The sequence below is a fragment of the Petromyzon marinus genome, chromosome 56 (genome assembly GCF_048934315.1).
Source record: "Petromyzon marinus isolate PM22_M1 ecotype Great Lakes invasive population chromosome 56, UKy_Petmar_22M1.pri1.0, whole genome shotgun sequence".
NCBI lineage: Eukaryota > Metazoa > Chordata > Hyperoartia > Petromyzontiformes > Petromyzontidae > Petromyzon > Petromyzon marinus.
In genome coordinates, this window is record NC_133722.1 from 8,575,148 (window position 1) to 8,863,505 (window position 288,358).

General features: G+C 50.7%; 3 protein-coding genes and 1 long non-coding RNA gene across 5 annotated transcripts; 1 reads left to right on the forward strand and 3 right to left on the reverse strand.

Annotated features, from left to right (window-relative positions):
* Positions 1–81,571: 81,571 nt before the first annotated feature.
* Positions 81,572–87,896, reverse strand: LOC116954773 (uncharacterized). Its single transcript, XM_076052426.1, has 3 exons — positions 87,824–87,896; positions 87,053–87,430; positions 81,572–82,309 (listed from the first exon to the last, which is right to left on the reverse strand). The coding sequence occupies exons 1-3, from the start codon at positions 87,894–87,896 to the stop codon at positions 81,615–81,617; spliced, it is 1,146 nt and encodes a 381-aa protein (XP_075908541.1). The 3' UTR covers positions 81,572–81,614.
* Positions 87,897–103,770: 15,874 nt separating this feature from the next.
* LOC116954654 (uncharacterized) lies at positions 103,771–148,880 on the reverse strand. 2 transcript variants are annotated; one of them, XM_076052535.1, is made up of 5 exons: positions 147,738–148,880; positions 125,240–125,395; positions 110,072–110,191; positions 108,920–109,998; positions 103,771–105,464 (listed from the first exon to the last, which is right to left on the reverse strand). In XM_076052535.1, exons 4-5 carry the CDS (start codon positions 109,545–109,547, stop codon positions 104,347–104,349), a joined length of 1,746 nt encoding a protein of 581 aa, XP_075908650.1. In that variant the 5' UTR covers positions 109,548–109,998; positions 110,072–110,191; positions 125,240–125,395; positions 147,738–148,880; the 3' UTR covers positions 103,771–104,346. The 2 variants fall into 2 exon arrangements, with proteins under 2 accessions (XP_075908650.1, XP_075908649.1); XM_076052534.1 differs by lacking the exon at positions 125,240–125,395.
* LOC116954653 (uncharacterized) lies at positions 117,804–224,606 on the forward strand. The gene is made up of 3 exons (XR_012929690.1): positions 117,804–119,355; positions 155,219–155,286; positions 223,982–224,606. It is a non-coding gene; the product is annotated as an uncharacterized LOC116954653 (long non-coding RNA).
* A 20,105-nt stretch (positions 224,607–244,711) lies between these two features.
* LOC116954763 (homeobox protein Hox-A4) lies at positions 244,712–266,279 on the reverse strand. Its single transcript, XM_032975544.2, has 2 exons — positions 265,447–266,279; positions 244,712–249,948 (listed from the first exon to the last, which is right to left on the reverse strand). The coding sequence occupies exons 1-2, from the start codon at positions 266,069–266,071 to the stop codon at positions 249,521–249,523; spliced, it is 1,053 nt and encodes a 350-aa protein (XP_032831435.1). The 5' UTR covers positions 266,072–266,279; the 3' UTR covers positions 244,712–249,520.
* Between the last annotated feature and the right edge of the window lie 22,079 nt (positions 266,280–288,358).

The following is a 288,358-nucleotide window of genomic DNA, read 5'->3' on the forward strand; positions in this document are numbered from 1 at the left end:
TGCACCATAGACTCAGCAGTGCACCATAGACTCAACACTGCTCATAGACTCAACACTGCCCATAGACTCAGCACTGCCCATAGACTCAACACTGCCCATAGACTCAACACTGCCCACAGACTCAACACTGCCCAGAGACTCAACACTGCCCACAGACTCAACACTGCCCATAGACTCAACACTGCCCATAGACTCAACACTGCCCATAGACTCAACACTGCCAATAGACTCAACACTGCCCAGAGACTCAACACTGCCCATAGACTCAACACTGCCCATAGACTCAACACTGCCCATAGACTCAACACTGCCCATAGACTCAACACTGCGCATAGACTCAACACTGCCCATAGACTCAACACTGCGCATAGACTCAACACTGCCCATAGACTCAACACTGCCCATAGACTCAACATTGCCCATAGACTCAACACTGCGCATAGACTCAACACTGCCCATAGACTCAACACTGCCCACAGACTCAACACTGCCCATAGACTCAACACTGTGCATAGACTCAACACTGCCCACAGACTCAACACTGCCCATAGACTCAACACTGCCCACAGACTCAACACTGCCCATAGACTCAACACTGCCCATAGACTCAACACTGCCTATAGACTCAACACTACCCATAGACTCAACACTGCCCATAGACTCAACACTGCCCATAGACTCAACACAGCTCATAGACAGAACACTGCCCATAGACTCAACACTGCCGATAGACTCAACACTACCCATAGACTCAACACTGCCCATAGACTCAACACTGCCCACAGACTCAACACTGCCCATAGACTTAACACTGTGCATAGACTCAACACTGCCCACAGACTCAACACTGCCCATAGACTCAACACTGCGGATAGACTCAACACTGCCAATAGACTCAACAATGCCCAGAGACTCAACACTGCCCATAGACTCAACACTGCCCATAGACTCAACACTGCCCATAGACTCAACACTGCCCATAGACTCAACACTGCCCAGAGACTCAACACTGCTCATAGACAGAACACTACCCCTAGACTCAACACTGCCCATAGACTCAACACTGCCCAAAGACTCAAAACTGCCCATAGACTCAACACTGTGCATAGACTCAACACTGCCCACAGACTCAACACTGCCCATAGACTCAACACTGCGGATAGACTCAACACTGCCAATAGACTCAACACTGCCCAGAGACTCAACACTGCCCATAGACTCAACACTGCCCATAGACTCAACACTGCCCATAGACTCAACACTGCCCATAGACTCAACACTGCCCATAGACTCAACACTGCCCATAGACTCAACACTGCGCATAGACTCAACACTGCCCATAGACTCAACACTGCGCATAGACTCAACACTGCCCATAGACTCAACACTGCCCATAGACTCAACACTGCGCATAGACTCAACACTGCCCATAGACTCAACACTGCCCATAGATTCAACACTGCCCATAGACTCAACACTGTGCATAGACTCAACACTGCCCAAAGACTCAACACTGCCCATAGACTCAACACTGCCCATAGATTCAACACCGCCCATAGACTCAACACTGTCGATAGACTCAACACTGCCCATAGACTCAACACTGCCCACAGACTCAACACTGCCCACAGACTCAACACTGCCCATAGACTCAACACTGCCCATAGTCTCAACACTGCCCACAGACTCAACACAGCCCACAGACGCAACACTGCCCATAGACTCAACACTGCCCACAGACTCAACACTGCCCACAGACTCAACACTGCCCACAGACTCAACACTGCCCATAGACTCAACACTGCCCATAGTCTCAACACTGCCCACAGACTCAACACTGCCCACAGACTCAACACTGCCCATAGACTCAACACTGCCTATAGACTCAACACTGCCCACAGACTCAACACTGCCCACAGACTCAACACTGCCCATAGACTCAACACTGCCTATAGACTCAACACTACCCATAGACTCAACACTGCCCATAGACACAACACTGCCCATAGACTCAACACTGCCCATAGACTCAACACTACCGACAGACTCAACACTGCCCATAGACTCAACACTGCCCATAGACTCAACACTGTCCATAGACTCAACACAGCCCATAGACTCAACACTGCCCACAGACTCAACATTGCGCATAGACTCAACACTGCTCATAGACTCAACACTGCACCATAGACTCAGCAGTGCACCATAGACTCAACACTGCTCATAGACTCAACACTGCCCATAGACTCAGCACTGCCCATAGACTCAACACTGCCCATAGACTCAACACTGCCCACAGACTCAACACTGCCCAGAGACTCAACACTGCCCACAGACTCAACACTGCCCATAGACTCAACACTGCCCATAGACTCAACACTGCCCATAGACTCAACACTGCCAATAGACTCAACACTGCCCAGAGACTCAACACTGCCCATAGACTCAACACTGCCCATAGACTCAACACTGCCCATAGACTCAACACTGCCCATAGACTCAACACTGCGCATAGACTCAACACTGCCCATAGACTCAACACTGCGCATAGACTCAACACTGCCCATAGACTCAACACTGCCCATAGACTCAACATTGCCCATAGACTCAACACTGCGCATAGACTCAACACTGCCCATAGACTCAACACTGCCCACAGACTCAACACTGCCCATAGACTCAACACTGTGCATAGACTCAACACTGCCCACAGACTCAACACTGCCCATAGACTCAACACTGCCCACAGACTCAACACTGCCCATAGACTCAACACTGCCCATAGACTCAACACTGCCTATAGACTCAACACTACCTATAGACTCAACACTGCCCATAGACTCAACACTGCCCATAGACTCAACACAGCTCATAGACAGAACACTGCCCATAGACTCAACACTGCCGATAGACTCAACACTACCCATAGACTCAACACTGCCCATAGACTCAACACTGCCCACAGACTCAACACTGCCCATAGACTCAACACTGTGCATAGACTCAACACTGCCCACAGACTCAACACTGCCCATAGACTCAACACTGCGGATAGACTCAACACTGCCAATAGACTCAACAATGCCCAGAGACTCAACACTGCCCATAGACTCAACACTGCCCATAGACTCAACACTGCCCATAGACTCAACACTGCCCATAGACTCAACACTGCCCAGAGACTCAACACTGCTCATAGACAGAACACTACCCCTAGACTCAACACTGCCCATAGACTCAACACTGCCCAAAGACTCAAAACTGCCCATAGACTCAACACTGTGCATAGACTCAACACTGCCCACAGACTCAACACTGCCCATAGACTCAACACTGCGGATAGACTCAACACTGCCAATAGACTCAACACTGCCCAGAGACTCAACACTGCCCATAGACTCAACACTGCCCATAGACTCAACACTGCCCATAGACTCAACACTGCCCATAGACTCAACACTGCGCATAGACTCAACACTGCCCATAGACTCAACACTGCGCATAGACTCAACACTGCCCATAGACTCAACACTGCCCATAGACTCAACATTGCCCATAGACTCAACACTGCGCATAGACTCAACACTGCCCATAGACTCAACACTGCCCACAGACTCAACACTGCCCATAGACTCAACACTGTGCATAGACTCAACACTGCCCACAGACTCAACACTGCCCATAGACTCAACACTGCGGATAGACTCAACACTGCCAATAGACTCAACACTGCCCAGAGACTCAACACTGCCCAAAGACTCAACACTGCCCATAGATTCAACACTGCGGATAGACTCAACACTGCCAATAGACTCAACACTGCCCATAGACTCAAGACTGCCCATAGACTCAACACTGCCCAGAGACTCAACGCTGCCCATAGACTCAACACTGCCCATAGACTCAACACTGCCCATAGACTCAATACTGCCCATAGACTCAACACTGGGCATAGACTCAACACTGCCCATAGACTCAACACTCCGCATAGACTCAACACTGCCCATAGACTCAACACTGCCCATAGACTCAACACTGCCCATAGACTCAACACTGCGCATAGACTCAACACTGCCCATAGACTCAACACTGCCCATTGACTCAACACTGCCCATAGACTCAACACTGCCCATAGACTCAACACTGTCCATAGACTCAACACTGTGCATAGACTCAACACTGCCCAAAGACTCAACACTGCCCATAGACTCGACACTGCCCATAGACTCAATACCGCCCATAGACTCAACACTGTCGATAGACTCAACAATGCCCATAGACTCAACACTGCCCACAGACTCAACACTGCCCAGAGACTCAACACTGCCCAGAGACTCAACACTGCCCACAGACTCAACACTGCCCATAGACTCAACACTGCCCATAGACTCAACACTGCCCACAGACTCAACACGGCCCACAGACTCAACACTGTCCATAGACTCAACACTGCCTATAGACTCAACACTACCCATAGACTCAACACTGCCCATAGACACAACACTGCCCATATACTCAACACTGGCCATAGACTCAACACTACCCACAGACTCAACACTGCCCATAGACTCAACACTGCCTATAGACTCAACACTGCCCACAGACTCAACACGGCCCACAGACTCAACACTGTCCATAGACTCAACACTGCCTATAGACTCAACACTACCCATAGACTCAACACTGCCCATAGACACAACACTGCCCATATACTCAACACTGCCCATAGACTCAACACTACCCACAGACTCAACACTGCCCATAGACTCAACACTGCTTATAGACTCAACACTGTCCATAGACTCAACACTGCCCATAGACTCAACACTACCCACAGACTCAACACTGCCCACAGACTCAACACTGCGCATAGACTCAGCAGTGCCCATAGACTCAACACTGCCCATAGACTCAACATTGCGCATTGACACAACACTACCCATAGACTCAACACTGCACCATAGACTCAACACTGCTCATAGACTCAACACTGCCCATAGACTCAGCACTGCACCAGAGACTCAACACTGCTCATAGACTCAACACTGCCCATAGACTCAGCACTGCCCATAGACTCAACACTGCCCATAGACTCAACACTGCCCATAGACTCAACACTGCCCATAGACTCAACACTGCCCATAGACTCAACACTGCGCATAGACTCAACACTGCCCATAGACTCAACACTGCGCATAGACTCAACACTGCCCATAGACTCAACACTGCCCATAGACTCAACACTGCCCATAGACTCAACACTGCGCATAGACTCAACACTGCCCATAGACTCAACACTGCCCATTGACTCAACACTGCCCATAGACTCAACACTGCCCATAGACTCAACACTGTCCATAGACTCAACACTGTGCATAGACTCAACACTGCCCAAAGACTCAACACTGCCCATAGACTCGACACTGCACATAGACTCAATACCGCCCATAGACTCAACACTGTCGATAGACTCAACAATGCCCATAGACTCAACACTGCCCACAGACTCAACACTGCCCACAGACTCAACACTGCCCAGAGACTCAACACTGCCCACAGACTCAACACTGTCCATAGACTCAACACTGCCCATAGACTCAACACTACCCACAGACTCAACACTGCCCACAGACTCAACACTGCGCATAGACTCAGCAGTGCCCATAGACTCAACACTGCCCATAGACTCAACATTGCGCATTGACACAACACTACCCATAGACTCAACACTGCACCATAGACTCAACACTGCTCATAGACTCAACACTGCCCATAGACTCAGCACTGCACCAGAGACTCAACACTGCTCATAGACTCAACACTGCCCATAGACTCAGCACTGCCCATAGACTCAACACTGCCCATAGACTCAACACTGCCCATAGACTCAACACTGCCCATAGACTCAACACTGCCCATAGACTCAACACTGCGCATAGACTCAACACTGCCCATAGACTCAACACTGCGCATAGACTCAACACTGCGCATAGACTCAACACTGCCCATAGACTCAACACTGCCCATAGACTCAACACTGCGCATAGACTCAACACTGCCCATAGACTCAACACTGCCCATTGACTCAACACTGCCCATAGACTCAACACTGCCCACAGACTCAACACTGCCCACAGACTCAACACTGCCGAGAGACTCAACACTGCCCACAGACTCAACACTGTCCATAGACTCAACACTGCCCATAGACTCAACACTACCCAAAGACTCAACACTGCCCACAGACTCAACACTGCGCATAGACTCAGCAGTGTCCATAGACTCAACACTGCCCATAGACTCAACATTGCGCATTGACACAACACTACCCATAGACTCAACACTGCACCATAGACTCAACACTGCTCATAGACTCAACACTGCCCATAGACTCAGCACTGCACCAGAGACTCAACACTGCTCATAGACTCAACACTGCCCATAGACTCAGCACTGCCCATAGACTCAACACTGCCCATAGACTCAACACTGCCCATAGACTCAACACTGCCCATAGACTCAACACTGCCCATAGACTCAACACTGCGCATAGACTCAACACTGCCCATAGACTTAACACTGCGCATAGACTCAACACTGCGCATAGACTCAACACTGCCCATCGACTCAACACTGCCCATAGACTCAACACTGCGCATAGACTCAACACTGCCCATAGACTCAACACTGCCCATTGACTCAACACTGCCCATAGACTCAACACTGCCCATAGACTCAACACTGTCCATAGACTCAACACTGTGCATAGACTCAACACTGCCCAAAGACTCAACACTGCCCATAGACTCGACACTGCACATAGACTCAATACCGCCCATAGACTCAACACTGTCGATAGACTCAACAATGCCCATAGACTCAACACTGCCCACAGACTCAACACTGCCCACAGACTCAACACTGCCCAGAGACTCAACACTGCCCACAGACTCAACACTGCCCATAGACTCAACACTGCCCATAGACTCAACACTGCCCACAGACTCAACACGGCCCACAGACTCAACACTGTCCATAGACTCAACACTGCCTATAGACTCAACACTACCCATAGACTCAACACTGCCCATAGACACAACACTGCCCATATACTCAACACTGCCCATAGACTCAACACTACCCACAGACTCAACACTGCCCATAGACTCAACACTGCCTATAGACTCAACACTGCCCACAGACTCAACACGGCCCACAGACTCAACACTGTCCATAGACTCAACACTGCCTATAGACTCAACACTACCCATAGACTCAACACTGCCCATAGACACAACACTGCCCATATACTCAACACTGCCCATAGACTCAACACTACCCATAGACTCAACACTGCCCATAGACTCAACACTGCCCATAGACTCAACACTGCCCATAGACTCAACACTGCGCATAGACTCAACACTGCCCATAGACTCAACACTGCCCATAGACTCAACACTGCGCATAGACTCAACACTGCCCATAGACTCAACACTGCCCATAGACTCAACACTGCCCATAGACTCAACACCGCCCACAGACTCAACATTGTCGATAGACTCAACACTGCCCATAGACTCAACACTGCCCACAGACTCAACACTGCCCACAGACTCAACACTGCCCAGAGACTCAACACTGCCCACAGACTCAACACCGCCCATAGACTCAACACTGCCCATAGACTTAACACTGCCCACAGACTCAACACTGCCCACAGACTCAACACTGCCCATCGACTCAACACTGCCTATAGACTCAACACTACCCATAGACTCAACACTGCCCATAGTCACAACACTGCCCATAGACTCAACACTGCCCATAGACTCAACACTCCCCATAGACTCAACACTGCTCAAAGACAGAACACTGCCCATAGACTTACTACTGCCCATAGACTCAACACTGCCCATAGACTCAACACTGCCCACAGACTCAACACTGCCCAGATACTCAACACTGCCAACAGACTCAGCACTGCCCATAGACTCAACACTGCCCATAGACTCAATATTGCGCATAGACTCAACACTGCCCATAGACTCAACACTGCACCATAGACAGAACACTGCCCGTAGACTCAACACTGTCCATAGACTCAACACTGCCCATAGACTCAACACTGCCCATAGACTCAACACTGCCCATAGACTCAACACTGTGCATAGACTCAACACTGCCCATAGACTCAACACAGCCCATAGACTCAACACTGCCCATAGACTCAACACAGCCCATAGACTCAACACTGCCCATAGACTCAACACCGCCCATAGACTCAACATTGTCGATAGACTCAACACTGCCCATAGACTCAACACTGCCCACAGACTGAACACTGCCCACAGACTCAACACTGCCCAGAGACTCAACACTGCCCACAGACTCAACACTGCCCATAGACTCAACACTGCCCATAGACTCAACACTGCCCACAGACTCAACACTGCCCACAGACTCAACACTGCCCATAGACTCAACACTGCCTATAGACTCAACACTACCCATAGACTCAACACTGCCCATAGACACAACACTGCCCATAGACTCAACATTCCCCATACACTCAACATTGCTCAAAGACAGAACACTGCCCATAGACTCACTACTGCCCATAGACTCAACACTGCCCATAGACTCAACACTGCCCACTGACTCAACACTGCCCAGATACTCAACACTGCAAACAGACTCAGCACTGCCCATAGACTCAACACTGCCCATAGACTCAACATTGCGCATAGACTCAACACTGCCCATAGACTCAACACTGCACCATAGACTCAACACTGCTCATAGACTCAACACTGCCCATAGACTCAACACTGCCCATAGACTCAACACTGCGCATAGACTCAACACTGCCCATAGACTCAACACTGCCCATAGACTCAACACTGCGCATAGACTCAACACTGCCCATAGACTCAACACTGCCCATTGACTCATCACTGCCCATAGACTCAACACTGCCCATAGACTCAACACTGTGCATAGACTCAACACTGCCCATAGACTCAACACAGCCCATAGACTCAACACTGCCCATAGACTCAACACAGCCCATAGACTCAACACTGCCCATAGACTCAACACCGCCCATAGACTCAACATTGTCGATAGACTCAACACTGCCCATAGACTCAACACTGCCCACAGACTGAACACTGCCCACAGACTCAACACTGCCCAGAGATTCAACACTGCCCACAGACTCAACACTGCCCATAGACTCAACACTGCCCATAGACTCAACACTGCCCACAGACTCAACACTGCCCACAGACTCAACACTGCCCATAGACTCAACACTGCCTATAGACTCAACACTACCCATAGACTCAACACTGCCCATAGACACAACACTGCCCATAGACTCAACACTCCCCATAGACTCAACATTGCTCAAAGACAGAACACTGCCCATAGACTCACTACTGCCCATAGACTCAACACTGCCCATAGACTCAACACTGCCCACTGACTCAACACTGCCCAGATACTCAACACTGCCAACAGACTCAGCACTGCCCATAGACTCAACACTGCCCATAGACTCAACATTGCGCATAGACTCAACACTGCCCATAGACTCAACACTGCACCATAGACTCAACACTGCTCATAGACTCAACACTGCCCATAGACTCAACACTGCCCATAGACTCAACACTGCCCATAGACTCAACACTGCGCATAGACTCAACACTGCCCATAGACTCAACACTGCGCATAGACTCAACACTGCCCATAGACGCAACACTGCCCATAGACTCAACACTGCGCATAGACTCAACACTGCCCATAGACTCAACACTGCCCATTGACTCATCACTGCCCATAGACTCAACACTGCCCATAGACTCAACACTGTCCATAGACTCAACACTGTGCATAGACTCAACACTGCCCAAAGACTCAACACTGCCCATATACTCTACACTGCCCATAGACTCAACACCGCCCATAGACTCAACACTGTCGATAGACTCAACACTGCCCATAGACTCAATATTGCGCATAGACTCAACACTGCCCATAGACTCAACACTGCACCATAGACAGAACACTGCCCGTAGACTCAACACTGTCCATAGACTCAACACTGCCCATAGACTCAACACTGCCCATAGACTCAACACTGCCCATAGACTCAACACTGTGCATAGACTCAACACTGCCCATAGACTCAACACAGCCCATAGACTCAACACTGCCCATAGACTCAACACAGCCCATAGACTCAACACTGCCCATAGACTCAACACCGCCCATAGACTCAACATTGTCGATAGACTCAACACTGCCCATAGACTCAACACTGCCCACAGACTGAACACTGCCCACAGACTCAACACTGCCCAGAGACTCAACACTGCCCACAGACTCAACACTGCCCATAGACTCAACACTGCCCATAGACTCAACACTGCCCACAGACTCAACACTGCCCACAGACTCAACACTGCCCATAGACTCAACACTGCCTATAGACTCAACACTACCCATAGACTCAACACTGCCCATAGACACAACACTGCCCATAGACTCAACATTCCCCATACACTCAACATTGCTCAAAGACAGAACACTGCCCATAGACTCACTACTGCCCATAGACTCAACACTGCCCATAGACTCAACACTGCCCACTGACTCAACACTGCCCAGATACTCAACACTGCAAACAGACTCAGCACTGCCCATAGACTCAACACTGCCCATAGACTCAACATTGCGCATAGACTCAACACTGCCCATAGACTCAACACTGCACCATAGACTCAACACTGCTCATAGACTCAACACTGCCCATAGACTCAACACTGCCCATAGACTCAACACTGCCCATAGACTCAACACTGCGCATAGACTCAACACTGCCCATAGACTCAACACTGCGCATAGACTCAACACTGCCCATAGACTCAACACTGCCCATAGACTCAACACTGCCCATAGACTCAACACAGCCCATAGACTCAACACTGCCCATAGACTCAACACAGCCCATAGACTCAACACTGCCCATAGACTCAACACCGCCCATAGACTCAACATTGTCGATAGACTTAACACTGCCCATAGACTCAACACTGCCCACAGACTGAACACTGCCCACAGACTCAACACTGCCCAGAGATTCAACACTGCCCACAGACTCAACACTGCCCATAGACTCAACACTGCCCATAGACTCAACACTGCCCACAGACTCAACACTGCCCACAGACTCAACACTGCCCATAGACTCAACACTGCCTATAGACTCAACACTACCCATAGACTCAACACTGCCCATAGACACAACACTGCCCATAGACTCAACACTCCCCATAGACTCAACATTGCTCAAAGACAGAACACTGCCCATAGACTCACTACTGCCCATAGACTCAACACTGCCCATAGACTCAACACTGCCCACTGACTCAACACTGCCCAGATACTCAACACTGCCAACAGACTCAGCACTGCCCATAGACTCAACACTGCCCATAGACTCAACATTGCGCATAGACTCAACACTGCCCATAGACTCAACACTGCACCATAGACTCAACACTGCTCATAGACTCAACACTGCCCATAGACTCAACACTGCCCATAGACTCAACACTGCCCATAGACTCAACACTGCGCATAGACTCAACACTGCCCATAGACTCAACACTGCGCATAGACTCAACACTGCCCATAGACGCAACACTGCCCATAGACTCAACACTGCGCATAGACTCAACACTGCCCATAGACTCAACACTGCCCATTGACTCATCACTGCCCATAGACTCAACACTGCCCATAGACTCAACACTGTCCATAGACTCAACACTGTGCATAGACTCAACACTGCCCAAAGACTCAACACTGCCCATATACTCTACACTGCCCATAGACTCAACACCGCCCATAGACTCAACACTGTCGATAGACTCAACACTGCCCATAGACTCAACACTGCCCACAGACTCAACACTGCCCAGAGACTCAACACTGCCCAGAGACTCAACACTGCCCACAGGCTCAACACTGCCCATAGACTCAACACTGCCCAAAGACTCAACACTGCCCACAGACTCAACACTGCCCACAGACTCAACACTGCCCATAGACTCAACACTGCCTATAGACTCAACACTGCCCATAGACTCAACACTGCCCACAGACTCAACACTGCCCACAGAGTCAACACTGCCCAGAGACTCAACACTGCCCACAGACTCAACACTGCCCATAGACTCAACACTGCCCATAGACTCAACACTGCCCACAGACTCAACACGGCCCACAGACTCAACACTGTCCATAGACTCAACACTGCCTATAGACTCAACACTACCCATAGACTCAACACTGCCCATAGACACAACACTGCCCATATACTCAACATTGCCCATAGACTCAACACTACCCACAGACTCAACACTGCCCATAGACTCAACACTGCCTATAGACTCAACACTGTCCATAGACTCAACACTGCGCATAGACTCAACACTACCCACAGACTCAACACTGACCACAGACTCAATACTGCGCATAGACTCAGCAGTGCCCATAGACTCAACACTGCCCATAGACTCAACATTGCGCATAGACTCAACACTGCCCATAGACTCAACACTGCACCATAGACTCAACACTGCTCATAGACTCAACACTGCCCATAGACTCAGCCCTGCACCAGAGACTCAACACTGCTCATAGACTCAACACTGCCCATAGACTCAGCACTGCCCATAGACTCAACACTGCGCATAGACTCAACACTGCCCATAGACCCAACACTGCCCATAGACTCAACACTGCCCATAGACTCAACACTGCCCAGAGACTCAACACTGCCCACAGACTCAACACTGCCCATAGACTCAACACTGCCCACAGACTCAACACTGCCCATAGACTCAACACTGCCCATAGACTCAACACTGCCCATAGACTCAACACTGCCCATAGACTCAACACTGCTCATAGACAGAACACTGCCCATAGACTCACTACTGCCCATAGACTCAACACTGCCCATAGACTCAACACTGCCCACTGACTCAACACTGCCCAGATACTCAACACTGCCAACAGACTCAGCACTGCCCATAGACTCAACACTGCCTATAGACTCAACACTACCCATAGACTCAACACTGCCCATAGACACAACACTGCCCATAGACTCAACACTCCCCATAGACTCAACATTGCTCAAAGACAGAACACTGCCCATAGACTCACTACTGCCCATAGACTCAACACTGCCCATAGACTCAACACTGCCCACTGACTCAACACTGCCCAGATACTCAACACTGCCAACAGACTCAGCACTGCCCATAGACTCAACACTGCCCATAGACTCAACATTGCGCATAGACTCAACACTGCCCATAGACTCAACACTGCACCATAGACTCAACACTGCTCATAGACTCAACACTGCCCATAGACTCAACACTGCCCATAGACTCAACACTGCCCATAGACTCAACACTGCGCATAGACTCAACACTGCCCATAGACTCAACACTGCGCATAGACTCAACACTGCCCATAGACTCAACACTGCCCATAGACTCAACACTGCGCATAGACTCAACACTGCCCATAGACTCAACACTGCCCATTGACTCATCACTGCCCATAGACTCAACACTGCCCATAGACTCAACACTGCCCATAGACTCAACACTGTGCATAGACTCAACACTGCCCAAAGACTCAACACTGCCCATAGACTCTACACTGCCCATAGACTCAACACCGCCCATAGACTCAACACTGTCGATAGACTCAACACTGCCCATAGACTCAACACTGCCCACAGACTCAACACTGCCCAGAGACTCAACACTGCCCAGAGACTCAACACTGCCCACAGGCTCAACACTGCCCATAGACTCAACACTGCCCAAAGACTCAACACTGCCCACAGACTCAACACTGCCCACAGACTCAACACTGCCCATAGACTCAACACTGCCTATAGACTCAACACTGCCCATAGACTCAACACTGCCCACAGACTCAACACTGCCCACAGACTCAACACTGCCCAGAGACTCAACACTGCCCACAGACTCAACACTGCCCATAGACTCAACACTGCCCATAGACTCAACACTGCCCACAGACTCAACACGGCCCACAGACTCAACACTGTCCATAGACTCAACACTGCCTATAGACTCAACACTACCCATAGACTCAACACTGCCCATAGACACAACACTGCCCATATACTCAACATTGCCCATAGACTCAACACTACCCACAGACTCAACACTGCCCATAGACTCAACACTGCCTATAGACTCAACACTGTCCATAGACTCAACACTGCGCATAGACTCAACACTACCCACAGACTCAACACTGACCACAGACTCAACACTGCGCATAGACTCAGCAGTGCCCATAGACTCAACACTGCCCATAGACTCAACATTGCGCATAGACTCAACACTGCCCATAGACTCAACACTGCACCATAGACTCAACACTGCTCATAGACTCAACAATGCCCATAGACTCAGCCCTGCACCAGAGACTCAACACTGCTCATAGACTCAACACTGCCCATAGACTCAGCACTGCCCATAGACTCAACACTGCGCATAGACTCAACACTGCCCATAGACTCAGCACTGCCCATAGACTCAACACTGCCCACAGACTCAACACTGCCCAGAGAATCAACACTGCCCACAGACTCAACACTGCCCATAGACTCAACACTGCCCACAGACTCAACACTGCCCATAGACTCAACACTGCCCACAGACTCAACACTGCCCATAGACTCAACACTGCCCATAGACTCAACACTGCCCATAGACTCAACACTGCCCATAGACTCAAAACTGCTCATAGACAGAACACTGCCCATAGACTCAACACTGCCGATAGACTCAACACTACCCATAGACTCAACACTGCCCATAGACTCAACACTGCCCACAGACTCAACACTGCCCAAAGACTCAACACTGCCCATAGACTCAACACTGCCCATAGACTCAAAACTGCGTATAGACTCAACACTGCCCATAGACTCAACACTGCCCATAGACTCAACACTGCCTATAAACTCAACACTACCCATAGACTCAACACTGCCCATAGACTCAACACTGCCCATAGACTCAACACTGCTCATAGACAGAACACTGCCCATAGACTCAACACTGTCCATAGACTCAACACTGCCCATAGACTCAACACTGCGCATAGACTCAACACTGCCCATAGACTCAACACTGCCCATAGACTCAACACTGCCCATAGACTCAACACTGTGCATAGACTCAACACTGCCCATAGACTCAACACTGCCCATAGACTCAACACTGCCCATAGACTCAACACTGCCCATAGACTCAACACTGCCCATAGACTCAACACTGCCCACAGACTCAACACTGCCCATAGACTCAACACTGCCTATAGACTCAACACTACCCATAGACTCAACACTGCCCATAGACTCAACACTGTCCATAGACTCAACACTGCCCACAGACTCAGCACTGCCCATAGACTCAACACTGCCCATACACTCAACATTGCGCATAGACTCAACACTGCTCATAGACTCAACACTGCACCATAGACTCAACACTGGTCATAGACTCAAGACTGCGCATAGACTCAACACTGCTCATAGAGTCTATGGGCAGTGTTGAGTCTATGGGCAGTGTTCAGTCTGTGGGCAGTTTTATGTCTATGGGCAGTGTTCAGTCTATGGGCAGTGTTGAGTCTATGGGCAGTGTTCTGTCTATGACATAGACAGAACACTGCCCATAGACTCAACACTGTTCATAGACAGAACACTGCCCATAGACGTAACACTGCCCATAGACTGAACACTGCCGATAGACTCAAAACTGCCCACAGACTGAACACTGCCCATAGACTCAACACTGCCCATAGACTCAACACTACCCATAGACTCAACACTGCCCATAGACTCAACATTGCCCACAGACTCAACACTGCCCATAGAATCAACACTACCCATAGACTCAACACTGCACATAGACTCAACACTGTGCATAGACTCAACACTGCCCTTAGACTCAACACTGCCCATATACTCAACACTGCCCATAGACTCAACACCGCCCATAGACTCAACATTGTCGATAGACTCAACACTGCCCATAGACTCAACACTGCCCACAGACTCAACACTGCCCACAGACTCAACACTGCCCAGAGACTCAGCACTGCCCACAGACTCAACACTGCCCATATACTCAACACTGCCCATAGACTCAACACTGCCCACAGACTCAACACTGCCCACAGACTCAACACTGCCCATAGACTCAACACTGCCTATAGACTCAACCCTACCCATAGACTCAACACTGCCCATAGACTCAGCACTGCACCATAGACTCAACACTGCTCATAGACTCAATACTGCCTATAGACTCAACACTACCCATAGACTCAACACTGCCCATAGACACAACACTGCCCATAGACTCACCACTGCCCATAGACTCAACACTCCCCATAGACTCAACACTACCCATAGACTCAACACTGCCCATAGACTCAACACTGCCCATAGACTCAACACTGCCCACAGACTCAACACTGCCCATAGACTCAACACTGCCTATAGACTCAACACTACCCATAGACTCAACACTGCCCATAGACTCAACACTGCCCATAGACTCAACACTGTTCATAGACAGAACACTGCCCATAGACTCAACACTGCCCATAGACTGAACACTGCCCATAGACTCAAAACTGCCCACAGACTGAACACTGCCCATAGACTCAACACTGCCCATAGACTCAACACTACCCATAGACTCAACACTGACCATAGACTCAACATTGCCCACAGACTCAACACTGCCCATAGACTCAACACTACCCATAGACTCAACACTGCCCATAGACTCAACACTGGCACAGACTCAACACTGCCCATAGACTCAACACTGCCCATAGACTCAACACTGCCTATAAACTCAACACTACCCATGGACTCAATACTGCCCATTGACTCAACACTGCCCATAGACTCAACACTGCCCATAGACTCAACACTGCCCATAGACTCAACACTGCCCATATACTCAACACTGTGCATAGACTCAACCCTGCCCATAGACTCAACACTGCCCATATACTCAACACTGCCCATAGACTCAACACCGCCCATAGACTCAACATTGTCGATAGACTCAACACTGCCCATAGACTCAACACTGCCCACAGACTCAACACTGCCCACAGACTCAACACTGCCCAGAGACTTAACACTGCCCACAGACTCAACACTGCCCATAGACTCAACACTGCCCATAGACTCAACACTGCCCACAGACTCAACGCTGCCCACAGACTCAACACTGCCCATAGACTCAACACTGCCTATAGACTCAACCCTACCCATAGACTCAACACTGCCCATAGACTCAGCACTGCACCATAGACTCAACACTGCTCATAGACTCAACACTGCCCATAGACTCAACACTGCTCATAGACAGAACACTGCCCATAGACTCAACACTGTCCATAGACTCAACACTGCCCATAGACTCAACACTGCGCATAGACTCAACACTGCCCATAGACTCAATACCGCCCACTGACTCAACACTGCCCATAGACTCAACACTGCCCATAGACTCAACACTGCCCATAGACTCAACACTGCCCATAGACTCAACACTGCCCATAGACTCAACACTGCCCATAGACTGAACACTGCCCATAGACTCAAAACTGCCCACAGACTGAACACTGCCCATAGACTCAACACTGCCCATAGACTCAACACTACCCATAGACTCAACACTGACCATAGACTCAACATTGCCCACAGACTCAACACTGCCCATAGACTCAACACTACCCATAGACTCAACACTGCCCATAGACTCAACACTGGCACAGACTCAACACTGCCCATAGACTCAACACTGCCCATAGACTCAACACTGCCTATAAACTCAACACTACCCATGGACTCAATACTGCCCATTGACTCAACACTGCCCATAGACTCAACACTGCCCATAGACTCAACACTGCCCATAGACTCAACACTGCCCATATACTCAACACTGTGCATAGACTCAACCCTGCCCATAGACTCAACACTGCCCATATACTCAACACTGCCCATAGACTCAACACCGCACATAGACTCAACATTGTCGATAGACTCAACACTGCCCATAGACTCAACACTGCCTACAGACTCAACACTGCCCACAGACTCAACACTGCCCAGAGACTCAACACTGCCCACAGACTCAACACTGCCCATAGACTCAACACTGCCCATAGACTCAACACTGCCCACAGACTCAACGCTGCCCACAGACTCAACACTGCCCATAGACTCAACACTGCCTATAGACTCAACCCTACCCATAGACTCAACACTGCCCATAGACTCAGCACTGCACCATAGACTCAACACTGCTCATAGACTCAACACTGCCCATAGACTCAACACTGCTCATAGACAGAACACTGCCCATAGACTCAACACTGTCCATAGACTCAACACTGCCCATAGACTCAACACTGCGCATAGACTCAACACTGCCCATAGACTCAATACCGCCCACTGACTCAACACTGCCCATAGACTCAACACTGCCCAAAGACTCAACACTGCCTATAGACTCAACCCTACCCATAGACTCAACTCTGTGCATAGACTCAACACTGCCCACAGACTCAACACTGCCCATAGACTCAACACTGCCTATAGACTCAACCCCACCCATAGACTCAACACTGCCCATAGACTCAACACTGTCCATAGACTCAACACTGCCCATAGACTCAACACTGCGCATAGACTCAACACTGCCCATAGACTCAATACCGCCCACTGACTCAACACTGCCCATAGACTCAACACTGCCCATAGACTCAACACTGCCCATAGACTCAACACTGCCCATAGACTCAACACTGCCCATAGACTCAACACTGCCCATAGACTGAACACTGCCCATAGACTCAAAACTGCCCACAGACTGAACACTGCCCATAGACTCAACACTGCCCATAGACTCAACACTACCCATAGACTCAACACTGACCATAGACTCAACATTGCCCACAGACTCAACACTGCCCATAGACTCAACACTACCCATAGACTCAACACTGCCCATAGACTCAACACTGCCTATAAACTCAACACTACCCATGGACTCAATACTGCCCATTGACTCAACACTGCCCATAGACTCAACACTGCCCAGAGACTCAACACTGCCCATAGACTCAACACTGCCCATATACTCAACACTGTGCATAGACTCAACCCTGCCCATAGACTCAACACTGCCCATATACTCAACACTGCCCATAGACTCAACACCGCCCATAGACTCAACATTGTCGATAGACTCAACACTGCCCATAGACTCAACACTGCCCATAGACTCAACACTGCCCATAGACTCAACACTGCCCATAGACTGAACACTGCCCATAGACTCAAAACTGCCCACAGACTGAACACTGCCCATAGACTCAACACTGCCCATAGACTCAACACTACCCATAGACTCAACACTGACCATAGACTCAACATTGCCCACAGACTCAACACTGCCCATAGACTCAACACTACCCATAGACTCAACACTGCCCATAGACTCAACACTGCCTATAAACTCAACACTACCCATGGACTCAATACTGCCCATTGACTCAACACTGCCCATAGACTCAACACTGCCCAGAGACTCAACACTGCCCATAGACTCAACACTGCCCATATACTCAACACTGTGCATAGACTCAACCCTGCCCATAGACTCAACACTGCCCATATACTCAACACTGCCCATAGACTCAACACCGCCCATAGACTCAACATTGTCGATAGACTCAACACTGCCCATAGACTCAACACTGCCCATAGACTCAACACTGCCCATAGACTCAACACTGCCCATAGACTGAACACTGCCCATAGACTCAAAACTGCCCACAGACTGAACACTGCCCATAGTCTCAACACTGCCCATAGACTCAACACTACCCATAGACTCAACACTGACCATAGACTCAACATTGCCCACAGACTCAACACTGCCCATAGACTCAACACTACCCATAGACTCAACACTGCCCATAGACTCAACACTGGCACAGACTCAACACTGCCCATAGACTCAACACTGCCCATAGACTCAACACTGCCTATAAACTCAACACTACCCATGGACTCAATACTGCCCATTGACTCAACACTGCCCATAGACTCAACACTGCCCATAGACTCAACACTGCCCATAGACTCAACACTGCCCATATACTCAACACTGTGCATAGACTCAACCCTGCCCATAGACTCAACACTGCCCATATACTCAACACTGCCCATAGACTCAACACCGCCCATAGACTCAACATTGTCGATAGACTCAACACTGCCCATAGACTCAACACTGCCCACAGACTCAACACTGCCCACAGACTCAACACTGCCCAGAGACTCAACACTGCCCACAGACTCAACACTGCCCATAGACTCAACACTGCCCATAGACTCAACACTGCCCACAGACTCAACGCTGCCCACAGACTCAACACTGCCCATAGACTCAACACTGCCTATAGACTCAACCCTACCCATAGACTCAACACTGCCCATAGACTCAGCACTGCACCATAGACTCAACACTGCTCATAGACTCAACACTGCCCATAGACTCAACACTGCTCATAGACAGAACACTGCCCATAGACTCAACACTGTCCATAGACTCAACACTGCCCATAGACTCAACACTGCGCATAGACTCAACACTGCCCATAGACTCAATACCGCCCACTGACTCAACACTGCCCATAGACTCAACACTGCCCATAGACTCAACACTGCCCATAGACTCAACACTGCCCATAGACTCAACTCTGTGCATAGACTCAACACTGCCCACAGACTCAACCCCACCCATAGACTCAACACTGCCCATAGACTCAACACTGCCCATAGACTCAACACTCCCCATAGACTCAACACTGCCCACAGACTCAACACTGCCCACAGACTCAACACTGCCCACAGACTCAACACTGCCCATAGACTCAACACTGCCTATAGACTCAACCCTACCCATAGACTCAACACTGCCCATAGACTCAGCACTGCACCATAGACTCAACACTGCTCATAGACTCAACACTGCCCATAGACTCAACACTGCTCATAGACAGAACACTGCCCATAGACTCAACACTGTCCATAGACTCAACACTGCCCATAGACTCAACACTGCGCATAGACTCAACACTGCCCATAGACTCAATACCGCCCACTGACTCAACACTGCCCATAGACTCAACACTGCCCATAGACTCAACACTGCCCATAGACTCAACACTGCCCATAGACTCAACTCTGTGCATAGACTCAACACTGCCCATAGACTCAACACTGCCCATAGAGTCAACACTGCCCATAGACTCAACACCGCCCATAGACTCAACATTGTCGATAGACTCAACACTGCCCATAAACTCAACACTGCCCACAGACTCAACACTGCCCACAGACTCAACACTGCCCAGAGACTCAACACTGCCCATAGACTCAACACTGCCCATAGACTCAACACTGCCCATATACTCAACACTGTGCATAGACTCAACCCTGCCCATAGACTCAACACTGCCCATATACTCAACACTGCCCATAGACTCAACACCGCCCATAGACTCAACATTGTCGATAGACTCAACACTGCCCATAGACTCAACACTGCCCACAGACTCAACACTGCCCACAGACTCAACACTGCCCAGAGACTCAACACTGCCCCCAGACTCAAGACTGCCCATAGACTCAACACTGCCCATAGACTCAACACTGCCCACAGACTCAACACTGCCCACAGACTCAACACTGCCCATAGACTCAACACTGCCCATATACTCAACACTGCCCATAGACTCAACACCGCCCATAGACTCAACATTGTCGATAGACTCAACACTGCCCATAGACTCAACACTGCCCACAGACTCAACACTGCCCACAGACTCAACACTGCCCAGAGACTCAACACTGCCCACAGACTCAACACTGCCCATAGACTCAACACTGCCCATAGACTCAACACTGCCCACAGACTCAACGCTGCCCACAGACTCAACACTGCCCATAGACTCAACACTGCCTATAGACTCAACCCTACCCATAGACTCAACACTGCCCATAGACTCAGCACTGCACCATAGACTCAACACTGCTCATAGACTCAACACTGCCCATAGACTCAACACTGCTCATAGACAGAACACTGCCCATAGACTCAACACTGTCCATAGACTCAACACTGCCCATAGACTCAACACTGCGCATAGACTCAACACTGCCCATAGACTCAATACCGCCCACTGACTCAACACTGCCCATAGACTCAACACTGCCCATAGACTCAACACTGCCCATAGACTCAACACTGCCCATAGACTCAACTCTGTGCATAGACTCAACACTGCCCACAGACTCAACCCCACCCATAGACTCAACACTGCCCATAGACTCAACACTGCCCATAGACTCAACACTCCCCATAGACTCAACACTGCCCACAGACTCAACACTGCCCACAGACTCAACACTGCCCACAGACTCAACACTGCCCATAGACTCAACACTGCCTATAGACTCAACCCTACCCATAGACTCAACACTGCCCATAGACTCAGCACTGCACCATAGACTCAACACTGCTCATAGACTCAACACTGCCCATAGACTCAACACTGCTCATAGACAGAACACTGCCCATAGACTCAACACTGTCCATAGACTCAACACTGCCCATAGACTCAACACTGCGCATAGACTCAACACTGCCCATAGACTCAATACCGCCCACTGACTCAACACTGCCCATAGACTCAACACTGCCCATAGACTCAACACTGCCCATAGACTCAACACTGCCTATAGACTCAACTCTGTGCATAGACTCAACACTGCCCATAGACTCAACACTGCCCATAGAGTCAACACTGCCCATAGACTCAACACCGCCCATAGACTCAACATTGTCGATAGACTCAACACTGCCCATAAACTCAACACTGCCCACAGACTCAACACTGCCCACAGACTCAACACTGCCCAGAGACTCAACACTGCCCATAGACTCAACACTGCCCATAGACTCAACACTGCCCATATACTCAACACTGTGCATAGACTCAACCCTGCCCATAGACTCAACACTGCCCATATACTCAACACTGCCCATAGACTCAACACCGCCCATAGACTCAACATTGTCGATAGACTCAACACTGCCCATAGACTCAACACTGCCCACAGACTCAACACTGCCCACAGACTCAACACTGCCCAGAGACTCAACACTGCCCCCAGACTCAAGACTGCCCATAGACTCAACACTGCCCATAGACTCAACACTGCCCACAGACTCAACACTGCCCACAGACTCAACACTGCCCATAGACTCAACACTGCCTATAGACTCAACCCTACCCATAGACTCAACACTGCCCATAGACTCAGCACTGCACCATAGACTCAACACTGCTCATAGACTCAACACTGCCCATAGACTCAACACTGCTCATAGACAGAACACTGCCCATAGACTCAACACTGTCCATAGACTCAACACTGCCCATAGACTCAACACTGCGCATAGACTCAACACTGCCCATAGACTCAATACCGCCCACTGACTCAACACTGCCCATAGACTCAACACTGCCCATAGACTCAACACTGCCCATAGACTCAACACTGCCCATAGACTCAACTCTGTGCATAGACTCAACACTGCCCATAGACTCAACACTGCCCATAGACTCAACACTGCCCATAGACTCAACACCGCCCATAGACTCAACATTGTCGATAGACTCAACACTGCCCATAAACTCAACACTGCCCACAGACTCAACACTGCCCACAGACTCAACACTGCCCAGAGACTCAACACTGCCCATAGACTCAACACTGCCCATAGACTCAACACTGCCCATATACTCAACACTGTGCATAGACTCAACCCTGCCCATAGACTCAACACTGCCCATATACTCAACACTGCCCATAGACTCAACACCGCCCATAGACTCAACATTGTCGATAGACTCAACACTGCCCATAGACTCAACACTGCCCACAGACTCAACACTGCCCACAGACTCAACACTGCCCAGAGACTCAACACTGCCCCCAGACTCAAGACTGCCCATAGACTCAACACTGCCCATAGACTCAACACTGCCCACAGACTCAACACTGCCCACAGACTCATCACTGCCCATAGACTCAACACTGCCTATAGACTCAACCCTACCCATAGACTCAACACTGCCCATAGACTCAGCACTGCACCATAGACTCAACACTGCTCATAGACTCAACACTGCCCATAGACTCAACACTGCTCATAGACAGAACACTGCCCATAGACTCAACACTGTCCATAGACTCAACACTGCCCATAGACTCAACACTGCGCATAGACTCAACACTGCCCATAGACTCAATACCGCCCACTGACTCAACACTGCCCATAGACTCAACACTGCCCATAGACTCAACACTGCCCATAGACTCAACACTGCCCATAGACTCAACTCTGTGCATAGACTCAACACTGCCCATAGACTCAACACTGCCCATAGACTCAACACTGCCCATAGACTCAACACCGCCCATAGACTCAACATTGTCGATAGACTCAACACTGCCCATAAACTCAACACTGCCCACAGACTCAACACTGCCCACAGACTCAACACTGCCCAGAGACTCAACACTGCCCACAGACTCAACACTGCAAATAGACTCAACACTGCCCATAGACTCAAAACTGCCCACAGACTCAACACTGCCCACAGACTCAACACTGCCCATAGACTCAACACTGCCTATAGACTCAACCCCACCCATAGACTCAACACTGCCCATAGACTCAACACTGCCCATAGACTCAACACTCCCCATAGACTCAACACTGCTCATAGACAGAACACTGCCCATAGACTCAATACTGCCCATACACTCAACACTGCCCATAGACTCAACACTGCCTATAGACTCAACCCCACCCATAGACTCAACACTGCCCATAGACTCAACACTGCCCATAGACTCAACACTCCCCATAGACTCAACACTGCCCATAGACTCAACACTGCCCACAGACTCAACACTGTCCACAGACTCAACACTGCCCATAGACTCAACACTGCCTATAGACTCAACCCTACCCATAGACTCAACACTGCCCATAGACTCAGCACTGCACCATACACTCAACACTGTCCATAGACTCAACACTGCCCATAGACTCAACACTGCGCATAGACTCAACACTGCCCATAGACTCAATACCGCCCACTGACTCAACACTGCCCATAGACTCAACACTGCCCATAGACTCAACACTGCCCATAGACTCAACACTGCCCATAGACTCAACTCTGTGCATAGACTCAACACTGCCCATAGACTCAACACTGCCCATAGACTCAACACTGCCCATAGACTCAACACCGCCCATAGACTCAACATTGTCGATAGACTCAACACTGCCCATAAACTCAACACTGCCCACAGACTCAACACTGCCCACAGACTCAACACTGCCCAGAGACTCAACACTGCCCATAGACTCAACACTGCCCATAGACTCAACACTGCCCATATACTCAACACTGTGCATAGACTCAACCCTGCCCATAGACTCAACACTGCCCATATACTCAACACTGCCCATAGACTCAACACCGCCCATAGACTCAACATTGTCGATAGACTCAACACTGCCCATAGACTCAACACTGCCCACAGACTCAACACTGCCCACAGACTCAACACTGCCCAGAGACTCAACACTGCCCCCAGACTCAAGACTGCCCATAGACTCAACACTGCCCATAGACTCAACACTGCCCACAGACTCAACACTGCCCACAGACTCAACACTGCCCATAGACTCAACACTGCCTATAGACTCAACCCTACCCATAGACTCAACACTGCCCATAGACTCAGCACTGCACCATAGACTCAACACTGCTCATAGACTCAACACTGCCCATAGACTCAACACTGCTCATAGACAGAACACTGCCCATAGACTCAACACTGTCCATAGACTCAACACTGCCCATAGACTCAACACTGCGCATAGACTCAACACTGCCCATAGACTCAATACCGCCCACTGACTCAACACTGCCCATAGACTCAACACTGCCCATAGACTCAACACTGCCCATAGACTCAACACTGCCCATAGACTCAACTCTGTGCATAGACTCAACACTGCCCATAGACTCAACACTGCCCATAGACTCAACACTGCCCATAGACTCAACACCGCCCATAGACTCAACATTGTCGATAGACTCAACACTGCCCATAAACTCAACACTGCCCACAGACTCAACACTGCCCACAGACTCAACACTGCCCAGAGACTCAACACTGCCCACAGACTCAACACTGCAAATAGACTCAACACTGCCCATAGACTCAAAACTGCCCACAGACTCAACACTGCCCACAGACTCAACACTGCCCATAGACTCAACACTGCCTATAGACTCAACCCCACCCATAGACTCAACACTGCCCATAGACTCAACACTGCCCATAGACTCAACACTCCCCATAGACTCAACACTGCTCATAGACAGAACACTGCCCATAGACTCAATACTGCCCATACACTCAACACTGCCCATAGACTCAACACTGCCCACAGACTCAACACTGCCCAGAGACTCAACACTGCCCACAGACTCAGCACTGCCCATAGACTCAACACTGCCCATAGACTCAACATTGCGCATAGACTCAACACTGCCCATAGACTCAACACTGCACCATAGACTCAACACTGCTCATAGACTCAACACTGCCCATAGACTCAACACTGCTCATAGACAGAACACTGCCCATAGACTCAACACTGCCCATAGACTCAAAACTGCCCATAGACTCAACACTGCTCATAGACAGAACACTGCCCATAGACTCAACACTGCCCACAGACTCAACACTGCCCATAGACTCAACACTGCCCATAGACTCAACACTACCTATAGACTCAACACTACCCATAGACTCAACACTGCCCATAGACTCAACACTGCCCACAGACTCAACACTGCCCATAGACTCAACACTGCCCATAGACTCAACACTGCCCATAGACTCAACACTGCCTATAAACTCAACACTACCCATAGACTCAACACTGCCCATAGACTCAACACTGCCCATAGACTCAACACTGCCCATGGACTCAACACTGCCTATAAACTCAACACTACCCATAGACTCAACACTGCCCATAGACTCAACACTGCCCACAGACTCAACACTGCCACAGACACAAAACTGCCCATAGACTCAACACTGCCCATAGACTCAACACTGCCTATAAACTCAACACTACCCATGGACTCAATACTGCCCATTGACTCAACACTGCCCATAGACTCAACACTGCCCATAGACTCAACACTGCCCATAGACTCAACACTGCCCATAGACTCAACACTGTCCATAGACTCAACACTGCCCATAGACTCAACACTGCCCAAATACTCAACACTGCCCATAGACTCAACACCGCCCATAGACTCAACATTGTCGATAGACTCAACACTGCCCATAGACTCAACACTGCTCACAGACTCAACACTGCCCACAGACTCAACACTGCCCAGAGACTCAACACTGCCCACACACTCAACACTGCCCATAGACTCAACACTGCCCACAGACTCAACACTGCCCACAGACTCAACACTGCCCATAGACTCAACACTGCCTATAGACTAAACCCTACCCATAGACTCAACACTGCCCATAGACTCAGCACTGCACCATAGACTCAACACTGGTCATAGACAGAACACTGCCCATAGACTCAACACTGCCCATAGACTCAACACTGCCCATAGACTCAACACTGCTCATAGACAGAACACTGCCCATAGACTCAACACTGCCCATAGACTAAACACTACGTATAGACTCAACACTACCCATAGACTCAACACTGCCCATAGACTCAACACTGCCCATAGACTCAACACTGCCCATAGACTCAACACTGCCTATAAACTCAACACTACCCATAGACTCAACACTGCCTATAGACTCAACACTGCCCATAGACTCAACACTGCTCATAAACAGAACACTGCCCATAGACTCAACACTGCCCATAGACTCAACACTGCCTATAAACTCAACACTACCCATAGACTCAACATTGCCTATAGACTCAACACTGCCCATAGACTCAACACTGCTCATAAACAGAACACTGCCCATAGACTCAACACTGCCCATAGACTCAACACTGCCTATAAACTCAACACTACCCATGGACTCAACACTGCCCATAGACTCAACACTGCCCATAGACTCAACACTGCTCATAGACAGAACACTGCCCATAGACTCAACACTGTCCATAGACTCAACACTGCCCATAGACTCAACACTGCGCATAGACTCAACACTGCCCAAAGACTCAATACTGCCCACTGACTCAACACTGCCCATAGACTCAACACTGCCCATAGACTCAATACTGCCCATAGACTCAACACTGCCCATAGACTCACCACTGTGCATAGTCTCAACACTGCCCATAGACTCAACACTGCCCATAGACTCAACACTGCCCATAGACTCAACACCGCCCATAGACTCAACATTGTCGATAGACTCAACACTGCCCATAAACTCAACACTGCCCACAGACTCAACACTGCCCACAAACTCAACACTGCCCAGAGACTCAACACTCCCCACAGACTCAACACTGCCCATAGACTCAACACTGCCCATAGACTCAAAACTGCCCACAGACTCAACACTGCCCACAGACTCAACACTGCCCATAGACTCAACACTGCCTATAGACTCAACCCTACCCATAGACTCAACACTGCCCATAGACTCAACACTGCCCATAGACTCAACACTGCCCACAGACTCAACCCTGCCCAGAGACTCAACACTGCCCACAGACTCAGCACTGCCCATAGACTCAACACTGCCCATAGACTCAACATTGCGCATAGACTCAACACTGCCCATAGACTCAACACTGCACCATAGACTCGACACTGCTCATAGACTCAACACTGCCCATAGACTCAGCACTGCACTATAGACTCAACACTGCTCATAGACTCAACACTGCCCATAGACTCAACACTGCTCATAGACAGAACACTGCCCATAGACTCAACACTGCCCATAGACTCAACACTGACCATAGACTCAACACTGCTCATAGACAGAACACTGCCCATAGACTCAACACTGCCCACAGACTCAACACTGCCCATAGACTCAACACTGCCCATAGACTCAACACTACCTATAGACTCAACACTACCCATAGACTCAACACTGCCCATAGACTCAACACTGCCCACAGACTCAACACTGCCCATAGACTCAACACTGCCCATAGACTCAACACTGCCTATAAACTCAACACTACCCATAGACTCAACACTTCCCATAGACTCAACACTGCCCATAGACTCAACACTGCCCATAGACTCAACACTGCCTATAAACTCAACACTACCCATAGACTCAACACTGCCCATAGACTCAACACTCCCCACAGACTCAACACTGCCACAGACTCAACACTGCCCATAGACTCAACACTGCCTATAAACTCAACACTACCCATGGACTCAATACTGCCCATTGACTCAACACTGCCCATAGACTCAACACCGCCCATAGACTCAACACTGCCCATAGACTCAACACTGCCCATAGACTCAACACTGTGCATAGACTCAACACTGCCCATAGACTCAACACTGCCCATAGACTCAACACTGCCCATAGACTCAACACTGTGCATAGACTCAACACTGCCCATAGACTCAACACTGCCCATAGACTCAACACCGCCCATAGACTCAACATTGTCGATAGACTCAACACTGCCCATAGACTCAACACTGCCCACAGACTCAACACTGCCCACAGACTCAACACTGCCCAGAGACTCAACACTGCCCACAGACTCAACACTGCCCATCGACTCAACACTGCCCATAGACTCAACACTGCCCACACACTCAACACTGCCCACAGACTCAACACTGCCCATAGACTCAACACTGCCTATAGACTCAACCCTACCCATAGACTCAACACTGCCCATAGACTCAGCACTGCACCATAGACTCAACACTGCTCATAGACTCAACACTGCCCATAGACTCAACACTGCTCATAGACAGAACACTGCCCATAGACTCAACACTGCCCATAGACTCAACACTGCCCATAGACTCAACACTGCTCATAGACAGAACACTGCCCATAGACTCAACACTGCCCATAGACTCAACACTACCTATAGACTCAACACTACCCATAGACTCAACACTGCCCATAGACTCAACACTGCCCATAGACTCAACACTGCCCATAGACTCAACACTGCCCATAGACTCAACACTGCCTATAAACTCAACACTACCCATAGACTCAACACTGCCCACAGACTCAACACTGCCCATAGACTCAACACTGCCCATAGACTCAACACTACCTATAGACTCAACACTACCCATAGACTCAACACTGCGCATAGACTCAACACTGCCCACAGACTCAGCACTGCCCATAGACTCAACACTGCCCATAGACTCAACATTGCGCATAGACTCAACACTGCCCATAGACTCAACACTGCACCATAGACTCAACACTGCTCATAGACTCAACACTGCCCATAGACTCAGCACTGCACCATAGACTCAACACTGCTCATAGACTCAACACTGCCCATAGACTCAACACTGCTCATAGACAGAACACTGCCCATAGACTCAACACTGCCCATAGACTCAACACTGCCCATAGACTCAACACTGCTCATAGACAGAACACTGCCCATAGACTCAACACTGCCCACAGACTCAACACTGCCCATAGACTCAATACTGCCCATAGACTCAACACTACCTATAGACTCAACACTACCCATAGACTCAACACTGCCCATAGACTCAACACTGCCCACAGACTCAACACTGCCCATAGACTCAACACTGCCCATAGACTCAACACTGCCCATAGACTCAGCACTGCCCATAGACTCAACACTGCCCATAGACTCAACACTGCCCATAGACTCAACACTGCCCATAGACTCAACACTGTCCATAGACTCAACACTGCCCACAGACTCAGCACTGCACCATAGTCTCAACACTGCTCATAGACTCAACACTACCCATAGACTCAACACTGCCCATAGACTCAACACTGCCCATAGACTCAACACTGCCCATAGACTCAACACTGCTCATAGACAGAACACTGCCCATAGACTCAACACTGCCCACAGACTCAACACTGCCCATAGACTCAACACTGCCCATAGACTCAACACTACCTATAGACTCAACACTACCCATAGACTCAACACTACCCATAGACTCAACACTGCACCATAGACTCGACACTGCTCATAGACTCAACACTGCCCATAGACTCAACACTACCTATAGACTCAACACTACCCATAGACTCAACACTACCCATAGACTCAACACTGCACCATAGACTCGACACTGCTCATAGACTCAACACTGCCCATAGACTCAGCACTGCACTATAGACTCAACACTGCTCATAGACTCAACACTGCCCATAGACTCAACACTGCTCATAGACAGAACACTGCCCATAGACTCAACACTGCCCATAGACTCAACACTGCCCATAGACTCAACACTGCTCATAGACAGAACACTGCCCATAGACTCAACACTGCCCACAGACTCAACACTGCCCATAGACTCAACACTGCCCATAGACTCAACACTACCTATAGACTCAACACTACCCATAGACTCAACACTGCCCATAGACTCAACACTGCCCACAGACTCAACACTGCCCATAGACTCAACACTGCCCATAGACTCAACACTGCCTATAAACTCAACACTACCCATAGATTCAACACTTCCCATAGACTCAACACTGCCCATAGACTCAACACTGCCCATAGACTCAACACTGCCTATAAACTCAACACTACCCATAGACTCAACACTGCCCATAGACTCAACACTCCCCACAGACTCAACACTGCCACAGACTCAACACTGCCCATAGACTCAACACTGCCTATAAAGTCAACACTACCCATGGACTCAATACTGCCCATTGACTCAACACTGCCCATAGACTCAACACCGCCCATAGACTCAACACTGCCCATAGACTCAACACTGCCCATAGACTCAACACTGTGCATAGACTCAACACTGCCCATAGACTCAACACTGCCCATATACTCAACACTGCCCATAGACTCAACACCGCCCATAGACTCAACATTGTCGATAGACTCAACACTGCCCATAGACTCAACACTGCCCACAGACTCAACACTGCCCACAGACTCAACACTGCCCAGAGACTCAACACTGCCCACAGACTCAACACTGCCCATCGACTCAACACTGCCCATAGACTCAACACTGCCCACACACTCAACACTGCCCACAGATTCAACACTGCCCATAGACTCAACACTGCCTATAGACTCAACCCTACCCATAGACTCAACACTGCCCATAGACTCAGCACTGCACCATAGACTCAACACTGCTCATAGACTCAACACTGCCCATAGACTCAACACTGCTCATAGACAGAACACTGCCCATAGACTCAACACTGCCCATAGACTCAACACTGCCCATAGACTCAACACTGCTCATAGACAGAACACTGCCCATAGACTCAACACTGCCCATAGACTCAACACTACCTATAGACTCAACACTACCCATAGACTCAACACTGCCCATAGACTCAACACTGCCCATAGACTCAACACTGCCCATAGACTCAACACTGCCCATAGACTCAACACTGCCTATAAACTCAACACTACCCATAGACTCAACACTGCCCACAGACTCAACACTGCCCATAGACTCAACACTGCCCATAGACTCAACACTACCTATAGACTCAACACTACCCATAGACTCAACACTGCGCATAGACTCAACACTGCCCACAGACTCAGCACTGCCCATAGACTCAACACTGCCCATAGACTCAACATTGCGCATAGACTCAACACTGCCCATAGACTCAACACTGCACCATAGACTCAACACTGCTCATAGACTCAACACTGCCCATAGACTCAGCACTGCACCATAGACTCAACACTGCTCATAGACTCAACACTGCCCATAGACTCAACACTGCTCATAGACAGAACACTGCCCATAGACTCAACACTGCCCATAGACTCAACACTGCCCATAGACTCAACACTGCTCATAGACAGAACACTGCCCATAGACTCAACACTGCCCACAGACTCAACACTGCCCATAGACTCAACACTGCCCATAGACTCAACACTACCTATAGACTCAACATTACCCATAGACTCAACACTGCCCATAGACTCAACACTGCCCACAGACTCAACACTGCCCATAGACTCAACACTGCCCATAGACTCAACACTGCCCATAGACTCAGCACTGCCCATAGACTCAACACTGCCCATAGACTCAACACTGCCCATAGACTCAACACTGCCCATAGACTCAACACTGTCCATAGACTCAACACTGCCCACAGACTCAGCACTGCACCATAGTCTCAACACTGCTCATAGACTCAACACTACCCATAGACTCAACACTGCCCATAGACTCAACACTGCCCATAGACTCAACACTGCCCATAGACTCAACACTGCCCATAGACTCAACACTGCTCATAGACTCAACACTGCCCATAGACTCAACACTGCCCATAGACTCAACATTGCGCATAGACTCAACACTGCTCATAGACTCAACACTGCACCATATACTCAACACTGGTCATAGACTCAAGACTGCCCATAGACTCAGCACTGCACCATAGACTCAACACTGCTCATAGACTCAACACTACCCATAGACTCAACACTGCCCATAGACTCAACACTGCCCATAGACTCAACACTGCCCATAGACTCAACACTGCACCATAGACTCAACACTGCTCATAGACTCAACACTGCCCATAGACTCAGCACTGCACCATAGACTCAACACAGCTCATAGACTCAACACTGCCCATAGACTCACCACTGCTCATAGACAGAACACTGCCCATAGACTCAACACTGCCCATAGACTCAACACTGCCCATAGACTCAACACTGCTCATAGACAGAACACTGCCCATAGACTCAACACTGCCCACAGACTCAACACTGCCCATAGACTCAACACTGCCCATAGACTCAACACTACCTATAGACTCAACACTACCCATAGACTCAACACTGCCCATAGACTCAACACTGCCCACAGACTCAACACTGCCCATAGACTCAACACTGCCCATAGACTCAACACTGCCTATAAACTCAACACTACCCATAGACTCAACACTGCCCATAGACTCAACACTGCCCATAGACTCAACACTGCCTATAAACTCAACACTACCCATAGACTCAACACTGCCCATAGACTCAACACTGCCCATAGACTCAACACTGCTCATAAACAGAACACTGCCCATAGACTCAACACTGCCCATAGACTCAACACTGCCCATAGACTCAACACTGCTCATAGACTCAACACTGCCCATAGACTCAGCACTGCCCATAGACTCAACACTGCCCATAGACTCAACACTGCCCATAGACTCAACACTGCCCATAGACTCAACACTGTCCATAGACTCAACACTGCCCACAGACTCAGCACTGCACCATAGTCTCAACACTGCTCATAGACTCAACACTACCCATAGACTCAACACTGCCCATAGACTCAACACTGCCCATAGACTGAACACTGCCCATAGACTCAACACTGCCCATAGACTCAACACTGCTCATAGACTCAACACTGCCCATAGACTCAACACTGCCCATAGACTCAACATTGCGCATAGACTCAACACTGCTCATAGACTCAACACTGCACCATAGACTCAACACTGGTCATAGACTCAAGACTGCCCATAGACTCAGCACTGCACCATAGACTCAACACTGTTCATAGACTCAACACTACCCATAGACTCAACACTGCCCATATACTCAACACTGCCCATAGACTCAACACTGCCCATAGACTCAACACTGCCCATAGACTCAGCACTGCCCATAGACTCAACACTGCCGATAGACTCAACACTGCCCATAGACTCAACACTGCCCATAGACTCAACACTGCCCATAGACTCAGCACTGCCCATAGACTCAACACTGCCCATAGACTCAACACTGCCCATAGACTCAACACTGCCCATAGACTCAACACTGCCCATAGACTCAACACTGCCCACAGACTCAACACGGCCCACAGACTCAACACTGCCCAGAGACTCAACACTGCCCAGAGACTCAACACTGCCCACAGACTCAACACTGCCCACAGACTCAACACTGCCCATAGACTCAACACTGCCCATAGACTCAACACTGCCCATAGACTCAGCACTGCCCATAGACTCAACACTGCCCATAGACTCAACACTGCCCATAGACTCAACACTGCCCATAGACTCAACACTGTCCATAGACTCAACACTGCCCACAGACTCAGCACTGCACCATAGTCTCAACACTGCTCATAGACTCAACACTACCCATAGACTCAACACTGCCCATAGACTCAACACTGTGCATAGACTCAACACTGCCCATAGACTCAACACTGCCCATATACTCAACACTGCCCATAGACTCAACACCGCCCATAGACTCAACATTGTCGATAGACTCAACACTGCCCATAGACTCAACACTGCCCACAGACTCAACACTGCCCACAGACTCAACACTGCCCAGAGACTCAACACTGCCCACAGACTCAACACTGCCCATCGACTCAACACTGCCCATAGACTCAACACTGCCCACACACTCAACACTGCCCACAGATTCAACACTGCCCATAGACTCAACACTGCCTATAGACTCAACCCTACCCATAGACTCAACACTGCCCATAGACTCAGCACTGCACCATAGACTCAACACTGCTCATAGACTCAACACTGCCCATAGACTCAACACTGCTCATAGACAGAACACTGCCCATAGACTCAACACTGCCCATAGACTCAACACTGCCCATAGACTCAACACTGCTCATAGACAGAACACTGCCCATAGACTCAACACTGCCCATAGACTCAACACTACCTATAGACTCAACACTACCCATAGACTCAACACTGCCCATAGACTCAACACTGCCCATAGACTCAACACTGCCCATAGACTCAACACTGCCCATAGACTCAACACTGCCTATAAACTCAACACTACCCATAGACTCAACACTGCCCACAGACTCAACACTGCCCATAGACTCAACACTGCCCATAGACTCAACACTACCTATAGACTCAACACTACCCATAGACTCAACACTGCGCATAGACTCAACACTGCCCACAGACTCAGCACTGCCCATAGACTCAACACTGCCCATAGACTCAACATTGCGCATAGACTCAACACTGCCCATAGACTCAACACTGCACCATAGACTCAACACTGCTCATAGACTCAACACTGCCCATAGACTCAGCACTGCACCATAGACTCAACACTGCTCATAGACTCAACACTGCCCATAGACTCAACACTGCTCATAGACAGAACACTGCCCATAGACTCAACACTGCCCATAGACTCAACACTGCCCATAGACTCAACACTGCTCATAGACAGAACACTGCCCATAGACTCAACACTGCCCACAGACTCAACACTGCCCATAGACTCAACACTGCCCATAGACTCAACACTACCTATAGACTCAACATTACCCATAGACTCAACACTGCCCATAGACTCAACACTGCCCACAGACTCAACACTGCCCATAGACTCAACACTGCCCATAGACTCAACACTGCCCATAGACTCAGCACTGCCCATAGACTCAACACTGCCCATAGACTCAACACTGCCCATAGACTCAACACTGCCCATAGACTCAACACTGTCCATAGACTCAACACTGCCCACAGACTCAGCACTGCACCATAGTCTCAACACTGCTCATAGACTCAACACTACCCATAGACTCAACACTGCCCATAGACTCAACACTGCCCATAGACTCAACACTGCCCATAGACTCAACACTGCCCATAGACTCAACACTGCTCATAGACTCAACACTGCCCATAGACTCAACACTGCCCATAGACTCAACATTGCGCATAGACTCAACACTGCTCATAGACTCAACACTGCACCATATACTCAACACTGGTCATAGACTCAAGACTGCCCATAGACTCAGCACTGCACCATAGACTCAACACTGCTCATAGACTCAACACTACCCATAGACTCAACACTGCCCATAGACTCAACACTGCCCATAGACTCAACACTGCCCATAGACTCAACACTGCCCATAGACTCAACACTGCACCATAGACTCAACACTGCTCATAGACTCAACACTGCCCATAGACTCAGCACTGCACCATAGACTCAACACAGCTCATAGACTCAACACTGCCCATAGACTCACCACTGCTCATAGACAGAACACTGCCCATAGACTCAACACTGCCCATAGACTCAACACTGCCCATAGACTCAACACTGCTCATAGACAGAACACTGCCCATAGACTCAACACTGCCCACAGACTCAACACTGCCCATAGACTCAACACTGCCCATAGACTCAACACTACCTATAGACTCAACACTACCCATAGACTCAACACTGCCCATAGACTCAACACTGCCCACAGACTCAACACTGCCCATAGACTCAACACTGCCCATAGACTCAACACTGCCTATAAACTCAACACTACCCATAGACTCAACACTGCCCATAGACTCAACACTGCCCATAGACTCAACACTGCCTATAAACTCAACACTACCCATAGACTCAACACTGCCCATAGACTCAACACTGCCCATAGACTCAACACTGCTCATAAACAGAACACTGCCCATAGACTCAACACTGCCCATAGACTCAACACTGCCCATAGACTCAACACTGCTCATAGACTCAACACTGCCCATAGACTCAGCACTGCCCATAGACTCAACACTGCCCATAGACTCAACACTGCCCATAGACTCAACACTGCCCATAGACTCAACACTGTCCATAGACTCAACACTGCCCACAGACTCAGCACTGCACCATAGTCTCAACACTGCTCATAGACTCAACACTACCCATAGACTCAACACTGCCCATAGACTCAACACTGCCCATAGACTGAACACTGCCCATAGACTCAACACTGCCCATAGACTCAACACTGCTCATAGACTCAACACTGCCCATAGACTCAACACTGCCCATAGACTCAACATTGCGCATAGACTCAACACTGCTCATAGACTCAACACTGCACCATAGACTCAACACTGGTCATAGACTCAAGACTGCCCATAGACTCAGCACTGCACCATAGACTCAACACTGTTCATAGACTCAACACTACCCATAGACTCAACACTGCCCATATACTCAACACTGCCCATAGACTCAACACTGCCCATAGACTCAACACTGCCCATAGACTCAGCACTGCCCATAGACTCAACACTGCCGATAGACTCAACACTGCCCATAGACTCAACACTGCCCATAGACTCAACACTGCCCATAGACTCAGCACTGCCCATAGACTCAACACTGCCCATAGACTCAACACTGCCCATAGACTCAACACTGCCCATAGACTCAACACTGCCCATAGACTCAACACTGCCCACAGACTCAACACGGCCCACAGACTCAACACTGCCCAGAGACTCAACACTGCCCAGAGACTCAACACTGCCCACAGACTCAACACTGCCCACAGACTCAACACTGCCCATAGACTCAACACTGCCCATAGACTCAACACTGCCCATAGACTCAGCACTGCCCATAGACTCAACACTGCCCATAGACTCAACACTGCCCATAGACTCAACACTGCCCATAGACTCAACACTGTCCATAGACTCAACACTGCCCACAGACTCAGCACTGCACCATAGTCTCAACACTGCTCATAGACTCAACACTACCCATAGACTCAACACTGCCCATAGACTCAACACTGCCCATAGACTCAACACTGCCCATAGACTCAACACTGCCCATAGACTCAACACTGCACCATAGACTCAACACTGCTCATAGACTCAACACTGCCCATAGACTCAGCACTGCACCATAGACTCAACACAGCTCATAGACTCAACACTGCCCATAGACTCACCACTGCTCATAGACAGAACACTGCCCATAGACTCAACACTGCCCATAGACTCAACACTGCCCATAGACTCAACACTGCTCATAGACAGAACACTGCCCATAGACTCAACACTGCCCACAGACTCAACACTGCCCATAGACTCAACACTGCCCATAGACTCAACACTACCTATAGACTCAACACTACCCATAGACTCAACACTGCCCATAGACTCAACACTGCCCACAGACTCAACACTGCCCATAGACTCAACACTGCCCATAGACTCAACACTGCCTATAAACTCAACACTACCCATAGACTCAACACTGCCCATAGACTCAACACTGCCCATAGACTCAACACTGCCTATAAACTCAACACTACCCATAGACTCAACACTGCCCATAGACTCAACACTGCCCATAGACTCAACACTGCTCATAAACAGAACACTGCCCATAGACTCAACACTGCCCATAGACTCAACACTGCCCATAGACTCAACACTGCTCATAGACTCAACACTGCCCATAGACTCAGCACTGCCCATAGACTCAACACTGCCCATAGACTCAACACTGCCCATAGACTCAACACTGCCCATAGACTCAACACTGTCCATAGACTCAACACTGCCCACAGACTCAGCACTGCACCATAGTCTCAACACTGCTCATAGACTCAACACTACCCATAGACTCAACACTGCCCATAGACTCAACACTGCCCATAGACTGAACACTGCCCATAGACTCAACACTGCCCATAGACTCAACACTGCTCATAGACTCAACACTGCCCATAGACTCAACACTGCCCATAGACTCAACATTGCGCATAGACTCAACACTGCTCATAGACTCAACACTGCACCATAGACTCAACACTGGTCATAGACTCAAGACTGCCCATAGACTCAGCACTGCACCATAGACTCAACACTGTTCATAGACTCAACACTACCCATAGACTCAACACTGCCCATATACTCAACACTGCCCATAGACTCAACACTGCCCATAGACTCAACACTGCCCATAGACTCAGCACTGCCCATAGACTCAACACTGCCCATAGACTCAACACTGCCCATAGACTCAACACTGCCCATAGACTCAACACTGCCCATAGACTCAGCACTGCCCATAGACTCAACACTGCCCATAGACTCAACACTGCCCATAGACTCAACACTGCCCATAGACTCAGCACTGCGCATAGACTAAACACTGCACATAGACTCAACACTGTCCATAGACTCAACACTGCCCATAGATTCAACACTGTCCATAGACTCACCACTGCCCAACCTCCCTCTGTTCCTCTCTTAAATCCTCGCCTCCTCTTCCCTCCCCTCGCCCCTCCACTCCTTCCCGACCTTCCCCTCCCCTAACCCCTACGCACCCCTCTTTCACGGTCACCCATTCCTCAGCCCCTGCACGGCCCTGTCACCCAAACAAAGGCACCACGGTGGCTAGGAGATGTTAACTACCTCGCTTGGTACAGGAGGTCGTGGGTTCGAACCCGACCCTGACGCCTGCTGCTGTATATTTGGAGTTTGTGTGTCTCTCTCTCTCTCATCATCACGGTGGCTATGAGATGTTAACTACCTCGCCTGGTGTACAGGAGGTCGCGTGTTCGATCCCGACCCTGACGCCTGCTGTATATTTGGAGTTTGCGTGTCTCTCTCTCATCATTACGGTGGCTAGGAGATGTTAACTACCTCGCCTGGTGTACAGGAGGTCGTGAGTTCGATCCCGACCCTGACACCTACTCTATATTTGGAGTTTTCGTGTCTCTCTCCTCGTGGTCGCATGGATTTATTTCTGGAGTATTTGTCTGCTATAAATGTCCACACAACGATAATCCCAATTAGTTGAGCTAGCATTTGTGATAGCCAGGTTGCTTATGAAAAAGAGCTGCACAACCCAGTGGGCCTTACCTGGTAAATAAAACAAATTGTAATCGAGTTGTTTACTTTGATTCTCGTATCAAACCTTGCTTTAAACCGCGTCCTTTAAGGGTCTTAGAACAAACGCGCTTCGTAAATATAAAATGAGTTCACGTATGCCTCTGGTGGGGGTTGCTGCTGCTGCTGATGGTGGTGTTGGTCATGTTCCAATTAGCCCTGGCAAATGCGGATCACATCTTTTCCAGCCACCCGTTCCCTCCCAATCACTAAACTCTGATCCCTCCATGGAGGGATCACACACACACGCGCGCCCGTTGCTTCCCGCGACATTTAAAGCGAATAGATAAATTGATTTGACATCTCATTCTTGTCACAGCTCCCCTCCGCTGCTTTGACATGTGACCTTATAGATATATGTCTGGGTACACACACACACACGCGCGCGCCCCTACCACTCTCTCCCACTCCAATCATCCCCTACCCCTCCATCATCCCATCCACCACACCCCCGTGGTGTTAAGTGTGCTAATTGAATAAGCTGCTGGTCGGAAGACACTCAACAAAGACACGGATCGCCCCCCACTCCCCTCCCTGCCCCCCCAAAATGGCCTTCACAGACTGTTGGGGGCAAGTGCTGCGAGCAAGGTAGCACCTACAAACGCGGGCACGTCGCACGAGAGAGTCTGTGTGTGTGTGCGCGCATGTGGCACTCGTGTCGAAGTTGTTACGCGGCGTGCGGAGCCCACCGTCCAGGCCGACACGCTGAGACTGAACGACTTAACGTTACAAAAAAGATCCCCCGTGTAGACTTAGCAGACGTGTTGGGGCGAGTGCTGATCGCGAGTGGCGACGCCTATGAAGGCCGGCACGGCACACGAAGTGGGTGGGGTGGTCAGCAACCACGCCCCGGCCGCCTTTGTCTCCCCAGTGGCGATGTTTACTACACACCGCACTCGGTACTCAATTGAGGCTGAGTCGACCTAGGGGTGGCCCAAGACCGGTTCAGATAATCGTCACCGGTGTTTGCTTGCCGTGAGCGGGAACCGAACTCGGGTGGCCGGGGTTCGTGGCCGAGCGCGCTAACCGCTGCACCACCGCTCCCCACTACATAACAACAACAACCGCCATTCAGCCACTAAGTGGTGGTGACGTCACCACGGCGTTTGTGCCAGGCTAGGTGCACTTTAAAGTCACGTGAAGTGTCGAACGCCCGCTGGCAGGAGGTCACGGGACAGACCCAGCAGGTGCCATGGGTTGCCCGACTGAGACGACCGGTAGATGGACCACCAGCTATGCTCCCTTGCTGTGCCAAATCGCTGCGTTTTATCGGCCCGGCGCTCGGCTCGTTGTTGTGAGAGCGTCGCTCCTTCTGCCCTCCGTTGTTGCTGGAGGGCGACTGCCTCCAACTGCCCACTACACACACACGCGCACTCAGACACACACACAAACACACACGCAAAAAACACACGCGCACTCACACACGCGCGCTCACACACACACATGCAAGCGCGCGCGCACACACACACACAAGCACACACACGCGCGCACACAAACACAAGCACACACACGCGCGCACACACACACAAGCACACACACGCGCGCACACAAACACGCGCACTCACACAGGCGCACTCCCACACACACACGCACACGCGCGCACGCGCACTAACACACGCACACACGCGCACACATACACGACGCTCCTGCCACTCACGATTCGTGAACACCCATCTCATTAGGGTGCTCTGTGCTCTTCACCTCCTTCACCGTGATTAGGGATCATCAGCGTGCCATAGCCAGGTGCAGGCTGCCTTCCAGAGAAAACTCACACCCCCCTCCCCCTCCCGGATTCACGGTGGCTAGGAGATGTTAACTCCCTCCCCTGGTATACAGGCGGTCGTGGGAACGATCCCGACCCTGACGCCTGCTGTAAATTTGGAGTTTGCGCGTCCCTCTCTCGCATCATCATCACGGTGGCTATGAGATGTTAACTACCTCGCCTGGTACGCAGGAGGTCGCGGGTTCGATTCCGACCCTGACGCCTGCTGCTGTATATTTGGAGTTTGCCTGTCCGTCTCGTCTCATTCCCCGTGGTCGCGTGGATTTTTCTCCGGGTCCTGCGGGTTTTCCCACCACGGTTAGAATCAACATCAGGCGTGTGTAGAGTATTTGGCTGCTGTAAATTTCCACAATATGATGATAAGCCGACTTCGTTGAGCTCTCATCTGTGGCCCGGTGGCTTCTGAAAAATATTTTTGTAGCCGCTTTCACCGGGGGTAAAATAAATAAATACATAAATAAATAGATGCTCGTAGTGCTTTTTTTTTAATTCTCAGTCACGGCTCGGCTCACGCTCGGCTCGACTCTGGCTCAAGTGAGTCGGCCACAAAAGCCACGCTAGGGGTTGGTTGGGACGAGTCGTAGTTGAGCCGAGCCACGGCTGAGCCGGGCCACTGCTGAGCCGGGCCACTGCTGAGCCGGGCCACGGCTGAGCCGGGCCACTGCTGAGCCGAGCCACGGCTGAGCCGAGCCACGGCTGAGCCGAGCCACGGCTGAGCCGGGCCACTGCTGAGCCGAGCCACGGCTGAGCCGGGCCACTGCTGAGCCGAGCCACTGCTGAGCCGAGCCACGGCTGAGCCGAGCCACTGCTGAGCCGAGCCACGGCTGAGCCGTGCCACTGCTGAGCCGAGCCACGGCTGAGCCGGGCCACTGCTGAGCCGAGCCACGGCTGAGCTGAACCCGCGAACCAAATTCGATTCCCGCTCAGGGCCACCAACACCGGTGACGATTCTCTACAACCAGAACTGGGCCTCGCCTAGGTCGACTCAGACTCAAATGAGTACCTGGTGCGGTGTCTCGTATAAAAATTGCCACTGGGGAGACAAAGGCGGCCGTGCGTGGGTGCTGAGCACTCACCCTATCGTGTGTCGTGTGTGCTGCTCATCGCTGTGAAAAAGTGAGCTTCATAGCTCATCGGATTTCTCCAGGATAAATAAAATTGTAAATAGATTCTGTGGTGCTGCTACTAGCTGTGAAAAAAAAACACGTGCTTTTTATTTTTTTGCCAGCGATGGAAAAATAAGAATGAACTTTCACCCTTTGTGGCAACGAAACGGGCGTTGTGTTAAGATGTTCAAACACAAATATAAACGTTTTGCAAGTCATCAAGTTACTGCATGAACCACACGCGGCGCTTGTGGCTCAAAAACATGCAAACAAACACGGCTCTGACACTGGTGGCGAGACTAGGCTGTAAAAAAGGCCGCTGTCTCTCGTGTAGGCCAATCAGTTTCAAAGACGATGCAAAAAAATGATCATCAGTGTTTGTTTGCATGTTCATCACAAGTGCTGTGTCCGATTAATGCAGTCGTTTTATTCCTTGAAAAAGGGTTTCTATTTGGTCAACAATAGAGGTCTCTTTTTTTTGGGTGGGGGGGGGGGTTAGATCGCGTAAATATGTTAATGTGTCGTGGTACCCGCCACCACCCGACACAGCCATTAAGTAAAGTTTGTCACGTGAACAGAACGTGCCAATTAATTAGTGGCGAGATGTTGTGGCTTTGCTCTCCAAGAATCGACCGGTGGTGCTGTGCTAGTGACGAATTGGCCACGTTCCGTTTACGTGACAACCATTACTAATTGGCTGTGTCGGGTGGTGGCGGGTTGAACGACACATTTAGATATTTACGTGATCTAACAAACAAAAAACCCCTGTGTTGTGGATGATATCAGTCGCGAAATCTTACTGCGTGTTAAACTTTCTATTTGGTATTCTTGGTTCTTTCGGTAAAGTCACGTAGAAGGGAAACAATAAAATAATCAAAATATAAAACACGTGACTTTACCGAAAGAACCAAGAATATCAATCCCTGCAGTCACGAAAGCTTTAAATCAAAATTTCTATTTGGTGTTTGAATATCTTAACACCTCCTGTTTCGTTGCCAGAAAGGGTAAAAAACACGTTTCATCATTTTTCTCCGGGATATATTTATAAGTTTCTAAATTATGATGCTCGCTCACGGCACTTGTCCCAGCAGTGCGTTGAAGACTATCCGGGGAATCTTTGTCTTTGTGTGTCTGGAACACGTGACCCAGCAGTGCGTTGAAGACTATCCGGGGCATCTTTGTCTTTGTGTGTCTGGAGCACGTGACCCAGCAGTGCGTTGAAGACTCTCCGGGGCATCTTTGTCTTTGTGTGTCTGGAGCACGTGACCCAGGAGTGCGTCGAAGGCTATCCGGGGCATCTTTGTCTTTGCGCGTCTGGAGCACGTGACCCAGCAGTGGGGGGTGGGTGGGGGGGAAGGTCGCGTTGGGGGGGGGGGGGGGGGCGCGGTTTGCACAGCGCCCATCGATCGGAGGCCGGCGCGCTAATTGGGCTGTGACAGTCCCCGCGAGGGGACACGCGGTCTGGCGACAGCGCTGGCTGCGTGCGAGCCTGTGGGGGTGGGGGTGACTGGGGGGGAGTGTGGTGGTGAGTGTGGGGGTGAGTTGGCGTGTGAGGGTGTTTGGGGGTGAGTGAGGGTGTGAGGGTGGTGAGTGTGGATGTGGGGGTGTGGGGTGAGTGGGGCTGACCATCACCCCCCATCGCGTACCCTACGGGCCTTCATTGGTGCTGCTATTCGCTCACGGCACTTGCCCCAACATTCTGCTAAAGGATTTACGGGGGATCTTTGTCTTTGTGGGGTGTGTGGCGGTGGTGGTGGGGGGGGGTTAGCGCTACGCTGCGCTACGAACCCTGGCGACTCGAGTTCGATTCCCGATCAGGGCCAGCAACACCGGTGACGATGATCTGAACCGGTCCTGTGGCCATCCCCCATGTCGACCTGGTGCGGTGTGTAGCAAACATCGCCACTGGGGAGACAAAGGCGGCCGGGCGTGGTGGTGCTGGCCACCCACCCCCATGCGTGCCGTTCCGGCCTTCATAGGTGCTACTACTCGCTAGCAGCACTTGCCCCAACAGTCTGTTCAGGCTACACGGGGGTGGGGGGGGGAGTGGGTTCTGTGTCTTTGTGTGCGCGTGTTCTCCCCCTGTTTCGCATGGGGGGGGGGGGGGGCTGGGGTGGTTTGTTTTTGCCGCCTTCCTCGATTTACTCCAAATTGCTGAACAGAAAGGAGACACGCAGGGCGCCGCGGGCGATCGCCAAAAACGCCACAACGCTGAACAAATGTGCCCTGCAATTTTACTCAATTGGGATCTCACAAGTCGGAGCAGCGGTCGCAGTGGAAACAACTCTCCCCCGCTCCCCCGCCCCCCCCCGAAAATAATTCTTGAGACCCGGTGAGGCTTCTGTTGACACAGGGTGTTCGGACGAACACAACAACCACGATCGCGCGCTTAACAAGAAGTGCCCGCTTAGCATTTCGCACTGAGTCACTGGGAAATCCTCAACAAAAAAAAGTTTAACTAAACGTAATGAACAATTAGAATAATAATTAAGGAATGAATGCTTCGGCTTTGTGTGGTGCGTGACCCCGGGCGGTGTTTGCAGAGGAAGTGGAGGATTTCACTTCTCGGTGAGAAAAAAATAATATTTTTTTTTGTTTGCCGAACTTCCACGAGATTGGTTCCACTTTAAGTCTCCCTCGCTCGCTCGCCCTCTCTCACCGTCCGGGTTGTCACCGAGAGCACGTGGCAGTGGCCGCGGTGAGAATTTTGGGGGGGGGCATTTACCCGGCCACGGTGCCCCATCTAGGCAAGGGGGGGGGGCCCAAGGACCACCTGCCCCCCCCCCCCCCCACCACTCCACCCGGGATTCGCCAGAGAAGGCAACGCCACAACTCCATGGAGTTGTCGAGCCGACAGTCGGTTTAGGTTTTCCGCTATACTGCGGGGGGCGGGGGGAGGGGGGGTTGTTTTTGTTGTGTCAGATCGCGTAAATATATAAGTGTTGTGTCGTTAAACCCGCCACCACCCGACACAGCCCAACTAGTAAGGGTTCGTCACGTAAACAGAACGTGGCCAATTCGTGACTAGTACAGCGCCACCGGTTGTGTGTTGGGAGAGCGAAGCCACGACTTTAAACAACCGGAAGTACGACGTTTCGCCTGTAAATCACAACCGGCATCATCAGGCGGCAGCCAGAGAGGGATTATGTACGATGACGTCACTTGCGAAGCATTAGATGCGATGACGTCACTTGCGAGGGACAGATGCTATGGCGTCACATGACGTCACAGGCGTATGTTTATTATAACAACAAAAAAAACATTAACACGCTCCATGTGGCTCCGGCTATCCACAAAATGATCAGCAAACGCGGCCCAGGCTTGCTCCAAACTCTGTGAACTCCCAAATGTGTCCAGGCGAGAAGCTCCCCCTTATCTCTCTCTCTCTTCCTCTGCGCGCTCGGCATGGGTCAGAGTTTTACACACGTCTGTTCCAAACACAGCAAAACGTGACCTGCATAATTATTATTAGGACGACGACGAAAACATCGCGTCGGTGTGGAGATTATGTGAAGAGGAGAATAAAGAAGCGGACGACGTCTTATTGGCATCGCTTCGTTACGCACGGTGCGAAAGACGTTCAGCATAAACACTTTTAAATATTCAGTTGAAGCTTTCGTGACTGCATGAATCCGCTTTCTTTGGTTCTTTCCGTAAAGTCACGTAGGTAGAAAAATAATAATAATAGATCACGGCGTTTCGATCGCAACACAAGTTGTTTTTCTTGCTGTGGTTCTCCCACCTGATGACGATTGCTTGTGTTGCGATCGCTACGTCCTGATCGATTATTTAACTATTTTGTACTTTACCAGGTGAGGCTCCACTGAGCTAAGCAGTTCTTTTTCAGAAGCGACCTGGCCACACAGATGATGATAGCTCAACGAAGTGGGCTTATCACGTGGAAATGTATAGCAGCCAAACACTCCAAACGCGTGACGTTAATTCTAAACGTGGAGGGGAAAACCGAAGGACCCAGCAAAAAATCCACACGACCGCGGGGAAAGAGACACGCAGACTCCAAATATTCAGCAGATCTCGACATGTGTCGAGATCGAACCCACGACCTCCTGTACACCGGGCGAGGTAGTTAACATCTCCTAGCCACCGTGATGATAATGAGAGAGAGACACGCAAACTCCAAATATACAGCAGATGTCAGGGTCGAGATCGAACCCACGACCTCCTGTACACCAGGCAAGGTAGTTAACATCTCCTAGCCACCGTGATGATAATGAGAGAGAGACACGCAAACTCCAAATATGCAGCAGATGTCAGGGTCGAGATCGAACCCACGACCTCCTGCATACGAAGCGAGGTGGTCAACATCGCCTCGCCACCGTGGCGTTCTGGCGTAACGACGACAGAACCATAGCCAATGGGATGAATGCACGAATCATCGCATCAGCGCATCGGGAGAAAAGCGTGCTTCGCGAGCCAATTACGAGCCGGCTTCATTGACTTGGCGCTCGTTGTCTGTTGAAGCGATGTCGATCGCAATCATCAGCAGCAGCAGCAGCATCATCATCATCATCAACACTTAGCGATTAGCACGCATGGCTGCCTACGGTACTGAAATAAAGAAGTTCAGCATACATACGTGCTACATGCATACGTGCTACATGCATACGTGCTACATGCATACGTGCTACATGCATACGTGCTGCATACGTGCTGCATACGTGCTGCATACGTGCTGCATACGTGCTGCATACGTGCTGCATACGTGCTGCATACGTGCTGCATACGTGCTGCATACGTGCTGCATACGTGCTACATACGTGCTACATACGTGCTACATACGTGCTACACTGGCTGGCTGCAGCAGTAGCATCAGCAGCAGCATCGGAAGCGCTACCTCTCTGCGGCAATGATCGACTTGATTGCCATCAGCAGCTGATGCACGATTGTCATTATCGGGTGTTCTTTTTTTTAAAAAAATTTCCATCGAGTTAGTTGCACAGAACGCGAAAAAGAACCCCGCCAATTCATCACCGCGGGTACGAATTCAGGAACGACCGGAAATGAATGAGCGGGAAGAAAGAAGTAGTCACGCCACGTCACTGGGAACTTCACTCCCCCCCCCCTCCTCACCCCCCCCCCTCCTCAACCATCCCCTCCCACTCCTCCACCCCACAGCTGCGCCCCAGACACGTGGCTGAGAGCCCTCAGTGAGGAGGCTTCTCTGTCTCCCCTGGGCGAGGAGATGGATGAGCGCGTGAAACTGGGCACCCTTCACCCCCCCCCATCACCCCCTACCCCCCACCCCATCTCCTCCCCGCCCCGCCTCCTCGACCCCAACTTCCTCCCCCGCCAGGGATAGAGAAGAGGAAGAGGAGGCCAAGTGACTCTCTGGAGTGAGCCCCCGTGCAACACGCGCGCCGTTATGTCCGGTGTATAAGACGCACGACGCCCAACCCCCGCGAAGTTGCACGGGACTCTTCAAAAAATTAAATGTTAACGCTTACATGGGCCTATCGTTTTTAATGGGGGAAAAAAAGAAGGGATAGTAGTCATAGCACTGTAACATTGATAACGAATGTGATGTCAGTAGCTTCAAAGAGTCAAAGAGTCTCCTCACTTGTTCGCCAGCGTCGTCAACGCGTGGTGCCTGGAATATTCTCCACGTGGTCCTCCAGAGCCTGGAGGAGGCACATTGCTCGTGGCGTCGTTTAGCAAATTTCTCGGAAGTGTTGAAACATTTGTTTTTTGAAGCGTCCCTGTACATTACAAGTTGCGGGTGCGTCTTATAATCCGGTCGGTAAATATGCTAACGTGTCAAATTTTGTTTTAAAGCTTTCGTGACTGCAGTAATTCATATTCTTAGCTCTTTCGGTAAAGTCACGTTGAAGGGAAACAATAAAATAATAAAATATATATAAAACAATTAAAAAAATTCTCACGACGTTTCGACCACAACACAAACGGTCATCATCAGGTGTGAAAACCAACGGCAAAAAACATTTGAAAGAAGTGGCGGTTTTTTGCCGTTGGCTTTCACACCTGATGACGACCGTTTGTGTTGTGGTCGAAACGTCGTGAGAACTTTTATTGTTTTATGTAAATTTTATTATTTTATTGTTTCCCTTCAACGTGACTTTACCGAAAGAGCTACGAATATGTGAATGTGCCGTTAAACCCACCACCACCCGACACTGTGAGGGGTTTGTCACGTAAACAGAACCGTGGCCAATTCGTCACTAGTACAGCACCACGTGTTGTGTGTCGGAGCGCAAAGCCACGACATTTAAAATCTGAGTACGACGTTTCGCCAGTGATTACAAGCAGCTTCATCAGGCGAGAGCCAGATTTGTGGTGAAATCCTCCCGTTTCATTCCTGACGAAGGTAGTTGTAATTACTGACGAAACGTCGTACTCAGATTTTCAATGCTGTCACTTTGCTCTCCAACACACCGGTGTGCTGTACTAGTATACTCCACTATACACTACAATATACACTACACTACTATACACTACTATACACTACACTACTATATACTACTATATACTACACTACTATACACTCCACTAATATACACTACACTATACACAACACTACACTACTATACACTACAGTATACATTTCATTACTATACACTACAGTATACACTCCACTACTATACACTACACTATACACTACACTACTATACACTACACTATATACTACGCTACTATACACTCCACTATACACAACACTAAACACTACACTATACACTACACTACTATACACTCCACTCTACACGACACGAAACACTACACTATACACTACACTATACACTACTATACACTACACTATACACTACTATACACTACACTATACACTACACTATACACAACAATAAACACTACACTATACACTACACTATTATACACTACACTATACACTACACTATACACTACACTACACTATACACCAGTGCTGTACTAGTGTAGTGTAATAGCGCCGGCTGGTGGTCAGCAGCGGCAACTGTGATGGACAGACAGCCCAGACGCCGGTGAGAGTGTGAGCACGGCTGAGGAACTCGGCCAAGGGGTCACGGGAGGACCCCGTGTGGAGGGCCTTGGAACCTGCTGGCGGGTTCTAGAAGGGAGGCGCGGTCAGGGCCGAGCCAGGGCCGCGCTGGGAGCATCAAAGTAGCCGAGAGCGGGGGGTGGGGGGGATGGGGGGGGGGGCGGCTCGAGGCTGCCGGTTCTGTAAATGTTATGGATTTGCTGAGAACTCAAAGACTGTAAATGTTATGGATTTGCTGAGAACTCAGACTGTAAATGTTGTGGGTTTTACTCTCCAAACACACAACCGATTTTTGCTGTACTCGTAACGAATTGGCCGCGTTCTGTTTACGTGACAAACCCTCACTAATTGGCTGTGTCGTGTGGTGGCGGGGTTGAACGACACAACATTTTTACGTACGAGATCTAACCCAACAAAAAGCCATATTATGGATGATAGTGGTCGCAAAAGCCTGCTGCGTGTTAAACTGACTCCGTGTGTGTTTGTGCGTGGCCGACCCCCTAGATGCAACTCATTCTGAAATTCTCAAACGGGTTAACTGGTGCGATGTGTAAAGCATCGCCACTCGGGGAGACAAAGGCGGCCGGGCGTGGCTCTGACCACGTCAAACCCCTCACCCCACCCCCCTCGTGTGCCTTGTCTGCCTTCACAGATTTCTGCGGCTTCTGATACCCGCTTACAGCGCTTGCCCTAACAGTCTTCCAAAGGCGTGTGTTTGTGCTCACGTGATCATACTTTGTGCAACGTTATTTTCCTCTCTTGATTTGAAGCCTTTCGTGACTGCAGGAATGACTCTTTGGGTCTTTCGGTGAAGTCACGTTGAAAGAAAATAAATGCAATAATGGAATACGACGTTTCGATTGCCAACGCAAGCAGTCGTCATCGGGTAGAACTACATTTGAGAGAGAGACAAAACACAGATACGGATACACACAGACAGACACGCAAGTAGAGAGAGACAACAGAGAGAGAGAGAGACACACACAACATAGACACACAGAGAGACACAACACAAACACACAGAGAGACACACACAACATCGACACACAGAGAGACAACACAGACACACAGAGAGAGAGAGAGACACAACATAGACACACAGAGAGACACAACACAAACACACAGAGAGACACACACAACATCGACACACAGAGAGACAACACAGACACACAGAGATAGACACACAACATAGACACACACAGAGACACAACACAAACACACAGAGAGAGGCACAACATAGACACACAGAGAGACAACACAACATAGACACACAGGGAGAGACAACACAAACACAGAGAGAGAGACACATAACATGGACACACAGAGAGAGACAACACAGAGAGAGACACACAACATAGACACAGAGAGAGACAATACAGAGACACACAGAGAGATGCACAACATAGACACAGAGAGACAACACAACATAGACACACACAGAGAGAAAGACAACACAGACACAGAGAGAGACAACACAGAGACACACAGAGAGAGAGACACAACAAAGACACACAGAGAGAGACACACAACATAGACACACAGAGAGAGACACACAACATAGTCACACAGAGAGAGACACCACAGACACACACAGAGAGACACACAACATAGACACACAGAGAGAGACACACAACACAGACACACAGAGAGAGACACACAACACAGACACACAGAGAGAGACACCACAGACACACACAGAGAGACACACAACATTGACACACAGAGAGAGACACACAACATAGACACACAGAGAGAGACACACAACACAGACACACAGAGAGAGACACACAACACAGACACACAGAGAGAGACACACAACACAGACACACAGAGAGAGACACACAACACAGACACACAGAGAGAGACACACAACACAGACACACAGAGACCCAATGCATTTGTGTCGAGGCCTTAAATAGAGAGATGGGGGGGGGCAGAGAGAGAGAGAGGTGGGTCTGCTGGGGCAGCTGCTGGAGAGAGAGCGAGTGTTCAGGGGCTGCGTCTTACATTCCGGTGCGTCTTATTATCCCGACCAAATAACGGGAAGGTGCTTTATGTTCGATTGTTCACGTCGCCTGGAGGTCGTGCACGAGCGGGCAGAGTGAGCGCGCGCCGTGATCATTGAATGCGGGTGGAGCACTGAGCGTTTGACCTTTGACCGCGCGACACACAGCGACTCATCACTTAGCAGGTGCCAATAGAGGATGGTGGGGCGATGGTACGGGCGATGGGGAGGGAGGGTGATGGAGGATGCGTGGGGTTGGGGTGGGGTGGGAGGATTGCAGTGAGTGGTATCAGCGTTCACCGATCTGTTTAATTCCGTAATCGTCGTGCGTGAGAGCGGTGTATGTAGGTGGCTATGAGATGTTAACTACCTCGCCTGGTATACAGGAGGTTGTTGGTTCGATACCGACCCTGGCGCCTGCTGCTGTATATTTGGAGTTTGCGTGTCTCTCTCTCATCATCATCATCATCACGGTGGCTATGAGATGTTAACTACCTCGCCTGGATTACAGGAGGTCGTGGGTTCGATCCCGACCCTGGCGCCTGCTGCTGTATATTTGGAGTTTGCGTGTCTCTCTCTCATCATCATCACGGTGGCTATGAGATGTTAACTACCTCGCCTGGTATACAGGAGGTTGTTGGTTCGATCCCGACCCTGGCGCCTGCTGCTGTATATTTGGAGTTTGCGTGTTTCTCTCTCATCATCATCATCACGGTGGCTATGAGATGTTAACTACCTCGCCTGGTATACAGGAGGTCGTGGGTTCGATCCCGACCCTGGCGCCTGCTGCTGCTGTATATTTTAATGTTTTCGCCGTAGTCGAGTGGAATTTTTATCCGGGTCCTCCAGGTTTTCCCTCTACACTTAGAATCAACATCACGCGTTTTAGAGTATTTGTCTGCTGTACATTTCCACATCGTAAGCCACTCGTTTGAGATATAAATTGTAGCCATGTCGCTACTGAGAAGGAGCTGCATAGCTCCGTGGGCCTTACCTGGTCAAATAAATAAAAAAATATAGTTAGTTTTAGTACGTAGATAAAGATGACCCGGATAGCCTCCGATAGACTGCTGGGGCAAGTGCTGTTAGCGAGCATCAGTGGTGATGGCCTCGGCAGTTACACGAGGTGGTGGCGATGTGGCTGGAATTAACGCTTGGCCGCATTTTTCTACCCAACGGTGATGTACTCAGTTGAGGCTGAGTCGACCCAGGGGAGGCCCACGCTCGTCTCGGATATGGCCGGGAAATTAGGTACTCGAACTCGGGTGGCCAAGGGTCACATCGCACGGTTCCCTAACCACTGAGGTACATCGTTCACAACTACACATGGGCAAATATACAACCGAAACAAAGGCAGAGATCCCCCGGGTAGCCATCACCCACCCATGCATGTAGGGGCAAGTGCGGTTAGTGAACACACACACACACGCGACAAAGGTCCTCCGTATAGCCTTTACATTGTTCTTCTTTGGTTCTTTCGGTAAAGTCACCACGTAGAATGAGAATAAAATAATAAATTGAAAAAAATAAAATAACACAATAATATTTTATTTTATCAATTTATTATTTTATTCTCATTCTACGTGACTTTACCGAAAGAACCAAAGAAGACGAATCCTTGCAGTCACGAACGCTTTAAATCGAAATCTTTACATTGTTTTTAGGGCAAGTGCTGTTCGCGAGTTTCTATGATGACCGGCACGGCACGGCACACGAGGGGGTGGGTGGCCAGCACCACGCCGAGTCGACTTGCGGAAAGGCCCAGGACCGGTTCGAGCAATTTGCCACTGCTGTTGGGCATCGGCGGGTTCGTGGTAGTGCAGTGGCTCTTCAAGGGATGCCTCGTGATCGCTGGCCATTCACGACCACCGCTCTCTTTGTATTCGCGTTGCAACTGCGGCCTCTAGAACATTAATGAGTCGAAGACAAAATGTCATTTCTGATGATTTTAGTTCGCCCGAACCCTTGTGCGCTAACCATCGCGCCACCGCTCGTCGCACTCACCACGCCACCAACAACAGCAACAACAACAACCGCCATTCGCCACTAAGCGGCGGTGACGTCACCGCGGCGCTTGTGCCAAGCTAGGTGCACGTTGAGGCCACGTGAAGTGTCGCAACGCCCGCCGGCAGGAGGTCACGGGACAGACCCAGCAGGTGGCCATGGGTCGACCGACCGAGATGAGTGGCCGATGCACCACACACACACACACACAAAGGCAAAGATTCCCCGCACAACACCCTTACAAACTCCCGGGGTCAAGTGCCCGTCAGCGAGTAGCACCGACGAAGGCCGGCACGGCACTCGGGCGGGTGGGTGGCGAGCACCACACCCGGACCGATTAGGTCGGGGTCATGCCCCCCCCCCCCCCTCCCCCACCACCTCCCTCCACCCACCCCCCCCTTTAGGTCGACTCAGTACCAAAACGAGTACCCGGCGCGACGTGTCATTGTCGCCACCGGGGACACAAAGGCGGTCGGGGAGTCTGCTCTGGACACACGCGGCCCACCGAAACCCCGTGGGAGATGTCCTGTGCTGGCTTTTTTACATTCGGCTCGCTGCACATGGCGGTCGAGCAATCAAGAGAACGAGAAGAGTCCATCATTGTATATATATATTTTTTTTTAAAATTCGAGTTCGGTGAAGTTAGCAAAAACAAACAACAAAAAATTCCCAACCCAACCTAAACCAACCGCAGTGTATCAAGAACCAGCAAGGGATGACCCGCGGTGGTGCAATGAGAGGCGAGGGTCATGGGTCACGGAGACGAGCCTCAAAGAGTCCCAGGGCCACTCTGGGATCTTCAGCTTTTTTTGTTTGTTGCCGATCCCTGGACGATAAGCGATTAGGGGCCGTCCATAAATGACGTCACGCACCTAGGGGGGGAGGGGGGTGGGGGTCAGACATTTGTGACGATGTGTGACCAGGGTGGGGGTGTTTGGGGGGGGTGTTGAGAAATGTGACGTCACATCAAAATGCGCAACTTTAAATAAATATAGACAACACGTTCTACTTAATTAAATAGACTTTTTAATAAATGTTTTCTCCTACAACATCAGAGTGCAGCGCCGCATTAAATACGCCGCACTACAATGACAAAAATAGTTTAAAGCGATTTGAAGCATTTTTTATTTTTTTTGGGGGGGGGAGGGAGGGCAGAGCTTTGTGACGTCATATTTGAGGGTGGGGGGGTCTGACTTTTTGTGACGCCGTGTGACGACGGGGGGGGGGGGGGGGAGCGAGGGGGGGGGGGTCAAAAATCGCGTGACGTCATTTATGGACGGCCCCTAACAGCCCTTGCCCCGACACCCTGTGAGAGGCTCTACGGGGGTGGCGGGTGGTGGTGGTGGTGGGGGAGGAGTGCGGGGGATCTTTGTCCTTTGTTTGTGCAAGGGTCTCGACCTGGATGGGCAACTTCAACGAGGGGATGGGAAGGGAGACATCGACTCGCTTGGGGAGGAAGGAGTGGGGGGGGGGGCGGGGGGAGAGGCCCCCACCCCCCCACCCACCTCCAACTCTCCTCGCCCTTCCTACCCCCGCACAAGCCGCAGCGATGGAGACGCTTCCGAGACTCCTGATGGCTGTCTGTGTGTGTGAGCGTTATTTATTTCATTACTTCGGAAGAAGATGGACAGTGTCCTGGTGTGTGTTTCGCTCTGTGTGTCTGTGTGTGTGTCTCTCTCTCTCTGCATGTGCTGTTCCCGTGTCTGTGTGTGTGAGCGTTATTTATTTCATTACTTCGGAAGAAGATGGACAGTGTCCTGGTGTGTGTTTCGCTCTGTGTGTCTGTGTGTGTGTGTCTCTCTCTCTCTCTCTGCATGTGCTGTTCCCGTGTCTGTGTGTGTGAGCGTTATTTATTTCATTACTTCGGAAGAAGATGGACAGTGTCCTGGTGTGTGTTTCGCTCTGTGTGTCTTTGTGTGTGTGTCTCTGTCTCTCTCTGCATGTGCTGTTCCCGTGTCTGTGTGTGTGAGCGTTATTTATTTCATTACTTCGGAAGAAGATGGACAGTGTCCTGGTGTGTGTTTCGCTCTGTGTGTCTTTGTGTGTGTCTCTCTCTCTCTCTGCATGTGCTGTTCCCGTGTCTGTGTGTGTGAGCGTTATTTATTTCATTACTTCGGAAGAAGAAGGACAGTGTCCTGGTGTGTGTTTCGCTCTGTGTGTCTGTGTGTGTCTCTCTCTCTCTGCATGTGCTGTTCCCGTGTCTGTGTGTGTGAGCGTTATTTATTTCATTACTTCGGAAGAAGATGGACAGTGTCCTGGTGTGTGTTTCGCTCTGTGTGTCTTTGTGTGTGTGTCTCTCTCTCTCTGCATGTGCTGTTCCCGTGTCTGTGTGTGTGAGCGTTATTCATTTCATTACTTCGGAAGAAGATGGACAGTGTCCTGGTGTGTGTTTCGCTCTGTGTGTGTGTCTCTCTCTCTCTGCATGTGCTGTTCCCGTGTCTGTGTGTGTGAGCGTTATTTATTTCATTACTTTGGAAGAAGAAGGACAGTGTCCTGGTGTGTGTTTCGCTCTGTGTGTCTGTGTGTGTGTCTCTCTCTCGCTCTGCATGTGCTGTCCCCGTGTCTGTGCTTTGTCATTCGTTCTTACCCGGTGATGGTTGCTTGTGTCGCGGCCGAAGCGTCGTATTCTGTTAGCATTCGATTTTATTTTCTACGTGACTTTACCCAAAGAAGCAAAGAGTAATTCCTGCAGTCACAAAAAGCTTCGAATCTAGTTTGATTTGTATCACGTGTAACACGCGGTAGTGGTAGTCGGCTTTCGCCACCAATATTATCCATCAGAGGTTGTTTTTTTCGCGTAAGAAAAAACTCCGAATCAAGCGGATGAAGCTGATGTCTTCGTCAGCCTTCATGATATGAGGCAGGGATTAACAACAACAAAAAATCGCGACCTATTGCAAAAAGAGAGAGAGCGAGCGAGAGATTCCGAAAGGCGACCGCGGAAGATGCGGACACACGTGACGAGGTGACCCATTTGACTCAACGCCGTGGATATGAGCGTCAAGTTAAAGGGGGGGGGGGGGTAGGGAGATGGGGGGGGCAGAAAGGAGAGCGGTTGCGCAGCGGTTAGCGCGCTGCGCTACGAACACTGGCACCACGGTGGCTAGGAGATGTTAACTACCTCGCCTGGTATACAGGAGGTCGTGGGTTCGATCCCGACCCTGACGCCTGCTGCTGTATATTTGGAGTTTGCGTGTCCCTCTCTCTCATCATCATCACGGTGGCTAGGAGATGTTAACTACCTCGCCTGGTATACAGGAGGTCGTGGGTTCTATCCCGACCCTGACGCCTGCTGCTGTATATTTGGAGTTTGCGTGTCTCTCTCTCTCATCATCATCACGGTGGCTATGAGATGTTAACTACCTCGCCTGGTATACAGGAGGTCGTGGGTTCGAGCCTGACCCTGACGCCTGCTGTATATTTAGAATTTGCGTGTCTCTCTCTCTCTCATCATCATCATCACGGTGGCTAGGAGATGTTGACTACCTCGCCTGGTATGTTTCAAAGGTCGTGGGTTCGAGCCTGACCCTGACGCCTGCTGTATATTTAGAATTTGCGTGTCTCTCTCTCTCTCTCTCATCATCATCATCACGGTGGCTAGGAGATGTTAACTACCTCGCCTGGTCTACATGAGGTCGTGGGTTCGAGCCTGACCCTGACGCCTGCTGTGTATTTGGAATTTGCGTGTCTCTCTCTCTCTCTCATCATCATCATCACGGTGGCTAGGAGATGTTAACTACCTCGCCTGGTATACAGAAGGTCGTGGGTTCGAGCCTGGAGTTTGTGGTGTCTCTCTTTCCCCGTGGATTTTTCTCAGGGTCCTCCGGTTTTTCCCCTCCACATTTATAATCGACATCGCCACGCGTTTGGAGTATTTGTCTGCTAAATAAATGTCCACGCGATGATAAGCCCACTTCGTTGAGCCAGCATTTGTGATATAAAGAGCTACACAACTCAGTGGACCTTACCTGGTAAGTAAAACAAAAATGCTTAAATAATTTAGACCCAAGTTCGATTCCACCAACACCACGAGTGACGATTATTGACACCGGTTACTGCCCCTCCACTAGGTCGACTCAGCCTCAACAGCAGCACCTGGTGGGGCGCTGGCCACCCGGACACTTTCTGTGCCGTGTTGTTGCTCGCTTGCGGCACTTGACCCAACAGTCTGTCGAGGCTATACGTAGGAGCTTTATCTTTGTCCTTGGGGAGAAAGGAGGGGGGGGGGTAAGAGGGGGGATAGTTTTGTGTTGTCCTCTGTGACCTGCAGAGGGAGATGGGGATGGGTGGATGGAGAATGAGATGTAGGAAGGGAGATAAGGAGAGAGGGAGTGATGGAGAGAGGAGTGGAGGGATGGAGTAATGAAGAGCAGGGAAGGATAGAGAGTGAGAAAGAGCGTAAGAGAGACGGGAGAGAGTTGAGTCAGCAAACAGAGCCGGGAGAGACAGAGCGGGGAGAGAAGGGAAGAGAGAGAGAGACATACAGACACACACACACACAGATAAAGACACACACACACATACACAGACACAGACAGAGATAAAGACACACACACAGACACATACACAGACACATAGACACACACACAGACACACACAGAGATAAAGACACACACACAGACACACACACAGACACACACAGAGATAAAGACACACACACAGGCACATACACAAACACATAGACACACACACACAGACACACACAGAGATAAAGACACACACACAGACACATACACAGACACACAGATACACACACACAGACACATACAGAGATAAAGACACACACACAGACACATACACAGACACACAGACACACACAGAGATAAAGACACACACAGACACACACACACAGACACACACAGACACACACAGAGATAAAGACACCCACACAGACACACACAGAGATAAAGACACACACAGACACTCACACAGACACATACACAGACACACACGCACACAGACACACACAGAGATAACGACACACACAGACACATACACAGACACACAGAGATAAAGACACACACACAGACACACACAGAGATAAAGACACACACAGACACACACAAAGATAAAGACACACACATAGACACACAGACATACACACACACACAGGCACACACAGAGATGAAGACACACACACAGACAAACACAGAGATAAAGACACGCACACACAGACACACACACAGACACACACACAAACACACACACAGAGATAAAGACACACACAGACACACGCACACAGACACACACACATACACACACAGACACACACACAGAGATAAAGACACACAGACACACGCACACAGACACACGCACACAGACACACGCACACAGACACACACAGAGATAAAGACACACAGACACACGCACACAGACACACGCACACAGACACACGCACACAGACACACACACAGAGATAAAGACACACAGACACACGCACATAGACACACACATATACACACACACAGAGATAAAGACACACACAGACACACGCACACAGACACACACACATACACACACACACCGAGATAAAGACACACAGACACACGCACACAGACACACGTACACAGTGCGAGTGAGATTGGGTGGGGGTGTGAATCTTTGGGGGCTGCTTTGGCCCCCCAGCCAGTTGCGGTGGGGGGTGGGTGGGGGGTCACCCCGGGGTCAGGCTCCCAGATCCCCTCGCTCAAGGGGGGATTAGGGGGGGGGGGACGGCGATGCTTGTGACGAGGCCCAGGGAAGTAATCCCCGGCGCCTTTTGTGACGCTGTCAGCCGCCTCCTCGCCAACAACGTGACATTGCCACAGCCACGGGGGGACGAGAGGGAGACACGGGGACGGGGGGACGAGAGTGAGACACGGGGACGGGGGGACGAGAGGGAGACACGGGGAGTGGAGGAGAGGGAAACATGGGGACGAGAGGGAGACACGGGGAGGGGAGGAGAGGGAGACACGGGGAGGGAAGGAGAGTGAGACACGGGGACGGGGGGACGAGAGGGAGACACGGGGAGGGAAGGAGAGAGACATGGGGATCAGAGGGAGACACGGGGAGTGGAGGAGAGAGACATGGGGACGAGAGGGAGACACGGGGAGTGGAGGAGAGAGACATGGGGACAAGAGGGAGACACGGGGAGTGGAGGAGGGAGACATGGGGACGAGAGGGAGACACCGGGAGTGGAGGAGAGAGACATGGGGACCAGAGGGAGACACGGGGAGTGGAGGAGGGAGACATGGGGACCAGAGGGAGACACGGGGAGTGGAGGAGAGAGACATGGGGACCAGAGGGAGACACGGGGAGTGGAGGAGAGAGACATGGGGACGAGAGGGAGACACGGGGAGTGGAGGAGAGAGACATGGGGACGAGAGGGAGACACGGGGAGTGGAGGAGGGAGACATGGGGACGAGAGGGAGACACGGGGAGTGGAGGAGGGAGACATGGGGACGAGAGGGAGACACGGGAGTGGAGGAGAGAGACATGGGGACGAGAGGGAGACACGGGGAGTGGAGGAGAGGGAGACATGGGGACGAGAGGGAGACACGGGGAGTGGAGGAGAGAGACATGGGGACCAGAGGGAGACACGGGGAGGGGAGGAGAGAGACATGGGGACCAGAGGGAGACACGGGGAGTGGAGGAGGGAGACATGGGGACGAGAGGGAGACACGGGGAGTGGAGGAGGGAGACATGGGGACGAGAGGGAGACACGGGGAGTGGAGGAGGGAGACATGGGGACCAGAGGGAGACACGGGGAGTGGAGGAGGGAGACATGGGGACGAGAGGGAGACACGGGAGTGGAGGAGAGAGACATGGGGACCAGAGGGAGACACGGGGAGTGGAGGAGGGAGACATGGGGACGAGAGGGAGACACGGGAGTGGAGGAGAAAGACATGGGGAAGAGAGGGAGACACGGGGAGTGGAGGAGGGAGACATGGGGACGAGAGGGAGACACGGGGAGTGGAGGAGGGAGACACGGGGACGAGAGGGAGACACGGGGAGTGGAGGAGAAAGACATGGGGAAGAGAGGGAGACACGGGGAGTGGAGGAGAGGGAGACATGGGGACCAGAGGGAGACACGGGGAGTGGAGGAGGGAGACATGGGGACGAGAGGGAGACACGGGGAGTGGAGGAGAGAGACATGGGGACCAGAGGGAGACACGGGAGTGGAGGAAAGAGACATGGGGACGAGAGGGAGACACGTGGAAAGGAGTTAATGAGACGTAACTCTCCACAGATGTTAGCCGTGGCCTGGAATCGAATTCACGCGTCCAGGCTCATAGCGCAGTGCGCTAACCACTGCGCCACCGCTCAGCACCTCCGTAATCCTCATGACCTGCCGGAAACGGGATATAATTTCTGAGTGTGTTGGCTTTGTGGGGAGCTGCACTTGCCCCATTACCCTGTTAAAGGCTATACGGGGATCTTTGTCTTTGCATGTTTGCGTGGGGAGCGGTGGCGCAGTGGTTAGCGCGCTGATCTGCGAACCCGGCGACCTGAGTTCGATTCCCGCTCACGGCCATAAACACCAGTGACGATTATCTGATCGGTTCCTTGGGTTTCTCCTAGGTCGACTCAGCCTCAAATTAGTACCTGGTGCGGTGTGTAGTAAACATGGCCACTGGGGAGACAAAGGCGGCCGGGCGTGGCGTTGGCCACCCACCACCTCGTGTGCCGTGCCGGCCTTCATAGGTGCTCGCTAACAGCACTTGCCCCAACAGTCTGTTAAAGCTTCACGGGGGATCTTTGTCTTTATCACTTCAACACGTAGTAGTAGTCGTAGCAGCAGCAAGTCGGCCTTTCGCGACCAACATTATTCGTAATAAAACTTTTCGGGCGAGATCGCGTCAATACAAATGTGTCGTTCACCCACCGCCACCCGTCACGGCCAGTTAGTGTCACGTGAACAAAACTCTGCCGATGAGCAACTACTTCAGCATCACAGCGTGCAGCGTTCGAGAGTAAAACCCAAAGGCATCATTTACAAATCCAGCACCGTGACCGGATGTTCGCTGGCGATTACAACAGCAGCAGCAGCAGCCAGTTGCATCGGGCGATTTGCAAGAATTGTGTCCTTGGGGTTTGCTTATCTGTCAGGTCGCTTGGGGGTTTTGGGGTCAGGGTTCACACCGCGCCACCGCTCCATTCATCGACGACTACATTCGTAAAACGTGAAAGAACATGGATTTATTTATTTACCTTTATTTCGCTGGGCAAGTCTGCGCGGAGCTGCATAGCCCTGACGGAGTGTACATTTATTGCGGCAGTCAATCTAAATCCTCGCGATCACGGTCGAGAGAGAGAGAGACACGCACACTCCAAATATACGGCAGGCGTCAAGGGCTTGGGATCGAACCCACGACGTCCTGTATACCTGGCGAGGTAGTTAACATCCCCTAGCCACCGTAGCACCCAACTGCCAACTCTCTGCGCTGAGTATACACAACCACACAAAGCACCCCCCTCCACCACCATCCCCCAGCCCCCCCCCCACATTTACCCTCGCCCCCCAAACCCTTCTATACCCTGGCTAGACCCCCCCCCCCCAACTGAACCCCCGTTCTAATCAGTAGCCCCCCGCTTACACGGTTCTCAGGGGACCCCGGGGCTGCATCTGGGGTCAACATCGCCTCGATAAATCATCGCGGCGGCTTCACTCGGCTGGCATCTCACAACCGGCAGCTCAGCCGCCTCCACGTGCCGCGTGAACGCGCGTGTGGGTGGGTTGGTGATCGGCCGGTCATCTCAGTCAGTCGACCCATGGTCACCTGCGGGGTCTGTCCCGTGACCTCCTCCTGCACCTAACCTGGCACAGTAGGGGGCACAGGTGGTGCATCGGCCACTCATCTCAGTCAGTCGACGCATGGTCACCTGCTGGGTCTGTCCCGTGACCTCCTCCTGCACCCAGCCTGGCTGATCCGGGCAACCAGCATCACCATCACCATTACCATCACCACCATCACCACCATCAGCAGCAGCAGCACCAGCACCAGCATCACCATTACCATCACCACCATCAGCAGCAGCAGCACCAGCATCATTTCCATCACCACCATCATTACTATCACCACCATCATTACCATCACCACCATCAGCAGCAGCACCAGCACCAGCATCACCATCACCATTACCATCACCACCATCAGCAGCAGCACCAGCATCACCATTACCATCACCACCATCAGCAGCAGCACCAGCATCACCATTACCATCATCATCAGCAGCAGCAGCAGCAGCGTCCATGGTAGAGGTTTTTTGGGGTTGTTGGATCGCGTAAATATGAATGTGTCGTTAAACCCGCCACCACCCGACACGGGCAATCAGTGAGGTTTGTCACGTGAGCAAAACATGGCATCATCAAAACACCATCATCATCACCACCACCACCACCACCATCATCACCATTACCATCACCATCATCAGCACCATTATCATCATTACCACCATCACCACCATCATCACCATCATCATCACCAGTATCATTACCAGTATTATCATCACCACCATCATCATCACCAGCACCATCATCAGCATCATCATCACCACCATCATTATCACCATAATCATCACCATCATCATCACCATCATCAGCAGCAGCGGCACCTTCATCAACATCACCACCACCATCGTCATCATCAGCTTACACCACCACGAACAGCATTAGCTAACCACCACTAGCCACTGAGCCTCACCTACCACTAGCTATCACCACCACCACAACCACCACTTGCCACTATACACCACAATCGATCACCACCGACCACCAGCACTAGCCCGCCACCACCACGAGCAACCATCAACCAGCACTATCAGGGAACTACCACAATCACAACCCGCACCTCCAAAACCACCATCATCAATGGCCCAATATCAGCCCCCAAAAACCACAACCACCACGGATCACAACCAGCATCAAGACCACTAGCTACAACTACCTCTCAACCACCACCACCACCTATCACCAACAGCATCGACACCACTTAGCTATTACCACCACTCACTATCACAACCACCACCACCACCACCAACTATCATAACCATTACCACCACCATCTCAACCATTACCATCACAACCACTACCACCACCACCATCACAACCGCTACCACCACCACCAACAACTATCACAACCAAAGACAAAGTTCCCCCGTATAGTCTTAGTATACTGTAGGGGCAAGTGCTGTTAGCGAGCACCTATGAAGGCCGGAACGGTACACGAGGGGGTGGGTGGCCAGCACCACGCCCGACCGCCTTTGTCTCCCCAGTGGCGATGTTTACACACCGAACCAGGTACTCATTTGAGGCTGAGTCGACCTAGGGGAGGCCCGGGACCGGTTCAAATAATCGTCACTGGTGTTGGCCGTGAGCGGGAATCGAACCTGGGTCGCCGGGTTCATAGCGCAGTGAGCGCTAACCGCTGCACCACCGCTCACCACCATCACCACCTATCACAACCACCACCAACACTACTAGCCACCACAATCAACAACTTCCACAAACACCACTACCAGCTACAACCATTACCACCACCAAAGACAAAGCTCACCCCGTAAAGCCTCAAACGAATTTTGGGGCAAGTGCTGTTAGCGAGCAGCACCTATGAAGGCCGGCAGTGTGGCACACGAGGGGGTGGGTGGCCAGCACCACGCCCGGACTACCACCACCACCACCTCCACCACCACCACCACCACCACTCCCACCACCACCACCTCCACCACCACCGCCACCTCCACCACCACCATCACCACATCCACCACCACCACCTCCACCACCACCACCACCACCTCCACCACCACCACCACCTCCACCACCACCGCCACCTCCACCACCACCACCATCACCACATCCACCACCACCACCACCTCTACCACCACTACCACCACCTCCACCACCACCATCACCTCCTCCACTACCCCATCCTCTAAGTCACTACCCCATCCTCTAAGTCACTTCCCCATCCTCTAAGTCACTACCCCATCCTCTCAGTCACTTCCCCATCCTCTAAGTCACTACCCCATCCTCTAAGTCACTTCCCCATCCTCTCAGTCACTTTCCCATCCTCTCAGTCACTTCCCCATCCTCTAAGTCACTACCCCATCTTCTCAGTCACTACCCCATCCTCTAAGTCACTACCCCATCTTCTCAGTCACTACCCCATCCTCTAAGTCACTACCCCATCTTCTCAGTCACTACCCCATCCTCTAAGTCACTTCCCCATCTTCTCAGTCACTTCCCCATACTCTCAGTCACTACCCCATCCTCTAAGTCACTACCCCATCCTCTAAGTCACTTCCCCATCCTCTAAGTCACTTCCCCATCCTCTAAGTCACTACCCCATCCTCTCAGTCACTTCCCCATCATCTCAGTCACTACCCCATCCTCTAAGTCACTACCCCATCCTCTCAGTCACTACCCCATCCTCTCAGTCACTACCCCATCTTCTCAGTCACTACCCCATCCTCTAAGTCACTACCCCATCTTCTCAGTCACTACCCCATCCTCTAAGTCACTTCCCCATCCTCTCAGTCACTACCCCATCTTCTAAGTCACTACCCCATCCTCTAAGTCACTTCCCCATCTTCTCAGTCACTACCCCATCCTCTAAGTCACTACCCCATCCTCTCAGTCACTACCCCATCCTCTAAGTCACTACCCCATCCTCTAAGTCACTACCCCATCCTCTCAGTCACTACCCCATCTTCTCAGTCACTACCCCATCCTCTAAGTCACTACCCCATCCTCTCAGTCACTACCCCATCTTCTCAGTCACTACCCCATCCTCTAAGTCACTTCCCCATCCTCTCAGTCACTACCCCATCCTCTCAGTCACTTCCCCATCCTCTCAGTCACTACCCCATCCTCTCAGTCACTTCCCAATCCTCTCAGTCACTACCCCATCCTCTCAGTCACTTCCCCATCCTCTCAGTCACTACCCCATCCTCTCAGTCACTACCCCATCCTCTAAGTCACTACCCCATCCTCTAAGTCACTACCCCATCCTCTAAGTCACTACCCCATCCTCTAAGTCACTTCCCCATCCTCTCAGTCACTACCCCATCCTCTCAGTCACTTCCCCATCCTCTCAGTCACTACCCCATCCTCTCAGTCACTTCCCCATCCTCTAAGTCACTACCCCATCCTCTAAGTCACTACCCCATCTTCTCAGTCACTACCCCATCCTCTAAGTCACTACCCCATCCTCTAAGTCACTACCCCATCCTCTAAGTCACTACCCCATCCTCTAAGTCACTACCCCATCCTCTCAGCCACTTCCCCATCCTCTCAGTCACTTCCCCATCCTCTCAGTCACTACCCCATCCTCTCAGTCACTTCCCCATCCTCTCAGTCACTTCCCCATCCTCTCAGTCACTTCCCCATCCTCTCAGTCACTACCCCATCCTCTCAGTCACTTCCCCATCCTCTCAGTCACTACCCCATCCTCTCAGTCACTTCCCCATCCTCTCAGTCACTACCCCATCCTCTCAGTCACTTCCCCATCCTCTCAGTCACTACCCCATCCTCTAAGTCACTACCTCATCCTCTAAGTCACTTCCCCATCTTCTCAGTCACTACCCCATCCTCTAAGTCACTTCCCCATCCTCTAAGTCACTACCCCATCCTCTAAGTCACTACCCCATCCTCTAAGTCACTTCCCCATCCTCTAAGTCACTTCCCCATCCTCTAAGTCACTACCCCATCCTCTAAGTCACTTCCCCATCCTCTCAGTCACTTCCCCATCCTCTCAGTCACTACCCCATCCTCTCAGTCACTTCCCCATCCTCTCAGTCACTACCCCATCCTCTCAGTCACTTCCCCATCCTCTCAGTCACTACCCCATCCTCTCAGTCACTTCCCCATCCTCTCAGTCACTACCCCATCCTCTAAGTCACTACCTCATCCTCTAAGTCACTTCCCCATCTTCTCAGTCACTACCCCATCCTCTAAGTCACTACCTCATCCTCTAAGTCACTTCCCCATCCTCTCAGTCACTACCCCATCCTCTCAGTCACTTCCCCATCCTCTCAGTCACTACCCCATCCTCTCAGCCACTACCCCATCCTCTCAGTCACTTCCCCATCCTCTAAGTCACCACCCCATCCTCTCAGCCACTTCCCCATCCTCTCAGTCACCATCTCGCCCGACTTCCATCCGCCTCCCCCGCACCCCCCCGCCCCCCCAGGGTTCCTCTCCACCCCTCCCCCTTCCCCCATTAACCCCGGGCCCCCTCCCCCCCCCACCACCCGCCCCACCCACCCCCACGGCGTGAACTTTTGCCCCGGTAGCGGCGTCACTTTAAACGCCACCGCGACACTGGGGGAGTGGGGGAGGGGGGTGGGGTAGGGGGGGTGGGGTAGGGGGGAGTGGGGGGAAAGCGTTGGAAGGGGGGGGGTGAAAAGAGGGGGGGTTGGGGTAGGGGGGGGGTTGGGGCGGCGTTGGGAGGGGAGGGTGAGAAGAGGGGGGGGTTGGGGTAGGGGGGGTTGGGGGGGCGTTGGGAGGGGGGGTGAAAAGAGGGGGGGGGGGTTCGGGGTAGGGGGGGGTTGGGGTAGGGGGGGTTGGGGTAAGGGGGGAGTTGGAAGGGGGGGTGACAATGGGGTGTGGAGGGGGGCTGGAGGGTGACGTAGGGGGTGGGGCAGTGATTCACACGCACAATATAATAACAACTCAACACATTCATGAATAAGACCACAATACCCGAACACAAAAAATAGGCGACGTTTCGGACAACGGCCCTTCTTCAGAGCACATAGAGAGAAGGGCAGAGATGACTGACTTCGAACGCGTGGGTCGAACCTCGCATTGTGTGGGGATCCCGTACACTCTGGGCACATTGCAGAGATGGAGGTCAGAATCGGAATCTGTGTGAGTCTATGTGTCTTTGTGTGAGTCTATGTGTCTCTGTGTGAGTATATGTGTCTCTGTGTGAGTCTATGTGTCTCTGTGTGAGTCTGTGAGTCTCTGTGTGAGTCTATGTGTCTCTGTGTGAGTCTGTGAGTCTGTGTGAGTCTATGGGTCTCTGTGTGTATCTATGTGTCTCTGTGTGAGTCTGTGAGTCTCTGAGTGAGTCTATGTGTCTCTGTGTAAGTTTATGTGTCCCTCTGTGAGTCTATGTGTCTCTGTTTGAGTCTGTGTCTCTGTGTGAGTCTATGGGTCTCTGTGTGTGTCTATGTGTCTCTGTGTGAGTCTATGTGTCCCTGTGTGAGTCTATGTGTCTCTGTGTGAGTCTATGTGTCCCTGTGTGAGTCTATGTGTCTCTGTGTGAGTCTATGTGTCTCTGTGTGAGTCTATGGGTCTCTGTGTGTGTCTATGTGTCTCTGTGTGAGTCTATGGGTCTCTGTGTGAGTCTATGTGTCTCTGTGTGAGTCTATGGGTCTCTGTGTGAGTCTATGTGTCTCTGTGTGAGTCTATGTGTCTCTGTGTGAGTCTATGGGTCTCTGTGTGAGTCTATGGGTATCTGTGTGAGTCTATGTGTCTCTGTGTGAGTCTATGGGTCTCTGTGTGTGTCTATGTGTCTCTGTGTGAGTCTATGTGTCCCTGTGTGAGTCTATGTGTCTCTGTGTGAGTCTATGTGTCCCTGTGTGAGTCTATGTGTCTCTGTGTGAGTCTATGTGTCTCTGTGTGAGTCTATGTGTCTCTGTGTGTGTCTATGTGTCTCTGTGTGAGTCTATGGGTCTCTGTGTGAGTCTATGTGTCTCTGTGTGAGTCTATGGGTCTCTGTGTGAGTCTATGTGTCTCTGTGTGAGTCTATGTGTCTCTGTGTGAGTCTATGGGTATCTGTGTGAGTCTATGTGTCTCTGTGTGAGTCTATGTGTCTCTGTGTGAGTCTATGTGTCTCTGTGTGAGTCTATGTGTCCCTGTGTGAGTCTATGTGTCTCTGTGTGAGTCTATGTGTCCCTGTGTGAGTCTATGGGTCTCTGTGTGTGTCTATGTGTCTCTGTGTGAGTCTATGTGTCCCTGTGTGAGTCTATGTGTCTCTGTGTGAGTCTATGTGTCCTTGTGTGAGTCTATGTGTCTCTGTGTGAGTCTATGTGTCTCTGTGTGAGTCTATGGGTCTCTGTGTGTGTCTATGTGTCTCTGTGTGAGTCTATGGGTCTCTGTGTGAGTCTATGTGTCTCTGTGTGAGTCTATGGGTCTCTGTGTGAGTCTATGTGTCTCTGTGTGAGTCTATGTGTCTCTGTGTGAGTCTATGGGTCTCTGTGTGAGTCTATGGGTATCTGTGTGAGTCTATGTGTCTCTGTGTGAGTCTATGTGTCTCTGTGTGAGTCTATGTGTCTCTGTGTGAGTCTATGTGTCTCTGTGTGTATCTATGTGTATCTGTGTGAGTCTGTGAGTCTCTGTGTGAGTCTCTGTGTGAGTCTCTGTGTGAGTCTATGTGTCTCTGTGTGAGTCTATGTGTCTCTGAGTGAGTCTATGGGTCTCTGTGTGAGTCTATGGGTCTCTGTGTGAGTCTATGGGTCTCTGTGTGAGTCTATGAGTCTCTGTGTGAGTCTATGGGTCTCTGTGTGAGTCTATGGGTCTCTGTGTGAGTCTGTGTCTCTGTGTGAGTCTATGGGTCTCTGTGTGAGTCTATGTGTCTCTGTGTGAGTCTATGGGTCTCTGTGTGAGTCTATGGGTCTCTGTGTGAGTCTATGGGTCTCTGTGTGAGTCTATGTGTCTCTGTGTGAGTCTCTGTGTGAGTCTATGGGTCTCTGTGTGAGTCTATGGGTCTCTGTGTGAGTCTATGGGTCTCTGTGTGAGTCTATGGGTCACTGTGTGAGTCTATGGGTCTCAGTGTGTGTCTATGTGTCTCTGTGTGAGTCTATGGGTCTCTGTGTGAGTCTATGTGTCTCTGTGTGAGTCTATGGGTCCCTGTGTGAGTCTATGTGTCTCTGTGTGAGTCTATGGGTCTCTGTGTGAGTCTATGGGTCTCTGTGTGAGTCTATGTGTCTCTGTGTGAGTCTATGTGTCTCTGTGTGAGTCTATGTGTCTCTGTGTGAGTCTATGTGACTCTGTGTGAGTCTATGTGTCTCTGTGTGTATCTATGTGTATCTGTGTGAGTCTGTGAGTCTCTGTGTGAGTCTCTGTGTGAGTCTCTGTGTGAGTCTATGTGTCTCTGTGTGAGTCTATGTGTCTCTGAGTGAGTCTATGTGTCTCTGTGTGAGTCTCTGTGTGAGTCTCTGTGTGAGTCTATGGGTCTCTGAGTGAGTCTCTGTGTGAATCTATGGGTCTCTGTGTGAGTCTATGGGTCTCTGTGTGAGTCTATGGGTCTCTGTGTGAGTCTATGGGTCTCTGTGTGAGTCTATGGGTCTCTGTGTGAGTCTATGAGTCTCTGTGTGAGTCTATGGGTCTCTGTGTGAGACTATGTGTCTCTTTGTGAGTCTATGGGTCTCTGTGTGAGTCTATGGGTCTTTGTGTGAGTCTGTGTCTCTATGTGAGTCTATGGGTCTCTCTGTGAGTCTATGTGTCTCTGTGTGAGTCTATGGGTCTCTGTGTGAGTCTATGGGTCTCTGTGTGAGTCTATGGGTCTCTGTGTGAGTCTCTGTGTGAGTCTATGGGTCTCTGTGTGAGTCTGTGAGTCTCTGTGTGAGTCTATGGGTCTCTGTGTGAGTCTATGGGTCTCTGTGTGAGTCTATGTGTCTCTGTGTGAGTCTATGGGTCTCTGTGTGAGTCTATGGGTCTCTGTGTGAGTCTATGTGTCTCTGTGTGAGTCTCTGTGTGAGTCTATGGGTCTCTGTGTGAGTCTATGTGTCTCTGTGTGAGACTATGGGTCTCTGTGTGAGTCTGTGAGTCTCTGTGTGAGTCTATGGGTCTCTGTGTGAGTCTATGTGTCTCTTTGTGAGTCTATGGGTCTCTGTGTGAGTCTATGGGTCTCTGTGTGAGTCTATGTGTCTCTGTGTGAGTCTCTGTGTGAGTCTATGGGTCTCTGTGTGAGTCTATGTGTCTCTGTGTGAGACTATGGGTCTCTGTGTGAGTCTGTGAGTCTCTGTGTGAGTCTATGTGTCTCTGTGTGAGTCTATGGGTCTCTGTGTGAGTCTATGGGTCTCTGTGTGAGTCTATGTGTCACTGTGTGAGTCTATGAGTCTCTGTGTGAGTCTATGGGTCTCTGTGTGAGTCTATGGGTCTCTGTGTGAGTCTATGGGTCTCTGTGTGAGTCTATGTGTCACTGTGTGAGTCTATGAGTCTCTGTGTGAGTCTATGGGTCTCTGTGTGAGTCTATGGGTCTCTGTGTGAGTCTATGGGTCTCTGTGTGAGTCTATGTGTCTCTGTGTGAGTCTCTGTGTGAGTCTATGGGTCTCTGTGTGAGTCTATTTGTCTCTGTGTGAGACTATGGGTCTCTGTGTGAGTCTGTGAGTCTCTTTGTGAGTCTATGGGTCTCTGTGTGAGTCTATGTGTCTCTGTGTGAGTCTATGGGTCTCTGTGTGAGTCTATGGGTCTCTGTGTGAGTCTATGTGTCTCTGTGTGAGTCTCTGTGTGAGTCTATGGGTCTCTGTGTGAGTCTATGTGTCTCTGTGTGAGACTATGGGTCTCTGTGTGAGTCTGTGAGTCTCTGTGTGAGTCTATGTGTCTCTGTGTGAGTCTATGGGTCTCTGTGTGAGTCTATGGGTCTCTGTGTGAGTCTATGTGTCACTGTGTGAGTCTATGAGTCTCTGTGTGAGTCTATGGGTCTCTGTGTGAGTCTATGGGTCTCTGTGTGAGTCTATGGGTCTCTGTGTGAGTCTATGTGTCACTGTGTGAGTCTATGAGTCTCTGTGTGAGTCTATGGGTCTCTGTGTGAGTCTATGGGTCTCTGTGTGAGTCTATGGGTCTCTGTGTGAGTCTATGGGTCTCTGTGTGAGTCTATGGGTCTCTGTGTGAGTCTACGAGTCTCTGTGTGAGTCTATGGGTCTCTGTGTGAGTCTATGGGTCTCTGTGTGAGTCTATGGGTCTCTGTGTGAGTCTATGGGTCTCTGTGTGAGTCTACGAGTCTCTGTGTGAGTCTATGGGTCTCTGTGTGAGTCTATGGGTCTCTGTGTGAGTCTACGAGTCTCTGTGTGAGTCTATGGGTCTCTGTGTGAGTCTATGGGTCTCTGTGTGAGTCTATGGGTCTCTGTGTGAGTCTATGGGTCTCTGTGTGAGTCTACGAGTCTCTGTGTGAGTCTATGGGTCTCTGTGTGAGTCTATGGGTCTCTGTGTGAGTCTACGAGTCTCTGTGTGAGTCTATGGGTCTCTGTGTGAGTCTATGGGTCTCTGTGTGAGTCTATGGGTCTCTGTGTGAGTCTATGGGTCTCTGTGTGAGTCTACGAGTCTCTGTGTGAGTCTATGGGTCTCTGTGTGAGTCTATGGGTCTCTGTGTGAGTCTATGGGTCTCTGTGTGAGTCTATGGGTCTCTGTGTGAGTCTACGAGTCTCTGTGTGAGTCTATGGGTCTCTGTGTGAGTCTATGGGTCTCTGTGTGAGTCTACGAGTCTCTGTGTGAGTCTATGGGTCTCTGTGTGAGTCTGTGGGTCTCTGTGTGAGTCTATGTGTCTCTGTGTGAGTCTATGGGTCTCTGTGTGAGTCTACGAGTCTCTGTGTGAGTCTATGGGTCTCTGTGTGAGTCTATGGGTCTCTGTGTGAGTCTACGAGTCTCTGTGTGAGTCTATGGGTCTCTGTGTGAGTCTATGAGTCTCTGTGTGAGTCTATGGGTCTCTGTGTGAGTCTGTGAGTCTCTGTGTGAGTCTATGAGTCTCTGTGTGAGTCTATGGGTCTCTGTGTGAGTCTATGGGTCTCTGTGTGAGTCTACGGGTCTCTGTGAGTCTATGGGTCTCTGTGTGAGTATGGGTCTCTGTGTGAGTCTATGGGTCTCTGTGTGAGTCTATGGGTCTCTGTGTGAGTCTATGAGTCTCTGTGTGAGTCTATGTGTCTCTGTGTGAGTCTATGGGTCTCTGTGTGAGTATGGGTCTCTGTGTGAGTCTATGGGTCTCTGTGTGAGTCTATGGGTCTCTGTGTGAGTCTATGAGTCTCTGTGTGAGTCTGTGAGTCTCTGTGTGAGTCTATGGGTCTCTGTGTGAGTCTATGGGTCTCTGTGTGAGTCTATGGGTCTCTGTGTGAGTCTATGAGTCTCTGTGTGAGTCTGTGAGTCTCTGTGTGAGTCTATGGGTCTCTGTGTGAGTCTATGGGTCTCTGTGTGAGTCTATGGGTCTCTGTGTGAGTCTGTGAGTCTCAAAGGCGGCCTGGCACGGTGCTGACTACCCACCCGCGAGCAGCACTTGCCCCAACAGTCTGCGAAGGCTACACGGGGGGGGGGGGGGATATTTTTATATTTGTCTTTGCCTTTTGCTGATGATGTGTGTGTTGGTGTTGGTGTAGGCTGTGTCTGTGTGTTGGTGTAGGCTGTGTGTGTGTTGGTGTAGGCTGTGTGTCTGTGTGTTGGTGTAGGCTGTGTGTGTGTGTTGGTGTAGGCTGTGTGTGTGTTGGTGTAGGCTTTGTGTGTGTGTGTGTTGGTGTAGGCTGTGTGTGTGTTGGTGTAGGCTGTGTGTGTTGGTGTAGGCTGTGTGTCTGTGTGTTGGTGTAGGCTGTGTGTGTGTGTTGGTGTAGGCTGTGTGTCTGTGTGTGTTGGTGTAGGCTTTGTGTGTGTTGGTGTAGGCTTTGTGTGTGTGTGTTGGTGTAGGCTGTGTGTGTGTTGGTGTTGGTGTAGGCTGTGTGTCCGTGTGTGTTGGTGTAGGCTGTGTGTCCGTGTGTGTTGGTGTAGGCTGTGTGTGTGTGTGTTGGTGTAGGCTGTGTGTCTGTGTGTGTTGGTGTAGGCTATGTGTGTGTGTGTCGCTGCTGTTGTTGATGTCATTGACAGCTCGTCTCCAGCCAGCGGATTGATTTCCAGAGACGTGACCGGGCGAGGCTGGGTGGGGGTGATCGGTGGGGTGGGGGGGTGATGATGGGGGGGGTGGTGGTGATGGGGGGGGGGTGGTGATGGGGGGGTGGTGATGGGGAGGGGTGGTGATGGGGAGGGGTGGTGATGGAGGGGTGGTGATGGGGGTGTTGGGGGGTGACGGGGAGGGGTTATGGGGGGAAGACGGGGGATGTACGCGTGGTGAACTTATTTCGCACCGTACGTGGCAAGACGTGCTCATCGGAGGTGCGAGGGATGAGAGGGGAGATTCGTGGAGGAAGAGGAGGAGGAGGGGGAAGAGGAGGAGGGGAGAGAGGAGGGGATAAGTAAAATGAGGAGGGGGAGAGGAGGAGGGGGGAGGAGGTGGGGGAGGAGGAGGAGGAAGATGAGGAGGATGGGAGGAGCAGGAATCGCTAATATAAAATTAACAATAATGTTTATAAGTTTTCTTTGCCACGCTGCATTGGCAGTGGTGTACGTGCGTCGAAAACACTGCCCGCCTCCATTAAATACATAACAGGCGACGTTTCGGCCAATGGCCCTTCGTCACAGCAGGCAGTGAGATGAGCCGTGCGAGCATTAGACGCCGATGGAGGATGTTGTACTGCACACAGCAGGCGCCTCTGGGTAATTCGCAGCTGCTCTGGGCCTCCGTGTGAGTCTATGGGTCTCTGTGTGAGTCTATGGGTCTCTATGTGAGTCTATGGGTCTCTGTGTGAGTCTATGGGTCTCTGTGTGAGTCTATGGGTCTCTGTGTGAGTCTATGGGTCTCTGTGTGAGTCTATGGGTCTCTGTGTGAGTCTACGGGTCTCTGTGTGAGGAGTCTATGGGTGTCCGTGTGATTTTATGGGTCTCTGTGTGAGTCTGTGTGTATGTAGAACTTCTTTCGCACCGTACGTAGTGAACCGTGCTGATCGGTGGTGTGGGGTAAGGACAACAACACTAAACACACACAAAGACGACACAACAACAACAACAAACTCAATGCTAGCGTCGAATAACTTTAATATAATTTTAGATCCGAACTCACGACCAACACATCCACCACCACCACCACCATCATCATCGTGATCGCCCTTCTCCCAGCGGTGCCAGGCCCGGTGTCTGAGCCACACAAGACAAAGGTCCCCCGTATAGCCTTTCACAGTGTAAGCACGCAGCACCTATAAAGGCCGGCACCACACACGAGGGGGTGTGTGGTCAGCAATCACGTCCGGCCGCCTTTGTCTCCCCAGTGCCGATGTTTACTACACACCGCACAAGTTCGCTAATTTCAGGCTGAGTCGACCTCGGGGAGGCCCACAACCGGTTTAGAGAATCGTCACCGGTGTTGGTGGCCGCGAGCGAGAATCGAACCCGGGCCGCCGGGCTTGTAGAGCAGCACGCTAACCGCCGCCCCACCGCTCCCCACACCGACACCACACACAGACACACACACTCACCCTAATGTACCCGTGTAGACATTTTAGCAGCAGAATGATTATCCGAGGAACTTGTTCCACAAGCGAATAATAATGATAATAATGATAATAAAAAAACGAACGTAACGCATCCCACCATCGTCGCCCTGTAAACATGTGCAGCCAGCGTGTCGTGGTCGGGTCGTGCATCAGCCCTCGCATCTTCAAGTCTTTGAGAACGATCGCCTCTCTCGACGCGTGGCGGTGTTCGCGCGGAGCGTGGCCTCGTTGCAACGCAGAATGCGCTCCCAGTTATCACGTGGAACGCCTCCCCCCACCACCACCACCACCAGCGTTGTAACGCACACACCGTGATAACGCGCACACCGTTATAACGCGGATTGCCACACCGTGATAACGCACACACCGTTATAACGCACACATCGTGATAACGCGCACACCGTTATAACGCGGTTTGTCACACCGTTATAACGCACACACCGTGATAACGCGGATTGCCACACCGCTATAACGCACACACCGTGATAACGCACACACCGTTATAACGCACACACCGTGATAACGCGGATCGCCACACCGCTATAACGCACACACCGTGATAACGCACACACCGTTATAACGCACACACCGTTATAACGCGGTTTGTCACACCGTTATTACGCACACACCGTGATAACGCGGATTGCTACACCGTTATAACGCGGTTTGTGAGCGGTCGACGACAAGACACTTTTCTCGAGCACCGCGGCTTAGCGGGCACTTGTCCCGCCGTGTCACGTGGTGGCGAGCGTAGCAGCACGTGGCGTCTCGCCAGAACTCTGTCGTGACTCTCCGCCATCCATGGCGATATCGTTTTGGGTTTGACGCGGCGCTTTTCAGGAAGGCATCTACCACCGCCACCGTGACCACCATCATCATCACCGCCACCACCGCGACCACCACCACCGCTACAGCCGCCACCACCACCAGCACCACCGCCACCACCGCCAGCACCGCCACCACCAGCACCGCCACCGCCGCCACCACCACCGCCAACTCCGCCGCCACCACCACCACCGCCACCACCATCACCACCACCACCGCCGCCGCCGCCGCCGCCACCACCACCACCACCGCCGCCACCACCACCACCACCACCGCCACCACCACCGCCACCACCACCACCGCCGCCACCACCACCACCACCACCACCGCCACCACCACCACCGCCACCACCACCGCCACCGCCACCACCACCACCACCACCGCCACCACCAACACCACCACCACCACCACCGCCACCACCGCCACCACCACCAAAAATTCGGGTTTGCGCAACTTGTCGCTCGGATGTGGACAAAGCAGTTGTGTCACGATTCGGGTTGCACGACGCGGGGATGAGTCGACTGGCCGCGATTTTTCCCTCTTTGTGTAGTCCCGGAGGGAATGAGAGGCAGCAATTTCAAACGCATGCCTTTAATAATAAATAATGAAGTCAAAGCAGATTGTATGAGGTTTTCTTATTTACATATAGATCGGCATTCTCTCACACGCACGTACACACACACACACAGGTGCGCATATGCAAAAGCATACGCACGCTCATACACAGACACACAAAGACAAAGATCCCCCGTGTAACCTTAACAGACTGTTGGGGCAAGTGCTGTTAGCGAGCACCTATGACGGCTGGCACGGCACACGAGGGGGTGAGTGGCCATCATCACGCCCTGCCGCCTTTGTCTTCCTCGTGGCGATGTTTACACACCGCACCAGGTACTCATTTTGAGGCTGAGTCGACCTAGGGGAGGCCCAGGACATGTTCAGATAATGCGTCACCGGTGTTGTCCGTGAACGGGAAATCCAACTCGGGTCGCCGGGTTCTTAGCGCAGCGTAGCGCTAACCGCTGCACCACCGCTCCCCCCACCCCCCCCCCCACACACGGACACCACACAGACACACACAGACATGGACACACACACAGGCACGTACATACATAGAGACACACCAACACACGTACACAGCTGCACACACACACACTTATCTTTGGCGTGAGGTACCCGCGATTCACAACCCGTAAACATTTCGCGAAGGAAAATATTTACAAAGATCCCCCGTGTGGCCTTAACCGGACTGTTGGGGCAAGTGCTGTTGGCGAGCACCATGAACGCGAGATCAGGGCACACGAGGGGTGGTGGGAGGGGTGGCCATCACCACGCCCGGCCGCCTTTGTATCCCCCCCCAGTGGCGATGTTTACTACACAACGCACCAGGTAACCATGTTGAGCTGTTGTGGCTGTTGTTGTGTTGTTTTGTTGTTGTGTTATCGTTGTGTTGCTGTTGCTGTGTTGTTGTTGCGTTTGTGTTGTTTGTGTTGTTGTTGACAGTGATTGTGGACAACTTTTAATGCAGCAGCAACATCAACCAAATACAGTGATCTTGTGAGATCGAGAACGGCCCGTGGAAGCGGATATAGCGGAGCTACTACTACCTGTTACTATTTTTTTTTACCAGTTAAGGTCTCACTGAGCTACGCCGCTCTTTTTCAGAAGCGACCTGGCCATCACAAACGATAGCTCAACGAAAGTGGGCTCATCATCATCATCATCGTAATCATCGTCGTGTGGAAATTTACAGCAGCAGCTAAACACTCGACAAACGCGCGACGTCGATTCTCAACGTGGAGGGAAAATCCGGAGGACCCGGAGAAAAATCCACGCGACCACGGGGAGAGAGAGAGACACCGCAAACTTCAAATATACAGCAGCAGGCTATATGGGTCGGGATAGAACCCACAACCTCCTGTATACCAGGCGAGGTAGTCAACATCTCCTAGCCACCGTGATGATGATGAGAGAGAGAGAGAGACACCGCAAACTTCAAATATACAGCAGCAGGAGGCTACAGGGGTCGGGATCGAACCCACGACCTCCTGTATACCAGGCGAGGTAGTCAACATCTCCTAACCACCCTGACGCACCTGGCCCCAAATCGTCATCGTTTTACAATCGATGTCTACTGGTCAGCGAGCCAAAGGCCACTCACCTCTTTGCGAATAACCAATTACTGATTGCGTCCGGGCTCCCAGACATCCGAGCAATCGATTGCGCGCAACTCACGCGCCAAACACGTGTTGGACGACGTCTCCTGCCGCCAGCGGTCTCGAGCGGGTTGCGAGAAATTTCCGCGAAAAATTCGCTTGCTTTAAATGACTCATCTATTCGCCGCGCGTTGTGGCGCGAACTTCAAAACAACGTCGCACACAGAGCCGGCTCCGCAGACGGGCGAAGCAAATCAGTCGCGTGCGGCTCGGGTTTGCGCGATGCTCGGTCGCCCCTTAACGACGGCGACAGCAGCAGCGGCGTGCAACTCGACGCGCGGCGCACGTGTTGGGCTGAAACTATGCAGCCGGGAGCGGTTGCCAGCGGTTGTGGCGCAAAACTCGGTTGCCCACGTGAGCAGAGAGGGGCGATCCGGATTGGACGAGGCTCGTCGCAGCGCCGCGGTGACGCGTTTCGCGGCCCGCCCCGATTGGTCGAGTGATCGCGCGCCACCAGCTCTGATTGGCCACCGCGCAACTCGACGCTCACAATGCGGACAAAGCGGTCGAAGCCACGCGGTCGATTTGGCGAAGTAGCGATTGCGCGTAGGATATACACACACACACATATATATGGTACGTATATTTTTTGCGTGGATCGAGCACATTTTATCGAGTCGATTTAATAGCATCGGCTTTCGCGACCAATGCCACTCGTGATACAAATAAACGAACACGTTATTTCGGGTCTTACTGAAATCGTAAACGCGGTGGGGTTTCACTCTCCAACACGTAATTGGTGTGTTGGAGCAGTGACTAATTGGCCAACCCTTGCTGATTGGCCGTGTCGGGTGGTGGGTTCACGGCACGTTTATATTCACGCGATATAACCCAAAGGAACTTGTGTTGTTGTTGTTATTGTTATGATTAACTAGTTTCTCAGAATGTGGACCCCCACTTAATTTCATCCGACACGGGAGGATGATTGAGGTGTCTTTGGCGAGGTATATCCACCATCCCCCCCCTCTACCCACGACTACCGTGCACACACACACGCACACACACGCACACACACACACACGCACTCACACACACGCACACACACACGAGCGCGATCGGCTTGGATATTCGCCGGGTTCGTAGCGCAGCGCGCCAACCACCGCACTACCGCTCCCCCACACATCAGCAACAACGATGGCCGTTCGTCATCGCTGTTGTTGATGTGTGCCAGGCAAGGTGCACTTTGTTCCAACAACAGCGGAACAGCTCACACCAACGGGCAAAGCACACTAGGGGGCACAGGCGGTGGTGCATCGGCCGGTCACCTCATTTACTCAACCCATGGCACCTGGTTCTGTCACGTGACATCCTCCTGCACCTAGCCTGGTAGCGGCTGAAGTGGAACTCCTTCTCCATGGCACTTGCGGTCTGTCCCGTGACCTCCTCCTGCACCTAGCCTGGCACAGCACTCAACCCATGGCACCTGGGTCTGTCCCGTGACCTCCTCCTGCACCTAGCCTGGCACAGCAGTCAACCCATGGCACCTGGGTCTGTTCCGTGACCTCCTCCTGCACCTAGCCTGGCACAGCACTCAACCCATGGCACCTGCGGTCTGTCCCGTGACTTCCTCCTGCACCTAGCCTGGCACAGCAGTCAACCCATGGCACCTGCAGGGTCTGTCCCGTGACTTCCTCCTGCACCTAGCCTGGCACAGCAGTCAACCCATGGCACCTGCAGGGTCTGTCCCGTGACCTCCTCCTGCACCTAGCCTGGCACAGCACTCAACCCATGGCAGCTGCGGTCTGTCGCGTGACCTCCTCCTGCCAGCAGCGAGAGTCTTCAACACTTCACCCGAGGGCCTCAAAGTGCACCTAGCCTGGTACCCCCCCCCCCCTCCAATCCGCCTCCGCACACGCGCATTGTACCCCAGGAAACATCTCAACACCACGAACAACCAGCGCCACCACCACCACCACCACCAGCACCGCCACCACCAGCACCACCACCGCCACCAGCACCACCACCAGCACCACCACCACCGCCGCCACCACCAGCACCACCACCGCCACCACCAGCACCACCACCGCCACCGCCACCAGCACCACCACCGCCGCCACCACCAGAACCACCACCGCCACCGCCACCAGCACCGCCTCACGCCCTGGGTGAGAACTGCGGAGCGGCAGGAGGAGCACGAGGAGGAGGAGGAGGAGAGGGGGCGATCGAGCGTGGAGAAGACGCAGCCGGCGAATTTTCCGAATTTATCTCCCAACTTTCATCGCCGCCGCCGCCGCTTGGCTCCAGCTCAAGTCCCGACTCTGGCTGCTCCTGCTGCTGCTGCTGCTGCTCCTGCTGCTGCTGCTCCTGCTGCTGCTCCTGCTGCTGCTGCTGCTGCTGCTGCTGCGCAACGGGAGGTGACACCGCAGCCTCGCCGGCACCGCTCACTCGTCCCGGCGACGTCGACGACACCTCGCTGCCGTCGCTCGTCGCGACCACCGCCGCCACCACCGCCACCGCCACCGCCACCTCCTTATCGCGCTTCTTCTGCTTCATCCGCCGGTTCTGGAACCAGATCTTGACCTGGGCCTCGTGCAGCTGCAGGGCGGCGGCCACCTCGACGCGTCGCGCGCGCGTCAGGTAGCGGCTGAAGTGGAACTCCTTCTCCAGCTCGGTCAGCTGCCTCGTGCTGAAGTTAGTGCGTGGAGCGGCGCCCAGGAGCGTCCCGCCGGCCACGAGGGGCAGAGAAGGCCCAACGACACCACCAAGGCCACCACCAAGGCCACCACCAACAACAACAACGCCGCCGTCGCCAAAGCGGTTGACCCCGCCACTGCCGATGGGGTTAGCCACTGCGGAGGGGAGAGAGGGCGGTGGGGGAGAGGGGATGGGGAGAGAGGATGATGGAGCAGGGAGGATGGGGAATGGAGGAGGGATGATGGAGGAAGGATGATGGGGAAGAATGATGGGGAAGAAGGATGGGGAGGGAAGGGGATGAGAGAGGGCGGGGAGGGGGTGATGGGTGAAGAAGGGAGAGGAGGAGGGTAGGGGATGGAAGAGAGTGATTGTGGAGATGGATGATGGGAGGAGAGAAGAGGGTTGAGGATGGAAGAGAGTGATTGTGGAGATGGAGGATGGGAGGAGAGAAGAGGGTTGAGGATGGAAGAGAGTGATTGTGGAGATGGATGATGGGAGGAGAGAAGAGGGTTGAGGATGGAAGAGAGTGATTGTGGAGATGGATGATGGGAGGAGAGAAGAGGGTTGAGGATGGGAGAGGAGGTGAGACGGGAGAGGAGCGACAAAAAGAAGATGGTTAACAGCTCAGGTGACAGACAGCACCATGAGGTTGTTCACAGCTGAGTACTGATAGATGATGGTGGTTAGTGGTGATTGTGGTGGTGATGATAATGGTTGTGGTGTTGATGGTGGTCATCGTGGTGATACTGGTGGTGGTGATGATGGTGGTAGTGATGATTGTGGTGGTGATGATGATGCTGATGATGATGCTGATGGTGACGATGATGATGTTGATCAGGCGCCAGTGAATTCGAGAAGAGGTTGAACGACCTCATTCAATTAAGCCAATAACTCTGCTTGGGAGTGGAACAAAGCACCACCCCACCCATCCCCCATCCCTCCCCCTGCACAAGTTAGCCACTAACTATGAACCAACTAATTACATGTTACCAGGTACAGGCCCCACAGAGCTGCTGTTATTCAATAAGTGGGCTAATCGTTGTCATCACGTGGGAATGTTAAAGCAGCAGCAGCAGCAGCCAAATACTCTAAACCACGTGACATTGATTCTAAATGTGGAGGAGAAAGCAAACCCGGAGGTCCCGGGAAATAATCCACGTGACCACGGAGAGAGAGAGACACGCAAAATTCAAATATACAGCAGCAGGCATCAGGTTCGGGATCGAACCCACGACCTCCTGTATACCAGGCGAGGTAGTTAACATCTCCTAGCCACCGTGATGATGATGAGAGAGAGAGAGACGCAAACTCCAAATATACAGCAGGCGTCAGGGTCGCGATCGAACCCACGACTTCCTGTATACCAGGCGAGGTAGTTAACATCCCATAGCCACCGTGATGTTGATGAGAGAGAGAGACGCCAACTACAAATATACAGCAGGCGTCAGGGTCGGGATCGAACCCACGACCTCCTGTATACCAGGAGAGGTAGTTAACATCTCCTAGCAATCGCGAAGCCAAACGTGGTGCATTTCATCCGTAGATGCCCAGCAATGCGCCAACGTGGATGGAAAGTCAGGAACTAAACAGAACCAGCACAGAGAGTGTACTCATCCACTCACTCACCCACTCAATTACTCACCCACTCACCCACTTACTCGTCCACTCACCCACTCACTCGTCCACTCACCCACTCACTCACTCACTCACCCACTCACTCACCCACTTACTCACCCAATCACTCACCCACTCACCCGCTCACTCACTTACTCACCCACTTCCTCACCCACTCACTCACCTACCCACTCACTCACCCACTTACTCACCTACTCACTCGCTCATTCACTTACTTACCCACTCACTCACTTACTCACCCACTTGCCCACTTACTCACCCACTCACTCGCTCATTCACTTACTCACTCACTCACCCACTCACCCACTCACTCACTCACTTACTCACCCACTCACCCACTCACCCACTCACCCACTTACTCACCCACTCACGCACTCACTCATTCACTCACCCACTTACTCACCCACTCACCCACTCACCCACTTACTCGCTCACTCACTTACTCACCCACTTACTCACCCACTCACTCGCTCACTCACTCACCTACCCACTCACTCACTCACCCACTCACTCACTAACTCACCCACTTACTCACCCACTCACGCACTCACCCACTCACTCACTCACTCACCCACTTACTCACCCACTCACTCACCCACCCACTTACTCACCCACTCACTCACTCACTTACTCACCCACTCACTCACCCACTCACTCACTCACTCACCCACTTACTCACCCACTCACCCACTTACTCACCCACTCACTCACCCACTCACTCACCCACTTACTCACCCACTCACTCACCCACTCACTCACCTAATTACTCACCCACTCACTCGCTCACCCATTCACTCGCACACCATTCACTCTCCCACCCACTCGCACACCCACTCACTTACCCACCCAATCGCACACCCACACACTCACCCACCCACTCGCACACCCACTCACTCACCCACCCACTCACTCACCCACTTACTCACCCACTCACTCGCTCACCCATTCACTCGCACACCATTCACTCACCCACCCACTCGCACACCAACACACTCATCCACTCGAAAACCTACTCACTCACCCACTCACTCACCCACCCACTCGCACACCTATTCACTCACCCACTCACTCACCCACCCACTCTCACACCTACTCACCCACTCAGTCACCCACCCACTCACTCATTCACCCACTCACTTACTCACCCACTCACTCACCCACTCACTCACCCACAACACGGACTAAATTACATCACACGACTCCGATTGTCTGCTGAAGAAGGCACAATGCGCTGTTCCACAGTATGAGTAAGGACAGCACGGGTAGCCAGCACCACACCCGGCCGCCTTTGTCTCTCTCACAGGTACAACGACCAAGATCCCCCCCCCCCCCCGCCATCCTACCCGCTCTCCATATAGGCTTGACAGACTGTTGGGGCAAGTGCTGCTAAGTTCGTCGTCCTTCCCATGCACCTCCGATTAGCACGGTTGGCCACGTACGGTGCGAAAGAAGTTCAACACACACACACATGCAGTGTAGCGAGTAGCAACAGCAGCACCTGTGAAGGCCGCAACGACACACGAGGGGGTGGGTGGCCAGCACCACGCCCGACCGCCTTTGTCTCCCCCAGTGGCGATGCTTACCACTCTGCACCAGGTGCTCATTTGAGGCTGAGTCGACCTAGGGGGAGGACCAAGACTGGTTCAGATAATCGTCAGCGGTGTTGGTGGCCGTGAGCGGGACTCGAACTCGGGTGGCCGGGTTCGTGGCGCAGCAGCGCGCTAACCGCTACTACACTACCGCTCCCCACACACACACGCACACACAACACACCCAACACGCACACCACACACCCACCACACACCCACCACACACACCACACCACACACACCACACACATCCAACATACACCACACACACACACCACACACCACACACACCACACACACCACACCACACACACCACACACAACACACACACCACACACACCACACACCACACACACCACACACACACCACACAGCACACAGCACGCCACACACACCACACACACCACACACACACTACACCTCACACACCACACCACACACACACCACACACACCACACATACGCTACACACACACACACACCACACCACACACCACACACCACACACACCACACACACCACACACACACACCACACACCACACACCACACCACACACACCACACACACCACACACACATCACACACACCACACCACACACACCACACCACACACCACACACACCACACACACCACACACACACACCACACACCACACACCACACCACACACACCACACACACCACACACACATCACACACACCACACCACACACACCACATACACCACACACACCACACACACCACACAGCACGCCAAACACACACACCACACACACCACATCACACACACCACTCCACACACACCACACACACCACACACACACCACACCACACACACCACACACACCACACACACACACCACACACACACCACACACACAACACACGCACCACACCACACACACCACACACACACACCAAACCACACACACCACACACCACACACACAACACACACACACACACACTACACACACCACACACACACCACACACACACCACACACACACCACACACACCACACACACCACACACCACACACACACCACACCCTCACCACACACACCACACACACCACACACACACCACCCCACACACACCACCCCACACACACCACACACACCACAACACCACACACACCACACACACACACACCACACCCTCACCACACACACCACACACACCACACCACACACACCACACACACACCACACACACCACACACACCACACACACCACACCCTCACCACACACCACACACACCACACACACCACACACACCACACACACCACACCACACACACCACACACCACACCACACACACCACACACCACACCACACACACCACACACACACCACACACACACACCACACACACCACACACACCACCACACACACCACACACACACACCACACACTCCACACACACCACACACACCACACCACACACCACACCCCACACACACAACACACACCACACACACAACCACACACACACCACACACCACACACACACCACACACACCACACACACACCACACCACACACACCACACACACCACACCACACACAACACACACACACCACACACCACACACACACCACACACACAACACACACACCACACCACACACACCACACCACACACACCACACACACCACACCCTCACCAGCTTTGGGCGGGTTGCGCCTGACCCTCATCCAGTCGAAGGTGTGCGACTGGAGGAAGAGCGGCGAGCACGACGACTCTGACGAAGACGACGAAGACGACGAAGACGAAGACGACGACGACTCTGACGAAGACGGCTGCGGCTCCAAGTTCGTCGACTGGAAGTCGAACGTCGCCAGCGACAGCGGCGGCGAGGGCGACAGTCGGAGGCAACAGAGGCCGTAGCGAGTCGCCCCCGTGGCGAACACCGCGCCGGGCCCCGTCGAGGAGTCTCGGCAGGAGCGAGGCTCGAGGAGGGCGACGGGGGCACGGGAGCCACGCGTCTCGGCCGCCGAGGTCGCCTCCGTCGTCGCCGTGGTGGAGGTCGCCGTGGGAGCTTCTGCGTCGAGGTAGAGGCCGCAGCCACCGGGGCCACCACCGACGCCGACACCACCACCACCACCGTAAGCGATTGGTGGTGGTGGTGGCGGCGGTGGTGGTGTCAGATATCCAGACTGGCACACAGCGTGGAACGGATGAGGAGGAGGAGGAGAGATCGCGTAGCGGTTGTGGTTCTGCTGTTGATGCTGTTGGTAGTGGTGGTGGTTGTCGCTGTGGTGGTGGTGGTGGTTGTGTTGCTGCTGGTGGTGGTTGTGGTGGTGCTGGTGGTGGTTGTGGTGGTTGTAGTGGTTGTAGTTGATGCCAATGAGGAATCTATTCGTCGCGTCGTCTGCGCTCTGGGCGCACGCCACGTCGGGGTCGTAATGGGCCGACGCGAACGCCGTGGACTCACTGCTGATACCACAACCACCACCGCCGCCACCACCACCACCGCCACCGCTGTAGTATTCCAAGAAGGAGCTCATGGTCGCATTATCCATGAGACAAGCGGCAGAAGGCGGAGACGGCGGAGGGAAATGCGTGGAACTCGCGCGCGCGAGAGAGAGAGATGGAGGGAGGAACAGGGTGGTGGGGGGGGAGTCTCTCACTGTGCGCGCGCGCGCTCGCGATGGACGCGCGCGTGAGTCTGCGCGATGCGCGTGCCCGTTGCCGTAGTATCAGCGATGTCAGGGACCAGCGTGACAGCACCCACCCCCTTCCTCCTCCTCCTCCACCACCACCACCACACCCTTCACACCCACAACTCTCCTCCCTTTCATCTACCTAAAGACAATGACAAAGATCACCCCCCCCCATATCTCCCCCCGTATAGCCTCGGCATGCTGTCGGGGGCAAGTGCTGCTAGTAGCGCTGAGCACCTATGAAGGCCGGCACGGCACACGATGGGGGTGTGGGTGGCCAGCGCCACGGCCGGCCGCCTTTGCCTCTCCCCGGCGCCGATGTTCTACAAACAACCGCGCAAGGTCAATTGGACACCGCTGGCTTTCGCGACCAATATCATCCACAAGAGAGGCGCTCATTTGGGGCTGAGTCGACCTGAAGGGGACCCAGGACCCGTTCTGATAATCGTCACTCGTGGTGTTGGTGGCCAGTGAGCGGGAGTCGAACACGGCCCGCCGGGGATTCGTAGTGCAGCGCGCTAACCGCTGCGCCACCGCTCACTCCCCACCACTCATTCATTCATCTGCTCACTCGGCGTTCCACGTGGAGCCGCGCGAGGACCAATAGGAAGCCGCGAACCCCTCCCCCCTCGTCCCCCCTTCCCCCCCCCCCCCCACGGAGAGGCGGGGGGGGGAGTTCCCAGGGGATTCCCCGGAGCGCGATGACGTCACGGTTTGTGATAGGTGCTCGCAGACTCAACTGAACTATTTTTTTTATATTTTTTTTTATTTTAAACCTGTTACTTAGCTCTTCTTCAGAATCGACCCTGGCCATCGCGGATGACAGCCGCTCGACGAGGTGGGCGGTTTCTCATCGTCGTCATCACGTGGACATTTGTAAGCAGCGAAATGTCTCTCAAACGCGTGGTGACGCAGATTCCGAATGTGGAGTGAAAATAACCGGAGAACCCGGGGAAAAAAAACACAATCCACGCGACCACGGGGGAAGAGAGAGAGAGAGAGAGGCACGCAAACTCCAAATATACAGCAGCAGGCGTCAGGGTCGGGATCGATGCCACGACCTCCTGTATACCAGGCGAGGTGGTTAACATCTCATAGTCACCGTGATGATGAGAGAGAGACACGCAAACTCCAAATATACAGCAAATATACAGCAGCAGGCGTCAGGGTCGCGATCGAACCCACGACCTCCTGTATACCTGGCGAGGTAGTTAACATCTCCTAGCCACCGTGATGATGATGATGAGAGAGAGACACGCAAACTCCAAATATACAGCAGCAGGCGTCAGGGTCGGGATCCAACCCACGACCTCCTGTACACCAGGCGAGGTAGTTAACATCTCTCACTCCCTCTCTTACTCACTCTCTCACTAACCCTCTCACTAACTCTCTCGCTCTCACTAACTAACTCTCTCACTCATTCACTCATTCACTCTATCGTTGATCACCCCCTCCACCTCCTCACCCTTTCCCCCCCTCCCCCGCCCCCTCCCGCCACCAGCTCGCACAGTCACCCCCCGTGGTACCGTTTGAAGGCTGACTGGCACACACACAAAGACAAAGAACCCCCGTGTAGCCTTAACAGACTGTAGAGGCAAGTTCTGTTAGCGAGCACCTATAAAGGCCGGATCGGTACACGAGGGGGTGTGTGGCCAGCACCACGCCCGACCGCCTTTGTCTCCCTAGTGGCGATGTTTACACACCGCACCAGGTACTCACTTGAGACTGAGTCGACCTAGGGGAGGCCCGGTACCGGTTCAGATAATCGTCACTGGTGTTGGCCGTGAGCGGGAATCGAACCCGCGTCGCCAGGTTCATAACGCAGCGCGCTAACCGCTACACTATCGCTCCCCACTACACACACACACACCCCACACACACACACCCCCCACACACACACACCTCACACACACACACCCCCCACACACACACCTCACACACACACCCCACACACACACACCCCACACACACACCTCACACACACATCCCCCACAAACACCCTTACACACCCCACACACATACACATACCCTTACACACACACCCCATACACACACACCTCACACACATACACCTCACACACACACACCTCACACACACACACACACCCCACACACACACCTCACACACACACACCCCCACACACACACACCTCACACACACACACCCCACACACACACCTCACACACACACCTCACACACACACGCCTCACACACACACACCTCACACACGCACACCTCACACACACACCTCACACAAACACACACCCCACACACACACACCTCACACACACACACCCCCCACACACACACCTCACACACACACACCTCACACACGCACCCCTCACACACACCTCACACACACACACCCCACACACACACACCTCACACACACACACCCCCCACACACACACCTCACACACACCCCACACACCCACACCCCACACACACCTCACACACACACACCTCACACACCTCACACACGCACACCTCACACACACACACCTCACACACACACACCTCACACACACCTCACACACACCTCACACACACACCTCACAAACACATCCCCCACAAACACCCTTACACTACACATACACATACCCTTACACGCACCTCACACACACACACACACACCCCTCACAAACACATCCCCCACAAACACCCTTACACACCCCACACACATACACATACCCTTACACACACACCCCACACACACACTCCGCGCGCACCATCCCACACACACCCTTACACACAAACCCTTAAACACACGCCCTTACACATACATACACATACCCTTACACACACACACACCCTCATACACACATCCCACACACACATCCCACACACACACCACACACACACACACCCTTACACACACACCACACACACACACCCTTACACACACACCCCACACACACACACCCCACACACCCTCATGGCTTCCCCGCTTGCTCTGCGGGGTATCTGTCACGGCAAGAGAGTTTACACCGAAATTACCTCCTCTGCTGACGCCCTTCAGAGCAGCCCCCCCACCATCAACCTCCACCACCCCCCTTAGCCCCCAGCCCCCCAGCATCCCTTTAAACCGCACCGCTAATCCGTGACCCCGTTGTAATCCGGCCATCAGAGTTCACCCGTCGGACACCGCGCTACGGGAGCGATAGGTCATCAATAGCCACGTGCCTGACTGACATCGACTCCACACACACCACCCCCCCCCCCCAACCCGCTGGCCTGTGCGACTCTTTTGTGAGTCGCACAGCCCAGCGGTGGGAATTCCACGTTCCCATGGCGGGCTGGCGGGCAAGTCGGGCCGGTCGGGTGTTGTAAAACTGCGATGTGGGAGGGATGATGCGGCTGCAGAAAAGGAACGAGACACAGCGCTTGTGATCTCGCTAAGCATCCGAATCGTCCGCGAGAGAATACATTATATTTACGACACCATTTTTGTTCCTGGGTAGTAAGTGTTATTTCGTAATTGCTTATGCCTAAAAAGTATAGAAGATGGCTATTTTTTCCCCCACAAACTTTGTATTTGTGACCAGGACAGTGATATTTTGAAATGTACCTATCTTCAATGAGAAAACGGGCGAATTTGTGTCTTTTCGTTCACGTAAAGTCAGAAAAAACAACATATGAATCAAAATTAACATGTATTGATACTAAAGTAATACAAATATGACTACTAAAGATTTCGAAGTGAGTACTTTTTAGAGATTTATGATTATACTGTAAATCACTTTCACGAATCAGCCCCCAAATGTAGTCTCCCATCATGTTCTCGTTATACTGTCCTTGGTAGCGGCGTTCAAAGTCCAGTATATCCTGGTGGAAGTGCTCGCCTTGCTCTTCCGAGTATGCTCCCATGTTCTTCTTGAATCTATCAAGATGAGCATCAAGGATGTGGACATTGAGGGACATCCTACAGCCCATTGTGCCGTAGTTCTTCACCAGAGTCTCAACCAGCTCCACATAGTTTTCGACCTTGTGATTGCCCAGGAAGCCACGAACCACTGCGACAAAGCTGTCCCAAGCCGCTTTCTCCTTACTAGTGAACTTCTTGGGGAATTCATTGCACTCCAGGATCTTCTTTATCTCTGGTCCGACGAAGACACGGGCTTTGACCTTTGCCTCAGACAGCTTAGTGAAGAAGTCTTGAATGTACGTGAAGGCTGCCGACTCCTTATCTACAGCTCTGATAAATTGTTTCATGAGGCCCAATTTGATGTTCAGTGGTGGCATCAGCACCTTCCGGGGGTCCACCAGTGGCTCCCACTTGACGTTGTTCCTCCCCACAGAGAACTCGGTCCGCTGTGGCCAGTCCCGCCTGTGGTAGTGCGCCTTGGTGTCCCTGCTGTCCCAAACCCAAAGATAGCAGGGAGACTTGGTAAAACCGCCTTGGAGACCCATCAGGAATGCCACCATTTGGAAGTCTCCGATGACTTCCCAGCCGTGCTCATCATACTTCAAGGCGTCCAGCAGGGTCTTGATGCTGTTGTAATCCTCTTTAAGGTGCACCGAGTGAGCCAGGGGAAGAGACTGGTACTTGTTACCATGATGGAGAAGGACGGCTTTGAGGCTCCTGGATGAGCTGTCAATGAAGAGGCGCCACTCATTCTGGTTACAGGCGATTCCGATTGCCTCGAACAGACTGGTCACATTGTGGCAAAAGCAGAGCCCATCTTGACGGGTGAAGAAGCTGCAAAAAGGTTGGTGACGCTTCCTCTGATCTGCGACTTGCACACTTTCATCCAACAAGTTCAACTGCTTGAGCCTAGACGTCAAAAGCTCTGCATTGGACTTGGTGAGACCAAGATCTCTAATCAAGTCATTGAGGTCTTTTTGGTTGGGGTAGTATGGGTTTCTCTCCTCAGCTCCACCTCTGAAATTGTCATCTGGATCTACAACGTCTTCCTCGCTCTCTGACTTGCTGTTCTCTTCTAAAGACGGCTGCTCTCTCTATCCGGAGGAGTGGGTACGGGGAGCTCATGGCAGTGTGGCACCGGGGCGATGGATGAAGGAAGGTCCGGATAGAGTGAGGGAAACAAGTATTTGATCCCCTGCTGATTTTGTACGTTTGCCCACTGACAAAGCAATGATCAGTCTATAATTTTAATGGTAGGTTTATTTGAACAGTGAGAGACAGAATAACAACAACAAAAATCCAGAAAAACGCATGTCAAAAATGTTATAAATTGATTCGCATTTTAATGAGGGAAATAAGTATTTGACCCCTCTGCAAAACATGACTTAGTACTTGGTGGCAAAACCCTTGTTGGCAATCACAGAGGACAGACGTTTCTTGTAGTTGGCCACAAGGTTTGCACACATCTCAGGAGGGATTTTGTCCCACTCCTCTTTGCAGATCTTCTCCAAGTCATTAAGGTTTCGAGGCTGACGTTTGGAAACTCGAACCTTCAGCTCCCTCCACAGATTTTCTATGGGATTAAGGTCTGGAGACTGGCTAGGCCACTCCAGGACCTTAATGTGATTCTTCTTGAGCTACTCTTTTGTTGCCTTGGCCGTGTGTTTTGGGTAATTGTCAAGCTGGAATACCCATCCACGACCCATTTTCAATGCCCTGGCTAAGGGAAGGAGGTTCTCACCCAAGATTTGACGATACATGGCCCCGTCCATCGTCCCTTTGATGCGGTGAAGTTGTCCTGTCCCCTTAGCAGAAAAAAACCCCAAAGCATAATGTTTCCACCTTCATGCTTGACGGTGGGGATGGTGTTCTTGGGGTTATAGGCAGCATTCCTCCTCCTCCAAACACGGCGAGTTGAGTTGATGCCAAAGAGCTCCATTTTGGTCTCACCTGACCACAACACTTTCACCCAGTTGTCCTCTGAATCATTCAGATGTTCATTGGCAAACTTCAGACGGGCATGTATATGTGCTTTCTTGAGCAGGGGGAGCTTGCGGGCGCTGCAGGATTTCAGTCCTTCACGCGTAGTATGTTACCAATTGTTTTCCTGGTGACTATGGTCCCAGCTGCCTTGAGATAATTGACAAGATCCTCCCGTGTAGTTCTGGGCTGATTCCTCACCGTTCTCATGATCATTGCAACTCCACGAGGTGAGATCTTGCATGGAGCCCCAGGCCGAGGGAGATTGACAATTCTTTGTGTTTCTTCCATTTGCGAATAATCGCACCAACTGTTGTCAGCTTCTCACCAAGCTGCTTGGCAATGGTCTTGTAGCCCATTTCAGCCTTGTATAGGTCTACAATCTTGTCCCTGACATCCTTGGAGAGCTCTTTGGTCTTGGCCTTGGTGGAGAGTTTGGAATCTGATTGATTGATTGATTGCTTCTGTGGACAGGTGTAATTTATACAGGTAAGAGATTAGGAGTACTCCCTTTAAGAGTGTGCTCCTAATCTCAGCTCGTTACCTGTATAAAAGACACCTGGGAGCCAGAAATATTTCTGATTGAGAGGGGGTCAAATACTTATTTCCCTCATTAAAATGCAAATCAATTTATAACATTTTTTGACATGCGTTTTTCCGGATGTTTTGTTGTTGTTATTCTGTCTCTCACTGTTCAAATAAACCTACCATTAAAATTATAGACTGATCATTGCTTTGTCAGTGGGAAAACGTACAAAATCAGCAGGGGATCAAATACTTTTTTTCCCTCACTGTACGTGATAGCAGGTGCATTCTTGCCAGACCCACGTTTGGAAGGGTCCACCATGCAGAAGTAACAGTTGCTTGAGTGGTCAGTGGGTTCCTGCAAAATGCTTGGGATAGCGAACTTCATGGCTCTCTTTTCCCGTCTGTACCATCCTACAAAAATACATTTATTTCACCCATGACTAATGTGATTCTCGCAACATTTCTCACACGGGATATATTTTTTCAACAACATTTAAAATTGTAAAACATTTTTAAATTAAAATCTTTTAGATTTTTTTTGCTACTAATTTTATAACATAACATTCCGAGCAACAATTGCCCATCTTACCTCCCAGAGTGTTTTTGAATTGCTCGCAGGTGAAATGAGGTGCCCAGGGTTTGCCTTGATCCCCGAAAGGCATGCCGAAATATGCCTTGTAGGCCTCACACATCTTCCACAGAGTACTTTTTTCCGCTCTTGTCTTGATAAATTGGCCGCAGACATAGCAAAATGCGTCTGCCGGATGCTTGCAGCCTCTTGATGCCATCTCAGAAAAATGCAGATATGTATCCACTTAGGCAGCTGGAACTAAACTGAACTGGTGGGCTTAATGCCCCTGTATTTATACGACTATTTATATCACTGGAAAGTTCTAGAATGTTCTTGAAGTTACTCCAAGTTTTCTCAGCACTGAATCTATCTGGAATGTTCTGGAAAATAGGTACATTTCAAAATATCAATGTTATTGTCACAAAAGCAAAGTTTATGGAGAATTATAGCCATTTTCTCTATTTTCGAGGTATGAGAAATTAGGAAATACCACTTACTACCCAGGAACAAAAATAAATGTTACACAGTGATTCATCATCAGCAACAGCATACACTGCTGGGTGAAAGCCTCCCCCATCATCATCATCAGCCGCATCATGGGCCATGATCAATCCACTGCTGGACGAAGACCTCAGCATCATCAGCCGTGGTAAACCCACTGATGTCTTAAAGGCCTCCCAATAATCATCACCAGCCTTGGTCGATCCACTGCTGGAGTGTGCAGGCTTCCCTACACAGAGCCACCGCCAACTCTCACGATCCTCCGATTCCACGGCTCCATCTCCTCCTCGGTGGTGGTGTCCTTTGGCGCGGCGTTCCATTCCTTTGGTTGCCACTCCGTTCCTGGTCTTGACCGTCGGTCATCATCGCACCCCTTTACTTTTCTTTACAGTTTGGATGATGACTATTGAGGTCTTCAACGTGCGTGTGTTCTCTAATCCTCGTGCTCTTAGTGCGCCACGGTGGCAAGGAGATGTTAACTACCTCGCCTGGTATACAGGAGGTCGTGGGTTAGATCCCGACCCTGACACCTGCTGTATATTCGGAGTTTGCGTGTCTCTCTTTCATCATCATCACGGTGGCTAGGAAATGTGAACTACCTCGCCTGGTATACAGGAGGTCGTGGGTACGATCCCGAACCTGACGTCTGCTGCTGTATATTCGGAGTTTACGTGTCTCTCTTTCATCATCACGGTGGCTAGGATATGTTGACTACCTCGCCTGGTATACAGGAGGTCGTGGCTTCGATCCCGACCCTAACGCCTGCTGTATATTCGAAGTTTGCGTGTCTCTCTCTCTCTCATCATCATCACGGTGGCTATGAGATGTTAACTACCTCGCCTGGTATACAGGTGGGCGTGGCTTCGATCCCGACCCTGACGCCTGCTGCTGTATATTTGGAGCTTGCGTGTCTCTCTCTCATCATCATCATCATCACGGTGGCTAGGAGATGTTAACAACCTCGCCTGGTGTGCAGGAGGTCGTGGGTTCGATCCCGACCCGACGCCTGCTGCTGTATATTTGGAGTGTGCGTGTCTCTCCCCCCCCCCGCCACCCCCACGTGGTCGCTTGGATCCTCCGGGTTTTTTTTTCCCCCTCCACGTTTTGAGTCAACGTCACGCGTTTGGAGTGATTGGGCCGCTCCTACAGACGTCCACGCGATCACGACGACGATGCTAAGCCGCCACTTTCGTTGAGCTATCATTGGTGATGGCCAGGTGGCTTGTGCAACAACAAAAAAAACCCAGCAAGCAGCTGATCAGAGTGCGGTGCCTCGCCTCCTGACAGTTCATAGCCGGATCCTCTCCGTCTCTCAAATGTTAACCCCAAGCGCGCGACGCTCCGTATCCCAATTATCACGACGACTTCGCTTCGACGTTGTCTTGGAACAGTCGGGCGAACGTCGAGCCAACGTTCACGGTATACTCGGATGCTCCCCCCATAATATTCGTACTTTTCGACAATTAAGTCATTATTTACGCACCACTTGAGCGTGTTGGCACTGCAAGGCGGAGAGGAGAGTGGAAACGACAAATGAATGTGCAGCGGGCCGCCTTCGGGCTCTCTGCCCATGGATCGTGATGGTGATGATGATGATCAATTATTATTACGCATTATTACAATTACGTATTATTACAATCCAAAGCTCGCGCCGATAACAATTCATAATTAATTAGCGATTGGAATTAATCATCATCACAATCGGGATCCATGGGCAGATAAGTGTCCGCCGCATGTTAATTTGTCGTTCGCACTTTACAATAATTATTGTGATTATCATCATCAATATTACAATTGAATGTCTACCCAAGCCGTGTTAGCCATCGGGGGGGGGGGGAGGGGGGGGGTGACTGTACCACGCTGGTCACGGTTGTGCTGTGAACGCAGTCGCCCTCACTGATCGGGTGCGGGGTGAACACTCGGCTAGCCCCCCCCCCCCCCCCATGGGATGTGACGAACTGCTCATTAAGGAGCCAATTAAAGCGAACGCGATAGGGCGAGGATCGATCCCGGATCAGAGATCAGAGTTGCGACATCATCATTGGCGTCCATCTGCTCTCTACCCCTCCGCGTCCATCTCCCATGATTTCCATAAACTCTCTCCCCTTCTCTCTCTCTCCTCCCTCTCGTCAGTCTCGTCTATCTCCGCGTCCATCTCCCATGATTTCCATCAACTCTCTCCTCTTCTCTCTCTCCTCCCTCTCGTCAGTCTCGTCTATCTCTGCGTCCATCTCCCATGATTTCCATAAACTCTCTCCCCTTCTCCCTCTCTCTCCTCCCTCTCGTCAGTCTCGTCTATCTCCGCGTCCATCTCCCATGATTTCCATGAACTCTCTCCCCTTCTCTCTCTATCTCTCCTCCCTCTCGTCAGTCTCGTCTATCTCCGCGTCCATCTCCCATGATTTCCATGAACTCTCTCCCCTTCTCTCTCTCTATCTCTCCTCCCTCTCGTCAGTCTCGTTTATCTCCGCGTCCATCTCCCATGATTTCCATCAACTCTCTCCTCTTCTCTCTCTCCTCCCTCTCGTCAGTCTCGTCTATCTCTGCGTCCATCTCCCATGATTTATATAAACTCTCTCCCCTTCTCTCTCTCTATCTCTCGTCAGTCTCGTCTATCTCCGCGTCCATCTCCCATGATTTCCATAAACTCTCTCCCCTTCTCTCTCTCCTCCCTCTCGTCAGTCTCGTCTATCTCCGCGTCCATCTCCCATGATTTCCATAAACTCTCTCCCCTTCTCTCTCTCTCCTCCCTCTCGTCCCTCTCGTCCCTCTCGTCAGTCTCGTCGACGTGAGCGGGAATCGAACTCTGGTCGCTGCGGTTCGTTGCACTACCGCTTGCCACACGGTACAAAGACAAAGATCCCCCGTATAGCCTTAACATACTGTAGGGGCAAGTGCTGTTAGCGAGCACGTATGAAGGCCGGAACGGTACACGAGGAGGTGGGTGGCCAGCACCACGCCCGACCGCCTTTGTCTCCCTAGTGGCGATGTTTACACACCGCACCAGGTACTCATTTGAGGCTGAGTCGACCTAGGGGAGGCCCGGGACCGGTTCAGATAATCGTCACTGGTGTTGGCCGTGAGCGGGAATCGAACCCGGGTCGCCAGGTTCATAGCGCAGCGCGCTAACCGCTCCACTATCGCTCCCAACAGGTACACACACACAGACAGACACACACACGCGCGCGCAAAACACCACAATTCTTAGCCATAATTGAGTTTTTTTATTTTATTTTTGTTGCATGGAACAATTCTTCAAATCCAGAACAACCAAGGGTCTGGACAGTCCACGACGAATATTGCTGCCTTGCTAATTGACCACGCTCGGAACGTTCTTGCATAAAATCGTGAACTCAGATAGCGGACTTTCAAACAAGGGTTTCCACCTTTCAGTGAACGAACGCGATCAGACACCCTCCTCCACTCTCCCCGACGTCGGCACCGCGCGTGTTGTGTTGGTTAGCCGTGATGTCCGACGCTTCGCTGCACGCGCCTGCCTTCCGAAGGTAGGTAGGCTTTTACCGACCTAAGACGTTGCCGCAAGCATGAGGAGCGAGGGCGAAACGTCGGGACATCATCGTCCCGAAACAACACACGTGGCGTTCCAGGTTTATTTTTTTGTCGGATTATTCCGCATTTTTTTTTATTCCCAAAAAAAAAAATTCGTTGCCCACATATTCGGAATGATTTCGGAATGATTCGGGACTTCTTGAGTTGATTTGGATTGAGAGAGACAGAGATCTGTAGATGAGAGGGGTTCAGGGTGGGGGTGACATCACACAGAAGCCACGTGGTTTACGGGAGGCTTAAGCTAATTTAGAGCGCTAACGATAGTGACGTCAGCCGATGCCACGTGACATCATTTTTTGTGTAAGCACAACAACAACAACCAACCAGTGACGCAGTACGTGACGTCAAATTATCGGAAGAATCCGAATTTTGTTTTACTCCCCCCCCCCCCCCCACCTATCTGGGATGGTTACGAAACATTATTCACTAGACCACCCGAGATCATGAAATTTCTTAGATTTTAGATCTTAAAAAAAAAATTACATCGGAAAATCGGGAAGGATGTTTGTCCACACAAAGTATCTTCCCAAACATAAACCTAGGTCCTGTATCTCCCTCTCTCGCCGCTCTCTCTCACCTCGTATTGTGTTGCATATATTATCTCAATAAATTATAAATAATAATAGTCTAAACGATATTGTTGAATAACACTGTCGGTTGATAAACAAGGAAAACTTTCCGATTGCAAACCAACACCTGTGCACTTTGATTTCATAAAGAATATTATATCTATATACCCTGTATATTTACGTTTATGTACATATATGTATACATATAAATATTGGGGAGGGCGGGGGTTAGGTGAAGGGAGGGAGAGGGCAGAGGGCATTGGGCGAGCGGTGGTGGAGTGGTTAGCGCACCGCGCTAGAGACTTTGCGACCTGAGTTTGACTCCCGACCGCGGCTACAACAGCGACTAAGCGAGTGGTAATATCCAAACGAGTCCTAGCAATTTAAACATTTTACGGCTTGCTTCCATTTTACGCCGTTGTATTTATTTGCTTATTCGAGAAAATTATTTGTTTAAGCTGCTTCTCACCCAGGTCGAGTTCCTACAAAGCGACTTCGTGTTGAAATCGCGCACGCTTTAAACAATCTGCACGTCTACTTAGAGTGTCACGGGATACATTTTTTGCCGGTATCAATAAATGGATATATATTTTTTTTGCAAGGAATCAAGTACTGAACTAACCACACACATATTCTTGGTTCTTTCGGTAAAGAGAAACAATAAAATAATACAATTATAAAACAATACAATTCTCACGACGTTCCGACTGCAACACAAGCAATCACCTGATGATTGCTTGTGTTGCAGTTGAAACGTCGTGAGAATTGTATTGTCAGGTGATGATTGCTTGTAAAGAATTAAAGCTTTCGTGACTGCATAAATTACTCATTGTTTTTTTCGGTAAAGTCACGTATGTAGAAATACCATAAAATTATATTAGCACTCTTCTGAAATTCGTGGTCCGCCAGGCAAGTGTCTAACTGTGTTGTTGGCCTGACTGGTTTTGCATAACATAATTTTTTCTTAGGTTTGTTGAATTCTCGTCTCTCATCTTCTTGTAGGATTTACCTCCGTGCAGTTGAACGCTCTCTATGTGTTGCGTTGGTGTCGCCCTGTATGCTCCCTCGCTATTTGTTTTTTTACACCTGATGAAGATCGCTTGTGTCGCGGTCGAAACGTCGTGATTGATTTATTTCAATATAATTTTATGGTATTTCTACATACGTGACTTTACCGGTTAAAACCAATGAGTATGATTGCTTGCGTTGCAGTCGAAACGTCGTGAGAATTTTATTGTTTAATATTTTTATTATTTTATTGTTTCCCTTCTACGTGACTTTACCGAAAGAACCAAGAATATGAATCCCTGCAGTCACGAAAGCTTTAAATCAAAATTTAACCACACACAGTTCTTTGCGGTGAACATGTCAACAAACACGACTCTATGCTCTTCGGTACTTTCGGTAAATTTACGTAGTTATAACATAAAATAATTTTCTACCTACTACCTGTGATCACTTTACCAAAATAACCAAAGAGTATGGATTTCTGCAGTCACGAAAGCTTCAAATCAAGATTAAACATTCCGTGACTGCAGGGATTCAGATTCTTAAACATAGCTCTGATAATATAGAAGGCTGTGTCTCAAGTGTGGCAAATCATTTTCAAAGACAATGCAAATATTATTATAGTTGCACGTTCACCACTAGTCGTGTGTGTGTGTGGTTAGCGCAGACGATGCCTTGCAAAGAAGTATTTATTGTTTAAACATCTTAACCACCTCCTGTTTAATTGCCAGAAAGGGTAACACCCATTCTTATTTGTCAACTATTTAGATTATTTAGAAAATCTGGCTGCTATAAAATTCCACACAATGGGCAACTTTGTTGAGCTATCAATTGTGGCCAGGTCGCTTCTGATAAAATAAGTTAATAGCTCAGTGGGCTGGAAAGATACAAATAGTTAAGCTTATTTGTATATATTTTTTTTAAGTGATTTGCTTACCTTTCCTATACTTTACAATCCTGTCGTGTTCTTTTTGTTGCATCGTTTGTTGTTGTAACGTTCTGACCACGTGCCCCTACTGGACATCTGTGAACACGAGCTTCAGAGCTAAATGGAGTCCTCTTCCAGTATAAATATTCCGATTCCGACTCGTCACCTCTTCAACCTTAGTTGGAGAGCGTTGCCCGAACGTCTGACACGGGCGCGAAATCCGCCCGCAAAACGACCGCTCCACTCAGTAATTACCGACCAAAACCAATGCGTCCATAGGAACGTGGAATTTCCACCACTGGCTCCGGCCTCTCTATGCCGACGACCTTCTGAACCGAGTGGCATCGTCACGGTGGTCTCCAACTATATGGATGGCGTGGGCACCACGAATCGCCGTCATCAGCCGCGGTCGATCCACTGCTGGACGAAGACCTCCCCCCAAGTGGCCCACGCACCACGAGCTGCTACTGCTGCCGCCTGCACAGCGCTGGGTCAAAAGGCAGCCACGTGCAGCAGCGTAGCCACCTAGCACCGCTACCACCTCCGCTGTTACCACCGCCACCACCACCACCACCACTGCCACCACCACCGCTAACACCACCGCCGTTACCACCGCCACCGGTACCACCACAACCGCCACTGGCACCACCACCGCTACAACCACTACCACCACCATCACCACCACCGCACACCACCGCCCTCCCGGCTAAATGCACGACCCTCAAACCCTGTAAGTGTACGCGTGAATCAAATAAATAAATAAATACATAAACAACTAATTGATACGTCCACTTGAAAACAAAAACAAGTCGCTCACTGCGGAGCCTCTTCACGAGCGGGAGCCCAAAGAGGAGTCGCCGTGGTCGTGGGAGGCCTCCGCACTTGACCCCACCACTCCCCACGCGCGACCAGTGCTCACTCGGTGCGGTGCTCACCGCGTGCATCCACCGCCTCGTGGTGCTTGAGCAACCACCACCACCACCACCACCACCCCTTACCCATTGATTTAAGCTGCCGCGCCGGGAGATAAGATTCGAAACCACCAACGCGGACAGCTGCCCGCACGACGTAGACCTCGACAATTAGCTACGAAGAGAACCAACCCCATTGCTACCCTGCGTGTCGACCGCATTGATTGTAACGATCATGATGGCCGCGCCTACTTTTGCATAGCCCCGCCCACTCGGCTCGCTAGCACCGCCCGCTTTTTACACAACCACGCCCACTAGCCCCGCCCACGCAGACACCGCCCCCCCCCCCCCGCCTCCTTTCACATAACCACGCCCGCCCGGTCACTAGCACCGCCCCTTTCACATAGCCCCACCCACACTCGGCAACTAGCCCCGCCCACTCAGCCACTAGCACCGCCCCCTTTCACATAGCCACGCCTACTTAGCCACTGGTCCCGCCTATTCCACTGCACAGACGAATAATCGGCCTACTTGCCGTACTATTTTCGACAGCTCCTCCTCCTGTTCCTCCTTCCCCTCCTCCAAATCGTCCTATCATCACCCTCACCCCCCTTCACACTCTGCAACTCACCACGCCCCCTCGATCGATTTCAAGCGCAATTATAACAACAACAACAACAACTGCTCGGCTTTGAAACGAATCGAACCCGAATCTGTCAGCAACCTCTCAAACAAACGCGGGACGCAAGCACGCGCGCCCAACAACAACAACAACAACAAAGAGACAAAGATCCCCGGCATAGCCTTCAAGAGGCCGTTGGGGCAAGTGCTGCCAGCGTGCGGAGGCGGGCGGGTGGCCAGCAACCACGCCCGGCCGCCTTTGTCTCCCTAGTGGCGGTTTGTACACACCGCGCCACGCGCTGTACTCATTTGAGGCTGAGCCGACCTAGGGGGGAGGAACCCAGTTCATAGAGTCGTCACCGGTGGTGGTGGTGGCGGCGGTGGTGGCCGTGAGCCGGGGGGTGTCTGTGGTGTCCGTGGCAGCGGTGACGCTAACCGCTGCGCCACCGCTCCTCCGCAACCACAAACTCAAGGCGTCAGACACAACAACAACAACAACAACAAGACTCGACACAACTCCCCCACCCCCCACCCCCCCCCCCCCGGTGTCCAGCATCGCTCAGGGCCCCCCAACAAAGCAAACCACAGAGCCCCCTACGCCCCCTCCCCCCCCCCCGACTCTACATCTCTCCCCCATCACCTCTCACTGTGCCCACCACCACCACCACCAAAGACAAAGTCCCTCACCCACCCCCCCTCCCGTGTAGCCTTCACAGACTGTAGGGGCAAGTGCTGTTAGCGAGTAGCAGCACCTATGAAGGCCGGCACGGCACACGAGGGGGTGGGTGGCCAGCGCCACGCCCGGCCGCCTTTGTCTCCCCCAGTGACGATGTTTACTACACACCGCATCAAAATACTAATTTGAGGCTGAGTCGACCTCGGGGAGAGGCCCAGAACCGGTTCAGAGAATCGTCACCAGTGTTGGTGGCCGGGCTCGTAGCCGTTGCACTGTTGCTGCCAAATCGGCACCACCACCATCAGCAGCATCATCAGCAGCAGCAACAACATCATCATCAGCAGCATCATCATCAGCATCATCATCATCAGCAGCAGCAGCAGCATCATCATCATCAGCAGCATCATCATCAGCAGCAGCATCATCATCATCATCAGCAGCAGCAGCATCATCTGCAGCATCATCATCTGCAGCAGCAACATCATCAGCAGCAACATCATCAGCAGAACATCATCAGCAGCAGCAGCATTATCATCATCAGCAGCAACATCATCATCAGCGGCGGCTACAAATGGGTCAGTCGCGGAACGTCTGGAAGGACCCCGTGGCCCCCTCGCATCCCCTGCGCCAAGACCCCGAGGTCGGGGTAGATCCCCTCGCAAGGGGCCTCCTCATCCCCTTGCTCGTATCCGAAGGGGATCGCGGCACCCTGGGAACTGAAGTCCATCCCGCAGACCAACAATCTGCTGGCGCTCGCAACTTCCAGCTGCTGCTGCTGCTGCTGTTGTTGGTGGTGGTGGTGCTGTTGTTGGTGCTGCTGCTGCTGCTGCTGTTGGTGGTGGTGGTGACCGCCGTACTGATCGATGGCCGCGTACACCGCGGCTCCGTGCGCAACCACGGGCAGCTGGCGGTGGTAGCGGCCACCGAGGCACCCGTCGGACCCTCCGGCAGTGTGCGGCGTGAAATCGTGGCCCTTGACGAGACTTTTGGGGGCATCGCCGCCACCGCCACCACCGCCGCCGCCGCCGCCGCCGCCCGAGTAGCCTCGTCTGAGCATCAGCGACGACGACGAAGACGACGATGGCGATGATGGAGATCCGCCGCCGCCGCCGCCGCCGTCTCCCGCGTGAGCCACGAAACCCGGAGACGTCGCGAAGGCCGCGGCCTCGTGGCACTTGCCGAAGAAGTGCGGCGACGAGCGGTGGTCGTAGGCGTGCAGCGGGTGACCCCCCAGGGCGAAGTGACACGAAGGGGGGAGCCCCGGCGGTGACGCGCGAGGGGGTGACAGCCTCGACCCCAAACCCACGCCACCCGCAGCGACGCACGGCGGCGACAGTGGGCCAACGCCCACACCAACACCGCAGCCACCGAAACCTTTAATCTTCTGGTCCTTCTTGTACTTCATGCGGCGGTTCTGGAACCAGATCTTGATCTGGCGCTCGGTGAGGCTCAGCAGGTTCGCCATCTCGATGCGGCGCGGACGGCAGAGGTAGCGGTTGAAGTGGAACTCCTTCTCGAGCTCCACCAGCTGGGCACTGGTGTAGGCGGTGCGCGCCCGCTTGGATGCAGCCGCTGCGGCGGTAGCGGTGGACGACGAAGTGGTAGAGGAGGAGGAGGAGGAGGAGGTGGTGGAGGAAGAGGAGGAGGAGGAGGTTTTGTCACTGGCGCCCGTGGCGTCGGAGCCTATGGGGAAGATGATTTCATCGTTGTGGTGGTGTTGGTCGCGGTGGAATCGTATTCTTACCAAAATAAAAAAAAACATGAATAATTTTGATACCGGCGCAAATAAAGACGAGAATGAAGTTTCCACGCTAAACCGGTTTTGGGAATCGGGGTTACCGGTCTTTGAGAGTCAGGAAAACAACTCGGGGCGTACCCACACTCTACCCTACCAAGTGCAGTGACCAGCTGGCGGGCCCAACGTGGCGAACCCCTTCATAGCGCTGGGAAGACAAAAGCGGCGGGGAAGGGGTGGAGGTTGTGGGGGAGCAAGGGGAGGGGGAGTCATGTAGCCCGTGTACCCAGCCACCGCATGCCCAAGCAGCTTCTGTTTAGAGGAGGGGGGGGCTAAACGGGCACGACACGGGCTAGAGAAGAGATGGAGTGATGTGGGTGGCCAGCACCACGCCCGACCGCCTTTGTCTCCCTAGTGGCAATGTTTACACACCGCACCAGGTACTCATTTGAGGCTGAGCCGACCTAGGGGAGGCCCGAGACCGGTTCAGATAATCGTCACTGGTGTTGGCCGTGAGCGGGAATCGAACCCGGGTCGTCAGGTTCACTACACTATCGCAAAGACAACAACAACAACCGCCATTCGCCACTAAGTGGCGGTGACGTCACCACGATGCTTGTGCCAGGCCATGTGCACCTTGAGGCCACGTGAAGTGTCGAACGCCCACGGGCAGGAGGTCACGGGGGAGACCCAGGTGCCACGGGTCGACTGACTGAGATGACTGGCTGGTGCACCACCTGTGCCCCCTACTGTGCCAACTTGCTGTGCTTTAGCCACTCGACGCTCCGCTCATTGTTGTGAGCGTCGCTCCTCCGCCCTCCTTTGTTGTTGGAGGGCGACTGCCTCCAACTGTTCAATAGCGTCTTTCACGAGCCTCCTCCACAGAGGCCGATCTTGACACCGCTGGTACCAGTCATGGGCAACTCCACTCAGCTCCACATTCTCCTGTACCACATCACTCCATCTCTTCTCTAGCCCGTGCCGCGCCCGTTTAGCCCCCTCAATCCTGCTGAACAAAAGCTGTTTCGGTATGCGGTGGCTGGGCATGCGGGCTACATGACCAAGCCAACGCAGCCTTGCCTGCCGGAGGAGCTCACCGATGGGACCTTGCCCAGATCTTTCAAGGAATTGTGAGCTGCTCACACAATCCAGCCTGGTTAAACCCAGGATAGATCGTAGGCAGGCCAGCCTAAATGTTTCCAACTGGCGAAGATGCTTCATTAAGGGGGTCCACGTTTCGCAAGCGTAGAGAAGGGAGGGAATGACCGTGGCCGAGAAGACCTGAAGCTTAGTGCGGAGCAACAGACCAGGTAGCTTCCACACAGCGTTACGCAACCGATGAAAAAATATTGCCGCTCGGATGATTCGGAGTGAGACCTCTGCTGTTAAACTGGAGCCGGTCATAAGCACACTGCCCAGGTATGGGAAACTCTCCACTCTCTGCACAACTGCCCAAATCACCGATTGGGAGTTGTGGGGGTGGAGTGTCTGATGGTTCAAAATACCCAGGCAGGTGCTTAGTTTTGGTGGGGCTGATGGTAAGGTCCCATCTCTTAGTGGCATGCTCCAGTCTCAGCAGCGTCTCCAACTCCTCCTCTGAATGAGCAGCTATTACCAAATCATCGGCATACATAACGTGGTTGAGCAATAGAGAGCCATCCCTTGACCGCTCCCAGGCATCGATCAGCCTCCCATTATATCTGTACCAAATGGAGATTCCCCCGGTACAGCTATTGAAGGCTTCACGAACTACGTGGTCAAAATAGATGTTAAATAATGTGGGAGCCAGAGGAAATCCCTGTCGCACCCCAAGGTGTACATGGAATGGCTCTGACTCCCGGCCACCTAGTTTTACCTGGACCCACTCACCATCATGAAGGTCCTTAATGATCCTGAGCAGAGGGTCAGGGACTCCAAAAGCACAAAGAACAACCCAGAGCCCAGGCCTACTGATGGTATCATAGGCCTTGACCAGGTCAATAAAGCAGAGATGTAGGTCTTGTTGGAATTGCCTACACCTCTGCTGTAGCAGACGGACAGAAAATATGGCATCTGTGCAGGACAGCCCTTTCCTGAAACCGCATTGGGGCTCCGCAAGCCTCTCCTCAGCGTGCCTGGCAAGGCGATGTTGAATAATCCTTGCCAGGACCTTTCCCGGCACACTGAGGAGTGAGATGCCTCTGTAGTTGTTACAGTCTGTGCGGTCCCCCTTCTTAAAGAGGGGGACCACCAGGGCATCCTTCCAATCCTGCGGAACCCGTCCAGTGGTCCAGAGGGCAGATCAGCTCCACGGTAGGTCCTGGTGTCAAGGACATGGGCTCGCATCCGCTGATCCGTCGCTATGTAGTCCAGCAGATGTTCTTGCTTGGACCCGGCATGCATCCATGATGTTGTGTGGATGCGCCGATGCCGGAACAGCGTGTTGATAATTACAAGCCCATGGGCTGCACAAAAATCTAGCAGCCTCCTACCGTTGTTATTGAGCTGATCTGGCCCATGCCCTCCAATCACTCCAGACCAGGTGCCAGCATCATGACCAACTCGGGCATTGAAGTCACCCAACAAGATGACTCTATCCCGAGGGGCCACTTTAGCCAGCATCTGTGACAGAAGGTCATAGAAGGCATCTGACTCATTGGCTTTGCCTGCATCCCTCCACGGATGTTCGTCTTCGGTGGGGGTATAAGTAACCACGACCACCACTCCTCGCTTCGGTTGATGGGAAGGCGAGCCCAAGGTAGTCTGGGGCTTACAGCTTCCCACACCTCACCGCCACGCTCCCACACACCCTTCATTCATTTGTTCAAAAGAAGAGCCACCCCCTGTTGTTTGGCATTCTGCTGCCCCGAGTAGAGGACTGTCCACCCCTCATGGTGGCAGGAGCCTGAACTGGTACACCGGACCTCCTGAATGCCACAGAGATCCAGGCAGTACCGGTCCAGCTCCCGACAGAGGAGTGGCAGCCTCTCCTCCGCAGTGAGCGTTCGAACATTCCACGTGGCCACACGAAGTGGCTTTTCGTTGTTTCCAGAGTAGCCCCGAGGATAGAGATTCAATCTCCTGGCTCCGCCAATTGAGGTTTGGCCAGGAGACGTCATAAACGCCTGTCCCCCCGGGGCCTCCGGCACAAGCTTATTAGTTATATATTTCAGTCGTGGTTTAGTGGTAAATTTTTGAAGGTGGAGGGGTTACCAGCTCCTCGCACCCGTCCAGAGCCCCCGTTTCGCCACTGTGGTGGTCACAGACGTCATGAGGAGAGGGGCCAATCGGAATTGGCCCTCCCCCCACAGCACTGTCCACGACAGAGTTGCCCGTCCGACACACACACACACACACAGACACACACACACACAGACACACACACAGACACACACAGACACACACACACACCGTCGTCCCGTACCTGCAACGGGAGGCGAACCCTTGCCCTTGAGCTTGCAGCTCTGCCTCGACTCCTTCATCCAGGGGAAGATCTGCTGCGTGAAATCCGCAGTAGCCGTCGTGCAGGGCGCACAGGGGCCGCGGGAGGCAGCGGTCCCGACTGGCGGCTTACGCGGATTTCCATCGCCGTCGGAACTCGACGACGGGGACCTGGGCTCCTGTAGCCGCTGCATCTGCAGCTGCGCCTGCAGCTGCTGCTGCAGGTGATGCTGCAGGCCGCACGCCCTCATCCCCCGTTGCAGTTTGGCTACGCACCCGCGCGGGAGGTCGAACTCATCCGACTGCACCTCCGCGGCGTGTTCGTCCTCTTGCAGGGAGCACGCGGACACGCAGTAGGGGCTGTCGGGATCCATCAGGGGCAGCTGACGGTGCTGCTGCTGTTGCTGCTCTTCTTCCTGGGCGGTGGCGGAGTTCGCGGCCGTGGTTGCGGTGGTGGTGGCGTTGGTGGTGGCGTTGGTGGTGGCGTTGTGACCCCGCGGTTCGGACAGGGATGCGAAGCCGAACCCAGCGGCGGCGGTGGCGGTCACTCCGAGGTAGGCGTAGGCACCACCCATTGGTGAAGCCACGTCGTAGAAGCCAACCTTCTGCATGGTCTTACAACAAGAGCCACCACCACCTAGCAACCACCACCACCACCACTTACAACAACAGCTACCACCACCACCTAACAACCACCACTACCTACAACAACAGCTACCACCACCACCTAACAACCACCACCACCTACAACAACAGCTACCACCACCTACAATCACCGCCACCTACAACCACCACCTACAACAACAGCTACCACCACCAATTACAACCACCACCACAATCTACAACCACCACCTACAACCACCTTCAACAACAGCCACTACCACCTACAACCACCACCACCTACAACCACCACCACCACCTACAACCACCACTACCTACAACAAGAGCCACCACCACCTTCAATCACCACCTACAACCACCAAATATACAGATAACCACCACCACCTACAACCACCCCAAACACCACCTACAACCACCACCACCTACAAATACCACCACCACCTACAACCACCAAATATACAGATAACCACCACCACCTAGAACCACCCCAAACACCACCTACAACCACCAACACCTACAACAACAGCTACCACCACCTACAACCACCACCGCAACCACCAGCACCCCCTCCTCCCCTCTTCGCCCTCGTGTTAAGCTGGAGGCCGCCTGGATCACGGAAGACGTCTCATTAGACCTGGCGGAGGAGAGACACACAACGATATTCATGGAATATTAAAACACGAGCCAGCGATAGTCAACAGATTTCGCACGCAATTTGGATCGAAGGCGTGCAATGTGGTTGCAACCAAAGTGTTTGGAACCATCTAGGAAGTGTCATCTTCTTGGTAGCTCCATACTGGGTCTATGTGGATCTATGCAGCTGTGTGTGAGTCTATGAATCTATGTGTGGGTCTGTGAGTACATCTATGAGTCTATGAGTCTCTCTGAGTCTATCAGTCTCTCTGTGTGAGTATATGCGTCTCGATGTGAGTCTACGAGTATCTATGTGAATATATGGGTCTCTGTGTGAGTCTATGAGTACACCTGTGAGTCTATGAGTCTGTGTGTGAGTCTATGAGTCTTTGTGTGAGTCTATTGACTATCTCTGTGAGTCTATGAATCTCTGTGTGCGTCTGAGTCTTTGCGTGATTCTACGAGTCTCTGTGTGAGGCTATCATTCGTGGGTCTATGTGTGATTCTATGACTCTCTGTGTGGGTATATGTGGCAAGTTGGCACAGTAGGGGGCACAGGTGGTGCATCAGCCAGTCACCTCAGTCAGTCGACCCGTGACACCTGGGTCTACCCCGTGACCTCCTGCCAGCGGGCCTTCGACACTTCACGTGGCCTCAACGTGCACATGGCCTGGCACAAGCGTCGTGGTGACGTCCCCGCCACTTAGTGGCGAATGGCGGTTGTTGTTGATGTGTCTCTCTGTGAGTCTATTAGTCTCTGCGTGAATCTATGAGTCTCTGTGTGAGTCTATGAGTCTCTCTATGAGTATATTAATCGCTATGTGAGTCTACGAGTCTCTCCGTGATTCTGAGAGCCTCTGTGTGGGTCTATGACTCTCTGTGTGAGGCTATGAGTCTTTGTGGGTCTCCGTGTCTCTCTCTGAATCTATGAGTCTCTGTGTGTCTATAAGTCTCTGTGTAAGTCTATGTGGGTCTATGTGTCTCTCTGTAAATCTATGAGTCTCAGTGTGAGTTTATGGGTCTCTGTGTGTGTCTATGTGTCTCTGTGTGAGTCTCTGTGTCTCTGTGTGAGTCTATGTGTCTCTGTGTGAGTCTATGTGTCTCTGTGTGAGTCTATGACTTTCTGCGTGGGTCTATGCGTCTCTGTGTGGGTCTATGAGTCTATGTTTGGGTCTATGGGTCTCTGTGTGAGTCTATGAGTCTCTGTGTGAGTCTATGTGTCTCTGTATGAGTCTATGTGTCTCTGTGTGTGTGTCTATGTGTCTCTGTGTGAGTCTATGTGTCTCTCTGTGTGAGTCTATGTGTCTCTGTGTGAGTCTATGACTTTCTGTGCGGGTCTATGCGTCTCTGTGTGGGTTTATGAGTCTATATTTGGGTCTATGGGTCTTTCTGTGAGTATATGAGTCTCTGTGTGAGTCTTAGTCTTTTTGAGTCTATGAGTCATTGTGTGAGTCTATGTGTCTCTGTGTGAGTCTATGTGTCTCTGTGTGAGTCTACGAGTCTCTGTGTGAGTCTACGTGTCTCTGTGTGAGTCTATGTGTCTCTGTGTGAGTCTATGTGTCTCTGTGTGAGTCTATGGGTCTCTGTGTGAGTCTACGAGTCTCTGCGTGAGTCTACGAATCTCTCTGCGAGTCTGATTGTCTATTAAGAGTTCCCAGATTTCGCACACAATTTGGAAGCAACTGCATTGGACGTAGCTGCACCACGATTAAAATCGCTCAAATTTAAGTATGAATGTAATTTTACAAAATAGTTGCTATTACGTACTTAGAAAATTAATAGACCACGAGGTTTCGATCGCAACACAGCAGCAGAACTGCAGTTCTCCTGCTGTGTTTGTCTCTCACCTGATGACGGTTGCTTGTGTTGCGATCGAAACGTCGTGATCTATTAATTTTTTACCCACGTGACGACTTCACCGAAATAACCAACGAGCATGGATTCCTGCAGTCACGAAAGCTTCACATTAAGGTCGCTATCATGATTAAGTGTTTGTGAACAACGAGTCGTGTTTGTTACACGAGTGTAGGAAAAACGACACACCCGGAGACAACCCGCTTGCTGTACTGCCTTCTACTGGAGAACCAGGGGTTTACGGTGACACCCCATCTCTGTGTGATTCACCAATCCTCGCTGCTACCGCTGCTGCTGCTGCTTTCAGAGTGCTGGGTTACAGGCAGCCACGCGCTGTCTCGCCACCAGCGCTCCCATCATCATCAGGAGCGACCGTGGTCAATCCACTGCTGGATGAAGACCTCCCCCAAGCCTCTACCGCCATCATCAGGCATGTCGCTTGATGAAGCCGGTTGTTGTTGTAGTCACCAGCGAAACGTCGTGAACTCAAATTGTAAACGTTGTGGGTTTGACTCTCCAGCACAGCGGTGGTGCTGAAGTAGTGCAGCACAGCTAAGTTCCACGTTCTGTCCACGTGACACACCGTGCTAATTGGCTGTGTCGGCTGGTGGTGGGTGTACTTTTTTTAACGCGATCTCTAACCCAAAAACCATCACGATGATTAATATTGGTCGCCAAAGCAGACGTCTTACATTGACGATAATACTCATGATGATGCTGAAGATTCAAATTATGGTAATTATGACGCTGCTGATCCTAATGATGATAATACTGATGGTATTGATGATGATGATGATGATACTGATGATGATTATACTGATGGTAATGCTACAGATGATAATGATACTGATGATGCTGATGCTAATAATGATGATGATAACACTGAGTATGATAGTGATGATAATGATACTGATAAAAATGATGAAACTTATGATGATAATGATGATGATACTGATGATGATGATGATGATGACCCAGCCACCCCATCCCTCCTCACTCCACGTGTGTCACCCCCTGTGGAGACAATGCCGTTACTGACGAGCGGCTAATGAGGAGGTGGTGGTTGGCGGGGCTCTGGGGCATTGGTCAATGATTTATGACGAGCGTCGGGGTCACAGCCGAGCTGAACTCCCCGTGACCTCTAGACCATCGCTCACCGCCCCCCACCCCCGTTTACTCCGTTTCCCGTCGGTCACGACCTCATGACATCGCCAGCACAGCAACACAACGTGCCACCACCACCCAACACCACCACTCAACACCACCACCACCACCACCACCCAAACTATGTATGTCTATGTAGGCTATGTAAGTCTACGTAGACGCTGCCCAGCAACGAGCCCCTGAACCCTGCGTGACCCCCCGCACCGCTACGAGCGACACAACACGACCATGCCTCACACCTCTCTGTCACCCAAAGCCTCCTCCCTTACCGCCACCACCACACACGCACGCACACACAGGCACACACATACACACGCACACACAGGCACACACACGCACACACGCACACACACAGGCACACACACACACACGCACCCACACACACACGCACACACACACACACACACGCGCACACCCACACACACACACACGCACACACACGCACACACGCACCCCCACACACACGCGCACACCCACACACGCACACACACGCACAACAAACCGACCCACCCATCATAAATCACCAAGACATTTACCGCGTCCATCGCTTAAAAGTGCCCCCAGAAAATAACGCCACAGCGGTGACCAATCCAGCAGTGACCACTCCAACGGTGACCACTCCAACAGTGACCACTCTAACAGTGACCACTCCTGCAGTGACCACTCCTGCAGTGACCACTCCTGCAGTGACCACTCCAACAGTGACCACTCCAACGGTGACCACTCCTGCAGTGACCACTCCAACAGTGACCACTCCAACGGTGACCACACCAACAGTGACCACTCCAACAGTGACCACTCCAACAGTGACCACTCCAACAGTGACCACTCCTGCAGTGACCACTCCAACAGTGACCACTCCTGCAGTGACCACTCCAACAGTGACCACTCCAACAGTGACCAGTCCAACAGTGACCACTCCAACAGTGACCACTCCAACAGTGACCACTCCAACAGTGACCACTCCTGCAGTGACCACTCTAACAGTGACCACTCCTGCAGTGACCACTCCAACAGTGACCACTCCTGCAGTGACCACTCCAGCAGTGACCACTCCAACAGTGACCACTCCAACAGTGACCACTCCTGCAGTGACCACTCTAACAGTGACCACTCCAACGGTGACCACTCCAACAGTGACCACTACAACGGTGACCACTCCTGCAGTGACCACTCCTGCAGTGACCACTCCAACAGTGACCACTCCTGCAGTGACCACTCCAGCAGTGACCACTCCAACGGTGACCACTCCAACAGTGACCACTCCAACGGTGACCACTCCTGCAGTGACCACTCCTGCAGTGACCACTCCAACAGTGACCACTCCTGCAGTGACCACTCCAGCAGTGACCACTCCAACGGTGACCACTCCAACAGTGACCACTCCTGCAGTGACCACTCCAACAGTGACCACTCCAACGGTGACCACTCCAACAGTGACCACTACAACGGTGACCACTCCTGCAGTGACCACTCCTGCAGTGACCACTCCAACAGTGACCACTCCTGCAGTGACCACTCCAGCAGTGACCACTCCAACGGTGACCACTCCAACAGTGACCACTCCAACGGTGACCACTCCTGCAGTGACCACTCCTGCAGTGACCACTCCAACAGTGACCACTCCTGCAGTGACCACTCCAGCAGTGACCACTCCAACGGTGACCACTCCAACAGTGACCACTCCAACGGTGACCACTCCTGCAGTGACCACTCCTGCAGTGACCACTCCAACGGTGACCACTCCTGCAGTGACCACTCCAACAGTGACCACTCCAACGGTGACCACTCCAACAGTGACCACTCCAACAGTGACCACTCCTGCAGTGACCACTCCTGCAGTGACCACTCCAACGGTGACCACTCCTGCAGTGACCACTCCAACAGTGACCACTCCAACGGTGACCACTCCAACAGTGACCACTCCTGCAGTGACCACTCCAACAGTGACCACTCCTGCAGTGACCACTCCAACGGTGACCACTCCTGCAGTGACCACTCCAACAGTGACCACTCCAACGGTGACCACTCCTGCAGTGACCACTCCTGCAGTGACCACTCCAACGGTGACCACTCCAACAGTGACCACTCTTGCAGTGACCACTCCAACGGTGACCACTCCAACGGTGACCACTCCAACAGTGACCACTCTTGCAGTGACCACTCCAACGGTGACCACTCCAGCGGTGACCACTCCAACAGTGACCACTCCAACAGTGACCACTCCTGCAGTGACCACTCCAACAGTGACCACTCCAACGGTGACCACTCCAACAGTGACCACTCCAACGGTGACCACTCCAACAGTGACCACTCCAACAGTGACCACTCCTGCAGTGACCACTCTAACAGTGACCACTCCAACGGTGACCACTCCAACAGTGACCACTCCAACGGTGACCACTCCAACAGTGACCACTCCAACGGTGACCACTCCAACAGTGACCACTCCTGCAGTGACCACTACAACAGTGACCACTCCAGCAGTGACCACTACAACAGTGACCACTCCTGCAGTGACCACTCCAACAGTGACCACTCCAACGGTGACCACTCCAACAGTGACCACTACAACGGTGACCACTGCTGCAGTGACCACTCCAACAGTGACCACTCCAACAGTGACCACTCCAACAGTGACCACTCCAACAGTGACCACTACAACGGTGACCACTCCAACGGTGACCATTCCAACAGTGACCACTCCAACAGTGACCACTCCAACAGTGACCACTCCTGCAGTGACCACTCCAACGGTGACCACTCCTGCAGTGACCACTCCAACGGTGACCACTCCAACAGTGACCACTCCAACAGTGACCACTCCTGCAGTGACCACTCCAACAGTGACCACTCCTGCAGTGACCACTCCAACAGTGACCACTCCTGCAGTGACCACTCCAACAGTGACCACTCCAGCGGTGACCACTCCAACAGTGACCACTCCAACAGTGACCACTCCAACAGTGACCACTCCAACAGTGACCACTCCTGCAGTGACCACTCCAACAGTGACCACTCCAACAGTGACCACTCCAACAGTGACCACTCCTGCAGTGACCACTCCAACAGTGACCACTCTGCAGTGACCACTCCAACAGTGACCACTCCAACAGTGACCACTCCAACAGTGACCACTCCTGCAGTGACCACTCCAACAGTGACCACTCTGCAGTGACCACTCCAACAGTGACCACTCCAACAGTGACCACTCCAACAGTGACCACTCCAACAGTGACCACTCTGCAGTGACCACTCCAACAGTGACCACTCCAACAGTGACCAGTCCTGCAGTGACCACTCCTGCAGTGACCACTCCAACGGTGACCACTCCAACAGTGACCACTCCAACAGTGACCACTCCTGCAGTGACCACTCCAACAGTGACCACTCCAACAGTGACCACTCCAACAGTGACCACTCCAACAGTGACCACTCCTGCAGTGACCACTCCAACAGTGACCACTCCTGCAGTGACCACTCCTGCAGTGACCACTCCAACAGTGACCACTCCAACAGTGACCACTCCAACAGTGACCACTCCTGCAGTGACCACTCCAACGGTGACCACTCCAACAGTGACCACTCCAACAGTGACCACTCCAACAGTGACCACTCCTGCAGTGACCACTCCAACAGTGACCACTCCAACAGTGACCACTCCTGCAGTGACCACTCCAACAGTGACCACTCCAACAGTGACCACCCCAACAGTGACCACTCCAACAGTGACCACTCCTGCAGTGACCACTCCAACAGTGACCACTCCTGCAGTGACCACTCCTGCAGTGACCACTCCAACAGTGACCACTCCAACAGTGACCACTCCAACAGTGACCACTCCTGCAGTGACCACTCCAACGGTGACCACTCCAACAGTGACCACTCCAACAGTGACCACTCCAACAGTGACCACTCCTGCAGTGACCACTCCAACAGTGACCACTCCAACAGTGACCACTCCTGCAGTGACCACTCCAACAGTGACCACTCCAACAGTGACCACTCCTGCAGTGACCACTCTAACAGTGACCACTCCTGCAGTTACCACTCCAACAGTGACCACTCCTGCAGTGACCACTCCAACAGTGACCACTCCAACAGTGACCACTTCTGTAGTGACCACTCCAACGGTGACCACTCCAACAGTGACCACTCCAACAGTGACCACTCCAACAGTGACCACTCCAACAGTGACCACTCCAACGGTGACCACTCCAACAGTGACCACTCCAACAGTGACCACTCCAACAGTGACCACTCCTGCAGTGACCACTCCTGCAGTGACCACTCCAACAGTGACCACTCCAACAGTGACCACTCCAACGGTGACCACTCCAACAGTGACCACTCCAACAGTGACCACTCTAACAGTGACCACTCCAACGGTGACCACTCCAACAGTGACCACTCCAACAGTGACCACTCCTGCAGTGACCACTCCAACAGTGACCACTCCAACGGTGACCACTCCAACGGTGACCACTCCAACAGTGACCACTCCAACGGTGACCACTCCAACAGTGACCACGCGACAGCAGTGACCACGTAAGGTGTCTACAAGAAGGGATGGAGAGACAGACAGAGAGAGAGAGGCAGAGAGACTGGGAGCCGAGACAGAGAGAGAGAGAGACAGACACAAATAGAGACAGACAGAGAGAGAAACAGAGAGAGACAGAGAGACACAGAGAGAGACAGACAGAGAGAGACACACACAAAGAGACAGACAGAGAGACAGAGAGAGACAGACAGAGAGACACACACAGAGACAGACAGAGATACAGAGAGAGACAGAGACAGAGAGAGGCACACACACAGAGACAGAGAGACACAGAGAGAGACAGACAGAGAAAGACACACACACACAGAGACAGACAGAGAGACAGAGAAAGACACACACACAAAGAGACAGACAGAGAGACACACAGAGAGAGAGACAGAGAGAGAGACACACACAGAGACCGACAGAGAGACACAGAGAGAGAGAGAGACAGAGAGAGACACACAGAGACGACAGAGAGACACACACACACAGAGACAGACACAGAGAGAGAAAGAAGCAGATAGACAGAGTTGCTAACCACTGCGTAGAGTTACAGAGTATTGTATCCCAAGGCCGGATTGCGTTGGGATTATCTTCGGTCAACTCCAGATTACATTCTTCGACGAGGTGAGACAAAGACGGAGATATGGAGAGACAGCGAGATACAGAGACACGCAAGGAGACGCAGTGAGTCAAACAAAAATTAAGAAAGTTGGTAACCTCTAGGAGAGCGATCTATAATGTTTACTGAATCAGAATAAACGGAATTATGTGGCCAACTGTACAATCCGAACGTCGAATTAAAACATTCGACTCGAGAGGAGTGAGAGAGAGAGAGAGACTTGGGGAAAGATTTGGAGAGACAGAGGGATGTGGAGAGAGAGAGGGAGAGGGCCAGAGGGATGTGAAGACTTTGACTTTTAAACAACTTTTATTGCGCGGCGCTAAAGAGCACCGCGCACAACACGAAAGAAAAGTCACGTGGTGGTGGTGGTGATCATCGCGCACGTCACGGTGACGAGCGAGCGCTTCAGATGATGAACACGTGGGGGGTGCCGTGCACGCTGGTACAGAGAGGGGCTTGTCCGGCTCCCCAGCGTTCGAAGAAGACGCGCTGCACATCACCGACACGTGTGTGTGTCACGTGGCGTGCTCCAGCCGGAGCCGCGCCTTAAGCAGGCCTCTGAACACTGGAAGCAGCACAGATCAGCCGTCAGTGTCACCTTGCAGCATCTTGCTCCTCGTTCTGTAACACCGCCAACTTCGCCTGAGCACAGGCGAAGTTGGCGAGGTCATGGCGCTTGTTAGCGAGGTAAGAGAGAGAGAGAGATGTGAAGAGAGTGAGAGAGCGAGCGAGAGACGTGGAGTCGGAGTCTCCCGACAGAGAATTATCACGAAGTCCACGCCGGGGGCAGGAACTGCTCTGGACTCTGGATTCTGAACTTGGACCGAAGTGATTCGACGGCTCTGGATGTACCCGCTGGAGGTCCCGGTCCGTGGCGTTGGACATCAACAGGTCACGACATTTGTCGGAGGTTCGGCTGTGGGGATGGCGATGGTGATGTGGCGGTGATGATGGCGATGATGGCGATGGTGCTTTGAAGGTCAGTTGCGTTTGAGAGTGAGAGTGGGGAGGGGAGAGATTTAGGTGAGCGTTGCGGTGAGCGGTGAGCATAGCGGTGAGCGTTTCGGTGAGCGGTGAGCGTAGTGGTGAGCGGTGAGCGGAGCGGTGAGCGGTGAGCATAGTGGTGAGCGTAGCAGTGAGCGGTGAGCGTTTCGGTGAGCGGTGAGCGTAGTGGTGAGCGGTGAGCGTAGCGGTGAGCAGTCAGCGTAGCAGTGAGTGTAGTAGTGAGCGGTGAGCGGTGAGCATAGTGGTGAGCATAGCGGTGAGTGGTGAGCATAGCTGTGAGCGTAGCAGTGAGCGGTGAGCATAGCGGTGAGTGGTCAGCGTAGCGGTGAGCGGTGAGCGTAGCGGTGAGCATAGTGGTGAGTGTAGTAGTGAGCGGTGAGCGGTGAGCATAGTGGTGAGCGTAGTGGTGAGCGGTGAGCGTAGCGGTGAGCGGTGAGCATAGTGGTGAGCGTAGTGGTGAGCGGTGAGCGTAGCGGTGAGCGGTGAGCATAGTGGTGAGCGGTGAGCATAGTGGTGAGCGGTGAGCGTAGCGGTGAGCGGTGAGCATAGTAGTGAGCGTAGCGGTGAGCGTAGCGCTGACCGCTACGATCCCGCCCACCCGAGTTTGATTCTTGCTCACGGCCACCGACATCGGTGGCAATTATCTGAGTCGGTCCTGGTCCTCCTCCCCCCCCCCTAGGTCGACTCAGCCTCAAATGCGTACCCGGTGCGGTGTGTAGTAAACATCGCCACTGGGGGAGACAAAGGCGGTCGGGCGTGGTTGCTGGCCACACCACTCCCTCGTGTGTCGCGCCGGCCTTCATAGGTGCTACTCGCCGACAGCACTTGCCCCAACAGTCTGTAACAGGCTACACGGGTGATCTTTGTCTCTGGGTGTGTGTTTTAATGTTTCGGCTCTGCTGAGCTTTAAGCGCCTTGAGAGCAGCGAGCATCGCTCCTCGTCGCTTTAATTGAAACGACTCCCCAGTTAAAGTACCAATTAACAGACGAAGAGCCCCCGTGTAGCGCCTTCGACAGACCGTGGGGGCGAGTTCTGTTAGCGAGCAGCATCCGACGAAGACCGGCACTGTGGCACGTGAGCGGGGTGGGTGTCACCGGCACCGCAACCAAACCACCTTTGTCTCTCCCGTGGCGATGTTCACTAGACACCACAGCAGGCTCCGTAGTCATTTGAGGCCGAGCCAACCTAGGGGAGGCTCAGGACCGGTTCAGAGAATCGTCACTGATGTTCGGTGGCCAGGTTCACAGCGCGAAGCGGCGTCAACCACCGCGCCACCGCTCCCCACAATAAATTAAATGCCGATTCGAAGCTTTCGTGACTGCAAGGATTCATCTTCTTTGGTTCTTTCGGTAAAGTCACGCAGAATGAGGATAAAATAATAAAATAACACGATAAAATTCTCACGACGTTTCGGCCACAACGCAAGCGGCCGTCTTCAGGTGAAAGGTACAGAACTGTCGGTGACGACGTCGTGAGAATTTTATTGTGTTATTTTTGTTATTTTATTCTCATTCTACGTGGTGACTTTACCGAAAGGACCAGAGAAGAAAATTAAATGCCATTAAACGCGCTTAGGCACACACACGCCCACCACCACCAACAACAACAAAACCATCGTCATCATTATAATTCTGCACGCAAATACAAACATGAATTCGTCTGCAAGACAGCGCATTGTGATTATTATTAGTATTAGTCACCGCAACCAAAACGAAACCGCGCAGATGTTTAAAGTACAAACCCTAAGGCGCCTTTTCATCATCATAATCATCACCATGCTTGCTCGTGTGTACGAAGTCAGCTGCGTATGCCGTATCCGCAGAGGCATTTAAATTAAGATGCAAAAGGCGCAGCGCTGCAACAGCTCCGTTTTAGCCACTGCTAAACGACAGAGAGCCGTGATGGCATCGCCTTTTAAACTAAACTATCAACAAAACATTTTTTTTTATTCACCTGGTAGGGCTCATCTGAGCTATACGGATCGTTTTTTCAGAATCGACCTGGCTAGCACAAATGATAGCTCAACGAAGTGGGCTCATCATCATCATCATCGTGTGGATATTTATAACAGCCGAATGCTCTCAACTCGTGACGTTGATTCTCAGTGTGGAGGGAAAGACCGGAGGACCCGGAGTAAAATCCACGCGACTATAGAGAGAGAGAGACACGCAGACTCCAAAAATACAGCAGCAGGCGTCAGTCGGGATGAAACCCGCGAACTCCGGTATACCAGGCGAGGTAGTTAACATCTCCTAGCCACCGTGATGATGATGAGAGAGAGAGAGACACGCAGACTCCAAAAATACAGCAGCAGGCGTCAGAGTCGGGATCAAACCCACGAACTCCTGTATACCAGGCGAGGTAGTTAACATCTCCTAGCCACCGTGATGATGATGAGAGAGAGATAGACACGCAGACTCCACATATACAGCAGGCGTCAGGGTCGGGATCGAATCCACGACCTCCTGTATACGAGGCGAGGTAGTTAACATCTTTCTACCGTGAACATCATGCCTTACTCTATTTGAGACCAAAACAGGGTTACTTCTTTACAATTCTGGCACGTCGCCCGATGAAACGGGCTGTTGTTGTTGTGATCACCAGCATAACGTCACGCTACTCAAATTGTCAATATTGTAGTGGGTTTACTCTCCAACACACCGGTGTGCTGAACCGGTAACTCATTGCCACGTTTGTTGTTCTCTTAACGTGACAGACCTTTACCAATCGGCTGTCGAGCGGTGGCGGAGTTCAACGACGCATTCATATTTATGCGATCCAATACACAAAAAAAATAATTTAACGTGGATAAACATTGGTCGCTTAAGCAGACTACGACTACCCCGCTAAGCTACAGAGATCTCTGCACTCGCCCTCCTCTACACACAGAGACAATTAGAGAGTATTTGGCCTACTTGTTCACGCTGGGCTGGACGTCGCGGATTCTGGTGGGAGACGCCAACATCTTAACCCCACCAACGCGACCTGGCCCATCGACTCACATTGTAAATGTTGCGCAGTGCTGAACTGGTAACTAATTGGCACGTGTGTTTTTCTTCGTTTACGTGACAAACCTTTGCTAATTGGCTGATGGGTGGTGGAGGGTTTAACGACGTATTTATGTTTAAGCTATCTGACCCTCCCCCCCCCCCCCCCCCCACAAAAAAACCCCTTCGATTACGGATAATATGGGTCGCGAAAGCCTTGAACTACAGAAACCTCCACACTCGCCCTCCTCTACACAGAGCGATAGAGAGAGAGAGAGACATAGGGAGACTATTTGGGCCTACATGTCCACGTCGGGCTAGACGTCATGGATTCTGGTGGGAGATGCCCACACTTTAACCCCACCAACGCGTCCAACAACGGGGCGGGCGAGGATTTTTTCGTTGAGAAAAACATCATTCCAATGATTTCAACTGCCGCGCCTGGAGGTCGGGTCGAGCGATCAACCTCTGCGTTTTGCGCCGAGCGTCACACGCGCCGCAGGTACCAAACAAAACAAAAAGGACAAAGGTACAGATGTCCCCGTGTAGCCTCAGCGCACATTTGGGGGCAAGTGCCGTTCGCTCGCAGCACCCAAACGTATCGCGCCTTTCCAGACCGATCAGCATCATCCGGCAAGCAAAGCCTCTGCTGATGAGACCCCGGAAATGTCGAACCAGGTCCGGAGTTTATTTTATTCTTTTCTCTCTCTCTCTGGCTTGCATTGCGCAAACAAACGAATGCCGCCTAATTACGAATTTAGTCTGCAATGGCAAAATATATTTACTTTCAAATAAATTAACCGTTCGATGGACTTTATACATAGATACGGTATTTATTGTTTGCATGGGCACGGACTCAGCATGGAGTCCTGCTGCCACTGCTCGTCGCTATGGACTCTTGTGACGTCACAATCAAAACTCCATGGCAACGCACACGTGTGTGTGTGTGTGTTGCGTGTGCTACGTGTTTGAAGGCTGATTCGGAGGGTGGGGAGAGGCAAGTGCTTGGTTAGCGAGCGCCTATTAAACAAGCGCACGCGCGCAATAAGTAAACCACCACGTGAGGCTGTCGTGGTGCTGCCGTTCGCGAGCAGCAGAGCGAGCCCCCCGCTCGAAACGCTCCCCGAGAGTGCACGCGTTCAGCGTTCAAAACACGCAAAAGCGGCAAAAAAGCTTTCCCCCCCCCCGTAAATGACGTAGTCGCGATGCCAAAGTTTACTTTGTGTGTTTTTTTTTCTGAGAGATACGAAGCAGCGCACACCACCGCTCCTACGCACGCCAAGCGGCGGAATGGCCGGACAAATGGGCGAGGGTACGCCGGAGCGCTGATGTTCCTCTGTGCCGCTCAGCTGCGCGGCTCGTGAAAGTGGTTCGCTCGGGAACCGCGTTATAACGGGGCGCGTTCCGCGTTATAACGGGGTGGGCGTCTCGCGTTATAATGGGGTGGGCGTCTTGCGTTATAATGGGGTGTGTGTCCCGCGTTATATTGGGGTGTGCGTTAAACATTATCATGGGGTGTGCGTTCCACGTTATAACGGGGTGTGTGTTCCACGTTATAACGGGGTGTGTGTTCCACATTATCATGGGGTGTGTGTTCCACATTATCATGGGGTGTGTGTTCCACGTTTTAGTGGGGTGTGTGTTCCACGTTATAACGGGGTGTGTGTTCCACATTATCATGGGGTGTGTGTTCCACATTATCATGGGGTGTGTGTTCCACGTTTTAGTGGGGTGTGTGTTCCACGTTATACAGGGGTGTGTGTTCCACGTTATAACGGGGTGTGTGTTCCACATTATCATGGGGTGTGTGTTCCACGTTATCATGGGGTGTGTGTTCCACGTTATAACGGGGTGTGTGTTCCACATTATCATGGGGTGTGTGTTCCACGTTATAACGGGGTGTGTGTTCCACATTATCATGGGGTGTGTGTTCCACGTTATAACGGGGTGTGTGTTCCACATTATCATGGGGTGTGTGTTCCACATTATAACGGGGTGTGTGTTCCACGTTATAACGGGGTGTGTGTTCCACGTTATAACGGGGTGTGTGTTCCACGTTATAACGGGGTGTGTGTCCCACGTTATAACGGGGTGTGTGTTACACATTATCATGGGGTGTGTGTTCCACATTATAACGGGGTGTGTGTTCCACGTTATTTTGGGGTGTGTGTCCCACGTTATAACGGGGTGTGTGTTACACATTATCATGGGGTGTGTGTTCCACATTATAACGGGGTGTGTGTTCCACGTTATAATGGGGTGTGTGTTCCACGTTATAACGGGGTGTGTGTTCCACGTTATTTTGGGGTGTGCGTTCCACGTTATAACGGGGTGTGTGTTACACATTATAATGGGGTGTGCGTTCCACGTTATATTGGGGCGCGTTCCACGTTATAACGGGACTCGTCCCGCGTTATAATGGGGTGGGCGTCTCGCGTTATAACGGGGTGGGCGTCTCGCGTTATAACAGGGTGGGCGTCTCGCGTTATAACGGGGTGGGCGTCTCGCGTTATAACAGGGTGGGTGTCTCGCGTTATAACGGGGTGGGCGTCTCGCGTTATAACAGGGTGGGTGTCTCGCGTTATAACGGGGTGGGCGTCTCGCGTTATAACGGGGTGGGCGTCTCGCGTTATGCGAGAAATAGTTCCCTGACGGAAGAACCGCGTGATAGCTAAAACGCGTCGTAGTGTGAACGCCGCCACGCGTTAAGAGAGGACTTTTAATTAAGGCAGTGGTGAGCACCACGCCCGGCCGCCTTTGTCTCTCCCTCTCCCTCCACGCCCCCCGCCCCTGTCCGCCCCGCAGCGCCCCCCCCCACCCCGCTCCTTTCAGTAGCCGACGTTTTACACACCACCCCAAGAGGCACTCACCGAAGTCAGAATCGATACTCGGCGGAAAGACGGAGGCTAGGGAGGACCGGCTCAGGTGCCCGCCGCTCGATCTTCTTGATGGCCTCGGCCGGGAATCGAACTGGGGTGCGTGGCCGCGGTTTCGGAGTGCGCCTTTGCTACTGCTGTGTGCGTGGCCTGCCGAAGCAATGAGAGCGACAGAGAGACAGAGAGACCATGGGAGGGACGTTTCGTCCCCATTCTCAGTGAACTACAGTCGTGTTCTTGTGAGTACATTGACGACAGTACATATATACACAGTATATAGACAGTATATGTTGTATATATACTGTCTATATACTGTATATATATAGTACACGTAAGTGGTGGCGTGTCTCAAAGGTTGGTAGCTCATCCGCAGTGGTTCGTGGGTTCGATCTCAGGGGCAGCCCTGGTTAATACTGCCCTGGCCTGCCTTAATAGGTGCTCGCTAACAGCACTTGCCCCAAGAGTCTGCTTGAGGCCTATACAGAGCGGGGGTGGGGGGGGGGGGGTATTTGTCCTTGTCTTTGCATATGAGGTACACACACACCTAGTCCCGAGTGCACGTAGCCTGGCACAAGCGTCGCGGTGACGTCACCGCCATTTCGTGGCCCAATGAATGGCTGCTGTTGTTGTTGTGTTTGTATTGTGGGCGTGTGTAGTTTGCATGCGTTGTGCGGTGTGTAGTGTGTGTATAAGTGTGTTGAATATATGTGTGTATGTATGCATGCATGTGTATTTTATATCGTATGTGTGCGCGTGTGTGTATGTATGTGCGTGTGTGTATGTACGTGTGTATGTATGTGTGCGCGTGTGTGTATGTATGTGCGTGTGTGTATGTACGTGTGTATGTATGTGTACGCGTGTGTGTATGTATGTGCGTGTGTGTATGTACGTGGGGAGCGGTAGTGTAGCGGTTAGCGCTACGCTGCGCTACGAACCCGGCGACCCGAGTTTGAGTGCCGCTCACGGCCAACGCCAGCGACGATTATCTGAACAGGTCCTGGGCCTCCCCTAGGTCGACTCAGCCTCAAATGAGTACTCGGCGTGGTGCGTAAAAAGCAACCGCTGGGGAGACAAAGGCGGCCGGGCGTGGCGCTGGCCACCGGCCCACCCATTCGTGTGCCTTTTGCCGGCCTTCACAGACGCTGCTAACTCGCTAACAGCACTTGCCCCAGCAGCCTGCCGAAGGCTATACGGGGGATCTTCGTCTTTTGTACGGAGTCCATCTTTAAGTGATTGTAAATCAACTCCTAAACACTTAAAATAACTTGCTACAACTTATTATAACGCACACGCAGAACGCTCAACAACTTTCTTCGGAGTCAACTCGTGTACAGCGCGGTGCTTTCGCGGCAAATTCGACTTTCGTGACTGCAGGAATTCATATCCTTTGGTTCTTTCGGCAAAGTCACGTAGATAGAAAATAAAACGAAAAATAAAAAAATAAAATTAAAAGTGAAAAAAACCCACGACGTTTCGGTCGCAACACGAGCGGTCTTCATCAGGCGGAGATAAAAAAAACAGAGACCGCTTGTATTGCGATCGAAACTTAGTGGGTATATTTTTATTTTATTTTATTTATTTTATTTTTCATTTTCCATCTACTTGACTTCACCGAAAGAACCAAAGAATATGCGTACATGGTGTAAAAGTGTAGAATTATACTTTCCCAAAGCGACTTTGGGAAATGCTCTTCTTTACGTATTACTAGCTGTACTACCCGGCTTCGCCAGGGACTTGGATCCACCACGCCCGGCCGCCTTTGTCTCCCCAGTGGCGATGTTCACACACCACAGCAGTTAGTCGTTTGAGGCTGAGTCGACCTAGGGGAGGCCCAAGACCGGTTCAAATAATCGTCACCGGTGGTGGCCGTGAGCGGGAATTGAACTCGGGTGGCCAGGTTCGTAGCGCGGCGTAGCGCTAACCACTACACCCACCGCTCCCCCCACACACACACACAGACACACACACAGATACACACACACAGACACACACTCAGATACACACACAGATACACACACAGACACACACTCAGATACACACACACAGACACGCACACAGACACACACTCAGATACACAGACACACACACAGATACACACACACAGACACACACTCAGATACACACACACACACTCAGATACACACACAGATACACACACAGATACACACACAGATACACACACACAGACACACACTCAGATACATACACAGATACACACACACACAGACACACACTCAGATACACACACACAGACACACACACAGACACACACTCAGATACACACACACTCAGATACACACACACACACAGATACACACACAGATACACACACACTCAGATACATACACAGATACACACACACAGACACACACACAGACAGCGCGCTCACCGCTACACTACAATGCGTTACCCTTCCACATGCGCGGGTCACGTGACAGATTTGACGTCACAGCTCACTTGCCGTGCTAAAAAAATAGATGCATTAATGAGCTCCCCCCCCAAAAAAATACAAAAGTGTATTTTTATAATTTTAGGATGGTGTACAGTCTGGAAAGTACCCACATGGCAAATTTCCAGTTAGTTGCATGTCGGGAAGTACGCTCAACATTTTGAACAGACACATAATCACAACTTTGCCTTTTATATATATGGAGATTAACCAGCATATTCACACACACACACACGGCGACCCATTTACAGACACCCCACGGACTTTAGCCAATCCCCGCTCTAACTTTCTTACCAACGGGCGCATGAACATATATATACATTGTGCACGAGGTGTTTCCTTTCGCAACATCTCCCCACCTTCATTTATCGAGACTGAAGGAGGGAGCTGTTGCCAGCGGTGCTTTGAAATCACTGAACGCCGTCCGTGAGGTTAACAGCGTCAGCGGGCAATGTTTGCCGAGGCGTTCATGAACGGGTCGCCACGTGTGCAAAAAGACGTCGGATAACGAGGGGATCCTTTCTGCGCCATGTTTTTTTTTTGGGGGGGAGGGGGGGGTGGGAGAGACAAAGGCGGCCCGGCGTGGCTCTTGGCCACCCATCCTCTGGTGTATCCGTGCCGGCTTTCATAGGTGCTCGCTAACAGCACTTGCCCCACAGGCCTGTTAAGGCGGGTTTCGACGTTTAGTGTCTCATCATCGGCAGTCGGGCTTTGCTTGAACCAAAGCGGGTGAACGGGCAGTTGTTTATAATAACGGTTTTTGGGTTAGATCGCGTTTATTTATAAATGTGTCGTAACCCTCCACCACCCGACGCGGCCAATCAGCAAAAAAAGTGTCACGTTGACAAAAGACAAATAATTCACTACTTTAGCCCACCGGTGTGTTGAAGAGTGAATCCACATTTACAGTTTGAGTACGACGTTTCGCCAGAATGGTAAAGCCCTCGCTTGCTCCCGGTTTTATATAGAGCAGCAGGGTGACGTCATCACTTAACTCAACACACCGGTGGGCTAAAGTAGTGAATTATTTGTCTTTTGTCAACGTGACACTTTTTTTGCTGATTGGCCGCGTCGGGTGGTGGAGGGTTACGACACATTTATAAATAAACGCGATCTAACCCAAAAACCGTTATTATGAATAATATTGGTCGCGAAAGCCTACGTGTTAAACGGGCAGTTGTTTGTAGACACGGACCGATTTTGACGTGAAGTGTCTCATCAGCAGCATCGCTTGAACCCAATGCTGGTGAACTATACCAGACAAGGCATGTGTGGGTCCTCCATCCGAGCAACTCTATCGCTTTTTTTTTTATTTTGCGAAAAAAACTTAGTTAAAAAATACACACACACACAATAAATATTGTTATATTAACGGATTAAAATACAAAAACACGTGTGTATATATATATACTGTAGATCACAAGATCTGACGTTGTAAACCAAATACAAACGTTGTCTTAATGATCACAGACCCGGCTATATTTATTGGTTCTTTCTGTAACTTTACCGAAAGAACCAAGAATATGAATCACTGCAGTCACGAAAGCTTTAAATCAATATTTAAATTCGGCTATATTTGTGCGTTTTTGGCTGTCTAGTTCGACACCACTATTGCTAAACTATATACTTTAAAAAAAAAAACCTCAGCTAAATTCGACAATAGCTCTGTGTTTCGCCCTTTAAATAACCACCCCCCGCCAAATAATAATAATAGACGACGTTTCGGGCAACGACCCTTCCCCAAAGCACAATTGTAATAAGTGCATCAATCGCTCGGACTCCATCTGTGTCGTATATCCGATGCGCGTGTGTGCACTGCGCTTGTGTTGTTGCACACCAACATGTACACGTTTGCGTGTGAGCGTTAGCGTGTGTGCGTGTGTGTGTTGTGGGGGCGGGGGAGGAGGAGCGGTGGCGCAGTGGTTGGCGCACTGCGCAACGAACCCGTCCAACCGAGTTCGATTCCCGATCGCGGCCAAGTGAAAGCAGTCGCGCCGTGCGCTAATCCCTGCGCCACCGCTCCTTGAACACACACACACACAGCCACACCAGCTCCTCACGCACAAAGACAAAGATCCCCCGTATAGCCTGTGACAGACTGTTGGGGCAAGTGCTGTTAGCGAGCAGCACCTATGAAGGCCGGCACGGCACACGAGGAGGTTGGTGGCCAGCACCACGCCCGGCCACCAGGTACTCATTTGAGGCTGAGTCGACCTAGGAGAGGCCCAGGACCAGTTTGGATAATCGTCGATGGTGTTGGCCGTGAGCGGGAATCGAACTCTGCTCGCCGGGTTCGTAGCGCAGTTTCGCTAACCCGCTACTACACCACCACTCCCCACATACTCACTCGTGTGTATTTATGTGTGTATATATAGTTTAACAACAGTGAATATTTGAGCAGTTCCTGGACCTCCGCTAGGTCGACTCAGCCTCAAACGAGTAGCCCGTGCGGTGTGTAGTAAACATCGCTACTGGGGAGACAAAGGCGGCCGGGCGTGGTGCTGGCCACCCACCCCCTCGTGTGCCGTGCCGGCCTTCATAGGTGCTGCTCGCTAACAGCACTTGCCCCAACAGTCTGTTAAGGCAATGCCAGAGGGGGGATCTTTGTCTTTTGTGTGCGTATATATAGCTAAAATAATATATCACTATTCCGTACAAACAACAAAAACAAAGACGAAGATCCCCCGTGTAGCCTTAGACTATAGGGGCAAGTGCTGTTAGCGAGTAGCACCTATGATGGCCGGCAAGGCACACGAGGGGTGGGTGACCAGCAACTATTCTGTACAGGCTCATACATACACACACACATACACACATATACACACATACATACACACATACACACATACATACACACATAAACACACATACATACACACATACACACATACATACACACATACACACATAAACACACACACATACACACATACATACACACATGCACACATAAACACGCACATACATACACACATACACACATACATACACACACATACACACATAAACACATATACACACATACATACACACATACACACATACATACACATACACACACACATACACACATACACACATACATACACACATGCACACATACACACATACACACATACATACACACACATATACACATATACATACACGCATACATACACGCACACACACATACACACACATACACACATATACACACATACATACACACATACATATAAACACACACATACATACACACATACATATAAACACACACATACATACAAAGACAAAGATCATACACACATATACACACATACACACATATACACACATACACACATACATACATACACACATACATACACACACATACACACACATACACATTGTATGCGTGCATATTGTGCGCATATTGCTGCAGCTCACACAAACACACACGCACGCGTTATTTATATTTACCAAACAACAATGCAACTGTCGTCTTTGCAGTAAAAAAAAGTTATTCTATGTTTTAAATAGGCGACGTTTCGGGCAATGACCCTGACTTCACAGCACTTGCCCCCGACGGTATGTTCAGGCTATAGAGGTTAAGTGGGCACCTTTGCCTGTGGAGTGGAGTGAGCGGAGTCCATCTCCCCGTGCCTCTCTCTCTCTGCCTTTCTCTCTCTCTCTTTCCTCGGTGGCGTCGAGGGGTTTTTCGTCTCTCTGATTTACGTCTTAACGAAAACAAAGGCAGTATAAGCTTGAGCCTTTCGACGTGGCTGGGGCGTGTGGGTGGGATAGTTGTGGGTGGTGTGAGTTGGTCGGCGGCGGTGGTGGTGGTGGGTGGGGGGTGTAACGTCGACATGAGAAGCGCGTGGGTGGCTGAGCGCTAATGGGGAGACAAAGGCGGCCGGGCGTGGTGTTCACCCACCCACGCCTCGTGCGCCGTGCTGGCCTTGATAGCTGCTGCCACTCGCTAAGGGCACTTGCCCCAAACCCCACTGTCGAAGGCTACACGGGGGAGCTTTGTCTCTAGCTAGCTCGCGTCGACATGGGGAGCGCGTGGGTGGGAGGCCCGGCCTGGGAATGGCTGAGTCAGCAACTCTTCCTCCTCCTCCTCCTCGTCTGTCACATCATCATCATCGTCGTCGTCGTCGTGCGCAGTCCACTGCGTTTCATTCCAGCCGGAATTATAGTTGGCACGATGACTCCACCTCGCCTCATTATGTACTCGGGCTGCTGCTGCGGTGTGTGTGGTGGTGGTGTGTGTGGTGCGTGTGGTGTGTGTGGTGCGTGTGGTGTGTGTGGTGGTGGTGTGTGTGGTGCGTGTGGTGTGTGTGGTGGTGGTGTGTGTGGTGGTGGTGTGTGTGTGTGGTGCGTGTGGTGTGTGTGGTGCGTGTGTGCGTGTGTGTGTGGTGTGTGTGTAGGGTGTGTGTGTGGTGGTGGTGCGTGCGTGTGGTGTGTGTGTGGTGCGTGTGTGTGGTGTGTGTGTGTGTAGGGTGTGTGTGTGGTGGTGGTGCGTGCGTGTGGTGTGTGTGTGGTGATGGTGTGTGTGTGGTGGTGGTGTGTGCGTGTGGTGTGTGTGTGGTGTGTGTGTGGTGTGTGTGGTGATGGTGTGTGTGTGGTGGTGGTGTGTGCGTGTGGTGTGTGTGTGGTGTGTGTGTGGTGTGTGTGTGTGATGGTGTGTGTGTGTGTGGTGTGTGTGATTGGTGTGTGTGGTGGTGGTGTGTGGTGTGGTGTGTGTGTGGTGTGTGTGATTGGTGTGTGTGGTGGTGTGATTGGTGTGTGTAGTGGTGGTGTGTGTGGTGTGTGATGGTGGTGTGTGTGGTGTGTGATGGTGTGTAATGGTGGTGTGTATGGTGTGTGATGGGGTGTGATGGTGGTGTGTGTGGTGTGTGATGGTGGTGTGTGTGGTGTGTGGTGATGTTGTGTGTAGTGTGTGATGGTGGTGTATGTGGTGTGTGATGGTGGTGTGTGTGGTCTGTGATGGTGGTGTGTGTGGTGTGTGTGTGTTGTGTGACGATGGTGTGTGATGGTGGTGTGTGTGGTGTATGTGTTGTGTGATGGTGGTGTGTGTGTTGTGTGATGGTGGTGTGTGTGGTGTATGTGTTGTGTGATGGTGGTGTGTGTGTTGTGTGATGGTGGTGTGTGTGGTGTATGTGTTGTGTGATGGTGGTGTGTGTGTTGTGTGATGGTGGTGTGTGTGGTGTATGTGTTGTGTGATGGTGGTGTGTGTGTTGTGTGATGGTGGTGTGTGTGGTGTATGTGTTGTGTGATGGTGGTGTGTGTGTTGTGTGATGGTGGTGTGTGTGGTGTATGTGTTGTGTGATGGTGGTGTGTGTGTTGTGTGATGGTGGTGTGTGTGGTGTAGATCGTTGCTTCGGCCCACCAGAAGTAGCTGCTGTTACTATTACAACTCTTCCTGCTCCTGCAAATGCAGCAGATACTTGCCAATACGACTCCTGTTGCTACTACAACTCCTATTGCTACTACTGCTCTTGCTATTGCTACTGTTGCTACGACTGCTGTTGCTACTGCTGTTGTTGCTACTGCTGCTGTTGCTAATACTACTACTACCACTGCTGTTGCTCCTACTGTTGTTGCTACTGCTGCTGTTGCTAATACTACTATTACAACTGCTGTTGCTCCTACTGTTGTTGCTACTACTGCTGTTGCTACTACTACTGCTGTTGCTACTGCTTCTACGACTGCTGTTGCTACTGCTGCTGTTGCTGCTACTGCTGTTGCTACTACTCCTGTTGCTACTGCTACGACTGCTGTTGCTACTACTCATGTTGCTACTACTTCTACGACTGCTGTTGCTCTGACTGCTGTTGCTGCTACTCCTGTTGCTACTGCTTCTACGACTGCTGTTGCTCCGACTGCTGTTGCTACGACTGCTGTTGCTGCCGCTGCTGTTGCTGCTGCTGCAAGCACCGTTGCCCGTTCTCTGTTCGCGTTTCAATTCGCATTCGTTTCTCGCGCAACTTGGCCAGCACCACGCCCGGCCGCCTTTGTCTCTCCCCAATGGCGATGTTCACTGCACACCGCTCAAGGTAGTCATTTAAGGCTGAGTAGACCTAGGGAAGGCCCAGGAGCGGTTCACGGATCACAGTCACTCCTCGTGCTGGTGGTGGCCGCGAGTGGGAAATCGAACTCGGGTCGCCGGGCTTGGTATAGCGGAGTGCGCTAACCGCTGCGCCACCGCTCCCAACTCGTTCACGGCACCCCCCCCATCTCCCACCCCGCCACCCCTCCCCTATCGCACCGTACGAGATGGGTTTAATGACCGCAACGATTGCTCTTTTCAGTTTTAACGCACGAGTTTGGACCACTGCTGGAGTGCTGAGTGATGTGATATTTCGTTCGGATGTCCTAGAAGGGCTAGTTGCTCAAGTGAATTTTGGTGATGTTCTGGGAGGGATAGAGTGGCCGGTGTGAATTCTAGTGATGTTCTAGAAGGGCTAGTTGCTCATGTGAATGCTAGTGATCTTCTAGAAGGTTCAGAGTGGCCCACGTGAATTCTAGTGATGTTCTAGAAGGTTCAAAGTGGCCCACGTGAATTCTAGTGATGTACTAGAAGGTGCAGGTGGCCCACGTGAATTCTAGTGATGTTCTAGAAGGTTCAGAGTGGCCCACGTGAATTCTAGTGATGTTCTAGAAGGTTCAAAGTGGCCCACGTGAATTCTAGTGATGTTCTAGAAGGTTCAGAGTGGCCCACGTGAATTCTAGTGATGTTCTAGAAGGTTCAAAGTGGCCCACGTGAATTCTAGTGATGTTCTGGAAGGTTCAGGTGGCCCACGTGAATTCTAGTGATGTTCTAGAAGGTTCAGAGTGGCCCACGTGAATTCTAGTGATGTTCTGGAAGGTTCAGAGTGGCCCACGTGAATTCTAGTGATGTACTAGAAGGTTCAGAGTGGCCCACGTGAATTCTAGTGATGTTCTGGAAGGTTCAGAGTGGTCCACGTGAATTCAAGTGATGTGTTAGAATGGCCATGGAGCTCACATTGTAGAGCATAATCATGATTGAGTTATGAAAACACTACGTTCTTGTCGATGTGTGTGCATCTATACGTATGCATCTCTGTGTGTATCTCTATGAGTTGTGGGGAGGAGTAGTGCAGCGGTTAGCTACGCTGTTTTACAAACCCGGCGACCCGAGATCGATTCCCTTCAACGGCCAACAGGTGTGGCGATTATCTGAACCGGTCTTGGGCCTCCCCTAAGTCAACTCGGCCTCAAATTAATACCCTTTGCCGTGTGTAAACATCGCCACTGGGCAGACAAAAGCGGTCGGGCGTGGTGCTGGCCACCCACCCCCTCGTGTGCCCGTCCGGGCTTTCAGAAGTGCTGCTACTCGCTAACAGCACTTGCCCCTACAGTCTGTTAAGGCTATACGGGAGGGGGAATCTTTGTCTTTGTAGTTATCTGTATGTATCTTGATGTATGTAAGCGTGTATGCATTTGCTATATCTACATCTCCACGTGATTCTGTGTGTATCTCTATAGCTCTGTGTGCTCGCTGTATCTCCACGTGATTCTGTGTGTATCTCAATGGCTTTGTGTGATCGCTACATCTCCACGTGATTCTGTGTATCTCTATAGCTATGTATGTTCGCTATATATCCACGTGGTTCTGTGTGTATCTCTATAGCTCTGTGTGTTCGCTGTATCTCCACGTGATTCTGTGTGTATCTCTATAGCTCTGTGTATTCGCTGTATCTCCACGTGATTCTGTGTGTATCTCTATAGCTATGTGTGTTCGCTGTATCTCCACGTGATTCTGTGTGTATCTCTATAGCTCTGTGTGATCGCTACATCTCCACGTGATTCTGTGTATCTCTATAGCTATGTATGTTCGCTACATCTCCACGTGATTCTGTGTATCTCTATAGCTCTGTGTGTTCGCTGTATCTCCGCGTTATTCTGTGTGTATCTCTATAGCTCTGTGTGTTCGCTGTATCTCCACGTGATTCTGTGTGTATCTCTATAGCTCTGTGTGTTCGCTGTATCTCCACGTGATTCTGTGTGTATCTCTATAGCTCTGTGTGATCGCTACATCTCCACGTGATTCTGTGTATCTCTATAGCTATGTATGTTCGCTACATCTCCACGTGATTCTGTGTATCTCTATAGCTCTGTGTATTCGCTGTATCTCCGCGTGATTCTGTGTGTATCTCTATAGCTCTGTGTGTTCGCTGTATCTCCACGTGATTCTGTGTGCATCTCTATAGCTCTGTGTGTTCGCTATATCTATTACTCCACGTGATTCTGTGTGTATCTCTATAGCTCTGTGTTCGCTATATCTCCGCGTTATTCTGTGTGTATCTCTATAGCTCTGTGTGTTCGCTACATCTCCACGTGATTCTGTGTGTATCTCCATAGCTCTGTGTGTTCGCTACATCTCCACGTGATTCTGTGTGCATCTCTATTGCTCTGTGTGTTCGCTATCTCTCCGAATGATTCTGTGTGTATCTCTATAGCTCTGTGTGTTCGCCATATCTCCATGTGATTCTGTGTGTATCTCTATAGCTCTGTGTGTTCGCTATATCTCCACGTGATTCTGTGTGTATCTCTATAGCTCTGTGTGTTCGCTACATCTCTGAGTGATGCTGTGTGTATCTCTATGGCTTTGTGTGATCGCTACATCTCCACATGATGCTGTGTGTATCTCTATAGCTCTGTGTGTTCGCTATCTCTCCACGTGATTCTGTGTGTATCTCTATAGCTCTGTGTGTTCGCTACATCTCCACGTGATTCTGTGTGTATCTCTATAGCTCTGTGTGTTCGCTACATCTCCACGTGATTCTGTGTGTATCTCTATTGCTCTGTGTGTTCGCTATCCCTCCGAATGATTCTGTGTGTATCTCTATAGCTCTGTGTGTTCGCTACATCTCCACGTGATTCTGTGTGTATCTCTATAGCTCTGTGTGTTCGCTATATCTCCACGTGATTCTGTGTGTATCTATATCGCTCTGTGTGTTCGCTACATCTCCACGTGATTCTGTGTGTATCTTTATAGCTCTGTGTGTTTACTACATCTCCACGTGATTCTGTGTGTATCTCTATAGCTCTGTGTGTTCGCTACATCTCCACGTGATTCTGTGTGTATCTCTATAGCTCTGTGTGTTCGCTATATCTCCACGTGATTCTGTGTGTATCTCTATAGCTATGTGTGTTCGCTACATCTCCACGTGATTCTGTGTGTATCTCTATAGCTCTGTGTGTTCGCTATATCTCCACGTGATTCTGTGTGTATCTCTATAGCTCTGTGTGTTCGCTACATCTCCGCGTGATTCTGTGTGTATCTCTATAGCTCTGTGTGTTCGCCATATCTCCACGTGATTATGTGTGTATCTCTATAGCTCTCTGTGTTCGCTATATCTCCACGTGATTCTGTGTGTATCTCTATAGCTCTGTGTGTTCGCTATATCTCTGAGTGATGCTGTGTGTATCTCTATAGCTCTGTGTGTTCGCTATCTCTCCGCGTGATTCTGTGTGTATCTCTATAGCTCTGTGTGTTCGCTATATCTCTACGTGATTATGTGTGTATCTCTATAGCTCTGTGTGTTCGCTATATCTCCATGTGATTCTATGTGTATCTCTATAGTTATTTGTGTTCGCTACATCTCCACGTGATTCTGTGTGTATCTCTATAACTCTGTGTGTTCGCTATATATGTCTACGCGTGATTCTGTGCGTGTCTCTCTTTGTCCGCGTCTCTTTGTGTGCATCTTCCGGCGAAGTTGATGTTCAGCAAATCCACTCCAGCCTCGTGCTCCTCTTTGTGAGTGCGTGTGAACGCGAGACTCTCCAAATTTCCATAAACGTCCGATTGTACACGATTGATCCGTCCGTCTCTCTCAATTAAAGATGCATACTGCTCAGTACGCAGAGTATACAATCCATTCGTTAGTACGTCGTGCGTGTGTGTGTAGCGGTAGTGGGGAGCGGTGGTGTAGCGGTTAGCGCTACGCTGCGCTACGAACCCGGCGGCCCGGGTTCGAATCCCTGCTCACGGCCAACAACCTGGTGACGATTATTTGAACCGGTCCTGGGTCTCCTCCCCGAGGTCGACTCAGCCTCAAATGAGTGCCTGGTGCGGTGTGCAGTAAACATCGCCACTGGGGAGACAAAGGCGGACGGGCGTGGTGCTGGCCACCCACTCCCTCGTGTGCCGTGCCGGCCTTCATAGGTGCTGCTCGCTAACAGCACTTGCCCCTACAGTCTGTTGGAGGCTATACTGGGGATCTTTGTCTTTGTTTGTATTTGTTAAGTCCGGACAAAGGTGTTCGCTCTCTCTACGTCTGACTGTCTGCAGAGCGATTAAAATTGCATATGAGGTTAAACGGGGAATTTAGCTTGGTGTGATTGTGTCTGTGTTTGTCTATGTGTCTGTGTGTCTATGTGTGTATGTGTGTGTGTGTGTCTGTGTCTGTGTGTGTGTGTCTATGTGTCTATGTGTGTATGTGTGTGTCTGTGTGTGTGTGTGTGTCTGTGTGTGTGTCTGTGTGTGTGTGTCTGTGTGTGTGTGTCTATGTGTGTATGTGTGTATATGTGTGTCTGTGTGTCTGTGTGTGCGTCTCATTTGATACTGAGTCGTCCAAGGGAGACAAAGGCGGCCGGGCGTGGTTCTGGTCACCCACCCCCTCGTGTGACGTTCCCGCCTTTATAGGCGCTCTTCGCTAACAGAACTTGCCCCGACAGTCTGTTTCGGCTATAGGGAGGATCTTTGTCTGTGTATATGTCTTGGTCGGGAGCGGTGGTGCAGCTGTTAGCCCTACGTTGTGCTACGAACCCGGCTACCCGAGTTCGATTCCCACTAACGGCCACCAACACCAGGGACGATTCTCTTAAACTGACTTGGGCCACCCCTGGGTCGATTCAGGATCAACTGAGTACCTGTTGCAGTGTGCAGTAAACATCGTGACGGGGGAGACAAAGGCGGCCGGGCGAGGTGCTGGCCACCCACCCCCTCGTGTGCCGTGCCGGCCTTCATAGGTGGTGCTCGCTAGCAGCACTTGCCCCAAAAGTCTGCTAAGGCTACACGGGGAACCTTTGTCTGTTTCCTCTTGTGTTTGGTGTCTTTGTCTTTGTTGGGGGAGCGGTGGTGCAGTGGTTAGCGCGCTGCGCTACGAACCCGTTGGTCCGTGTTCGATTCCCGCTCACGGCCACCAACACCAGTGGCGATAATCTGAACCGGTCCTGGGGCCTCCCCTAGGTCGACTCAGCCTCAAATGTGTATATATCACGTCAGCACAGGGGCGACAAAAGGCGATCTCGCGTGTTGCTCTCCACTCCACCCCTTCGTGTGCCGTGCCGGCCTTCGCGAATGCTACTCGCTAATGTAGCACTTGGCCCAACAGTCTGTTATGGTTTATTCGGGGGACCTTTGTCTTTTGTGTGTGTATCTGTGTGTGGTTAGCGGTGGTGTATATCGGTTAGTCCACCGCGCTGCCAATCCGCTAGCCCAAGTTACACTCACGGCCACGGCTAACATCAGTGGCGAGTGATATCCGCACATATATATATCCTGGAGCTCCTATAACAGTGGTTCTTAACTTTTAATGCAGCCTTGAATCCTAGTAACGTTCTAGAAGGGATAGCGTGGCCGATGTGAATTATGGTGATGTTCTGGAAGGGATAGATTGGCCGATGTGAATTATGGCGATGTTCTAGAAGGGATAGAGTGACCGATGTGAATTATGGTGATGTTCTAGAAGGGATAGAGTGACCGATGTGAATTATGGCGATGTTCTAGAAGGGATAGAGGGGCCGATGTGAATTATGGCGATGTTCTAGAAGGGATAGATTGGCCGATGTGAATTATGGCGATGTTCTAGAAGGGATAGATTGGCCGATGTGAATTATGGCGATGTTCTAGAAGGGATAGAGTGGCCGATGTGAATTCTAGCTCAACAACATACAATGTGAATAACTACATAGTGTTTGATGAAACAAAGTAGGTTGTAGCTTTCGGTGATTTACCTTCCAAAACAACAACAACAAATCTGTCCAAGTCTCGCACACCCCCCTGGAAAGGGGGGGGAGGGTGGTGGGGGGTAAATCCCACCACCCTGCAAAGGGGGTTCGCCTTGCACCCCCAGGTGAACGATCACTGCCCTACGAGGTCCAACACAGAGGCTGGGAGAAGGCACCAGGCGAGCCGGGCGCTGTGCTGGCAAACAAAATCCTCTCTGTTCGCCGTTACCGCCCTGCGTAAAGTTCCACTCGCCCAAATCGCACTTGCCCCGACACTCCGTGTGAGGCCATGGAGGGACGGGGGAGTCTTTGCCTTTGTGTTTGTGCAGTAGCCGTGCGACAACCATCGTTGCCTGTGTGGGGAGCGGCGGTGTAGCCCGAGTTCGATTCCCGCTCACGGATCACCAACACCAGTGAACGATTCTCTGAACCGGTCCTGGGCCTCCTCTCCTAGGTCGACTCGGCCTCAAATGAGTACCTGGTTGCGGTGTGTAGGAAACATCGCCGCTCGGGAGACAAAGGCGGCCGGGCGTGGTGCCTGGCCACCCACCCCCTCGTGTGTTTTGTGCCGGCCTTCATAGGGTGCTACTCGCTAACAGCACTTGCCCTAACAGTCTGTTAAGGCTATACGGGGGATCTTTGTATACATACATTGCAACGGCTATTTCACTATATGCTATATATATACATACAACGTATATATTTTTCTAATTTCTCTCCGATGTAATATTTAACTGGTGTCGTTTGACCATACTTCACCACTCTGGTGAGTGCGGGTTTGTGAAAGATAATGTCGGTCTGGACGGGTTTTTGTTTTATTACATTCAATTTATATTGAACCAACTAACTCAAGATTTTGTTTTATTTCACCAAGTAAGGCCCCAAATAATCTGTGTAGCTCTTGCTCACAAGCGGCCTGGTTCATTTTCAACAAACGATAGCTGAACGAAGTGGCTTGCCGTCACGTGGAAGTTGAAAGCACAAGCCAATAACTCTCAATGTATACACGGCAGTAACGCCTCCACATATGAAGTGGGTGCGCTGCTGGAGTTGGTATATCGAAGCGTCGTATGTTGAATAACTTCTAACATTCGTAACTAGGCTGATGGGTTCCCAGCCTTTGTTAATCACGAGTAACACTTCGTAACTTTCACGTTCATATTGCCAACACAGACAACTTTTTTCGTCCTCGGTAAAAATATATTTTGTGTTGTGTTGTACGGTGTAAATTGACGTGAGACAACATAATGGTGTGCTTACTCAATATTTTGCAGTACTGAAAATCGATTAATTTACAAATTATTCATCTCAAGTGCATTGATTATTTCACTTTATTTCCTGCGATGTCCGTGTAACATCATGGTAACACAATCCAAAGAACGTCATGCCCAAACTTTTGTTTGATCGAACATACGCACATCGAGTTATGTACACATATATAAGTTGCTACTGATGTTAGTCATTTCTCTGACAAGCAATGAGAAACTCAACGTTATATTTGTATCGCAGTGTGCTAACCACTGCACCACCCCTCCTCCCCCCCCCCCCCACGACAAACACACCGTACGTGTTTAGATCAACTGCATTTTACCATTCGTACAAGCGAGTCCGTGCGTACGCACGTATACATTTAAACACGTGGGAAGATTAAATCAACGACAGAACGTTGACTACGGGCCCCCAGATAATAATCATAATAATGGATCGTTCAGTCCCTCCTGTCGCACTATTTTTTTACGTCTACCTGCTCTGAAGTAGGGCCATTACCCTAAACGTCGCCTCTTTACAGACGGCATATTTGATGCTAACGTTCGTATCACCCCGATGGAGTTGTGCTCACAGACCCAACCGAATAATAATCAACAACAACAACAACAAAGGCAAAGACAAAAGGACCACCGCATCCCCTGCCATTCCGGATAGCCTCACATCGTCTGCTGGGGCAAGGGCTGTTTGCAAGCACCTCGTGAATGAAGGCCGTACTGTAGGCGACGCGGTGAATGGCCAACACCACGCTCGGCCACCGCTAACGTTTACACCACACTGATCATTTAGGGCCGAGTAAACCTAGGCGGGGCGGGAGGGAGGGATGGGGGAATGCCCAACACAATCAATACATCTTTCATCGACGAATCACTAATCACACACACACGCACACCACACGACATATATATACACACACACAATCAATACTGATCGCCGCTGTCCTGCACACACACTTACGAATATATATTATTACTAGCGGAAAAGTACCCGGCGTTGCCCGGGCGAAAAAGACAGGCACACACATCATCGACTTACACACAGACATCGACACACACACATAGAAACACATCGACTTACACGCACACAGATTATAATATGACCATCACGACCGATCGCCCGTGACGTGGGGTAGCGTTACGCGATTGTAGTGTCACAACGTAAGCCGGCTCAATCCCGTGTCGCCTAGGCAGACTGTAGGGGCAAGTGCTGTTAGCGAGTAGCAGCACCCTATGAAGGCCGGCACGGCACACGAGGGGGTGGGTGGCCAGCACCACGCCCGGCCGCCTTTGTCTCCTTCCAGTGGCGATGTTTACTACACACCGCGCCAGGTTACTCATTTGAGGCTGAGCCGACCTAGGGGAGAACCAGAACCGGCTCGGATAATCGTCACTTGGTGTGGGCCGTGAGCGGGAATCGTCCACACACGCACACAGGGCATTGCAATTAACCTTAACACCTCTTAAATACAATTCACGCACATTATATAATCTATTGTAGTGTTTGTGTGTGTGTGTGCACCGCCGCGTGTGAGTATCGTAAGGCACCATCTGTCTGTGTGAATCCGTGAGTGCCGTTCTGTAGCAAGCGGTGGTGTGGTCGGCACACAGTAAATAACTCATCATCATCATCACGCCCTCCGGGGTGGGGGGTCGATAAAGCGAGCACTGCACCACTTTGTGAAAACGTCAAAAGCCGATGCGCTACGGATCGACTCTTCCGCTTCCCACTGCCCGGCCATAGAAACGTGGAGTTTCCACCGCTGGGCCATCCATGCGAGGCGCTCACTGCGGGCTCGCTTCGCGCGCCTTTTGATTCCCCGATCGCGGCTAACATCAGTGGCTACGAGGCAACTTTTGCGAACCCGCAAAAACTGCAGTGGGGTGGTGAAGTATGGTCAAACATTTTTGTATTATTATTCTAACGATCACAATCATCGACGCGGCACGGGGAGAGAGAATTGTGCCTTGAGAATGCATTGAATTTAATAACTATTCTAAATCGTTATTATTTTAATCATATAAATAATCGTGATCGTGATCATCATCATAATCATCTACATTCCCAGTGTTTCTAATCGACGTCTCGTGTACTTATTCACGTTATAATTGTTAGGTGATTATTCACGTTATAATTAGGTCCAAACAATTGCAAATAACTAAATTATCCCTGTAAACATTTACCAGATGCTCAGCGGCTATAATTTTACGTTGTTCTACAAAGACAAAGATACCCCGTGTAGCCTATTAACAGACTATTGGGGCAAGTGCTGTTAGCGAGTAGCACCTATTAAGGCCGCGATGTGGCATACACAATATTAATATTGTACACAAAATCCAAGTTCACGTACATGTATATAAATAACACGTATATATGTATGTATATACGTGTATGTAACACGTATATACATACGTATATACACACATACACACGCATTAATCACACACTCAACAAAGACTCCCCCCGTATAGCCTTTAACGGACTATTGGGGCTGGTACATGTATATAAATAACACGTATATACACACATACACACGCATTAATCACACACTCAACAAAGACTCCCCCCGTATAGCCTTTAACGGACTATTGGGGCAAGTATATATAAATAACACGTATATACACACATACACACGCATTAATCACACACTCAACAAAGACTCCCCCCGTATAGCCTTTAACGGACTATTGGGGCAAGTATATGTATATAAATAACACGTATATACATAAATACACACGCATTAAACACACATTATATAAAGACTCCCCCCGTATAGCCTTTAACAGACTATTGGGGCAAGTATATGTATATAAACAACACGTATATACATACACACGCACGCATTAAACACACTATATAAAGACTCCCCCCGTATAGCCTTTAACAGACTGTAGGGGCAAGTGCTGTTAGCGAACAGCACCTATGAAGGCCGGCACGGCACACGAGGGGGTGGGTGGCCAGCACCAACGCCCGGCCGCCTTTGTCTCCCCGGTCATTATGTTTTACACACCGCACCAGGTACTCATTTGAGGCTGAGTCGACCTACACTCAAAGAATCACTGCACACACAACGAAGGCAAATACAAAGGGTGTCCCCCTCGCCCGTATAGCCTCAACGGAATGTTGGGGCAAGTGCTGTTCGCGAGCACTTATTAGACGCGCACACACAGATGTGTCGTGCGTGTGGTGGTTGTAGTGGTGGTGGTGTAGATAGTGAGCAGTAGTGGTTGGCGCGTTTAAGCTACGTATTGCGCAAAAGAAGTTTAACGTACATATACACGTGATTGTGGGTCTCTATGGGTCTCGATGAGTCTCTGTGGGTCTCTGTGGGTCTCTATGGGTCTATACGAGTCTCTAGATCTCTGTGGGTCTCTATGGGTCTATATGAGTCTCTGTGGGTCTCTATGGGTCTATATGAGTCTCTAGATCTCTGTGTGTCTCTATGGGTCTCTATGAGTCTCTAGATCTCTGTGTGTCTCTATGGGTCTCTATGAGTCTCTAGATCTCTGTGGGTCTCTATGGGTCTATATGAGTCTCTGGGTCTATGTGGGTCTCTATGGGTCTATATGAGTCTCTGTGGGTCTCTATGGGTCTATATGAGTCTCTAGATCTCTGTGTGTCTCTATGGGTCTCTATGAGTCTCTAGATCTCTGTGGGTCTCTATGAGTCTATATGAGTCTCTAGATCTCTGTGGGTCTCTATGGGTCTATATGAGTCTCTAGATCTCTATGGGTCTATATGAGTCTCTGGATCTCTATGGGTCTCTATGGGTCTATATGAGTCTCTGGATCTCTATGGGTCTCTATGGGTCTATATGAATCTCTGGATCTCTGTGTGTCTCTATGAGTCTATATGAGTCTCTGGGTCTATGTGGGTCTCTATGGGTCTATATGAGTCTCTAGATCTTTGTGGGCTCTATGCGTCTATATGAGTCTCTAGATCTCTATGGGTCTATATGAGTCTCTGGATCTATGTGGGTCTCTATGGTCTATATGAGTCTCTAGATCTCTGTGGGTCTCTATGGATCTATATGAGTCTCTAGATCTCTATGGGTCTATATGAGTCTCTGTGGGTCTCTATGGGTCTATATGAGTCTCTAGATCTCTGTGGGTCTCTATGGGTCTATATGAGTCTCTGGATCTCTGCGGGTCTCCATAGATCTCTGCTTTGCATGTGTTTAGTTTGTTATTATTCCACTGCACCTCCGATCATCGCGGCTGGCTACGTACGGTGCGAACGAAGTTCAACGTACACACACACACACACAGCTCCCCTCCTACGTACAGGTGTACTTGCTGTACTGCCTTCAGTGCAACAACGGAACAGGAGAGAGTTCCACACCCTTTCCGTGTGTGACCCACCAACCCTGGCTGCTACCTGCACCACCCCCGAGTGACTAGGAACTGGTAGTGGGAGGTTATATTGAGCCGTAGTCGGTAGCGGTCATCATCGGTGAGTTGTGCTCAAGGTAGTAATTAGTGAGTTGTGTTTAATAAGCAATAGCGATGCAAAGTGGTCGTGAGTAGTGTTAGTGAGCAGCAGTAGTAGTTGGTAACGATAGTAGTAGTGAGTAGTGTTAGTGAATAGTGAGTGGTAGTGAATAGTGAGTGGTAGTGAGGAGTGAGTTGGAGTGAGTTGTAGTGAGGAGTGAGTGGTAGTGAGGAGTGGTAGTGAGGAGTGAGTGGTAGTGAATAGTGAGTGGTAGTGAGTGGTAGTGAGGAGTGAGTGGTAGTGAGGAATGGTAGTGAGGAGTGAGTGGTAGTGAGGAATGGTAGTGAGGAGTGAGTGGTAGTGCGGAGTGAGTGGTAGTGAGTAGTGAGTGGTAGTGAGTAGTATTAGTGAATAGTGAGTGGTAGTGAGTAGTAGTCAGGAGTGAGTGGTAGTGAGGAGTGAGTGGTAGTGAGTAGTGAGTGGTAGTGAGTAGTATTAGTGAATAGTGAGTGGTAGTGAGTGGTATTCAGGAGTGAGTGGTTAGTGAGGAGTGAGTGGTAGTGAGGAGTGAGTGGTAGTGAATAGTGAGTGGTAGTGAGCGGGAGTGAGTGGTAGTGAGTGGTAGTGAGGAGTGAGTGGTAGTGAGTAGTATTAGTAAATAGTGAGTGGTAGTGAGTGGTAGTCAGGAGTGAGTGGTAGTGAGGAGTGAGTGGTAGTGAGGAGTGAGTGGTAGTGAGGAGTGGTAGTGTGGAGTTAGTGGTAGTGAATAGTGAGTGGTAGTGAGTGGTAGTGAGGAGTGGTAGTGAATAGTGAGTGGTAGTGAGGAGTGGTAGTGAGGAGTGAGTGGTAGTGAGGAGTGGTAGTGAGGAGCGAGTGGTAGTGAGGAGTGGTAGTGAGGAGTGAGTGGTAGTGAGGAGTGGTAGTGAATAGTGAGCGGTAGTGAGGAGTGAGTGGTAGTGAGGAGTGGTAGTGAGGAGTGAGTGGTAGTGAGGAGTGTTAGTGAGGAGTGAGTGGTAGTGAGGAGTGGTAGTGAGGAGTGAGTGGTAGTGAATAGTGAGTGGTAGTGAGGAGTGGTAGTGAGGAGTGAGTGGTTGTGAGGAGTGGTTGTGAGGAGTGGTAGTGAGGAGTGGTAGTGAGGAGTGAGTGGTAGTGCATAGTGAGTGGTAGTGAGGAGTGGTAGTGAGGAGTGAGTGGTTGTGAGGAGTGGTTGTGAGGAGTGGTAGTGAGGAGTGGTAGTGAGGAGTGAGTGGTAGTGAATAGTGAGTGGTAGTGAGGAGTGGTAGTGAGGAGTGAGTGGTTGTGAGGAGTGGTTGTGAGGAGTGGTAGTGAGGAGTGGTAGTGAGGAGTGGTAGTGAATAGTGAGTGGTAGTGAATAGTGAGGAGTGAGTGGTAGTAAATAGTGAGTGGTAGTGAGGAGTGGTAGTGAATAGTGAGTGGTAGTGAGGAGTGGTAGTGAATAGTGAGTGGTAGTGAGGAGTGGTAGTGAATAGTGAGTGGTAGTGAGGAGTGGTAGTGAGGAGTGGTAGTGAGGAGTGAGTGGTAGTGAGGAGTGGTAGTGAATAGTGAGTGGTAGTGAGGAGTGGTAGTGAATAGTGAGTGGTAGTGAGGAGTGGTAGTGAGGAGTGGTAGTGAGGAGTGAGTGGTAGTGAGGAGTGAGTGGTAGTGAATAGTGAGTGGTAGTGAGGAGTGAGTGGTAGTGAGGAGTGGTAGTGAATAGTGGTAGTGAGGAGTGGTAGTGAGGAGTGGTAGTGAGGAGTGAGTGGTAGTGAATAGTGAGTGGTAGTGAGGAGTGAGTGGTAGTGAGGAGTGGTAGTGAATAGTGGTAGTGAGGAGTGGTAGTGAGGAGTGGTAGTGAGGAGTGAGTGGTAGTGAATAGTGAGTGGTAGTGAGGAGTGGTAGTGAGGAGTGAGTGGTAGTGAGGAGTGGTAGTGAGGAGTGACTGGTAGTGAGGAGTGGTAGTGAGGAGTGACTGGTAGTGAGGAGTGACTGGTAGTGAGGAGTGACTGGTAGTGAGGAGTGACTGGTAGTGAGGAATGGTAGTGAGGAGTGAGTGGTAGTGAGGAGTGGTAGTGAGGAGTGAGTGGTAGTGAGGAGTGGTAGTGAGGAGTGGTAGTGAGGAGTGGTAGTGAGGAGTGACTGGTAGTGAGGAGTGGTAGTGAGGAGTGGTAGTGAGGAGTGACTGGTAGTGAGGAGTGGTAGTGAGGAGTGACTGGTAGTGAGGAGTGGTAGTGAGGAGTGAGTGGTAGTGAGGAGTGGTAGTGAGGAGTGAGTGGTAGTGAGGAGTGACTGGTAGTGAGTGGTAGTGAGGAGTGGTAGTGAGGAGTGGTAGTGAGGAGTGACTGGTAGTGAGGAGTGGTAGTGAGGAGTGGTAGTGAGGAGTGGTAGTGAGGAGTGACTCACCCTTACTGGTCCCTGGGCGTCTGGTCTCACGAGGTGGAGTTAATCCGAGCGGTTTGAGCAACATGTCCGAGTGAGAGACGGGAGAGACGGGGAGAGAGAGACGGGGAGAGAGAGACGGGGAGAGACGGGGAGAGAGACGGGGAGAGAGAGAGAGACGGGGAGAGAGACAGGGGGAAAGTGAGACGAGAGAGACTGGTGGAGAGAGGGGGAGAGACGGGGGAGAGGAGAGAGATGGGGAGAGACGGGGAGAGAGACAGGGAGAAAGTGAGATGAGAGAGACGGGTTGGGAGAGGGGGAGAGACGGGGAGGAGAGAGATGGGGAGAGACGGGGAGAGAGACAGGGAGAAAGTGAGATGAGAGAGACGGGTAGAGAGTGGGGGAGATACGGGGGAGAGGAGAGAGACGGGGATAGAGAGACGGGAGAGACGGGTGGAGAGAGGTGGGAGAGCTAGGGGAGAGCGAGGGGAGAGAGAGAGGGAGACGGGGGAGAGAGAGAGAGGGGAGAGAGGGGGAGAGACGGGAGAGACGGGTTGAGAGAGGGGAGAGCGAGGGGAGAGAGAGAAACTTGAGAGTGAGCTGGGGCAGTGAAACGGAGAGGGTGAGACGAGAGAGAGAGAGAAAGAAAGGCGAAAGTGAGCGGTGGGACAACACAAAACCAGGAATTGGGTGCACGTCAGGCGAGGAGGATTCAAAATGTCCACGTAGGGGAGAGAGTCGGGTTAGAGACAGCAGAGAGAGAGAGAGTCGGGTTAGAGACAGCAGAGAGAGATAGAGAGAGTCGGGTTAGAGACAGCAAGAGGGAGAGAGGAAGAGACACGGAGAGAAACGTGAAAATGGGAGCAGAGAGGAGAGCGAGAGACGAGGAACACGGAGCAACGTGGATGGAGAGAAACCGCGTGTCTCCCTTCTCGCGTCAGAGCGGAGTGCCGAGTCTGCTGCCTGATGCCCTCTCCACGTCTCCCTCTCTCTCTCTCTCTCCACGTCTCCCTCTCTCTCTCCACGTCTCCCTCTCTCTCTCCACGTCTCCCTCTCTCTCTCAACGTCTCCCTCTCTCCCTCTCTCTCCACGTCTCCCTCTCTCTCTCCACGTCTCCCCCTGTCTCTCTCCACGTCTCTCTCTCTCCACGTCTCCCCCCCCTCTCTCTCTCTCTCTCCACGTCTCCCTCTCTCTCTCTCTCCACGTCTCTCTCTCTCCACGTCTCCCCCCCTCTCTCTCTCTCCACGTCTCCCCGTCTCTCTCCACGTCTCCCCCTGTCTCTCTCCACATCTCCCCCTCTCTCTCCACGTCTCCCTGTCTCTCTCCACATCTCCCCCTCTCTCTCTCCACGTCTTCCTCTCTCTCTCCACGTCTCCCTCTCTCTCTCAACGTCTCCCTCTCTCTCTATCTCTCCACGTCTCCCTCTCTCTCTCCACGTCTCCCCCTGTCTCTCTCCACGTCTCTCTCTCTCTCCACGTCTCCCCCCCCTCTCTCTCTCTCTCCACGTCTCCCTGTCTCTCTCCACGTCTCCCTCTCTCTCTCCACGTCTCCCTGCCATTCTCCACGTCTCCCTGTCTCTCTCCACATCTCCCCATCTCTCTCCACGTCTCCCTCTCTCTCTCCACGTCTTTCTCTCTCTCTCTCTCTCTCCACGTCTCCCTCTCTCTCTCTCCACGTCTCCCTCTCTCCACTGTTCTCTCTCTCCACGTCTCCCTCTCTCTCCACGTCTCCATCTCTCTATCTCCACGTCTCCCTGTCTCTCCACGTCTCCCCCTATCTCTCTCCACGTCTCCCTGCCATTCTCCACCTCTCCCTGTCTCTCCACGTCTCCCTGTCTCTCTCCACCTCTCCCTGTCTCTCTCTCCACGTCTCGCTGTCTCTCTCCACGTCTCCCTCTCTCCACTGTTCCCTATCTCCACGTCTCCCTGTCTCTCTCTCTCTCCGCGTATTCTCAGTGAGAGTGTCTCCTCTCTCTCCCGCTCTCTCTCCAGGTATTCCTTTATAGCCGTGCCAGACCAGGCCATCTCCCAGCCGCGACGCGATGCCTATTTATATTACTGTTAATATTATTAATTTGATCTATCTGTATCCGCCACTCGGGTTGAAGTCAAACAATTTGGAAATAAATAGTGGTGCTATCGATGATGATGATGGATGATGATGGATGAAGATGGCTGTGATGGTGGTAGTGGTAATAGGGATGGCGGTGATGGCGGTGCTATAAATAATGATGGTGATGATGGCTGTGATGGTGGTGATGATGGTTGTCGTGGTGATGGGAGCGGTAGTGATCGTGATGGTAATGATGGCGGTGGAGATGGGAGCGATAGTAATGATGGTGGTGGTAATGATGATGGGTATGGTGATGATGATTCCTTAGTAATGTTGATGGTGACGATGGTGGTGGTGGTGGTGATGATGGTTGTGGTGGTGATGGGAGTAGTGGTGGTGGTAATGATGGTGGTGATGGGAGTGGTGGTGGTGATGATGGCGGTGATGGTGATGATGAAGATGGCAGTAAATGAGGATTGGTGGTGGTGATTATAATGATAGTCATGATGATGATGGTGGTGGTCGTGATGATGTCTTTGTAATTATAATGGTGATGGTGGTGATAATGATGGTGATGATATCGTTTGGTGATGTTTAAACAAACCTATATAACCTCCGATTAGCACGAATAGCTACCTACGGTGCGAAAGAAGTTCAACCCACCTTAAGGAACCAGTACATTCCGTACACACGCCACAGTGTGTGTGTGTGCGTCTGTGTGTGTGTGTGTCTGTGTGTGTGTGTGTCTGTGTGTGTGTGTCTGTGTGTGTGTGTCTGTGTGTGTGTCTGTGTGTGTGTGTCTGTGTGTGTGTCTGTGTGTGTGTCTGTGTGTGTGTCTGTGTGTGTGTGTCTGTCTGTCTGTGTGTGTGTCTGTATGTGTCTGTGTCTGTGTGTGTGTCTGTGTGTGTCTGTGTGTGTGTCTGTGTGTGTGTCTGTGTGTGTGTGTCTGTGTGTGTGTCTGTGTGTGTGTGTCTGTGTGCTTATGACTGGCTCCAGTTTAACAGCAGAGGTCTCACTCCGAATCAGTCGAGCGGCAATATCTTTTCATCGCTTGCGTAACGCTGTGTGGAAGCTACCTGGTCTGTCGCTCCGCACTAAGCTTCAGGTCTTCTCGGCCACGGTCATTCCCTCCCTTCTCTACGCTTGCGAAACGTGGACCCCCCTAAAGGAACATCTTCGCCGGTTAGAAACATTTAGGCTGGCCTGCCTACGATCCATCCTGGGTTTAACCAGACTGGATTGTGTGAGGAGCTCACAAATCCTTGAAAGATCTGGGCAAGGTCCCATCGGTGAGTTCCTCCGGCGGGCAAGGCTGCGATGGCTGGGTCATGTAGCCCGCATGCCCAGCCACCGCATGCCGAAACAGCTTTTGTTCGGCCGGATTGAGGGGGCAAAGCGGGCGCGACACGGGCTAGAGAAGAGATGGAGTGATGTGGTACAGGAGGACGTGGAGCTGAGTGGACTTGCCGATGACTGGTACCAGCGGTGTCAAGATCGGCCTCTGTGGAGGAGGCTCGTGAAGGATGCTACTGGGCAGTTGGAGGTAGTCGCCCTCCAACAACAACGGAGGGCGGAGGAGCGACGCTCACAACAACGAGCGGAGCGCCGGGTGGCTAAAGCACAGCAGGTTGGCACAGTAGGGGGCACAGGTGGTGCATCAGCCAGTCATCTCAGTCAGTCGACCCGTGGCACCTGGGTCTGCCCCGTGACCTCCTGCCAGCGGGCGTTCGATACTTCACGTGGCCTCAGGGTGCACATAGCCTGGCACAAGCGTCGTGGTGACGTCACCGCCACTTAGTGGCGAACGGCGGTTGTTGTTGTTGTTGGTGTGTGTCTGTGTGTGTGTCTGTGTGTGTCTGTGTGTGTGTCTGTGTGTGTGTTGCTGTGTGTCTGTGTGTGTTTGTGTGTGTGTCTGTGTGTGTCTGTGTGTGTCTGTGTGTGTGTGTGTGTCTGTGTGTGTGTCTGTGTGTGTCTGTGTGTGTCTGTGTGTCTGTGTGTGTGTCTGTGTGTGTCTGTGTGTGTGTCTGTGTGTGTGTCTGTGTGTGTGTCTGTGTGTCTGTGTGTGTCTGTGTGTGTCTGTGTCTGTGTGTGTGTCTGTGTGTGTGTGTCTGTGTGTGTGTCTGTGTGTGTGTGTGTCTGTCTGTGTGTGTGGTTGTGGTTGTGGTGCGGTAGTGTAGCGTTTAGTGCTACGCTGTGCTATGAACCTGGCGACCCGGGTTCGATTCCCGCTCACGGCCAACACCGGTGACGATTATCTGAACCGGTTCTGGGCCTGCCCTAGGTCGACTCAGCCTCAAACGAGTACCTGATGCGGTGTGTAGTAAACATCGCCACTGGGGGAGACAAAGGCGGCCGGGCGTGGCGCTGGCCACCAACCCACTCGTGCGTGCCGTTCCGGCCTTCATAGGTGCTACTCACTAACCGCCCTTACCCCTACAGTCTGTTAAGGCTACACGGGGGGGGAGGGATCTTTGTTTTGTGGGGAGCGGTCGTGCAGTGGTTAGCGCACTTATTGTGTTTGTTTCAGAGCCACGTTGGGGTCAGTCAAGAGGGGAGGTGGGGGGGCACAGGTTGTGTAGACCACTTGGATTAGATCACTTAGTCTACGCAACAATATACACTTTGGTCTACACATCAGTGGCATGAGACCCCTCATCGAATCGCTGTCTTCATGATCTGACGCAGGCGGAGTCAATGGAAGTTGGATGGGTGTGTTCATTTCCGTTGCCAGAGACATCGGCACGGGTAATGCATTACTATACTGCGATACAACACACAGGTTCAACCTGAGTTTGATTCCAGCTGCTGCTGATGTTGCTGTGAGCATCTGTGGTGGAACACTTGGGTCTTATAGCTCACTGCTGCGTTATAGTAGTCCATTAAGTCACTCACCCACTCACTCAGTCAGCCATTCACTCACCCGCTCATCCACCCACTTACCCACCCACCCACTCTCCCTCCCACTCACTCACCCACCCACTCACTCATCCATCCACTCACTCACCCACTTACTCACCCACTCACTCAATGACCCACTCACTCACTCACTAATTTCACTCACTCACCCACTCACTTACTCACCCATCCACTCACTCTCCCACTCACTCACCGACTTACTCACCCACTCACTCACCCACTCACCCACTCACTCACCCACTCACCCACTCACTTACTCACCCACACACTCACCCAGTCACTCACTGACTCAGTAACTCATTCATTCACCCACTCACCCACTCACTTACTCACCCACACACTCACCCACTCACCCACTCATTCAACCGATTGGCCTACACCAGAGCCTTCTTTTTTTAGTTTCAAAGACAACGTGTATATCATCAGAGCATGTTTGTTCACATGTTTTGCCACCAAGCACTGCGTGCTTAACGCAGTACTGGACGACGCCTTCCAAAAAGGTGTCCACTCGGTGCTTGAACATATTAAACATCTTAAACACCCCCCGTCCCATTGCCAGAAAGAGTCAAAACAGATTCTTCTTTTTGATACTGGCAACACATAGAGAAAGGTCCCGTAGATTTTTAATTTGCGATTGCATAGCCCTTGTACTGATCGCCCTTTGCTAGACGTTCTCTGCGCGAGAGCACTGCGTGAGACAACACAACACGACAAAGATCCCCCGTGTAGCCTTAACAGAATGTTGGGGCAAGTTCTGTTAGCGAGTAGCAGCACCCTATGAAGGCCGGCACGTCACACGAGGGGGTGGGCAGCCAGCAAACCACGGCCGGCCGCCTTTGTCTTCCCAGTTTCGTGAGAGACGAAGCCGTAAATGAGGCTGTGGCTCTGGAGAAGGCCAATCACCTTCAAGGACAACGCGTACATTGCCAGTATTACTATTAAAGCACACTTGTTCACGCAGACCTCATGTCATGTAGTAACGGAGGCGAGTTTAACGCGTAGGCTTTCGCGACCAATATCATCCATAATAAAGGTTTGTTGGGGTTAGATCGCGTAAATATATAAATGTGTCGTTCAAACCCGCCACCACCCGACACAGCCAACTAGTAAGGTGTTGTCACGTAAACAGAACGTGGCCAATTCGTCATTAGTACAGCACACCGGTGTGTTGGAGAGCCAAGCCACAACATTTACAATCTGAGTACGACGTGACATCTTAACAACTCCGAAATTTTTACCAGAAAGGGTAAAGCCTATTCTTATATATACACAGGGAATCTACTTACGAACATTCGACTTACGAACTTTCAGAGATACGAACACACCTGTACCGATTGTCCAGTTTCCTGTTTGGACCGAGAGGCGCAAGTTCAATCGCCTTGCAATAGATGGCGGTGGTGGCATCTACATCTATAGAACATGAAGAACCAGTGACATCTACATCTATATAACGTGAAGAACCAGTGGCATTTACATCTGCAGAACGTGAAGATTCAGTGGCATTTACATCTGCAGAGCGTGAAGAATCAGTGGCATCTACATCTACAGAACGTGAAGAACCAGTGACATCTACAGAACGTGAAGAACCAGTGGCATCTACAGAACGTGAAGAACCCGTGACATCTACATCTACAGAACGTGAAGAACCAGTGGCATTTACAGAAAGTGAAGAACCAGTGGCATCTACTTCTGCAGAACGTGAAGAACAGTGACATCTACAGAACGTGAAGAACCAGTGGCATTTACATCTGCAAAACGTGAAGAATCAGTGTCATCTACATCTGCAGAACGTGAAGAACCAGTGGCATCTACATCTGCAGAACGTGAAGAACCAGTGGCATCTACATCTGCAGAAGGTGAAGAACCAGTGGCATCTACATCTGCAGAACGTGAAGAACCAGTGACATCTACATCTGCAGAAGGTGAAGAACCAGTGGCATCTACATCTGGAGAACGTTAAGAACCAGTGGTATCTACATCTGTATAACGTGAAAAACTAGTGGCATCTGCGTCTATAGTAGACTATAACACTTTTAAAGACATTCCCCGTGTTTAGTGTACACGCCGGTACAACGTGTTTGGAATCGACAGGAGTGAAGTTGGACTTGCTAACAAATCGACTTACGAACATACCTCTGAAACCTAACTCGTTCGTAAGTAGAGGCGACCCCGTATCAATTTTCATCATCTTAATACTGACAACAAAGGGGATCCGGAGATGGTGTCGATCGTTGCTGGCTGCTGTGACCGTATCGTGGTGTCTGTGCTCACGTGACGTACAATCTGTTTAGACGCGTGGTAGAGCGCCTTGGAATGAAGTGTCTGCGATTTGAATGTACATCGATGAGATATAAGACGGGGAAGCGTGATGGCAACAATAATGCTAATCATGATGATTATTCATAATAAAGGTTTTTTCGCGAAAGCCTACGTATTAAAATGATGATTATTGTTGAAATTAAGGCCCCTGAAGGTGGTTCAACGAAAGGCTCTGAAACGGAAGATGATATCAAGTGTCACGTGATCTTGTCTTCCAGGTTCTCTGCGGAGGAGCGTGTACCCCTAAGGTCAATCCGAAGCGGAGACCCGCTTCGCGAGAACGACGGTAAGTTCACAAGTAACCGAGATGCCATATGGCATGGCAATTGCAGTTTCGTTCATACCAAGTCTATACGCGTAGTGTCTAAGGTATTGTATAGTTGGTGTTGTGTTTTGGGTAAATGATCTGGTTCTCGGTGGTCTACAATTTATAAAAACAACAACTCAACACGTTAGCCAATAACGAACACTGCGTGTGTGCCTTGAAAATAAATAAAAACAAAAACCTAATACGTGACGTTTCAGGCAACGGCCCTTCTTAAGATCGTGAAGAAGGCCCATTGCCCAAAACGTCACCGTTGTAAAGGCGCTTTGTTTCTTCTCACACAGCTTAAAGGCCGTGATCTGAACGTGGCTCTTTCACTCCAGCGCTGTCCTACCAGACAGTCTCGTCCCTTCACCTGATGAAGGCCGCTTGTGTTGTGGCCGAAACGTCGTGAGAATATTATTGTGTTATTTTATTTTATAAATTTATTATTTTATTCTCATTCTACGTGACTTTACCGAAAGAACCAAAGAAGATGATTCCTTGCAGTCACGAAAGCTTTAAATCGAAATTTAACGTCACCGTTGTTAAGGCCACAGTGTTATTGACGAATGCGTTGACGTTGTTCCGCCGAACGGAGGCTCCATTAGTACCCTGGCGTGGCAGCTTGTTGCCGGAGGCTCCCTAAGTAGCCTGGCTTGGCAGCTTGTTCCCAGAGGCTTCCTTAGTAGCCTGGCTTGGCAGCTTGTTGCCGGAAGCTCCCTAAGTAGCCTGGCTTAGCAGCTTGTTCCCGGAGGCTCCCTCAGTAGCCTGGCTTGGCAGCTTATTCCCAGAGGCTCCCTTAGTAGCCTGGCTTGGCAGCTTGTTCCCGGAGGCTCCCTTAGTAGCCTGGCTTAGCAGCTTGTTCCCAGAGGCTCCCTTAGTACCCTGGCTTGGCAGCTTGTTCCCGGAGGCTCCCTTAGTAGCCTGGCGTGGCAGCTTGTTCCCAGAAGCTCCCTTAGTACCCTGGCTTGGCAGCTTGTTCCCGGAGGCTCCCTTAGTAGCCTGGCGTGGCAGCTTGTTCCCAGAGGCTCCCTTAGTACCCTGGCTTGGCAGCTTGTTCCCGGAGGCTCCCTTAGTAGCCTGGCTTGGCAGCTTGTTCCCGGAGGCTCCCTTAGTAGCCTGGCTTGGCAGCTTGTTCCCAGAGGCTCCCTTAGTACCCTGGCTTGGCAGCTTGTTCCCAGAGGCTCCCTTAGTAGCCTGGCTTGGCAGCTTGTTCCCAGAGGCTCCCTTAGTAGCCTGGCGTGGCAGCTTGTTCCCGGAGGCTCCCTTAGTAGCCTGGCTTGGCAGCTTGTTCCCGGAGGCTCCCTTAGTAGCCTGGCTTGGCAGCTTGTTCCCAGAGGCTCCCTTAGTACCCTGGCTTGGCAGCTTGTTCCCAGAGGCTCCCTTAGTAGCCTGGCTTGGCAGCTTGTTCCCAGAGGCTCCCTTAGTAGCCTGGCGTGGCAGCTTGTTGCCGGAGGCTCCCTTAGTACCCTGGCTTGGCAGCTTGTTGCCGGAGGCTCCCTTAGTAGCCTGGCTTGGCAGCTTGTTCAATGCCGGGCCACGTGGTTACCGGCATTGCGCACGGCACTCGCCCTACACGAGGCTTGAACCCCATCCGGAAACTCTTACTGGGGGTGAGGGGCGCACGTGGCTCTCCGGGGGGGTTAGAGGGGAGGGCGGGGGGGGGGGACAAGGGGGAGGGTGGAGGGGGTTCTGGGATGGGAGGAAGCAGTGCAGGGGGGGGGGGTGACCGTGGAATGGGGGGGAGGGGGTCACTCCGAGCGGGGGGGGGGGGGCGAGGGGGGGGGTCACTGGAGAGGGGTCATGGGAGGGAGGGGGGAGGGAGGCAGCCCCGTGGGGGTTGGGGTCACTGTGAAGGGGGACGAGGGGGTGGGGATGGAGGAAATGGGGGGAGGGAGAGGGGGGCGGGGTCACTGGGAGGGGGTGGACACAACCACCGGTCACGTGGCTCGCGGTTGTTGGGAGTCACGTGACGGTCAAAGTCAACGTGACCCCTGCGATCTACGAGGGGCATCTCTCGTTTGACTTGCTGTGGTTCGGTGGAGATTCCACGTTCCTATGCCGGGGACTCCGGTTATCGTCATGCGAGGTTAATCTCAACCCGACGCTCGGTGCGATCGCAACATAAGACAAAGGTCCCCCGTATAGCCCACGGCAACCCTTGGGGCAAGTGCATTTTAGCGAGTAGCACGCACGAAGGCCGCCTTTGTCTCCCCGGCGTCGATGTTCGACGCAACGCACTCGTTTAAGGCCGAGTAGACCTACGGGAGGCCCATGGACGGGGTCCAGATCATCGTCACCGATGCTTAGTGGCTGTGGGCCGGAATCGAACTGCAGGCATGCGAGGAGCGGTGGTGCAGCGATTAGCGCTGCGCTGCGCTACGAACCCGGCCACCCCGAACGTCTCGGACTCCAGGTCGTCACGCAGCTCCATCCGGGGCTTGCCCATTTCAAAGACAAAGATCCCCCGTGTAGCCTGGACCGACTGTTGGGGCAAGTGCTGTCAGCGAGTTAAACGTACAAACTCCACACCACACACTCACTCACGCAGACAAAGATCCCCCGTGTAGCCTGAGCCGACTGTTGGGGCAAGTGCTGTCAGCGAGCAGCACCTATGAAGGCCGTCACGGCACACGAGGGGGTGGGTGGCCAGCACCACGCCCGGCCGCCTTTGTCTCCCTAGTGGCGACGTTTACTACACACCGCACCAGGTACTCATTTGAGGCCGAGTCGACCTACACACGGTCACACACGTCAGTGCTGTTGGCCTCATGCAAGGCAGTGTGGGTTCGATTCCCCGACGCGGGCACCTGTGTGTGTGTGTGTACACCTGTGTGTGTGTGTGTAGACACCTGTGTGTGTGTGTGTACACCTGTGTGTGGACACCTGTGTGTGTGTATATACACCTGTGTGTGTGTGTGGGCACCTGTGTGTGTGGACACCTGTGTGTGTGTGGACACCTGTGTATGGGCACCTGTGTGTGTGTGGACACCTGTGTGTGGGCACCTGTGTGTGTGTAGACACCTGTGTGTGTGTGTGTACATCTGTGTGTGGACACCTGTGTGTGTGTATATGCACCTGTGTGTGTGTACATCTGTGTGTGGACACCTGTGTGTGTGTATATACACCTGTGTGTGTAGACACCTGTGTGTGTGTACACCTGTGTGTGTGTGTGTGTATATATGCACCTGTGTATGTGTGGACACCTGTGTGTGTGTGACACCTGTGTGTGTGTATATACACCTGTGTGTGTAGACACCTGTGTGTGTGTACACCTGTGTGTGTGTGGACACCTGTGTGTGTGTGTGTGACACCTGTGTGTGTGTGGGCACCTGTGTGTGTGGTCACCTGTGTGTGTGTGTGTGACACCTGTGTGTGTGACACCTGTGTGTGTGTGTGGACACCTGTGTGTGTGTGTGGACACCTGTGTGTGTGACACCTGTGTGTGTGGCCACCTTTGTGTGTGTGTGACACCTGTGTGTGGACACCTGTGTGTGTGTGGGCACCTGTGTGTGTGTGTGGACACCTGTGTGTGTGACACCTGTGTGTGTGTGGACACCTGTGTGTGTGTGTGGACACCTGTGTGTGTGTGTGTGTGATACCTGTGTGTGGACACCTGTGTGTGTGTGTGTGGGCCACCTGTGTGTGTGTGGCCACCTGTGTGTGTGTGTGGACACCTGTGTGTGTGACACCTGTGTGTGTGGACACCTGTGTGTGTGTGTGGACACCTGTGTGTGTGGGCACCTGTGTGTGTGTGTAGACACCTGTGTGTGTGTGTAGACACCTGTGTGTGTGTGTACATCTCTGTGTGTACATCTGTGTGTGGACATCTGTGTGTGTGTGGACACCTGTGTGTGTGGACACCTGTGTGTGTGTGTGTGTGGACACCTGTGTGTGTGTGGACACCTGTGTGTGTGTGTGTAGACACCTGTGTGTGTGTGTGGTCACCTGTGTGTGTGTGTATGGACACCTGTGTGTGTGGACACCTGTGTGTGTGTGTGGACACCTGTGTGTGTGTGTGGACACCTGTGTGTGTGTGTGGACACCTGTGTGTGTGTGTGTGGACACTTGTGCGTCTGTGGTTGGGAGCGGTGGCGTAGTAGTTAGCGCTATGTGCTACGAACTCGACCACCCGAGTTCGATTCCCGCTCATGGCCAACAACAACAACAACAGGTGACGATTATCTGAACCGGTCCTGGGCCTCCCCCCCCGCCCCTAGGCAGTGTCGGATTAAGCTAAGTGCCGGGCCTGTAGCATATGATGTTATAAAGGGGCCCTAAATAAAAAAAACGCAAATATTACAACACAATGCTTAACTTGCATAGTAAAATAATTGTATTTTTCATTTGCTATACGGCCAGATAATACGACAAATCGCTAACCTTAAACACCCAGTCGTTCATAAAAGTTGAAGGCGGTATAGTACTATAGTAATAGAGTAAGTCACTAATACCGGAATTGATAGCTTTGGAAGCATTTAGCGCGGGGCTCTTGAAAGTGCGGGGCCCGTAGCTACTACACATGTAGTACACATATGTAGTAGCTACTACATATGTAGTAGTAGCTACTATATAACTACATAAGTAGTAGTAGCTACTACTACATGTGTAGTAGCTACTACACGTGTAGTAGCTACGAGGCCAGCATATATATGTAGTAGCTATGTCTATTAGCTACATATGTAGTATCTAATACACATGTAGTACATATATAGTAGCTACTACTACATATGTAGTAGTAGCTACTATATGTAGTAGTAGCTACTACACATGTAGTAGCTACTACACATGTAGTAGTAGCTACTACACATGTAGTAGCTACTACACATGTAGTAGTAGCTACTATATAACTATGTAGTAGTAGCTACTATATAACTACATAAGTAGTAGCAGCTACTACTACATGTGTAGTAGCTACTACATGTGTAGTAGCTACTACTACATGTGTAGTAGCTACTACATGTGTAGTAGCTACTACTACATGTGTAGTAGCTACTACTACATGTGTAGTAGCTACTACTACATGTGTAGTAGCTACGAGCCCCGCATATACATGTAGTAGCTATGTCTATTAGCTACATATGTAGTATCTAATACACATGTAGCTACTTTTGCCACTACGATAATCCGGCACTGCACCCCTAGGTCGACACAGCGATGTTTTCCTTTTAAACCGGCTACACGGTTGTTGTTGTTGTTGTTTTGTTTGAGACGCAGTATCGAGAAAAGACGTGAGGGGTGGGTGGGGTGGGGGGCGTCGCTGTGGCTGAGAAGATCCTGGGGGGGTGGGGGGGGAGAGTTGTTGAGATTCGTGGGGGAGTGACAGGGCCCAGCTAGCCTCCACGCAGCAGCAGCAGCTGGTAAGCAGCGTGGTCACGCATCCGACGGTAAGATAATGCCGCCCGACTGGTTTCGGAGGCAGGCCCTCCGCTGCTGACAAATCGGCGCTGGCCATCAGCAAACATGGCCCAGGGTACGTCAACTTTCTCCGCTCTCTCCACAACTTACCCTGTCGCTCGTGGGGAGTTATGGGGGGGGGGGGGGGGTGGGGGTATTGGATGATAGGAAATGCCCAGGCACAGGTGGGTTAGAGCGCGTGCATAGGAATGAGTCGCTAAACCCAAGCTAACGTAAAGAGCGCGTGGCCAATTCGTGACTAGTACAGCGCCACCGGTTGTGTGTTTGGAGTAAATTACAACCGGCATCATCAGGCGGCAGCCAGACTTGTGGAGAAGTCCTCCTGTTTCATTCCCTGAATAGAGGGGCTAGATGTGGTGACATCACTTGTGAGCCCTTCACGCGAAGGAGGGTTGGGGGGGGGTAATGAATATAAATTACAAGATTGTAAATGTTGAGGATTTGCTTTCCAACACAAAACCGGCGTTGCTGGACTAGTGACGAATTGGCCACGTTCTGTTTACGTGACAAACCTTTACTAGTTGGCCGTGTCGGGTGGTGGCGGGTTTAACGACACATTTATATTGACGCGATCTAACCACCCGCCAAAAAAACTATACTATGTATGATATTGGTGGCCAACGCCTGCCACGTGTTAAATAGGAGCTTAGTGTTTTGGTGAAGCGGTAGAGTCTTCTTAGCGGCACTCTCCAGGCTCAGCAGCAGAACCTCCAACTCCTTCTCGGAGTGAGCAGCAATCACCAGATCAGCAGCATACAAATAATATCATGGTTGGCCAAATAGGTAGCAATGCCTTGGACCTCACCCGGGCATCTAAACTAAAGCGGTCGACTCAGCCTCAAGCGAGCACCCGGTGCGGTGTGTAGTAAACATCGTCACTGGTGGAGACAAAGGCGGCCGGGCCTTCGTAGGTGCTGCTCCAAGCTCGCAGCACTTGCCCCAACAGCCTGTTGAGGCTATACGGGTGGGGGGGATCTTTACTTTGACAGCCACTCTGAGACCGCGATCCCTCGTTGGCCTGGGGCACAAGTTTGCTTTTTTAAGATTTCAACTCGACTCGAATGAACTTTCAGGTTTGTTAAACAAAAAAAAAATTCGCTCCCTTAAAAGCTTTTCTCACCGCGAGCAAAAGCGGAGCCTCCCGGATCTCATGCACTCTCCCTCCACCCCACTCACCATTCACTCACCACCGACTCTCCCTTCACCCCACTCACCATTCACTCACCACCCACTCTCCCTTCAACCCACTCACCATTCACTCACCACCCACTCTCCCTCCACCCCACTCACCATTCACTCACCACCCACTCTCCCTCCACCCCACTCACCATTCACTCACCACCCACTCTCCCTCCACCCCACTCACCATTCACTCACCACCCACTCTCCCTCCACCCCACTCACCATTCACTCACCACCCACTCTCCCTCCACCCCACTCACCATTCACTCACCACCCACTCTCCCTCCACCCCATTCACCATTCACTCACCACCCACTCTCACTTCACCCCACTCACGATTCACTCACCACCCACTCTCCCTCCACCCCACTCACCATTCACTCACCACCCACTCTCACTTCACCCCACTCACGATTCACTCACCACCCACTCTCCCTCCACCCCACTCACCATTCACTCACCACCCACTCTCCCTCCACGCCACTCACCATTCACTCACCACCCACTCTCCCTCCACCCCACTCACCATTCACTCACCACCCACTCTCCCTCCACCCCACTCACCATTCACTCACCACCCACTCTCCCTCCACTCCACTCACCATTCACTCACCACCCACTCTCCCTCCACCCCACTCACCATTCACTCACCACCCACTCTCCCTTCACCCCACTCACCATTCACTCACCACCCACTCTCCCTCTCTCTTCGTGCGTTTGCTGCCATGAAGAATCCTGGCACATTGCCCGAAACGTCGCATGTAACGTGTATATTTATCTATATTTCCTTTCAAAGCCATCAGCACGCGCACGCTCGGCGTTCTTATTGACGCGACACGTGTTTTATTTTTCGATTTAAAGCTTCCGTGACTGCAAGGATTCATCTTCTTTTGGTTCTTTCGGTAAAGTCACCACCACGTAGAATGAGAATAAAATAATAAAATAAAACAATAAAATATCTCACGACGTTTGGGCCACAACACAAGTAGCCGTGTTGCGGCCGAAACGTCGTGAGAATTTTATTTGTTTTATTTTATTATTTTATTCTCATTCTACGTGGTGGTGACTTTACCGAAAGAACCAAAGAAGACGACACGTCTTGTTGTTGTTGTTGCTGCTGTTGTTGCCACGTCTTGTTGTTCGATTGTGCTTTCGCACGATCGAACAACGGCGAAATAGCAGCAGCCTCGCCAATGTGACGTTCACGGTATCGAACATTTCACGCTGTGGGGGGGTGCGCTCCGATGTCACGTGACATCGCTCTAAGGCAATTAAAATAAAACGCGCAACGTAAATGGGAGAATATTTTGGATTAAATATTTTTTTAACGTAAATAGTTGTTGTTGTTGTTCTTGTTCTTTGACACTTGTTGTTGAAAACAAATATTTTGGTGGTTGTCAAGGAGGGGGGGGGGGCTCCCCCACCCAAAACTCGTAGCTTTGGCCACCAGGGGTGGAGAATGCAGGAGGGGGGGGCAAAGCACCCCCCCGCCCCCACTCCTTACGCTACTGCGTTATTGTCTACGCTGTCTAAGTATCAGCTGGGGGGGGGGGGGGGACAAAGGCGGACGCGACGTCATTCTAGCCCCCCCATCGCACCGCCCTACCCCACCTCGCCCCCCCCTTTTCCCCCCTCCCCCAACTCGCCACCCCCCCCCCCTCCCCGCCCCCTATGACCAGGAGCTCCGCGGCCGGGAGCTCCGCCCCTGGTCACGCCCTCCTTCTCGATCCTTCGCGGAGGCTCCGGGTCCACATCACGTGTCCCGCTCGCCCCCTTCTGGGGGCCCCGGGGCCCCCTCCGTCCGGTCACGTGCTCTCGCGGGTTCACCCAGACTGTCGTGTCCTGACTCGACCTCCGTGACATATCGGGAATCTGGCCCCGAGTGAGCCCCTTGTGTATAAGTACACCCACTATGGCCCTAGCACGGCTCACACTGCTAGGAGCCTCCTGGTTACTACACCACCAGCCCACAGGGGATTATTGTGTCCGTCCGTCCGTCGTGAATCCAAACATGGGAGGGGTGGGGCTGGGTGGAGAGGGGAGGGTGGGGAGGGGAGGGGCTGGGTTGGGAGGGAGGGGGAAGGGAGGGTGGGGAGGGGCTGGGTGGGTAGGGTGGGGAGGGGCTGGGTGGGAAGGGTGAGGCTGGGTGGGGGGTGGGGCTGGGTGGGGAGGGAGGGGCTGGGTGGGGATGGGAGGGTGGGGAGGGGCTGGGTGGGGAGGGTGGGGAGGGGCTGGGTGGGAAGGGTGAGGCTGGGTGGGGGGTTGGGCTGGGTATGGAGGGGCTGGTCACCCCGTGGTGCCCTTATACAACTCAACGTTTAACCTACTCACGTCGGCTTGTGCCCGCCCTCACAGTCGGGCATATTGTGCTGAACACACCACGTGGTGGTGCCGCCGTTGACCCTGGCCATTGACCGAGCAACCCAACGTTCCTACCAGCTCCTCCCTCCGCAGGAGAACGTGTTTTTGTGTCGTTACAATAAAATAACGTTGGCTATGCTAATTTAGTAACGTGACTTACATGGTTACAGAGTAATCCCCACACACCTAGACTGGGCCATAACTACGGGACATCTGTGAAAAAGAGCTTCATAGCTCATCGGATTTCTCGAGAATAAACAAATATTCAGTTTAAAAAAAATATTCTGAATCTGATAACGTATCAGTTTTTTTTAGATGTATCTCTCATTCCTAAGAGTTTTAGCTCGCTCATTAGAGTTATCGTTCCACGCTAAATTATATCATACCTAATACTAAATAGTCATTAACATGAAACACTAATCAAGTCACAACATAATACATATTCATTTTTGGGTTAAATCGCGTAAATAAATATCAATGTGTCGTTCAACCCGCCACCACCCGACACAGCCAACTAGTAAGGGTTGCCACGTCAACAGAACGTGGCCAATTCGTCACTAGTACAGCACACCCGTGTGTTGGAGAGCCAAGCCACAACATTTACAATTATAGTGTAGTGTGTAGTAGTGTAGTGTATAGTGTAGTGTATAGTGTAGTGCATAGTAGTGTATATTAGTGTAGTGTATAGTGTAGTGTAGTGTGTAGTGTATAGTAGTGTAGTGTATAGTAGTGTAGTGTACAGTAGTGTAGTGTATAGTAGTGTATAGTGTATAGTAGTGTAGTGTATAGTGTAGTGTACAGTAGTGTACTGTATAGTAGTGTAGTGTATTTGGTAGTGTATAGTATAGTAGTCTAGTATATAGTAGTGTAGTGTATTGTGTAGTGTATAGTGTAGTGTATAGTAGTGTAGTGTATAGTAGTGTACTGTATAGTAGTGTAGAGTATAGGGTAGTGTATCGTAGTGTAGTGTATAGTAGTTTAGTGTATAGTAGTGTAGTGTATAGTGTATCGTATAGTGTATAGTAGTGTAGTGTATAGTGTATCGTAGTGTTGTGTATAGTACACGAGCACGGCACACCGGTGTGTTTGAGAGTCAGTTCGTCACCGCTTCAGCAGGCACCGGTTGTGTATTGGAGTGGAAACCCACCACAGCATTTACACTTTGAGTGCCGTGGCGTTTCGCCGGTAATTGCATCCAGCATCATCGGGAGTCTTTTGTTGTTTACTTTCACGCGGGGATAACCACATATTTGTGTCAAGCTCCTGACGTTGGCGGCTGTAATCTCCTGCGAAACGTCGTTCGTACGAAAGTTGCCAACAAAATACATGACCCCATTGAGATTTTCACCTCCACCTCCTCCTCCACCTTCTCCTCTACCACCTCCTCCTCTGGTGGTTTTGCTGCTGAACCCAAAATCGCTTCCCCCACAGTGCCGTGACTGACACCTTTGAGGTTCAAGTTTATTTCGATTTGTTCCACTGATGATCGTCACGATGGCGGCTCCCGTTTCGCCAGCCAGTCGCCCGGATGTTTTACGCCGGAGCTGCGTGGGAACTGTGCGAGCACAGCAGTAGCAGCCACATGAACGTGAACATTGCAGAGAGCCAGTTCAGAAGAGGTGAGGGTCTGGACAGGTGAGGGTCTGGACAGGTGAGAGGCTGAACCAGGTGAGAGTCTGGACAGGTGAGAGCCTGAATCAGGTGAGCGTCTGGACAGGTGAGAGTCTGGACAGGTGAGAGTCTGGACAGGTGAGAGTCTGGACAGGTGAGAGGCTGAACCAGGTGAGAGTCTGGACAGGTGAGAGCCTGAATCAGGTGAGCGTCTGGACAGGTGAGAGTCTGGACAGGTGAGAGTCTGGACAGGTGAGAGTCTGGACAGGTGAGAGACTGGACAGGTGAGAGTCTGGACAGGTGAGGGCCTGAACCAGGTGAGAGTCTGAATCAGGTGAGAGCCTGAATCAGGTGAGAGTCTGGACAGGTGAGAGTCTGGACAGAGGAGAGTCTGAACCAAGTGAGAGTCTGGACAGGTGAGAGTCTGGACAGGTGAGAGCCTGGACAGGTGAAAGTCTGGACAGGTGAGAGCCTGAATCAGGTGAGAGTCTGGACAGGTGAGAGTCTGGACAGGTGAGAGGCTGGACAGGGGAGAGTCTGGACAGGTGAGAGTCTGAACAGAGGAGAGTCTGGACAGGTGAGAGTCTGGACAGAGGAGAGTCTGGACAGGTGAGAATCTGGACAGGTGAGAGTCTGGACAGGTGAGAGCCTGAATCAGGTGAGAGTCTGGACAGGTGAGAGTCTGGACAGAGGTGAGCCTGAATCAGGTGAGAGTCTGGACAGGTGAGAGCCTGAATCAGGTGAGAGTCTGGACAGGTGAGAGTCTGAACCAGGTGAGAGTCTGGACAGGTGAGAGGCTGGACAGGTGAGAGCCTGAACCAGGTGAGAGACTGGACAGGTGAGAGCCTGAACCAGGTGAGAGACTGGACAGGTGAGAGTCTGGACAGGTGAGAGTCTGGACAGAGGAGAGTCTGGACAGGTGAAAGTCTGGACAGGTGAGAGTCTGCACAGGTGAGAGCCTGAACCAGGTGAGAGACTGGACAGGTGAGAGTCTGGACAGAGGAGAGTCTGAACAGGTGAGAATCTGGACAGGTGAGAATCTGGACAGGTGAGAGACTGGACAGGTGAGAGCCTGGACAGGTGAGAGACTAGACAGGTGAGAGTCTGGACAGGTGAGTGTCTGGACAGGTGAGAGTCTGGACAGGTGAGAGTCGCGACAGGTGAGAGTCTGCACAGGTGAGAGCCTGAACCAGGTGAGAGACTGGACAGGTGAGAGCCTGGACAGGTGAGAGACTGGACAGGTGAGAGCCTGAACCAAGTGAGAGTCTGGACAGGTGAGAGTCTGGACAGGTGAGTACCTAGACAGGTTAGAGACTGGACAGGTGAGAATCTGTACAGGTGAGAGTCTGGACAGGTGAGAATTTGGACAGGTGAAAGTCTGGACAGGGGAGAGTCTGGACAGGTGAGAATCTGGACAGGTGAGAGTCTGGACAGGTGAGAGCCTGGACAGGTGAGAGTCTGGACAGGTGAGAGTGTGGACAGGTGAGAATCTGGACAGGGGAGAGTCTGGATAGGTGAAAGTCTGGAGATATGAGTGTCTGGAGAGATGAGAGTCTGAAGTTTGAGTTTCTTTACATTTGTTAGAATGATGATTATGATGCACCAGTTTAGCTGGTCGCCTGCCTATTTCCAGCATTACAGAGTATTTATCTGTACTGCAGGAGGAATCCGATGAGCTATAAAGCTCTATTTTCACAGACGTCCAGTATGGGGGAGTGGGAACGTGTCGACAACACAACAACACACATACAAAAGACGATATGAGTGCACAGTTTAGGAAATGTAAACAAATCACTTAAACATATATACAAATAGAACTGCTGTAAATAAATGTTTATCTCTACCAGGTCAACGGGCCCACGTCAGGTATTAAGTCTTCATTTGAAGCCTTCGTGACTGCAGGAACCCATACCCTCTGGTTCTTTCGGTAATGTCACGTGGGTGGAACAAAAATAACAACAAAAGAAAACACGACGTTTCGGTCGTAGCACACAAGCGTCCGTCTTCAGGTGAGAAAATTATCTACTGTTGTGGCTTCATATATATGTAAAGTTTTGCAATAATATAAAGATCATTTTCTCACCTGAAGACGGACGCTTGTGTGTTGCGACCGAAACTTCGTGTTTTCGTTTGTTATTATTGTTTCTATCTACGTGACTTTACCGAAAAATGCCAGACCGTTTAGGTATTCACTTATTTTTTTTTTCAGAAGCGGCCTGGCCACAAACGATGGCTGAACAAATATTAACGAGCACGACAAAACAACAATAACAACAACAACAATCAGCCCAGAAATATCGTGGGAAATGTTTGTGTTGCCGATATCAAAGCACGCAAAACGAGAATAGTTTTTTTTTTATATATACCATTTTTGGCGATTGAACGCCAAATCAGGTCCCCCTTTACCTATGAAGCACGTCACTGCATTAACCACCCGACTCGTGGGGCACACGCAAACATGGCCCTGATAATAGATGGCCATTGTCTTCGAAACTGATTGCCCTACGCCAGAGACAAGCAGCCTTATATTTTGATTGAAAGCTTTCGTGTCTGCAGGGATTCATATTATTGGTTCTTTCGGTAAAGTCACCACGTAGAAGGGAAACAATAAAATAATAAAAATATAAAACAATAAAATTATCGCGACGTTTCGACTGCAACACAAGGAATCATCATCAGGTGTGAAAACCACAGCAAGAAAAATCAGAAAAAGTGTCTTTTTAAAATTTTCTTGCTGTGGTTTTAGAAAAATTTGAAAAACTCCACTTTTTCTGATTTTTCTTGCTGTGGTTTTCACACCTGATGATGGTTGCTTGTGTTGCAGTCGAAACGTCGTGAGAATTTTATTGTTTTATATTTTTATTATCTTATTGTTTCCCTTCCACGTGGTCACTTTACCGATAGAACCAAGAATAAGCAGCCTTATGTGTGGCCTAGCCTCACCACCAGTGTCAGACCAGAGAATATTGCCAAACATCGACCAGTACAATGACAATGCACCTATCAGACCATTTATAGCTGGGGGGGGGGGGAGGTTACAGCAGCTACAACATGGGACGTTCTGCCACTATCAAAGTATGATAAATAAGAATAGGTTTGACCTATTATGTGTTAAGATGTTCAAACACCAAACAGAAACCTCTTGCTGTGTTATAACAGATGGCATTGCCTTAGTTTTTTTGGATGCGTGTTCACCACAAGCACGTACGGCTAATGGACGCGTAATTCCTTGCGAAAGGTATCGATTTGGGCGTTTGGACGTCTTAACGCCTTCAGTTTCATTGCCAGAAAGAGGTTAAAACCCTTTATTTTAACTTTTTAAACAACATAAATATTAATATTGCAGAGGACGCGTAGAACGGCAGGGGGATATTGTACGGCTAACAATCTACGTCTTTAGAAGATCGGAATGGGGACACACGCGCATAAAAAAACGATAGACTATTTATATTTCACCAGGTAAGGCCCACTGAGCTAGGCAACTCGTTGTGAGAAGTGACCTGGCACACAAATGATAGCTCAACGAAGTGGGCTTATCATCATCATTATCACGTGGAAATGTATATCAGCGGTCACACACTCTACACACGCGCGGTGATGTTGATTCTAAACGTGAAGGGAAAAATCGGAGGACCCGGAGAAAAATCCACGCGACCACGGGGAGAGAGAGAGACACGCAAACTCCAAATATACAGCAGCAGGCGCCAGGGTCGTGATCAAACCCACGATCTCCTGTGTACCAGGCGAGGTAGTTAACATCTCCTAGCCACCGTGATGATGAGAGAGAGACACCGCAAACTCCAAATATACAGCAGGCGCCAGGGTCGTGATCAAACCCACGACCTCCTACATACCAGGCGACGTAGTTAACATCTCCTAGCCACCGTGATGATGAGAGAGAGAGACACGCAAACTCCAAATATACAGCAGGCGTCAGGGTCGTGATGAAACCCACGACCTCCTGTATACCAGGCGAGGTAGTTAACATCTCCTAGCCACCGTGATGATGAGAGAGAGACACGCAAACTCCAAATATACAGCAGGCATCTTCAGGGTCGTGATGAAACCCACGACCTCCTGTATATCAGGCGAGGTGGTTAACATCTCACCACTAGTGAAAATGTAACGTTCACAAGTTTTGGTTTGATTTGTCTCAGGCCGTAGGGTGGTGCAGGGTTTCATGACAGAAAGCCAACCGACAGAATCACTCAACACAAAAAAAAATCAAACACACGCACTCTGTATCAATAGACCTCCTTTGCCAGTACCAATTGGGTCGAGGCTCAAAAGAAAGCCGTCCCTTGGTGTGGACCAATCAGTTTCAAGGACGATGCATATATTATCATAGTATGTTTTTTGTTTGCATTTTGACTGCAGGTATTGTGGTTAATGCAGTAACATGAATCCTTGTAAAAAGGTTTCAGTTTTGTTGCCAGAAAAAAGGGGAAAAACCCTTTTATTACACGCACTCTGGTTACATAGTCTTCGCTAAGACGCTAATGATGTTTTAATGTCGTGCCATATACATATATATGCACATTAATTTATTTATACTTATGTTGTGGCGTGTGTAATTATACCCTTTAATGTTGTTGCATATATATTATAGTGGTGTGGCGTATTAACAGGATAATTATATGATTATGCAGTGACGTATATATGCTTATGTATGATTGTTTAATGTGTGTGTACTACGGTTAGTTTTAGATTGTGACATGTGTATATGTGTGGTGGTACACACATCTATACATTTCGATGCACGTTCAAAATGTTAATATATAAAATGCAAGGCTATCATTTATTATTTTATATACAATGTAATGGAGAATACATGCATTTTAATATATACGTAACATTTTACAAGTTACGTATAATTACGTTGTTTTTGATGCTACATATATAACAATCTATATATATACATATAATCATATACGTGCCGCAGCATACTAAGTTTACATTGCATGTATAAACACAAGTGTATTTAAGGCGCGTGTGTGTGTCTACGTGGTTTTTGTTGTTGTCGTGTAGCGGGTAGCTCTACGCTGCGCTACGAACCCGGGGACCCGAGTTCGATTCCCGCTCACGGCCAACACCCAGTGACGCTTATTTGAACCGGTCCTGGGCCTCCCCTAGGTCGACTCAGCTTCGAATGAGTACCTGGTGCGGTACGCAGTAAACATCGCCAATGGGGAGACAAAGGCGGTCGGGCGTGGTTGCTGGCCACCCACCCCCTCGCGTGCCACAGTGCCGGCCTTCGTAGGTGTCGCTGCTACTCGCTAACAGCACTTGCCCCAACAGTCTGTTCAGGCTACACGGGGGATCTTTGTCTTTGGAGGTGGTGTTGGTGGAGGTGGCTGTGGTGGTGGTGGTGGAGGTCGTGATGATGGTGCTACTCGCTAACTGCACTTGCCCCAACAGTCTGTTCAGGCTACAGGGGGAATCTTTGTCTTTGCACTTGGAATATCTCCGTCGATTCCCGCTCACGGCCACCAACACCCAGTGACGAAATATCTGGGCCGGTCCCGGACCTCCCCTAGGTCGACTCAGCCTCAATTGAGTACGTGGGGCGATACGTCGCAAGCATCGCTACTTGGCGAGACAAAGGCGGTCGGGCGTGGTGCTCTTTGCCCCACCCCCCTCCCCCCTCGTGTGTCTTCATAGGTGCTGCTCGCCAACAGCACTTGCCCCCAATAGTCTGGTAAGGCTACACGGGGGATCTTTGTCTTTGCACTTGGAATCTCTCCTTTGTCATGGGTGGAGGAGGCGGAGGAGGAGGTGGGGGGGGGGGAATGCATCACCCCCCGTGCCTTATCTGGGCTCCGTTTGTAATCGCAGTGCGAACAGAGTGCCCTCTCGGCATGGATTGATGATGATGATGGTGGTGGTTGGGTTGGTTGGGTTGGTTGTTGATCTCCGGAAATGCACCCGGAAGTAGTGCAGTGTAAGGGGGCTGCGCGTTGCATTATTGCCGAACTTCTTTCGCACCGTACGCAGTTGCTGTGTCTTGGTGTGGTCTGGGACTATTGTTGTTGTTGTTTTGGTGTTGGTAGGGGACTGTTGTTGTCTTGGTGTGGTCTGGGACTGTTGTTGTTGACTTGGTGTAGTCTGGGACTATTGTTGTTGTTGTGTTGGTGTTGGGAGGGGACTGTTGTTGTTGTCTTGGTGTGGTCTGGGACTGTTGTTGTTGTTGTCTTGGTGTGGTCTGGGACTGTTGTTGTTGTCTTGGTGTGGTCTGGGACTGTTGTTGTTGTTGTTGTCTTGGTGTTGTCTGGGACTGTTGTTGTTGTCTTGGTGTTGTCTGGGACTGTTGTTGTTGTCTTGGTGTTGTCTGGGACTGTTGTTGTTGTTGTTGTTGTCTTGGTGTGGTCTGGGACTGTTGTTGTTGTCTTGGTGTGGTCTGGGACTGTTGTTGTTGTTGTCTTGGTGTGGTCTGAGACTGTTGTTGTTGTCTTGGTGTGGTCTGGGACTGTTGTTGTTGTCTTAGTGTGGTCTGGGATTGTTGTTGTTGTTGTCTTGGTGTGGTCTGAGGCTGTTGTTGTTGTCTTGGTGTGGTCTGGGACTGTTGTTGTTGTCTTGGTGTGGTCTGGGACTGTTGTTGTTGTCTTGGTGTGGTCTGAGACTGTTGTTGTTGTTGTTGTCTTAGTGTGGTCTGGGATTGTTGTTGTTGTTGTCTTGGTGTGGTCTGGGACTATTGTTGTTGTTGTGGTCTGGGACTGTTGTTGTTGTTTTGCTGCCTTGCCCCAAGCTTGCATTTGGTGTTGAAACATCGTAAGGAATGTACGCACCCATGCAATTTGTCCTCACGCAGTTTAATTACTTTCGTTCATTTATATTTAATGACGTGCATACCTCTTCTCTATTTAGCACTCCGATCGTTGTGTTGTTGTGACTTACTGACCCCCCATGCCGTGCCCCCTACTGCGCACGTGTGGAAAATGAGCTTCATAGATCATGGGAATTCCTCCTCCTCCTCCATCCTCCTCCCGCGGTCTAAATTAAGATTCCGATCAAGATGATTGCCTCGCCAGGCACGGGGAGAGATCGTGGGGCTCGGCATCAATCAGTGGACGTCGGCCACCAGCCCACGTTGATTCGTTCGTGCATTTACACGACACTCGTAATTCATATTTCATGTTTTGTTGTTGTTTGTTGTTGTTGATGCTGCTGGTGCGTTTGCAGCGGTGAGCAGGCACAGCCGAGAACAGCAACACAAAACAGCAACAACACAACACAGTAACACAACAACACAACAACACAGCACAGCAACACAACAACAACAATAACACAGCACAGCAACAACACAGCACAGTAACACAACAACACAGTAACACAACAACAACGCAACAACACAACACAGCACAGTAACACAACACAGTAACACAACACAGTAACATCCCAGCAACAACACAACACAGTAACACAACAACACAGCGACACAACACAGTTACAACACAACAGCAACACAATACAGTTACACCACAACACAGCAATTACACAGTGACAACACAACACAGCAATTACACAGTGACAACACAACAACACAACACAGCAATTACACAGTGACAACACAACAACACAACAACAACATCAACACAACACAGTAACATCCCAGCAACAACACAACACAGTAACACAACAACAACAACAACAACGCAACATCAACACAACAAAACAACACAGCAATTACACAGTGACAACACAACAACACAACAACAACATCAACACAGCACAGTAACATCCCAGCAACAACACAACACAGTGACACAACAACAACAACAACGCAACATCAACACAACACAGTAAGAACACAACCACAACACGGCCGCAACACAACACAGTGACAACACAACAACACGTTCCGTGCCAATAACAACAACAACAATGCGTGTGTGACCTTCAAAGAGGAGATGTATAATAGGCGACGTTTCGGGCAATGGCCCTCCTTCATAGCAACGTAATCGTTGATAGCAACGAATAGCACATTCATTAATAGCATATTCACCACCACCACTGTGTGTGGAGCGGTGGCGCAGCGGTTAGCGCACTGCGCTACGAAACCCGGCGAACCCGAGTTCGATTCCCACTCACGGCCACCACCGGTGACGATTATCCGAACAGGTCCTAGGTCGACTCAGCCTCTAAACGAGCGCCTGGTGAGGTGTGTAGGAAGCATCGCCACTGGGGGAGACAAAGGCGGCCGGGCGTGGTGTTGGCTACCCCCCGTATGCAGTGCCAGCCGTGATAGGTGCTACTCGCTAGCAGCACTTGCCCCAGCAGTCTGTGAAGGCTATACAGGGGGATCTTTGTCTTTGTCTCTATATACACGTTTTTTTTTAAATAACTGTAACCCTTTACCGATATGTCCCTAAAGGACTTTGCACACACAGTATAAACCACTTTCGTGTACTGTTACATAGAGCGTATATATAATTATACGTGTGTAATTCCATGTATATATACACTCTATGTGTAGGATCACATATCACTCGTTAACCTTTGCGTACGTTCGCGCTTTTAGGTAAATATGCAGAGTTAAGATATTTTAAAAATACCAACACCAGATTCTCCGGATTATAAGACGCATTTTCCATTTGTAGACTCACATACACTCATAGACTCACTCATGGACTCACATAGAGACCCTAGCTACTCATAGACTCACATAGAGACCCTAGACATCATAGACTCACATAGAGACCCTAGACACTCATAGACTCACATAGAGACCCTAGATACTCATAGACTTACATAGAGACCCTAGATACTCATAGACTCACATAGAGACCCTAAGAGACTCATAGACTCACATAGAGACCCTAGAGACTCATAGACTCACTTAGAGACCCTAGACATCATAGACTCACATAGAGACCCTAGACACTCATAGACTCACATAGAGACCCTAGATACTCATAGACTTACATAGAGACCCTAGATACTCATAGACTCACATAGAGACCCTAAGAGACTCATAGACTCACATAGAGAACCTAGAGACTCATAGACTCACTTAGAGACCCTAGAGACTCATCGACTCACATAGAGACCCTAGATACTCATAGACTCACATAGAGACCCTAGCTACTCATAGACTCAAATAGAGACCCTAGACACTCATAGACTCACATATAGACCCTAGAGACTCATAGACTCACATAGAGACCCTAGATACTCATAGACTCACATAGAGACCCTAGATACTCATAGACTCACATAGAGACCCTAGATACTCATAGACTCACATAGAGACCCTAGATACTCATAGACTCACATAGAGACCCTAGAGACTCATAGACTTACATAGAGACCCTAGATACTCATAGACTCACATAGAGACCCTAGATACTCATAGACTCACATATAGACCCTAGCTACTCATAGACTCACATAGAGACCCTAGCTACTCATAGACTCACATAGAGACCCTAGATACTCATAGACTCACATAGAGACCCTAGAGACTCATAGACTTACATAGAGACCCTAGAAACTCATAGACTCACATAGAGACCCTAGAGACTCATAGACTCACATAGAGACCCTAGATACTCATAGACTCACATATAGACCCTAGCTACTCATAGACTCACGTAGAGACCCTAGCTACTCATAGACTCACATAGAAACCCTAGATACTCATAGACTCACATAGAGACCCTAGAGACTCATAGACTTACATAGAGACCCTAGATACTCATAGACTCACATAGAGACCCTAGAGACTCATAGACTCACATAGAGACCCTAGAGACTCATAGACTTACATAGAGACCCTAGAGACTCATAGACTCACATAGAGACCCTAGATACTGATAGACTCAAATAGAGACCCTAGATACTCATAGACTCACATAGAGACCCTAGACACTCATAGACTCTCATAGAGACCCTAGAGACTCATAGACTTACATAGAAACCCTAGATACTCATAGACTCACATAGAGACCCTAGAGACTCATAGACTCACATAGAGACCCTAGAGACTCATAGACTTACATAGAGACCCTAGACACTCATAGACTCACATAGAGACCCTAGAGACTCCTAGACTCACATAGAGACCCTAGAGACTCATAGACTCACATAGAGACCCTAGATACTCATAGACTCACATAGAGACCCAGAGACTCGTAGACTCACATAGAGACCCTAGCTACTCATAGACTCACATAGAGACCCTACCTATTCATAGACTCACATAGAGACCCTAGATACTCATAGACTCACATAGAGACCCTAGAGGCTCATAGACTCACATAGAGACCCTAGATACTCATAGACTCAAATAGAGACCCTAGAGACTCATAGACTCACATAGAGACCCTAGAGACTCATAGACTCACATAGAGACCCTAGAGACTCATAGACTCACATAGAGACCCTAGAGACTCATAGACTCACTTAGAGCGCCTAGAGACTCATAGACTCACATAGAGACCCTAGATACTCATAGACTCACATAGAGAGCCTAGATACTCATAGATTCACATAGAGACCCTAGAGACTCATAGACTTACATAGAGACCCTAGATACTCATAGACTCACATAGAGACCCTGGAGACTCATAGACTCACATAGAGACCCTAGATACTCATAGACTCACATAGAGACTCTAGAGACTCATAGACTCACATAGAGAGCATAGATACTGATAGACTCAAATAGAGACCCTAGAGACTCATAGACTCACAAAGAGACCCTAGAGACTCATAGACTCACAAAGAGACCCTAGAGACTCATAGACTCACATAGAGACCCTAGAGACTCATAGACTCACATAGAGGCCCTACCTACTCATAGACTCACATAGAGACCCTAGACACTCATAGACTCACATAGAGACCCTAGACACTCATAGACTTACATAGAGACCCTAGACACTCATAGACTCACATAGAGACCCTAGAGACTCCTAGACTCACATAGAGACCCTAGATACTCATAGACTCACATAGAGACCCTAGACACTCATAGACTAACATAGAGACCCTAAATACTCATAGACTCACATAGAGACCCTAGAGACTCATAGACTCACATAGAGACCGTAGAGACTCATAGACTCACATAGAGACCCTAGACACTCATAGACTTACATAGAGACCGTAGAGACTCATAGACTCACATAGAGACCCAAGATACTCATAGACTCACATAGAGACCCTAGAAACTCATAGACTCACATAGAGACCCTAGAGACTCATAGACTCACATAGAGGCCCTAGATACTCATAGACTCACATAGAGACCCTAGAGACTCATAGACTCACATAGAGACCCTAGATACTCATAGTCTCACATAGAGACATAGAGACTCATAGACTCACATAGAGACCCTAGAGACTCATAGACTCACATAGAGACCCTAGATACTCATAGACTCACATAGAGACATAGAGACTCATAGACTCACATAGAGACCCTAGAGACTCATAGACTTACATAGAGACCCTAGAGACTCATAGACTCACATATAGACCCAAGCTACCCATAGACTCACATAGAGACCCTAGAGACCCATAGACTCACATAGAGACCCTAGATACTCATAGACTTACATAGAGACCCTAAATACTCATAGACTTACATAGAGACCCTAAATACTCATAGACTTACATAGAGACCCTAAATACTCATAGACTCACATAGAGACCCTTGATACTCATAGACTCACATAGAGACCCTAGATACTCGTAGACTCACATAGAGACCATAGAGACTCATAGACTCACATAGAGACCCTAGATACTCAGGGTACGTGTACACAATTCCCGTGTACACTCGCGAGGCTGGTGGGCTGCTGCTCACAAAAGACAAAGATCCCCCGTGTAGCCTGTAACAGACTGTAGGGGCAAGTGCTGTTAGCGAGTAGCTATGAAGGCCGGCACGGCACGCTAGGGGGTGGGTGGCCAGCACCACGCCCAGCCGCCTTTTGAGGCTGAGTCGACCTAGGGGAGGTCCGGGACCGGTTCAGATAATCGACAATGGTGTTGAACGTGAGCGGGAATCGAACCCTCGTCGCAACGTTCATAGCACAGCAGCGTAGCGCTAACCGCTACACTACCGCTCACCACTACACACAGGTACACACAGCCAAACTCACAGCCACACACACAGCCACACACAGCCACATACAACCACACACACACAGCCGCACACATACACAGCCACACACAGCCAAACTCACAGCCACACAAACACCCATACACACACAGCCACACGCACACACAGACACACACACACAGCCACACATACACACAGCCACACACAGCCAAACTCACAGCCACACAAACACCCATACACACACAGCCACACACACACAGCCACATACACACAGCCACACACAGCCAAACTCACAGCCACACACACAGCCATACACACAGCATGACACACACACAGCCACACACACATCCACACACACACAGCCACACACACACACAGCCACACACAGCCAAACTCACCGCCACACACACAGCCATACACACAGCAACACACACACACACAGCCACACAACAACAACCCGCTTTCGCCACTAAGTGGCGGTAACGTCACCACGACGCTTGTGCCAGGCCATGTGCACCTTGAGGCCACACACACACATCCACACACACACACATCCACACACAGCCACATACACACAGCCACACACAGCCACACACAGCCACATACACACAGCCACACACACACATCCACACACAGCCACACACACACAGCCACACACAGCCACACACACACATCCACACACACACACATCCACACACAGCCACATACACACAGCCACACACCCTGGCCCCATGTCGCCTTCTCACCACCACGTGGCGCTTTAAGGCCCTTCTGCATCAGTCGTCGCTTCGACCGTTCGCTTCTTTGCGTTCACGACAGCGGCAATCATCTTGACAAGTCATGTATAATGTACTCCGCATTGTACGTCTCTCCACACCTCCCCACCACCACCACCAATTTTACGTCGTTTCGCAAAATACATCGTTTTGGTGCCAACTCTTGATTTGGGTTTTTTTTTTTGCTTGGCAGTGGCTGTCGTTCTCTGTACAATGAATGCACAGCGCCATGGGACGCTGTGAGCATGAATGGCGCTCCATGAAATAACGGCATTGTTGTTATTATTGTTACTCATAACACGACCTGATGTACGTCGACTCAGCCCGTCACGACTCACGTCGCTGACGGCATCGTCATTCCGTGCTGTCTCGTTAAACGTCGCCTCTCAGCCGTCGCCTCCACCACCAATACTATTACTACCACCACTACCACCCACTACTGCTACTACCACCACTACCACCCACTACTACTACCACCACTACCACCCACTACTACCACTACCACCCACTACTACCACCACAACCACCCACTACAACTACTACCACCACTACCACCCACTACTACTACCAACACTACCACCCACTACTACCACCACTACCACCCACTCCTACCACTACCACCCACTACTACCACCACAACCACCCACTACAACTACTACCACCACTACCACCCACTACTACCACTACCACCCACTACTACCACCACAACCACCCACTACAACTACTACCACCACTACCACCCACTACTACGACCAGCACTACCACCACCTACTACTACCAACACTACCACCACCTACTACTACTACCACCCACTACTACTACCACAACTACCACCTTCTACTACTAGTACCACCACTACCACCCACTACTACTACCACCACTACCACCCACTACTACCACTACCACCCACTACTGCTACCACTACCACCACTACAACTTTTACCACCACTACCACCCACTACTACTACTACCACCACTTCCACCCACTATTACCACTACCAGCAATCACAACTACTAATATCAACACTAACACCACCTACTACTACTACCACCCACTACTACTACCACCACTACCACCTACTACTACTACCACCACTACCACCCACTACTACCACAACTACCAGCCACTACTACCACCACCACTACCACCCACTACTACCACCCACTACTGCTACTACCACCCACTACTACCACTACCACCCACTACTACTACTACCACCACTACCACCCTACTGCTACCACTACTACCACCCACTACCACCTACTACTGCTACCACTACTACCACCCACTACTACCACTACCACCCACTACTGCTACTACCACCACTACCACCCACTACTACTACCACAACTACCACCCACTACAACTACTACTACCACCACTACCACCTACTACTACTACTACCACAACCACCGCACACTACTACTACTACCACCACCCACTACTACCACCACTACCATCACCTACTACTACCACTACTACCACCCACTACTACTACCACTACCACCCACTACTAACACCACTACCACAACCCACTACTACCACCACTACCACCCACTACATCCACGACTACCACCCACTACTACCACCCCTACCACCCACTACTACTACTACCACAACCACCACTCCTACGACTTCCCTGTACATCGCTTTATTGACACCCCCACACTTACGTCGCTGACAGCATCATCATCTGGCCTGTCTCGTTATCCGTCGCCTCTCAGCCCCCACCACCACCACTACCACCCACCACCACCACCAATACCACCCACAACCAAAACCACCATCCACTACCACCACCACCACCCACTACTACCATCACCACTACCACCACCACTACCACCACCACCCACTACCACCCACTACCACCACCACTACCACCACCCACCACCACCACCATCCACTACCACCACCACTACCACCACCACCACCACACACTACTACCACCACCACCACCCACTACCACCACCATCCACTACCACCACCACCATCCACTATCACCACCACCATCCACTACCACCCCGTAAATGGCTTCGATTTACGTCGTTTAATGATTGCACTTAAATAAATAACGATTTAAAAAAAAGAAGCGATGCATCGATGAAAAACATCACAAACGGATGTTTTGTTTCACCCTTTCCGGCAACAGAACACACGGCTTGTGTTAAGACGTTCAAACAAAACAAAGTTAGATACCTTTTGCAAACGCATAAAGCCTATTAGCCACGCACCACGCGTGGCAGGTATAGGCAGGCCATCTATATATACATACACAAATATATCGAAGCTGAGCCACTGATGTATATTATAATCGTGCTCTGGAGAAGGGTCAGTGCTCGAAACGTCGCCTATTATTGCGTCGTTTTGTTGGAAGGCGACGACGCAGTCTTATCGGCGAAGCGATGCTGATGTTTCAGCTGCGTATGTTGCAGTATTTGATGAAGTCCGTCTTGCGATAGACATCCCAAAACGCCAAAAATTCTCCGAGTCGGGTGTTATTCGTACGAATCTGGAAGTCGGTCTCTCCCTACAAACGTCAGTATTTTTTTTCCATTGAGATATTGTCAAATTATATGTACGTATATACAGTGTTTTTTGAAAAAAAAATCCGTTAATGAAATCAGATTTGCTTTCAATTTAAAACTCAGTGTTCTGAAAGGGAAACTTCTTTCGAGAGTATGACGCTTACGCCAATAAAAAGCGACCGACGTCCGCACGGCGTAGTGATCCAAAGTGTGTCACGGCAGAACGGGGACATTGTCTATGTAGCGAGATATTTGTCTGTGTCTTGCTGTACATATGTACAGGTGTGTGTGTGTGTACACACGTGTGTGTGTCTGTGTGTACACAGGTGTGTGTGTGTGTGTGGCTGTGTGTGCGCGATAGTGTAGCGGTTTGCGCGCTGCGCTATGAACCTGGCGACCCGGGTTCGATTCCCGCTCACGGCCAACACCAGTGACGATTATCTGAACCGGTCCCAGGCCTCCCCTAGGTCTACTCAGCCTCAAATGAGTACCTGGTGCGGTGTGTAAACATTGCCACTAGGGATACAAAGGCGGTCGGGCGTGGTGCTGGCCACCCACCCCCTCGTGTACCGTTCTGGCCTTCATAGGTGCTCGCTAACAGCACTTGCCCCTACAGTCTGTTAAGGCTATATGGGGGATCTTTGAGCTTTGTATACACACGCGTGTGTGTCTGTACACACGTGTGTGTACACACTTGTATATTTTTTCTTAAAATGTACAAGTGTGTTCAGCGGTGTTATAATCACACAACGTAGTGATACAACGCGTACACTTTAATTAATATTGCGTGTCTGTGTGTGTGTACACACGTGTGTGTCTGTGTGTGTGAAGAGGAACGGGAGTGTAGTGGTTAGCGCTACGCTGCGCTATGAAACCTGGCGACCCGGGTTCGATTCCCGCTCACGGCCAACACCGGGTGACGATTATCTGAACCGGTCCTGGGCCTCCCCTTAGGTCGACTCAGCCTCAAATGAGAACCTTGTGCGGTGTGTAAACATCGCCACTGGGGAGACAAAGGCGGTCGGGCGTGGTGCTGGCCACCCACCCCTTCGTGTGCCGTGCCGGCCTTCATAGGTGCTCGCTAACAGCACTTGCCCCAACAGTCTGTTATAGGCTATACGTGGATGTATTTGTATACGCATATATACACGTGTCTGCGTACACATATGTGTATATACATGTGTCTGCGTGTATATATGTACACGTATGCGCGTTGCGTGTGAGTGTGTGCGTTACGTTCATGTATGTGTACACGTGCATATCTGGATACACAATACATTGCAATGTATGAACACAATATTATAACACCTTTGCAGCACAGCCCATCATGTTATAATAACACGTTGCGTGTAAATACACCAGAGTGTTGTGTTTTATATACTGTATATACCTTATAAATACATTGCAATTGTACAATGTTCGAACTCACAATGCGCGTGTGTTACAACACAAATCTGTTGTGATGCATAATTGTTGAAGCGTACCTTTCTTAAAACGTCTGTTCAGCGGTGTTATAATCACACGACATTAGTGTTTACAACGCGTACGTTTTAATTAATATTGCGCGTTACAGTAATATATTGCGTTATGCAGAGTGTGAAAATGCAACGTAATGATTCAATGCCCGGTTGCAACAACTAGTTATTACAGCAGTTTGCAACAAACTAACACACAACGGTGTTGTAACTACAGTGGCCCTTTAATACAAACACAGGCGCGTTGTAATATTTGAGAGAACGCGCACAGTCTGTTATCCGTGGTCGCGTTATAGAACACACGGTCAGCGTTGACAACGACAGGCAACGTTATGATGTGTACGATCATTGTGCCCTAGCCTGCCAAACAAACAAACAAAAATCACGTTTTGTCTATCGGTTCATCGTCGCTACCGCTGTGCAACATTTCCGTGCCACGACATCGACTTAAACTTCACAGATGCTGCTGCTGCTGCTGCTCGTTAACAGCACTTGCCCCAACAGTCTCTAAAGGCTACACGTGGGCGGGGGGTAGCTTTTGTCTTTGTCTATATAATCGTAGGTTATGGATCTCCGTTATAATACTGATTGGTGTTCATATTGTTTGATTGGGGTTGTTTGTTGTTGCTGTTGTTGTTACACGAGTGTTATACGTAACAACGCAGGGTTTGTATTATAATCAACAGTAATATTGGGGGGGGGGGGGGGGGCTTCAACACAGTTCCGTTGTGATAACAAAGAAAAAGCTCGCCCGTATAGCATCTGACAGATCGTTGGGGCAAGCGCGGTTTGGGAATCAGCTCTGAAGGTCGGCACGGCGCACGATGGTGACCAATAGAACCGCGCCCGGCCGCCTTTGTCTCCCCAGTAGTTCAGGTCGAGTCGACCTAGGGGAGGCCCAGAAACCGATTCAGAGAGAGATTTATATATTGGATTCACGAGCGGGAATCGAACGCAGGTAGTCGGGTTCGTAGCGCTGTGGCGTTAACCACTGCGCCACCGCTCCCACGCTCAAATAGTAGAAAAAAAGACAAAGATCCCCCGTATAGCCTTAGCAGACTGTGGGGGGCAAGTGCAGTTAGCCAGTAGCAACTATGAAGGCCGGCACGGCACACGAGGACGTGGTTGGCCAGCACCACGCCCGGCCGCCTTTGTCTCCCCTGCGGCGATGTTTATTTACATGCAGCACCAGGTACTCATTTAAGGCTCAGTAGACCTAGGGGAGGGTCATTTCAACACCTATTTTGGTGATGAGCAGGACGCGAACTAGCGCAGTGGCGCTAACCGTTGCGCCACCGCTCCCCCCCACACACACATTACACACACACATTAAACACACACACATTAAACACACACACATTACACACACACACATTACACACACATATTACACACACACATTACACACACACATTACACACATACATATCCGCACAATTAAAATCGATTCTACGTATGATTTGTTCAGCCTTACATTTCAATTTTCCAACAAAAAAACAACAACAACAACAATAGCAGCCGCCACTAAGCGGACGTGAGGTCACCGCAGCGCCTGTGCCAGGCTAGGTGCGCTCTGTCATAGCAATAACACGAACGCAAATACGTACGGTCTGTCGATTTAGTATTAAGTCGGTGCGCGTGTGAGCATGCGGGGAGCGGTGGCGCAGTGGTTAGCACACCGCGATGCGAATCCGGCGACTCGCGGATCGATTCCACCACTCGAACGATCGATGACAGTGTCGAGTATCTGAACAGGTCCTGCGCCTCCCGCTAGGTCGACTCAGCCTTAAATCAGTACCTGGTGCGGTGTGTAAATAAACATCGCCACCGGGGAGACAAAGGCGGTCGGGCGCCGTGCAGGACTTATATTAATTATGGAGCTGTTCGCTACGATGCATGCACTTGCCCCAAACAGCCTGTGCAGGCTATACGGGGGAGCTTTGTCTTTATGTATACGTGTGTTTTGTGTGTATATATACGTATATATGTGTGTGTAATTGTGTGTATGTAGTATGTACTCTAAGTAAATGTACTCTGTGTATATATTAGCTTTGCCAAAGCGTGTATTGTGTATATGTAGATGTTAGCGCACTACCCTACGAACCCGGCTACCCCGAGTTCGATTCCCGCTCACGGCCAACACCCCTGACGATTATTTGAACCGGTCAAGGGCCCTCCCTTACGTCGACTCAGCCTCAAAACGACCATCCCCCACGGGGGAGACAAAGGCGGCCGGGCGCGGTGTTTTGCTGGCCACCCTTACACACGTGTAAGTGTGTACGCGTGTGCGTACGTTCATACAGATGCTCCCTAAAAGCATCACTTGCCCCAACAGTCTTGTTAAGGCAACACTGCAAGAGGGGGGAGGGGTGTGTGTGTGTGGGGGGGGGTGGTCTATGTCTATTGTCTTGGACATTGTTGCATCGAGAGAGCGGTGGCGCAGCGGTTAGCGCACTCGCGTTACGGACCCACCAGCCCCCCCCCCCACCCCCCCTCCGAGTTCTAGAATCCGTGTGCGCTGTGACCCAGCCAAGGGTTTGGCTTTGTTCGAGGGAAACTTAAAATGGGGACCAATATCCCTCTCCTCCCTCCCTATCCTCCCTCTCCTCCCTCTCTCTCCTCCATCTCCTCCCTCCCTCTCCTCCCTCCCTCTCCTCCCTCTCCTCCCTCTCCTCCCTCCCTCTCCTCCCTCTCCTCCCTCTCCTCCCTCCCTCTCCTCCCTCTCCTCCCTCTCCTCCCTCCCTCTCCTCTCCTCTCCTCCTCCCTCTCCTCCCTCCCTCCCTCTCCTCCATCTCCTCCCTCCTCCCTCCCTCTCCTCCCTCTCCTCCCTCCCCTCCTCCCTCCCTCTCCTCCCTCCCTCTCCTCCCTCTCCTCCCTCCCTCTCCTACCTCTCCTCCCTCCCTCTCCTCCCTCCTCTCCTCCCTCTCCTCCCTCCCTCTCCTCCCTCTCCTCCCTCCCTCTCCTCCCTCCCCTCCCTCTCCTCCCTCCCTCTCCTCCCTCTCCTCCCTCCCTCTCCTCCCTCTCCTCCCTCTCCTCCCTCCCTCTCCTCCCTCCCTCTCCTCCCTCTCCTCCCTCTCCTCCCTCCCTCTCCTCCCTCTCCTCCCTCCCTCTCCTCCCTCTCCTCCCTCCCTCTCCTCCCTCTCCTCCCTCTCCTCCCTCTCCTCCCTCTCCTCCCTCCCTCTCCTCCCTCTCCTCCCTCCCTCTCCTCCCTCTCCTCCTCCCTCTCCTCCCTCCCTCCCTCTCCTCCATCTCCTCCCTCTCCTCCCTCCCTCTCCTCCCTCTCCTCCCTCCCTCTCCTCCCTCCCTCTCCTCCCTCCCTCTCCTCCCTCTCCTCCCTCCCTCTCCTCCCCTCTCCTCCCTCCCTCTCCTCCCTCCCCTCCCTCTCCTCCCTCCCTCTCCTCCCTCTCCTCCCTCCCTCTCCTCCCTCTCCTCCCTCTCCTCCCTCCCTCTCCTCCCTCTCCTCCCTCCCTCTCCTCCCTCTCCTCCCTCCCTCTCCTCCCTCTCCTCCCTCTCCTCCCTCTCCTCCCTCTCCTCCCTCCCTCTCCTCCCTCTCCTCCCTCCCTCTCCTCCCTCTCCTCCCTCCCTCTCCTCCCTCTCCTCCTCCCTCTCCTCCCTCCCTCCCTCTCCTCCCTCTCCTCCCTCCCTCTCCTCCCTCTCCTCCCTCCCTCTCCTCCCTCTCCTCCCTCCCTCTCCTCCCTCTCCTCCTCCCTCTCCTCCCTCCCTCCCTCTCCTCCATCTCCTCCCTCCCTCTCCTCCCTCCCTCTCCTCCCTCTCCTCCCTCTCCTTTTTTTTTACGATCAGAAGAAGATGCTCGGTCTAGTCGGCACTTTGCTCCGTTCATCATTTCGGTTTGTTTTGTTTTTTTAATGCTTTGCTTTATGTAACCCCCCCCCCCTTTTAAGTGAAAGACCCCAAAAAAATGTCCCCTTCCCTCTCTCTCTACCCCCCTCTCTACCCCCCCCCTCTCTGCCCCCCTCTCTCTCTACCCCCCTCTCTGCCCCCCCCTCTCTCTACCCCCCTCTCTGCCTCTTTTCTCTCTCTACCCCCTCTCCGCACCCTCTCTCTCTCTGCCTCCTCTCTTCCTACTCCATTTGGCTCGCTCTCTCTTTTTTCTTTATAACTACGACAAGTGCTGCATCTGCACGCAGCCCTTCCCGCAGTCGAACGGCCTCCGACGGGTAGCTCAGATCATCTGCATGCAGTGTCATGCAGAGCTCTCTACCGTCATCTGCCACCGAGCACACGGCCTCCTCCAGCGCCCACCGCTCCTTGAAGGCCGGCACGGCGTGGGTCAGCCGCGCGTGGCGGAACTCCGGCCTTCCTCTCCTCCCTCTCCTCCCTCCCTCTCCTCCCTCCCTCTCCTCCCTCTCCTCCCTCCCTCTCCTCCCTCTCCTCCCTCTCCTCCCTCCCTCTCCTCCCTCCCTCTCCTCCCTCCTTCTCCTCCCTCTCCTCCCTTTTTACGATCAGAGAAAGCAAGAAGATGCTCGGTGTAGTCGGCACTTTGCTTCGTTCATCATTTCGCCACCTCCCTCCCCCCCCCCCGTTTTAAATGAAATATTTCACGAAAGATTTCTCGCTCTGCTGTCCTCCTTCTTACCCCTTCCCTCTCTCTCTCTACCCCCTCTCTCTACTCCCCCTCTCCCTACTCTATGTCTATCCCTCCCTCCCTCCCTATCTCCCTCTCTCCCCTCTCTCCCTCCGTGTGGCGAGTCTACAACACTTTGATCAAGACGGGCAAGGGGTTACGGACAGGACGATTTATAGAGACAATGAGAGAAGGAATTTACTCACCACCCCCCACCACACCTCCCTCCCCCATTTATCTTGCTCCTAATGACCGGGTCAAGTAGTCAAACTTCACAATACAACTCGCGCCGACTGCTGACCCCGTGTCTCTCTCTGTGTGTGTCTCTCTCTCTCTCTCTATGAGCCCAAGTAACGCAACACGAAAAGAGAATTCTAAAACAACAACAACAACAAAATAAATAAATAAACCAGGCAAAGATAAAAGATCCAACCCCCTGTAGCCTCCACAGACTGTTGGGGCAAGGGCCGCTGCCAACCACGGCGCACCGAGGGGGGCGGGTGTGGTCAACACCCACGCCCGGCCGCCTTTGTCTCCCTCGCCACGATATTCACACACAAGTCGAAGATCCAACCCGTATAGCCTGTGACAGGCTGTTGGGGCAAGTGCTGTTTGCGAACAGCAGCTATGAAGGCAGGCATCGCACACGAAGGGGGTGGGTGGCCAGCACCACGCCCGGCCGCCTTTGTCTCCCTCTACGGCGATGTTTACAAATCACACACGGACAGACACAACCCCTCCCCCCCCCCCCCCCCCCGTATAGCCTCAACAGACTGTTGGGGCAAGTGCTGTTAGCTAGGGGCGTCTATGCAGGCCGGCACTTTGGCACACGAGGTGGGGGTGGTGGTTGGGTGACCAGAACCAACAAGCACGCCCGGCCGCCTTTGTCTTCCCGCCCCCGCCCCCCCCCCCTCAGTGCTCACGTTTAACCGCGCAGCGCCCAGGTATTCGTTTGAGGCTGAGTCGACCTTGAGGAGGGCTCAGGGATGCCTTGGGGACGGAACGTCGAAAGGAAAACACGCAATAGCGCACACAAACAGAATTCACAAAACGTGAATATAATTTAAAAATGTCCCATCCTGTGATCCCACACCCCCTCCCCGCTGATCCCCCCTGATCCCTCCTTGATCTCCCCCCCACCACCCCGATCCCCCCCTGATCCCCCTCTGATCCCACCCCTGATCCCCCAGCCATCACAGCCCCCTTCCCCCCACGCTGTGCCCACGTGGTGTTCGTGAGTGCGGTTAAGTGGAATATTTCACTGTTCAACAGGAACTACAGGCGAGTGAGATTGCTCGCGATTTTTTCAGAAAGTTGATCATCACGGCTAAGCTCATTACGGCTTACATATATATAATGGAGTAACGTGTATCCATTTGTTCAGTAATTATGAATACACGGAGCAGCATTTACGTACAGCGTTAAGTTACGTTGCTATATTGAGTAGCACGTGTTAAGTCATATTAATATGTATTATAGAGTCGTTTGAGTTAAATGCATGCCGATCAATATTATTACGTGCAAAGTAAGTAATATGAACTTTCATACTCGTAATATATGTTACGTTAAATTAATATAAAGTAATATGCATATATATTGAGTTATATTAAGATAAGTTAAGGGATATTAATACACGTTGGGTAGGGCTGCACTGATATGTTGACTACAATGTATATACATTCAGAAATATGAATATATGGGGTAGTAAATTAACGTGTGTTAATTAATAATAATTTTATATGATGAGTACTATCAATAAATATTGTGTGACATATATATGTGTTAAGACTACAATGCGTACAAACGGTGGTATGTCTATAGCTACAATGTACAGCACGTGTAAGCTCACCAACACGTGAACAAATACACGCATACAGCATACTAAGATCCACCGTGTAGCCTGTGTAGGCTCTTGCATGTACACATACGCACGCAACATCCTGGACGTGTTGGCGTGTGTGTTTGACACGTGAGTTGTAGTGTTAGGAGGGGGGATTTTGCGAACGATATAATCCATAATCGATGTTTTTTCTCGGGTTAGATGGCGTAAATATTTTAATGTGTCGTTAAACCCGCCACCACCCGACACAGCCCGACTAGTCAGGGGTTTTGTCACGTGAACAGAACGTGATCAATTCGTGACTAGCACAGCACCAGCCGGTTGTGTGTTGGAGAGCAAATCCACAACATTCACGTTCTGTTTACTTGAGAAATCTTACTAATTAGCTATGTCAGGTGGTGGCGGGTTTAACGGCACATTTATATATTTTCGCGATCTCACCCACACAAAAAAACCCTCTATTATGCGTGTGTGCTGTTACTATTACAGAGTGCACCTAGCCTGGCACGGTAAATGGTGTTGCCAAACCCACGCCCCGGGCCGCCTTTGTCTCTCCAAGTGGTGAATGTTCCATATATATTAAGGATCGGTGTTTTGGTAATCGGCTAGCACTGATGTTAGCCGTGAGCGGGAATCGAACTCGGGTCGCCGGCAGCGCCCTAACCGTTGCGCCACCGCTCCATGTAATTAACAAAGACAAAGATCACCCGCACAGCCTCAACATACCTTTGGGGCAAGTGCTGCACACACACTAATATAATTTCACACGTACACATGCTATACAACGTGTGTGTATTTGCGTGCGTATATTACGTTAAGGCTATATGGAGGTCTTTATATATCGTACGCATACACAACCTTTGAATGTATATATGTAAGCGTGAATATATTCATGAATGTAGAGAAAAATTGTACAATGTCACTGTGCATTACTGTATGTGTGTGTATACAAAGATCCCCCGTATAGCCTTAACAGACAGTTGGGGCAAGTGCTGTTAGTGAGAACCTATGACCGCCGGCATGGCACGCGAGAGGGTGGCCAGCACCACGCCCGACCGCCTTTGTCTCCCCATACTTGCACACACACACATCACACAGACACATCACACACACATCACACACACATCACACACATCACACACACCCACACACACATCACACACACACATCACACACATCATACACACACACATCACACACACATCACACACACACATACATCACACACACATCACACACACACACATCACACACACACATCACACACACACACACACACACATCACACACACCACACACACATCACACACACACATCACACACATGCACACACACACATCACACACACACACATCACACACACACACATCACACACACATCACACACACACATCACACACACATCACACATACACACATCACACACACACATCACACACACACATCACACACACATCACACACACACATCACACACACACACATCACACACATCACACACACACACATCACCCATCACACATCACCCATCACACATCACACACACACATCACACACACACACCACACACACATCACACACACACACATCACACACACACATCACACACACATCACACACACATCACACACACACACATCACACACACATCACACACACACACACACATCACACACACACACATCACACACATCACACACACACACACATCACACACACATCACACACACATCACACACACACATCACACACACACACATCACACACACACATCACACACACACATCACACACACACATCACACATCACACACCCACCACACACATCACACACACACACATCACACACACACACATCACACACACACACATCACACACACATCACACACACACATCACACACACATCACACACACACACATCACACACACACATCACCCATCACACACACACACATCACACACATCACACACACATCACCCATCACACACATCACACACATCACACACACACACAATCACACACACACATCACCCATCACACATCACACACAGATCACACACATCACACACAACACATCACACACATCACACACACACACATCACACACACACATCACACACACACACATCACACACACATCACACACACACACATCACACACACACATCACACACATCACACACACACATCACGCACACACATCACACACACACATCACACACACATCACACACATCACACACACACATCACACACACACATCACACACACACATCACACACACACATCACACACATCACACACACACATCACACACATCACACACACACATCACACACATCACACACACACATCACACACACACACACATCACACACATCACACACACACACATCACACACACACACATCACACACACACATCACACACACACACATCACACACACACACATCACACACACACACATCACACACACATCACACACACACATCATACACACACACATCACACACACACACATCACACACATCACACATCACACACATCACACACATCACACACACACACATCACACACACATCACACACACACATCACACACATCACACACACACATCACACACATCACACACACACATCACCCATCACTCACACACACACATCACACACACACATCACACACATCACACACACACATCACACACACACATCACACACACACACATCACACACACATCACACACACATCACACACACATCACACACACACACATCACACACACACACATCACGCACATCACACATCACACACATCACACACACACATCACACACATCACACACATCACACACACACATCACACACACATCACACACACACACATCACACACACACACACATCACACACACATCACACACACACACATACACACACACACATCACACACACATCACACACACACACATCACACACATCACACACACATCACACACACACACATCACACACACACATCACACACATCACACACATCACACACACATCACACACACACACACACATCACACACACATCACACACACATCACACACACACATCACACACATCACACACACACATCACACACATCACACACACATCACACACATCACACACACACATCACCCATCACACACACACACACATCACACACACACACACATCACACACATCACACACACACATCACCCATCACACACACACATCACCCATCACACACATCACACACACACATCACACACACACACATCACACACCCATCACACACACATCACACACACACATCACACACATCACACACACATCACACACACACATCACACACCCATCACACACACATCACACACACACATCACACACATCACACACACATCACACACACACATCACACACACACATCACACACATCACACACACACACATCACACACATCACACACACACACATCACCCATCACACTCACCGGCGGCGAACGACGTGCCGGCTGCAGGATTGAGCCGAGTCAATGGCAGCAGGACGCGTGTGTGAGTGTGTACACGTGTGTGTGTACACGTGTGTGTGAGTGTGTACACGTGTGTGTACACGTGTGTGTACACGTGTGTGTCGTCTACACGTGTGTGTATGTACAAGTGTGTGTGTACACGTGTGTGTGTCTACACGTGTGTGTGTACACGTGTGTGTGTACACGTGTGTGTACACGTGTGTGTACACGTGTGTGTCGTCTACACGTGTGTGTATGTACAAGTGTGTGTGTACACGTGTGTGTGTCTACACGTGTGTGTGTGTACACGTGTGTGTGTACACGTGTGTACACGTGTGTGTGTACGCGCGTGTGTACGCGTGTGTGTGTACACGTGTGTGTGTGACACGTGTGTGTGTGTGCACGTGTGTGTGTACACGTGTGTGAGTATGTACACGTGTGTCAGTGTGTGTACACGTGTGTGTGTACACGTGTGTGTGTGTACGTGTGTGTGTGTGTGTGTACGCGTGTGTGTGTGTACACGTGTGTGTGTGTCAGTGTGTGTGTTTCAGTGTGTGTGTGTCAGTGTGTGTGTTAGTGCGTGTGTGTCAGTGTGTGTGTGTCAGTGTGTGTGTTAGTGTGTATGTCATTGTGTGTGTGTTAGTGTGTGTGTGTCAGTGTGTATGTCATTGTGTGTGTCATTGTGTGTGTGTCAGTGTGTGTGTGTGTGTGTCAGTGTGTGTCAGTGTGTGTCAGTGTGTGTGTCAGTGTGTGTGTGTCAGTGTGTGTGTGTCAGTGTGTGTCAGTGTGTGTCAGTGTGTGTGTCAGTGTGTGTGTTAGTGTATGTGTGTTAGTGTATGTGTGTCAGTGTGTGTGTGTTAGTGTGTGTGTGTCAGTGTGTATGTCATTGTGTGTGTCATTGTGTGTGTGTGTCAGTGTGTGTGTGTCAGTGTGTATCAGTGTGTGTCAGTGTGTGTGTCAGTGTGTGTCAGTGTGTGTCAGTGTGTGTGTCAGTGTGTGTGTGTCAGTGTGTGTCAGTGTGTGTGTCAGTGTGTGTGTGTCAGTGTGTGTGTGTCAGTGTGTGTGTGTGTCAGTGTGTGTGTCAGTGTGTGTGTGTCAGTGTGTGTGTCAGTGTGTGTGTGTCAGTGTGTGTGTGTCAGTGTGTGTGTGTCGTTTGCGATGGCGCTACTGCTGGGAGGTTTTTGTTGTTGTTGGTGGTGGCGTTTTGTTTGTTGGTTTGTTTGCATGACGATAGCTCCCTCCCGCGGCGGGCCTCGCCTGATAGATCGTGGCACCGCTGATGTTCAGCGGGAGATACAAAGGGGGCCGAGACGCGGAGGGCCTGGCGCTCTGGGCACCCCCCCAACACCAACTCTCCTCCCTTGCCTCCCCGACTCCTATCGCGCGGCTCTCGCTCCCCTCTCCTCTCTCTCCTTTCTCTCTACCCCCCTCTCTCTACCCCCCCCTCTCTCTCTAACCCCCTCTCTCTCTACCCCCCTCTCTCTCTAACCCCATCTCTCTCTACCCCCCTCTCTCTCTAACCCCATCTCTCTACCCCCTTCTCTCTCTCTACCCCCTCTCTCTACCCCCCTCTCTCTACCCCCCCCCTCTCTCTCTAACCCCCTCTCTCTCTACCCCCCTCTCTCTCTACCCCCCTCTCTCTCTAACCCCATCTCTCTACCCCCTTCTCTCTCTCTACCCCCCTCTCTCTACCCTATTCTCTCTACCCCCCTTCTCTCTCTCTACCCCCCCTCTCTCTACCCCCCTCTCTATCTCTCTACCCCCCTCTCTCTCTACCCCCCTCTCTCTCTACCCCCCCTCTCTCTCTACCCCCCTCTCTCTACCCCCCTCTCTATCTCTCTACCCCCCCTCTCTCTCTACCCCCCCTCTATCTCTCTACCCCCCCCCTCTATCTCTCTACCCCCCCTCTCTCTCTTCCCCCCCCTCTCTCTCTACCCCCCCTCTCTCTCTACCCCCCTCTCTCTCTACCCCCCTCTCTCTCTACCCCCCCTCTATCTCTCTACCCCCCCTCTCTCTCTACCCCCCTCTCTCTACCCCCCCCCTCTATCTCTCTACCCCCCCCTCTCTCTCTACCCCCCCTCTATCTCTACCCCCCCACTCTCTCTCTACCCCCTCTCTCTACCCCCCCTCTCTCTCTACCCCCCTCTTTCTCTACCCCCTCTCTCTCTACCCCCCTCTCTCTCTACCCCCTCTCTCTCTACCCCCCCCTCTATCTCTCTACCCCCCCCTCTCTCTCTACCCCCCCTCTATCTCTACCCCCCCACTCTCTCTCTACCCCCTCTCTCTACCCCCCCTCTCTCTCTACCCCCTCTCTCTCTACCCCCCCCCTCTATCTCTCTACCCCCCCCTCTCTCTCTACCCCCCCTCTATCTCTACCCCCCCCACTCTCTCTCTACCCCCTCTCTCTACCCCCCCTCTCTCTACCCCCCTCTCTCTCTCTACCCCCTCACTCTCTCTCTACCCCCCTCACTCTCTCTCTACCCCCCCTCTCTCTCTCTACCCCCCTCTCTCTCTACCCCCCTCTATCTCTATAGCCCCCCCTCTCTCTCTATCCCCCTCTCTCTCTCTCTACCCCTCTCTCTCTACCCCCTCTCTCTACCCCTCTCTCTCTACCCCCTCTCTCTCTAACCCCCTCTCTATCTCTCTACCCCCCCTCTCTCTCTACCCCCTCTCTATCTCTCTACCCCCCCTCTCTCTCTACCCCCCTCTCTCTACCCCCCTCTCTATCTCTCTACCCCCCCTCTCTCTCACCCCCCCCTCTATCTCTCCCCCCCCCCCCCCTCTATCTCTCTACCCCCCCTCTCTCTCTTCCCCCCCCTCTCTCTCTACCCCCTCTCTCTACCCCCCTCTCTATCTCTCTACCCCCCCCCCTCTATCTCTCTACCCCCCCTCTCTCTCTATCCCCCCTCTCTTTCTACCCCCCCCCTCTATCTCTAACCCCCCCCCTCTCTCTACCCCCCCTCTCTACCCCCCCTCTATCTCTACCCCCCCTCTCTCTCTACCCCTCTCTCTCTCGACCCCCCTCTCTCTCTACCCCCTCTCTCTCTACCCCCTCTCTCTACCCCCTCTCTCTCTAACCCCCTCTATCTCTACCCCCCTCTCTCTCTACCCCCCTCTCTCTCTAACCCCCTCTATCTCTACCCCCTCTTTCTCTACCCCCCTCTCTCTCTACCCCCCTCTCTCTACCCCCCTCTCTCTCTACCCCCCCCCCTATCTCTCTACCCCCCCCCTCTATCTCTCTACCCCCCCTCTCTCTCTTCCCCCCCCTCTCTCTCTACCCCCCCTCTCTCTCTACCCCCCTCTCTCTCTACCCCCCCCCTCTATCTCTCTACCCCCCCCCTCTATCTCTCTACCCCCCCTCTCTCTCTTCCCCCCTCTCTTCTACCCCCCTCTCTCTCTACCCCCCCTCTCTCTCTACCCCCCCCCTCTATCTCTCTACCCCCCCCTCTCTCTCTCTACCCCCCTCTCTCTCTACCCCCCCTCTCTCTCTACCCCCCCTCTATCTCTCTACCCCCCCCTCTCTCTCTACCCCCTCTCTCTCTACCCCCCCTCTATCTCTCTACCCCCCCTCTCTCTCTACCCCCCCCTCTATCTCTACCCCCCCCTCTCTCTCTACCCCCCTCTATCTCTCTACCCCCCCTCTCTCTCTACCCCCCCTCTATCTCTACCCCCCCCTCTCTCTCTCTACCCCCCCCCTCTCTCTCTACCCCCCCTCTCTCTCTACCCCCCTTTATCTCTCTACCCCCCCTCTTTCTCTACCCCCCACTCTCTCTCTCCCCCCCCTTCTCTCTCTACCCCCCCCCCCTCTATCTCTACCCCCCCTCTCTCTCTACCCCCCCTCTTTCTCTACCCCCCTCTATCTCTCTACCCCCCCTCTTTCTCTACCCCCCTCTATCTCTCTACCCCCCCTCTTTCTCTACCCCCCTCTATCTCTACCCCTCTCTCTCTCTACCCCCCCTCTCTGTACCCCCCTCTCTCTCTACCCCCCCTCTTTCTCTACCCCCCTCTATCTCTATAGCCCCCCCTCTCTCTCTCGACCCCCCTCTCTCTACCCCCCCCCCCTCTCTACCCCCCTCTCTCTCTACCCCCCCTCTCTACCCCCTCTCTCTCTACCCCCCCTCTATCTCTACCCCCCTCTCTCTCTACCCCCCCTCTATCTCTACCCCCCTCTCTCTCTACCCCCTCACTCTCTCTCTACCCCCCCTCTCTCTCTCTACCCCCCACTCTCTCTCGACCCCCCTCTCTCTCTACCCCCCTCTCTCTCGACCCCCCTCTCTCTCTACCCCCCTCTCTCTCGACCCCCCTCTCTCTCTACCCCCTCTCTCCCCCCCCCTCCTCTCTCTCTACCCCCCTCTCTCTCTACCCCCCCTCTCTCTCTCTACCCCCTCTCTCTCTATCCCCCCCCTCTCTCTCTAGCCCCCCCCTCTCTCCTCTCGCCGAGAGCGAAATATGCGGAGGTGCCGCGTCACGTGACGCATCCCACATCGCCGACTCAATCTTTCACTAACACACACACACACACTCAATAACACACACTCACACACACACTCACACACACTAACACACACTCACACAATCACACACTCACTCACACACTCACACACACTAACACCACTCACACAATACACACCACACTCACTCTCACACACACTAACACACACTCACACTCACACACACTAACACACACACTCAATAATACACACACACTCACACACACACACACTAACACACACACTCAATAATACACACACTCACACACTCACTCACACACACTAACACACACACACACTCAATAACACACACACTAACACACACACACACTCAATAACACACACACTCACACACTCACTCCACACACACTAACACACACACACACTCAATAACACACACACACACTCACACACTCACACACTCACACACTCACTCACACACACTCACACACACACTCACTCACACTCACACACACTAACACACCACCACACTCAATAACACAACAACAACCGCCATTCGCCACTAAGTGGCGGTGACGTCACCACGACGCTTGTGCCAGGCTATGTGCACCCTGAGGCCACGTGAAGTGTCGAACGCCCGCTGGCAGGAGGTCACGGGGCAGACCCAGGTGCCACGGGTCGACTGACTGAGATGACTGGCTGATGCACCACCTGTGCCCCCTACTGTGCCAACCTGCTGTGCTTTAGCCACCCGGCGCTCCGCTCGCTGTTGTGAGCGTCGCTCCTCCGCCCTCCGTTGTTGTTGGAGGGCGACTGCCTCCAACTGCCCAGTAGCATCCTTCACGAGCCTCCTCCACAGAGGCCGATCTTGACACCGCTGGTACCAGTCATCGGCAAGTCCACTCAGCTCCACGTCCTCCTGTACCACATCACTCCATCTCTTCTCTAGCCCGTGCCGCGCCCGCTTAGCCCCCTCAATCCGCCCAAACAAAAGCTGTTTCGGCATGCGGTGGCTGGGCATGCGGGCTACATGACCCAGCCATCGCAGCCTTGCCTGCCGGAGGAGCTCACCGATGGGACCTTGCCCAGATCTTTCAAGGATTTGTGAGCTCCTCACACAATCCAGTCTGGTTAAACCCAGGATGGATCGTAGGCAGGTCAGCCTAAATGTTTCTAACCGGCGAAGATGTTCCATTAGGGGGGTCCACGTTTCGCAAGCGTAGAGAAGGGAGGGAATGACCGTGGCCGAGAAGACCTGAAGCTTAGTGCGGAGCGACAGACCAGGTAGCTTCCACACAGCGTTACGCAACCGATGAAAAGATATTGCCGCTCGACTGATTCGGAGTGAGACCTCTGCTGTTAAACTGGAGCCAGTCATAAGCACACTGCCCAGGTATGGGAAACTCTCCACTCTCTCCACAACTGCCCCATCACCGATTGGGAGTTGTGGGGGTGGAGTGTCCGATGGTACAAAATACCCAGGCAGGTGCTTAGTTTTGGTGGGGCTGATGGTAAGGCCCCACCTCTTAGTGGCACGCTCCAGTCTCAGCAGCAGCGTCTCCAACTCCTCCTCTGACTGAGCAGCTATTACCAAGTCATCAGCATACATAACGTGGTTGAGCAATAGGGAGCCATCCCTTGACCGCACCCGGGCATCGATTAGCCTCCCATTATATCTGTACCATATGGAGATTCCCCCGGTACAGCTATTGAAGGCTTCACGAACTACGTGGTCAAAATAGATGTTAAATAATGTGGGAGCCAGAGGACATCCCTGTCGCACCCCAAGGTGTACAGGGAATGGCTCTGACTCCCGGCCACGTAGTTTTACCCGGGCCCGCTCACCATCATGAAGGTCCTTAATGATCGTGAGCAGAGGGTCAGGTACTCCAAAAGCACGAAGAACGACCCAGAGCCCAGGCCTACTGATGGTATCATAGGCCTTGACCAGGTCAATAAAGCAGAGATGTAGGTCTTGTTGGAATTCCCTACACCTCTGCTGTAGCAGACGGACAGAAAATATGGCATCTGTGCAGGACCGCCCTTTCCTGAAACCGCATTGGGGCTCCGCAAGCCTCTCCTCAGCGTGCCTGGCAAGGCGATGCTGAATAATCCTTGCCAGGACCTTTCCCGGCACACTGAGGAGTGAGATGCCCCTGTAGTTGTTACAGTCTGTGCGGTCCCCCTTCTTAAAAAGGGGGACCACCAGGGCATCCTTCCAATCCTGCGGAACCCGTCCAGTGGTCCAGACTGTTGTTATGATGTCATATAGGGCAGTCTGTGCACAAACGCCACCCTCCCTCAGCATTTCGCTTGGGAGATCATCTCTGCCCGCTGCCTTTCCTGGTCTCAGACTCCTGATCGCCTTCAATACTTCCTCAGCAGATGGCACCTCAGCCAGCCACTCACAGGGGGTGACTTCATCCAATATTTGAGGCACCGCAGCCTCAGCAGGGTCATCCTCACTTTGTGCCACGATGTTTTTCCTGGCTGTGGGATTTTCCCTCCCCCAGGACCTCACAGAAATGCTCAGCAAATCTGCGAACCTGTTCCTGGGGGTCGGAAATTGGATCACCGTTTTTTCCCCTAATGATGGTAATAGGTGTGGCGCTGCAGGTTACTTTTTTGATGGAGTTAAATAGCGATTTGTGATCACGGGCCACTGAGGCAGACTCCATCTCCTCAGCAACCCGCGACCACCACCCATCCTTGCAGCGCCTCACGGCTCTCCGAACCTCCGAGCGAAGGCTGCGGTAAGCCTCCTCATTCTCTGACGTGGGATTCTGTAGCCGATGACAGTGGGCCTGTCGCTTTTTCTCAACCATCCTGAACAACTCCTCTGTCATCCAGGGTGTCTGGGGAGGTCTGGACCGCGTACCCAAAGCAGCCATTGCAGCTGCATGAGTCACAGTCCTAAACCTCGCCCATTTACCCTCGACATCAGGAGGAGTCGGGGACGATGCCAATCCCAGCCGCAAGCGATGATGAAATTCTCGCTTGCAACTTTCATCAGATAACTGAGACCAGGCCACTTTAGGTTGGAATGGGGTCCTGGGTGTACACCCACCACCGGAGTGGAAGAATGGCAGGCGCATCTTACAGATGACTAGTCGATGGTCAGAGGGCAGATCAGCTCCACGGTAGGTCCTGGTGTCAAGGACATGGGCTCGCATTCGCTGGTCCGTCACTATGTAGTCCAGCAGATGTTCTTGCTTGGACCCGGCATGCATCCATGATGTTGTGTGGATGCGCCGATGCCGGAACAGCGTGTTGGTAATTACAAGCCCATGGGCTGCACAAAAATCTAGCAGCCTCCTACCGTTGTTATTGAGCTGATCTGGCCCATGCCCTCCAATCACTCCAGACCAGGTGCCAGTATCATGACCAACTCGGGCATTGAAGTCACCCAACATGATGACTCTATCCCGAGGGGCCACTTTAGCCAGCACCTGTGACAGGAGGTCATAGAAGGCATCTGACTCATCGGCTTTGCCTGCATCCCTCCACGGATGTTCATCTTCGGTGGGGGCATAAGTAACCACGACCACCATTCCTCGCCTCCGGTTGATGGGAAGGCGAGCCCAAAGTAGCCTGGGGCTTACAGCTTCCCACACCTCACCGCCACGCTCCCACGCCCCCTTCATTCTTTTGTTCAAAAGAAGACCCACACACACACACTCACACACTCACACACTCACACACACTCACACACACTCACACACACTCACACACACTCACACACTCAATAATACACACACTCACTCACACTCACTCACACTCACACACACTCACACACAGTAACACACACACACACTCAATAACACACACACTCACACACTCACACACACTCACTCACACACTCACACACACTCAATAACACACACACTCACACACTCACTCACACACTCACTCAATAACACACACACACTAACACACACTAACACACACACAGACTCAATAATACACACACTCACACACTCACTCACACACACTAACACACACACACACTCAATAACACACACACACTCACTAACACACACACACTCAATAACACACACACACTCACACACTCACACACACTAACACACACACACTCACTCACACACACTCACACACACTCATACACACACTCTCACACACACACTCAAACACACTAACACACTCATACACACTCACTAACACAACAACCGCCATTCGCCACTAAGTGGCGATGACGTCACCACGACGCTTGTGCCAGGCTATGTGCACCTTGAGGCCACGTGGAGTGTCGACCGCCCGCTGGCAGGAGGTCACGGGGCAGACCCAGGTGCCATGGGTCGACTGACTGAGATGACTGGCTGATGCACCACCTGTGCCCCCTACTGTGGCAATCCGCTGTGCTTTAGCCACCCGGCGCTCCGCTCGTTGTTGTGAGCGTCGCTCCTCCGCCCTCCGTTGTTGTTGGAGGGCGACTACCTCCAACTGCCCAGTAGCGTCCTTCACGAGCCTCCTCCACAGAGGCCGATCTTGACACCGCTGGTACCAGTCATCGGCAAGTCCACTCAGCTCCACGTCCTCCTGTACCACATCACTCCATCTCTTCTCTAGCCCGTGCCGCGCCCGTTTAACCCCCTCGATCCGGCCGAACAAAAGCTGTTTCGGCATGCGGTGGCTGGGCATGCGGGCTACATGACTCAGCCAACGCAGCCTTGCCTGCCGGAGGAGCTCACCGATGGGACCGTGCCCAGATCTTTCAAGGATTTGTGAGCTCCTCACACAATCCAGCCTGGTTAAACACAGGATGGATCGTAGGCAGGCCAGCCTAAATGTTTCTAACCGGCGAAGATGTTCCATTAGGGGGGACCACGTTTCGCAAGCGTGGAGAAGGGAGGGAATGACCGTGGCCGATAAGACCTGAAGCTTAGTGCGGAGCGACAGACCAGGTAGCTTCCACACAGCATTACGCAACCGATGAAAATATATTGCCGCTCGACTGATTCGGAGTGAAACCTCTGTTGTTAAACTGGAGCCGGTCATAAGCACACTGCCCAGGTATGGGAAACTCTCCACTCTCTCCACAACTGCCCCATCACCGATTGGGAGTTGTGTGGGTGGAGTGTCCGATGGTACAAAATACCCAGGCAGGTGCTTAGTTTTGGTGGGGCTGATGGAAAGGCCCCATCTATTAGTGGTATGCTCCAGTCTTAGCAGCAGCGTCTCCAACTCCTCCTCTGAATGAGCAGCTATTACCAAATCATCGGCATACATAACGTGGTTGAGCAATAGGGAGCCATCCCTTGACCGCACCCGGGCATCGATCAGCCTCCCATTATATCTGTACCAAATGGAGATTCCCCCGGTACAGCTATTGAAGGCTTCACGAACTACGTGGTCAAAATAGATGTTAAATAATGTGGGAGCCAGTGGACATCCCTGTCGCACCCCAAGGTGTACAGGGAATGGCTCTGACTCCCGGCCACGTAGTTTTACCCGGGCCCGCTCACCATCATGAAGATCCTTAATGATCGACTCACACTCACTCACTCACACACACTCACACACACTCACACCCACTCACACACTCACACACACACTCACACACTCACACCCACTCACACACTAACACACACACAAACACACACACTCACACCCACTCACACACTCACATACACACTCACACACTAACACACACTCACACACTCACACACACACTCACACACTAACACACACACTCACACACACTAACACACACACTCACACACACTCACACACACTCACACCCACTCACACACTCACACACACTCACACACTCACACACACACTCACAAACACTCACACACACACACTCACACACTAACACACACACACTCACACACTCACATACTCACACACTAACACACATATTCACACACTAACACACTAACACACACACTCACACACACTCTCACACTCACTCACACACACACTCACACCCACTCACACAACAACAACAACAACAACCGCCATTCGCCACTAAGTGGCGGTGACGTCACCACGACGCTTGTGCCAGGCTATGTGCACCCTGAGGCCACGTGAAGTGTCGAACGCCCGCTGGCAGGAGGTCACGGGGCAGACCCAGGTGCCACGGGTCGACCGACCGAGATGACTGGCCGATGCACCACCCGTGCCCCCCACCGTGCCAACCTGCTGCGCCCTAGCCACCCGGCGCTCCGCTCGCTGTTGTGAGCGTCGCTCCTCCGCCCTCCGCCGCTGCCGGAGGGCGACCGCCTCCAACTGCCCAGCAGCATCCCTCACGAGCCTCCTCCACAGAGGCCGATCCCGACACCGCTGGCACCAGTCATCGGCAAGTCCACTCAGCTCCACGTCCTCCTGTACCACATCACTCCATCTCTTCTCTAGCCCGTGCCGCGCCCGCTTAGCCCCCTCAATCCGGCCAAACAAAAGCTGTTTCGGCATGCGGTGGCTGGGCATGCGGGCTACATGACCCAGCCATCGCAGCCTTGCCTGCCGGAGGAGCTCACCGATGGGACCCTGCCCAGATCTTTCAAGGATTTGTGAGCTCCTCACACAATCCAGTCTGGTTAAACCCAGGATGGATCGTAGGCAGGCCAGCCTAAATGTTTCTAACCGGCGAAGATGTTCCATTAGGGGGGTCCACGTTTCGCAAGCGTAGAGAAGGGAGGGAATGACCGTGGCCGAGAAGACCTGAAGCTTAGTGCGGAGCGACAGACCAGGTAGCTTCCACACCGCGTTACGCAACCGATGAAAAGATATTGCCGCTCGACTGATTCGGAGTGAGACCTCTGCTGTTAAACTGGTGCCAGTCATAAGCACACTGCCCAGGTATGGGAAACTCTCCACTCTCTCCACAACTGCCCCATCACCGATTGGGAGTTGTGGGGGTGGAGTGTCCGATGGTACAAAATACCCAGGCAGGTGCTTGGTTTTGGTGGGGCTGATGGTAAGGCCCCACCTCTTAGTGGCACGCTCCAGTCTCAGCAGCAGCGTCTCCAACTCCTCCTCTGACTGAGCAGCTATTACCAAGTCATCAGCATACATAACGTGGTTGAGCAATAGGGAGCCATCCCTTGACCGCACCCGGGCATCGATTAGCCTCCCATTATATCTGTACCATATGGAGATTCCCCCGGTACAGCTATTGAAGGCTTCACGAACTACGTGGTCAAAATAGATGTTAAATAATGTGGGAGCCAGACGACATCCCTGTCGCACCCCAAGGTGTACAGGGAATGGCTCTGACTCCCGGCCACGTAGTTTTACCCGGGCCCGCTCACCATCATGAAGGTCCTTAATGATCGTGAGCAGAGGGTCAGGTACTCCAAAAGCACGAAGAACGACCCAGAGCCCAGGCCTACTGATGGTATCATAGGCCTTGACCAGGTCAATAAAGCAGAGATGTAGGTCTTGTTGGAATTCCCTACACCTCTGCTGTAGCAGACGGACAGAAAATATGGCATCTGTGCAGGACCGCCCTTTCCTGAAACCGCATTGGGGCTCCGCAAGCCTCTCCTCAGCGTGCCTGGCAAGGCGATGCTGAATAATCCTTGCCAGGACCTTTCCCGGCACACTGAGGAGTGAGATGCCCCTGTAGTTGTTACAGTCTGTGCGGTCCCCCTTCTTAAAAAGGGGGACCACCAGGGCATCCTTCCAATCCTGCGGAACCCGTCCAGTGGTCCAGACTGTTGTTATGATGTCATATAGGGCAGTCTGTGCACAAACGCCACCCTCCCTCAGCATTTCGCTTGGAAGATCATCTCTGCCCGCTGCCTTTCCTGGTCTCAGACTCCGAATCGCCTTCAATACTTCCTCAGCAGATGGCACCTCAGCCAGCCACTCACAGGGGGTGACTTCATCCAATATTTGAGGCACCGCAGCCTCAGCAGGGTCATCCTCACTTTGTGCCACGATGTTTTCCTGGCTGAGGGATTTTCCCTCCCCCAGGACCTCACAGAAATGCTCAGCAAATCTGCGAACCTGTTCCTGGGGGTCGGAAATTGGATCGCCGTTTTTTCCCCTAATGATGGTAATAGGTGTGGCGCTGCAGGTTACTTTTTTGATGGAGTTAAATAGAGATTTGTGATCACGGGCCACTGAGGCAGACTCCATCTCCTCAGCAACCCGCGACCACCACCCATCCTTGCAGCGCCTCACGGCTCTCCGAACCTCCGAGCGAAGGCTGCGGTAAGCCTCCTCATTCTCTGACGTGGGACTCTGTAGCCGATGACAGTGGGCCTGTCGCTTTTTCTCAACCATCGTGAACAACTCCTCTGTCATCCAGGGTGTCTGGGGAGGTCTGGACCGCGTACCCAAAGCAGCCATTGCAGCTGCATGAGTCACAGTCCTAAACCTCGCCCATTTACCCTCGACATCAGGAGGAGTCGGGGACGATGCCAATCCCAGCCGCAAGCGATGATGAAATTCTCGCTTGCAACTTTCATCAGATAACTGAGACCAGGCCACTTTAGGTTGGAATGGGGTCCTGGGTGTACACCCACCACCGGAGTGGAAGAATGGCAGGCGCATCTTACAGATGACTAGTCGATGGTCAGAGGGCAGATCAGCTCCACGGTAGGTCCTGGTGTCAAGGACATGGGCTCGCATTCGCTGGTCCGTCACTATGTAGTCCAGCAGATGTTCTTGCTTGGACCCGGCATGCATCCATGATGTTGTGTGGATGCGCCGATGCCGGAACAGCGTGTTGGTAATTACAAGCCCATGGGCTGCACAAAAATCTAGCAGCCTCCTACCGTTGTTATTGAGCTGATCTGGCCCATGCCCTCCAATCACTCCAGGCCAGGTGCCAGTATCATGACCAACTCGGGCATTGAAGTCACCCAACATGATGACTCTATCCCGAGGGGCCACTTTAGCCAGCACCTGTGACAGGAGGTCATAGAAGGCATCTGACTCATCGGCTTTGCCTGCATCCCTCCACGGATGTTCATCTTCGGTGGGGGCATAAGTAACCACGACCACCATTCCTCGCCTCCTGTTGATGGGAAGGCGAGCCCAAAGTAGCCTGGGGCTTACAGCTTCCCACACCTCACCGCCACGCTCCCACGCCCCCTTCATTCTTTTGTTCAAAAGAAGACCCACACCCTGTTGTTTGGCAGTCTGCTGCCCCGAGTAGAGGACTGTCCACCCCTCATGGTGGCAGGAGCCAGAGCCGGTCCACCGGACCTCCTGAATGCCGCATAGATCCAGGCGGTACCGGTCCAGCTCCCGACAGAGGAGTGGCAGCCTCTCCTCTGCAGTGAGCGTTCGAACATTCCACGTGGCCAACCGTAGTGGCTTTTCGTTGTTTCTGGAGTAGCCCCGAGGGTAGGTATTCAATCTCCTGGCTCCGCCAATTGGGGTTTGGCCAGGAGACGTCATAGACGCCTGGCCCCCCGGGGCCTCCGGCACAAGCTTAGTTGTTACATATTTAAGTTTAATTCGTAGTTTCGTGGTAATTAATTGAAGGTGGAGGGGTTACCAGCCCCTCGCACCCGTCCAGAGCCCCCGTTTAGCCCCTGTGGTGGATACATATGCCATGAGGGGAGGAGCCAATCAAAATTGGATCTCCCCCCACAGCGCTGTCCACGACAGAGTTGCCCGTCCGGCACCGCGAGGAGGTACACTAACACACACACTCACACACTAACACCCACACTCACACACTAACACACACTCACACACACACTCACTCACACACTAACACACACACTCACACACTAACACACACACTCACACACACTCACTCACACTCACTCACACCCACTCACACACACACTCACACACTAACACACACTCACACACACTCACACACCAACACATACACTCACACGCTAACACACACACTCACACACTCACATACACACTCACACACACTAACACACACACTAACACACACTCACACACACTCACACACTCACACACACTCACAGAGATAGAGGCAAGGGATGCAGAGACAGCAGAGAGAGAGACAGCGGAGATAGACAGCAGAGAGAGATCGAGACAGCTAGCTAAGAGAGACAGCGGAGAGAGATCGAGACAGCGGAGAGAGACAGCAGAGAGAGAGAGACAGCTGAGAGACAGCAGAGAGAGATCGAGACAGTGGAGAGAGACAGCAGAGAGAGACAGACAGCTGAGAGAGACAGCAGAGAGAGAGACAGACAGCGGAGAGAGACAGCAGAGAGAGAGACAGACAGCTGAGAGAGACAGCAGAGAGAGATCGAGACAGCTGAGAGAGACAGCAGAGAGAGATCGAGACAGCAGAGAGAGACAGCAGAGAGAGAGACAGACAGCTGAGAGAGACAGCAGAGAGAGACAGCGGAGAGAGACAGCAGAGAGAGAGACAGCTGAGAGAGACAGCAGAGAGAGATCGAGACAGCGGAGAGACACAGCAGAGAGAGAGAGAGACAGCAGAGAGAGACAGCAGAGAGAGATCGAGACAGCGGAGAGAGACAGCAGAGAGAGATCGAGACAGCTGAGAGAGACAGCAGAGAGAGATCGAGACAGCAGAGAGAGACAGCAGAGAGAGAGACAGACAGCTGAGAGAGACAGCAGAGAGAGAGAGACAGCGGAGAGAGACAGCAGAGAGAGAGAGACAGCTGAGAGAGACAGCAGAGAGAGATCGAGACAGCGGAGAGACACAGCAGAGAGAGAGAGAGAGAGACAGCAGAGAGAGACAGCAGAGAGAGATCGAGACAGCGGAGAGAGACAGCAGAGAGAGAGATCGAGACAGCTGAGAGAGACAGCAGAGAGAGAGAGAGACAGCAGAGAGAGACAGCAGAGAGAGGTCGAGACAGCTGAGAGCGAACAGCAGAGAGAGATCGAGACAGCGGAGAGAGACAGGAGAGAGAGAGACAGCTAAGAGAGACAGCGGAGAGACAGACATCATTGAGATAGAGTGAGAGACAGAGAGAGACGGCGGAGAGACAGCGAGCGACAGGGAGAGTGTGTGTGTGCCTGGCAGCACTTACCCCAACAGCCTGTTTAAGGCTATACGGGGGATCTTTGTATTTGTGTGGGCACGTGTGTATATATTACGTGTCAATGTGTGTACGTGAATGGTGTTTAGGTGTGTGTATGTGTATACGTATAAGTTGGCACAGTTTGGGGCACAGGTGGTGCATCGGCCACTCATCGCAGTCAGTCGACGCATGGTCACCTGATGCGTCTGCCCCGTGACCTCCTCCTGCACCTAGCCTGGCACAGTTGGGGGCACAGGTGGTGCATCAGCCACTCATCTCAGTCAGTCGACGCATGGTCACCTGATGGGTCTGCCCCGTGACCTCCTCCTGCACCTAGCCTGGCACAGTTTGGGGCACAGGTGGTGCATCGGCCTCTGATCTCAGTCAGTCGACGCATGGTCACCTGATGGGTCTGCCCCGTGACCTCCTCCTGCACCTAGCCTGGCACAGTTGGGGGCACAGGTGGTGCATCAGCCACTCATCTCAGTCAGTCGACGCATGGTCACCTAATGGGTTTGTCCCGTGACCTCCTGCCAGCGGGCGTTCTACACTTCACGTGGCCTCAACGTGCACCTAGCCTGGCACACAGGCGCCGTGGTGACGTCACCGCCACTTAGTGGCGGTTGTTGAGGCTGTGATGGTAGCTGTGGAGCGGTGGTGCAGTGGTCAGCACGCTGAGCTACTGGCCAGGGGTGGGGCTACACGTGTGAGTGTGTACACGTGTGAGTGTGTGTACACGTGAGTGTGTGTACACGAGTGTGTACACGTGTGAGTGTGTGTACACGAGTGTGTACACGTGTGAGTGTGTGTACACGTCTGAGTGTGTACACGTGTGAGTGTGTACACGTGTGAGTGTGTGTACACGTGAGTGTGTGTACACGAGTGTGTACACGTGTGAGTGTGTGTACACGTCTGAGTGTGTACACGTGTGAGTGTGTATACACGTGTGAGTGTGTGTACACGTCTGAGTGTGTACACGTATGTGTACTCGTGTGAGTGTGTACACGTGTGAGTGTGTACACGTGTGAGTGTGTGTACACGTGAGTGTGTGTACACGAGTGTGTACACGTGTGAGTGTGTGTACACGAGTGTGTACACGTGTGAGTGTGTGTACACGTCTGAGTGTGTACACGTGTGAGTGTGTACACGTGTGAGTGTGTACACGTGTAAGTGTGTATACGTGAGTATGTACACGTGTGCGTGTGTAATCGTGAGTGCGTGTACACGTGTGTATGTATACGTGTGAGTATATGTACACGTGTGAGTGTGTATACGTGAGTGTGTGAGTGTGTGTACACTTGAGTGAGTGTCTGTGTACACGTGAGTGTGTGTACACGTGTGTGTGTACACGTGTGTGTGTGTGTGTACACGTGTGAGTGTGTACACGTGGACGCACCCTTTTCCCGGACCATTGTTTTAATTCATCAGCGCGTCTCCTGTTCAATCATCATCTGTATACAGTGCATCAACAAACACACAAGCGAGCTGTGTGGTGAGTTTAGTAGTGGTGTGAGTGAGCTGTGTGGTGAGTTTAGTGATGGTGTGAGTGAGCTGTGTGGTGAGTTTAGTAGCGGTGTGGGTGAGCTGTGTGGTGAGTTTAGTAGCGGTGTGGGTGAGCTGTGTGGTGAGTTTAGTAGCGGTGTGGGTGAGCTGTGTGGTGAGTTTAGTAGCGGTGTGGGTGAGCTGTGTGGTGAGTTTAGTAGCGGTGTGGGTGAGCTGTGTGGTGAGTTTAGTAGCGGTGTGGGTGAGCTGTGTGGTGAGTTTAGTAGTGGTGTGGGTGAGCTGTGTGGTGAGTTTAGTAGCGGTGTGAGTGAGCTGTGTGGTGAGTTTAGTAGTGGTGTGGGTGAGCTGTGTAGTGAGTTTAGTAGCGGTGTGAGTGAGCTGTGTGGTGAGTTTAGTAGCGGTGTGGGTGAGCTGTGTAGTGAGTTTAGTAGCGGTGTGGGTGAGCTGTGTGGTGAGTTTAGTAGCGGTGTGGGTGAGCTGTGTGGTGAGTTTAGTAGCGGTGTGGGTGAGCTGTGTGGTGAGTTTAGTAGCGGTGTGGGTGAGCTGTGTGGTGAGTTTAGTAGCGGTGTGGGTGAGCTGTGTGGTGAGTTTAGTAGCGGTGTGGGTGAGCTGTGTGGTGAGTTTAGTAGCGGTGTGGGTGAGCTGTGTGGTGAGTTTAGTAGTGGTGTGGGTGAGCTATGTGGTGAGTTTAGTAGCGGTGTGAGTGAGCTGTGTGGTGAGTTTAGTAGTGGTGTGGGTGAGCTGTGTGGTGAGTTTAGTAGCGGTGTGAGTGAGCTGTGTGGTGAGTTTAGTAGCGGTGTGGGTGAGCTGTGTGGTGAGTTTAGTAGCGGTGTGGGTGAGCTGTGTGGTGAGTTTAGTAGCGGTGTGGGTGAGCTGTGTGGTGAGTTTAGTAGCGGTGTGAGTGAGCTGTGTGGTGAGTTTAGTAGCGGTGTGAGTGAGCTGTGTGGTGAGTTTAGTAGCGGTGTGGGTGAGCTGTGTGGTGAGTTTAGTAGTGGTGTGGGTGAGCTGTGTGGTGAGTTTAGTAGTGGTGTGGGTGAGCTGTGTGGTGAGTTTAGTAGCGGTGTGGGTGAGCTGTGTGGTGAGTTTAGTAGCGGTGTGGGTGAGCTGTGTGGTGAGTTTAGTAGCGGTGTGGGTGAGCTGTGTGGTGAGTTTAGTAGCGGTGTGAGTGAGCTGTGTGGTGAGTTTAGTAGTGCTGCTATGTTTACACATCGCATCATTTGAGGCTGAGCCGACCTAGGGGATGCCCAGGACCGGTTCATATAATCGTCACTGGTGGTGTGTTGGCCGTGAGCGGCAATCGAAGCCGGATCGCTGGGTTCATAGCGCAGCGCAGCGCTACCCTGTACACACACGGACGCACACACACACATGGACGCACGGGAGCACGTGCTCTCAGTGACACGACCTTAGGGCTCTCTGACCGTGCGCTGCAGTGATCCATCGTCAAGGTGGACACTGCCAGTTGACTCCACGCGTCCGGCTTAACCCTCACCCCCCCCCTCCACCCCACACACCGTCACGGGATCCGGGCATCGACACTCACTCGTCAAGTCGCAGTGTCTACACCTGCACTGGCGTTAGCGGTCACGTCAGGGCAAAGGGTTAATGGTTAGGTTATGGGGCTGGGGTCACGGGTTAGGTTATGGCTAGGGTTAGAGAAAGGTTTAGGGGTAAGGGCTTGGTTATGGCCAGGGTTAGAGATAGGTTAGGTAGAAGAGTTAGCTAAGGGCTAGGGTTAAGGGTTAGGTTAAGGTTAAAATTCCGGTATGCTAGGGTTGCGAGTTTGGTAAGGGCTAGGGTTAGGGATAAGTTAGCGTTAAGTGTTAGGTTAGGGCGAAGGTTAAGGGTTAGGTTAGGCTAGGGTTAGTGATAGATTACGGTGAACGGTTGGGCGAGCGTTAAGGCTCTAGGCTTCAGGATAAGTTAGGGTGAAGGGTTAGACTCGGGTTATGATTAAGGGTGAGAGATACGGTAAGGCCAAGGCTTAGGGATAAGTTGGGGTTGAGGGTTAGAGATAGTGTCAGGGTTAATGACGAGTGACAGGGTTAGGCTTAGGATAGGTATAGGTTAGGGTTTTGGGTTAGGTTATGGTTAATGGTTAGATATAGGGTTAAGGGTCAGTGATAAGGTCAGGCTAGGGTTGGGGCTAGGGGTTACATGTTAGGGGTTAGGGGTCAGGCTAGGGTTGGGGCTAGCGGTTAGAGGTAAGGCTAGGGTTGGTGGTTAGGGGTCAGGATAGGGTTGGGGCTAGGAGTCAGGCTAGGGATGGGGCTAGTGGTTCGATGTCAGGCTAGGGTTAGGGGTCAGGCTAGGGTTGGGGCTAGGGGTTAGGAGTCAGGTTAGGGGTTAGGGGTCAGGCTAGGGTTGGGGCTAGCGGTTAGGGGTCAGGCTAGGGTTGGGGGTTAGGGGTCAGGCTAGGGTTAGGGGTTAGGGGTCAGGCTAGGGTTAGGGGTTAGGGTCAGGCTAGGGTTAGGGGTTAGGGCTGCGTGAACTCAAAGCGCTGGGATCTCGGCTCGCCCCAAGCAGGAGAATCACGTGAAGCGGCAATAATTGACTGGTCAATTATTGCCCATTAATCTTCTCCCCCTCCCCTACACCCCCCTCCGCTCCCCCTGCACCTCCCTCCCCTATCCCTATACAAAACTCTCACAAGCTCGAACCATTAACGCTGTCCCTCCACTACCACCACCACCATCATCATCACCTCCACCACCACCACCTCCCTCTTCCCAGTCACAGTCACCACCACCGCCATCACCACCATCCCCCTCCTCCTCCCTCCACCACCACCACCTCCCAGTTAACCGCCAGCACCATCATCACCACCATCATCACCACCATCACCACCACCATCACCACCACCATCACCACCACCACCACCACCATCACCACCACCATTACCACCATCACCACCACCACTACCATCACCACCACCATCGTAACCACCACCATCATCATCACCATCATCACCAGCACCATCACCACCACCATCACCACCACCATCACCACCACCATCACCACCACCATTACCACCATCACCACCACCACTACCATCACCACCACCATCGTAACCACCACCATCATCATCACCATCATCACCACCACCATCACCACCACCATCATCACCACCACCACCATCACCACCACCATCACCACCACCATCACCACCACCACCATCATCACCACTACCATCACCACTACCATCACCACCACCATCACCACCGTACATGTTCAGCTGTCCCCCAGAAGTGAACTCCACACGCCGGCCAATCATAATGTGGCCTTTAAAGAAAGAACATCGAATAGGCGACGTTTCGGGCTACGGTTTCTCTTCAGTGGTTTACGTACCATTTTTTATTGCGGGTTATGCAGAAGGGCTATTGCTCGAAACGTCACGTATTACTTTTACATTTACGGCCGAACAGTTGATGTTGTTGACACGGAACGTTTTGAGTGTTGTTGTTGTGCTGTAGTTCAGGATATTTGCTGATTCTGGAGAAACCCGATGAGCTGTGAGGCTCTTTCTCTTTCACAGATACCCAGGTGGGGGGGGGGGGGGCACGACGGGGGTCAGAAAGTTTACAAACAAACAACAAGTAAACAATGCGAGAACAACAACAACAACAATGTTTGCACGGGTTGGCTACGTACAGTGCGAAATAAGTTTAACATGCAGACATAGACTCACAGAGACCGATGCACTCGCACAGAGAGCCGTAGACTCACACAGAGACCCGTAGACTCACACAGAAACACATAGACTCACACAGAGACTCATAGATTCACACAGAGACTCATAGACTCACACAAAGACCCGTAGACACACACACAGACTCATAGATTCACACAGAGACTCATAGACTCACACAAAGACCCGTAGACACACACACAGACTCATAGATTCACACAGAAACACATAGACTCACACAGAGACTCATAGATTCACACAGAGACTCATAGACTCACACAGAAACACATACACTCACACAGAAACACATAGACTCACACAGAGACTCATAGATTCACACAGAGACTCATAGACTCACACAGAGACCCGTAGACTCACACAGAAACACATAGACTCACACAGAGACTCATAGATTCACACAGAGACTCATAGACTCACACAGAGACACGTAGACTCACGCAGAGACCCATAGATTCACACAGAGACTCATAGACTCACACAGAGGCACATAGACTCACACAGAGACCCATAGACTCACACAGAAACACATAGACTCACACAGAGACCCATAGACTCACACAGAGACACGTAGACTCACGCAGAGACCCATAGACACACACAGAGACTCATAGACTCACACAGAGACACGTAGACTCACACAGAGACACATAGACTCACACAGAAACACATAAACTCACACAGAGGCTCATAGACTCACACAGAGACACATAGACTCACAAAGAGACCCATAGACTCACACAGAGACACACACAGAGACCCATAGACACACAGAGACACTTAGACACACATAGACCCATAGACTCACACAGAGACCCATAGACATACACAGAGACCCATAGACTCACACAGAGACCCATAGACTCACAAAGAGACCCATAGACTCACACAGAGACCCATAGTCTCACACAGAGACACATAGACTCACCCAGAGACCCACAGACTCGCACAGAGACCCATAGACTCACCCAAAGACCCATACACTCACACAGAGACCCATAGACTCACACACAGACCTATAGCCTCACCCAAAGACCTATAGACTCACACACAGAGACCCATAGACTCACACAGAGACCCACAGCTTGTTGTCCTTCCGCACTTTCGATCAGCACGGTTGGCTACGTACGGTGCGAAAGAAGTCCAACATGCACACGCAAACAAAAAAGGCGATCGGGTCGCAATATAGAGTTGAAATCTTTGTTGCATCACTGCCAACGCAGCAGCAGCAGCAACAGCTAATGTCGCCGCGTGGTAGACGGGCAGCCGGTATCTGTTGCTGGTTCCAGGGGCAATGATACCTATGCAAGTAGACAGCTGATACGTGCGTGTGTGTCTCTGTGTGTCTGTGTATGTGTCTGTGTATGTGTCTGTGTATCTGTGTGTGCGTATGTGCCTGTGTGTCTGTGTGTGTCTGTGTGGTCCCCCTCTTTAAGAAGGGGGACCGCACAGACTGTTACAACTACAGGGGCATCTCACTCCTCAGTGTGCCGGGAAAGGTCCTGGCAAGGATTATTCAACATCGGCTTGCCAGGCAGGCTGAGGAGAGGCTTGCGGAGCCCCAATGCGGTTTCATGAAAGGGCGGTCCTGCACGCATGCCATATTTTCTGTCCGTCTGTTACAGCAGAGGTGTAGGGAATTCCAGCAAGACCTACATCTCTGCTTTATTGACCTGGTCAAGGCCTATGATACCATCAGTAGGCCTCTGGGTTGTTCTTCGTGCTTTTGGAGTACCTGACCCTCTGCTCACGATCATTATGGACCTTCATGATGGTGAGCGGGCCCGGGTAAAACTACGTGGCCGGGAGTCAGAGCCATTCCCTGTTCACCTTGGGGTGCGACAGGGATGTCCTCTGGCTCCCACATTATTTAACATCTATTTTGACCACGTAGTTCGTGAAGCCTTCAATAACTGTACCGGGGGAATCTCCATATGGTGCAGATATAATGGGAGGCTGATCGATGCCCGGGTGCGGTCAAGGGATGGCTCCCTATTGCTCAACCACGTTATGTATGCCGATGATTTGGTAATTGCTGCTCATTCAGAGGAGGAGTTGGAGACGCTGCTGCTGAGACTGGAGCGTCCTACTAAGAGATGGGGCCTTACCATCAGTCCCACCAAAACTAAGCACCTGCCTGGGTATTTTGTACCATCGGACACTCCACCCTCACAACTCCCAATCGGTGATGGGGCAGTTGTGGAGAGAATGGAGAGTTTCCCATACCTGGGCAGTGTGCTTATGACTGGCTCCAGTTTAACAGCAGAGGTTTCACTCCGAATCAGTCGAGCGGTAATATATTTTCATCGGTTGCGTAATGCTGTGTGGAAGCTACCTGGTCTGTCGCTCCGCACTAAGCTTCAGGTCTTCTCGGCCACGGTCATTCCCTCCCTTCTCTACGCTTGCGAAACGTGGACTCCCCTAATGGAACATCTTCGCCAGTTAGAAACATTTAGGCTAGACTGCCTACGATCCATCCTGGGTTTAACCAGGCTGGATTGTGTGAGGAGCTCACAAATCCTTGAAAGATCTGGGCACGGTCCCATCGGTGAGCTCCTCCGGCAGGCAAAGCTGCGTTGGCTGGGTCATGTAGCCTGCATGCCCAGCCACCGCATGCCGAAACAGCTTTTGTTCGACCGGATCGAGGGGGCTAAACGAGCGCGCACGGGCTAGAGAAGAGATGCAGTGACGTGGTACAGGAGGACGTGGAGCTGAGTGGACTTGCCGATGACTGGTACCAGCGGTGTCAAGATCGGCCTCTGTGGAGGAGGCTCATGAAGGACGCTGCTGGGCAGTTGGAGGCAGTCGCCCTCCAACAACAACGGAGGGCGGAGGAGCGACGCTCACAACAATGAGCGGAGCACTGGGTGGCTAAAGCAGAGCAGTTTGGCACAGTAGGGGGCACAGGTGGTGCATCAGGCAGTCATCTCAGTCAGTCGACCCGTGGCACCTGGGTCTACCCCGTGACCTCCTGCCAGTGGGCCTTCGACACTTCACGTGGCCTCAACGTGCAAATGGCCTGGCACAAGCGTCGTGGTGACGTCAACGGCACTTAGTGGCGAATGGCGGTTGTTGTTGTTGTTGTTGTGGGCGGGGTAGCGGTAGTGCAGTAGCGGTGAGCGCTGCTTTGCGAGCCGTGTTCGATTGCAGCTCACGGCCACCACCAACACCAGCGACGATGATCTAGACCGGTGCTGGGCCACCCCTAGGTTGACTCAGCCTCAGATGAGTACCTGGTGCGGTGTGCAAACATCGTCACTGGGGAGACAAAGGCGGCCGGGCGTGGCGCTGTTGGCCACCCACCCCCTCGTGTGCCGTGCCGTCCTTCATAGCAGCACTTGCTCAAAAAGTCTGTTAAGGCTACACGGGGGATCTTTGTCTATGGTGGTGATGGTGGTTTTGGTGGTTGACGGTGATTGTGCAGTTCGTGGTTATGGTGATAGCGGTGATGATGGCGAATGATGTTAATGATGATGCTGGTGGTGATGGTGATGTTTGGGATCGTCGTGGTGGTCGGTGTTGATATTGGTGATGGCAGCGGTTGATGGTGGTGGCGTCGGTGGTGCAGGATTATCGTAGTGGGAAAAGTATCTATATTTGTAGTAGTAGCAGCTACTACACGTGTAGTAGCTGCTACATGAAGTAGCTACTACTACTTATGTAGCTACTGGATTACTACTACTTATGTAGTAGCTACTACTATTACATATGTAGTAGCTACTACATATGTAGTAGTAGGTGCTACATGTGTAGTAGCTACTGCAAATGTAGTAGCTACTACATATGTAGTACGCGCCCAGTCTGACCATACTTCACCACGCGGGCTCCGTGCGGGGCGAGACGTCGCGGGCCGTTATGTGTTGAGCGCGCGCCGGTCTGCGCTAACCACAGCGCCACCGCTCCCCCTCGACTCCCCCCCCCCTCGCCAGCGCTGCACTTTACAAAGACGAACAAAGATTTACACCCACACCCCCATCACCACCACATCACCACCACCACCAATACCCCCATCACCACCACATCACCACCACCAATACCCCCATCACCACCACCACCACCACATCACCACCACCCCCCACACCCCCATCACCACCACCACCATCACCACCACCACCACCCCCACCACATCACCACCACCACCCATACCCCCATCACTACCACCACCCACACCACCACCACCAACGCCACCACCCCCATCACCACCACACCCCCATCACCACCACCACCACCATCACCACCACCCCCACCACATCACCACCACCACTACCCACACCCCCATCACCACCACCACCCACCACCCCCACCACATCACCACCACCACCACCACCCCCACCACATCACCACCACCACTACCCACACCCCCATCACCACCACCACCACCACCCACCAACCACACCCCCATCACCACCACCACTACCCACACCACCACCACCCACACCCCAATCACCACCACCACCCACACCGCCATCACCACCACCACTACCCACACCACCACCACCACCCACACCCCCATCACCACCACCGCCACCACCCACACCCACATCACCACCACCACCACCCCGTATAGCCTCGACGGACTTTTGGGGCACGTGTTGTTTGGCGAGTAGCCGTAGCGCCTGGTAAAGACCGGCACGGCACGCGAGGGAGCGGGTAGCCACCAGCATCGTTCACCGGCCGCCTTTGTCTCCCTAGCTGGCTATGTTGTTTCAGACCACCACCACTAACACACACACACAGATGTATTTGCATGAGGTTCGTTACTTTCTGTCCAGTCACCGCTGCTGCTGCTGTTGACACGGCAGGGTCACGGGATGAGGTGGCTAGCCAGCACCACGCCCGGCCGCCTTTGTCTCCCTGGCAACGATGCTATCCCACCACTACCACCACCACGACGAGAGAGAGAGAGGGAGGGAGATATCTTTGTGCCCAGGCTACTGCTGCCATTGCTGCTGCTGTTGGCACGGCAGGGTCACGGGATGAGGTGGCTAGCCAGCACCACGCCCGGCCGCCTTTGTCTCCCTGGCAGCGAAGTTGTTCCACTACCACCACCACCACCACCGAGAGAAAGAGAGCTCTTAGTGCGCTGTGAGTGAGCCAGTCGAGACCTCCTCGTCCACTGCGACTGAGGCTGGCAAGGCAGGGTCGCCGCGGGGCCAAGCTTTCTATCTGATTAGACGCATTCTCTGTGCTTTCTAATGCAACGTTTGACACCCTTGACCCGAACAGCGGCGTCGGTGGCTCCCCTGATCACCTCTGAGGGCGATCCCAGAATGGAGCTTCTCGATTTTTCATCCGCCAGCAGCTGCATTGTCTCGTCCCCACGCGGCAAAGAGATTGGGGGGGTGGTGGTGGTGGTGGTGGTGAAAAAAAACCTATTAATTTTCCAGACTTGACCAAAAGGTTTTTGAACACAAAAAACATTTCTCGCTGTCCCCCCTCGACCCCCCCCCTTCTTCTTCACCCCCCCCCCCCCACGTCGCCCCCCACCCTCGCCCCCCCACTGCGGTCACTCAAAGACAAAGGGAGCGGTGGCACAAGTGGTTAGCGCGCTCCGCTCCGATCTGCGGAGATCCAAAGCCCCCCCCCCCCGCCCCGCCCTCGAAGCCCTCCTCCCTTAGGTCGACTCAGCCTTAACTGAGTGGTAAGTTGGTGCGGTGTGTGCATATGAGCGATGGGGAGACAAAGGCGGCCGCGCGTAGGTCCCGCCACACCACCCCCGCCTCTCGCGTTTGTCGTTCCGGCCTCTGGGTGCTCGCAAATAGCACTTGGCCCAAAAGTTTATCATAGGCTATACGGGGGAACTTTGTCTGTGTGTGTTTCTCTCTCTCCGTCCTCTCCACTCTTCCCACTACTACCAGCACCACCACCAACAACACCTCCACCACCACCGCCACCACCTCTACCACCAACATCACCACATCCACCACCACCTCTACCACCAACATCACCACATCCACCACCACCTCTACCACCACCACCACCACCACCGCCACCGCCACCTCCAACACCACCGCCACCACCACCACCTCTACCACACCACCTCCACCACCTCCAACACCGCCACAACCACCACCTCCACCACCATCACCACCACTTCCTCCTTCACCACCTCCACCAACACCACCTCCATCACCACCACCACCGCCTCCACTACCATCACCACCTCCACCACCACCACCACACAGATTGCCTCTAACCCCCCCCGCCCTCCTCCCCCCAGTGTCCAGCAGCGTCTCACGGCGAGTAGCACGCTGCCGATTTGCATATAAACACCGCACTTTGACATTGCAGATAAATGGTTATATTTGACTTATTTAATTATAAAATCCGTTTAAGATTGTTTTGTTTTCAGGAGCCTCGGATTCTTACAAAGCGTGGAGGGTAGGGGGTGAATCTGGCTCCGGATCGTCGTGTGGGAAAGGTCATCCCACATTAGTGAGATACACCCCGTGTATGTGTGTGTCTCTGTGTGTATGTGTGTCTCTCTGTGTGTATGTGTGTGTCTGTGTGCGTCTCTGTGTGTATGTGTCTCTGTGTGTATGTGTGTGTCTCTGTGTGTATGTGTGTCTCTCTGTGTGTATGTGTGTGTCTCTGTGTGTATGTGTGTGTCTCTGTGTGTATGTGTGTGTCTCTGTGTGTATGTGTGTGTCTCTGTGTGTATGTGTGTGTCTCTGTGTGTATGTGTGTGTCTCTGTGTGTATGTGTGTCTCTGTGTGTATGTGTGTCTCTCTGTGTGTATCTGTGTCTCTGTGTGTATGTGTGTGTCTCTGTGTGTATGTGTGCGTCTCTGTGTGTATGTGTGTGTCTCTGTGTGTCTGTGTGTGTCTCTGTGTGTATGTGTGCGTCTCTGTGTGTATGTGTGTCTCTGTGTGTATGTGTGTCTCTCTGTGTGTATGTGTGTGTCTGTGTATGTGTGTGTCTCTGTGTGAATGTGTATGTGTGTCTCTGTGTGTATGTGTGTGTCTCTGTGTGTATGTGTGTCTCTCTGTGTGTATGTGTGCGTCTCTGTGTGTATGTGTGTGTCTCTGTGTGTATGTGTGTGTCTCTGTGTGTATGTGTGTGTCTCTGTGTGTATGTGTGTCTCTCTTTGTGTATGTGTGTGTCTCTGTGTGTATGTGTGCGTCTGTGTGTGTATGTGTGTTTCTGTGTGTATGTGTGTGTCTCTGTGTGTATGTGTGTGTGTCTCTGTGTGTCTCTGTGTGTATGTGTGTGTCTGTGTGTATGTGTATCTGTGTGTCTGTGTATGTGTGTGTCTCTTTCTGTATGTGTATGTCTCTGTGTGTATGTGTGTCTCTGTGTCTCTGTGTGTATGTGCCTGTGTGTCTGTCTCTGTGTGTGTCAGTGTGAGTACGTGTGTGTGTCTGTGTGGGGAGCGGTGGTGTAGCGGTTAGCGCGCTGCCCTACGAACCTGGCGATCCCAGTTCGATTCCCGCTCACGGCCAATACCAGTGACGATTATCTGAACCGGTCCAGGACCTCCACTAGATTGACTCAGCCTAAAATGAGTACCTGGTGCGGTGTGTAAACATCGCCACTGGGGAGACAAAGGCGGCCGGGCGTGGTGTTGGTCACCCATCCCCTCGTGTGCCGTGCCGGCCTTCATAGGTGCTACTCGCTAACAGCACTTGCCCCTACAGTCTGTTACAGGCTACACGGGGGATCTTTGTCTTTCTCTCTCTGTTTATGTGCCCGTGTTTGTGCGTGTCTATCACACAGAGACAGACGGAGGCACATACACAGAGACAGACACACACGCGGGAGACACACACAAAGACAAAGATCCCCCGTATAGCCTGAGCAGACTGTTGGGGCAAGTGCCGTCCTATGAAGGCGCGCGCGTCACACGAGGGTGTGGCGAGCACCACGCCGGGCCGCACTTTGGGCTCTGAGCGCGACCTCAACCTGCCACTCCCCTACACACTCAGACACAGACTCACACACACACAGACTCACACATAGACACACACAGACTCACACATAGACACACACACAGACTCACACATAGACACACACAGACTCACACACAGACACACACTCAGCCACACACACAGACACACACTCAGACACACACTCAGCCACACACTCAGACACACACACAGACACACACTCAGACACACACACAGCCACACACACAGACACACACTCAGCCACGCACACACACAGACACACACACAGACACACACACACAGACACACACAGACACACACACAGACACACACACACAGACACACACACAGCCACACACACAGACACACACACAGACACACACAGACACACACACAGCCACACACTCACACGCACACACAAAGACACACACTCAGCCTCGCACACACGCACGACAACAACCGCCATTCGCCACTAAGTGGCGGTGACGTCACCACGACGCTTGTGCCAGGCTATGTGCACCTTGAGGCCACTTGAAGTGTCGAACGCCCACTGACAGGAGATCACGGGGCAGACCCAGCAGGTGCCACGGGTCGACTGACTAAGATGACTGGTTGATGCACCACCTGTGCCCCCTACTGTGCCAACCTGCTGTGCTTTAGCCACCCGACGCTCCGCTCGTTGTTGTGAGCGTCGCTCATCCGTTGTTGTTGGAGGGCGACTGTCTCCAACTGCCCAGTAGCGTCCTTCACGAGCCTCCTCCACAGAGGCCGATCTTGACACCGCTGGTACCAGTCATCGACAAGTCCACTCAGCTCCACGTCCTCTTGTAGCACATCACTCCATCTCTTCTCTAGCCCGTGCCGCGCCCGTTTAGCCCCCTTGATCCGGCCGAACAAAAGCTATTTCGGCATGCGGTGGCTGTGCATGCGGGCTACATGACCCAGCCAACGCAGCCTTGTCTGCCGGAGGAGCTCACCGATGGGACCTTGCCCAGATCTTTCGAAGATTTGTGAGCTCCTCACACAATCCAGCCTGGTTAAACCCAGGATGGATCGTAGGCAGGCTAGCCTAAATGTTTCTAACCGGCGAAGATGTTCCATTAGGGGGGTCCACGTTTCGCAAGCGTAGAGAAGGGAGGGAATGACTGTGGCCGAGAAGACCTGAAGCTTAGTGCGGAGCGACAGACCAGGTAGCTTCCACACAGCGTTACGCAACCGATGAAAAGATATTGCCGCTCGACTGATTCGAAGTGAGACCTCTGCTGTTAAACTGGAGCCGGTCATAAGCACACTGCCCAGGTATGGAAAACTCTCCACTCTCTGTTCAACTGCCCCATCACCGATTGGAAGTTGTGTGGGTGGAGTGTCCGATGGTACAAAATACCCAGGCAGGTGCTTAGTTTTGGTGGGGCTGATGGAAAGGTCCCATCTCTTAGTGGTATGCTCCAGTCTTAGCAGCAGCGTCTCCAACTCCTCCTCTGAATGAGCAGCTATTACCAAATCATCGGCATACATAACGTGGTTGAGCAATAGGGAGCCATCCCTTGACCGCACGCGGGCATCGATCAGCCTCCCATTATATCTGTACCAAATGGAGATTCCCCCAGTACAGCTATTGAAGGCTTCACGAACTACGTGTTCAACACACACATAGACACACACAGACACACACAGAGACACACAACACATAGACACACACACAGACACACACACTGACACACACACATACACACACACACATAGAAACACACACAGACACACACAGACACACAACACATAGACACACACACAGACACACACACTGACACACACACATAGACACACACAGACACACACACAGACACACGCACACAGACACACACACAAAGACACACACACACACACAGACACACACACAGACACACAGAAAGACATACACCACTAACACTCAAATCACCTCCACCAACAACATCAAAGACAAAGACCCCCCGTGTAGCCTGCAACGGACTGCTGGGGCAAGTGCTGCTATGAAGGCCGGCACGACGCACGATGGGGGGTGGCCAACAGCACCACGCCCGACCGCCTTTGTCTCCCCAAGCGGCGACGTTTACTCCACCACCCGCACCGGGCACTTGACATCCCCACCACTTCGACCACCATCACCACCACCAACCACTAAGCCGAGGAATTTGCCCCTGCCAGCGATGTTGTCGCAATGATTAAGCGCCGTTATTTCACTCTCCCGGGTGCTGTCTCCACTGCCTCGCTTCCCCTTTATTGAGACTTTGGCATCATTATTTACGACGCCGTTTCCTCGTGTGCTTCTCTCTCTCTCTCTCTCTGTCTCTCGTTCTCTCCCCTCGCTTTGCATCCTCTCAATGTGTCTCTCTCTCTCTGTGTCTCTGTGTGTCTCACTTATCTCTCTGTCGCTCTCTGTCTCTCTCTCTCTCTCTCTGTCTCTCTGCTTCTCTCTCTGTCTCACTCATCTCTCTGTATTCTTGTGTTTTACTCTCTCTCTCTCACCTCTCTCGTATCTTTGTCTCTCCGTGTCTCTCTCTCTCTGTCATCTCTCTGCGTTTCTGTCTTTCATTTCTGTCTGTCTGTCTTTCTCTCTCTCTCATCTCTCTCTCCCTCCGCGTCGTCTCTGTCCATCATCATCTCTGCAGCTCTTCTCCTGGTCTGTGTTTGTCTCTGTCTCTCTGTCTCTCCATGCCTCTCATCTCTCTCTCTCTCCATCTGTCTCAATCCAACAGCAAATGTCGGTGACGAACGTGGTGAGTAAGAAAAAAAGACGTCAAGGGAGCGCCCCTCCCTGCCCCGTTTCTGTCGAGTTCAGTGCGCAGGCGGTGCAACTGCGTCGGGGAGAATCCACGACGCCGGGCGACCGACACACAGAGAGCGAGAGCGAGAGAGAGGGAGAGAGAGAGAGGTATGGAACTGACTTCCACTCGTGGAGCCACGCAACGGAGGTGCGAAGGCGGTGCAACTGCGCCCACCGCCCGCGTTTCGGACCTCCGATTACAAATTGTCAGAGTGGCAGACCTCGTTCGGTGCTCACGTTGAGTTCACTGGAGGAGCGAGCGCGGTGCAGCGGGTCGGCGCTGCACCTCGGGGTACGCGCTGAGCGGTGTCTGCCTGTGGTGCTGTTATTAAGAAGTCGGATTCCAGTTTGCAAAGTGTCTGTCGACTGCCTGCGATTGTCAACTGGCTGCCGACACTGACGCCTGCTGTTGTATGTTTGGAGTTTGCGTGTCTCGCTCTCTCATCATCATCATCATCACGGTGGCTAGGAGATGTTAATTACCTCGTCTGGTATACAGGAGGACGTGGGTTCGATCCTGACCCTGATGCCTGCTGTGTATTTGGAGTTTGCGTGTCTCTCTCTCTCTCTTTCATCATCATCACGGTGGCTAGGAGATGTTAACTACCTCGCCTGGTATACAGGAGGTCGTGGGTTCGATCCTGACCCTGACGCATGCTGTGTATTAGGAGTTTGCGTGTCTCTCTCTCTCATCATCATCATCATCACGGTGGATAGGAGATGTTAACTACCTCGCCTGGTATACAGGAGGACATGGGTTCGATCCTGACCCTGACGCCTGCTGTGTATTTAGAGTTTGCGTGTGTCTCTCTCTCTCTCATCATCATCATCATCACGGTGGCTAGGAGATGCTAACTACCTCGCCTGGTATACAGAAGGTTGTGGGTTCGATCCCGACCCTGACGCCTGCTGTATATTTGGAGTTTGCGTGTCTCTCTCTCTTTCATCATCATCATAACGGTGGTTAGGAGATATTAATTATCTCGGCCAGTATACAGGAGGTCGTGGGTTCGATCCCGACCATGATGGCTCACTGGGCCGTGCCTGGTAAATACAATTAGTGAGTGGGTTTAGTTCAATATGAGCGTAAAGCCGTACTGCTCATCTCTTCTGAATAGCCCACTCTCCCCTGCAGAACCAGTGGTGGTGGCAATTCCACGGTCCTATGGTGGTGGCCAAGGCGGGTTGAGCCTTTGCCATAGAACAACCGCTGTTGACTTTCCCCAACAAAGTGGTGCTGAATCACCCCCCACCGCCCCCCTCGCTCCCGGAGGGATCGATGATGGGTTGAGTCGACCAGGATTTGAACTCGCAACCCTTGTGATGGCCAGAGGCTGACTGATTTATTCCACAGGGTTACTCCTGTACCTAACTGACTAGTAAACTAAATATTTTTTTTTATTTTATAGGTAAGACCCACTGAGCTGTGTAACTCTTTCGTCAGAAGCGACCTGGCTATCGCAAATGATAGCTCAGAGAGGTGGGCTCATCGTTATCATCATCATCATCGTCGTCGTCGTAATGTGGAAATGTGTAGCAGCCAAATACTTCAAACGCCTGGTGGTGATGTTGATTCTAAACGTGGAGGGGAAAACCCGGAGGACCCGGAGAAAAATCCACGTGACCACGGGGAGAGAGTGAGACACGCAAACTCCAAATATACAGCAGCAGGCGTCAGGGTCTGGATCGTACCCCCTATATACCAGGCGAGGTAGTTAACATCTCCTAGCCACCGTGATGATGATGAAGAGAGAGGCACGCAAACTCCAAATATACAGCAGCAGGCATCGTCAGGGTCGAGATAGAACCCACGACCTCCTGGATACCTGGCGAGGTAGTTAACATCTCCTAGCCACAGTGATGATGATGATGATGAGAGAGAGAGAGACACGCAAACTCCAAATATACAGCAGGCATCGTCAGGGTCGGGATCGTACCCACAGCCTCCTGAATACCTGGCGAGGTAGTTAACATCTCCTAGCCACAGTGATGATGATGATGAGAGAGAGAGAGACACGCAAACTCGAAATATACAGCAGGCATCGTCAGGGTCGGGATCGAACCCACAGCCTCCTGGATACCTGGCAAGGTAGGTAACATCTCCTAGCCACCCTGATGATGATGAGAGAGAAAGAGACACACAAACTCCAAATATACAGCAGGCATCGTCAGGGTCTGGATCGTACCCACGAACCTCCTGGATACCTGGCGAGGTAGTTAACATCTCCTAGCCACCGTGGCGCCTTATGTGTTCGCGCCTTCGCCAAAAACAAACATCTCCTGATGATCCATCAGCATTTTACTTTTGGTAACAAGGCCCGACTCTGCCGATGAGACCCAGAATGCCGAAACCGGTCCAGCGTGTCCTGTGCTTGCCTTTAAACGAATGCCGCTGCTGATTGCTGATGCTCGATAATAGTTTGGGTCTGGAAATCCGACAATAGCTTAATGGACTAAAATAATATATTCATATTTAATGTCATGTGGAGATGTTTCGTGTATATTTATGACCTGTAATTGCTGCCATAATGCGTTCGATATTTAACAATTACACAATTGGCTTGCTATTGCTGCTCATGTCATCGTCGTTATTATTATCATAACTTCATGACAATAACGTTAATAATTGTTTGCCAGCTTGCTTGCTTTAAGCTAATTCTGCCGGATGATGTTTGGTACCGATGGAAACACCGGGGGAGCGGTGGCGCAGCGGTTAGCGCTACACTGCGCTATACAAACCCCGGCGACACGAGTTCGATTCCCGCTCACGGCCACCAACACCGCCGCTGACGATTATCTGAACCGGTGCTGGGAATTCCCCTAGGTCGGCTCAGCCTCAAATGAGCACCTGGTGTGGTGTGTGGTAAGCATCGTCCACCCCCGCCACGTGTGCCATGCCGGCCTTCATAGGTGGCGCTGCTACTCGCGAACAGCACTTGCCCCAACAGTCTGCTAAGGCTACACGGGGGATCTTTGTCCTTTGTTTGCGTAGCAGTGACACAAAGCGATGCGTGGAGATGGAGCGAGCCATATGATCAGCTCGTGTGCGGGATCCGGATTGGATAGTTAACACCACAAAAACGGGATTATTTATTACAACTTCTTTTTTTTAGGTAGCAGCAGTAGAAGCCGCAGAACTGAATAATCCCTTCCTTCGTGTTTCTTCATGCACTTTGCACATCTGTTGTTGCTGTTGTTTTAGTAGATGTCGTGGGTTCACTCTCCAACTCATCGGTGGTGCCGTACGAGTCACGAATTGGCACGTTGTGTGTGTTAATTGGCCGTGTCGGGTGGTGGCGGGCTTAACGACGCATTTATATTTTTACGCGATCTAACCCCACCAGACCTCTATCACGGATGACATTGGGTCGTTCGTACCCGTGTCACACCGCGGGGCAAGGGAGTAAGGGAGCCAAGTTGTAGTGTGGAGGGTAGGGGGCACGCACAGAAAGCCACCGTGATTTACGGGAGGCTTAAGCTGATTTAGACAAAGCGGATGAGATGATGGTATCTAAAGTGGGGCTGGCCCACGCACCGAGGCCACGTGATTTACGGGAGGCTCGGGCTGATTTACATGGACAGGGATCTATGGATGCGATCAGAGGTATTTAAAATTGGAGGGAGTAACACACACTGAGGCCACGTGATTTACGGGAGGATCGAGCTGACTTAGATTGAGGGGCAGGAGATGTTTAGATGAGAGCGGAGGATAGTTCAAGTGGGCGCCTGGCCACACAAGAGGCCACGTGATTTACGGGGAGGTTCCAGCTGATTTATTTCAGAAATTAGTTTCACTAACGGCCGTGTGTCTGACCCATATGGTTTGATTTGGTCTTGCATTTTCCGTGATTATTATTCAACATTCAGGCTAGCTCTGTCCCCACGACTACCACCAAAACACCCCCTAGAGCCACCCCTAGGTTGGCTCAGCCTCAAATGAGCACCTGGTGCGGTGCGTAGTAAACATCGCCACTTGGGGAGACAAAGGCGGCCGGGCGTGGTGCTGGCCACCCGACCCCCTCGTGTGCCGTGCCGGCCTTTCCGATAGCAGCACTTGCCCCAACGGTCCGTAGCAGGCTACGCGGGGGATCTTTGTCTCTGATGTTGTTGGTGGATAATAACAACAACAACAACAATCGTAATACACGGGTGCCTGTGCTGTTGATTAATTTAGCAAGCTGAATTGTTCACTCCATTGCTGGATGAAGGCCTCTCCCCACGTGTATTGATTACAAGTCGACCACAGACCTAGAAATACAAAACGACGCTGCACTTCGCTGTTGTTGTTGTTTTATTATTATTATACTTGTGAGCAAATTATTTGTCGCTGCTGCTACTACCCTGGATGCTGCTGCTTATTCGTTGGCGCTGGTGCACAAACAAACAGCCTATTTTTGATTTAAAGCTTTCGTGACTGCAGTAATTCATATTCTTAGTTTTTTCGGTAAAGTCACGTTGAAGAGAAACGACGTTTCGACCATAACTCAAACGGTCGACACACCTGATGATGACCGTTTGAGTTATGGTCGAAACGTCGTGAGAATTTTTATTGTTTTATATATATATTTTGTTATTTTGTTGTTTCTCTTCAACGTGACTTTACCGAAAAAACTAAGAATATAAACAGCCTATTCTTGGTTCTTTCGGTAAAGTCACGTAGAAGGGAAATAATACAATAATAAAAATTAAACTATAACAAAATTTAAAAAAAATCTCACGACGTTTCGGCCACAACGCAAGTAGCCGCCCTCAGGTGAAGAACAGACAGCGTCCTAATCATGAGGACGCTGTCTTTCCGACAGCTCTGTTTCTTCACCTGAGGACGGCTGCTTGCGTTGCGGCCGAAACGTCGTGAGATGTTTTTTTTTTATTTTATTTTATTATAGCTTTATCTTTTTTTTATTACTTCATGATTTCCCTTCTTACGTGACTTCACCGAAAGAACCAAGAATATGAATCCGTGCAGTCGCCAAAGCTTTAAATCGGAACAAACAAACTCTCCATCTGTTTGTCAATACAGCCGCCGTGAAGGTAGCAAGGGGAGCGGTAGCGTCCTGGTCAGCGCCGCAAACACGGAGAGCCGAGTTCGAGTCCCGCTCACGGCCACAAACACCCAGTGACGATTGATCTGAAGCGGTCCTGGGCCCTCACCTCTAGGTCGACTCAGCCTCAAATGAGTACCTGGTGCGGTGTGTAAAGATCGCCCACTGGGGAGACAAAGGCGGCCCGGCGTGGTGTCGGCCGCCCACCCCCTCGTGTGCCGTGCCGGCCTTCAAAGGTGCCGCTCGCTAACAGCACTTGCCCCAACAGTCTGTTACAGGCTAGACGGGGGATCTTTGTCTTTGTTATAGTCTATAGTTGTATATATGGTCTATAGCAGTATATATAGTCTATAGTTGTGTATAGTCTATAGCTGTATATATAGTCTATAGCTGTGTATATATAGTCTATAGTTGTGTATATATAGTCTATATCTGTGTATATATAGTCTATAGCTGTGTATATATAGTCTATAGCTGTGTATATATAGTCTATAGTTGTGTATATAGTCTATAGCTGTGTATATAATGTATAGCTGTGTTTATATAGTCTATAGTTGTGTATATATAGTCTATAGTTGTGTATATATAGTATATATCTGTGTATATATAGTCTATAGGTGTATATATAGTCTATAGCTGTGTATATATAGACTATAGCTGTATATATAGTCTATAGCTGTGTATATAGTCTATAGCTGTGTATATAGTCTATAGTTGTGTATATATAGTCTATAGCTGTGTATATATAGTCTATAGCTGGGTATATAGTCTATAGCTGTGTATATATAGTCTACAGCTGTGTATACATAGTCTATAGCTGTATAAATAGTCCATAGCTGTGTATATAGTCTATAGCTGTGTATATATAGTCTATAGCTGTCTATATATAGTCTATAGCTGTGTATATATAGTCTACAGCTGTGTATACATAGTCTATAGCTGTATATATAGTCTATAGCTGTGTATATAGTCTATAGCTGTGTATATATAGTCTATAGCTGTCTATATATAGTCTACAGCTGTGTATATATAGTCTATAGCTGTGTTTATATAGTCTATAGCTGTGTATATATAGTCTTTAGTTGTGTATGTATAGTCTATAGTTGTGTATGTATAGTCTATAGGTGTGTGTATATATAGTCGATAGTTGTGCATATATAGTCTATAGCTGTGTATATATAGTCTATAGCGGTGTATATATAGTCTATAGCTGTGTATATATAGTCTATAGCTGTGTATATATAGTCTATAGTTGTGTATAGTCTACAGCTGTGTATATATATAGTGTATAGTTGTGTATGTATAGTCTATAGTTGTGTATATATAGTCTATAGTTGTGTATATATAGTCGATAGCTGTGTATATATAGTCTTTAGCTGTGTATATACAGTCTATAGGTGTATATATAGTGTATAGTTGTGTATAGTCTACAGCTGTGTATATATAGTCTATAGCTGTGTATATATATAGTCTGTAGTTGTGTATATATAGTCTACAGCTGTATATATAGTCTATAGCTGTGTATATATAGTATATAGTTGTGTATATAGTCTATAGCTGTGTATATAGTGTATAGCTGTGTATATATAGTCTATAGTTGTGTATATATAGTCTATAGTTGTGTATGTAGAGTCTATAGTTGTGTATATATAGTCTATAGTTGTGTATATATAGTCTATAGTTGTGTATATATAGTCTACAGCTGTGTATATATAGTCTATAGCTGTGTATATAGTCTATAGTTGTGTATATAGTCTATAGCTGTGTATATATAGTCTATAGCTGTGTATATATAGTCTATAGTTGTGTATATAGTTTATAGCTGTGTATATAGTGTATAGCTGTGTATATATAGTCTATAGTTGTGTATATAGTCTATAGTTGTGTATATATAGTCTATAGTTGTGTAAATATAGTCTATAGTTGTATATATAGTCTATAGCTGTGTATATATAGTCTATAGTTGTGTATAGTCTACAGCTGTGTATATATAGTCTATAGCTATATATATAGTCTGTAGTTGTGTATATATAGTCTACAGCTGTGTATATATAGTCTATAGTTGTGTATATAGTCTATAGCTGTGTATATAGTATATAGTTGTATATATAGGCTATAGCTGTTTATTTAGTCTATAGTTGTGTATATATAGTCTATAGCTGTGTTTATATAGTCTATAGCTGTGTATGTATAGTCTATAGTTGTGTATGTATAGTCTATAGTTGTATATATATAGTCGATAGTTGTGCATATATAGTCTATAGCTGTGTATATATAGTCTATAGCGGTGTATATATAGTCTATAGCTGTGTATATATAGTCTATAGCTGTGTATATATAGTCTATAATTGTGTATATAGTCTATTGTTGTGTATGTATAGTTTATAGTTTTGTATATATAGTCTATAGTTGTGTATATAGTCTATAGTTGTGTATATATAGTCTATAGTTGTGTATGTATAGTTTATAGTTGTGTATATATAGTCTATAGTTGTGTATATACGGTCGTGGGTGACGTTTATTTTCAGATTTCTAGTGATATATTTACAGACAGTATTAGTTGTTTCATATATTTATATATTATAATATTCATGTGTTTGATTTTTCATTATATATTGTTACGCATTATTATTTTTACAACGTGTAAAATAAAATACGTATATTTATACATATATAAATGTATGAAATTTATAAATGTGTTATATTAATATATTTAATCACGTATAATTTGTATAACATGTATTTATATAGATATGATATTTGAGTACATAATTGTTATCATCAATATATAATATTTACAACATGTTGATATTTAATCGTCTTTTTTAAATACATATTTAGATACATTTTTTGTTAATTAAAATTGATTAGTTTTATAATACAAAAAACAAATGCACTTTCGTTTCTGCAATGCATTTAGGTAGATTGTTTTGAGAATAATGCGTGACTTTTACAACGTTAAACGACTGTTAATTTGTTCAGATGATTGTCTTTGTTGTTTTGGCCACAACAAAATGAGAATCTCTCCCCGACTTATTGGAGGAGCAGTCCCATCTGAGGCCAGCGTCCTTCACTCATTTCAATACCCGGGGGGGGGATGCGGGGGGGGGATGCGGGGGGGGATGCGGGGGGGGGATGGAGGGGTGTGGTGCGGGGGGGGAGAGAAGAGGGGGGATGGGGTGAGGAGATGGGGGGCAGATGGGTGGGGCAGATGGGGGAATGGGGGGATGGGGGAAGATGGGGGGGAGATGGAGGGGGAGATGAGGGGGGAGATGGGGTGGGAATGGGGGTGGGATGAGGGGGGGATGGGGGGGGATGGGGGATGGGGGATGGGGGGTAGGTGGGGGCGGGGAGATGGAGGAGGGGAGATTGGGGGGAGATGGGGGGGATGGAGTGGGGGGCAGGTGGGGAGATGGAGGGGGGAGATGGGGGGGGGGAGATGGGGGGGGGGTGGAGTGGGGGGCACTTTCGCCGACCAGACATCGTTCTGTGTGTGACGGCTGCCACCACATTGAAACCATTGCGGGCTTTGACAGCAGCAGCAGCAGCAGCACAACGACCACGGTGATAATGACGATGATGATGATGGGGGTGGTTGTGATGGTTGTGGTGGTTGTGGTGTTGTTGTTACTCTCTGCGGTGTTGTCGGAGGGTGCCGAGGACATCAGGGGCCTCACTAAAGGCCACCAGGCACCCTCGTGATGCCCGGCATCGCTCTACTCGGCGGGGAACGAATCCTGGGACTCGGAGTTTAAACTCCCCGATCATTTTTCAGCTCATTATAGAGGTCTTTTTTAGGTTAGATCGCGTAAATATATAAATGTGTCGTTAACCCCCCCCACCACCCGACACAGCCAACTAGTAAAGGTTTGTCACGTAAACAGAACGTGGCCAATTCGTCACTAGTACAGCACCACCGATTGTGTTGGAGACCCAAGCCACAACATTTACACTCTGAGTACGACGTTTCGCCAGTCAATTACAACCGGCTTCATCAGTCGATGTGGTGACCACGCTTCTGCGCTCTTGATGAGTCGACGCACATTACGCACGCGCATTATGCGAGCCATTAGATCTTGTCCTTGCTGTCCATTGTGTACATTAATAAGCAATATTTCAAAAACACTTTGTTTTTTAAACACGCTTTAATGAAATGTACCGTACTAGTAATGGAAGAACTCCACGACTCTAGGAAGTGGTCCCGAAGCTTGCCATTACGTAAGGGGACCGTGGTGATTTACAGCCAACGTCAGTTGAGCGTGGACAATTAAACCCAAGCCGAAACATAACGTATAAATAAGAATGTTTACAAATATATATTATTTATGATAGAATATAGTCTTGTCATCAGTGTGACATAAATATACCAAGTTTGCAGTCGATACCACATTGGGAAGTGGGTTAACATTGAGTTGCAAGATTTGAGGATACAACAACGACACCAACAACGACAACAACAACATACAGAGTGAGTTAATAAAAAGCGTGTCAAGTATCCGTAGCGACGGTGTTCCCTATTGAAGCGTGGTGGCCGGGTTCGCCCAGTGAGGGCCAACGCGGAGCTGCCGCGTGGCTCTGTTTCGGAAGCCAACCCGGCCATCACAAATGATGGCAGCTCAACGAAACGGTGGGTCATCATCGTCATCATCGTCATCATCATCGTCATCATCATCGTCATCATCATCGTCATCATCGTCATCATTATCGTCATCATCATCATCGTCATCATCATCATTGTCATCATCGTCATCATTGTCATCATCATCATCATCGTCATCATTATCGTCATCATCGTCATCATTATCGTCATCATCGTCATCATTATCGTCGTCATCGTCATCATTATCGTTATCGTCATCATCGTCATCATTATCGTCATCATCATCGTCATCATCGTCATCATAATCGTCATCATCATCGTCATCATAATCGTCATCATCATCATCGTCATCATCGTCATCATTATAGTCACCATCATCATCGTCGTCATCATTGTCATCATCGTCATCATCGTCATCATCGTCGTCATCATCGTCGTCATCATCATCGTCATCATCATCGTCATCATCATCGTCATGTCAGTTTCAGTTCCATGTATGAAGTGTAGCCGTGTGAGCCATGCGTCTCTTGACTCGGGTGCATCCGCAACAAACTGAAACATGAACAAAGATCGTTTTAAAGTGACGACGCGCGGCAGAAATGATGCAGGCAAAACCAGCAAGGTCTTCCAGAAACAAGCACCGTGTATCAACGCCGTGTGCAAAAATCCCAGTGGGATGCAAGTCAAACAATAACAACCATGAGACAATTTAGATGAAAGTTATCAGGCTGACTCCGTACTTAAACAAACAAACATGGCGGAACCATACGTGTCATCACTGTCATAATCCACGCGTCATCATCGTCAACATCGTCATCCTCACGTGGAAATTCATAGCAGCGGCAGAATGGCTCTAAACGCGAAGTGATGTGGATTCTAAATGTGGAGGGGGGGGGGGACTCTCTGGAGGACTTGGGAGGAGAAATCCACGCGAACACGGAGAGAGAGACACCGCAAACTCCAAATATACAGAAGGCGTCAGGGTCGGGATCGAACCCACGACCTCCTGTATACCAGGCGAGGTAGTTAACATCTCCTAGCCACCGTGATGATGATGAGAGAGAGAGAGAGAGACACGCAAACTCCAAATATACAGAAGGCATCAGGGTCGGGATCGAACCCACGACCTCCTGTATACCAGGCGAGGTAGTTAACATCTCCTAGCCACCGTGATGATGATGAGAGAGAGAGAGAGACACGCAAACTCCAAATATACAGCAGCAGCAGGCGTCAGGGTCGGGATCGAACCCACGACCTCCTGTATACCTGGCGAGGTAGTTAACATCTCCTAGCCATGGCCACTCTGAGGGCTCCGTGTAACACAGGCAGAGTGCGACGTCCCCGCTTTAATTAGAGAAATGCTACTCGCTAACAACACTTGCCCCCAAAAGTCTGTTGAGGCTATACGGGGGACACTTGTCCGTGTGTGTGTCCATCCGTGTGTGCGGTGTGAACATCGCGACGAGGGAGACAAAGGCGGTCGGGCGTGGTGCTGGCCACCCACCCCCTCGAGCACCGTGCCGGCCTTCATAGGTGCTGCTCGCTAACAGCACTTGTCCCCAAAAGTATGTTGAGCCTTTACGGGGGATCTTTGTTTTTTTATATTCCGTGTGTGGGGAACAGCCTTGCACTACGAACCCGGCGACCCGAGATCGATTCCCGCTCACGGCCACCAACACCAATGACGATTTCTGAACCGGTCCTGGGCCTCCCCTAGGTCAACTCAGCCTCAAATGAGTACCTGGTGTGATGTGTAAAGATCGCCGCTGGGGAGACAAAGGCGGTCGGGCGTGGTGCTGGCCACCCACCCCCTCGTGTGCCGTGCCGGCCTTCATAGGTGCTGCTCGCTAACAGCACTTGCCCCCAAAAGTATGGTGAGGCTATACGGGGGATCTTTGTCTTTGTTTCGTGAATCGTGTTTGCGTCTCGTGATTTATCTCTCCTCTCGCAACGCGACCACACGTGGCGTCTCTGAGCGCCGTGTCTGTGTGTGTGTAGGATGTGTGTGTGTTGGCTGTGTGTTGGCTGTGTCTGTGTGTGTGTTGGCTGTGTGTGTGTAGGATGTGTGTGTAGAATGTGAGTGTGTAGGTTGTGTGTGTAAGCTGTGTGTGTGTGTGTAAGCTGTGTGTGTGTAAGCTGTGTGTGTGTAGAATGTGAGTGTGTAGGCTGCGTGTGTGTAGGCTGTGTGTGTAGAATGTGAGTGTGTAGGTTGTGTGTATAAGCTGTGTGTGTGTGTAGGCTGTGTGTGTGTAAGCTGTGCGTGTAGGTTGTGTGTGTAGAATGTGAGTGTGTAGGCTGTGTGAGTGTGTAGGCTGTGTGCGTGTTTAGGCTGTGTGTGTAGGTTGTGTGTCTATAATGTGAGTGTGTAGGCTGTGTGAGTGTGTAGGCTGTGTGTGTGTAAGCTGTGTGTGTGTGTAGGCTGTGTGTGTAGGCTGTGTTTGTAGAATGTGAGTGTGTAGGTTGTGTGTGTAAGCTGTGTGTATGTAAGCTGTGTGTGTGTGTAGGCTGTGTGTGTAGGTTGTGTGTGTAGAATGTGAGTGTGTAAGCTGTGTGTGTGTGTAAGCTGTGTGAGTGTGTAGGCTGTGTGTGTGTGTGTAAGCTGTGTGTGTGTAAGCTGTGTGTGTGTAGGCTGTGTGTGTAAGCTGTGTGTGTGTGTAGGCTGTGTGTGTGTAGGCTGTGTGTGTAGGTTGTGTGTGTAGGCTGTGTGTGTGTAGGCTGTGTGTGGAGGTTGTGTGTGTAGGCTGTGTGTGTAGGTTGTGTGTGTAGGCTGTGTGTGTGTAGGCTGTGTGCGGGGGTAGTGGCAGTGTAGTTAGCGGTTAGCGCCCTGCGCTAAGACCCCAGCACTCACGACCACCAACGCCAGTGACGATTTTCTGAACCGGTCCTGGGCTTCCCCTAGGTCGACTCAGCCTCAAAATAGTAGCTGGGTTCTGGCCACCCACCTCGTCGTGTGCCATGTTGAGTCTACTACGATCACTTTCCCCCACAGTCCGTTGAGGCTACACGGGGGATCTTTGTCTTTGTGTGTGTCTGACCCTTTGCGTGTTCCGTCTGTTGATTAATGTGAGGCTCCGTGCCCTCTACGTGCGTGTGTCTTTGTGGTGTGTGTGTCAGTGTGTGTGTCTTTGTGGTGTGTGTGTCAGTGTGTGTATCTTTGTGGTGTGTGTGTCAGTGTGTGTGTCAGTGTGTGTCTTTGTGGTGTGTGTGTCAGTGTGTGTGTCAGTGTGTGTGTCTTTGTGGTGTGTGTGTCAGTGTGTGTGTCAGTGTGTGTCTTTGTGGTGTGTGTGTCAGTGTGTGTGTCAGTGTGTGTGTGTGTCAATGTGTGTGTCTTTGTGGTGTGTGTGTGTCAGCGGTAGTGTACCGGTTAGCGCTACGCTGCGCTACGAACTCGGCGACCCGAGTTCGATTCCCGCTCACGGCTAACACCGGTGACAGTTATCGGAACCGGTCCTGGGCCTCCCCTAGGTCGACTCAGCCTCAAATGAGTACCTGGTGCGGTGTGTAAACATCGCCATTGGGGAGACAAAGGCGGTTGAGCGTGGTGCTGGTCACCCACCCCCTCGTGTGCCGTGCCAGCCCCTACAGTCTGTTACAGGCTATACGGGGATCTTTGTCTTGTGTGTGTGTCTTTGTCTTGTGTGTGTGTGTTTGTCATTTGTGTGTGTGTCTTTGTCGTGTGTGTGTCTTTGTCACGTGTGTGTGTATGTCTTTGTCATGTGTGTGTGTCTTTGTCATGTGTGTGTGTCTTTGTCATGTGTGTGTGTGTCTTTGTCTTGTGTGTGTGTGTCTTTGTCATGTGTGTGTCGCATACGGTCTGCTTTGTGTACAGATGCGTGGTGTGCTATGAGTCTGCTATGGTTTGTCTCTGTGTCCGCTATGAGTCTGGTATGAGTCTTCCCTGTGTCTGCTATGTGTCTGCTATGGTTAGTCTCTGTGTCCGCTATGAGTCTGCTATGAGTCTGCTATGAGTCTGCTATGGTTCGTCTCTGTGTCCGCTATGAGTCTGCTATGAGTCTGCTATGAGTCTACTATGGTTCGTCTCTGTGTCCGCTATGAGTCTGCAACCAGAATCAGACTATTCATTTTATTTTATTTCGTCACCTGTGTAAAAAAAGAGCTTCACAGCGCTTCGGATTCCTCCGCTCCAGACAAAGATGCTGAGATCCTGCTGTGCATAGCGCACGGCGGGGAGCGGTGGCGCAGTGGTTAGCGCGCCACGCTACGAAACCGGCAGAGACCCGAGATGTGTTCCCGCTCAAGGCCAACACCAGCGGCAAAGATTATTTGAACCGGTCGCTGGCCCTCCCCTAGGTCGACTCGGCCTCCAAGCGCTGCCCACCCACCCCCTCGCGTGCCACAGTGCCGGTCTTCATAGGCGCTGCTACTCGCTAAGAGCGCTTGCCCCCTACACTCTGTTAAAGGTTTTGATGTTGGATCTTCATGTATGTATTTATGTATATATGTATGTATATATGTATTAATATATTAATGTATATATTTATGTATATAGTTGTGTTTACATTTATATAGTTATGTGTGTAGCCGTGTATATATTTGTGTGCATATTTATGTATATATTTATATAAATATTTATGTATGTATTTGTGTATATAATTGTGTATGGAGTTGCATGTATATTTATGTATGTGTTTATGTATGTATTTGCGTGTTTATTTGTGTATATATTTCTGTATATATTTAAGTATATATTTACGTATGTGTTATGTATATATTTGTTTATTTATTTGTGTATATATTTATGTATATATTTAGTTCGCGTGTAACCTGCATGCGCAGGTTACACGCGTCGGGGATGCGTTCCTGAACAGGCGCGACGAGGAATATCGAAACGACGTCAGTCGAAGCGGTTTACGGGGTAGTAGTGGGTGGTGGTGGTGGTGGTGGTGGTAGTGGATGGTCGTGGTAGTGGGTAGTGGTAGTGGATGGTGGTGGTGGTAGTAGTGGGTGGTGTTGGTGGTGGTGGTGGGGGCTGAGAGGCGACGGATAACGAGACGTGACGATGCCATGGTATACAGGAGGTCGTGGGTTCGATCCCGACCCTGACGCCTGCTGCTATATATTTGGAGTTTGCGTGTCTCTCTCTCTCTCATCATCATCACGGTGGCTAGGAGATGTTAACTACTTCGCCTGGTACACAGGAGGTCGTGGGTTCGATCCCGACCCTGACGCCTGCTGCTGTATATTTGGAGTTTGCGTATCTCTCTCTCATCATCATCACGGTGGCTAGGAGATGTTAACTACCTCGCCTGGTGTGCAGGAGGTCGTGGGTTCGATCCTGACCCTGACGCCTGCTGCTGTATATTTGGAGTTTGCGTGTCTCTCTCTCTCATCATCATCACGGTGGCTATGAGATGTTAACTACCTCGCCTGGTATACAGGAGGTCGTGGGTTCGATCCCGACCCTGACGCCTGCTGCTGCTGCTGTATATTTGGAGTTTGCGTGTCTCTCTCTCTCCCTGTGGTCGCGTGGATTTTTTTTCCGGTTCCCCTCCACAATTTGAATCAACATAACGCGCCTCCACACTATTGGGACTCTACACACTTCCCTCTGGTGATGATGATGATGATGATCATGACGATGATGAGCCCACATCGTTGAGCTACCATTCGTGATGGCCAGGTCGCTTCTGCTTAAAAGAGCTATGTAGTTTGTAGTTTAATTTAAGTGGTAGTCGTATTCATAAAGTGAAGACGTATTCGCGAAACGACGTAAAGAATTTGGATACGTAAATCGAAGGTTCTTTGTAGATTACAAACAAAGACCAAGATCCCCCGTATAGCCTGTAACAGACTGTTAAGGCAGAGAGTTGCACCTATGAAGACCGGCACGGCACACGAGTGGAAGGGTGGGTGGCCAACACCACGCCCGACCGCCTTTGTCTCCCCCAGTGGCGACGTTTACACACCGCACTAGGTACTCACTTGAGGCTGAGTCGACCTAGGGGAGGCCCAGGATCGGTTCAGATAATCGTCACTGGCGTTGGCCGTGAGCGGGAATCGAACTCGGGTTGCCGAGTTCGTTGTGCAGCGTAGCGCTAACCGCTACACTACCGCTCCCCATTATGTTATATTTTATATATATACATACATGCAGGGCCGAATTATGGCACGGGGCTTTAGGGTCTGCAGCATAGGGGGCCTCCGCCAGCTGGAAGGCCTCCAGAGATGAAGTGAAAAGTTATTTCGTTTGTGAACGCTGAATTTTATTTTATTGTTAGCCTTTTAATAAAAATAAAAATTCTTTAACTTTATTTTCCTTTTGAAAATATTACTGGGGGCCTTCACAGTGCCTGTAGGCCAGGGGCCAACCCAGTCTTCATCCGGCCCTGCATACAGTACACACACACACACATATCTATGGAACTTTTTACCAGTATCAAAGTATGAAAAAATAAGAATACGTTTGATCCTTTCCGGCAATGCAACAGGAGGCGTTACGGGTGCTCACACACCGAGTAGAATCCTTTTGCAAGGAATCAAGTCAAAGAATCAACGAACCGCACTAACCACGCAGAGCAATTGTGTTGAGCGTGGAAGCAATCGGAGGATTTAAATTTTGAATTAAAGCTTTCGTGACTGCAGTAATTCATATTCTTAGCTCTTTCGGTAAAGTCGCGTTGAAGGGAAACAATAAAATAAAATAATATATTTTTAGTGTCTTATATATTTATTCATTTATAATTTTATTGTTTCCCTTCAACGTAACTTTACCGAAAGAGCTAAGAATGTCAATCGGAGGATGTTTGTTTGCACGTTAGTGACAGGGCTGCGGCGCGTGGTGAGTGGCAGTCCTTGATTCCTTGCAAGAAGGTTTCCATTTAGGTGTTTGAACATCCCGACACAAGACCCGTCTTATTGCCGGAATGGAGTAAAACCTATTCTGATATTTTCATACACCCGTGTATATATATATAAATAATTAATGTACAGGGGCGCTTCAAAAAACAAAGTGAACACTTCGGAGAAATTTGCTAAACGACGCCACGAGCAATGTGCCTCCTCCAGGCTCTGGAGGACCACGTGGAGAAGATTCCAGGCACCACGCGTTGACGACGCTGGCGAACAAGTGTGGAGACTCTTTGACTTTTTTGAAGCTATTAACATCACATTTGTTATCAATGTTACAGTGCGATTACTACTATCCCTTCTTTTTGTCCATTATATATATAAAAAAGCGACACTCCCATGATGAGTGTTAACATTATTATTTTTGAAGCACCCTGTATGTACATTGTCCGAACCGCGTCCGTGACGAAAAAACAAAATCAATAAATTCGTGTCCATTGATTGATTCTTCAAGCCGCGCGAGTGACTTGGACGAACGCGCTGGTGGCAGCTTCCACCCACCCCACCCACACCACCCACACCAACCACGCCACCCACGCCACCCACGCCACCCACCCCACCCACACCACCCACACCACCCACGCCACCCACCCCACCCACGCCACCCACGCCACCCACCCCACCCACGCCACCCACCCCACCCACACCACCCACACCAACCACACCACCCACACCAACCACGCCACCCACGCCACCCACCCCACCCACACCACTCACCCCACCCACCCCACCCACCCCACCCACACCACTCACCCCACCCACCCCACCCACCCCACCCACACCACTCACACCACCCACGCCACCCACCCACCCCACACCACCCACCCCACCCACGCCATCCACCCCAGCCACACCACCCACACCACCCACACCACCCACCCAGGCCACCCACCCACCCCACCCACCCCACCCACACCATCCACGCCACCCACGCCACCCACGCCACCCACACCACCCACGCCACCCACGCCACGCGCCTCTAGAGTGTGAGAGCAATGAGAGATTCACAACGCGTCGAGTGTCAGCTGCTCGGGAGCTCTGTTGCTTAACGGCTCTAAAGGAGGAGGGGGGGGATAGGTAGGTGGGGGGGGTGAGGGGAGGAGGTGGTGGGTGGGTGGTGGGTGGGTGGTGGGTGGGTGGTGTGCCAAGTGGGGAGCGGTGGCGCAGCAGTTAGCGCTACGCCGCGCTGCGAACCCAGCGACCCGAGTTCGATTCCCGCTCGCGGCCAACACCACCACCAGTGACGATTATGTGGACCGAACCCGGGCCTCCCCTGGGTCGACTCAGCCTCAAATGAGTACCCGGTGCTGTGTGTAAGCATCGCCACTGGGGAGACAAAGGCGGTCGGGCGTGGTGCTGGCCACCCACCCCCTCGTGTAGCGTACGGTCCTTCATAAATGCTCGCTAACAGCACTTGCCCCAAAAGTCCGTTAAGGCTGTACGGGGGATCTTTATCTTTGTATTTGTACCGAGTGGAGGAGGCTATTGATAGATTAATTAGGAGGCGCGCGCGGTAAACAACACGCTCACTTATTGATGAAGCGGAGATGTTATTTATCTATCTCTCCCGGTATTATAGATGGCACTCAATCTCGCTGTGTGTGTCTCTCTCGGTATTATAGATGGCACTCAATCTCGCTGTGTGTGTCTCTCTCTCGGTATTATAGATGGCACTCACTCTCGCTGTGTGTGTCTCTCTCGGTATTATAGATGGCACTCACTCTCGCTGTGTGTCTCTCTCCCGGTGTTATAGATGGCACTCACTCTCGCTGTGTCTCTCACGGTGTTATAGATGGCACTCACTCTCGCTGTGTGTGTCTCTCTCGGTATTATAGATGGCACTCACTCTCGCTGTGTGTGTCTCTCGGTATTATAGATGGCACTCACTCTCGCTGTGTGTGTCTCTCACGGTATTATAGATGGCACTCACTCTCGCTGTGTGTGTCTCTCTCTCGGTATTATAGATGGCACTCACTCTCGCTGTGTGTCTCTCTCTCACGGTATTATAGATGGCACTCACTCTCGCTGTGTGTGTCTCTCTCTCGGTATTATAGATGGCACTCACTCTCGCTGTGTGTCTCTCTCTCACGGTATTATAGATGGCACTCACTCTCGCTGTGTGTGTCTCTCTCTCGGTATTATAGATGGCACTCACTCTCGCTGTGTGTGTCTCTCTCTCGGTATTATAGATGGCACTCACTCTCGCTGTGTGTGTCTCTCTCGGTATTATAGATGGCACTCACTCTCGCTGTGTGTGTCTCTCTCGGTGTTATAGATGGCACTCACTCTCGCTGTGTGTCTCTCTCTCGGTATTATAGATGGCACTCCCTCTCGCTGTGTGTCTCTCTCTCTCGGTATTATAGATGGCACTCACTCTCGCTGTGTGTCTCTCTCTCGGTGTTATAGATGGCACTCACTCTCGCTGTGTGTCTCTCTCTCGGTGTTATAGATGGCACTCACTCTCGATGTGTGTCTCTCTCCCGGTATTATAGATGGCACTCACTCTCGCTGTTTGTGTCTCTCACGGTGTTATAGATGGCACTCACTCTCGCTGTGTGTGTCTCTCTCACGGTATTATAGATGGCACTCACTCTCGCTGTGTGTGTCTCTCTCTCGGTGTTATAGATGGCACTCACTCTCGCTGTGTGTGTCTCTCACGGTATTATAGATGGCACTCACTCTCGCTGTGTGTCTCTCTACCGGGGTTATAGATGGCACTCACTCTCGCTGTCAGTGTCTCTCTCGGTGTTATAGATGGCACTCACTCTCGCTGTCAGTGTCTCTCTCGGTATTATAGATGGCACTCACTCTCGCTGTGTGTGTCTCTCTCACGGTATTATAGATGGCACTCACTCTCGCTGTGTGTGTCTCTCACGGTATTATAGATGGCACTCACTCTCGCTGTCAGTGTCTCTCTCGGTGTTATAGATGGCACTCAATCTCGCTGTGTGTGTCTCTCTCCCGGTATTATAGATGGCACTCACTCTCGCTGTGTCTCTCTCACGGTGTTATAGATGGCACTCACTCTCGCTGTGTGTCTCTCTCCCGGTATTATAGATGGCACTCACTCTCGATGTGTGTGTCTCTCTCCCGGTATTATAGATGGCACTCACTCTCGCTGTGTCTCTCTCACGGTGTTATAGATGGCACTCACTCTCGCTGTGTCTCTCTCACGGTGTTATAGATGGTACTCACTCTCGCTGTGTGTCTCTCTCCCGGTATTATAGATGGCACTCACTCTCGCTCTGTGTGTCTCTCTCACGGTATTATAGATGGCACTCACTCTCGCTGTGTATGTCTCTCTCACGGTATTATAGATGGCACTCACTCTCGCTGTGTGTCTCTCTCACGGTATTATAGATGGCACTCACTCTCGCTGTGTGTCTCTCACGGTATTATAGACGGCACTCACTCTCGCTGTTTCTGCGTGCGGGAAGGATTCAGGATGAAGGTTCATGAATGACGCCGCCGCCGCTGCTGCTGCTGGGCTGTTGGATGCAGTCGCCCCCCTCCAGCAACAGCGAAGGGAGCAGTTGAGCTGCGCTCACAACAACGAGCGGAGCGCCGGGCGGATAAAATGCAGTAAGTATGGTGCAGTCGGGGGCGGGGGTCACAGGTGGTGGCATCTGCCAATCAACCCATGGCACCTGCTGGGTCTACCCCGTGACCTCCTCCGGCCAGCAGTGGGCCTTCGACAGATGAACGATAGACGGGTGAACGAGAGATGGGTGAACGAGGGACGGGTGAACGAGAGACGGGTGAACGAGGGACGGGTGAACGAGAGACAGGTGAACGAGGGACGGGTGAACGAGGGACGGGTGAACGAGGGGCGGGTGAACGAGAGACGAGTGAACGAGGGACGGGTGAACGAGAGACGGGTGAACGAGAGACGGGTGAACGAGAGACGGGTGAACGAGGGACAGGTGAACGAGGGACGGGTGAACGAGGGACGGGTGAACGAGAGACAGGTGAACGAGGGACGGGTGAACGAGGGACGGGTGAACGAGAGACGGGTGAACGAGGGACGGGTGAACGAGGGACGGGTGAACGAGAGACGAGTGAACGAGGGACGGGTGAACGAGAGACGGGTGAACGAGAGACGGGTGAACGAGAGACGGGTGAACGAGAGACGGGTGAACGAGGGACGGGTGGACGAGAGACGGGTGAACGAGAGAGTCAGTATGGTAGGCGTTCCTATGGAACACGCGCCATCAACTTAGAAACGTATCACAGCGATAAATTCACGCATTTATTTTTTTATTTCCTCATAATGAACCAGCAGGAAACAAGACCGCGCTAAATATTTGATATTTTATTTTTTAAAAAACATTGTTTTCACTCTCCCACGCTCTTCTTGGGGAATTGTAACGAGTGAGTGTTGTGTGTGTGTTGTGTGTGTTGTGTGTGTGTGTTGTGTGTGTGTGAGTGTGTGTGGTGTGTGTGTTATGTGTGTGTATGTGTGTGTTGTGTGTGTTGTGTGTGAGTGTGTGTGTGGTGTGTGTGTGTGTGTATGTGTGTGTTGTGTGTGTGTGATGTGTGTGTATGTGTGTTGTGTGTGTTGTGTGTGTGTATGTGTGTGTTGTGTGTGTGTTGTGTGTGAGTGTGTGTTGTGTGTGTGTGGTGTGTGTGTTGTGTGTATGTGTGTGTATGTGTGTGTTGTGTGTGTGTATGTGTGTGTGTGAGTGTGTGTTGTGTGTGTGTGGTGTGTGTGTGTTGTGTGTATGTATGTGTGTGTTGTGTGTGTGTGTGTATGTCTGTATGTGTGTTTATATGCGGGCAGCGGTGGTTAGCGCTACGCTGCGCTACAAACCCGGCCACCCGAGTTCGATTCCCGCTCACGGCCAACACCCGTGACGATTATCTGGGCCTCCTCCCCTAGGTCGACTCGGCCTCAAACAAGTACCTGGTGCGATGTGTAAACATCGCCACTGGGGAGACAAAGGCGGCCGGGCGTGGTGCTGGTCACCAACCCCCTCGTGTGCCGTGCCGGCCTTCAAAGGTGCCACTCGCGAACCGCACTTGCCCCAATAACCTGCTAAGGCTACACGGGGGAAACTGTCTTTGTCTGATTTTAAATATATACATAATAGATGTTGTGTGCCGGGGTGAAATTGAGCCCTAGCTGCAGAGCATAAATAATAATTTGTTTACAACAACAACAAAATCACAACAACAACAACAACAAAAACGAGAACATCCATCGGTCGACACAATCAAAACAAACAATACTTTAAGCTTATCCGGGAAAGAGAACAAAAATATATATACCGAGGCGGCCCATTCACAGATACCCCACTAGCAACAGCAAGCTCGGTGTTACGGGCTGGGGTGTGTGGGGGGGCCAGCCACGAAAAACAACCAACGCAGACACAGGGACCGTCCACCTTTAAAAAAAAATCATCTCCCTCCTCCTCCCACCGAAACCTCAGCGTGAAAGTGAAAGAGAGAGAGAGAGAGCCGGGGGGTGGGTTGTGTGGGTAACGTTCAAGGTTTCGGCTGGGGTATCTATAAATGGATCGCGGCGGTGCCCGTCTGCCGAGCGGGCAAGGCGACTTTGTTGCCCTCAAAGCTTTGGGTTGCGCAACGAGTCGCCCAGATGCCGAGCCCGGCGTTCCACCAACTCGTTCGTGAATTCGTGGAGAGCAAAATCGATCGCGAGGAGCGATCGGGCGAGACAATAAAACGACTCGCGTAGTGAAGCCTCCGAAAAAATACTTGTTTACAACTTTCACCATCATCATCATCACCATCATCACCCCCATCATCATCACCATCGTCGTCGTCGCCGATATCGTCATCGGCGTCATCATGATCACTATCGTCATCATCGGCAGCGGCTAATAGGTGACACCTTTATCGTCAGTATAATCATCATCATCACGATCATCATCATCATCACTGGCATCATCAGCAGTAGCAGCGATAGGTGGCAACTTTATCGTCAATATCATCTTCATCATTATCACGATCATCATCACATCATCATTTTTAATATCTTCATCAGCATCATCACTATCATCATTATCAGCAGTAGCAGCTATAGGTGGCATCTTCATCATCATCATCACCACCACCACCATCATCATCACCATCGTCGTCGTCGTCGCCGATATCGTCATCGGCGTCATCATGATCACTATCGTCATCATCGGCAGCGGCTAATAGGTGACACCTTTATCGTCAGTATAATCATCATCATCATCATCACGATCATCATCATCATCATCACTGGCATCATCAGCAGTAGCAGCGATAGGTGGCAACTTTATCGTCAATATCATCTTCATCATTATCACGATCATCATCACCATCATCATTTTCAATATCTTCATCAGCATCATCACTATCATCATTATCAGCAGTAGCAGCTATAGGTGGCATCTTCATCATCATCATCACCACCATCATCATCATCATCACCATCGTCGTCGTCGTCGCCGATATCGTCATCGGCGTCATCATGATCACTATCGTCATCATCGGCAGCGGCTAATAGGTGACACCTTTATCGTCAGTATCATCATCATCACGATCATCATCATCATCACTGGCATCATCAGCAGTAGCAGCGATAGGTGGCAACTTTATCGTCAATATCACCTTCATCATTATCACGATCATCATCATCATCACCATCATCATTTTCAATATCTTCATCGGCATCATCACTATCATCATTATCAGCAGTAGCAGCTATAGGTGGCATCTTCATCATCATCATCACGATCATCATCACGATCATCATCATCCACCTATAAATAATTCACCCTCCAAGCATCCGATCCGACCAAATCTCAGACGCTAAGCGTGCGTTGAGAACCCGACGAGCACTTTGTACGGGTGCCCAACTGTGATTCGACCTCCACCACCACCACCACGACCACCGCCACCACCACCACCGCCACCACCACCACCACCACCGCCAGGGCTTGCCAGGTGCTGTAGGAGCTCTCCGGGGGTGGTCAATGAAAGCGGCAGTCCCAAAGGGGCGTCTGCCTCCTCCTGCTCCTCCTGCTCGTTGTACACTGCGATCAGGTTTGCTAGGGGGAGGGTGGGGGGCGTATTTGTTTAAGTAACCAACATGCTCATTCGTTACTAGTACAGCACACCGGTGTGTTGGTAGAGCAAATCCACGAACATTTGCAATCCAGAACACCGGTGTGCTGTGCTAGTGACGAATTGGCCACGTTCTGTTTATGTGACAAATCTTATAAATTGGCTGTGTCGGGTGGTGGCGGGTTTAACGACACATTTATATTTGACGCGATCTAACCCACCCCCAACCTTTTGGATGACATTCGTCGCGAAAGCCTCCTGCTACTTCGGGTTAAACCGGAGTTGTTTTTATTATTTGGGTCTTTCGGTAAAGTCACGTGGATAGGTTCAAAGAAAACAATAAAACAAAATCTACGACGTCTCGATCGCAGCGCGAGCGATCGTCACCCCGCTTGTCCCCTTCCCTCGTCAAAGCCACACACAGGGAGCGTGGCGTGACCAGCTGGGGTGGGGGTGGCGGTGGGACGGTGAATGGGTGGGAAATTCAAAATAACAATGAGAGCAATTTGCCAGTAGCAAAGTATGAACAAAAAATATGTAAGAATAGCTTTTACATATTCTTGGTTCTTTCGGTAAAGTCACGTAGAAGGGAAACAATAACCACAGCAAGAAAATTTGAAATTTCAAATTTTCTTGCTGTGGTTTTTCACACCTGATGATGATTGCTTGTGTTGCAGTCGAAACGTCGTGAGAATTGTATTGTTTTATATTTACATTCATATAGACACACAAAGACAAACACCCCCCACCCACCGTATATCCTTCAACAGCACTTGCCCCAACGGTCTGTTACGGCTATACGGGTAGTCTTTGTCTGTGTGTTGGAGTGGTGGCGCAGTGGTTAGCGCGCTACTAATTATCCGGAACCCGGAGTTCGATTCCCACTCAAGGCTACCAACACCGAGTGACGAATATCACGCGGTTCTGGGCCTCCCCTAGGTGGACTCAGCCTCAAATGAGTACCCGGTGCGTTGTGTAGTAAACATCAGCGCTGGGGAGACAAAGGCGGCCGGGCGTGGTGCTGGCCACCCGTTCCGACCTTCATAGGCGCTGCCGCTCGCTGACAGCACTTGCCCCCAAAAAGTCTGTTAAGGCTACACGGGGGATCTTTGTCTTTGTTTGTGTTGTGTGTGTTTGGGTACGTACACAGTATATCGGTGTTTTCATTGCTGCAATTGAGGTTGTGTAGATTGCGTTAGCGCGTGTCTCTCATCACCATCACTGCGTGTTCACGCCAGCTGTGTCTCTCTGCACGACGTGGCTTTATCATCAACATCTTTATCATCATCACCATCATCACCGCCATCATCGTCGTCGTTCTGGATTGTATTATTACGATTTTGTTATGAATATTATTTACTCTCAATGATGTCTCCGCTTTTTCTGTGTCTCTCTGTCGGTCGTCTGCGTGTGTACACGCGTGTGTCTGTCCGTACATCCACGCGTGTGTCTGTCCGTATATCTGTCTATCGGCTCCACGTGTGTGTGCGTGTATGTCACATCTTTTCATGAGTGTGCGTGTCTGTCTATCCGTGTGTGTGTGTGTCTGTGTACATCAATCCACGTCTGTGTGTGCGTGTCCGTTTGCCATCACGAGTCTCTGTCCATCTGTCCGTCCCTCCTCGTGTGTTTCCCTCCATCCTTGCAGGCTCGTCTGTGTGTGTGTGTGTGCGTGTCTGTGTGTGTCTGTGTGTGTGTCTGTGTCTGTGTGTGCGTGTCTGTGTGTCTGTGTGCGTGTCTGCGTGTCTGTGTGTGTGTCTGTGTGTCTGTGTGTGTCTGTGTGTGTGTGTGCGTGTCTGTGTGTGTCTGTGTGTGTGTGTCTGTGTGTGTGTCTACATCCTCCATGATCCATCCTCCCCCCGACCCATCCTCTTTCAAATCCATCCTCCCAAAACCATCCTCCCGCCGATCCATCCTCTTCCAGATCCATCCTCCCGATCCATCCTCCCGTCCTCACCTTCCTTGCCCCAACCCCCACCCCCACCCGCCTTACATCAACGCAGCGATGCCCCCCATGTGAGTGGCCACTCGCTGCTGAGCGGCAGCAACCACCACCACCGCTGCCTTCGACGCAGACGACGCCGACAATGAGCCCGTCGCGGCCGACCTCGTCTTGGTGTTGGGCAGCTTGTGGTCCTTCTTCCACTTCATGCGCCGGTTCTGGAACCAGATCTTGATCTGGCGCTCGGTGAGGCCGAGCGCGTGCGCGATCTCGATGCGTCGCCTCCGCGTGAGGTAGCGGTTGAAGTGGAACTCCTTCTCGAGCTCCAGCACCTGGAGGCGCGTGTAGGCGGTGCGCGATCGCTTCGACTCCCCGACACAGATGCCGTTGGGTCCTCCTGCTCCTCCTCCTCCTCCTCCTGCTCCTCCTCCTTCTCCTCCTCCGCTGCCGCTGCTGCTGTGGCAGCCCGAGTTGACTGCGCGCGAGAGGCAAATGGGAATAATTTTTTGTTGTCGGGAGGAGGGAGGGAGGCGGGCGAGTGAGGGTTTAGGAGACGTGGATAGAGGATGGAGAGGTGGAGAGACCGTGAGAGAGGATGATGATGATGGTGACGATGCTGGTGATGATGATGATGATGTTGCTGATAATGTTGTTGATGATGCTGCTGCTGATGTTGTTGATGATGCTGATGATGATGCTGGTGATGATGCTGGTGATGATGATGATGTTGGTGATAATGTTGTTGAGGATGCTGCTGATGATGATGCTGGTGATGATGCTGCTGATGATGCTGCTGATGCTGGTGATGATGCTGCTGATGCTGTTGATGCTGATGATGATGCTGCTGATGCTGATGATGATGCTGCTGATGATGCTGCTGCTGCTGATGCCCCCCCCACACCCCTCACTCCTCCTCCCTCCACCACCCCCTCCCCTCAAAGCGTCCAAAGCGGCCAGCAATAAACAGCACCACTGTCGCTGTAACACGCGTCTCTGAATTCAACATCGTCGGCTAGCCAGCCCGTCTATTCGTGCGCTCTGTACCGCTTCTCTGCGGAAGGGACATTGCCCGAAACGTTAGATTATAATTATTTTTGTTCCATATTATTAATTTGCAATGTTGCAATAAACCGTCGCCATACACGGGATCAAATTTTGTAAGGGCTAAAGGGTTAACAGCAGCTTAACTCGCCTGATCTATAGCCACGTTACGGGTGAAACGTATAATCATTTGATGGAGTGGCGTGATTTATATAGCAGCTATTGTCGTGTTCTACAATAATAAGACTTATGATGCTTATAATCGATACGCTAATGTTCCATAATCACCGTAATTACGGCCAGCGGTCCATTTTTCTCGGCACAAACATTGCCACGGCGATGTGCTATTTATTATTAACAATAATTATTACGATGATGATGATGATTACAATCAGAATTGCCTCTCTGATTACGGTAGCCGCTGGCTGACGATGGCATCGTGGGTGGCCAACTTCGAAGCGATGTCGCTTGTTTTGAATGTATTTCAATCACACGCGTTCCACTATACATGGCGTGTGGTGTAAATTGACGAGTGGATAATTTGCTACTGTTTCAGCATCGTTCTAAGAGACACACATACAAAGAAACGGGGGTGGGGACACACTCAGAATTTTGGAGGAAATGGATTATTCTTGTAACAACCAACTCACATATTCTTGGTTCTTTCGGTAAAGTCACATAGAAGGGAAACAATAAATAATATTTTTATTATTTTATTGTTTCCCTTCTACGTAACAATAAATAATATTTTATTTTATTGTTTCCCTTCTACGTGGTGACTTTCCCGAAAGAACCAAGAAGATGAATCCCTGCAGTCACGAAAGCTTTAAATAAAAAAATGTAACCAACTCACAGTTACAATTTAAGCAATAAGCCTTTCACGAAAAAACTAAAAAAATATTTTTTTTTAATTGCGTAATATTGTTTTTTTTTTTAATCCACGTAGCCAACCCGGCAGCATTAAAGTGTCACGCGTTAGGTACAGATCACCAAAACTATAACAATACTATTGCTTAAATTTTGATTTAAAGCTTTCGTGACTGCAGTAATTCATATTTTTAGTTTTTTCGGTAAAGTCACGTTGAAGAGAAACAACAAAATAATAAAATATATATAAAACAATAAAAAATTCTCACGACGTTTCGACCATAACTCAAACGGTCGTCTTCAGGTGTGTTGGTTTGCATAAATTTATTTTTAAACGGCGCATTTAAATTAATGCATTTAAATAAATGCGCCGTTTAAAAATAAATTTATGCAAACCAACACACCTGAAGATGACCGTTTGAGTTATGGTCGAAACGTCGTGAGAATTTTTTATTGTTTTATATATATTTTATTATTTTGTTGTTTCTCTTCAACGTGACTTTACCGAAAAAACTAAGAATAATACTATTGCTTGTTTCTTTCGGTAAAGTCGCTGTAGATATAACATTCATAGATGACGACGTTTTGGATCGCAGCTGCGTCAGCGGTTCTCCTGCTGTGTTTGTCTCTCACCTGATGACGGTCGCTTGTGCTGTGATCGAAACGTCGTTAGTTACAAAAAAAAACATTTTTTTTTTATATATATCCACGTGACTTCACCGAAAGAATCAAAGAGAATGGGATTCCTGCAGTCACGAAAGCTTCAAATAAAGTTTTATTGATCTTTGGATCTTTCGGTAAAGTCACGTAAATTATTAGTATTTTTATTAAACTAACGACGTTTCGATCGCAACACAAGCGGTCGTCATCAGGCGGAGAGAAAATACTACTAAAATACTACTAAAAATACTACTAAAAATATTACTAAAATTCTACTAAAAATATTACTAAAATACTACTAAAAATACTACTAAAAATATTACTAAAATTCTACTAAAAATATTACTAAAATACTACTAAAATACTACTAAAAATACTACGAAAAATACTACTAAAATATTACTAAAATTCTACTAAAAATATTACTAAAATACTACTAAAAATACTGCGAAAAATACTACGAAAAATACTACTCCTAAAAAAATATACAACTAACAATAATGATATATGGTTTGGCATGTACAGGGGTGGTGGCATAAGTAACTACCCCATCTGTTTATCGCCTAAAACGTTTGAAAAATGAAGCTGGGAAGGGGGAAAAAAAACCAACAGCCCTCCAAATGATAAACGCTGCCTCGACGCACGGAGATTCGGTGTCATCAGGCGCGACGAGTGGAATGGAGCGCGTCAACAACAGCGGGGTCGTCCATAAATGACGTCACGCGATTTTGGACGATTTTTGACCCCCCCCTCCTCCTCCTCCCCACCTCGTCACGTGGCGTCACAATAAATTAGACCCCCCCTCTCCCCTCAAATATGACGTCACAAAGCTCTGCCCCCCCCCCCACCCACCCTCCAAACCATATTGCCATTTTGTAAATAGAACGTGCTTCAAATCGCTTTAAACTATTGTTGTCATTGTAGTGGGTATTTAACGTGGCGCTGCACTCTGATGTTGCAGGAGCGTTGTTATAACAATTCTAGATTTATAATCTTGGTTCTTTCGGTAAAGTCACCACGTAGAAGGGAAACAATAAAACAATAAAAATATAAAACGATAAAAATTCTCACGACGTTTCGACTGCAACACAAGCAATCATCATCAGGTGTGAAAACCACAACAAGAAATTTTGAAAAAAGTGGCGGTAATTTTTTATTTTTTGGTGCTAACGTCAAAAAATAAACGCCACTTTTTTCAAATTTTCTTGTTGTGGTTTTCACACCTGATGATGATTGCTTCTTGTGTTGCAGTCGAAACGTCGTGAGAATTTTATTGTTTTATATTTTCATTATTTTATCGTTTCCCCTTCTACGTGGCGACTTTACCGAAAGAACCAAGAATATGAATCCCTGCAGTCACGAAAGGTTTAAATCAAAATTCTAGATTTATTTAAAGTTGCTCGTTTTGATGTGACGGCGCATTTTGATGTGACGTCACAATTCTCAACCGCCCCCACCCCCCCCCCCCTTCGTCACACATCGTCACAAATGTCTGACCCCCACCCCCCTCCCCACCCCCCCTAGGTGCGTGACGTCATTTACGGACGGCCCCAGCCGGAGTCGCGTCGGTAGCGGCCGTGCCCCCGTCGCTCTGCACCCTGCTGCTGCTGCGGCTTCAGCAGTCGCAGCAGCAGCAGCAGGCGAGGCGAGCGTCGACGGCCTCCGGGCTGCTCGCGACGCCGTGCCGCTGGGAGCGTCTCGCGTGCGGGAAACGAGACGCCGGGGGCCTCGCGAGCAAGACTCGCAAGCTCCATTATTCCTCAATGGGGCGGAGCGGCGTCTCCTCCCTCCCTCCCTCCCCTCCTCTCCCTTCCCCTCCCTCCCTCCTCCCCCATTCTCCTCCTTCCCCTCCCTTCCCCTCCCTCCCTCCTTCCTTCCCCTCCCTCCCCTCCCTTCCCCTCCCCTCCCTCCTCCCCCATCCTCCTCCCTCCCTCCATCTCATCCCCCCCTACTCCCCCATCCTCCTCCCTCCCTCCCTCCCTACCTCCCTCCCTCCCCTCCCCTCCCTTCCCCCACCCTCCTCCCTCCTTACCTCCTTCCCCTCCCCTCCCTCCCTCCTCCCCCATTCTCCTCCCTCCCTCCTTCTCTTCCCCCCCTACTCCCCATCCCCCTCCTCCCCCTCCTCCTCCCTCCTCCTCCCCTCTCCTCGTCCAAGTCGTCCTTGAACATTCGTCCTCAACTCGCTGGAGAGAAGAAGAAGAAGAAGAAGTCCCACCCAGGCCCACCGGCGTCTACGGCTGACAACGCGCCGCGTCGCATGCGCCCCACGTTGTTGCTCTCGAGTTCAACGATTTCACCAATTTCACAGATTTCACCAATTTCCCGATTTCACCAATTTCACAGATTTCACCAATTTCACAGATTTCACCAATTTCACAGATTTCACCAATTTCACAGATTTCACCAATTTCCAGATTTCACCAATTTCACAGATTTCACCAATTTCACAGATTTCACCAATTTCACAGATTTCACCAATTTCACAGATTTCACCAATTTCACAGATTTCACCAATTTCACAGATTTCACCAATTTCACAGATTTCACCAATTTCACAGATTTCACCAATTTCACAGATTTCACCAATTTCCCGATTTCACCAATTTCACAGATTTCACCAATTTCACAGATTTCACCGATTTCACCAATTTCACAGATTTCACCAATTTCACAGATTTCACCAATTTCACAGATTTCACCAATTTCCCGATTTCACCAATTTCACAGATTTCACCAATTTCACAGATTTCACCGATTTCACCAATTTCACAGATTTCACCAATTTCACAGATTTCACCAATTTCACAGATTTCACCAATTTCACAGATTTCACCAATTTCACAGATTTCACCAATTTCACAGATTTCACCAATTTCACAGATTTCACCAATTTCACAGATTTCACCAATTTCACAGATTTCACCAATTTCACAGATTTCACCAATTTCACAGATTTCACCAATTTCACAGATTTCACAGATTTCACCAATTTCACAGATTTCACCAATTTCACAGATTTCACCAATTTCACAGATTTCACCAATTTCCCGATTTCACCAATTTCACAGATTTCACCAATTTCACAGATTTCACCGATTTCACCAATTTCACAGATTTCACCAATTTCACAGATTTCACCAATTTCACAGATTTCACCAATTTCACAGATTTCACCAATTTCACAGATTTCACCAATTTCACAGATTTCACCAATTTCACAGATTTCACCAATTTCACAGATTTCACCAATTTCCAGATTTCACCAATTTCACAGATTTCACCAATTTCACAGATTTCACCAATTTCACAGATTTCACCAATTTCACAGATTTCACCAATTTCACAGATTTCACCAATTTCACAGATTTCACCAATTTCACAGATTTCACCAATTTCACAGATTTCACCAATTTCCCGATTTCACCAATTTCACAGATTTCACCAATTTCACAGATTTCACCGATTTCACCAATTTCACAGATTTCACCAATTTCACAGATTTCACCAATTTCACAGATTTCACCAATTTCACAGATTTCACCAATTTCCCGATTTCACCAATTTCACAGATTTCACCAATTTCACAGATTTCACCGATTTCACCAATTTCACAGATTTCACCAATTTCACAGATTTCACCAATTTCACAGATTTCACCAATTTCACAGATTTCACCAATTTCACAGATTTCACCAATTTCACAGATTTCACCAATTTCACAGATTTCACCAATTTCACAGATTTCACCAATTTCACAGATTTCACCAATTTCACAGATTTCACCAATTTCACAGATTTCACCAATTTCACAGATTTCACAGATTTCACCAATTTCACAGATTTCACCAATTTCACAGATTTCACCAATTTCACAGATTTCACCAATTTCCCGATTTCACCAATTTCACAGATTTCACCAATTTCACAGATTTCACCGATTTCACCAATTTCACAGATTTCACCAATTTCACAGATTTCACCAATTTCACAGATTTCACCAATTTCACAGATTTCACCAATTTCACAGATTTCACCGATTTCACAGATTTCACCGATTTCACAGATTTCACCAATTTCACAGATTTCACCAATTTCACAGATTTCACCAATTTCACAGATTTCACCAATTTCACAGATTTCACCAATTTCACAGATTTCACCGATTTCACCAATTTCACAGATTTCACCAATTTCACAGATTTCACCAATTTCACAGATTTCACCAATTTCACAGATTTCACCAATTTCACAGATTTCACCAATTTCACAGATTTCACCAATTTCACAGATTTCACCGATTCGCCCTAATTCACCGCAATCGGTTCAATCGACGGCCGAAACCGGTGTGGATTTGGGAGCCGTTCCGGGGGGGGGGGGGGGAGGGGGTGGGTGGTTGAGGGGCCTTAAAATGCCTGTCAATGTCTATCTCTTCTCTCCGCGTTTCCAAATCATTGAACGCGCGTTCCCGAAATAAATGTCAACTAGTCTTGCACTCCCCCCTCCCACCGCTCAGGTACACAACCGATTCGCCACGAACTCACCGTGCTTCTAACTTTATTACTTCTGCAACACAACACAAAAACTAAATGAACAAAAATCTAATTTTGATTTAAAGCTTTCGTGACTGCAGTAATTCATATTCTTTGTTTTTTCGGTAAAGTCACGTTGAAGAGAAACAACAAAATAATAAAAATATATATAAAACAAAAAAAATTCTCACGACGTTTCGACCGTTTGAGTTATGGTCGAAACGTCGTGAGAATTTTTTATTGTTTTATATATATTTTATTATTTTGTTGTTTCTCTTCAACGTGACTTTACCGAAAAAACTAAGAACATGAACAAAAATCAATTAACACGACGTATTAAACCAGGTAGTTGCGCATCACCCGGCGTGTGTAATTGCTTTGTATTTTGTGGTCGTTATTCTTGTGCGTGCGTGCGTGTGCGCGTGTGTGTAGGCGTCTGGCCCATCTCGTAAGTGAACAAATGTCAACTTAGGAGCTTGCAGCTCCCTCCCTCCCTCCTCCACGTCACAGAGGCAATGAACCCCCCCCAAAGCCGCCAGTCGCGTCGATGGTTATTGTTTTGCCACGACGATTCGGCCTTTAGTCAGATGAATCACGCTATTGCTAATGAAGTAAAATGTACATCTTATTTTTGTTTAGACGTTATCCAACAACATTGGGCGATTGTCAATAAATGTTTGTTAATTGAGTTGTGATAGCTTGCCAGGATTGGGCACAACTTAGATTCTATATAGAACTCTATGAGTCTCTATCTCTATGAGTTTCTATCTATCTCTTTGAGTCTCTATGTATCTCTATGGTTCTATATGTATCTCTATGAGTCTATATGTATCTTTATGAGTCTGTATGTATCTTTGTGCGTATCTATGTATCTCTACAAGTCTCGATCTATAATCTATCAGCCGATCTATATCTCTGCGTCTATATGTATCTCTACAAGTCTATATTATCTCTATGCGTATATATTATCTCTATGAGTCTCGATGCATCTCTATGAGTATCTATGTATCTCTATGAGTCTGTATGTATCTCTATGAGTCTCTATGTATCTCTATGAGTCTCTATGTATCTCTGAGTATCTCTATGAGTCTCTATGTATCTCTATGAGTCTATATATCTCTATGAGTCTCTATGTATCTCTATGTATCTCTACGAGTCTCTATGTTTCTTTATGAGTCTATATGAGTCTCTATGTATCTCTATGAGTCTCTATGTATCTCTATGTATCTCTACGAGTTTCTATGTTTCTCTATGAGTCTATATGTATCTCTTTGAGTCTATATGTATCTCTTTGAGTCTATAATAATCTCTATGAGTATCGATGTATCTCTATGAGTATATACGTATCTCTATGTATCTCTACGAACCCGGCGACCCGATATCGATTCACGACCACCAACACGAGTGACGATTACTTGAACCGGTCCTGGTCGACTCACCTCGTGCGGTGTGTGAACATCGTCACCGGGGAGACAAAGGCGGCCGGGCGTGGGGTGTCTTTGTACACGCACGCACACGTGGGACCTCCGCTAGGTCGACTCGGCCTCAAGTGAGCACGTGTGGTGTGACGCGTAACCAAGGAGACGACATCGGGAAGACAAAGGCGGCCGGGCGTGATTGATTACTGGCCGTGCCGGACCGTCTCTTAGGTGCTACTCGCTCACAGCACTTGTCCCTACAGTCTGTTACAGGCTATACGGGGGATTGAAAGACCTTTGTCTTTGTACATACACACACACGTGCGCGCAGGCGCGTATCGATATATATCAGATACACATGCAGTCTGACTAATGATGAGTTGGTGTGCACAGTGTATGGTTATGTTTAGACACTCACACACACGTGGACGATGGTCACACACGCAGGTGGCACGAGTGGACACTGCGTTGACTCTTTTTGCCTGTGTGTCGGTAGTGTAGCGGGGAGCGCGCTGCGCTAGGATACTCCCCTAGGTCGACTCAGCCTCAAATGAGTGACTTGGTGCGGTGTGTAGTAAACATCGCCACTGGGGGAGAGACAAAGGTGGCCGGGCGTGGTGCTGGCGACCCACACCCCCTCGTGTGCCGTGCCGGCCTTCATAGGCGCTCGCTAACCAGCACTTGCCCCAACAGTCTGTCAAGGCTATACGGGGGATCTTTGTCTTTGTTGATACCGGAATGGCAGGCATAGGAACGACCCCTATATGGATATATATTAATACACGTACTTGGTATGTTGAGACGTTCCTGCATGGTGTAACAGACCCTGTTGTGCTATGTATAAAGTACTTACTTGGTATGTTGATACGTTCCTGCATGGTGTAACAGACCCTGTAGTGCTATGTATATACGTACTTACTTGGTATGTTGAGACGTTCCTGCATGGTGTAACAGACCCTGTAGTGCTATGTATATACGTACTTACTTGGTATGTTGAGACGTTCCTGCATGGTGTAACAGACCCTGTAGTGCTATGTATATACGTACTTACTTGGTAAGTTGAGATGTTCCTGCATGGTGTAACAGACCCTGTAGTGCTATGTATATACGTACTTACTTGGTAAGTTGAGATGTTCCTGCATGGTGTAACAGACCCTGTAGTGCTATGTATATACGTACTTACTTGGTATGTTGATACGTTCCTGCATGGTGTAACAGACCCTGTAGTGCTATGTATATAGTACTTACTTGGTATGTTGAGACGTTCCTGCATGGTGTAACAGACCCTGTAGTGCTATGTATATAGTACTTACTTGGTATGTTGAGACGTTCCTGCATGGTGTAACAGACCCTGTAGTGCTATGTATATAGTACTTACTTGGTATGTTGAGACGTCCCTGCATGGTGTAACAGACCCTGTAGTGCTATGTATATACGTACTTACTTGGTATGTTGAGACGTTCCTGCATGGTGTAACAGATTCTGCACTTGCTCTATTACTAAAGTACTATACTGCCTTCGACTTTTACCAACGACTGCGTGCTTAAGGTTAGCGATTTGTCGTATTATCTGGCCGTATAGCAAATGAAAAAAATACAATTACTTTACTATGCAAGTAAATTATTTGTGTTTTAATATTTACGTGTTTTTTTTTTACTTAGGGCACCTTTATAACATCATATGCTACATGCCCCGCAGTAGATTAATCAGGAACGTTGTATAGATGTAAATTATTACGGTATTATCTTGTTATTATAAATCGTATTGAACTTGATATCATCCATACTTTAGGTGGATCAATGTGCGCCCGCGTGTGTGTATGGCGGCTTTGTTTACAGCGTTCCGCAGTCACGTTTAAGTTTTTGCAAAACATGACAAAGTGAATTGTAAACAATGACCATCATCATCAGCATCAGCCGCTGTCATCCATCATCAGCATCGGACGTCCTCGGCCATGATCAATCCACTGCTGGATGGAGGCTCCTGCAATGCATCCGCCCTGCATCCCTCTCTATCTTGACGTGTAACGTATCCTTGTATTTGTGTCTCTGTGTACGTACCTGTGAATGTATCTGTGTGTGTCTGTGTATGTGTCTGTGTGTGTCTGTGTATGTGTCTGTGTGTGTATGTGTCTGGGTGTATCTGTGTATGTGTCTGTGTGTATCTGTGTATGTGTCTGTGTGTATCTGTGTATGTGTCTGTGTATGTGTCTGGGTGTATCTGTGTATGTATCTGTGTTTATCTGTGTATGTGTCTGTGTTTATCTGTGTATGTGTGTATCTGTGTGTATCTGTGTATGTGTCTGTGTGTATCTGTGTATGTGTCTGTGTATGTGTCTGTGTGTATCTCTGTATGTGTCTGTGTGTATCTGTGTATGTGTCTGTGTGTATCTGTGTATGTGTGTATCTGTGTATGTGTCTGTGTGTGTCTGTGTGTGTCTGTGTATGTGTCTGTGCGTATCTGTGTATGTGTCTGTGTGTATCTGTGTATGTGTCTGTGTGTATCTGTGTGTATCTGTCTGTGGGTATCTGTGTATGTGTCTGTGTGTATGTCTGTGTATATCTGTGTATGTGTCTGTGTGTATCTGTGTATGTGTCTGTGTGTATCTGTGTATGTGTCTGTGTGTATCTGGGTATGTGTCTGCGTGTATCTGTGTATGTCTGTGAATGTGTCTGCGTGTATCTGTGTATGTGTCTGTGAATGTGTCTGTGTGTATCTGTGTATGTATGTGTGTTTTTGTGTGTAAATCTGTGTATGTATATGCGTATATGTTTGTATTTGTGTGTATATATCTGTGTATTTTGTGTGTATCTGTGTATGTACATGCGTGTATGTATCTGTGTGTATGTATCTGTGTATTGTGTGTCTATGTGTATGTATCTGCGTGTATGTGTGTGTCTATGTGTATGTATCTGTGCGTGTATGTGTGTGTCTATGTGTATGTATCTGTGTGTATCTCTGTGTATGTATCTGTGTGTTTATGTGTGTATCTCTGTGTATGTATCTATGCGTGTATGTGTGTATGTATGTATGTGGGTGTGTCTGTGTCTATCCTTGTGTACGTATTTGTGTGTATGTATCTGTGTGTATCCTTGTATATATGTATCTGTCTACGTGTCCGTGTGTATGAATCTCTGTATGTATCTGTGTATCCGTGTGTGTATGTATTTGTGTCTCTGTGTATGTATGTGTATCTGTGTGTATCCGTGGGTACGGATTTATGTGTATGTATCTCTGCGTGTGTCTGTGTATGTATCCGTGTGTATGTATCTCTGTATGGATATGTATCTGAACGTATGCATCTCTGTGTGTGTATCCGTATATGTATATATGTATATGTGTATATGTGTCTGTGTGTATGTATCTGTATATTTTGTGTGTGTGCTAATCTGTGTACAAAAGATAAAATATATTTTGTATGCATATGTGTGTATGCATCGGTGTGTATGTATCTGTGTGTATGTACCTGTATGTATCGGTGTGTATGTATATGTGTGTATGTATCGGTGTGTATGTATCTGTGTATTGTGTGTATCTGTGTCTGTATATGCGTGTATGTATGTATTTGTGTGTATGTATCTTTGTATTTTGTGTGTATCTGTGTATGTATATATATGCGTGTATGTATGTGTGTGTATGTATCGGTGTATTTTGTATGTATGTATATGCGTGTATTTATGTATTTGTATGTGTATTTTGTACGTGTATGTATAGGCGTATATGTTTGTATTTGTGTGTATGTATCTGTGTATTTTGTGTGTATCTGTGTATGTATATGCGTGTGTGTATGTTTGTATTTGTGTGTATGTATCTGTGTATTTTGTGTGTATCTGTGTATGTATATGCGTGTATGTATGTATTTGTGTGTATGTATCTGCGTATGTTGTGTGTATCTGTATATGCGTGTATGTTTGTATTTGTGTGTATGTATCTGTGTATTTTGTGTGTGTGTCTGTATATGCGTGTTTTGTATTTGTGTGTATGTATCTGCGTATTTTGTGTGTGTCTTTGTATATGCGTGTATGTATGTATCTGTATGTATGTATCTGTGTATTTTTGTGTGTCTGTGTATGTATATGCGTGTATGTTTGTATTTGTGTGTATGTATCTGTGTGTTTTGTGTGTGTCTGTGTATGTATATGCGTGTATGTATATGCGTGTATGTATATGCGTGTATGTATGTGCGTGTATGTATCTGTGTTGCACCCCTTCGCGTGCCGTGCAGGCCTTCCTAGGTGCTCCTCGCTAACAGCACTTATCCCAAAACATCTGTCGAAGGCTATACGGGAAGGTCTTTGTGCGCGTGTGTGTGTGTGATCAATGCCTCCCTGTAACCCCTATTTAACGTTCCGCATTCGACGAAATCGCCACGTGCAGCAACGGTAGGGCAGCAATTGAAACTGGACTGAAAACGGGTTACCGGTGTTGAACCCGGCTCCGTAAAGGTCGTCAGCCGCTAGCGAAGGGAGGCATTGCGTGCAGGGTTTGATTGAGCGACGAGAATTGTGCGGGATGAGTGATCGGGGTGAGTTGGGTTGGATGAGTGATCGGGGTGAGGAGTTGGGTGCGCGCGTGTGTGTGTGTGTGGGGTCGGTGAGCGAGTGAGTGGAGTGAGCGCGTCAGTGGGTGAGCGATTGTGTTGGTGGACTAACGGGTGAGTGGTCATGGGGTGAGTGTTCATTGTGGATAAGGTCGAAAACTACGTGGGGCTGGTCGAGACTCTGGTGAAGATCTACGGCACAATGGGCTGTAGGATGTCCCTCGATGTCCACATCCTTGATGCTCATCTTGATAGATTCAAGGAGAACGTGGGAGCGTACTCGGAGGAGTAAGGCGAGCGCTTCCACCAGGATAAACTGGACTTTGAACGCCGCTACCAAGGACAGTTTCACGAGAACTTGATGGGAGACTACATTTGGGGGCTGATTCGTGATAGTGATTTACAGTATAATCGTAGAGCTCTAAAAACTACTCACTTCTAAATCTGTTGTAGTCATTTTTTTTGTTATTACTTTCGTATAAATACATGTTCATTTTGATTCATATGTTGTTTTTTTCCGACTTTATGTGAACGAAAAGACACAATTTGCCCGCGTTCTCATTGAAAATATTTCAAAATATTAGTGTCATGGTCACAAAAGCAAAGTTTGTTGGGAGAATAACAGCCATTTTATATACTTTTTAGGCATAAGAAATTACGAAACAACACTTACTACCCAGGAACAAAAATTGTGTTACATAGTGTAATTGAGTGAGTGTGTAGGTGGGTGGGAGCGAGGGGGTGAGTGGATGGGTGAGCAATCGATTGAGCGATACGGTGAGTGGGTGGGTGAGTGTGTGTGGGGGTGAGTGTCTGGTTGAGTGGGTGACTTGGTGAGCGAGTAAAACAGCGAGCGAATGAATGCGTGAGCGAGTGAGCGGGTGAGCGAGTGAGCGAGTGAGTAAGTGGGCGAATGAGTGAGCGAGCGGGTGACTGGGTGAGCGAGTGAGCGGGTGACTGAGTGAGCGGGTGAGTGAGCGGGTGAGTGAGCGGGTGAGTAAGTGGACGAGTGAGTGGGTGAGTGAGTAAGTGGACGAGTGAGTGAGCGGGTGAGTGAGTTAGCGAGTGGGTAAGTGGGTGAGTGGGTAAGTGGGTGAGCGAGTGGGTGAGCGAGTGGACGAGTGAGAGTGCGGGTGAGTGGGTGAGCGAGTGGGTGAGCGAGTGACTGAGTCGGTGAGTAAGTCAGTAAGTGGACGAGTGAGTGGGTGAGTTGATACGTGAGCGAGTCAACTGGGCGAGTGATCGACTGAACGATTGAAGGAGTGATCCCATGAATGAGTTAGGAAGGAAGGAACGGAACTGATCGAGTAGTGAGTGGGTGAGTTGCCAATCTCTCTGCTCTCACACAACAACAAAAACATAGACAAAGACAATAGCACAAGACAATAACACAGACAACAACACACAGACAACAACAACACAGAAACAACAACACACAAACAACAACACACAGACAACACGCAGACAACAACACACAACAACAACAACACACAGACAACAACAACACACAGACAACAACACGCAAACAACAGCACACAGACAACAACAATAACACACAGACAACAACACACAAACAACAACACACAGACAACAACAGCACACAGACAACAACATACAGACAACAACAATAACACAGACAACAACAATAACACAGACAACAACAACACACAGACAACAACAATAACACAGACAACAACAATAACACAGACAACAACAATAACACAGACAACAACAACACACAGACAACAACAACACACAGACAACAACACACAGACAACAACAACACACAGACAACAACACACAGACAACAACAACACACAGACAACAACAACACACAGACAACAACAACAACACACAGACAACAACAACAACACAGACAACAACAACACACAGACAACAACACACAGACAACAACACACAGACAACAACAACACACAGACAACAACAACACACAGACAACAACACACAGACAACAACAACACACAGACAACAACAAACAAACAACAATAACACAGACAACAACAACACACAGACAACAACAACACACAGACAACAACAACAACACTCTGTGTCTGTCCCTGTGTCTCTGTTCGCGTCTCTGCACACGGACGTCTCTCGTTGTCTGCCGAGTTCGTCTCGGCTCGTGTCTCTGTGTCTCTGTGTGCGCGTGTCTCTGTGTCTCTGTGTGCGCGTGTCTCTGTGTGCGCGTGTCTCTGTGTCTCTGTGTGCGCGTGTCTCTGTGTCTCTGTGTGCGCGTGTCTCTGTGTCTCTGTGTGCGCGTGTCTCTGTGTCTCTGTGCGCGTCTGTGTGTCTATGTGCGTCTCTGTGTCTCTGTGCGCGCGTGCCTCTGTATCTGTCTCTGTGGCACTGTGCGTGTCTCTCTCTGTGCGTGTCTCTGTGTCTCTCTCTGTGCGTGTCTCTGTGTCTGTCGCTGTGTCTCTGTGTCTCTCTCTGTGTGCGTGTCTCTGTATCTGTCGCTGTGTCTCTGTGCGTGTCTCTGTGTCTCTCTCTCTCTGTGCGTGTCTCTGTCCGCGCGTGTCGTGTCGCGTCTCTGTACCGCGTCTCTGTGCGTCTCCCTATCCCAAACTCCGGACCAAAGCAAAGACAAAGACCCCCCGTGTAGCCTCAACAGACTGTTGGGGCAAGCGCTGTTAGCGAGCACTTTTGAAGGCCGGAACGGCACACGAAGGATGGGGGGGGGGTGGGGGAGACTGGCCAGCACCACGCCGGGCCGCCTTTGTCTCCCCAGTGGCGATGTTTACGCACCGCACACACCAGTTTGAGGCTGAGCTGACCTAGGGGAGCCCCAGGACCGGTTCAAACTCCGCACCATCATCACCACCACCACCAGCACCAACTCTATTCCTAACCCTCCACCACTACCACCAGCACCACCATCCCTCACCCCGGCCACTCACCTCCAACGTGAAGCTTCTTCATCCACGGATAAACTTGCGGCAGTAGCTGCTGCTGCTGCTGCTGCTTGATGGTTGAAGTCACCGCAACCTCGGGGCTCGAAGAGTCGCACTCTGGGATCGCGGCGTGAGCCTCGGGACTGGACGCTGGCCGTGCGTGTGCCGTCTGGCTAACGTCGGGCGACGAGCTGCTGGTGGTGGTGCTGGTGGTGGCGGTGGTGGTGGCGCTGGTGGTGCTGGTGGTGCTGGTGGTGGTGCTGGTGGTGGTGGCGTTTGGGGTCGGGTTTGCCGTGGGGTCTTCGCTATAGCCGCCGAAGACTCGCCCGGAGATGCGGTCGCTCGCCGGGTAAGCGACGGCTGCGTGCCGGGCGTCCTGCTGCTGGCGGTGATGATGATGGTGGTGATGGTGGAGGTGGTGATGGTGGTGGTGAGGAGGAGGTGGGTGGTGATGGTGGTGGTGGTGAGTTGCGGGCGAGTATGAACGCGACTCGTTGGCGGCGTTCCGGACGAGGAATCCAGCAGGCGCGCCGTGCTGATTGGGGATGTAGCTGCCCTGGGAATATTCTTCGCACGGCGGGAATTTCGGGTCGACGAAAGTCGTCTCCATCAAATATGAACTCATGGTCATTAATTGTGGCGAAGAGAGAGAGAGAGAGAGCGAGCGAGCGAGATGGACGGATATTTTTTAACACAAAAAAACCCCCGATCTCTCCCTCCCTCCCTCCCACTCTCCCTCTCACCCCGCCTTAGCGCACGTTGAGTTGCGTGCTCAACAACAACAATAATACTACTATTAGTAGTAGTCTCTAAATTAATAAATAACCCTACAGAGAGAGTGGGGGGGGGAGGAGGAGTGGGGGGGGGGGAGAAATCCACCACCCCCTCGCACCTCCCCCTAACCCCCCCCCCCATCCCCCCCATCTCCCCCCACCCCCGACGAGGATGGGCTCAGTCAGGTGCGGTGGAGGAGAGGAGGAGAGGAGAAGAGGAGGAGGAGGTGGGGGAGGGGGAGGGGGAGGATGGGCGAAGCGCTCGGCCAATGGGAGACGAGGAGGAGATCGTTCCCGGACAGCGAGAGGCGGAACAAATGGACGCACGGGTCAGGCACGCGGTCAAGTTATGATTGTGTTAGTGTGTGTGTGTGTGTTAGTGTGTGTGTTAGTGTGTGTGTTAGTGTGTGTGTGTGTTAGTGTGTGTGTTAGTGTGTGTGTGTGTTAGTGTGTGTGTTAGTGTATGTTAGTGTGTGTGTGTTAGTGTGTGTGTTAGTGTGTGTGTGTGTGTTAGTGTGTGTGTTAGTGTGTGTGTTAGTGTGTGTGTGTGTTAGTGTGTGTGTGTGTTAGTGTGTGTTAGTGTGTGTGTGTGTTAGTGTGTGTGTGTGTGTTAGTGTGTGTGTTAGTGTGTGTGTGTTAGTGTGTGTGTGTTAGTGTGTGTGTGTGTTAGTGTGTGTGTTAGTGTGTGTTAGTGTGTGTGTGTGTTAGTGTGTGTTAGTGTGTGTGTGTGTTAGTGTGTGTGTTAGTGTGTGTGTTAGTGTGTGTGTGTGTGTTAGTGTGTGTGTGTTAGTGTGTGTGTGTTAGTGTGTGTTAGTGTGTGGTTAGTGTGTGTGTTAGTGTGTGCGTTAGTGTGTGTGTGTGTTAGTGTGTGTGTTAGTGTGTGTGTTAGTGTGTGTGTTAGTGTTAGTGTGTGTGTTAGTGTGTGTGTTAGTGTGTGTGTGTTAGTGTGTGTGTGTTAGTGTGTGTGTGTTAGTGTGTGTGTTAGTGTGTGTGTGTTAGTGTGTGTGTGTTAGTGTGTGTGTGTTAGTGTGTGTTAGTGTGTGTGTTAGTGTGTGTGTGTGTTAGTGTGTGTTAGTGTGTGTGTGTGTTAGTGTGTGTGTGTGTTAGTGTGTGTTAGTGTGTGTGTGTGTTAGTGTGTGTGTTAGTGTGTGTTAGTGTGTGTGTGTGTTAGTGTGTGTTAGTGTGTGTGTGTGTTAGTGTGTGTGTTAGTGTGTGTGTTAGTGTGTGTGTTAGTGTGTGTGTGTGTGTTAGTGTGTGTTAGTGTGTGTGTGTGTTAGTGTGTGTGTGTGTGTTAGTGTGTGTGTTAGTGTGTGTGTGTTAGTGTGTGTGTGTTAGTGTGTGTGTTAGTGTGTGTGTGTGTTAGTGTGTGTGTTAGTGTGTGTGTTAGTGTGTGTTAGTGTGTGTGTGTGTGTTAGTGTGTGTGTGTGTGTTAGTGTGTGTGTGTGTGTTAGTGTGTGTGTTAGTGTGTGTGTGTGTGTTAGTGTGTGTGTGTGTGTTAGTGTGTGTGTGTGTGTTAGTGTGTGTGTTAGTGTGTGTGTTAGTGTGTGTGTTAGTGTGTGTGTGTTAGTGTGTGTGTGTGTGTTAGTGTGTGTGTGTTAGTGTGTGTGTGTGTGTTAGTGTGTGTGTTAGTGTGTGTGTGTTAGTGTGTGTGTGTTAGTGTGTGTGTGTTAGTGTGTGTGTTAGTGTGTGTGTGTTAGTGTGTGTGTGTGTGTTAGTGTGTGTTAGTGTGTGTGTTAGTGTGTGTGTGTTAGTGTGTGTGTTAGTGTGTGTGTGTTAGTGTGTGTGTGTTAGTGTGTGTGTGTGTTAGTGTGTGTGTTAGTGTGTGTGTGTTAGTGTGTGTGTGTGTGTTAGTGTGTGTGTTAGTGTGTGTGTGTTAGTGTGTGTGTTAGTGTGTGTGTTAGTGTGTGTGTTAGTGTGTGTGTGTTAGTGTGTGTGTGTTAGTGTGTGTTAGTGTGTGGTTAGTGTGTGTGTTAGTGTGTGTGTTAGTGTGTGTGTGTGTTAGTGTGTGTGTTAGTGTGTGTTAGTGTGTGTGTTAGTGTGTGTGTTAGTGTTAGTGTGTGTGTTAGTGTGTGTGTGTGTGTTAGTGTGTGTGTGTTAGTGTGTGTGTGTTAGTGTGTGTTAGTGTGTGGTTAGTGTGTGTGTTAGTGTGTGCGTTAGTGTGTGTGTGTGTTAGTGTGTGTGTTAGTGTGTGTGTTAGTGTGTGTGTTAGTGTTAGTGTGTGTGTTAGTGTGTGTGTGTGTGTTAGTGTGTGTGTGTTAGTGTGTGTGTGTTAGTGTGTGTGTGTTAGTGTGTGTGTGTTAGTGTGTGTGTGTGTTAGTGTGTGTGTATGTTAGTGTGTGTGTTAGTGTGTGTGTTAGTGTGTGTGTGTTAGTGTGTGTGTTAGTGTGTGTGTTAGTGTGTGTGTGTTAGTGTGTGTGTGTGTTAGTGTGTGTGTGTTAGTGTGTGTGTGTGTTAGTGTGTTAGTGTGTGTGTTAGTGTGTGTGTGTTAGTGTGTGTGTGTGTTAGTGTGTGTATTAGTGTGTCCGGCAAAACAACCCCCTACCTCCTCGCGGTGCCGGACGGGCAACTCTGTCGTGGACAGTGCTGTGGGGGGAGATCCAATTTTGATTGGCTCCTCCCCTCATGGCACATATGTCCACCACAGGGGCTAAACGGGGGCTCTGGATGGATGCGAGGGGCTGGTAACCCCTCCACCTTCAATTAATTACCACGAAACCACGAGTTAAACTGAAATATGTAACTAATAAGCTTGTGCCGGAAGCCCCGGGGGGCTAGGCGTCTATGACGTCTCCTGGCCAAACCCCAATTGGCGGAGCTAGGAGATTGAATACCTACCCTCGGGGCTACTCCAGAAACAACGAAAAGCCACTACGGGTGGCCACGTGGAATGTTCGAACGCTCACTGCAGAGGAGAGGCTGCCACTCATCTGTCGGGAGCTGGACCGGTACCGCCTGGATCTATGCGGCATTCAGGAGGTCCGGTGGACCGGCTCTGACTCCTGCCACCATGAGGGGTGGACAGTCCTCTACTCGGGGCAGCAGACTGCCAAACAACAGGGTGTGGCTCTTCTATTGAACAAAAGAATGAAGGGGGCGTGGGAGCGTGGCGGTGAGGTGTGGGAAGCTGTAAGCCCCAGGCTACTTTGGGCTCGCCTTCCCGTCAACCGGAGGCGTGGAATGGTGGTCGTGGTTACTTATGCCCCCACCGAAGATGAACATCCGTGGAGGGATGCAGGCAAAGCCGATGAGTCAGATGCCTTCTATGACCTCCTGTCACAGGTGCTGGCTAAAGTGGCCCCTCGGGTTAGAGTCATCATGTTGGGTGACTTCAATGCCCGAGTTGGTCATGATACTGGCACCTGGTCTGGAGTGATTGGAGGGCATGGGCCAGATCAGCTCAATAACAACGGTAGGAGGCTGCTCGATTTTTGTGCAGCCCATGGGCTAGTAATTACCAACACGCTGTTCCGGCATCGGCGCATCCACACAACATCATGGATGCATGCCGGGTCCAGGCAAGACCATCTGCTGGACTACATAGTGACGGACCAGCAGATGTGAGCCCATGTCCTTGACACCAGGACCTACCGTGGAGCTGATCTGCCCTCTGACCATCGACTAGTCATCTGTAAGATGCGCGTGCCATTCTTCCACTCCGGTGGTGGGTGTACACCCAGGACCCCATTCCGACCTAAAGTGGCCTGGTCTCAGTTATTTGATGAAAGTTGCAAGCGAGAATTTCATCATCGCTTGCGGCTGCGATTGGCATCGTCCCCGACGCCTCCTGATGTCGAGGGTAAATGGGCGAGGTTTAGGACTGTGACTCATGCAGCTGCAATGGCTGATTTAGGTGCGCGGTCCAGACCTCTGCAGAGACCCTGGCTGACAGAGGAGGTGTTCAGGATGGTTGAGAAAAAGCGACAGGCCCACTGTCATCGGCTACAGAATCCCACGGCAGAGAATGAGGAGGCTTACCGCAGCCTTCGCTCGGAGGTTCGGAGAGCCGTGAGGCGCTGCAAGGATAGGTGGTGGTCGCGGGTTGCTGAGGAGATGGAGTCTGCCTCAGTGGCCCGTCATCACAAATCTCTATTTAACTCCATCAAAAAAGTAACCTGCAGCGCCACACCTATTATCATCATTAGGGGAAAAAACGGTGATCCAATCTCCGACCCCCAGGAACAGGTTTGCAGGTTTGCTGAGTATTTCTGTGAGGTCCTGGGGGAGGGAAAATCCCTCAGCCAGGAAAACATCGTGGCACAAAGTGAGGATGACCCTGCTGAGGCTGCGGTGCCTCAAATATTGGAAGAAGTCACCCCCTATGAGTGGCTGGCTGAGGTGCTATCTCTTGAGGAAGTATTGAAGGCGATCCGGAGTCTGAGACCAGGAAAGGCAGCGGGCAGAGATGATCTCCCAAGCGAAATGCTGAGGGAGGGTGGCGTTTGTGCACAGACTGCCCTATATGACATCATAACAACAGTCTGGACCACTGGACGGGTTCCGCAGGATTGGAAGGATGCCCTGGTGGTCCCCCTTTTAAAGAAGGGGGACCGCACAGACTGTAACAACTACAGGGGCATCTCACTCCTCAGTGTTCCGGGACAGGTCCTGGCAAGGATTATTCAACATCGCCTTGCCAGGCACGCGTAGGAGAGGCTTGCGGAGCCCCAATGCGGTTTCAGGAAAGGGCGGTCCTGCATAGATGCCATATTTTCTGTCCGTCTACTACAGCAGAGGTGTAGGGAATTCCAGCAAGACCTACATCTCTGCTTTATTGACCTGGTCAAGGCCTATTGATACCATCAGTAGGTCTGGGCTCTGCGTTGTTCTTCGTGCTTTTGGAGTCCCTGACCCTCTGCTCACGATCATTAAGGACCTTAATGATGGTGAGCGGGCCAGGGTAAAAATACGTGGCCGGGAGTCAGAGCCATTCCCTGTACACCTTGGGGTGCGACAGGGATGTCCTCTGGCTCCCACATTATTTAACATCTATTTTGACCACGTAGTTCGTGAAGCCTTCAATAGCTGTACCGGGGGAATCTCCATTTGGTACAGATACAATGGAAGGCTGATCCATGCCCGGGTGTGGCCAAGTGATGGCTTCCTATTGCTCAACCACATTATGTATGCTGTTAATTTGGTAATAGCTGCTCATTCAAAGGAGGAGTTGGATACACTGCTGCTGAGACTGGAGCGTGCCACTAAGAGATGGGGCCTTACCATCATCCCCACCAAGACTAAGCACCTGCCTGGGTATTTTGTACCATCGGACACTCCACCCCCACAACTCCCAATCGGTGATGGGGCAGTTGTGGAGAGAGTGGAGAGTTTCCCATACCTGGGCAGTGTGCTTATGACCGGCTCCAGTTTAACAGCAGAGGTCTCACTCCGAATCAGTCGAGCGGCAATATCTTTTCATCGGTTGCGTAACGCTGTGTGGAAACTACCTGGTCTGTCGCTCCGCACTAAGCTTCAGGTCTTCTCGGCCATGGTCATTCCCTCCCTTCTCTACGCTTGCGAAACGTGGACCCCCCTAATGGAACATCTTTGCCGGTTAGACACATTTAGGCTAGATTGCCTACGATCCATCCTGGGTTTAACCAGGCTGGATTTCGTGAGGAGCTCACACATCCTTGAAATATCTGGGCAAGGTCCCATCGGTGAGCTTCTCAGGCAGGCAAGGCTGCGTTGGCTGGGTCATGTAGCCCGCATGCCCAGCCACCGCATGCCGAAACAGCTTTTGTTCGGCCGGATCGAGGGGGCTAAGCGGGCGCGGCACGGGCTAGAGAAGAGATGGAGTGATGTGGTACAGGAGGACGTGGAGCTGAGTGGGCTTGCCGATGACCGGTACCAGCGGTGTCAAGATCGTCGGAAGAGGCTCGTGAAGGACGCTACTGGGCAGTTGGAGGCAGTCGCCCTCCAACGACAACGGAGGGTGGAGGAGCGACACTCACAACAACGAGCGGAGCGCCGGGTGAGTAAAGCACACCAGGTTGGCACAGTAGGGGGCACAGGTGGTGCATCAGCCACTCATCTTAGTCAGTCGACCCGTGGCACCTGGGTCTGCCCCGTGACCTCCTGCCAGCGGGCGTTCGACACTTCACGTGGCCTCAAGGTGCACATGGCCTGGCACAAGCGTCGTGGTGACGTCACCGCCACTTAGTGGCGAATGGCGGTTGTTGTGTATACAAGTGTGTGCATATATATTTGTTTTCATATATTACTATGTATATATTGGCGTATATATATTCGTTTTCATATTGTGTATATATATTGGTGTGTGTGTATATTAGTTTTAATATATTACTGTGTATATATGTGTGTGTATATGAGTGGGGAGCGGTGGTGTAGAGGTTTTGCGCTACACTGCGCTATGAACCTGGCGACCCGAGTACGATTCCCGCTCAAGGCCAACACCAGTGACGGTTATCTGAACTGGTTTTGGGCCTCCCCTAGGTCGACTCAACCTCAAATGAGTACCTGGTACGGTGTGTAAACGTCGCCACTGGGGAGACAAAAGCGGCCGGGAGTGGTGTTGGCCACCCACCCCCTCGTGTGCTGTGCCGGCCTTCATAGGTGCTCGCTAACTGCACTTGTCCCTCCCAAAAGTATGTTAAGGCTACACGGGGGATATTTGTCTTTGTGTAAATATGAGTATGTGTACATATAGATGTGTGTGTCTATATATGTGAACGTACGTGTGTTTGTGTGTACGCAGCAGCAACAGCAATAACAGCAGCAACAACAACAGCAGCAACAACAACAGCAGCAACAACAAAAAGTTCCGCTCGAGTGATAGGGGCCTCTCTCTCTAGAGCTCCCTCAAGTGGACGCACCTTCCAACAGCAGTGGCGCGAGTGGGCTGTTGCAGGGGCTGCGCCGTTGCTTTTGTTGTTGTTGGTTTCAATGGACACGGCCAAATGTCAGACTCTGCATATTTATTCAGACAGGGATGAATCCGATGAGCTATGAAGCTCACTATCTTTCGTTGTTTGTTGTTCAACGCATGTCCAGTAGCTTCACGTGTCCGGTAGCTCCACGTGTCCAGTAGCTTCACGTGTCCAGTAGCTTCATTTGTCCAGTAGCTTCACGTGTCCAGGAGCTTCACTGTTCAGTAGCTCCACGTGTCCAGGAACTTCACCTGTCCAGGACCTCCACGTGTCCAGGAGCTGCACGTGTCCAGTAGCTTCATTTGTCCAGTAGCTTCACGTGTCCAGGAGCTTCACTGTTCAGTAGCTCCACGTGTCCAGGAGCTTCACGTGTCCAGGAGCTCCACGTGTCCATGCGCTTCACGTGTCCAGGAGCTCCACGTGTCCAGTATCTTCACGTGTCCAGTAGCTCCACGTGTTCAGTAGCTTCACGTGTCCAGGAGCTGCACTGTTCAGTAGCTCCACGTGTCCAGTAGCTTCACGTGTTCAGTAGCTCCACGTGTCCAGTGTCTTCACGTGTTCAGTAGCTCCACGTGTCCAGTAGCTGCACGTGTCCAGTAGCTTCACTGTTCAGTAGCTTCACGTGTCCAGGAGCTCCACGTGTCCAGTAGCTTCACGTGTCCATGAGCTTCACGTGTCCAGGAGCTTCACGTGTCCAGGAGCTCCATGTCTCCATGAGCTCCACATGTCCAGTAGCTCCACGTGTCCAGTAGCTCCATGTGTTCAGTAGCTTCACTGTTCAGTAGCTTCACGTGTTCAGTAGCTCCACGTGTCCATGAGCTTCACATGTCCAGTAGCTTCACGTGTCCAGGAGCTTCACGTGTCCAGTAGCATCACGTGTTCAGTAGCTTCACGTGTCCAGGAGCTCCACGTGTCCAGGAGCTCCACGTGTCCAGGAGCTCCACGTGTCCAGGAGCTCCACGTGTCCAGGAGCTCCACGTGTTCAGTAGCTCCACGTGTCCAGTAGCTTCGCTTGTCCAGGAGCTTCACGTATCCAGTAGCTCCACGTGTCCAGTAGCTTCACCTGTCCAGGAGCTCCACGTGTCCAGTAACTTCACGTGTCCAGGAGCTTCACGTATCCAGTAGCTCCACGTGTCCAGTAGCTCCACGTGTCCAGGAGCTCCACGTGTCCAGGAGCTCCACGTGTCCAGGAGCTCCACGTGTCCAGGAGCTCCACGTGTCCAGGAGCTACACGTGTTCAGTAGCTTCACTTGTCCAGTAGCTTCACGTGTCCAGGAGCTCCACGTTTCCAGGAGCTCCACGTGTCCAGGAGCTACACGTGTCCAGTAGCTTCACTTGTCCAGTAGCTTCACGTGTCCAGGAGCTCCACGTGTCCAGGAGCTCCACCTGTCCAGTAGCTTCACGTGTCCATGAGCTTCACGTGTCCAGGAGCTTCACGTGTCCAGGAGCTCCACGTCTCCATGAGCTCCACGTGTCCAGTAGCTCCACGTGTCCAGTAGCTCCATGTGTTCAGTAGCTTCACTGTTCACGTGTCCAGTAGCTCCATGTGTTCAGTAGCTTCACTGTTCAGTAGCTTCACGTGTTCAGTATCTCCACGTGTCCATGAGCTTCACATGTTCAGTAGCTTCACGTGTCCAGGAGCTTCACGTGTCCAGTAGCATCACGTGTTCAGTAGCTTTACGTGTCCAGGAGCTCCACGTATCCAGGAGCTCCACGTGTCCAGGGGCTCCACGTGTCCAGGAGCTCCACGTGTTCAGTAGCTCCACGTGTCCAGTAGCTTCGCTTGTCCAGGAGCTTCACGTATCCAGTAGCTCCACGTGTCCAGTAGCTTCACCTGTCCAGGAGCTCCACGTGTCCAGTAGCTTCACGTGTCCAGGAGCTTCACGTATCCAGTAGCTCCACGTGTCCAGTAGCTCCATGTGTCCAGGAGCTCCACGTGTCCAGGAGCTCCACGTGTCCAGGAGCTTCACGTGTCCAGGAGCTCCACGTGTCCAGGAGCTCCACGTGTCCAGGAGCTACACGTGTCCAGTAGCTTCACTTGTCCAGTAGCTTCACGTGTCCAGGAGCTCCACGTGTCCAGGAGCTTCACGTGTCCAGGAGCTCCACGTGTCCAGGAGCTCCACGTGTCCAGGAGCTCCACGTGTCCAGGAGCTCCAAGTGTCCAGTAGCTCCACGTGTTCAGTAGCTTCACGTGTCCAGGAGCTTCACTGTTCAGTAGCTCCACGTGTCCAGTAGCTTCACGTGTTCAGTAGCTCCACGTGTCCAGTGTCTTCACGTGTTCAGTAGCTCCACGTGTTCAGTAGCTTCACTGTTCAGTAGCTTCACGTGTCCAGGAGCTCCACGTGTCCAGTAGCTTCACGTGTCCATGAGCTTCACGTGTCCAGGAGCTTCACGTGTCCAGGAGCTCCACGTCTCCATGAGCTCCACGTGTCCAGTAGCTCCCCGTGTCCAGTAGCTCCATGTGTTCAGTAGCTTCACTGTTCAGTAGCTTTACGTGTTCAGTAGCTCCACGTGTCCATGAGCTTCACGTGTCCAGTAGCTTCACTGTTCAGTAGCTTTACGTGTCCAGTAGCTTCACGTGTCCAGGAGCTTCACGTGTCCAGTAGCATCACGTGTTCAGTAGCTTCACGTGTCCAGGAGCTCCACGTGTCCAGGAGCTCCACGTGTCCAGGAGCTCCACCTGTCCAGGAGCTCCACGTGTTCAGTAGCTCCACGTGTCCAGTAGCTTCACCTGTCCAGGAGCTTCACGTGTCCAGTAGCTTCACGTGTCCAGGAGCTTCACGTATCCAGTAGCTCCACGTGTCCAGTAGCTCCACGTGTCCAGGAGCTCCACGTGTCCAGGAGCTCCACGTGTCCAGGAGCTCCACGTGTCCAGGAGGTTCACGTGTCCAGGAGCTCCACGTGTCCAGGAGCTTCACGTGTCCAGTAGCTTCACCTGTCCAGGAGCTTCACGTGTCCAGTAGCTTCACGTGTCCAGGAGCTTCACGTATCCAGTAGCTCCACGTGTCCAGGAGCTCCACGTGTCCAGGAGCTCCACGTGTCCAGGAGCTCCACGTGTCCAGGAGGTTCACGTGTCCAGGAGCTCCACGTGTCCAGGAGCTCCACGTGTCCAGGAGCTCCACGTGTCCAGGAGGTTCACGTGTCCAGGAGCTCCACGTGTCCAGGAGCTCCACGTGTCCAGGAGCTTCACGTGTGTCCGGTTATTGACAGGGGGGGCATGAGTGAGGGCAGCCATGGAGGGGTGCTGAGTGATCACGGGAGGGGCTACAGCGGGGAGGGACGGGAAGGAGTTGAGGGGCGAGGGGAGGGACGAGGAGTGGGCGATGAGGAAGAGGCGATGATTTAAGAGAGGAACCGAGGGAGGTTGGACAGTGTTGAGTCTGTGGGCAGTGTTGAGTCTATGGGCAGTGTTGAGTCTGTGGGCAGTGTTGAGTCTATGGGCAGTGTTGAGTCTATGGGCAGTGTTGAGTCTATGTGCAGTGTTGAGTCTGAGGTGCAGTGTTGAGTCTGAGGTGCAGTGTTGAGTCTGAGGTGCAGTGTTGAGTCTTTGGTGCAGTGTTGAGTCTGTGGGCAGTGTTGAGTCTATGGGCAGTGTTGAGTCTGTGTACTTGATGTCACATTGCGCACCGTCACGTGTCCTCGCTCAACGGGTGCTGTTCACTCGATGTGTAAAATGAGTCACTCACTGGCACGAGTGAGCGACTCATTCGGCCTGGCTCACACAACATCTGCAGAGGAAGCTGCTGAGTGGAACAGGAGCCCGAGTCGTGGAGAGACACGGATCATCATCATCATCGTCGTCATCATCATCGTCGTCATCGTCGTCATCATCATCATCATCGTCGTCATCATCATCGTCATCGTCGCGCCCATCGAGCCCGAGTCGAATTACCACTCCGTCCTTGTCCCCGTGTCTGGGGAGCGGTGGCGCAGCGGTTAGCGCGCTGCGCTGGCTAAGCGAGTTCGATTCGACCGCTCACGCCAAAATAACGGGGAGGTTTATTTTTTTGTTGAACCGGCCTTGGGCCTCCCCTAGGTCGACTGGGCCTCGAATGAGTACTTGGTGCGCTGTGTAGTAAACATCGCCACTGGAAGGAGACAAAGGCGGCCGGGTGTGGTGCTGACCACTTACCCCCATCGTGTGCCGTGCCGGCCTTCTTAGGGGCTGCTACTCGCGAACAGCACTTACCCCCAACAGTCTGTCAAGGCTACGCGGGGGACCTTTGTGTGTAGAGCTCAGCATTTTTCTTCCTCATTTGCGAGCCTCGCAAGCAAAATAAACTTCAAAGTGAGCTTCGGTGAAATTTAAGAACGTGAGCTGTCGCCACCATCTATTTATTATTCGTGATGCATTACAAAAAAAACGAGCTTTTCTTGTGTTAGAGATCACGTGAATGGTAAATGTGTCGTACACCCACCTCCACCTGACAGAGTCAACTAGTCTAGTTTGTCAACGTGAACAGAACGTGCCATTGTGTTACTTTAGGAACAATGAGAAGGGTTTGTCAACGTGAACAGAACGTGCCATTGTGTTACTTTAGGAACAATGAGAAGGGTTTGTCACGTGAACAGAACGTGCCATTGTGTTACTTTAGGAACAATTAGAAGGGTTTGTCAACGTGAAGAGAACGTGCCATTGTGTTACTTTAGGAACAATGAGAAGGGTTTGTCACGTGAACAGAACGTGCCATTGTGTTACTTTAGGAACAATGAGAAGGGTTTGTCACGTGAACAGAACGTGCCATTGTGTTACTTTAGGAACAATTAGAAGGGGTTGTCACGTGAACAGAACGTGCCATTGTGTTACTTTAGGAACAATGAGAAGGGTTTGTCACGTGAACAGAACGTGCCATTGTGTTACTTTAGGAACAATGAGAAGGGTTTGTCAACGTGAACAGAACGTGCCATTGTGTTACTTTAGGAACAATGATAAAGGTTTGTCACGTGAACAGAACGTGCCATTGTGTTACTTTAGGAATAATTAGAAAGGTTTGTCACGTGAACAGAACGTGCCATTGTGTTACTTTAGGAACAATGATAAAGGGTTTGTCAACGTGAACAGAACGTGCCATTGTGTTATTTTAGGAACAATTAGAAGGGTTTGTCACGTGAACAGAACGTGCCATTGTGTTACTTTAGGAACAATGATAAAGGTTTGTCACGTGAACAGAACGTGCCATTGTGTTACTTTAGGAACAATGAGAAAAGGGTTGTCACGTGAACAGAACGTGCCATTGTGTTACTTTAGGAACAATTAGAAGGGTTTGTCACGTGAACAGAACGTGCGATTGTGTTACTTTAGGAACAATTAGAAGGGTTTGTCAACGTGAACAGAACGTGCCATTGTGTTACTTTAGGAACAATTAGAAGGGTTTGTCAACGTGAACAGAACGTGCCATTGTGTTACTTTAGGAACAATTAGAAGGGTTTGTCACGTGAACAGAACGTGCCATTGTGTTACTTTAGGAACAATGAGAAGGGTTTGTCACGTGAACAGAACGTGCCATTGTGTTACTTTAGGAACAATTAGAAGGGTTTGTCAACGTGAACAGAACGTGCCATTGTGTTACTTTAGGAACAATGATAAAGGTTTGTCACGTGAACAGAACGTGCCATTGTGTTACTTTAGGAACAATTAGAAAGGTTTGTCACGTGAACAGAACGTGCCATTGTGTTACTTTATGAACAATGATAAAGGGTTTGTCAACGTGAACAGAACGTGCCATTGTGTTATTTTAGGAACAATTAGAAGGGTTTGTCACGTGAACAGAACGTGCCATTGTGTTACTTTAGGAACAATTAGAAGGGTTTGTCAACGTGAACAGAACGTGCCATTGTGTTACTTTAGGAACAATGATAAAGGTTTGTCACGTGAACAGAACGTGCCATTGTGTTACTTTAGGAACAATGAGAAAAGGGTTGTCACGTGAACAGAACGTGCCATTGTGTTACTTTAGGAACAATTAGAAGGGTTTGTCACGTGAACAGAACGTGCGATTGTGTTACTTTAGGAACAATTAGAAGGGTTTGTCAACGTGAACAGAACGTGCCATTGTGTTACTTTAGGAACAATTAGAAGGGTTTGTCAACGTGAACAGAACGTGCGATTGTGTTACTTTAGGAACAATGAGAAAGGGTTTGTCAACGTGAACATAACGTGCCATTGTGTTACTTTAGGAACAATGAGAAAGGGTTTGTCACGTGAACAGAACGTGCCATTGTGTTACTTTAGGAACAATGAGAAAGGGGTTGTCACGTGAACAGAACGTGCCATTGTGTTACTTTAGGAACACTTAGAAGGGTTTGTCACGTGAACAGAAAGTGCCATTGTGTTACTTTAGGAACAATGAGAAAGGTTTGTCACGTGAACAGAACGTGCCATTGTGTTACTTTAGGAACAATGAGAAGGGTTTGTCACGTGAACAGAACGTGCCATTGTGTTACTTTAGGAACAATTAGAAGGGTTTGTCAACGTGAACAGAACGTGCCATTGTGTTACTTTAGGAACAATGAGAAAGGGTTTGTCACTTGAACAGAACGTGCCATTGTGTTACTTTAGGAACAATTAGAAAGGGTTTGTCAACGTGAACAGAACGTGCCATTGTGTAACGTGCCATTGTGTTACTTTAGGAACGTGCCATTGTGTTACTTTAGGAACAATGAGAAAGGGTTTGTCACGTGAACAGAACGTGCCATTGTGTTACTTTAGGAACAATGAGAAAGGGGTTGTCACGTGAACAGAACGTGCCATTGTGTTACTTTAGGAACACTTAGAAGGGTTTGTCACGTGAACAGAAAGTGCCATTGTGTTACTTTAGGAACAATGAGAAAGGTTTGTCACGTGAACAGAACGTGCCATTGTGTTACTTTAGGAACAATGAGAAGGGTTTGTCACGTGAACAGAACGTGCCATTGTGTTACTTTAGGAACAATTAGAAGGGTTTGTCAACGTGAACAGAACGTGCCATTGTGTTACTTTAGGAACAATGAGAAAGGGTTTGTCACTTGAACAGAACGTGCCATTGTGTTACTTTAGGAACAATTAGAAGGGTTTGTCAACGTGAACAGAACGTGCCATTGTGTTACTTTAGGAACAATGATAAAGGTTTGTCACGTGAACAGAACGTGCCATTGTGTTACTTTAGGAACAATGAGAAAAGGGTTGTCACGTGAACAGAACGTGCCATTGTGTTACTTTAGGAACAATTAGAAGGGTTTGTCACGTGAACAGAACGTGCGATTGTGTTACTTTAGGAACAATTAGAAGGGTTTGTCAACGTGAACAGAACGTGCCATTGTGTTACTTTAGGAACAATTAGAAGGGTTTGTCAACGTGCCATTGTGTTACTTTAGGAACAATGAGAAAGGGGTTGTCACGTGAACAGAACGTGCCATTGTGTTACTTTAGGAACACTTAGAAGGGTTTGTCACGTGAACAGAAAGTGCCATTGTGTTACTTTAGGAACAATGAGAAAGGTTTGTCACGTGAACAGAACGTGCCATTGTGTTACTTTAGGAACAATGAGAAGGGTTTGTCACGTGAACAGAACGTGCCATTGTGTTACTTTAGGAACAATTAGAAGGGTTTGTCAACGTGAACAGAACGTGCCATTGTGTTACTTTAGGAACAATTAGAAGGGTTTGTCAACGTGAACAGAACGTGCCATTGTGTTACTTTAGGAACAATGAGAAAGGGTTTGTCACGTGAACAGAACGTGCCATTGTGTTACTTTAGGAACAATGAGAAGGGTTTGTCACTTGAACAGAACGTGCCATTGTGTTACTTTAGGAACAATTAGAAGGGTTTGTCAACGTGAAGAGAACGTGCCATTGTGTTACTTTAGGAACAATGAGAAAGGGTTTGTCAACGTGAAGAGAACGTGCCATTGTGTTACTTTAGGAACAATTAGGAAGGTTTGTCACGTGAACAGAACGTGCCATTGTGTTACTTTAGGAACAATTAGAAGGGTTTGTCAACGTGAACAGAACGTGCCATTGTGTTACTTTAGGAACAATGATAAAGGTTTGTCACGTGAACAGAACGTGCCATTGTGTTACTTTAGGAACAATGAGAAAAGGGTTGTCACGTGAACAGAACGTGCCATTGTGTTACTTTAGGAACAATGAGAAAAGGGTTGTCACGTGAACAGAACGTGCCATTGTGTTACTTTAGGAACAATTAGAAGGGGTTGTCACGTGAACAGAACGTGCCATTGTGTTACTTTAGGAACAATGAGAAAGGTTTATCAACGTGAACAGAACGTGCCATTGTGTTACTTTAGGAACAATTAGAAGGGTTTGTCACGTGAACAGAACGTGCCATTGTGTTACTTTAGGAACAATTAGAAGGGTTTGTCACGTGAACAGAACGTGCGATTGTGTTACTTTAGGAACAATTAGAAGGGTTTGTCAACGTGAACAGAACGTGCCATTGTGTTACTTTAGGAACAATGAGAAAGGGTTTGTCACGTGAACAGAACGTGCCATTGTGCTACTTTAGGAACAATGATAAAGGTTTGTCACGTGAACAGAACGTGCCATTGTGTTACTTTAGGAACAATGAGAAGGGGTTGTCACGTGAACAGAACGTGCCATTGTGTTACTTTAGGAACAATTAGAAGGGTTTGTCACGTGAACAGAACGTGCCATTTTGTTACTTTAGGAACAATGAGAAAGGTTTTTCAACGTGAACAGAACGTGCCAATTTGTTTACTTTTAATCACGCTTATCCAAACCGGTCCTGGGCCTCCCCTAGGTCGACTCAGCCACAAATTAGTACCTGGGAACCAACCGGCACGTGGCTGGTTTGTGCGACAAACCCTCGCATGATTTGGCTGCGTCGGGTGGAGGTGGGTGTACGACACAGTCACATTCACGCCATCTCTAAGCCGACACAAGCAACTTTTCTTTTTTGCATATATTTTTTTTAAAAAGTGCATGAACAAAAAATCATTAAAGGAGCTTCGTTTTTTTTTTGGTTTGTTCGGCACTCATCCGCACGTCAGTGTCGTTGGAGATATTCACCTTCTCGGCGTTGATGTCTTCGTGCTCCAGGCGTCGTGAATCATTGATGAGTGCCAGGCATGAGATGGCTCGCTCCACTTTGGGGTTAATTCGATTTTGACTGTCCCGACTGCTGCATCCATCATTCCATTCGAATAATGTAATCATTATCCATATATGTAATAATATATGTTCGTAGAAGTGGGGAAAGATGTTGCACGTGATCTAAATGAAACTGTAAACTATGTGTTTTTTATTTTAACGGGTAAGGCCCCACCGAGATAATCGATTTGGGTATCATGAATGATGGCCCAACGAATTGGGCTCATCATCATCATCACGTGGACTAGCATCGCAGCTAAATATTCTAAACGCTTGATGTTGATTCTAAATGTGGAGGTGAAAAAAGAAAATCGGAGGTCCCGTAGATAAATCCACGCGACCACAGGGAGGGAGGGAGAGAGAGAGAGACACCGCGAACTCCAATATATCCAACAGCCCTTGTCACGGGTCGAACCCACGCCCTCCTGTATACCAGGCGAGGTAGTTAACATCTCGCCAGCGAACAAAAGATTCCAGTCAACTCCGCACCTTTTCCGAAACACATCGGGACGTTTCAAGTTTCAAGTGTTTGAGTTTCATGTATTAGGTATCGAGTCCTGTGAGCCATGCGGCTCTCGAGTCGGGTGCAGACCGCAACAAGCAAGAGATGAACAGAGAAAACATCTTAAAGCGACGACGCGCAACGGAAGCATCCTGGGATAAACCAGCAAATGTTAACCCAGCGCCGCGCGTTCGCCTAAGACAACGCCACCCGCCCCCACGCCCTTCATCTCCATCACAGCGGCGGCGGCGGCTGCGGCGGCAGCCGCGACAAATGAACAAGCGCCGGCGAGAGAGGCCGAACCCCTGCGGCCGACGACGGACATCGCCTCGCGCTGGACTGGGGGGGGGGGGGTGGGTGGGGGGGGAGCCCCCCACGATGTCGACATCCGCAAGGTCCACCCAAACGGCCCCGGCCGGCAGGAAAAAAAAAACCACCAAAACCTCGGGACCCTGGGTGATGCCAAACTCCCACCCACCCCCTAGATAAACCCCCCCAGATAAAACCCCCCTTCTTTCTCTCTCTCTCGGGAACCCCGCAACGTCGACGCCTCCCCGTCCCCTGTCTTCGCTCCCCCGTTTGAATGGGGTGAACGGGACGAGGTCCCGCCCGCTGCTCACCGAGACGGACGTGGGAGTGGGTCACCGCTCCCGCGACTCGATCGCGGCGTGGCGAAACCGGCTCGCCGGACGCTGTCGACGGCGCACGGGCGGGCGACATCGCCACCTCGCGGTTCGTGGCGAGTGGTGACAGCCGAACGGAGTTTGCGAGAGTGACGCAGGATTTTTACTTGGATCATGATGATGATAATGATGATGATTGTCATGATTTTTTTACTTAAAACTTTTGTGACTGCAGGAATTCGTATTCTATGGTTCTTTCGGTAAAGTCACGTAGATAAGAAAATAACAATAACATTTGTATTATTTGATTGTTATTTTATTTGTATTTTTTTTAAAGTACGTGACTTTACCGAAAGAACCATAGAATAAGATTATAATAATGATGATGATAATAATGATGATGATGCTGCTGCGTTGTCAAGTGGTGTACAAAGACAGCTGATCAACAGAACGAATTAAAAAAAAACACCACCCCAAAAACTCAACGCGTCCATCGGCAACAAGGCCGGCCGGCCGGCCAGCCGGCAGGGCACACGAGGGAGTGTGGGCCGGTGTGGTTCGGGCAGGTGTGGTTCGGCATCACGCCCGGCCGCCTTTGTCTTTCCGAGTAGCGACGTTCACGCACCACCGCGCCGCAGCACGCATTTGAGACAACTGGAAAGATCGGCGATAAGAAGCGGGGGGTTTTTCCCCATTTTTTTTTCTGGCAACAATGCAAGCAAAAAAAAACACTCTCTGATAAGAAATGCATTAAATTTCGATTTAAAGCTTTCGTGACTGCAAGGATTCATCTTCTTTGGTTCTTTCGGTAAAGTCACCACGTAGAATGAGAATAAAATAATAAAAAATAACACAATAAAATTATCACGACGTCGTCACCGACAGTTCTGTACCTTTCACCTGAAGACGGCCGCTTGCGTTGTGGCCGAAACGTCGTGAGAATTTTATCGTGTTCTTTTATTATTTTATTCTCATTCTACGTGACTTTACCGAAAGAACCAAAGAAGAAGAAATGCATTGTCTTTCAAACGGATTGGTCTGCACCAAGAGACAGCATTCTTTTTTGAAAAAAAAAGAAATACATCTGTACGCCTTTTGGCGTTGTCCTCTGGTCTAACACCGTTTTGAGACGAGGCTCAAAAGAAAGCTGTCTCTGGTGTTGACCAATCTGTTTCAAGGACAATGCATGTATTATCAGAGTGTGTTGTTGTATTGTGGTTAAAGCGGTAGTAACATGATTCCTCGTAAAAAAAAAAAGTTTTCAGTTTGTTGCCAGAAAAAAAGTGGAAAAACTTTTTCTTATATTTTGCTACTGGCAAAGGAGGCCTCATGATGTAGAAGCACGGCTACCTTTTATTTCACGAGGTAAGGCCCCCACTGAGCTGCCGTGCCCGTCTTTTTTCAAAAGACCGCCGGGCCCGTCACAAATGAAAGCTCAGCCAAGTGGCTCACCGAGGGTGTGGATCTACAGCAGCAGCAGCAATGCTCTTGAAGATTTATAGCAGCAGCAGCAGCAGCAGCAAAAATAACGTCAATACTCTAAACGCGTGACGTTCATTCTAAACGTGGAGGGGAAAACCGGAGGACCCGGGGAAAATCCACGCGACCACGGGGAGAGAGAGAGAGAGAGACATCGCAAACTCCAAATATACAGCAGCAGGCGTCAGGGTCTGGACCGAATCCACGACCTCCTGCATACAAGGCGAGGTAGTTAACATCTCCTAGCCACAGTGACGATGATGAGAGAGAGAGACACGAAAACTCCAAATATACAGCAAGCATCGTCAGGGTCAGGATCGAACCCACGACCTTCTGTACACCAGGCGAGGTAGTTAACATCTCATAGCCACCGGGTCGGATAATCATTGCCACTGGTGGTGGTGGGTGGCTGTGAGCGGGAATCGAACTCGAGTCTCTGGCGGGTTCGCGCTAGAGACGCTACAAAAGACAAAGATCCCCCGTATAGCTCTAACGGACTGTTGGACCCGTGTCTCCCCTAGGTCGATTCAGCCTCAAATGAATACCATGTGCGGTGTGTAACCAAATAGCCCACTGTGGAGACAAAGGCGGCCGGGCGTGGTGTTGGCCACCCACCCCCTCGTGTGCCCAGGGCCGGATTAAAGTGCCGGGGCTTTAGGGGGCCTCCAGAGATGAAGTGAAAAGTGATTTAATTTTGTGAACGCTGAATTTTAATTGTTGCTAGCCTTGTAAAAAAATATATATATTTTTTTAAAAAATGTTTTTAATTTAACTTGCTTTTGAAAATATTTCTGGGGGACCTCACAGTGCCTGCAGCCCAGCGGCCTACACAATCTTCATCCGGTCCCTGTGTTTGCCGTGCCGGCCTTCAGCTAACAGCACTTGCCACAATTACACTCCCGCCCTACGTGACTCGCAAACACGCGCGCGCATGATTAATAACGGCGGATTATTTGTGAGAACGGGTGCATAAATATTTCACATTTTCACCCTTTGGCTCTGCATTCATTTCATTCCTCCACCACTTAAGCAGCGAAATGAAGCGGGCAAAATTAACATGTCCTTCTTTTAAATCGTATCAAATTCTCACGGCTGCGAGAGTTTGTTGACTTTTTTGCTGCGATCAATTCACATATTCGCCGCTAATCGCGAAAGTTGTTGAGAACCAAAACAAATATTGAAGTGTTTCCCACCAGTGGTGGAAGAAGCTCATCGTCACGGTGGCTATGAGATGTTGACTACCTCGCCTGGTATGCAGGAGGTCGTGGGTTCGATCCCGACCCTGACGCCTGCTGTATATTTGGAGTTTTCGTGTCTCTCTCTCATCACGGTGGCTAGGAGATGTTAACCACCTCGCCTGGTATACAGGAGGTCGTGGGTTCGATCCCGACCCTGACGCCTGCTGCTGTATATTTGGAGTTTGCGGTGTCTCTCTCTCTCTCTCTCTGCCCGTGGTCGCGTGGATTTTTCTCCGGGTCCTCCGGTTTTTCCTCTCCACATTTAGAGTCAACGTAACCACGCGTTCAGAGTTCTTTGGCTGCTGCTGTAAACTCCCACGTGATGATGATAATGATGGGAAGCTCCCGCTCCCCCACCCCTAACCCTCCTGCCTGCCCCACACGCTCGCAATTCGACTGATGCTGTTTAGGATCCTGGCTAAACGCTCCTTGCGACATCGGCCGGGCACTTCCACGTGTGCACGTTGAACTTATTTCGCACCGTACGTAGCCAACCGCGCTAAGCGAAGGTGCGGGGCTAGGGGGGTGGGAGTGAAGGTCAACAAACTGAACACACAACGAGCACTTCTAAGAAGATGAGTTTGTCAATCTAGACGATGATTTGAAAGTGCGGAGCTCTCAGTGGCTTCCTAACGTCGCGAGAGAAGAGCGTTCCAGACGGCCGCATAAGTGGGGCGCGCGTCTGAAAGCGCCGCGCGATGAGGCGGTGACCGTCGTCTTTGATCGATAGCGGCCAGACATCATCATCATCAGCAGCAGTAGCAGCAGCAGGAGCAGCACAGTGGCCCTTTGAAGTGTTGCGCTGGCGCCGTGGAGCCGAAGAGGTGAGCTCTCCAACTTTGACGTCGAGTGGCCGAGTTACGACAACCACCACAACAACCACCACCACAGCCACCACCACGACCAGCACCACAACAACCACCACCACAGCCATCACCATCACTACAGCCAGCACCACAACAACCACCACCACAGCCATCACGACCACCATTATTAGCACCACAACCACCACCATCACCATAGACAGCACCACAACCAGCACCACCATCGCCACAACTACAACAACCACCACCACAACCACCAGCATCACCACAGCCAGCACCACAACCAGCACCACCATCGCCACAACTACAACAACCACCACCACAACCAGCACCATCACTACAGCCAGCACCACAACCAGCACCCACCATCGCCACAACTACAACAACCACCACCACAACCAGCACCATCACTACAGCCAGCACCACAACCAGCACCACCATCGCCACAACTACAACAACCACCACCACAACCAGCACCATCACCACAGCCAGCACCACAACCAGCACCACCATCGCCACAACTACAACAACCACCACCACAACCACCAGCATCACCACAGCCAGCACCACAACCAGCACCACCATCGCCACAACTACAACAACCACCACCACAACCAGCACCATCACCACAGCCAGCACCACAACCAGCACCACCATCGCCACAACTACAACAACCACCACCACAACCACCAGCATCACCACAGCCAGCACCACAACCACCACCACCATCGCCACAACTACAACAACCACCACCACAACCAGCACCATCACCGGCGCATCCCTCCCCGAACGTCCCCCGCCCCCCACGCCCTTCCTCCCTGCACCCACCACGCCATCGATCACCGCGGGGTTAACCTCCACCCCCACCGCACCTCTGATTAGCTGACGGGTTAGCTACGTACACACAGAGATCCATAGACTCACACAGAGACCCATAGACTCACAGAGACCAATAGACTCACACAGAGACCCATAGACTCGCACAGAGATCCATAGACTCGCACAGAGACCCATAGACTCACACAGAGACCCATAGACTCGCACAGAGACCCATAGACTCGCGCAGAGACCCATAGACTCGCACAGAGACCCATAGACTCACACAGAGACCCATAGACTCACGCAGAGACCCATAGACTCACACAGATACCCATAGACTCGCAGAGAGACCCATAAACTCACACAGAGACCCATAGGACGTTGTCTCCCGATTGGGCGATGTTTACACGCAGCACCAAGGTTACTCAATTGTGAGGCTGAGTCGACCCTAGGGGAGGCCCAGGACCGGTTCCAGATAATCGTCGCCGGTGTTGGCCGCGGGCGGGAATCGAACCCGGGGTTCCGGCCAGGGTTCGTAGCGCAGCGCGGCACCCCTCCCCCACCCAGCCACCGACGCTCCCCCACGCTCACCCACACTCCCCCACCTAGCCACCCACACTCACCCACCCAGCCACCCAGCCACCCAGCCACCCAGCCAGGCACCCACG

Excerpts from the sequence above, each read along its gene's own strand:
- LOC116954763 (XM_032975544.2), bottom strand. The coding sequence starts at position 266,071 with ATGACCATGAGTTCATATTTGATGGAGACGACTTTCGTCGACCCGAAA. Across the intron at positions 249,949-265,446 it reads GAAGAAGCTTCACGTTGGAG|TCAACTCGGGCTGCCACAGC; the intron begins GTGAGTGGCCGG and ends TCTCGCGCGCAG.
- LOC116954773 (XM_076052426.1), bottom strand. The coding sequence starts at position 87,896 with ATGAGCTCCTTCTTGGAATACTACAGCGGTGGCGGTGGTGGTGGTGGC. Across the intron at positions 87,431-87,823 it reads TGGTGGTTGTGGTATCAGCA|AAGCTCCCACGGCGACCTCC; the intron begins GTGAGTCCACGG and ends ACCTCGACGCAG. Across the intron at positions 82,310-87,052 it reads GCGCAACCCGCCCAAAGCTG|TGGCTAACCCCATCGGCAGT; the intron begins GTGAGGGTGTGG and ends TCCCCTCCGCAG.
- LOC116954654 (XM_076052534.1), bottom strand. The coding sequence starts at position 109,547 with ATGCAGAAGGTTGGCTTCTACGACGTGGCTTCACCAATGGGTGGTGCC. Across the intron at positions 105,465-108,919 it reads GGGTTCGCCTCCCGTTGCAG|GCTCCGACGCCACGGGCGCC; the intron begins GTACGGGACGAC and ends TCTTCCCCATAG.